This window comes from Lepidochelys olivacea, assembly GCF_965140295.1.
Source record: "Lepidochelys olivacea isolate rLepOli2 genome assembly, chromosome: 23".
In the NCBI taxonomy this organism is placed as follows: Eukaryota; Metazoa; Chordata; order Testudines; family Cheloniidae; genus Lepidochelys; species Lepidochelys olivacea.
Genome location: NC_140433.1, coordinates 4,941,825 through 5,221,191, shown reverse-complemented (window position 1 = coordinate 5,221,191; position 279,367 = coordinate 4,941,825). Strand labels below are relative to the sequence as shown.

The window sequence follows — 279,367 nt, the reverse complement described above, 5'->3', positions numbered from 1 at the left end:
ACCGCCAGAGGTTGGGCCAGTAAAAGATATTGCCTCCCCCGACCTGGTCTCTTTCGTCTTTATTCAGCTGGAGCAATCCCCTCCCTGTCCTTTCCTTCCTTTTCACTTTCAAGCGGTTGCCATGTTCATAGTCTGTCTTTGATGCTTTTCCGTAACTTTTCTGGGCTGTTGCAATGGTGGACAGTCGAGCAATTCATTCTGTAACAAGCTAGCCAGCGAGGGGGCAGACAATTCCCTCCCGCTCGCCTGGGCCATACCCGAGACCTATGATCCCCTGGTAACACACTTTCATTCCCAGGGCATAATTTCCCATACAGTTACATTACTCCTTAAATATCACCCGTACACACATCTTACAATGACTATGAGCAGGGGTCCTATCAAATTCACAGTCCATTTTGGTCAATTTCACAGTCATCAGATTTTTAAAATCGTAAATTTCATGATTTCAGCTATTTCAATCTGAAATCTCCCAGTGTTGTAATTGGATAAAAGCATACAAAAGGCCAGATTTCATGATCCGTGATGCATTTTTCATGGCCAGGAACTTGGTAGGGCCCTAACTATGAGCGTGGGTGAGCTACCGGCTTCCAGCTGAGACCCACTTGCTACCCCGTGTGCATGAATACCGTGAAAGCTGTGTATTAGGTTTAGTGAGTTTGTCAGGTCTGAGTTGCCAGTTGGCTCCCATGGGCTCTGCATCACAGGGGCCCACTGCCACGGTCACCCCAGTGAATTCTGGGGCATCCAGTCATACTGCCCAGTGCCAATGCTGAAAGCAGGGGATTTTGGGTAATGTCCTACTGCGAGGCGTTGCATTGTAGGAAGGGGAACCCAGCAGGAGCCCAGCAACAAGAGCTCCATGGCGATGTCAGTAACACCATAACAGCGGGGTCAGGGGCTGTGAGTGGCATTCAGACTGGGGAACGCTACTAGAAAGTTGCCGGGGTGTGGGATTCGCTGGCTTGGGGGTAGAGGTGGGGGTGGGGGCAGGGAATGGGACACAGGGCCTTTCCCTTCTAGGGGTGCCAGCTCCGATCTGGCCCCAGGGCGGGGGACTGGCTGGTGGGGAATGGGATATGGGGCCTTTCCCCTCTAGGGCTGCCAGCTCGGTTTTAGGGCGGGGGACTGGCTGGCAGGCAATGGGATGTGGGGCCTTTCCCCTCTAGGGGGCTCCGGCTCTGATCCGGCCCAGGGTGGGGGACAGGCTGGCTCTGGGGGAGGGGGGAGAATGGGACACGGGGCCTTTCCCCTCTAGGGCAGGCGTGGGGAGTCTGCTCTGGCGTGGGCCATGCCACACATGGCCAGCAAGGGGAGCCAGCACACAGCTCTGTCTGTGCAGGGCGCTGGGGGATGCATCAGGGAATTGGCTGCGTGAGGCCGGGGCAAGCTGTTGTCGGGGGGAGGGGGGCACAGATGCTGAGCTGTGAAATCCTTCCCGAGGGGCTGGGAAGGCGCAGAAGGGGGCGGGGATGGCTGTAGGGGAGGGGGAGGGGCTGGGAATACAATCCTACTGGCCAGGAGCACCAGCTGCCGCAGTTCAAGCTCTCCATCCCGGATTCCCTGGCCGGGCACTGTTGCGGGGAAGTTCACAGCACCTGGGTCTCCATTGGCCACTAAGAGAGCGTTGCCCTGGGGAAACTCACAGCATTAGAGTTCCCAGCTGGGCACTGACAGGACACTGCTGTGGGGAAGCTCGCAGCGCTGGAGTCTTCACCTGAGCACCGCGGACAGGACACTGCTCGGGGAAGCTCGCAGAGCCAGAGCTGGGCACTGACCAACCCTACGTTTTTCTCAGGCTCTGTAGTTCCCAGTCCGGGCAGGCGAGGGTCACCCAGGGCGTCTCTCTGGCCCTGCTGTTCTAAGTGCGCTTAGGGGTGGCACTTGGCTGTAACTTTACTGTGTGTGCCGCACGAGTGATCCTGGAGGATCCCAAAACACCTAACCCGTGACCCAGAGAGATCCCTTACCCAGCACTGAGATGCAGCCACCTCTGAGGTGGGGTGCAGCAGCTGTTTACACAGAGATCCCTCACCCTGCACTGAGATGCAGCCAACTCTGGGGTGGATGTGGCAGCTATTTATTCTTCAATCACACACCCATTGTCCTCATTTCTTTGGGCAGAGAGAGGGCAGCTGTTTAGACCAAGATTGCTCAACCGGCGTTAAAACAGTCACCTCTTCCCCCGCATTACAGTTTAGGACAGGAAGTGAAGAAGACTCCTGATGCCTATGGGAGATGGATGGATGGATGGGGGTAGGAGGGGTGATGGAAGGATGGACTGATGTGTGTGGGAGGGGGTGTGTATGGATGGATAGATGGCCCAATGCATATGCGGGGTGGATGGATGGACCGGTGCATATGGGGGATGGATGGACTGATGCATAGGGGGGATAGATGGATGGACCAGTGCATAAGGGGGATGGATGGACCGATGCGTATTGGGGGAGATGGAAGGACTGATGCACAGGGGGGATGGACTGATGCATATAGGGGATAGATGAATGGACCAATGCGTAGTGGCGAGGGATGGATGGATGTGATGGGGGGATGGATGGACCAATGCATAAGGGGGGGATGGACCGATGCATAGGGGGGATGGATGGATGCACCGATGCATGGGGGGGATGGATGGGTACATGGGGGGGATGGATGGATGTGTAGGGGGGATGGATGGATGGATGGACAGATGCATGGATTGATGGACCGATGTGTGTGGGGGGGATGGATGGATGGATGGATGGATGGATGGATGGATGGATGGATGGATAGCGGGAATGGATGGATGTGTAGGGGGAATGGATGGATGGATGGATGAGTAGAGGGGATGGATGGATTGACCAATGCGGGGGGGGGATAGGTGGATGGATGGATGGACCAATGCATAGCGGGGATGGATGGATGGATGGATGGATGCATAGAGGGGATAGATGGATGGACCGATGCGGGGGGGGGGGAGGTGGGTGGATGCGTGGCGGGGGATGGATGGATGGATAGATGGACCGATGTGTGTGTGGAGGGGGATGGATGGATGCATGGCGGGGGGTGGATGGATGGATGGATAGCGGGGATGGATGGATGCATAGAGGGGATGGACGGATGGACTGATGCGGGGGGGGAGATAGGTGGATGCGCGGTGGGGGATGGATGGATGGATGGACTGATGCATAGCGGGGATGGATGGATGGATGGATGGATGGATGGATGGATGCATAGTGGGGATGGATGGACTGATGCGGGGAGGAGGGGATGGGTGCATGGATGGATGGACCGATGCATAGAGGGGATGGATGGATTCGTAGAGGGGATGGATGGATGGATAGATACATGGAAAGATGGACCCATGTGTGTGTGTGCAGGGGGGGATGGATGGATCCTACAGTTTCCCCAAGAACCCCTTATCCCCCCCCGGCCTGCTCCTGCCAGCGAAGGCCGGGGGCGGGGGGGCCGGGGGCCGGGGGGAGGAAACCAGCTTCCTCCTTTCATTAGCAGGGAAAGTTCTTAATGACTTGGCCGGGTGCGGGGCTGGCCCCACCCCATCCTGCATGATGTCAGGCGGCTCCCGGCGAACGCACCCGGCTGGGAGCCGCTCAGCGCCGCGGGGACCGGGCTGGGGAGGCAGCCAGTGCCTGGGGTGGCTCCGGCCTCTATATGCCCCGCAAGCAGCGCGCTTGGGACGCCCCTGTCCTGGGGGGGCGGGCGGCGGCGGGGGGGCCGGCCGGGGGGGCAGGTGTGGCGGGGGAGCCAGCGCGCCGGGAGGCGGCCAGCCAGAGACAATGAGGCCGGGAAGCGGCTGGGTTCTCTGCCTCCTCTTGCTTCAGATGTGGCCCCAGGTGAGTCCCCCCCCAGACCCCCCCCACCCTGGGTTGCCCTTTGTCTGGGAACTTGCCACTCTCCGGAAGCCTGGGTCCATGGGGCAGCCCTTCCCTGGCTTGGGGGGGGGGGCCAGGGGGACCCTGGGGGGGCTGGTCCCCCTGGCAGGGGGAGCCCACATCCCCCACAGCACAGCAGGGGTCCCTGGGAAGGCCGCGCCCCTGCCCATGGGGTGCTTGGAATTGGCAAGGAGCAAGGGGGTCGCTGGCCCGGGCAGGCACCCCAATGGGTGGCCTCCAGGCGTGGGTCCCCCCACCCCCCGTAGCCCTGCCCCCCCGTCCCCCTGATGGGGTGTGGCATAAGTTGCAGTGGTAGGATTTAAAGTTGAGGTGAGGGGAAACGCTGGGAACCCCGGCTGGTGAGAGCCCATCCAATGGGTCAGAGCCCCTCCCTCCCCGCTCCCCTTCGGTCCGTTCACACCCATCCCGCACCAGCCTGTCTGCCCAGTGGGCCCAGCCCTCTGTGGGGCACCTGGGCCCTGCCTCGCCCTCGAGACACTGAAGGGAATTTGGTGCTGGGGAAAGGGGCCCCCTGAATTCTTGTTTCTGCTGAGAGCGGGGGGGGGGAAACAGGGGGGGGGCTGGGCAAGCACCTCCGTGTCCAGGCCGCTCCTTGCCCATGGGTCTGAGCCCTGCCCGGCACATTCTGGCACATTCCAGCCGGCACCCGTCTGCCACGCCTGGGCTGGCTCGGTGCTCGGATGGGAGACCTCTGAGGAAACACAGGGGGCTGCAGGGAGCCAGGCCGGGGGCTCAGGAAGGGGCGCTCTCCCCTCCGGGTCAGTGCAGAGCCCCGCAGGGTGCTAGCGGGTGCCGTGGTCCTGGAGGGTGCTGCTGGCTTTCAAGTGAGACGCTCGACCAGGGTCATAGCGACTGGAGCGCCCGGCCTGTCGCAAATGTGACCCCAGGCGTCCCGCTGGCTAAATCCGCTGACGGTGATTCCATCCGACTTGCCCCCGTTCCCGCTGCGGGCTCAGCTGGCTGGAGGCGTCTTCTTGGCAGTCCCGTGTTGTTAAACAGTGGCTGCGCCCCACCCCAGAGGTGGCTGCATCTCAGAGCTGGGTGAGGGATCCCTGTATAAACAGCTGTTGCACCCCACGCCAGAGACAACTGCACCTTAGCATGGGGCGAGGATCTCAGTATGTTTGCTGCCTTGGGCCTGCTACTCCATCTAACGGTGGATCCTGTTTCCTCGGGGTGGGCTTGCAGGCTGAGCTGAAGGGGCGGGGCCCACTGGATCTTGGGTTTGGCGTCTCCCTGCCCTGAGCCAGAAACGGTCCCCGGTCCCAATTCCCCCCTTCCTCCGAACCAATCTCCCTGGGAGATCAGGGTTTGAGCCCCGGCATCAGCACAGGCTGGGGACCTGCCAGGGGGCCAGGTGGGTCTGCAAGGGGATGGGGGACACCCAGGGGGGCAGCTGCTGAGACTCCATCAAAGGCCCAGGCACCCCTCCCTCGGAGGAAAGGAGAGTGGAGGTGAAGCCAGGCTTGTAAACCACCAGCAACGCCCTGCAGTTCCCTAGGAGGTTGTTTTCCTTCCTGCAGCGATGTGGTGGGGCCCTGGTGCCCTGGGGCGGGGCAAGATCTGGTGGGGTGAGAATATTCCCTGCCCCCCTCCCCCTGCTGCCCCCTTTTCCTTGCGCTCAGCTCTGGGCTTGCTGGGATCAGAGCTGGAGGGGCTGACATGAGGGGCACAGCAGCAGGTGCAGAATGCCTCGACCCACACCCCAGCCCTTGAGGAAAGGGGGCTCTGTGGGGTGGGCTCAGGGCTTAGGGACTGCATGAGCTGCCTGGGTGTCAGGGTCGGTGTTCCCCACAGCGTTACACGCTGCCTGGATACTGCCCTCCACCCTAGAGGTGGCTGCATCCCCATGGAGCCGTTGGAAAGCCCCAGAACTGTGGGGTGAAGCCAGGTCCGGGAGAGAAGTTGGCAGCCATCTCTCTGAATTCCCTGAGCTGGGTCCAGTTCCCAGGCCCCAATCAATCCCTCGTAGTGATGCCCAGCGGGAGTTCGCCCCAGCCCACTGCTTGCTTGGAGGTCCGAGATCATCGCGAACCCCCACATCACAGGCTTTATTCACCTTGGACGACAGCTGGGGCTGGCAACGGGCGAGGGGCTGCTTCTGCTATTGCAAAGAGCGTGCACATGCCGCTGCCCCCTGCTGGATGGAATCAGCACCGCTGTGTGTGTCATGGGCCCTCTACTGCTAAGAGCTGGCGAGGGATTCTCCCTTCGTGCCTGCAGCACAATGGGAAGAGCTGGGCTTTCAGAGCAGGGGGGTTCTGCACTCACAGTGACCAGGAGGTGAGATGCGGAGGTGGGGGGGACTCTGACCCACTCTAACCTGCTCCTCTCCACTTCCAGGTCCCCGAAGCGGCTGGCACCTTCGAGCTGCAGATCCGGCTGCTGCACAACGAGCAGGGGGTGCTGGCAGACGGGCACTGCTGCCGGGGCGGGGCAAAGCCACCATGTCCTGCTGGGGAGCAGTGTCGGACCTACTTCCGGGCCTGCCTGAAGGAGTACCAGCTGCGTGTCCTCCCTGGGGGGCCCTGCGTGCTGGGGGCCGGCGCCACCCCCGTGCTGGGGGGCAACACCTTCGCGGCCAAGCCCAGGAAGGGCGCAGAGCATGCGGGCAGGATCACCATGCCGTTCCAGTTCGCCTGGCCGGTAAGGGCCCCTGAGCTCTTCCACTGGGGGCGGGGGCTGCGGTGTCAGCCTAGGCAGCAGCAGCTCTGGGCTGAGCTGGGTGTGCAAGGGGCAGGGCTTATCTGGCCTGGGTGTGCAAGGGTGAAGGGTTTATCTGGTGTGGGTGTGCAAGGGGCGGGGTTTATCTGGCCGGGGTGTGCAAGGGGCGGGGCTTATCTGGCCTGGGTGTGCAAGGGTGAAGGGTTTATCTGGCGTGGGTGTGCAAGGGTGAAGGGTTTATCTGGCCGGGGTGTGCAAGGGGCGGGGTTTATCTGGCCGGGGTGTGCAAGGGCGGGGTTTATCCAGGCTGCTGGGTGCAGACAGGCCCTGGGGTTCTCCCAAGCTCTCCACTTGGGGCTGCTGCCAGCATCCTTCGCTGAGCCCCTGGGAGATGGGGCCATCCACCCTGCCAGCCCCAATCCACCCATCACGCCTCGGCCTGGGGTCCCCTCCAGAGGCTTCATTAAGAGCAAGGATGGGCTGGGAGAGTGATCCTTGCTGTAAGCCGCCCAGGACTCCCAGAACGTGCTTCTTGAACTGTCATCACAGCTGTGAGCAACAGATGTGGAGAGGGGAGTGGGGTTGAGTGGTTAGAGCAACAGGCTGGGCGCCTGGACTCCTGGGTTCTACCCCAGCCTTGGAAGGGAATTGGGTCTAGTGGTTAGGGTGGGGGATGCTGGGAGCCAGGACTCCTGGGTTCTATCCCAGCTCTGGGAGGGAAGTGGGGTCTAGTGGTTAGAGCAGGGCGGGCTGGGAGTCAGGACTGCTGGGCCATGTAGCTCAGCTCTCAGGCAATGGTGCGAGGAGGCCCCCAGTGGGGTGGAGCTGCGGACAGTGGTGTGTCTGGTCTCTCGTCTCGCCCGGATCCCCAGGAGACTGTGGCAGATGCTAAATCTCTCTCCATCTCTATGAATTAGTGGGTGGCCCCGCCTGCTCCGTGATTTATCGATCCTGGGCTCCGGCCAGCTCCGGCATCCCGGCCCTTCACTCTCCCACTTCCATTCCAAAGCCACTTCCATCGGGCAGCGTTGTCAGGCGTCGCACGGCAGCCCCCAGCACAGGCACAGAGCACGAGACAGTCCCTGCCTTGAACAGCTCGCAGTCTGAAAACACAAAGAGTGGGGAGAGGAAACTGAGGCACGATGGGGCAGTGGCTCAGAACCCAGGGCTCCCAGCCCACTGCCCATTCCCTAGCCCACGAGAAGCTGGACCCCTTCACAGGGGCTGGATCGATCTCTCTGCTTGTGCGTTCCCTGCCCTCACCCCTTCTCTGTGGAAGCTGGGGGGGGTTCCCTGCTGCCCTTGCTTTGGGCCTCCCCTCATAACCGCCCCCAGCTCTCTGCATCCTCCTTGCACTGGGCTAAGAGAGCTTCTGGCACCATCTTGTACTTGCAAACCTGGCAACAGAACCCAGGAGTCCTGGCTTCTGCCCCCCTCGCCCCCGTTCTAACCACTGGACCCCACTCCCCCCGCCCCCAGAGTTGGTATCTCCATCCGGCTCTCTCCGATGCGCTCGGTGAAGCTGTGGGCAGAGGGCCGGGCAGAGATGAATGCACACAAAAGGCCCAGCTGATCTGTATGCAGAGAGGCTCATTCTGCCCACTCATTTGGCCCAGGCACCTCCGGCCGAGGGACGCTGGGGGCCCGTGACCCGCCCTGGTGGCATGGGGCTTCCTGGAGCCTTGGCCGGGCTTCGGCCCCAGGGGTCAGCAGCCCGCCCTGCGTGACCTTTCCCAGGGCCAGGATCCAACGCTGCTTGCGGATCTCAGCGCGCCAGGACCAGGTCCTGGGCTCACGCGCCATCCCGCACAGCCAGCTCCTGGCCTGCTTCCCACAGTGCCCCCTGCTGGGAGAGTCTGGGACTGCAGTAGCCAGGAGATCCCCCCACGCCGCCTGCACTCCTGCCCTGCTCCTTGTACCCCCCCCCAAGAGCCCTCTGCTGCAATCCCATTTCCAGCACCCAGCCCTAGCTGCGCCCCAGGTTCCAGCCCCCGGCACAGGTTTGAGTTCGCCGCTGTCTACCTGGCCATGGCTGCTGCTCAGCGCGGGGCCCGGGGCCCTTCATCAGCAGGGCAGCCCCAACCTCCCTTAGAGCGTGCCCGAGATACTGGCTGCCGGCTGTGCCCAGGGGCCTCATGCCATGGGCCCCAGCACTGAGTCACGGGCTGAGATGGGGGGATGGGCTGGAGGGGGCCGCGGGGAAGAGCCGGAGATGGGGCCTAGAAGCACAGCGCCCCCTAGTGCCCTGCTGAGGTGCTGGGACATGGGGTGAGGCCAGGTGGGGGGGACAGCGCCCCCTAGTGCCCTGCTGGGGTGCTGAGAAATGGGGCAGGGCCAGGTGAGGGGGACAGCGCCCCCTAGTGTCCTGCTAAAGTGCTGGGAAATGGGGCGGGGCCAGGTGAGGAACAGTGCCCCCTAGTGCCCTGCTGAGGTGCTGGGATATGGGGTGTGGCCAGGTGAGGGGGGACAGCGCTCCCTAGCGCCCGACTGAGGTGCTGGGTAATGGGGCAGGGCCAGGTGCAGGGGGACGGTGCCCCCTAGCATCCTGCTGAGGTGCTGGGAAATGGGGCGGGGCCCAGTGAAGGACAGCGCCCCCTAGCATCCGGCTGGAGATTGCCTTTATAGCAGTAACTGCTACCTCACCGTAGGACAGTGTCCCTTTGCGACTGCTCAGTGCAGCCCGCGCAGGGCCAGCCTGTGAGCACACGCAAGTCAGTGCACACACGTGTGAGATAGGCCAAGGTTGCCCGCGCCCCGTGGTGGGGGGCATCATTCTACTCCGTACCCCACTCCCACCCTCTGAGCCACCCCACTGTGGCGGGGGCTGCTGATGGACCCTGGGTGGGGCTGGAGCCCAGGGCCCTCTGCAGCGCCAGGCAGGTCCGGCCCTGCATGGAACAGGGTTTCTGGCAGATGCCAGTAGTGGGAAGTGCAGCCCGTCACACCTAGCCCATGGGGCCTGTGTACCAGACGCTGCCTGGGACTGCGGCCCCGCCCCCATCCCACACCCACACCCAGGGGGGAAGCAGAAGGTAAATAACTTAATTAAATAACTTCCCTAATTACAAGGAAGACACTTACCCTGCACCCATCCTGTGCCCTTGAACCAGCCAGCAAGGGCGCGGATGTGCCAGCTGTTATAGGCTGGGCTAGGGGAGTATGTGTGGCGAGTTTCCCCGCAGCAGTGCCCCCACCGGGGCCTCGGGTGCGGTGAGCTGTCCCGCAGCGGTGCCTTGGGAAATGCCAGATGAGACTCACTGGAAACGAACTCACACTACCAGAGTCCCTGGTTGGGCAGGGACAGGGCACTGCTGTGGGGAAGCTCACAGCGCCGGAGCCCCCAGCTTAGCGCTGACAGGACAGTGGGTTACAGCTACCCATCATCCTCTGCTCCAGCCTTTCCTGGGCCCCCATCTGGTATGGTGGTGGGGACCCTGCTGGCTGCTGTCACGTGCCCCCTCTGCTGGGGGGGGTTGCTCTGCCAGTGGACGCAGGGGCTGCCTCAGCTGCAGGGGTGTTTGGAGAATTGACGCGGGGGGGGAGAGGGGGGGCCATGCCTGGGGCTCAGCTGGGGGAGGGGCCCAGGACAAACTGTGTCTGCTTTGGCCCTACATGTTGACCATATCACCCACCCCACCTCATATCCTTACACCTCTAGGGGCCCCTTCACTGGCCCCCCTCCCTTGTATCCTTCCATCTTTATGGGTCCTTCACTCCCCCCCACCCCACTAATACCCTTCTGCCTCTAGGGCCCCTTCACTGCCCCCCTCCCTCGCTCATATCCTTCCCCCTCTAGGGACCCTTCGCTCCCCCCCTTGTATCCTTCCACCTCTAGAGGCCCCTTTACTCACCTTGCTCATATCCTTCCTCATCTAGGGGCTTTTCACTGCCCCCCACTCCCCATTTGTATCCTTCCGCCTGTGGCTCTCCCCGATGCTGGGCGGCACAGACCCAGTTGCGTTGGCATCTTGCCACCCAGGGGAGGGCAGAGGCGGCTCTTGATCCCTGCTGGGCTGCCTGACCCCTGCCTTCCCCCCAGGCAGCCCTCAGGCCTGGGAGCCACCTCCTCCCCCTGCCCCAGCCCTGCGGCTCCCCCGGGTCCATGCCTGCCCCCATCATGCCCCTGCCAGCCTCCAGGAGAGGACTGGTCTCCCATCCCAGGTCTCCCCACATCCACGGGGAGGTGGGGGGAGGCGGAACCCCATGGGGGATGGGTGGCAGCAGCTGGTGGGGGAGGGGCAATCATATATGGGGTAGCCCCCTTTCCTTCCAGAGTGGAAGAGGCTGGGCTGGAATCATAAGGGAGTTCTGTCTGGGGCGAGGCTGCTGGGCATGGGCAGAGCCTGGGGGGTCCTCTGCTGCAGCCCCCCCCCCACACACACACAGGGCTCCCCCCTCTCACCGGGCACTGACCAGGGAGTCAGGCAGGATTGCTACAGGGCCAGGATGCTGCTAGAAGGGGATGTTAGTGGGGGGACCCGTCCAGGGGTCCCTGGAGTGTGGGTGAGGGGAAGGGAGCATGGTGCCCCCACCTTTCTCCTGTCAGAGAGTGAGGGGAGGGGCTACCAGGCTGAAAGGACCCATTGCTCTGATATGGCATCCCAGGGAGACCGTGTGTGTGTGTGTGTGCCACTGCCCTCTCCTGGGTTCAATCAAACCCGCTGCTCCGTGTGTCACGGCCCCTATACTGCTCGCAGGGAGTCTCCTTTAGTTGGAGTGACATTTGCAGCGGCTGAGCTCTGTCCCCAGTGTGGTTGTTTCCCCCAAGTGTTACAGAACCCCAAGGGGAGGGGGGACCCCACCGCCCCCAGCCTCTGAGTGTAAGCGGAGATGGAGCAGCAGGGTGGGTTGGGCTGGGAACATGCAGTATCCATGGGAGCGGGTGACGGGTCGGTGCCCAGGTGCCTGTGAGAAGGGAAATCGGCTCCGTCACTGCGGCTAAAGGAGGCAGCACGTCTGGTTGACACCCTCGCCAGGGCCCAGGGGGCACTGGCAGGGGCGAGGGCAGGGAGCCCCCTGGCTTGGGCCACACCTGGAACGTTACGTGGGCAGAAGGAATGTTTTGGCTCAGGCAGCGGCAGCTGCAGGAGGCAGCCGGGGATTTCTCCGAGCGGAAGCCTCTGGAGTGACTCCAGACCAAAGCGAGGTGGCAAGGGGGACCCCCTCTTTGCCCATCTCCCCTCAGTGCCCATGCCCCAGCCAGGCACCTTCAAGCTGCCCCTCTGGTCTCAAGCTCTGGCACCAGGGTGTGGCACAGGAGAGCCATGACGGACCTCGCCAGTGCCCTGAACTTTGAGACATCTCCCTGACACCGGACCTGCTTTGACAACCTCCATCCGCTAGCCCCCCCTTGGCTTGGAAAGAGCCGGGCTCTGCTCCCAGCTGTGCTGCTGGAGGAGCTCAGTCATGTCCCTCCCGCCCTGTGCCTCAGTTTCCCCACCTGTGAAATGGGGATGATGACGCTGATCCCCTGTGGATTGCTGTGGTTTATTGGCTGTCTCCCATGCTGTCCTCCGTTTGTGCAGCACCTTGCGCTCCCACGCCGCATGCAGCAGGCATGGCACCTAGGTAACAGTGCAGCCACCTCTTGGGAGGAGAGGAGACAATTGCCATACAACAAAGTATGTACAACTCTGAAAATGCCCAGCGATCATCAGTCTCCTCCCACAGCAGGCAGGAATTGATCGGCATGGCCTCCCCGTAGCAAATGGAAGGCAGAACTCCTGGGCGCTATCCATAGCTTGGGGGTGGGAGAGTGGGGGTCTAGCAGATTAGCGCCGTGGGGCTGGGAGTCAGGACTCCTGGGTTGTATCCCCAGGTCTGGGAGTTGAATGGGGTCTAGTGATTAGAGCCGAGGGGGGGGCGCTGGGAGTCAGGATGCCAGCTCTGTGTGCCTCAGTTTCCCCATCTGTGCGGTGGGGTTAAGTATCCCCACCCAGCCATGAGAGCTCATAGACACTGGGACAGGAGGCGTTAGGTCGCAGAGCCGCTCAGTCTCACCCCTTGCCCACTTCCCCAGCCCTGGGGCAATCGGATCACGAGTTGGGGGGTGGGGGTTGGTCAGTGACACCTGGCCCCTCTAACCTTGTGCTTTGATCCCCCAGCGTTCGTACTCACTGATCCTGGAAGCCTGGGATGCTGACAACATCACTGGCCCCGGCACCCCGGGTGAGGCACCCCAAGTTGGCCAGCCCCCTGTCCTAGGGCCAAATTGGAGCCAGCGCCCCCTAGAGGAGAAAGGCCCCATGTCCCATTCCCTACCACAATGAGCCAGCCAGTCCCCCACCTTGGGGCCGGATTGGAGCCAGTGCCCCTAGAGGGGAAAGGCCCCACGTCCCATTGCCCACCCCCCTGAGCCAGCCCGTCCCCACCCTGGGGCCGGATTGGAGCGAGTGCCCCTAGAGGGGAAAGGCCCCATGTCCCATTGCCCACCCCCCTGAGCCAGCCCGTCCCCACCCTGGGGCCGGATTGGAGCCAGTGCCCCTAGAGGGGAAAGGCCCCATGTCCCATTGCCCACCCCCCCTGAGCCAGCCCGTCCCCACCCTGGGGCCGGATTGGAGCCAGTGCCCCTAGAGGGGAAAGGCCCCATGTCCCATTGCCCACCCCCCTGAGCCAGCCCGTCCCCCACCTTGGGGCCGGATTGGAGCCGGTGCCCCTAGAGGGGAAACGCCCCACGTCCCATTGCCCACCCCCCTGAGCCAGCCCGTCCCCCACCCTGGGGCCGGATTGGAGCGAGTGCCCCTAGAGAGGAAACGCCCCACGTCCCATTGCCCACCCCCCTGAGCCAGCCCGTCCCCCACCCTGGGGCCGGATTGGAGCGAGTGCCCCTAGAGAGGAAACGCCCCACGTCCCATTGCCCACCCCCCTGAGCCAGCCCATCCCCACCCTGGGGCCGGATTGGAGCCGGTGCCCCTAGAGGGGAAAGGCCCCACGTCCCATTGCCCACCCCCCTGAGCCAGCCAATGTTGGAGCCCCCCGGGAGGGGTGCAGCTGGTGTAGGGCACATTAGGCCGGGCAGTGACGGGCTCCCCTCTCCGGCAGGCGGGGGGTCCCTGGTGGAGCGGGTGACGCGGTCGGGGATGCTGAACCCGGGCGAGGGCTGGCAGGATTTCCGGCACCACGGGCGGGGCACGGCGCTGGAGTACCGGCTGCGGGTGCGCTGCGCCCACCACTACTACGGCCCCGCCTGCAACCACCTGTGCCGGCCCCGCGACGACTTCTTCGGCCACCACGGCTGCGACGCCGCGGGCAGCAAGGTCTGCCTGGACGGCTGGACGGGAGAGGCGTGCACTCGGGGTACGTGCTGGGGCAGGGGGACCCGGTGCCTGCAGGGAAGGGCAGGAGATGGGAGGCACGTGAAAATGGGAGCGGGGGGGGGGCTGGGAAGTGGGGTGGAACAGAAGGGGGCGCTTAGGGGGGCGTGGTGCCCAGGGGAATGGGAGGGGGGCATGGTGTCCACAGATGGAGGAAGGGGGAGGTGACGGGGGGCATTCCCTGCCCCTAATGCCCCCACCCCCACCATTTCTCTCACAGCCGTTTGCCACCAGGGCTGCCACGAGCTGCATGGCTTCTGCGAGGAGCCTGGAGAATGCAAGTGAGTGAGAGGGGCCCCCATCTGCCCCCTTCCTCAGGCCCCCTCCATAATCCCCTTCCACTCCCCCGCTGGCTTCCTACCTCAGCCCCCTAGGGAAGTGGGGGGGGGACCCCAGGGATGGGATGGAGCTGGAGGGAGAGTGGAGATGGATGTGGGGTGCTGTTTGTGTGGCTTCCCTGGCAGGCTGCTGGGGTCCCCTCCCAGCCTCCTGCAGCCTCTGCCCAACCCAGGCCTGCCCCTGCTGCCAGGCAGACTCTCCACTGGGCAGGACGGGAGGAAGTGCCGGCGGCCAGGGCTGCCCGCTGCCTCCTGCCCTTTGGGGAGGGAGCGGTCGGCTGGGCTGGGCCCAGGAGGGGGGAAGCGCAGGTCAGGGAAGGGGACTCTGGGCGTTTTTCCTTCCCTGGCAACGCCTGGGGGCTTTGCAGGGCAGGGAAACAGCCCAGGCAAACCTGCCCCACCCCATGCAGAGCCAGGGATAGAACCCAGGAGTCCTGGCTCCCAGCCCCCCTCCTCTAACCGCTAGACCGGGGCAGGCAAACGTTTTGGCCTGAGGGCCACATCAGGTTTCCAAAATTGTGCGGAGGGCTGGTTAGGGGAGGCTGTGTCTCCCCAAACAGCCAGGCATGGCCGACCCCTATCCGACCCCCCCCCACCTTCTCGCCCCCTGACGGCTCCCCCAGGACTCCTGCCCCATCCACCATCCCCTGCTCCCTGACCACCCCCACAACTCCCCTGCCCTCTATCCAACCCCTCCTGCTCCCTGCCCCCTTACCACGCTGCCTGGAGCAGAGCACACTGAGGCTGCAAGGGAGGCGAGCCTCCCGGGCCAGGAGCTCAGGGGCCAGGCAGGAGGGTCCCACAGGCCAGATGTGGCCCACAGGCCGTAGTTTGCCCCCCTCTACACTAGACCCCACACCCCTCCCAGAGCTGAGATAGAACCCAGGAGTCCTGGCTCCCAGCCCCCCGCCTCCCTTTAACCACTAGACTCCACTCAGGGAGCTGCCCTCGTCTCCCTGCCCAGCACCCTCCCTAACAATCACCCATATGGCATCGCCTGACTCTCTGCTGCCCGCTTGGGGCTCCAGCTGCCCCCTGCCCACCCCACCTGGGTGGGGGGGGAAGGGGGTTGGTCATGAGCAGAGGCAGCCTCCTCCCCCGCTGCCCCCATGCAGACGTTCCCGGGGTCCCCAGACCAGACACCCGTGGCTGTGGCTGCGGGAGACTCCGTGCCAGGCTGCCCCCGATGTGCGCCCATCTCTCCCCACGCCGGGTCTGTCTGCCCAGGTGTCACTACGGCTGGATGGGCTCCAACTGCGACGAGTGCGTCCCCTTCCCCGGCTGCCTGCACGGGACCTGCACCGAGCCCTGGAAGTGCGACTGCGACACCAACTGGGGCGGGCTGCTGTGCGACAAGGGTGAGCAGCTGGGTGGCTGGGTGTGTCCCGCCCCGCAGCCCCCGCCCCGCAGCGCCCCCCGCTGGGAGAGGCCGGGGCTGGAGTAGCCGGGAGCTCCTGCCACAGCCAGTGCCCCTGCCCTGCTCCCCACAGCGCCCCCCGCTGGGAGAGGCCGGGGCTGGAGTAGCCGGGAGCTCCTGCCACAGCCAGTGCCCCTGCCCTGCTCCCCACAGCGCCCCCCGCTGGGAGAGGCCGGGGCTGGAGTAGCCGGGAGCTCCTGCCACAGCCAGTGCCCCTGCCCTGCTCCCCACAGCGCCCCCCGCTGGGAGAGGCCAGGACTGAAGTGGTCGAGGGCTTCCCCCACAGCCAGCTCCCCTGCCCCGCTCCCCACAGCGCCCCCTGTGGCAAGTTGGCTGGGTTCCCTCTCCCTGGCAGGACAGCAGGGCAGCCCCGGGGTCAGTGGAGTTTGCTTGGAGCTGAGCCGAACCCTTCTCCCCCCAGACCTGAACTACTGTGGCTCCCACCGGCCCTGCCGGAATGGCGGGACCTGCACCAACGTGGAGCCGGACGAGTACCAATGCCTGTGCCCCGCGGGCTTCCGGGGCCGGGACTGCGAGAGGGGTGAGGGGGCAGCGGGCGCTGTACGGGGGTGGGAGAGGGCTGGCTTGGGGAGGACCCCAGCTTCTCCGCCTGTCCCCATGGCTGCTCTCGTGAGTGCTGGGGTGCCCACGGGGTGGGGGAAGCTGGTCCCTGGGGGCCCAATTGGGATGAAGGCTCTAGGGCCCAGCAGCAGTGGCTGGCAGCCTGCAGGGGAAAGGTTAGGGGTCTGGGGGTCTCTTGGGAATGGGGGAATTCTGGGGGGGCCCTGGTGAGGACCAGGAGAGAGGGAGAGGGGGGCTTAAAGGAGGCCTGGGGGGGATGGAGCTACAATGGTAGGGAGACCAGCAGGAGGGAACCAGGGGGTATGGGGATCCTACTGGGGGCTAAAGGGGCCTTGTTATAGGCCATGGGGGAAGAGAGATGGGGAGTTCAGGGGGCCAGGGGCAAAGACCTGGGGGCCAGGGATGCTGTTAGGGATTTGGGGTTCCCTGGGGGAAAAGGGTTGAGTTCCTGTTGGGGGCCTGGAGTTCTGTGGGGAGTCAAGTGGCTGGGGAGAGGGGGACGCGATGGGCTCAGTTGGGGGGCAGGGGATCAGACAGAGGGACTGGGCGCAAGTGGGGCAAAGGAAGCTGTGGGGGTAGGGTGGAGGAGGCTGTTGGGGGCCTGGCGGCCGGGGCTGACCCCACTGGGGATGGATCCCCCCAAGGCTCAGGTCGCCCCATAGCACCGTGGTGCAGGATCCCTGACCCAGGCTGTCCCTGACCGGCCTTGGGAGGGAAGGGGTTCCTGCCTCAGGACCGGGCCTTGCTCCCAGGGTCCCCCCCGCCCAGCCGGACATGCAGCATCGCTTGGCATGACGCCATGGCTGGAGGGAGGGCACCAGTCCAGCCCTGGGGGGCCCTGTGGGCCTGGCTGAGCCCAGCCCACTCGCTGCGGGGATGCCTGGGGTCCCGCCCTCCCTAATCACTCCCTCCCCTGGCAGGGCTGGACGAGTGTCTGCCGGAGCCCTGCGCCCACGGCGGAACCTGCCACCCCCTCCCGGATGGGTTCAGCTGCAGCTGCCTGCCCCAATGGACCGGTAAAACCTGCCAGCTGGGTGAGGCTAAGCCTGGGGCACCGAGCTCAGGCACCCCCTCCTGCTCCCCATGCCCTGATGCTGCCCCATGGCACCTCCCTCCTGCTCCCCATGCCCTTACACTGCCCCATGGCAGCTTCCTCCTGCTCCCCATGCCCTGACACTGCCCCCTGCCCCATTGCACCCTCTCCTGCTCCCCACACCCTGACACTGCCCTGTGGCACTTCCCTCCTGCCCCCCACAGCCTGACACTGCCCCGTGGCACCCCCCTCCTGCCCCCCTGCCCTGACACAGCACCCCCCCAGTCACCTCCCCTCTGCCCCCCACACCCTTGTGCTGTGGGTACTGTCCCCCTCCCCTTCCTGTGAGTCTGCAGCAGGGGGCAGTGAACTCTCCCCCCACAAACAGCACCCAGGACTGGATGTGCCCCCCCGCCCTCCCCAGCTGTGCAGATCCAAGAACCCACAGCCAGCTCGGACCCTGCCAAGGGCAACAGAGGCCCAGAGGATGTGTGGTCGGTGGGGAGTTAGGGGAAGCAGCAGCATCCCTGTGGTGGGAGAGGAGCCGCGTGGCTGGCAAACGGGGCTGCTCACTGCACAATGGCCAGTCTGAGCTGGGCACCAGACCCTTGGGGGCATTGCAAGCCAATGCCCACTGGGTGGTGTGAGTGAGTCGGGGTAGTTCCCAGCAGGACAAGGGCCCACGATCCCCAATCCCCAAGCCAAGGGCTGGACAGGGCGGGTGCTGGGGGGACATGTCTGGCTCTTCCCACTGATCCCACCTTCCCACACTGATCCCATGAGGGGCCAGCAGCCTCCCCCCCCTCGACCGCGATCTGCCCTGACCCCAGCCCCCCCGACCACAGATGCCAATGAGTGTGAGCTGGAGCCCTGCGTGCACGCCCAGGGCTGCAAAAACCTCATCGGGGGCTACTTCTGTGACTGCCTGGAGGGCTGGGCCGGCCCCAACTGCGAGACCAGTAAGAGAGCGACCAGTGGGCCAGAGCTGTGGGGGGCCGGGCTCTGGCTGGGGCTGGGGCCGGTGAGGCGGGGGGCACAGCCCAGGTTTGGCCAGGAGAGGGTGGCTGGGACTCGGCCGTGGCCAAGAGGGGGCAGGGCCAGGCCAGGGCTGGGAGGGGGCGGAGTCGGACCAGGAGGGAGCTTCGATGGCCGGGAATGTGAGAATAGCCACAGCGCAGGTTGCTCTGGCCACGTTCCCGATCTGCCCCCTATGGGTCCTGGGGGGGCAGAGAATAGCCACAGCAGCCTGCACCCGGGGGCTGGGATCAGAGCCCTTACGCCCACTCCCCACTGGCTCAGGGGGTCCCAAGGGGCTGCTCCCCCCCGCTTTCCGCTATGGGAGGGGGCCTAAGCCTGACCGAGAATCGGGCCACTCGTTCCCAGGCCAATGCCACTGGCCGATGCTAATCGGTTCCATTACTAGGGTACGGTGTTGGTTGCGAGCCATGATGGGGCATGTGAGTTGCCAGTTTGAATCCTGTCCTAGCCAGTAGCGGCCCAAAGCTGCTGGCTGGTCCGTACCCCCCGCCCCCGGCAGTGGGAGAGCCCTGCCAGATGCCTGGGGACCAAGGGGGTGGGTCCCGGGGCCCCATGATGGCTTGCAGCTGATGCCCCTGCCAAGGTGAGCTGGGGCTGCAAGGCAGATGGGGTGCTCGGCTTGCTCCCCACCCAGGATACCCCCCGCGCTGCCTCGTCTCTCCATGACCCCCGGCTCCTCTCCACCTGCAGGAGACGACGGCTGCCAGGGGCGGTGCCGCAATGGGGGGCAGTGCCAGGTGGGTGTGCGCCCCTCAGACTCTGCTGCTCTGGGAAGGGATGCAGGGGGAGCCGCCCCGGCCACAGGAATCACCCCTCCTCGCCCAGTCTGGAGGCAGCACCTCCCCGCTTAGCTCCCCACCCCAAGAGCAGCTCAGTGATGTTCCCACTGCAGCCTGGGCCAGGGAAAGGGAGGGTCCCCAGAGAATGTGCAGAGCCCCTGCAGGGAGGGGACAGACATGGGGAGCCCCCAAACAGTGGTGAAGAATAGGCAAGGATACTGGGGGGCCATCAAAGGCTGGTGGGGGATGGGCATGGACACAGGGGCAACCCCAAAAGCTGGTGGGGGATGGGCAAAGATGTTGGGGGGACCCCAAAGGCTGGTGGGGAGAGGCGATGGACTCACAGGGGACCCCAAAGGCTTGGGGGAGAAGTGATGGATTTGGGGGGACCCCAGAAGCTGGTGTGGAAAGAGGATGGACACACGGGGGACCCCAAAGGCTGGGGAGAGAGGGCACAGACATATGATGGACCCCATAGGCTGGGGGTGGGAAGGGGATGGACACCGGGGGGACCCCAAATGCTGGTGGGGGGGTGGGATGGATAGTGGGGGGACCCCAAATGATGATGGGGAAGGGGGTGGACATGGGGACCCCAAAGGCTGGGGAGAGAGGGGATGGATTTGGGGGGACTCCAAAGGCTGATGGCCGTGGATACTCATGGTGCCCCGTCCCCCTGCTGCTGGGGGGGGGGTGGGAATGGGAATGGGCATTGCCCTGAACTGGCCACGCCCCAGCCCCTGAGGACGGGGTGTTTCCGCCTCCCTCAGCCCCCTCCTGCCCAAGTGGACTGTGACCATCAGCTTGCCCCTGGGGGGCTCCGTTTCCATGTCGCTGTGGGGTCTTGTCACCGTGGGGAGCTGGTCTCTGCTATGCCAATGACAATGCTCCTCCTCCCTGTCCACTGTCCCCCCCAGGCGGTGGGTACCGGGCACGTGTGCTCCTGCCCCCCTGGCTACACGGGCGAGGCCTGCGAGACGGAGCTGGGGGGCTGCGCCAGCACCCCCTGCCAGCACGGAGCCCGGTGCCAGGAGATGCCAGGGCAGGGGGTGGTGTGTAGCTGTCCGCCTGGCCTCAGCGGGCCCTTCTGCGAGGTAAGAGCCACCAGGATCTGGTGAGGAGAGGCAGGAGCCATGTCAGAGATGGGAGGGGAGTGGGGGCTAGAGGTTAGAGCCAGGGGGGAGGGGCTGGGAGCCAGGACTCCTGGGTTCTATTGCTGGCTCTGCCGCTGGTTCCCCCACGTGGCCCTCTGCAAGTCACTTCCCACCTCCAAACCCGCGTTTGTGCCTCAGTTTCCCCCCTCTACAAAATGGGGACCGTGAACCTGACCCACGGAGGCTGTACGGTTTCAATGGGCCAAATCCAGCCTGGGGGGAACGGAGGGACTGCATCAGCCCACTGGGGCTGCACAGACCAGAGGCCCCCTGGCCTGGCAATCTCCCTGCCCACCTCCACCCCGCAGCATGGTGCCAGCCAGGCAGTGCTGGGCCCTGCTATCTCTGCTCTCCCTGTGCCCTAGGTCTGGCTGGATCTCTGCTCCCTGAACCCCTGCCCCAGGGGGGCTTCGTGCCTGGGCGGGGCAGGTAGCTACGTGTGCTCCTGCCCGGAGGGGGGCTGCACAGGTATGGCCAGGCGTGGGAAGCGGGGGTTTAACCTGCCCTGGGGTGGTTCCGTATTGGCAGCCCCTATGGGGGAGGTACGGGGGCGGGAGGAGGCAGCTCTGGGTTCGTGACAGGTGCGGGAGGGGCAGGGAGGTGTTTTGAGAATGGTGCCAGGGCAGGGGGAGGAGGGCGGTCACCATGCCAGGCAGAGGGGCAGGGAGCTCCAGGCTGGCGCAGGTGGGTTGGGGAGGAGACGACAGAGCCCCGCTGGTGCCGTGGCAGGGAGGGGTGGATCAGGGAGCTATCTCTGGGTGGGGGGAAGGCTGGGCATGGGGCAGAGGTCCAGGGCTGGGGATTCAGGGGGCGGCTGGCACCGTGAGCCTGGCGCTCCCTGCTCACCACTCTCTCTTCCTGCAGAGGCCACTGGCCAGACCCTGCTCTATGCCCTGCTGCCCCTGGCGCTGTTGCCCCTCCTGGCCGCCCTGCTCTGTGCCCTCCTGGTGCTGTGGACCCGCCGGAAAGGCCGGGCACTGCCCCCGCAGGAGCTGCTGGCCAACAACGCCCCGCACCTCATCCACAACGCCACCCGGGGGGACCATGGCCAGCCCCTGGACAAGGGGGGGCTGCCCTTGCCCCTGCCCCATGGCCTCCCCAAGATGGACATCTCCAACCTGGAAAGAGCCAAGCTCAATGGACTCAACGTGCCGGCCGGCCTGGAGCCCAAGCTCTGATCCAGCATGGGGGGAGAGCGGGCTGGACCCACGTTGCCCCCCGCCCATGCCATGGTATAAGGGAATCGGGGTGGGCTCGTCCCTGCCCTGGGGACCCTCATGCCCCCTGATTCCCCCCAGCTCTGCTAAAGCACCTTAACCGCCCCTCTGTGCCAGGGGGGCACATTCACTCTCCTCGCCCCACCACACCAACCCAGCGGGGCGCCCCTTGGAGGGGGGTAATTCAGACCAGCCAGCTGAGGCTGCCCCAGTTCATCACACAGGTGGAAGCTCGCCAGGGGTGGGGAACCGGATGCCCGTGGTAGCTGGGTCACCACCTCGAAGGAGCCTGGCCTGCCAGTGATCTGCAGCTCCAGCACAAGGTAACAGGCTGGCTGGTGAGGATTCCCTGCCAGGCTGCAAGGCCTTGGCCAGTGAGCTGCACAGTGGAAGTGGAGTGGGCACGAGGGAAATGCAACTGCTATATTGTGGGCAACTGGCGGGCTTGGAGGGGTGGCGGGGTGGGATGCGGGGCCTTTCCCCTCTAGGGGGCACCATCTCCAACCTGGTCCCCGGGGCAAAGGGGGACTGGCTGGCTCAGGGGGGTGGGGAAAGGGATGCGGGGCCTTTTCCCTCTAGAGGCGCCGTCTCCGTTCCCCCTGAAATTCATTCCCATTGTCAGCATGAAGCAAGTTTGCAGGACTCAGCCCAGTTCCTAGCGGGACCAGTGTCCACATCCCTCCTGTTCAGCCCTCACTGGTTGTCCCCAGCCAGCAGCTTCTGCAGAGGGACGGGCCGTGGATAACGAACTCCATCCGCCAAGGGTGTCCCAGGGTGGGACTGAGGCAGGGGCACTCTGTCAGGGTGTGGGGGGGCAATGCTCCCCCCACGTCTGCCTGGCCTGCTCTCACTCTGTCCAGCCAGATGCCTTGAATGCTGACGGTTGTCAATCTGGTGTCTGTGCTCCATGAATGGAGACCAGATCTGCCCACTCCCAGGAGCTCCAAGCCCCACCATCCACCCCTGCCCATCACCCATCCCAGCCCCATCTGCTTCTGTTCTGAGACGTGTGTTGGTCCCTCGCTAAGCCCCTCTGTCTTGAAGCCACCCACCTGGGAAGGAGTAGTTGGGGCTGGAGGGAAAATTTCCATCAAAACTGATTTTTTCTAGGGGAAATTGGGTTTTCAACCAAAGGAAATTTGTCTCGAAAAGCACCTGCTCCCCAGGGAATATGCCACAAAAATCAAACACCCAAGACACCAAAATATTTCAATTCAGACGTGGCACCCCAGTGCCTCATGGGAGTCGTAGGTCAGTTGCCTCATGCTTTTCTACTCTATGGGTGGGGCTTTGCGATTGGACTACATTTCCCATGATGCACCATGGCCAGGGACTCCCCTAGTGCATCATAGGAGAGGTAGTGCAACCAGGCAGCCTGGACAACAGAGAATGGAAGCGTGAGGCAATGGAACTACATCTCCCATGATGCACCACAGAGTCCCTTCGTGGAGAGGCGGTTGCATTTGGGGAGCCCTCAGCTATGGGTGAGTCGTGGGAGATGGAGTCTGGCTTGGGAGCCTGGAGAATAGAGAATGAGAGCTTACGGCACTTTGACTACATCTCCCATGATGCACCATGACCTCTCCTCTTGGCCAGGTGATTGCATCATGGGGCTCTGTGGCCATGATGCATCATGGGCGATATAGTCCAGTTGGGGAGCCCAGCTCACAGAGGTAAATCATGTAGCAACAGAACTACATCTCCCATGATGCACCGCAGCAGCATTTCCAAATCAAGCTATGACAGTATTCTGAGTTTCCGCCAGAAGTCAACATTTTCCATGGAAAGCCCCCCTCTACCCCCAACATTTTCAATCAGCTTTTTGTCTAGGGGACCCCTTGGAGATTCCCCAGCCCCACCCTGACATACACACACAAGGCCTCCCTTGCCTTCCTACTGGGCCTGTGATTAGGAAAAATAAATCATTCTGTGCCAGAGCCAAGGCACACCCCCCAGCATTGAAAGGGAGGGGCTGCATATTGCAGCACCCCCTGGTGGCAGGTGTGTGCATGTGCTGAATGTATCTCTGTTGTATGATACTGTACAGATTCCTTCGTAGAGTTTTTGTGACCTCTTTGCTTTTTTGTACCAGGTTCTATCCCGCCCCCGGCGTGAGACAAGCTCGCTCAGGGTCAAAAGTGTGAACCATGAATAAATATTTTCCAAGCCTCACCCCAAGGCTGTGAGACTTTTTGTCTTGAGGCGGGGGGGGGCAGTCAAATGGGAGGAAGATTGAGAGATGGCTGAGCACAGTGGAGAGGGAGGGAGAAGAGGATTAGATCCCGGGAGTCAGGACGCCTGGCTTTTCGCCCCAACCGTTATGGCTAGAAAACGTTTTTTTTTAAATGAAGGCTGAAATTCGACTGTACCACAAGCTGCAGCCTCAGCCAAGGGGCCTGTCTTGCTGATGGCTTCGTCCAGCACAGTACCCCGCTGACCTCTGCTGGTTGGCATCAGAACTGCTCAGCTGCATGTCATAACCCCTGTACTGCAAATAGGGATTCTCTGGAAAGCTCAAGGCTTTCAGAGCTGAGGGATCTGGGTTCTAGCCCAGCTGCAGCCACAGCACGTGAAGCATCACAAAGCCCGATGTGGCCAGAGGTGGCCTGCGATGCTGAGGAAAGCACTGTCCTGTAGTACAGCAGGAGAGTCAGGGGACCCCTGGGGTAAAGAGAGGAGGGAGCAGAGATGAGGACAGGGGAACAGAGTCACTGAGGAAAGGCAGGGAGGCAGTAGGAGGTGAGCAGAGCCTGTGTCATGTCCCTGCTTGTCAGAGGGATGCGCTCGGGGCTAGCGAGGCAGCTGAGGAATCTTGGCCTTGCGCCTCTCCGTGCCCTTCCCATTTAAACCCCACTGGAGCATTAGTGGTAAGAGGGGAAGGGGAGAACTATGGGCCTCCTCCTCTGTAACTATGTGGGCTGATGGAGAATCTCCACTAGTTTCCAGCACTATAGGGGCTATGACACACAGTTGGGTAGTACTGATTGCCACCAGAAGCGGGCAGCGGTGGCCACGCACGTATTGTGCTCTCCTTGCCCCCATCCCAGACCCTGAGGAATTCAGGTTGGTGGTGCCGTGTTTCCTGCTGATTCACAGCGAAACTCCTGCAGGGTTTCATGGACGCGAGGCCGTAGGGAGGAGGCACCGCCCTTGGCAGCCGTTCCCTGTTCTAACGCCCCTGTCCCTACCCAGCTGCAGCTGGTGTCCAGCCAGCTGAAGCACCGGCGCCTGGACCGGATCCCTGGCTGCCAGCAGGATGAGACCTGCCCTGCCTGCAGCGTCAGCAGCAGGGAGAAAGTGCCGGGGGTCCGAGCAGAGGCGGGATCCATAGGGAAGCAACGGGTGGGGGATCCGAGATCGGTCACAAGTCACTGCTGTTTGGTGCCCCCCCATGGCTAATAAGCCGGGGGGTGGAAGGGGGGGGTTGATCCCGATCCCAGGTGGCCAGGTGTCTACGTCCCAGAAACCATCAGTACAGCTGGCCCCCTTCCCCGGCTTAGCAGCTTCAGCAGATGCCGGGGTGCCGGAGAGAGACAAGCTGGGTTAGAAACACATTGTCGAGCAACCTGTGGCTCCGGAGACCGAAGTTAAGAGGCGGCTCCTTGTACAGGCACCGACTCCGGGGCTGGAGCTTCAGGCGCCAACTTCCCAACAGACCGAGGGGGGCTCACTGCTCCACCCGGGCTCTGCCCCCACTCCACCCCTTCCCGCCCCCTCCCCTGAGCCTGCCGGGCCCTCGCTCCTCCCCCTCCTCCTCAGAGCCTCCTGCACGCCACGAAACAGCTGATCGGCAGGGCTGCCAGTGGGCAGGAGGTGCTGGGAGAGGGGGGAGCTGATGGGGGGGCTGCTGACGAATGTGGATCTTTAGCAATGTACATTGGTAAATTCTGTCTCCTTCTCAGGCTCAGGTTAGCCACCCTTATTCTCGCAGGATCAGGGGGTAGGTGGATGGATGGTTTCGGGGGAAGGAAGGAAAGATGGATAGAGAGAGATACTGGGGAGGGAAGGAGGGATGGGTGGATAGATAAAGAGAGATACTGGGGCAGGAAGGATGGATGGATACAGCAGAGAGAAGGAAGGATGGCAGATAGATAGGGAGGGAAGGATGGATAGATTGCCTGCACAGGAAAGGAAGAATAGAGAGAGAGTCAACAGATGAAACAGATGAGATACGAACTGCAGAGGGGTAGATCGCTCCCGTGGATGGGGGGAGGGAGAGGGAAAGGCAGACAGATATTGCGGATGGAAAGATGGAGAGGAAATAGATTCTGTGACGGGAAAGACAGGGGGAAAGTAGGTAGCTACTGAGAATAGAGCTGGGCGAGAAAATCTGTCCGGTTGCCGGTAGGCGAACTAGCCCAGATCCCAGGCCAGCTGGTACCTAACCGTGGAGCAAGCGTTGGGCACAGCTGGCAGGGGATTAGAGGGAGGTGGAGAGGGAGGCAGGGGAGCTATTCCTCCCCTCTCACCGGGCTCTCCCATTTCAGGCTGGAGGCCTGCGGGGCCGGGTTTGGGAAGTCGATGCAGGCCCCACAGGCTTTGGCTGCCACCTAGCGTCCGAGAAGGGGATGCAGAGAAGTGGGGAGTCTAAGCAAGGGGCTGGGAAGGGGTTTGGGGGTAGAGGGTGGGGTGGGGGATACTAGTGGTTGGAGGTGTTTGGTGGCGATGGGGGAAAGTGGGGTGGGGCGGGGCTGTCAGAAAAGGGGGCTGGAGGGAGCGCGAGTGGGGTTTTGGGTTGGGAGGGTACCATGGGGAGGTGGCAGTGTTTGGGGGCGCTGGGGATGTTGACAAGGGGGAGTCAGGGAAGGGGACAGAGTGGATCCTTAGTTATTTCAGAGGGAGGCAGAACGGGGAAGGAGCTAATGGGTCATAAACCGTAAGGGTTAAAAGTGGATTTCTGCCAGCCGCAGACGGCTCCTGGTCTCTAGGGTAACAGCATCCTTGGGGCCACTCCCTCGGGGCCCATCAAAAGCAGCAGTCCAGCCGAAGAGCAATTTGTGAAACCTCTCATCTCAGGGTCATGGGGATCATGCCAGAGCTTGAGGGGAGACAGGGAAGGAAGGCGATGGGGAAGGGGGTGTAGGCTGAGCACGCATTGACAACCCCCATCTCCTCCTGGGAAGGGGAATCCGTTCCATTCGATGGGCCAGGTGGTAGGGGGTGCGAAGGGGCTGTGCCTCAGTGGGTCACACCAGCCTAGTGAATGGTGCTGCCCGCCAGGTACCAGACTCACCAGGGCATGAATGGCAAAGCCCTGGGGGAGCAGACCCTAGGGGACACCCCTGCCCTGGGCCCCAAGGGGGCGATGGTGCACACACTCCGCCCTGGGGGTGGGGACGGGGACAGAACCAGGAACCCAGGCGACTGGGGCCAAAGCCAGAGCTTGAGACCGGAGCGCAGGGGGCGGGGCCACAAAATAGACCAATGATAATACACATGGTATTAGCGTAGGGGCGTGGCCAGACACGAAGGCGGTGTGGCCCTGACAATAGGAGATTTAGTCAATGAGAATATGGGCGTGGTATTAGTCGTGAGGGCGTGGCCAGAAGTGATGGGGCGTGGTCCCGAGAGCAGGGGGCGTGGCCGACAATACTATGGCCATACTCAGAAGAGGCGTGGCCAAAGCTGATTGATTCGCGGCCCGAGCCATAAGGGACGTGGTCTAATGCAACTGGGATGAATGGGCGTGGCCAAAAGCTTCAGGGGCGTGGCAAAACGGGCGGGCCTATGCTTTGTGAATAAGGGATTAGGGGCAGGGTCTTCTGTGTCACGTGATCTCTGGGGCTCCGCCCACTCCCTTGGGTTGGTCCATCTGCCTATTGGGGTGGGCTGCTCCGGGCTGTTCCATTCCGGGAAAAGGGGTGTCGATGCTCCTCTCCTACCCCCAGCTACCCTGGTCTGGCTGTGTCCGTCCCGTGATCTCCCTCCCGCGCTTGGTTCCCTCCCCGCCCTCCCGCTAACATGGCCCAGTCCAATTTTTACGCATTGCAGGTGAGCAGCGTCCAATCAGCGCCGCGCTCTCATCCCGCCGCCGCCTCCGGACCAATGGCAAGGCGCGACACATGGCTGAAGCTACATGCCGTGTGTTCGTGCGCGGAGAGAGAAAATAGTCCCCGGGACGGGGCGTGACGGCGGGCGCCTCCCGCTCCTCGTTCTGCTGCGGCGGCCCCGGGGGCGGGGCCGGAGCAGCGAATGGCTGGCGGAGGGGTCTCAGGGTGGGGGGTGTGACTGTGAAGCGGTTAGCGAGTCCCGGCTGGTGCTGGTGGTACCTCCCTCCCCCTGCCGCTGCCGCCGCCTGGAGCCTTCTGCCGCCGCGAGCCGGACCCCGCCATGGTGAGGGGAGGGGCCCGGGGGGGGCTCCAGGAAGGGGGGGGCCCTGGGGGTGGGAGGGGTTTGGGAGCTGGGTTGAGTGGGGGGCTGTCTGCTGGGGGGGGTCCTGGGGCTGGAGGTGTCTGGCTGGGCGGGGGGGGGGGTCCTGGGGCTGGAGGTGTCGGGCAGGGTGCGGGGGGGGGGTCCTGGGGCTGGAGGTGTCGGGCGGGGCGGGGCGGGGGGGGGGTCCTGGGGCGGGGGGGGGGTCCTGGGGCTGGAGGTGTCGGGCAGGGTGCGGGGGGGGGGGTCCTGGGGCTGGAGGTGTCGGGCGGGGCGGGGCGGGGGGGGGGGTCCTGGGGCGGGGGGGGGGGTCCTGGGGCTGGAGGTGTCGGGCAGGGTGCGGGGGGGGGTCCTGGGGCTGGAGGTGTCGGGCTGGGCGGGGAGGGGGTCCTGGGGCTGGAGGTGTCTGGCTGGGCGGGCGGGGGGGGGTCCTGGGGCTGGAGGTGTCTGGCTGGGCGGGCGGGGGGGGGTCCTGGGGCTGGAGATGTCTGGCTGGGCGGGCGGGGGGGGTGGTCCTGGGGCTGGAGGTGTCTGGCTGGGCGGGCGGGGGGGGGGTCCTGGGGCTGGAGGTGTCTGGCTGGGCGGGCGGGGGGGGGGTCCTGGGGCTGGAGGTGTCTGGCTGGGCGGGCGGGGGGGGGGTCCTGGGGCTGGAGGTGTCTGGCTGGGCGGGCGGGGGGGGGGTCCTGGGGCTGGAGGTGTCTGGCTGGGCGGGCGGGGGGGGGGGTCCTGGGGCTGGAGGTGTCTGGCTGGGCGGGCGGGGGGGGGGGTCCTGGGGCTGGAGGTGTCTGGCTGGGCGGGCGGGGGGGGGGGTCCTGGGGCTGGAGGTGTCTGGCTGGGCGGGCGGGGGGGGGGGGGTCCTGGGGCTGGAGGTGTCTGGCTGGGCGGGCGGGGGGGGGGGGGTCCTGGGGCTGGAGGTGTCTGGCTGGGCGGGCGGGGGGGGGGGGGTCCTGGGGCTGGAGGTGTCTGGCTGGGCGGGCGGGGGGGGGGGGGGTCCTGGGGCTGGAGGTGTCTGGCTGGGCGGGCGGGGGGGGGGGTCCTGGGGCTGGAGGTGTCTGGCTGGGCGGGCGGGGGGGGGTCCTGGGGCTGGAGGTGTCTGGCTGGGCGGGCGGGGGGGGGGGTCCTGGGGCTGGAGGTGTCTGGCTGGGCGGGCGGGGGGGGGGGGTCCTGGGGCTGGAGGTGTCGGGCTGGGCGGGCGGGGGGGGGGTCCTGGGGCTGGAGGTGTCGGGCAGGGTGCGGGGGGGGGGTCCTGGGGCTGGAGGTGTCGGGCAGGGTGCGGGGGTTGGGAGGGGTTTGGGAGCTGGGTTGAGTGGAGTGTGTTGGGAAGGGGGCTGGGGGGGTGTTAGGAAGCGTGGGGGTTGGAGGGAAGGGGGCTGGGGGTGTTGGGGGGCACTGGGGAGGTGGAGGGAGTGAGGGGGGTGTCTCGTGGGGGTTACAGGTGGGGCTCTATGGTCTGTGTATGGCTTGTGGGGGGGCCTGGGGGTGTCAGGGTACAGTGGCAGTTTCAGGCTGTGTCTGGAAGGTGCCGGGGGGGGGGGCTGGAGGCCGGTGCGGGGGAGGGTGTCTTGGGGGGTGCCATTTGAGCTGGGATTGGAAGGCACGGGGGGGGGGGTTGTCAGGAGGAGGTGCTGGGGTGGGTTAGGTGTTGGAGAGCGGGATGGGAAGAGGGTGGGCGGGCTGGGCTGTGTGTTAGGGGTGTTGTGAAAGCTGGGTGCCTGGAGAGAGATTGGGTATGTTAGGTAGGGCGTGTGGAGAGGCTGGCAGGTGAGTTGGGGGCGTGGGAGGGTTGGTGGGCGGGCAGCACTTAAGGAGGGATGTCGCAAGGAGACTGAAGGGTTGTGGTGTGGCGGGGGAAGATGTGGGGGTTAGCAGGGTTTGAACCGGGTAGGTTGGTGGCTGGGGTGCTGATAGGCAGGTGTGGGTGACAAGCTTAGGGGTCTGGCTCTGTGCAGCTTGGGGATATAGTGGGGGTACAGTGACTTGGTAGAAGCTCTCTGGCTCGAGGGGGAAGGGTGTGGAGGTTTGGGGGGGGATTAGCTGGACACTGTGAGGCTAGGAAGGTTTGAGGTTATGGAAGGCGAGGGGGATGTGAAAGGCCTGGAGTAATTGGAGATCTGAGGATTTGGAGGTGAGTGAGGGTTGGGAAGGAGCTCAGAGGAAATAGGGTTAGGGATATAGGAACTAGAGATTGTGGGCGTTTACCGGGGATACGGGACTTCGGGGTGTGTGGATTGGGACCATCTTGGTGTGGGTTAGATGCGCTAGGGGGTTGGTGGAGGAATCCCAGAGTTGATGGGAGGAGGATCGTGAAGGGAAGAGGCAATGAAGTCTGAGTGGGGTTTGGGGAGTTCTGTGATGCCGAGGGGTGGGGGGGTGTGGCTGGTATGGATGGAGATGGCCTTGAGGATGGCTGGTATGAGGGTGCAGGGGGACCTTGCTGGGGTTTTCAAGGTTGGGGGAGGGTGCCTTGTGAAGCGGGGGGGGGGCGAGAATCACTGAGGTTGGGAGCTGGTGTGTCAGCTACAGCGAGCAGTGGATCAGGGTTTTGGTTGAAGTGCATCCTGAGGGAATGTGACCTTGCTGTGTGCTGGAAAGTGCTCTTAGGAACTTGGTAACCTAGGGCTCGCCAGGCTGGATCAGACCAGGGGCTCCAGTATCCTGGCTCAGAGGACGGCCAGAGCAGGGTACAAGAAACGAAGTGGGCAGTCCCTAGGAGAGGGGAGTCTTGTTGGTTGTGGGAGTGCTAAGTGGAGAATAAGAAGCTGCAGTGGGTGATTCAGCATGAGTAAGGAGTGGAGCTAGGCTGCAGAGGGGAGAGATTCCTACCTGAACAGGGTCTTGGAAGGGAAACCCACTGAGCAAGCACCCAGATGGGCATGCCAGGAGGAGGATAAACTTCTCGTCCTGGGGATGAAGGCTCCTCTTTGGGGAGAAGGATGGTTAGGATTTTGAGCTCCTGCTGGGCAGCAGTTCCTGGTGCAGTGGTGCCACATTGAGCTTTGGTCTTTTGCCATGTGAGGTTACAGGCCTTGCCAGGATCAGACCAGTGAAAAGAATGGCCATGCTGGCTCAGAGGAATAGTCCATCTAGCCCAGTATCCTGTCGGACAGTGGCCAGTGCCAGGTGCTTCAGAGGGAATGAACAGAACACAGCAATTATGGAGTGATCCATCCCCTGTCATCTAGTCCCAGCTTCTGGCAGTCAGAGGCTTAGGGACACCCGGAGCATGTGGTTGTGTCCCTGAGCATCCTAACAGCCATTAATGGACCTGTCTTCCATTAACTCATCTAATTCTTTTTTGAACTCGGTTATACTTTTGGCCTTCACAACATCCCAAGACAAGAAGTTCCACAGGTGACTGTGCGTTGTGTGACGCACTTCCTTTTGTTTGTTTTAAACCTGCTGCCTATTGATTTCATTGGGTGACCTCTAGTTCTTGTTATGTGAAGGGGTAAATAACACTTCCTTTGTCACTTTCTCCATGCCAGTTGTTTTATATATCTGTGTCATATCCCGCCTTGGTCGTCTTTTCCAAGCTGAAGAGTCCTAGTCTTATTAATCTCTCCTCATATGGAAGCTGTTCCATACACTTAATCATTTTTGTTGCCCATCTCTGTACCTTTTCCAATTATCTCTTTTTTGAGATGGGGCAACCAGAACTGCACATAGTGTTCAAGGTGTGGACGTACCATGGCTTTATATTGTGATGTTTACTGTCTTCTGTCCGTTCCTAATGGTTCCTAACATTCTGTTCGCTTTTTTGACTGCTGCTGTACACTGAGTGGATGTTTTCAGAGAACTATCCACGATAACTCCAAGATCTTTCTTGAGTGATGATAGCTAATTTAGAACCCATCATTTTGTATGTAATGTTGGAATTATGTGCATTTATATGCATTACTTTGCATTAATCAGCATTGCATTTATCTGCCATTTTGTCGCCCAGTTTGGTGAGATCCCTTTGTCTCGTTGCAGTATGCTTTGGACTTAACTGTCTTGAGTAATTTTGTATCATCTGCAAACTTTGCCACCTCACTGTTCATCGCTTTTTCCAGATCATTCATGAATATGTTGAACAGCACAGGTCCTAGTACAGACCCGTTTGGAGGATGCCACTAATTCCCCCTCTCCACTGTGAAAACAAACTGTTTCTTCTTACCCTTCGTTCCATGTCTGTGAACAAGTTACTGATCCATGAGAGGTCCTTCCCTCTTATCCCATGACGGCTTACTTTGCTTAAGAGTCTTTGGTGAGGGACCATGTCAAAGACTTTCTGAAAATCCATGTGCACTCTGTCTACCGGATCACTCTTGTCTATGTGTTTGTTGACCCCCTCAAAGAATTCTAATAGATTGGGGAGGCCTGATTTCCCTTTACAGAAGTAGTGTTGACTGATCAGCTCTTTATCTCTGATAGGGCGATGCAGGATCTCTTCCTTTCCCCTCCAAATTCTCCAACCTCTCCCGACTGCAGCAGGACAACGTGCTGCTTCAGGTACTGGGGAGCTGTGTCATGACCTTCCACCTCCATGGATGGAGTCGCCTCATTCACACCAAGCCATGGGGAGGGAGTTTTCTCCCCCACAAACTGCCATCAGCTGTGACTGCCGTTCCCTTTCTCAGTTGACTGGTAGATATTCCTGCCTAACGAATTAATCTTTGCTCGCTGCTCTCTCCTTACCAACCTGTGTTTCTGGAGCACCTTTCATCTGAGCTATGTCTTACAAGATGTGCCTGTCTCGTCACTGGAATGGCTCAGCAGTGCTTACGCGGTAGGTCAGGCTAGAAAGATGAGAACTCTATCCTACTGAAACTGCAGGGGAGTTTAGGGAGGCTGAATGGATCTGCCCGATTGGAATCAGGCCAGGATGTTGGGGCTAAGGTGCAGTCTCTTGGGGAAAGTGCTTTGAGATTTTTAGTGACTGTATGGACGTTGGTTTCACACCTCCACTGAAGATACCTTTGCCACCTCAGTGCATGCCTGATGTCGGAAATCTCTGTCACTGCTCTGTGTGTTCCCTGAAGGGTTCCCACGGCCTGACCCTGCTTTTGTCTCAAGATCTGACAGCAGCTCAATCCCAGCTTGGGTGGCTGCAGAATTCGGTCTCGCTTTGGGGAGCGACTGACCCCAAGCTAACGAGCAAAGATGAAAATTGTCCAATGCCCCTTGCCAGCCCCCTAGCGTGTGCTCATGCCAGCGGCGGAAGCAGATGTAGCTGGATAGAGATTGGAGCAGCTTGGTCCTGTAGTTTATTGTCTCTGCCTCAGGCATGAATGCCCTCATTTGACCCACTGTGGGGAGCTGACCCCACCCCCGTCACCCCCTATGGCTGGGAAAATTACTGGTTCGCACCCTCCCTTCACTCAATTTTAGAATTGCTCGGTTGTCTTGATTCCCGCCCTGGGTGGCTGCGAAGCTGCTGCATTTGTAGTGGGTGTTGCTGCCCAAACGCTACCATGAGGCTTTCTCCAGTGAGATGTTATCTGGAGCAGGGCATCGCTGTCCCAAAGGGAGCGAGGCTACTGGGGACCTCGCTCTGGCTATTAGTTTGTCACGGAAGGCACCCAGATACTAGGGTGTTAGGCTGCAGTATGAAACCTTAATCGCTGCTCTGCTCCAGCCTCGGTGCTGACAGCCCTCAGGCACGGCACCATTCTTCCTTCCTTGGTGCCAGGAATTCGATCGCATTTCACAGTGGAGCCTCGTGAAGTTCACCATTTCTCGTCGTTTTCATATGGTTGCCTCTGGGTGCTGCAGTTTCCAAAACTGCAGGCAAAGCCTGAGGTCCAAACAGGCCCGTGTGCTGAAATCATATTTCCCCCAGACTTGGGTCAGGAGCTTTTTTACAAACCCTGCATTTTGGGGCTCCGGCAGCTTCGGAGTTCCCCTTAATCCCCTTGCGGGCACATGAGGATCAGCAAAGGGCTGCACCGCCGGCATTATGTCTCCAGCGGAGAGCTTGGGACTGGTGGCATCCTTGCAACCTCAGGAATCTTGGCTAGGCTGTCTGTTAATACGCTGCCCTTCCCTGGTGCCGTGACTCAGTGCTCGGTATAAACCCTACTGAACTAAGGCCCTGGTGAGGCAGATCTTGACTCCGTCGCACACATGGGGCAAGAGGCGTGCTCTGTAGTGGAACTGGAAATAGAGCCACAGCGTCCTGGAGCTGGAGCGCTGGCGGTATTGGCCGTGACCGTGGCTGGGGGTTCAGCTGCTGCCCTAGGGTGGCACCTGCCCCCTTGTCTTTACGATGATGGGTCGAGGCAGCAGCCTGTCAGGAACGGCCCTGATGATCACCGTTTCCGGTACGGAGATCGAGGCGTGGCTGGGCTGTGGGGAGGTGGTGCTCTCAAAACAGGACGATTATGCTGCCACCGCCTGAATCAGAGAGGCAGGCACCGATCAGGTCAACCCAGCATCCTTTGCTACGAGCTGCCTTCTAGGTGTTGTAACAACCCACGGTTTCCATGCCCTGGTGACTAACTTCTCTCTGCTCCTTCTAGGCCGACCAGCTGACTGAAGAGCAGATAGCAGGTGAGTCCTAAACCCGCCTTCCACCTAGCTGAGTGTTTGTTGTAACCGTGGCGCTCGCAAAGGCTCTGTGTTGTAGTGATCACCCCCCAAGCCCAGGGCTCAGAAGAATGGGGAGGGAACCCAGTATCCACAGCATCCCCAGGTGCAGCTCTTGTCTGTCATCCCCACCGGGACATGGGCGTGTACGGGCCAGAAGAACTGATCCAGGGTGTTTAGCTGTTCACTCTACATGGGCTCCCCCGTATTTAGACTGAAGGGGGGGTGAGCGTCTCCCAACACACCGCTTCAGTGCATCTGTAGCGACCCCTTTTCCCCTCCCCCTCCACCGTGCCCCCAGTGAGCAGGGGAAAGGGAGGAGTCTCTGGTCTTGCTGCCCAGTGGGGCATGAAGATGACTTTCTGGGGAGTGGGGTGGGCCCCATTACTGGCCATGCCCCCCACAATGCAGGACCGAGCATGCTCCAGGGAAGGGGCTAGGTTCTCTGCTGTGTAGGACTTTCAGGCGTAGCGATGCTCTGAGACTCTGCCAAGTCTTCATGCTCATGGCTGCAGCATTTAGAGTCCCGCTCCTGGAGCTCACCTCGTGACATGGAGCTAAGGAGTAATTGATGGTAGGCATATAGGGGGTCTGCTGCTGGGGCCGGGGCACAAATAGGCAGACAGTAGATGAGATTCTCCACCAAGTGCTACCTAGAGGACTATGCCCCCAGCTAGCTGGAAGCTCTTTAAATGCTTAAAGACAATCAGCTTAAAAATCTGATTCAAATGCTGTCCCTGCTATGGCTATCACGGAAGGTTGGTTCTACTCTTTCATTAATGACAGTCTGTTTCCCTGGGCTTGGTGCTTAGCCGGCTTTGCGGTTCCCCTTCTTTGTAGCGGTCGTGGAGAGAAGCACGTCTTAAGGTTTTTGTCAGCCTGCAGATTGGGATCGGAGACCGCTCAGCTCTTGCAATGGGCCATGTTTCTGATTGGCTGTCCTATGACCGGGGCATCCGGACTCGCCCACCGCAGCCTCCGGCCATTGGGATTTAGCAGCAGCCTGATTAGTGCTGTCGAAGTCCCCGGCTAACTTTGTTGGAAAATAGAAACCTGGCCCCAGGGGTGGGCCCCAGGATGGGACCGAGCAAAGGGTCTGTCTGCAGGAGACGACTGGGGAATGGACACAGGAACACCAGTGTGGCACCTTCGAGAGCGGGTTACCCCACTGGCTGGTGCCCTGTGCCCCTGCTGATAGCTGTATTTTAGCTTCTTGACAGCTCTTTAGCATTAGGCTCTATAAACATCCCTAGGCTGAGGGGTGCTGTTTAAGTGGATACTGCTGACCTCCCTTCAAATGGCCTAATTTGACCAGCATAGGAATCGCCAGCCATGGGGATCTCTCATCCCGTCTCTGGCAGTGGCCAGTGCTCAAGCTAGGCCCCTTACGACCATTCGGTCAGCGGGACGACGCAGACTCACCCTAGGGTCAGACTTGACATTGGAAGCAGTGGTGAGAGGGTGGGGGTGGGGAATTCAGGATTAAGGTGCCCTGGGTATTTTGCCTCTGAGCGGCCTGTCTCATGAGCCGCTCGGCTGCTCCTTGCTAGCCACCGAAGCGTGCTCAGCAGCTCTGCAGTAGAGGAGCCTCATTAACCGAAGCACTGACGGGCGGCGGGTCTCTCCCTCCCTCAGAGTTCAAGGAGGCCTTCTCCCTGTTCGACAAGGATGGGGACGGCACCATCACCACCAAGGAGCTGGGGACGGTGATGAGGTCCCTGGGCCAGAACCCCACCGAAGCAGAGCTGCAGGACATGATCAACGAGGTGGATGCGGATGGTGAGCTGGAAGGGCGTTGAGTGGCCGAGGGCGGCCTGCCTGGCAGGGAGCAGAATGGGAGGGGACGGTGTTCAGCAGCAAACCCATTCCCCCCCACACGTAAGATGCTGGAGGAGGCGTCTTGGGCACTCTACCTGGCTCGTGCATCCTGGCTTATCCCAGTGGGGCTCCGTGGGCAGCTGTTCTCGGGTGCCCGTTGCCCTGGTCTGGCAGGCTTCCAGAGGCAGCTTGTCCTGAGGCCGGTGGTTCAAAGCCAGCTGAGGCTGCTGCCGGCTGCCCACAGCTGTTCCTTGGGACCTCAGTCCGGTTCCACAGAGAGTGATGCCACCACACTGGTCGCCTCAGATGAGGGGCCCTGGATTGAAGAGCCCATGGGCTCCGAACTCCTGTCCTGCCTTACAGGTGGGTCCCACCAGAGCATGTGGCTATACTGCCCGCTCTGCAGACAAACAGGCCTTCAGGCTCCAAGCCGGGCCTGGCACAGCCAGCTGATTCCCTTCCTTGCCTCTCCCTTATCCCCTGGTGCTTTTCCCCGCCCCGGCACCCTGCTAGTCCCCTTCACTCAAAGGCAGCACTTCCTTTCCAGGGAACGGCACCATCGACTTCCCAGAATTCCTGACCATGATGGCGAGGAAGATGAAGGATACGGACAGCGAGGAAGAGATCAGGGAGGCATTCCGGGTCTTTGATAAGGTGAGCACCCATCTGGGAGGTGGGGGGCAAGGTGTTGTGGGTGCCGAGGTCACTGAGCTGCCACGTCTGGTGTGCAGGGGCAGGGTGTGTGGAAGGGGAGTGGCTGTACTGAGCTAAATCCTTGCTCTGTCGCCCCCTGCCTTACAGGACGGGAACGGCTACATTAGCGCGGCGGAGCTGCGCCACGTGATGACGAACCTGGGAGAGAAGCTGACCGATGAGGAGGTAGACGAGATGATCCGAGAGGCTGACATCGATGGAGACGGGCAGGTCAATTATGAAGGTGAGTCGGAGAGGGATGCTGAGATGCCTCACCAGCGACCAGGCTATTGTCCTCAAGGGTTCGGCAACCCAACGGTCCCCTGCAGCTGAGCACCATTGACCTGATCAGGCCCAGGTCCTGCTGCTTGAAAAATGCCCCAAGAGGTCTGCAATCCCAAACTTATCGTGCAAATGCATGTCCAGAATGGGAGGATGCTTGTAGCTTTCAGCTGCTGGCACTTCTGTACAACCGTTCCAGCTGCTGAGTTCCACCCCAGAAGTGGCTGCATTTCTGCATTGGGTGAAGGTGTCAGAACCTGAGTGCTGAACTGGACTTTGAGAGCGCTGGCTCAGCCACTGGCCTGCTGGGTGACCTTGGGGCATGTCGCTTCTTATGTATGTTCTCCTCTCTCTCCATCCCCCCCCCGCCCCCCCATGATGGGGGCAAGGTTGATCTTTTTGAAGTGCTTTGCGTTCTGTGTAAAAGCTATGAGATCTGGCTGAGAGGGGTACCCATCCCCCTTATACCCAGGGGGTGCTTAGCTCTCTGTGCACGGGGTCTCGCTGATCCTGAGCCCTTTGGGGAAACAAGGCTAATGGGCTGTTTTTGTAGCTGAGTCCTGTAGAAGGGCGGAGTGGGGATGCGATCCTGGCTCGCTGATCCTGTACCTTCGCCCCTCTCTCTCTCTCTCTCAGAGTTTGTGCAGATGATGACCGCAAAGTGAAGGCTCCGGGACGGGCGGCTGGCGATGCCCATTCTCCTTCACTACTTTTCTCCAACACTCTCTCTCTACTTAAGTAATCTGGTTCTTTCAGCAAACTCCAGTCGGCTGTGGAAGAAAACTGACTAAGCAACAAAAAATTTACTTTCCCCAAACTGCATGATTGTCCCCTGTCCCTCCTGCCCTTTTCCCCTTCCTCCCTTTCTCTCCTCCCCCAGCCCATCCGTCTGGCCCTAACCCAACCTCCCCTCCCCACCCCCCGGAAATCTCAGCCTTGCAGATGTCTTTAGTTCCTTTGGGGGGTTCTTTGTTCTGCGGACGGAGCTGGCCGGTGTCCCAGCACGCCGCGGAGAGAGCAAACTTTAACCGTGTTGCATGCGTCTGGCACTGTGGGTCTGTGCATTCACCCCGCGGCCTCAGAGCGTCTCGCCCCTGGAAACGACAGGGGGTCGGCAGGAAGGGAAGCCTCTTGTCTCGTCTTTTTTTTTTCTTTTTAAAGAAAGGGGACGGCGAACGATCCCAGAGACTGGAGTGTGGGTTCCAGAGACCTTGTCATGCCATCCGGGGAAAAAGAGGGGGGGAGGGTTTTAACTGCCCCCAAAAAAAAAAGCTTAAAGCAATTGGCTCTTGACACGTGATCCTAAAACCAGGACTCATTTCTCCTTGCTCGTAGCCCTGTACAAACTGTAAATGTCCATGCGATGATTCCTAAGCACTGTCCATCTCTCAGCTGCTGTGTAAATACTGGTGCTAACCCATCCAGTCCACGCCCTGCGTGAGGCATGGCTGCTTTCTGACTGGCAAGAGCTGGCGGGCGGGAGGGGATTGTTGAAGACCCGAGGCGAGCGACAGCTGCTATCGGCTGGGTGGGCGTCACCGGTGCGGCCCCCTGTTCTATCTAGTGACCTGCCTTTGCTTTCTTGATGTCTGTGCTCTTGTTGCTAAGTCCCCCCCTTGCCTGGCCAACCCGCCGCGAAGAGCATGAGCCGTCAACTTGCTTCTCTTTATTTTTAATTTTGTAAAAGTTTGGGGAGGGGGGAAGGCGCTCTGAAAATTCCCCCCCAGCCCCCCCGGGAAGCGGGTGCTTTAGCGTGCCCCGTGGCGGGACCGGCAATGCCCCTGGGCTGTGAGCAGAACCGGGGGGAGGGGAAAGCCTGTTTTGAGAGCTGGGGCGTGGGGCTGATGGGAGCGAGGCTGTCTGAAAGCGGGCGATGTTGTGTTCAGTTCAAGCTGTGAAAATAAAACTATATCAATGTTTTCCAATAAAATACAGTGACTACCTGACGCTGCTGAATCGGGTCTCCTTCCCCCCATGTCCCCCAACCCTGTCTTCATCTTGCCTCAGCAAGGAGGCCTGGATTTAATTCAGTTTCTCTCCTGCTTGCAGAAATTCCCTTCCTTGCTGGCTCTGGTTCCCGGCAGACGCCCTGGCCGGCTGCAGAGCTAGGAAAGCAGATATCAAGCGTACAACCACTGAGGCGTAACAGAAGCGACTCTTTGCTCCCTTCTTTATGCCTGTAACTCTCATGCTTTGAGCCAGGCGGGAGGAAAACTCTTGGTGAAAGGTTTCCGTGAGGCTGCCAGGGCTGTTGGATCACAGGTCCCTCTCTTCTCTTAGTCTGGCCATGTCAACTCTGATTCTACCAGAGGTGTCGTGGGGGGGCAAGGGGGCACGAACCCCACATGCGCCCTCCCAGATTTGTCTTCCATTTAGCAATGGCTTCTAGTGGTTTGCAAATTATGGGATGTACCCTCCCCTCGCAGAAGGCCACGGAGGAATCTTTGGGCAGGTGAGCTAAGCATGTCCCTTTGAGTTACAACTTTGGTGGCACCTCACCATCCCAGCCACGCCACAGGGCCCCCTGACATAAGTCAGGGGGTGGACTGGTGCTCCCACCCTGATGCCAGCTGCCAGGCCATGGCCTGAGCCCACCTGGCATTGCTGCTTTCTCTCCCATCCACCGGAATTCCTCTATGCCCCTCCCAGTTTGATAACTTGTGCAGTAAATGAAATGAGTTGTCTGCTGCCTCAGGATTTTTCTTGTGTACCCCCCTGCTATCAGCTCTGACTCTCCCAGTTAGAAAACCGCTGCTCTGGTGTGTGTCACGGTGTAGAAGACCTCACATGAGGCAGGCAGTGGGGAGCCCTGGTCTGGGGCTCAAATCCCAGCTCCTGCTGACCTCCTGGGTGACCTCTGTGTCCGTTTCCCTCCAGCTCCCCTTTCCTAATTTAGACTGAGTGTGTGGGGCTGTTCTGTACCATGTCTGCTGCACCCGGCACCATGATTGCTGCCAGGACCGGGCTGCGGCGGGACTGGGCCGCACCTGGCCCTGGGACGGCCTCTGCTCGCTGCTGGGGCCTCTCGGTGATACTGTCACATTGAAGGGTTTTTTTCTAACCTCAGTGATGCTGCAGGGTCTGGGCCACAGCCTACATTCCTTGGTGGGATCCCTGCGTCAATCACCGGTAACCTGACGTGAGCTCAGTGCCCCCGGCATCCAACCCAGCGGCAGACCCAAAACAGTACCCGGGCAGGGCCTCGTTCTCTTGTCTTTGTGGTGTGCTAAGATGCCAGCTGCCTCCTCTGCCTTGAAAAACCCACTGCACCTTCCAGCCATGCGGGAGAGGCCAAAACTGGGCCTTGTACCACCTCTGTCCCTATTAGCATGGCAAGTGATCACTGGCTTTAAACCCTGAGCTGAGGGCCCCGGTAACTCAGCCAGAGGTTAGGGGTCTCTTCCAGGAGTGGGTCGTTGAGGTTCTGTGGCCTGCAACGTGCACGAGGTGAGACTAGATGGTCAGCCTAGTCCCTTCTGGCCTGGAAGTCTCCGAGTACCGGTGTCGGGCAGTGACCTTGCCGGCGGCTAAGAGCCGGCTTTGTTCCCTCGTGCTGCTAGGAGCTTGAAATGTACGAATCTCTGCAAAGCTGCAGTTTTGGGGCCCAGTCTCCCCTGGTGGCTTCAGTGCTGCCTTGCTGATGGATCTGGCCTCCAGGCTGCTTGGGCCTGCGGCGTTGGGATCGGCAAGCAGTAGGGCTGGGCTTACGTTGGGGAAAAAACCCCAAAACGGCATCCCAATTCCTAGGCCCCAGCCTGACAAGCTGTGGGCAGGGCCATTGCCCCTGAGCCTGACTTGTTGAGCAGCCCCCGCCTTGGGGGATTGCGGGGGGAGGGGGAACTAGCCTGTTCGTGGGCTCCGCTAGCCCCTGGGAGCTGGCCTGAGTTTGGGGACTAAGAAAATCTCCCCTGCGCTGGGGAAGGTTCAGATCTAGCAGCTAGTTGCTCTGATGCTGGGAAAGAGGCACCCGGGGCTGCAGTTACACGGGGAGGACGCTGGAGGGAGGCAGTCACCCCAGAAAGGGCCAGCTGTCTAAGGGAGACGGACAAGGTGGGTGGGAAGGCAGGAGCTCTCTGCTGCTGGAGTGGGTACAGGGGAGTCAGCTGCTACGCTGCCCAGGTGGCCCCCGAGGGTGCAACAGGCTGGGACCGTGTGACCGTGCCAGGGTTGGGCACTTGAGAGGTGAAAGGCCCCGGGTCCCAGTCCCCACCCCCCTGAGCCAGCAGGTCCCCCTGCTCGGTCCGGCTCAGAGTCAGTGACCCTGGCTGGGGAAAGGCTCTGGGCCCCAGTCCCCACCCCCCTGAGCTAGCATGTCCCCCTGCTCTGGGGCCGGATCAGAGCCAGTGACCCCGGCAGGGGAAAGGCCCTGTGTTCCCCTCTTCGCCCGACCTGTGCTGGGGGGCATGATGCTGGGATCAGCCCCCCTGGCTCCTGTTGCTCCTGATTTATCCTGTGGTGACTGCAGGCCAGTGCTGGCCCATGGTTTTCACCCTCGCTGGTGGGTCACAAGGGGGCGAGGCAGGTCCAAAGGCCAGTGGGCCTGGCGGGAGGCAGGGGGGAGAGAAGATGTGACTCTGTAGCCCTGGCTCTTTGCTGGGGCATGGGGGAGGGCATAGCTCTGCGTCATCTCACCAGGGAAAGCCACTATCTTGCATTGTGGGTCACAGCGTGACTCCTCCAGCTGGGGGGGGCAGATGCGCTGTGGACCCCAATTGGCTCCAGGTGTCCCCAGCAGCAGGGGAGTTTGGAGAAGAGGCACCTGCGGGGAGATACAGGGGCTGGGTCCTGGGGAGCATTTGGGGCGGCTGAGGGAGACAGGCAGGGCCCTGGCCGCCACGTGCAGGGAGGGGGGTTAGATGGGGAGGGGCAGTTAAATGCTGCCCAGCCAGCAGGGGCTGCTCACCGTGGCGGGCCACCAGAAGGGGACGCAAGCTGTGGGCAGAGGGTGCGCCTCAGCCCACAGAGTTGTAAGGTCCATTACAGTCAGTATGAGCCCCCCACATAGGGTCACTGCAGCCATTGAAAACTGGAAGCGGGGCTGGGCCTCAGGACTCCTGGGTTGGGGAGTGGAGTCTAGTAGTGAGAGCCGGGGAAGGGGCTGGGAGCCAGGACTCCTGAGTTCTATCCCCAGGTCTGGGAGGGGCATGGGGTCCAATGGTTTGGAGAAAGGGGGGGAATGAGAGCCAGGACTCCTGGGTTCAAGCCCTGGAGCGAGAGTGGGAAGGGAGTGGGGTCCAGTGGTTACAAAGTCTAAGGCCGGAAGGACTCCTCCCCCCCCCCTCCCCCCACAGCACATCGAGTCTGACCTCCTGTTGATCGCAGGCATGCCTGCGCATTAGTTGATATGAAACCAAAGGGATGGGGGAGGGGCTGGGAGCCAGGACTCCTGGGTTCTATTTCTGACTCCTTGCGAGAGTTCAGCCAGGTCTCACACACACACACCCCTTCTCTGTAGCTGTCCCTCTCCAGCTGTCGCTGCCTGTACGAACCACTGCGATTCTAGCAGCAGTTCACACTGAGCTGGGGGTGTGTGCGGGGGGGCAGTGATTAGCTCCCCAGCCCCTTTGCAGGTGGACAGCAGCCTGCCCATCCACTGAGCAGAATCCCCACCCCCACCCCAGCACAGTGGAGAGCAGCCAGTCTGTGGGTGGGGGGGAAGAGAAACCTGATGTTTCACACAAAATGATTCCCAGAGCTGTGTGGGAAGGGGAGGAGCCTGCCTGAACACCCTAGCACAGAGATGGGGAAACTGAGGCATGGACTGGGGAACTGAGTGAGCCTCAGCATCCCACAGCGAGTTTGTGGCAAAGCTGGGAATGGAACCTAGGAGTCCTGGCTCCCAGCCCCCGTTATCCACTAGATCCAACTCACCTCCCGGGGCTGTGGATAGAACCCAGGAGTCCTGACTCCTCACCCCACCCCAGGAATCCATCAAGCAAAGACACAGGATTCCAACCCCTCCTCCCCTATTTCAATGCACAGCAGAGAACTAGCCCTCACACGCCCCTACTCGCAGCCCCTGGCCTAAGCCCAGGCTGCGCAGTGGGGCTGGTGCTATGGGCCCTTCCCTGAGCTCCTAGTAGGCCCAGCCGAGAGCAGCTGTTGCAGGGGTGGAACATGCCTGCAATTGGCAGGACACCTAAGTAAAGAGGCAGGCTGGCCCTAGCAGGTTTGCCTTATCTCCAGCCAGCCCCACTACTCCACCAGCTGGGTTTGTCTCCTCCAAATGTTTGGCTGGACAAGAGGTTAGGGGTCAGCAGTTAGAGCATGCGGCATGCGGCACCAGGAGTCCTGGGTTCTATTCCTGGCTCGGAGGGGAGTGGGGTCTAGTGGTTAGAGTGGGGCGGGGGAGTCAGGACGCCTGGCTGTTCCCACTCTGCCACTGTCAAATCCCCTTGCTGCCCTGTGCCTCAGTTTTCCCATGTGATTGTAGATGTTTGTCCCATGCAGTCAGCACTATGGCTGGATCAACCGGGGTGTTTTCTATTAAGCGGCAGGGTGGCTCAGGGTCGCCCTGCCTGGGGCAAGGGGGAGAGGAGCGCCTGCCCCATACCATGGTATGCACATTGCTGTGCCAGAAAACATAAACAGCCGTCGAGCCCGGTATGGCAAAAATGTACGAGCCGGCAGACGAGAGCCAGGCACAGGGCAGGTAGTGACTGGAAGCTTCACGTACGCGGCTCTGCTGATGCCCCTCAATCCCGACCCGCAGCCCCCTGGGCTCCCAGCTCTGGACTCCCCACTTGCCAGATCCCCTCAATCCTGACCCGCAGCCCCCTTGCAATCCCAGCCCTGGGCTGCCCCCTCCCCCGATCCCTGCCAGTCCCCCTCAATCCCAACCAGAAGCCTCCTGCAATCCCAACCCTGGGCTCCCCCCTCCCCCAATCCCTGCCAGTGCCCCTCAATCCTGACCCGCAGCCCCCTGCAATCCCGGCCCTGGACTCCCCCCTTGCCAGATCCCCTCAATCCCAACCCGCAGCCCCCTGCGATCCCAGCCCTGGACTCCCCCCTTGCCAGATCCCCTCAATCCCAACTCACAGCCCCCTGCAATCCCGGCCCTGGGCTCTCCCTCCCCCGATCCCTGCCAGATCCCCTCAATCCCGACCGGCAGCCCCCTGCGATCCCGGCCCTTGGCTCCCGCCTGGGGGGCCATGCTGCCTCCTGGGAAGGGGCTGGCCACTGGCCGGAAACGGCCGAGAAGAGGCGCCTGATCCATGGGTGCACGGATGGGTCTGTGACGAAGTGGGACTGTTCTTAATGTTTCCTCTGAATTGTGTGGGGGTGCCTCAGTTTCCCCTATGCAGTTCTTAAGTATCTAGGTGGTGGGGTAAGGGTGTATGATCATTGCAGAGCCCTAGAGGGAATGCTCCGAGGTCAGACCCAGGAAGGTGGAAGCTGTGTGAGCTGTGTGTCCTGCAGACAGGCTGCTCACAGAAAGGAGACTTCCCCAGAGTCCTGACCGGCTTCATGGGGAGCAGTTCCAGAGCATCGCCCAGGGACTCCGTGACAGGATCCCCCCGGATCGGCGAGGTGCAGAGCGCTCCCCTGACCGTATTTATGCAGCCGGAGCCAGGTTGCCGCCGGCACATTTTCCATCGTGCCAGGTGTCTGGGCACCCGCCAGGCCCTGGGGCTTAAAGAGACACTGGCCCGTTTCCTTCCGCCCCACCAACCGGCCCAGCTCCCAAACCCATCAAGCTGCACCCATCCCCAACAAGTCTGGGTTTTTGCTCCCCCGCACTGCCCCTCTCAGGAGATGGGCTCCCCATTCCTGCCCAGCAGCCCTGCCTGCTTCTGGGAATGGGGACACTGGGAACGTCCTCGAAAACTTTCCTGGGAGCCAACATTTGATGCGGCTCCATGGCTGAGGGGGAGCTTGACTCGACAGGGGGCCAGGGGGGATCTCAAGTCTCAGTCGCACTTGGGCCCCTCGGTGCAGCATGGATGAGGACAAAAACCTCACCCCCCGCCCCCCACCCCAGAGAATCAGACTCACCTAGGGTTACCAACTTTCTAATTGCACAAAACCAATTGCCCTTGCCCCTCCCCCCTTCCTGAGGCCTCGCCCCCTGCTCCGCCTCTTCTCTGAGGCTCCACCCCTGCTCACTCCAGCCCCTCTCCCTCGCTCTCCCCCACCCCTCACTCACTCATTCATTTTCCCTGGGCTGCGGCAGGGGGTTGCGAGGTGGGAGGGGGTGAGGGTATTGGCTGGGGGTACAGGCTCTGGGGTGGGGCTAGGGATGAGGGGTTTGGGGTGTGGGAAGGGGCTCCAGACTGAGGCAAGGAGTTGGGGGTGTGGGAGGGCTTGTTAGCTCTGGGCTGGGGGTGCAGGCTTCAGGGTGGGGCCAGAAATGAGGGGTTCAGGGTGCAGGAGGGAGATCCGGGCTGCGACAAGAGGTTGGGGTGCAGGGGTGTGGGAGTGAGGGCTTCAGCTGGAGATGCAAAGTCTGCGGTGGGGCTGGGGATGAGGGGTTTGGGGAGTGGGAGGGGATTCCGATCTGGGGAAGGGGGCTGGGGTGCAAGAGGGGGTTTGGGGTGCAGGCTCCTGGAGGGAGTTTGGGAGCGGGAGGGGGCTCAGGGCTGGGACAGGGGGTTGGGGCATTGGAGAGGTTTTGGCGTGTGGGCTCTGGACAGCACTTATCTCAGGCAGCTCCCCACAATTGGCGACATGTCCCACTGGCTCCTAGGTGGAGGCGTGGCCAGGTGGCTCTGCGTGCTGCCTCCGACCGCAGGCACTGCCCCTATAGCTCCCATTAGCCATGGTTCCTGGCCAATGGGAGCTGCAGAGCCAGCGCTTTGGGCGGGGGCAGCATGGGGAGCCCCGCCTTGGGTGTCCCTCTGCCTAAGAGGCAGAGAGACCTGCTGGCTGCTTCCCGGGAGCTGTGTGAGCTGGGTAGGGAGCCTGCCAGCCCCACGCCAACCGGACTTTTAATGGCCCAGCCAAACACCGGACACCTGGCAACCCCCGGACACCTGGCAACCCTCACCCCACGCAGGGGCCTACCCAGCCAGTGCGGAGCTGGCTTAAAGGTCCTGCCCCCAGCCCTAGGTACAGGGGGCGGATCAGGGGCGTGGCCAGAGAGCACTGTGCTGTGGCTTTTCTCTGACGCCCAGGGCCCATAGGGGGCAACATGTGAGTTTGCCCTGGGGGGCCAGGCAGGGCCCAGAATACCGGGAGGACTAAGGGGGTTTAAAACCCTCGGATGGGGGAGCTGGGAATTAGGCCCCAAGATGCGTCTACCATGAAATGTGAGCTGGTTCCCTCCTTGCTGAGATCTCCCCCACAGCAACGTTCCCCCAAGGCCCAGCCTGGTCGCTCCTCGGGCTGCCCCTTTCCCCCCACGTCATCCTTTTGCTTCTCCTGCAGGTGCCTGGCTAGGCCAGGCTCCTTTCCCCCGGCCTCTCCTCGTGGATCCAGCCCCCAGGCTCAGCCTAACACAGGAGGGTTTATTGAGCGTCTGAACCCAGCACAGGAAACTCTCCAGGCCTCAAGCCTGGCCTCCCTCAGCACTGCACATCCCAGTCTCCCCTGCATCCAGGTGGGCTCCAGTCCCCCATGTCCCGCCTCTGTCCACTGTCTTCTCTCCAGGTGACAGCTGGCCTGGGCCTCCTCTCCTCTCTTCCATCCTCTGTCCCCCTCTGGCTGGATCTGGCTGGTCAGGACGCCAGGGTCCTCTCTTTGCAGCCCATTGTCCTCCCACTGTCTGTGACTCCCAAGCTGGGCCTCCCGGTCACCAAGTCACCAGTCACTGGGGTCTCCATTCTCCAGCCCATTGGCCGGGATCCCAAGTTCCGTTGCCGGTCCTCTGTACCAACAAACTCCCTCTCCCATCACCTCCTTAAACCAGTAACGCCCAGGGAAACTGCGTCCCACCCCCTCTGCATGCAAACCATTGAAAAAAACAATGGCTACAGCAAGTGGCTCCTGGAGGCGGGGAGAAGGGGGGGGGCTTGATTAGACGGCTAGAAGATCTGGGGGCTCTAACCTTGTACCCCTCTGCTCCCTCCACACACACTTCCCATGGCCCCTCTCCCCTCGTAGCAGCCTGCCCCCCTTTGCTGATGGCCCCCTAGCCAGCTCTGAGGTCTCCTCTTTGATAGCCGAGCCGGTGACAATGGATCGGGGGGAGTGAGATTCCGATGCTGTATTGAATGGTCCAAATGCAGCCAAATTCCTGCTCCATCACCGCTTACGCCATTCTGCTAAGAACATGCCGCTGATTTACCGTTACGCTGGCATGCGCTTGATTCTGGAAAGAGCCAGCTTAGCCCAGCAGAGGTCCCTTTCCCTGGATTGGTAGATTTCATAGACAGGATCATGCTGACCCTCCCCCCGGATCCCGGCATCGAGCCCAGATCTGATGGTTGAGCTAGAAAGCGACACCCAAGCTCGATGTAACGGTTACAAGGGATGGAGGATCCGCCCCGTCCCCGGGACGTTGCTCCCACGCTTAACCGCCCGTGCCATCAAATGTTTGCCCCTTCTTTCTGCCCTAGGGTGTCTCAAGATGGGCTAAGATGAAAGGCAGCCAGGGCCAGTGGCCGGCGTCTTGAGCGAGGACGGCTGGTGGTCTGGAGCTCGCGGTTCAGTTTCCAGCCCCGCCCCAGCCCCCCTTGCGTGAGACCCTCTGCCACAGCAAGTGAGAACTTTGCTGGCATTTAAACTCTTGTCTCAGCTCCCTGCCACACCGGCCTGGCCGCCCCGCCGGCAAACTCCTGGCCTCTGCCTTGCCCTGCAGCTAACAACCCATTCCAGAGCGGTCCTCCGCTGGATCCGGCCGCTAGCACCAGCCACGCACAGAAAGGACCCCCGGCGCACATGCCAGCCCATTCATCGGTCTCGCCTTGGACCCCCACCGTAACACACAGCAGGGAGATGGTTTTATGGTGAACTGAGTTGATTAATAAAGTCCAGAGCTGTCTGGGACAGTCGGCAAGGAGACGAGCAACAGAACATGGCTCCCAATGAAGCAGGCTGTCTGGTGACCAACGCTTTAACAGTTTCTACCCCAGGGCTCAGACAATTCCTCCCACGTGGCTGGGGGGTGCCACCTTTCCAAGCACTCTGGCCTCTTGTCTTTTAAGAGCTGGATCGCCAAGGGGTTTTCTCCCCAGGTCCAGGCACCCTGTGCCATGTAGTCTAGAGTGAAGCGTAGCCCCAGAGATCGGTTCCTTCTCCTGCTGCTTGTCATGCCACGGGTGCTTCTCGCAGGCCACATTCCCTAGCTGTGATGGCCACTGTCTCTGGCATTAGGCGGGCTGGTAAAGCCGCTCTAAGGTTACTTGGTCTGACCCTATTTCCAGCACACACGTAATTCATCACACACTGCCGGACACACAGCCCGCGCCAGCATCAGGGCCCAGACGGCCACCAGTTTTCTGCTGAGATCTTGCAAGCTACTTTTTGGATAAATATTATGACACCAGCATGTTATGTGTGATGAGTGTGTCAGGCCTGACAGGGGTTAGAGGGCAGCGTGCCCTCTGCCAGTTGGCATGAGAAGCTCTTTGGGGCACGGTCCCGCTGGCTATTTGGCATGGACGTGTTTTGGGGCAGGGGCCATCTCTCCTTCCATGTCTGTGCAGCGTTGGGCGCAATGGGGCCCCGGTCTTGGTGACTGTGTGTCCGTGCGGTGCCCAGCCCAACAGGAGCCCTGATCTCGGCTGGCATGGGGTCTGTGCCATGCCTGGCACAATGGAGGCCCTGATTTTGGCTGGGGTCTCTGCAGCGCCCAGCAAAATGCCCAATCTCAGCTGGGACCGCTAGACTCTGCCGTAATAGTAACAAAGGAAACGTAAACAGGAAGGGGTGATGCAACCGGTTATGAAAGGAGCTTTCAGCTCCGAGCTGCTGTGGAAGCAACATCCGGGCCCGTCACAGCCCAGTTACTGCATCATCATTTCCCCCAGGCTTCCCGGCCTGGGGATAGCGCATGTGTGATTTGGGCTGCTGCTTCCTGCAAAAAATAACAAAGTCTGGGGGGTTGCGGGGGGGGGACGACGACACGACCCGAGGGTCCCAGCTGGTGTCAAGGGGTCGTAGCTCCATGGGACTCAATGGGGCAAATTCCCCAACAGCTGGATCAGGGCCACTCCATTGGAGTCAATGGGGCCAAATCCCCAGCTGGGTTCAATGGGCCAGATCCCAGCTGGGGTCATTGGGTGTCGCCCCACTGGATCTAAGGGTGCAGCGCCGATTCTGCCCCCACGCTCTGTCAGATTCGAGGCTCCTGGCTGCAAAAGACAAAGGAGCCCCCAGGAAGCATTTTCTTGCTGGCATCCCTTGGGGCTGGGCTTGCAGCTCAGATGCTCCCTGCACCGCCCGCATCTGGTCCCTGCGGCGCAGCCCCCGCGGCCGGAGGGGGCCGGTGGGAACGCACGACACAGCAGCTGGGGAAGGGTGTCGGCACCTGGCACAGGGCTCTTACTGCTGGGGCGTGTCTGTGTGGGTGTGGGTGTGCACACAATGCAGGATGCCCAGTGCCCGCCTCGCTCTCGTCAGTAACCCCCCCCCAGCTCTCTCTCCACGCCCCCTGGGAGCCCCCCCAGAGCTGGGATCTGTATCAGTCCGTCCTTCCCACCCACTCTGGTACCTGCTCTGTGGGTGAAGGGGGAGGGCCAGCAGCCCCTCCCCATCATTCCCACCTGGCCTGTCCCCAAAGCAGGCATCGCTGGGGGCACGCCCAGGATCGCAGTGCCCCCGCACTTTGGGGAACTCATCTGCCTTCTAGGGAGCGGCAGCTCACTCCAGGCGAGGCAGGAACACCCCAGCACCGGGCCCCTTAGATCAGGGCTTGACACCCCCTTGGGCCCGGTTGAGAGACAGAAGGTGCCAGGCGCAGGGCACTGGGTTTTTCCCCTCCTCCCACCAGACCTGATGTCGTGCACAGCACAGGTGTGCTGGGCAAGGGGGGGGGGGCAGGATTATTCTCCAGAGCAAACCCTTCCTGTCTGTCCCAGCACCCAGACACTGCCGATGCCCACAGTCTGTTCCCCCCATGCTGCCTCCCGGGCTCTTGCTCCCTGACACACATACAGGCCATATTCTCCCTGGGAGAGCCCAGCTGGGTTTAATGACACAGGACCCTCCCTTGGGCAGACTCCAGTGGCCCTGAGGGGCTAAGGCCGGTCTGAGAGCAGCGCGGGGGCATTGTCCTACAGTCGCTGAGCCAGGAGCAGAGCTCTGATCAGCTGCTTTTGTCAGTGGGTAGAGCTCAGACCTCCTCCCCTGCTCCAAAAATCCACCAGCACCTGAGCTAAAGGAAAATCCCCATCTGCTGTTAGCATTATAGGGCATATGACACACAGTTCTGAGTTTATCTAGTAGAGGGCAATGGTATATATATATATACTCTGCTCCCCTGGGACACAGCATCCGCTCCTGGGTCACCATGTCTGATGCCTCTTCTCCCTCCCTGGAAGTCTGGCTCATCCCTCTCGGGAGTGAGGTCTGAACAGCCCAGGGCTGTTGGGATGAGCAGGGCTGGGAAGCAGCACTACCCCCGTCTCAGCCCAGTGACGTGGAAAGGGTTAAACTCTTCCCAGTGAGAAGCCCCGGTTTAGGATGCTGGGGAGCAGTTCCCGAACCCCGGTCAGTCCCCGTCAGTCCCTTTCCAGGGGCTCCGATCGATGTTAAAGACACGTGGCCGACGCCTTTATCTGCCTTCCTAATAATAGCTCCTTTGATTATTAACTCGGAAAGAATGTCAGGTCCCGTGTGCGTTCTCGCCCCGTATCCCCTTGGACTGGATTTGTGTCTGCGTTTGGCTCCGGCAGCTGAGCGGCCCTGGCCAATTTCACTGTCTCCCTCCGATCAGCTTGCCGTTAAGGGAGCGGAATCCAATCACTAGCCATTTGTGAAAATGGTGGCCAAGGGCCTGCTGCCCGCTCGGATGGTGCTGGCGCAAGGCGGGCTGGCTCGCCACACCCGTTCCCTGCTGGTGCACGGTCCGTGGGCATCCGTGACAGCTCGGCCTTGTCTGTTCTCTGCCCAGGGGACACACAAGTTCAGCCTCCTGCAAACCGAAATGCTTTAGTCTGACTAAAGTCACCAGGTTCAACATAGGGACAGCGCTTGGGTTAGACAGGAGGTCAGCCGAGATCAGGAGGGGCCCGACAAATTTTCGAATGGAGGTACGGACCCCTTTGGAAATCTTGGACACAGTCTGCGGACCCCCAAGGGCCCAGTCCACCGATCACTAATTGAAAACCACTGGCCAAGGCACTGACGATCTAATGCTAGATGATTTACTTCTTCTTCCTAGCCTTAGACTCTATGGATCTAGGAAACTAAGGGTGCGATTTTCAACAGGTTTAGTTAATCAGAAGCAATCCTGTGTGTAGCACAATGCGCTCCCGAGGCTCTTACATCTGTTTAGTGTGAGCCCTGCTCTACACCCGGTATCGCTATGTGGGTTAGGGGTGTGATGCTTTTACCGATAACATAATACTGGGATAAGCACTCGTGTAGGAGCAGGTGCACCGGTAGAAAAGCTGCCTTCCCAGCCATTCTGAAAAATCGGGGGGGGAAAGAAAGCATTTCCGGGCAAAATGAAAATGATTTTTTTCCCCAAAAAATGTCAGGGAATTGGAAATGTTTAAAAATATTATTTAATAGATTCATCGAGTCCATGGCCAGAAGGGACCATTGTCTGCCCCCCAGAGAACAGCCCACAGTCATTCCCAGAGCAGATCTTTTAGAAAGATTATTGGAGTATTGAGTCCAGTTTTGTTCCCCCCACTACAGAAGGGATGTGGACAAATTGGAGAGAGTCCAGCAGAGGGCAACGAAAATGATCAGGGGGCTGGGGCACATGATTTACGAGGAGAGGCTGAGGGAACTGGGGTTATTTAGTCTGCAGAAGAGAAGAGTGAGGGGGGATTTGATAGCAGCCTTCAACTACCTGAAAGGGGGGGTCCAAAGAGGATGGAGCTCGGCTGTTCTCAGTGGTGGTAGATGACAGAACAAGGAGCAATAGTCTCAAGTTGCAGGGGGGGAGGTCTAGGTTGGATATTAGGAAACAGTATTTCACTAGGAGGGGGGTGAAGCACTGGAACGGGTTCCCTAGGGGGGTGGTGGAATCTCCATCCTTCGAGGTTTTTAAGGCCTGGCTTGACAAAGCCCTGGCTGGGATGATTTAGTTGAGGTTGGTCCTGTTTTGAGCAGGGGGTTGGACTAGATACCTCCTGAGGTCTCTTCCAACCCTGATCTTCTATGATTCTATGAAACACAGCCAACCGGGACTTAAAAACTGTCTATGCTGGAGAATCCACCATGACCCTTGGTCAATTGTTCCAACAGTTAATTACTCTCATCATTAAATATTGACACCTTATTTCTGGTCTGAATTTGTCTGGCTTCCACTTCCAGCCATCGGATCATGTTAGACCTTCCTCTGCTAGGCTGAAGAGCCCACTACTAAATATTTGTTCCCTACGTCGGTACGGCTAGACGGGGAACCAGTCACCCCTGACTTGACTCTTTGTGGCTCTTCTCTGACCTCTCTCCTATTGATCAAAATCCTTCCTGAATTGTGGGCACCAGAACTGGACACAGGATCCCAGCAGCGGTATCTCCAGCGACAAACACAGAGGTAAAATAACCTCTCCATTCCTCCTCCAGATTCCCCTGTTTATACAGCCCAGGATCACGTAGGCTCTTTCGGCCCCAGCATCACACTGGGAGCTCCTGTTCAGCTGATTATCCACCAGGACCCCCTGATGTTTTTCAGACTCGCTGCTTCTCAGGAGATAGTCCCCCATCCACTAAGTACAGCCTGTGTTTGTTGTTCCTAGATGTCTACATTTAGAGATATTAAACACAGGTTGTTTGCTTGCACCCAGCTTCGCTAGCGATCCAGATCACTCTGTATCAGTGACTCGTCCTCTTCACTGTTTACCACATCCTCGATTTTTGTGTCATCCTCAAACTTTACCGGTGGTCAGCTTTGGGGTCAAATGAACTGGCACCGTTAGATTTTGAGCATTTTTTAAAAACATTTTTTGTTACATTTTCTAACTAAAACTAACGGCCATTTGGAACCAAAAAGTCATTTTAAATGCTCAAAAGACCTCAAAACATTTTGATTTTTTTCGGAATGTTATTCGTTTTGGTTCAAGAGTTTTTTTCGACGAGAGCAATTCAGCCAAACAACGCAACTTTGCAAGAAAGAAAGAAAGAATGAAATCTTTCAACCGACCCAAATCTGCAGGTGTTTTGCTGGGGGGGAGAAATGAGCCAGAATGTCTACGGAATAATCTAACAACCTGCCGGGCACACCCACAGCCATCCACACACACATGGCCGCTCTCGCTAGCTTCTGGCGGCTTCTGCAAGCCGGTGAGCGCCCCCAGAGGACTCATAAACTAGTTAAAAAGGATCCCACCTGATTTCTGTGCACCCACTCTCCTATACATGGCACTTGGCAACTAGATCTAACTCCATTAAACTGGAAACCTGTTCACAGCCCAACCAGCAGGGGGAGATAAGGAACCCCAGGCATTAATACGGGTCTATTGGCATCGTATCCAATTATTAAAGGCATCTCAGCTGCATAATTTCCCTTGGTGCCCCCATGCACTGGGGTGAGGGGGTGAATGCAGTGCCCGCCCCCGCCCCCCAGGCCTGCCTCTTTTCTGCAGCTCTCCAAGAGGAGTCTAGTGGGAGCGGCGATTTATCTCACGTTATCACGGGTCCAGGTCTCCTTTTAACCAGCCTTCACCTGCTCACAAAGCCAAGCGTCCACCCCGCACCTTGGCCTCGCCCGGTCTCTGTCTGCGGCCCCGATCTGCGGAGGTATTCAGAGGCAACTGCTTTCTATGGCACTTAGGAGCCAAACGTCTTTTGCAGTTCTGAGAACTGAAAGGTTTTGCTCTAGCTAAAGTCCTTGGGTTTGATATTTGGGTGGCGTTTCATGCCCGGGGACGCACCCAACGATCAGGGGGTCACTTCTGGCCTGCAGCGCTCTGACCCTCGACTCCGCCACGGGACCGTCCCGAAGCAGCAGGAAGTTCTACCGCCAAGAGTGAGGGTTTTTAATGCTACGAGTGTGGGGGGAAAGTCAGTTGGGTGTAGCTACTTCAGTGTCAGGGATGCAATGAGACCTTCCAGCCTTGGGACATGCACTCCAGCTGTCCCAGGCTTTAGAGACATTTTTATTCTTATTATTTATAGTTTTCATTCATTTTTCCAAATACAACACATGCCGAAATACCAAAGTCCTCATAAAAGTTCTTTATAGACTGGATATTTGAAGCATCTGACACCGTGCCTTTAATTAATTTCATTTATTTATTACAGTCACAACTAAAGGCCCTGATTTGTGCCAGGCTCTGCAGAGCCACAAATCGGCTGAGATCGGGGCCCCGTCACGCCGGGCACTGCCCAGAGACACAGTGACCAAGATCAGTGCTGCCCAGACACACAGTGACTGAGATCGGGGCCCCGTCACGCCGGGCGCTGCCCAGACACACAGTGACCGAGATCAGGGCCCCGTCGCACCGGGCGCTGCATGGTAACTGAGGCAGAGCAAGTGGGAGGTGGGGAGGGAAGGTGTTAATTGGCCATGTGTTATTATTTCCTTTATTGATTACTACAGTGTATTGGGGGTGGTTGCATGTGTGCTTCTGCCCTCTCCTGGATACAATCAGAACTGCTCCTGTGTGTCACAGACCCCTCTACAGCTTTCTGCTAACGGAGATTCCCCTTTGCCTCCTGGCCAGGGGGGAAGCCGGGCAGAAGCTGGGTTCTGTCCATGCTGAGTGATGCTGCGACCCACCCGAATTCCTAGGCAGTGATTTGCTCCGTCCAGTGACCTCACATTTGCATGGCACTTGTTCAAACACAGATCAAAGCACAGCCCCCTCCATCCCACCCCTGAACAAGTGGCTTGAGATCTCAGTGAGACGAGACAAGCCACAGGCCGGGGGTGGGGGCAGGGGGCGGGGAACAGCTGCTGTGTGGGGCTGAGCAGCCCAGGAAAGGGCGAGGCGGGCCGTGCATGGGCGTGGCAGATCTTTGCACCAGCCTGAGCCCACCGCCCAGGGAAGAGGGGGCAGCTGATGGGCTCTGCGTTCTCTGCCCCCCCCCAACTCCCAAAGGCCACAGGTGCTACGGGGCAGCTCCCAGTGACCACACTCGCTAAGCCAGACCCCCAGCCCAAGGATCAGCCCCCCTGTTGCAGATCCACCAGCCCTGGGGGGGGAAGGGGGGCTGCCTCCACCACTGGGAGTGGGAGGGGGCCATGGGCCAATAGGTTTTGGGACTCTGCCCGCCGTGGGACAGCGCTGCAAATATTTAGACGGGGGGGATTAGCCGGCAGCTGCGTGGGGGAGGCTAGAGGGGGATTAATTCAGCAAAGGAACTATTTACATTGGGCTCAGTGGGCTCTGGCGTCAGCTCCGGCACCCGGATCCCAGCGGGGAGCAGAGCCAGACAGGACAGGGACAAGCCCGGGCGTCGGGGCACCAGCCAGAGGGCAGAATGGGCACAGGAGGCAGAGGAAGGGGAGGAATGGGGCAGGGAAACTGAGGCAATTGGGGGCACAAACAACCCCCAGGCCACCCCATGGCATCCAGGCATGTAGCTCTGATGATGCTCCTCAATCCCAACCCACAGCCCCCCATGTTATCCCAGCCCTGGTCTCCCCCCCACACAGAGCTCTGCCGACCGCCCTCACTCCCGACCCACAGCCCCCCCATGTTATCCCAGCCCTGGGCTCCTCCCCCCCACAGCTCTGCCGATGCCCCTTAATCCCAACCCCAGCCCCCCCACGTTATCCCAGCCCTGGGCTCCCCCACAGCTCTGCCAATGCTCCCCACTCCCACACACTCTAATACAAATAGACGACTGGGAAGCGCCTCTGTTAAATTATCTTTAATAAGGAGGATGGAGGCATTTAATTGCGAGTGCCATTAACGAGCCAGAGGCCAGACTGTGCCATTCCCACAAGGGGGGGTGCATATAGCCCAGCCACACCCAGCCATGTAATCCCTGTGCCCCTCTCCACCCCCCATTTTGATCATGCCCAGGGTATGGGGGGGAATCAGAGTCGGGATCAAAATCCCCCCTTTTCCCCATGACCTGGTATCCCCCCCACCAGGGTGCTTGGCCTCCAGCACCAGCTTCCATCTTCTGGCCTCTGGGGGGGGTATGAAACGTCCTTTATACCCTACCTGGGGGGCATCCATGCCCCTCCCCCCAGGTCCCTCTGCCCCACACCGGGAGGGGCGTCTCCCCCGCTTGGCCCCCTTAGCTCATGCTCTGTCCTGTCTCGCACCGCCACCGCTCCTCCAGTCACGGCCCCACCCAGCCGGGTGCCCTGGGTCTCCTCTTCATCCTCTGTAGCAGGTGCGTGGGGTTGGGGACGGAGAGTCCCAGGTGCCCACTGGGCCCCCTTGCCCGGCGATGTCATGGTGCCCACAGCAGGGCCCGTGGCAGGGCTCCTGGAGGTGTCCGTGGTGCCCACGGCAGGGCCCGTGGCTGGTGCTCGGTGCCCAAGGTGCAGGGCCTGGCGGTGCCCGCATGGTGCCCGGGGCCCACGTCTCAGCAGGAGAAGTTGGCCTGGAAGGGGACGCTGTCCAGCCTGCAGGACTCCGGGCTCCGGCGCCCGGCCCAGGGCCAGCAAAGCAGCGTGCGCAGGCTCCGGAAGACGGCCTTACGGAACAGGATGAAGATCCAGGGGTCCAGGATGGGGTTGAGGGCGCTGAAGCGAAAGGCTACCATGTCGCCCTTCTCGTAGCCATCCGGGGCCAGGCCGCCGATGTAGGCACGGATCTGGGGGGAGAGGGGAGGTTACAGCCACTGCCCGTGGGGGTGTGGGGAGGATGATGTTAGAAGAGGCTACAAGGTGGGATGGAGCTGAGGAGGGGATGCAAAGCAGGAGGGGCCAGGGGCCTTTCGGGGCCCTGCGGGGGGGTATTCAGCTCTGGGACCGTTTAAGCCCCCTGGAGCTGGGGATAAAACCCAGGAGTCCTGGCTCCCAGCCCCTCAGCTCTAACCAGTAGACCTCACTCCCCTCCCTGGAGCTGGGGATAGAACCCAGGAATCCTGGCTCCCAGCCCCCCATCTCTAACCAGTAGCCCCCATTTTTCCCAGAGCCACCAGGGGGCAGTGTCAGGAGTGTCCCCAGCTGCTGCCCCCCGTGGGGGCCTGTGTGCTTAGGCTCTCTGCTCTCTAGCTGCATGTGATGGGGCGGGGGCGGGGGGGTTACAACCCCTCTCCAAAAAAACTGGGGCCATATTACCCTCCAGTGACTGGCCTGCCCGAGGAACAGAGTCTGCTACAGCTGCTTGCTGGGGGAGCCGTTCCTTTATCTCAAGCAGCAGAGCATCTGCTGAAAGCCCCAGGCTCAAACAAGACTGGATTTACCCCCTACCCCAAGGCTCCGCCCCCTTGCTCTGGCTCCTCCTCCTCCTGGCAGAGGCAGGGGCTCCCGTCTCCTCCCAGTGCTCACCCCAGCAGCTGGGGTGTCTCTCCTTGCAGGGAGAGGGGGCTGGGCCCAGTGCGCTCCTCTCCTCCTTCCCCACACAGAGCACTGGGGCTGGGAATTAGCACCGGGGTGCACAGGGCAGCTCCCCCTCGGAGCAATCGGCTCAGGCTCTCTGCAAACCCCAGCAGCGTCGCTGCACCGTTTACACCTGTGTCGCATTGCAGAGCCTTTCTCGCCAACCCCACGGTCTGGAAACACCTGTTTAAATATTTTTATTGGCCCTGGGATCAGGAGAATCCAGGAGCTGGGGCCCTGGGCGTGGCCTTATCTGGCCCTGACTTCAAACCCCCCAGAGACCCAAGCCAGCTCACTGATCAATCTGAAGGAGGGATTCACAGATTTCAAGGCCAGAAGGGTCCATTGTGATCATCTAGAATGACCCCCTGTATGACACAGACCAGGGAATGGCTGCACAATAATCCCTAGAGCAGATCTCTTCGACACCCAGCCCACCTTGATTTAATCCTTGTCAGTGCCAGGGAATCCACCACAACCCTGTTCCCAGGGTTAATGACTCTCACCATTAAAAACTGACCCCGTATTTCTGGTCTGAATTTGTCCCTCTTCAACTATCAGCCATCGGATCATGTTTGACCTTCCTCTGCTAGACTGAAGAGCCCGTTATTCGATATTTGTTCCCTACGTCAGTACGGATAGCCTGAGATCAAGTCCCCACTTCACTTTCTCTTTGTTAAACTAAATACATCAAGCTCCTTGTGTCTCTCACTACAAGGCAGGTTTTCTAACCCTCTGATCATTCTCATGGCTCTTCTCTGATCCCTCTCCAATTTATCAATGTCCTCCTTGAATTGTGGGCCCCAGAACTGGACACAGGATCCCAGCAGTGGTCACGCCAGGGCCAAACATGGAGGGAAAATCACCTCTCTGCTCCTACCCGCTACTCCCCTGTTCATACACCCCAGGATCACATTAACTCTTTCGGTCCCGGCGCCACACTGGGAGTTCCCGTGCTGCTGATTCTCCACCATGACCCCCAAATGTTTTTAAGAGTCGCTGCTTCCCCCCATCCCCCCCATAAGTGTGGCTGACATTCTCTGTTCCCAGATCGATACAGTCACATTTATCCAGGTTAAAACCCGTATTGTCAGCCTGCGCCCAGTGACCCAGATCGCTCTGTGCCTGTGACCCCCATTTGGGTGCCCTCTGCAAACTTTATCAGGGAGCATTTCATGGTTTATTTCAGGCCATCGATAACCAAGTTAAGCAGCGAGGGGCCAGGAACTGATCCCTGCGGGACCCCACTGGAAACGTCCCACGGACAGTTCCATTTGGCGACCCCTCTGCAGGCTTTGAATCCGTTTAACGTGGGCCCGTTTGTCGTGTGGCCCCAAGTCACAGATGGGGCAGGGGAGGCCGCCCACTGCTTTGGGTCTGTCAGTGATCAGAGCCCGGGTCCAATGAGCCGACTATCCCGCTCCTGACCCTTGTGCCTGGCTGCTGTTTCCACCCCGTGGAGCGGCCTTGCCGGGCCGTGATACCCCACCCCTTCACTGGAGGCTATTTCTGGCCCATCCTAGCCTCTCGGTGCTGGAGTACATGCAGGCTCCCCGCTCCTCACCCACGGGGCCCCCCCAGAGCAGGGTCCAGCCTCAGGGGGCCCATTCACACCTCAGCCCAGCTCCTGACATTATCCTCCTTCCAGCAGATGTGGGGTGAAGGGGGGACATGTCAGGCTCTGCACTTGGAGTGGGGCCAGGAGATCTGGGCTCTGTCTGCATAACCCCCCCGCACACACACACACACACACATTGGGCAATAGCTGCCCTCGCTGGTCGTGGATAGATCCTCACGTGTAACCCGGGCCGGGGGGCCTTGGACAGCTGTTAGCGGATAATGGTGATGAACACTCTGGGTTAGCCAGGATTAATGGCAACAGGATCAGCTGAGAAGGGGGCGCCCAGGAGCACAAGCAGATAGGGTCAGTGAGTGGACAAATGTGGGCAGCACCTGTCCAGAAAGCACCCGTGAGAAGCAGGCAGGGAAACTGAGGCACGGGGAGCTGTAACCACCCCCCCCCCCCCGCACCACAAGGCCAGTGGTGAGGCTGCCTCCCAAGACTACACACTTCTGTGCTCCACCCTTGCTGGATCAGGCCAGGGGCCACGGAGCCCAGTATCCCGTCCCTGACACCAGCTAGCCCCCAAGCAGACAGCCCCCTAGCAGACAATGATGGGATAACCTAAGCCCAGGGGAAGTTACCCCTCTGCCCCTTGCACTTTCCCCTCCCCCCTCTTTATTCATGGCCTCTCCCAGGTGCGTATTAATCAAGCTGGACCCTTAAAGCCCCAGGGGGGGAAGGAAGGAGGGAAGGATGGAAAGAAGCATTCCCCCACTCCTCCCCAGAGCCAGGAGCATCCCCCAGGTGTTCTGGCAGCCATGCCCCGGCACTGGGCGAGAGCCCACATGAGTGCGCCCAGGGCTGCTCCCCACCGCTGGGCAGCCAGCACCCAGCACGGAGGGGAGGCACTTGCTGGGGACGCTCTGCACCCCTGTGCTGTCAGTGCCCCCCCAGCCCTGGCAGGATCACCCCCTGCCGGGCCCCTCCACTCAGCCACGAATAGCTCCCTGCGCCGTCAGCGCTTCCTGCCCTGTGGGGAGCACCCCGGCTGGGCCCGAGGACTCGTTCCCAGGCCCAGCCCCCTCGGTTTCCACCGAGACCACTCATGCAAACTGGGGCTGAGCCATGCCGTGATTCCCCAGCGCCTGCCCGGCTGCACCACGCTCCCCCCTAGGCCCATCCAGGGGGTGCCCCAAATATTCTACCCTCTCCTCCCATCGAGCGGGGTCCCCCACAGCAACAAGGACCCAGCCACTGGGGGGAGGGGGGGAGGAGTAACCAGGGTCTCTATGGGACTGGTGGCTATCGCCAGGGGAAAAGAGTGGAAACGATCCCCGGCACTTGCTAACGACACTTTGTGCCTCAAAGGGTGCCTTTGAAAACCATCCCTTGTACAGCCCCTGGTTTTTGTTTGTGTCAGGCTGCCTGGGAAGGCAGACCAGGCTGCAGGGAGACCCCCTTGCCCACCCTGGGGTGAATCCAGAGTCGCTCCATGGAGCGGCATGGGGGCGGACACAGGATAAATTGGATCCCAGACAGGCCGGAGGGCATTCCCTGGGGAGGTAACTGACTAGTCTTCAAAAAATGCCACTCAACTGAAAGGGGGGAGGGGGTTGAGTGTGGAGGGGGGGGCGGGGAGTCCCAGATCCCGGCCCGCTGGGAACACTGAGTGCTAAACAGCTCGCAGAGGCGAGCAGACGCAAGCATCCGTATCACTCAGGGCAACATCCTAGGAGAGGAAACAGCCTCATCACAGGGGCGAGAGGGACCGGGGCATGGGAGGAAGGAGATTACTGCCCTGGAACCATAAACCCTAACCGGGGAAAGGGACTGAATGGAGAACTCAACCCTTATCTGCAGGCCCCTTCCACACAGGCTCCCAGCACGGCAGCAGCTTCCCCCGCTCGCCCATGGGGAGAGAGACAGGAAGGCTTCTGGGGGCGTTCACCACCAGGGTGCCTTGCTTTACCCCAGCTGGGGATCTGGCCCATTGGTTCCAGATTTACACCACAATCTACAAATAACAGGGGAGACAGACAGAGGAGGGAGCAGAAGGCAACAATGGGCAGAGACTCCATCAGGTGGAGTCTTGCCACCAAGATCAGCTGACTCTGTCTAAAAGCTCCTCTCTAGCTTGACCACCAGATATGGCCTGAGCGGGACTCGCAGGAGATGGGCGCCTGGACAGGACTTTCATAGCATTTAAGTCCAGAAGAGACCCTAGATCTTCCAGTCGCAGTCCCTCTAGGACTCCAGATGCCCCAACATATATCCCATTGTCTCCCTCCTCCTACTTAACACATCCCTGTTAAATTTAATGCCAGGCCCCTCGTTAAATTCAATGGGCGGACAGCTCCCATCCGTCCCCAGCCAAATTCCCTTCTTAAGAAGCGGCGGATTGTAAATAAACATCCCTTTCTTTGCCATCAGAGCAGAAACTGGCCAGAAATGGACTCTCCAGAGACCTGAAACTGACCGATTCTCATGGCGCTGGCTGAGGAAAAACGAGAAGAAAATCCAACAGTGAAAGAACAGAAGTGGTGAGAAAAGGGCTGTTGGTTCGGGGGGTCGGGGGAGGGGACGGGGGGAAGGTTCTAACTGGACTGTCTGTGAAAGTTTCATGACTTTTGACCAAGTGATTTTGTTTGTTTCTTTCTTTTAAGGACAGGGCCACAACCCGGATCTCTGACAACAGGGTGTGAACGGGCAGTAATCAGGAATCAGGACAGGCCCCATGTCAATCCAGAACGGCCCACTGAAGGCGGAGGATATAGACCAGTGTAAATCAGAAATCAAGGCACTGAAACCAGCAGGCCTAATTCTCTTCTCCCGGGGGCGCAGCTCAGGAGTGACTCCGCTGAAATCAGCGGAGTTGCAGTTCAGGTCTCTTGATGCCTGCTCATGTCCTTTGTAAGGAAGAGGGTGATTCATGCCCCAGGGAGAGCACAGATGGACACCCCACGTGATCGATGGTGAAAGAGAAACAGAGCAGAACGTGGCTGCAAAGGAAATGGTATCTCAACCTCCCTCCGTCAGCCGCTGCTCTCAGTCACCCCAAGGTAAAACCCAAGGAAATCAGTGACACTCGAGTGATACAGAAGAACGGGGAGTAAGACCAGAATCAGGCCCAGAGGCTGCAGAACAGGAGAAGAAGCCAGTGCATGTGGCCAGGAAGCGTCACTTGCACCAAGGCGAATGTGCAAGGGGAATGCAACGTGCATGCTGGGGGGCGGAAGCGAAGCAAGGACAACAACCAGAAAGGAGGGAATCAAATTAAGTTGCTCGTACACAGATGCACGCACGTGCACACGTACACCCCCGCCCGTCCAGATGCACACACAAGGCTGCCCGAACACACCCGCACATGCACACGCATGCCCCCACTCACTCACGCAGGGGGCGTATTTCTTCTCCGCCCTGCACCTTGCAAACCAGTGCAAAACGAGTGTGAAATGCTGCCCAGCCAATCTGGGGTTCGCTCTTGACCCTCACCTTGCCCAGGTGCGGAGGGCAGGGGAGAGTCACCCCTAGCAAACTCAGGTCTGGTTAAAAACACCTGAAAGGAGGTTTTTAAAAAACCGTGTAGTTGGCTGCCGACTGCCATTCAGCGGATTCTCTGGCCGGAGAAACTAGAGGGGCTGATTTTAGTTGGGCATCACTGCACGGGGGTCAGCGGGTGACCCCCTCATTTGCACCCAGTGGGAGCAAAAGGAGAATAGGGGCGCAGCTCCCCCATTGCTCACCCCGCGGGCGTGGAAGGAGGGCCCTGGTGGCCTAGATGTGACCAGCCTCAGGCCCTCTGGTCCTCGCCCTCTCTATTTAAAGGCTCAGCCTGGAAAGGCAAGAAAACGAATGGTTGAGAGGCTGTAATTTACAGCCCCGGGAGGAAAAGTGAACCCAAGGAGGAAAGGATGAATCACGCTGGGAGAGACAGGCAGGTGCGTGCACGTTGGGGGTTCCCGACATGCCAAGGCGGGCAGAGCAGAGGCCCCAATCCCATTAGTTATTGGGCCAGAGCGGGGTCAATCTACATAGCTCAGAGGACTCCAGAGGCGCTAAGGCTGGGGATCGGGCCCGCCGTGGGCTTGTTGGTGTTGGCAGAGCTCCAGGAGCCAGCCAGGGGAAGCGATAGGAAGGAAAGGCAATATTGAAACAGGTGAAGGAAACATGGCGTGGGGCCAGCCAACAGGCACTGTCAGCGCCGGGCGGGCCATAAGCAGGGCAGGTTTGGAAGGACGGTGAGCGGGTTGGGAGCCGCATTCAGTGAGACGCCCCACGGCAGCGTTTGCTCAAGGCGGCGTAGGATCCCATGAGCTGCCGGGACCACAGCAAACCCTGTAACAAGCCCACAGCCCTTCCTGGCTACAGAGCCACTGCAGCCGATCAGACCAGCTTCTAAAGCCCAAATGTCCGGTACCTGAGTTACAGGGAAATCACCATCAGCTGGGTGCAGTACCGGGGCTATGACACATGGATGAACAGTTCTGATTTCCTCCACTAGGAGGCAACAGTGATATCACACACTCACATGGAAGGAGTTGGACTTTGTAACTAACATGGATGGGGTAGTACTTTGTACTAACATGCCATCTCTCAGCCCAGAGCCCTCACTCACTTTGTAAAGGTCGGGGGCCCCACTCCTCTTGCCATCTCCGTTTCATAAATAGGGGGAGCCATGGCATGGCATGGGGAACTGACCTGCCGAAAACCACCCAGCAGAGCCGGGAACAGAACCCAGGAGTCCTGACTCCCAGCCCCCCGATCTAACCTCTAGTCCTCACTCTCCTTGAGCTGGGGATAGAACCCAGGAGTCCTGGCTCCTGGCCCTCCCTGCTCTAACCCCTAGACCCCACTCCCCTCCCAGAGCCAGGGACAGAACCCAGACCTGTGCTGCATGTACTAGACCAGAATTTCTCGACCCATGGGTCGTGACTCAGAACACATCAAAGGGTCACAAGGCTCTGGGGGGCTATTTGCAGAGCTCACCCCACCCGCAGGCACCCCAGAGATTGCAACGCCCAGAGCGGGCAGCCGAGCCCAGCCAGCTCCATGGGACGGGAGCCACAGGAGCTGCAGCTGTGGTCTGCCCAGTGCACTGCGTGTACATGTAAGAAACATTTTGCCAGGTGATTTCTGCACTAAAGCCATGTACGGGGTCGTGACAGGCCAGCGAGGCTGGGAACTGCTGTTCCAACCCGCACGCTGCTCCCGCACGCCTTGCAGCTCTCTGCCAGCCAGGCTCCTCGCCTTCCCACCCCAATGTTGGTTTAACAATCAGGGAACAATAAGCAGCTTGTTGGCCCCGTAATCACCCCCAGGATTTGCTTTTCTGATTGTTAAACGAGGAGCACAGCAGGATTCGAAGCCCTAGATCCGGTGGGCAAGGAGAGCCTATGCCAGGACACTGGCCCCAACACTCACTCCTGGATCCAGTGTGCAACGGTGGCCTGCAGCCTCCCCCATGAGCGTGACCCTGATATGGGCCCCCTCAGCACCCCACAGGAGCGGCCACTGAAATCGGTGGAGTTAAGGAGGGGATCAGGCCCGTACCCTCCACCCCTCAAGAGCTGGGAGGGGGACAGCGACCCTGCCCACCACACACACACACACTTTCCCGCCCCTGACTCTCATCCCCCAAACCAGCACACAGGCCTTCACCCTAGGGGCTGCACTGGTGCATTCTGGGATCCCAGCTGCACCCAGGCCCAAGGGATTTGGGGGTCCTAGCCCCAGAGAGACGCACTGTATTGTGGGAGAGGCTAGTGGAGCTGAATTTAAGCCCAGCCACACTTGGGAAACCCTGGCAGGTGGCATGAGCTCGGCGGGGCCCGAGCTAAAGGCCTGGTCCCCAACACCCGGGACACCTGCCCCGCAGGGGCGGCTGTGCTGGTGTCACAAGATCCCGACGTCCCTGGAAACTTCTTCTTGCAACCGCTTGGTTCTTAGCGGAGATGGGACTTTCCTCCCCAAGCCCACAGCTGTTTGCGGTAACATTTCGATAGAACAGATCAGGAAAATACTCCAGGTTTCCCCTTCCCCCTGCTGGATTTTAAACAACTCCCCCCTCCCTCTTTTGCACCTGAAATCTCCGATCCTTTCCCCCTGTGGATCACAGAATCACCCCCACCACCCCAGAAAGGCTCATGCCAAGATGTAAATCCTGATCTCCGGCCATTTTGCTGATACGCAGCAGGGAGTCTCAGCTGCCTGGAATCTGCCCCCACCCTGTATTCCCAGGAAAGAGAAGGAGCAGGAGCAAAGTGGTCAGTGCAGGTGGCTGCATCTTAAGGGCCTCACATGGGAGAGAACCACGGCATCTGCCCCATGCCACTTAGAAGGATCACAGCCCAGCCACCCTTCACCTGCAGGGTGACAAAGAAAACTTCCCATAGCGTGACTTGCGGCTGCGAGGTCTGCCTGAGTCTGCAGGCAGCCTGAGCCGCTGGCTCCAAGAGGGGTGAACAGCTCTAGCATCAATTTGCTCACTGGGTGTCAACCCTGGAGTCTAATGAGGACACTCCAATGGGTCTGACGCTCCCTGCTTCAAGCAACCTGGGCTGTCTCTATTTATGGGTCTGCCTTCTCTCACAGCTCCTCAACTGCAGACACATGCAAAAAATCTTAATTCAAGGCATCCATCCATCCATCCGCAGTATTATCAATCAGCCATCCATCATATCCCCTCTGTTTGTACCTTGGTGGACAAATACACTTAGCAAGAGACAGACAGACAGAGAGGTGTATATGGGGGAGGATATATCTAGGCAGTTAGATAAATGAATGTAGTGACACACAGAGGGATGGATGACGGTGTGAACCAGCTACCGTGCCCCGCCCCAGAAGTGGCTGCATTGCAGTGCTGGGGTGGTGGATTCCTGGGTTTATGAAGAGCCCATGAGGGTCCCTCCCCAGTTTCCTGCTGTCTAGAGCACCTGCTGCTTCTTCTCTAGGGCCCGAGTCTGGGCTCAGCTCCCAGCCCCTCAGAATTCATCAGCACCCCGAGACGCTGTGGGGAGGGATGGCCATGGGCTTGAGAGGACTCCCCTGGTCATCCGCTCAGTTTTCCCGTCAGCCCAAGGGTGTTCCCCTCATTCATCTCTCCAGAGCCCTGGGGCCCTGCAGCCGGGAACCCACAGCCTCCCTGACACCCCCTGACAGACACCCCTTCCCCCCTGCATCTAGAACTTCCCTGTCAACCCCTCCCCGACAGACCTACCCCTCTTGGCGCCTATCGAATTCCTGACAACCCCACTCTTGACAGACCCCACTTCCCGCCCAGGAGCCTACAGGATATCCCTGTCAGACATGCACACACACAACCTGACAACGCCCCCCTCCAATGGATCCACACACACACACACCCCAGGAGCCTACGGAATACCTCAAAAGATTCACAACCCCTTCCCTGATGGATCCACCCCCGCAGGAGCCTCCCTGACCCACCCCCCGACCCCCCAGGTCAGCCGGGGGTGGTGGGGGGTAGTGTTCCATCTAGGGAGTGTGATGTGAAAAAGCCAGGAGGAGGGCAGAGAAGAGATGGGGCGAGCAGCACCTTGGGCCCATGGGCAAACAGAGCCTGGGAACTGGGCCCAGCTGTGTTTGTCTTGGCCCCGTGTCCAATCCCTGAGCCTGGCTCCCTTGGGGCGCCCAGAGTAGCTTGGAGCCTGGCCCAGCCAGCCCGGCTGGAAGGGATCGAGTCTTCAATAGCAGTGGCGCGATGAGGGGCCTCAGCTGCTCTGATCTCGGGGAGTGCCTCGGCAAATACTGGGACAGCCAGCCAGGATCCTCTGCCCTGGCCAGGAGTCGCTGGCAGCCACTCATGGCCTCCCCAAGCCCGCTCCCCGGACCCCAGCCCAGGAGCTCTCCCCAACCTCCCCTAGGGGCATCCTCAGCCTAATGACACACAGCCTCCCCAACCCAGGGTGTCGGACTTCCCAGTGCCCTCCAGGATCCCAAGGATTCACAGTCCCCTTCCACCCTGCTCTAACCACTAGACCCCACTCCCTTCCCAGAGCCAGGGATAGAACCCAGGAGTCCCGGCTCCCAGCCCCCCACCGCTGCTCTCACCACTCCCAGAGCAAGCACTTACCGTGAGGGGCAGGGAGCAGATGACGAAGATGATGGTCATGAGGGCCAACAGGACCAGGTGATCCACCTCTTCCTCGCCTTGGCTGAGCCAGCTTTTGCCGCGGCGCTGGGCTGGCCCCAGGGACCCGCGCCGGGCCCGCTGCTTGCGGTACATCTGGCAGAGGCTGACGATGACGGAGCCGTTGCAGAGGAAGATGGCGAGGATGAGGAAGGCCATGAGGGTGGCGTAGGTGAGCGAGAAGGCGGCGGTGCCCGGCTGGCCGGATGCCATCTCCACGAAGCACCAGGTGCCAGGGCAGTATTGTTTGTGCCGCCCCACGCCCAGCAAGGGCAAGCAGCAGAAGAGGGCGCTGAAGGCGTAGACGGCCGGCAGGGCCAGCTTGGCCCAGCCGCGCCCGTTGTGCTGGGAGTAGAAGTAAGGGTGGCTGATGGCCAGGCACCGCTCCACCGCCATGGCGCAGAGGATGAGCATGGAGGCCAGGCCGAAGAAGGTCATGGCAAAGGCGAAGAGCTGGCATAGGCTCCGGCCGCCCTCCGCCAGGCCCAGCAGGGAGGCGTTGTGGGCGTAGCTGACGAAGACCACGGGGCTGAGGAAGCAGGTGCCCAGGAGGTCGGTGGCGGCCAGGCCGGTCACCAGGATGCAGAAGGCCGAGGACTTGGTGCGCAGCTCCTTGCGGTGCACGCCCAGGATGGCCAGCGCCACCACGTTGCCGGCCACGCCGGCCGAGAACATCAAGGAGCTCAGCACCGGGCTGCCGTCTTCCCGCAGCTGGGTGGTATTGGCGCACAGGTCGGCCAGGGGCCCCAGGGAGGGCGACGCCAAGGGACCCGGGCTCTTCTGCAGGAGGAGCATCGGCAGGGGCAGGACTCCCGGGTTCAGTTCCTAGCTCAGGGAGGGGAGTGGGGTCTAATGGGTGAGAGCGGCGGGTGGGGGGTGCTGGGAGTCAGGACTCCTGGGTTCTGTCCCAAGCGTGGGAGGGGAGTGGGATGGAGTAGTTAGAGCAGGGGGCAATGAGAGCCAGGACTCCTGGGGTCTACCCCTGGCTTTGGGAAGGGAGCGGGGTCCAGTGGTTTGAGCAGGGTGGGGGGCTAGGAGCCAGGACTCCTGGGTTCTATCCCCTGCTCTGGGAAGGGAGCAGGGTCTAGTGGTTTGAGCAGGGTGGGGGGCTGGGAGCCAGGACTCCTGGGTTCTATCCCGGGCTCAAGGGCACCTGTAGATGAGACACGCCCGCGTGGGACCCCCGGAGATCCGCGTCCTGCAGACGCCGCTGGCTCGGCTCAGCCCACGACTCTCCGGCAGCGTCTGGGAAGCGGCTTCTGCTCCTCACCCGGCTGCGGAGCGGGGAGGAGCCGGCCCAGGGCGGGGCAGCCACTGCCCACTTGTTTCCTTTATTTGAACTGGGGGGCGGGGACCAGCTGCCAACATCAGCCCCGGGACAGCGGCCCTTGGCCCCCGCCCGTCCTGGGCCGGGCGCAGGGGGCTCGAACTGTCGCGCAGCCAGGGAGGGGGCACCCAGAGCGGGGTGGAGGGGGTGCATGGGGGGGAGAGAGGGATCGAGAGGGGTGTATGGGGGGCTAGAGGCGGTGTATGGGGGAGACAGATAGAAGGGGTGTATGGGGGGAGAGAGGGGTGTGTGCCAGGGTGGAGGGGGTTTATGTGGGAGAGAGACAGAGGGGGTGTATGGGGGGAGAGCTAGATGGATGGGTGTATATGGGGAGGGAGAGACGTGGGGGAGGTATGTGGACGAAGAAATAGCTAATAACAATGCCTGGCTCTTTTCACTGGGCCTCAAAGCACTTTACAAAGGAGGTATCATTGTCCCCATTTGATAGATGGGGAAACTGAGGCACAGGGACCTGTCCGAGGTCACCCCGCAGGCCAGCCTCCGGCGACCCAGCCATGTACCCGCAGCGGGGCGCCTCAGGGTCGCAGGGCCACCACCAGCCGGCCGGAGGGGAGGCGACGTGGGCGACTTGGAAGGGAGCGTGGGCCCGAAGCCACAGCCCAGAGTGGCTCTCGCAGCCTGACGCAGAAGCAGGACAAGTGATTTGAACACCCCGCTAACGCCCTAGAGGGAGGATAGGTGGGTAACGCCGGAGAGGGACGGATGGAGAGCGGAGAGTGTGGAAAGGGAAAGGCATTCACCGTCAGATCCCCTCTGACTCCAGACGACTGCGGGCGGGGGGAGGTCGCGGCCCTCCGGACTCCCCCTTTTCTGTGTCGGGGTCGTAGTAATTCGACCCTGGAGTACATCCCAGCCGAGCCCCAGCTGGCGTAGATCAATCCGGCTCCCTTGGAACCCGCGGGGCCAGATCTCCAACTGGTGCAAAGGGGTGGCACCCCCGTTGCAATCAACGAGCCAGATCCCCAGCCCCTCTGCAGTCCCTTGAATAGACTAACCCTATTTACACCAGCTGAGGATTTGGCCCAGGACCCCCTTCTGTGCTCGCGTCCTGCCAATATTCCAGAGCCTGGTTTTTATCAGCAGATTACAGGAAACATCAAATGCGCCAAATCCAATTCTCCACCCTTTCCCCACAACCAACGGAGCCAGCCAGTTCTCTCCTCACAGCCCTCGCCCCACCACCCAGGGGCTGGATCACAGCCAGCACCCTCTAGAGGGCCCATTCTCCAGAGCCCGCCCCGGGCAACTTTCCATCATGCCCTGCGAAGTCACAGAGCAGGCCCCCAGCACCCCACTCTTTGATGGGGGGGTGGGGGGAGGAAGGTGCCTGGACATCCAGACCAAGCACTCTTTGTGCCAGGCTCAGCTGAGTCTAATCACAGGTGGGGGGGGGGTTCTGTGGGACCCAGGGACCCAGAGAGCATCTCCCCGCTCAGCCACGGGGGAGGAGGGTGAGTCAGCAAACACCTGCCCTGGTCTGGAGACAGATTCCCAGTCTCAGCAGCAGCAGCAGCTGTGGGGTAGAGCTTCCATGTGCTCTGGACAATGTTCAGAGTCAGATTGTTTGGGCCATCTGACGTATCCAGCAACACAGAGAGATCCAGAGATACGAGTCTTATTTATTAAGTGGATTACGGTGACACCAAAAGCCCCCACCTAAGATTGGGGCACCATCCTGCTGGGTGCTGCCCAGATACACAGTGACCGAGATCGGGAGCCCCATCACGCCAGGCGCTGCCCAGACACCCAGTGACCGAGATCGGGGGCCCGTCGCGCCGGGTGCTGCCCAGACACCCAGTGACCGAGATCGGGGCCCCATCACGCCAGGCGCTGCCCAGACACCCAGTGACCGAGATCGGGGCCCCATCACGCCAGGCGCTGCCCAGACACCCAGTGACCGAGATCGGGGGCCCGTCGTGCCGGGCGCTGCCCAGACATGGGTGTGTGCACACACGCATACTCACTCTCAGATCTGGGGCCCTACTTCTCCAGGTGCTGCACACACATAGTGAGACAACTCCAAAGATCTCACAATCAACATCGCCAAAGGGTGGGAGTGTAAACAGGCCCAGAGTTAGGGCAGGCTTGCCAAGGTCAGTGTCAGAGCCAGCCAACTGGGAAAACCGAGGTACTAACTTTGGTTGGATGAATGAAAAATTTCAAGAAACGTTAATGAGTTTCCTCTTAGTAACTACAGTCAAAGGGAGAATAGTCTTAGACATAGCCTGCTCTGTGGGAGGGGACATCGCCCAGGAGCACTTGCCCAGAAAAGCCCCAGTGCGGGGAGTGGGCGGCTGTTTGGATGCGATACAGTGACAGAAAACGTTGATGCCGTTTTGGGAGCTGCCTAGAGCCCTCCCAGGCTGGAGAAGAGAGCAGCGTCCCTCCTGCCCTATCTGGCATTGAGCAGACCCTCCCGTTGGGGTCTGGTGCCCAGCTCTGAGCCCCTTCGATCCCAGAGTCCGTCACTCTACAGCTCTGACGGCTGTCATGTACTCTGGGGCATTTTGTGACCAGAAGGGAGCGAGCTGATGGGCAGTCAAGGTGCTCCAAGGGCTGGATTGATAGATGGGGAGACATGAAAAGAATTTGGGGTCTGATTCTCATTCAGTCTCAGGCCTCCTGGGCTGCATGAAGAGGCCTTAAATTGAGCATAATTTACAACCCCTTTACAGGGCCAGAGCCTGGTCTACACACCGCTTTTGTCCTGGTCTAGAGACTTCGGGCGTGATCAGGTCCTGGATCCATCACTTTGCTATTCAGGGTGTACCCACACCTGGGATACTGTGTACCATTCGGGTCACCCCCATCTCAGCAAAGAGATATTAGAGCAGGAAAAAGTACAGAGATGGGCAACAAAAATGATTTAAGGCTCTGGAACAACTTCCATGTGAGGAGAGATTAAAAAAAACAGGAACTGTTTAGCTTGGAAAAGCGACAATCGACGGGGGATATGAGCAAGGTCTGTAAAACTATGATTGGTGTGGAGAAAATGAAGTGGGAAGAGTTATTTACCTCTTCATATTACACAAACAAGGGGTCACCCCCGCAAAATAATAGGCAGCAGATTTAAAACAAACAGAAGGAACTGCTTCTTCACCCAAAGCACTGTCAACCTGTGGAACTCCTTGCCAGGGGATGTTGTGAAGGAAGTATCACTGGGCTCAAAACAAGAATGAGCTAGGCTCCTGGAGGACAGGTCTATCAGCAGCTATTAGCCAAGATGGTCAGGGACGCAACCCCATGCTCTGGGTGTTCCTAAACCTCTGACTGCCAGAAGTTGGGACTGGACAACAGAGGATGGATCACTCGATAATTGCCCTCTTCTGGTCATTCCCTCTGAAGCCCGGGGAAAGTTCTGGCTGAGCAGCAGAAAAAACATCCTGATGGCAAGAGGGGGGATCAGGGCCCGCAGGGATGGGGTGGAAACTACCAGCTCAGCAGAGCCAACCTCAGTAGTGAAGCAGAAGTGCGCTGACCCAGCTCAGCAGAAAGGGAGCGCCACATACAGGTTGTCCAGGTGATTTATGGGACCAGTGCGTGCCTGCTTGCAGCACTGGAACATAGCACCCCAGAGCCAGACCCTCAGCCAGCGTGAACCCTACACCAGCTGAAGACCTGCTCCCCGCGAGTATGCCGAAGATCATCCATACGCCTGGGGACACTGAGGCCCAAATCGGGGGGAATGACACACGAGAGGTCACTGGCAGAGTCAGGAAAAGAACCCAGGAGTCCTGACTCCCAGTCGGTGTGTTCTAACCACTGCACCCCACTCTCCTCCCAGGGCTGGATATAGATCCCAGGAGTCCTGACTCCCAGTTCCCCCACCCACTTGAATAGGGTGACCAGGTGTCCCGATTTTATAGGGACAGTTCCGATTTTGGGGTCTTTTTCTTAGATAGGCTCATATTACCCCCCACCCTCTGTCCCAATTTTTCACACTTGCTGTCAGGTCACCCTACACTCAAACCACTAGACCCCACACCCCTCCCCGAGCTGGGGATAGATCCCAGAAAGCCTGCCTCCCAGCCCCTCCCTAACCTGATGGGGGACAAGCAAGCACTCAGCACCTGATCAGTGCCGAGGTGCAGAGGGGGAAGCCCTGGATGCAGCAGACCCAGATGGGGCTGTACTGTGGTGGGGGGCCAGAAACTCCCTCTGCCTGTAGCGGGTGGGGGCCATCAGCACACCACTCTTCCCCTCCCGCTCCCCGTAAAAGCCTGGATAAAAGCCGAAGCCTCCTTCTGCCCATGGCGTGGGCGGCTGAGCCTGGCACACGAGCCCCCAGGGCCTATCTCCTGGAGCCAGTTGCTGCCGGCAGAACCGCCGAGCTGGACTGCAGCCACCCAGCCACTCTCGCCGCCAGCAAGGGGGCCAAATCCCACCCTGGCGCAAACCCACCCAGCTCCGCGGGGCAGCACGATTTACACCCGCGGGGGCTGGGCGGGGGGGAGGTGGAATCTGGCCCCACGTCATGTGGCTTGAAGCAAGATGTTTATGGGCACTAAATAATTAAGCAGCAAGTTCCTCCCCCCCCCCCAGAGATATAACAATAATTTCATTTACAGTGGGAGAAACAGGCTAGCTCATGATCTCATGGCAGAGCCGAGGTGCGTACCTGGGAGGCCTGGCTTTCAGCTCTAACCACTAGACCCCACTCCTCTCCCAGCATGGGGGAAGAGAATCCAGGGGTCCTGGCTCCCAGCCCCCCTGCTCTAACCACTAGACACCACTCACCTCCCAGAGCAGGGAGCACAACCCAGGAGTCCTGGATCTCAGTCGCCCGCTCATACTCAGTGTGTCCAACGGAAGGACGCCCTTTCACACCAGCCGGGGATCCGACCCCTTTGGCCCCAATGGAGCAATGGCCGATTTAATCCAGCTGGGGATCTGGCCCCAATGCAGCCCCACAGAGCTTCGCTCACTACTGAGCTACAGCTCCTCTGGGGTGGAGCCCAGCAGCTGTTTAACGGCAAGAGCCCAATTGCTGGAGGAGGGGGGAAACTCACCCCAGTGTGAACCAGGAGTAGCTTCATGGAAACGCAAACCCAGTGTCAATTAGGAGTCACTTCTTGGAAACTCAAACCCAGTGTAAACCGGGAGTAGCTCCACTGAAACTCAACCCAGCGTCAACGAGGAGTCACTTCATAGAAACTCAAACCCAGTGTAAACCAGGAGTAGCTCCACTGAAACTCAACCCAGTGTCAACGAGGAGTCACTTCATGGAAACTCAGCCCCAGTGTAAACCAAGCATGACTTCATGGCAACTCCACCTATCTTTAACAATGAGAGTTTTTCTCCCGATGGCTCTTTGAGCATGTGAGTGAAATCAGCATTAACAAAAAGGAACCAATTTGAACAGTGGGGAGGAAAATCCCCGGCTGCTCTGATTTCACTTCTCTGGTATTTCCTACCTGGTCTTTATCTGCCCAGAGCAACAGCCGAGGCCTGAATCTGTAATGTTTTAAAAAACAAACAAAGAGCAAAAAAAGCCCCTTTCTTTTCCCCTCCTGGCTTCCCACATGCAACACCCTGGAGCTGTCACGGCAGCTGACAATCCCCCAGGGTGCAGAGCTGCACCCTCCATCCCCCCCCATCCCCCCACATTAGCTGGCAGGCACAGGATCCTTCCAGTGGTTGAATCTGCCTGCTGCAGGCTGGCACAATGTACCAGAATAGGGCCATTCAGGGCCGTGTAAACAGCCCCCTTATCTCTCCTGACTTCTTTCCCACCGCACCCTCCCAGCGATGAGATCCCGACACCTCCTCCTTCTGCACCCTCCCTCCTCCCGCCCTGTCTCCTGCCCCCACTGGCCTTAAAGTCTCTTTATTTGCCTAAAAATGATCACCTCCGTTCCACTGGTACAACAGTAACCTCGGCCAGTAGCCCAACCCCGTGGCAGCACTCCTTTTGGGCTACAGCCCGGGGCGAGCCAGCCTTCAGCCAACACCCATGGCCCCAGCACATCATTGCCCTCTACCACCTGGGATCAGATACACTCATCCTTGGGTCAGAGACCCTATACTGCCATCAGCTAATGGGGATTCTTCTCAAGCTCCGGGGGCCGGGTCTTTGAATCAGGTGACGGTTTATCTTAGCCCCTGAGTGTGCATGGCATAGCGGCATCGCAGGAAGCCCTAGGTCCCTGGGGATCGCTTAGAAGTGCTGAATTGGGCAGACAACGAGGCCGGAGGACAGGGGAGGGCGCTGCCGGGTTTAGAGCAGCCAGAGCATGAGGGGCAGAGCTGGGATTCTGTGGGGAGGGCTCTCAATAGTGGGGTGGGAGGTGTGGGCAGAGAGCCAAATGGCAATTAGAGATAACTGAGTGGGAATCTATGGGGGAGGGAGAAGTATGCAGGGAGGGGGGGCATCTGGAGCAGAGAAAGTGGCCTGGGAAGGCTTGGGGCTGGGGTGGGATCTGGAGCAGAGAGGCCCAAGCCTGGAGAACAAAAGGGGCCCTGGATCAGAGGCCTTGGGGGTGGGGGGGACACCCCGTTTCCAGTTGCTGATGACCCAGGCCTGCTCCTGGCTGCAAGCTGCTGATCCAGCAAAGCCGTTAGCTTCTCCAGAGCGGTAGCCAGGGCTCCGACCCAGGGTGCTGGGGCCGGGTGAGTCCCTATGGAATAACAAGGCAAATAGGCCTGAGACAGGGAGCGAATAAACCCGGAGCTGCCCTGCCCCGGTTAACAGAGGGGCTGGATTCCACCCGTTCCGGAGTTCTGCGGATCCACCCGGCCCTGGCCGTCCGCGCTCCGGGTCCCGCCATCGGACGCATCCCCCAGTGGGGCTGGGTTCTCCCCCCACACACTGGGCACCTCAGCCAGAGGATGCCAGGGCTGAGCTCTAGATCTGAGCCCCCCAGGCCATGCCACCACTGCTAGATGCTTCCACCGCCCGCTCTGAGGCCCCACCTCCCACAGTCAATGGGGAGCCTGTCCCCTGTATGCCTTAGCGAGTGACCGTCACCGCTTCCCTGACGGCCCAGTCCCGTTCAGCCCTCCATGCACACGCCCACGCCCAGACACACACGCACAGACTGACACGCCCACGCCCAGACACACACGCACACACTGACAGAAACACACAGACACACACGCACACACTGACACGCACACGCACAGACACACACGCACACACTGACAGAAACACACAGACACACACGCACGCACAGTCTGACACGCACACACACAGACACACACGCACACACTGACACGCACACGCACAGACACACATGCACACACTGACAGAAACACACACACGCACACACTGACACGCACACGCACAGACACACATGCACACACTGACAGAAACACACAGACACGCACACACGCACAGACTGACACGCACACGCACAGACACACACGCACACACTGACAGAAACACACAGACACGCACACACGCACAGACTGACACGCACACGCACAGACACACATGCACACACTGACACGCACACGCACAGACACACAGACGCACACACTGACACGCACACACTGACACGCACAGACACACACGCACACACTGACAGAAACACACAGACACACAGACGCGCACACACTGACAGATACATGCCCACACACAGACGCACGCACAGACACACAGACGCACACAGACACAGACACACCCACTTACAGATACGTGCACACACACAGACACACACTCACAGACACACACGCACACACTTACAGAAACACACAGACACACAGACACACGCAGACACACACTCACAGACGCACGCACAGACACAGACACACACGCACACACTTACAGATACATGCACAGACACACACACACAGACACGCACACAGACACAGACACACCCACCTACAGATACACGCGCACACACAGACACGCACACAGACAAAGACACACCCACCTACAGATACACGCGCACACACAGACACGCACAGACACACACTCACAGACACACACGCACACACTTACAGAAACACAGACACACAGACACATGCAGACACACACTCACAGACGCACACCCAGACACACGCGCACACACTTACAGATACGTGCACAGACACACACACAGACACACCCACCTACAGATACACGCGCACACACAGACACACACACACAGACGCACGCACAGACACACGCACACACTTACAGATACGTGCACAGGCACACAGACACAGACACAGACACACCCACCTACAGATACACGCGCACACACAGACACACACTCACACACACTCACGGATGCACGCACAGACAGACATGCATACCCACAGATACGCACATGCACAGACACACCCACCCATGCACACGTCCACACACCGACATGCGCACACACGGACGCACGTACACACGCACCCGCTCCACACACCATTGTACTTTCACTCCCAGCTCTGCCGCCTCACCATCCTGCCCTGCCCTGCAGGGAGCCTCTCCCTCCCCTTCCCCCCCGTTCCCCCCCGTCCCCCCCCCCGTTCCCAGCCAGCAGTGGAGTCATTTCCGAGGCCTCAGGACGTGAGCTAAACAGCAGTGTACTTGGCACCGCCTGCCCTTTAAAGGTATTAGCTCTCGCCGCCCACAGGAGTGTCTCAGCACAGCTGGGAAATGGGCGCGTGTTATTAACCAGCTGCCCCGGCTCGATCTGGGGGGGCCTTCCTGGAGAGCTGGGCTGAGCATCCAGCCGCTAGCCCCCTGTCATCTGCCCTTCAGTGGGACGATCCCCGTACGCCCCCCTCTATCGATTCTCATACGTACCCTGTTACCCATCCCTCCATCAATCGCCCAGCCCTATACACCCCCCGATCTATCTATCTGTCTATCTATCTATTCCCATACACCCCCCAATCTATCTATCTGTCTATCTATCTATTCCCATACACCCCCTCTATCTGTCTATCTATTCCCATACACCCCCTCTATCTATCTGTCTATCTATTCTCATACACCTCCCCCATCTATCTATCTATCTATCTGTCTATCTATCTATCCCCATACACCCCCTCTGGCTATCTATACGGGCCTACCAAATTCATGGCCATGAAAACCATATCACGGACCATGAAATCTGGTCTCCCCCCATGAAATCTGTTTTTTGGTGTGGTTTCACCCAATACCATACAGATGTCATGGGCGTTTCTCAAATTGAGGGTCCTGACCCAAAAGGGAGTTGCAGGGGGGGGTCACAAGGTTATTTTAGGGAGGGGGTCATGGCATTGCCACCCTTCCTTCTGGGCTGCCTTCAGAGCTGAGTGGCCGGAGAGCGGCGGCTGTTGGCCAGACACCCAGCTCTGAAGGCAGCGCCCCACCAGCGGAAGCCCAGAGGGAAGGGTGGCAGTACCAGACCAGGCCACCTTTATCTCCGCACTGCTGCTGGCGATGGCTCTGCCTTCAGAGCTGGGCGCTCCCAGCCAGCAGCCGCCGCTCTCCAGGTGCCCAGCTCTGAAGGCAGGGAGCCACCCAGCAGCAGCGCAGAAGGAAGGGGAGCAGCACCGCAACCCCCCTCACAACTCCTTTGTGGGTCAGGGCCCCCGCAATTACAACGCCCTGACGTTTCAGATTGAAACAGCTGAAATAATGAAATTTACGACTTTAAAACTCCCCTGGCCGTGAAATTGACCCAAATGGACGTGAATTTAGTAGGTCCCTACTTATTAGGAAACGGCTGCCCGGGGCGGCTGACGGGCATCTCGTTCCCTGCTCTGGAGGTGATGGCTGGGCCCCTGCACTTCCTCCACGTTACAATGCTTAGACAGGTCTCCATGGAGCCCACTCCAAACACACATGGCCTGGCATTCCTATGGCAAGGTCTGGGGAAGGCAGGCACCCGGACGGAGACAGATGGCTTCAGGCTATGGGGGTGGGAGGGGAGACCATCCTTTGCTAGCCCTTGTGCTGGGCCACCATTGTCCCTGCTCCGCTGGTGCTGGTGAGCATCCTGGATGCTCTCCCAAGAGGCTGGCGGGGTCTCACCGGCACCATTGCCTGCAACGAGAGAGCCAGGGGGGCGCTCACTGGAGCTGGAAGACAGAACATGCAAAACTGGCATGTGGGCAATCTGTGGAACCCCCTGCTGCAGGAAGGCTAGAGATTCAAATGCTGCCTTGTATCGAAGCAGCAGGTATTGGTTTGGCTGAATGGGTGGATGCTCCAGTCCAAGACACTGCATGCTAAGGGCTTATATTAGTGCACTCACATGTGTTTACACGTGCTACATATGCATGTAACTATGTGTGTGAATGCGCACGTTCTCCAAACGCATACATCCGTGCATAGGATGGCATATGTTTACACAGAGCTGCCTATATGCCTGCCTGCATTTTGGTAGGCATTTTGCACGTTTGCAGGTCATGTACACAGCCTGGCACATGGGCGTGCTTGTATCATGGATACCCCCATGCTGGTACGTGTGTTTGCATGCTTGCCTTGCATTAAGGCATGTTTGTCTTGCACGCATGCATGGCTGTGTATGTGTGTGCATGGCTGTGGGAACGCTTGCATTATACGTGTCCGCATTGCATGTGCGTGTGTCTGTGCACACGTGTCGATGGATGCGCGCATGTTTGTATTGCATCCGTGTCCGTGTTGCAGGCACGCATGGCTGTGTACTTCTATGCCTGGTTGTATGCATGCCTGCATCACGTGTATGCATATCTGTACTGCATGACGCATGGCTGCCTGCATACATACCCGTGCATCCCATGCGTGCACACTCGTATGGCGTGTGTGCTTGTATTGCACACTCATGTGTGTGTGCAAATAACTCTGAATAGGTTTCTGCATCGGCAATACAGAACCAGCAGGGCCCTGCACCACGGACAGGAACGCGATCCCCTTCTATGACAGCCAGGCAAGTGACTGCACTGGTATCTGGGAGGAGGCGGGGGGGTGTGGTCCAGACACCCCAGGGGCAGAACAGAGGGGCTGAACCCCCCAAAATAAGAAATTGAGTCTACTGATTGTCCACAGTATTATTACACTACCAAAGCATGTGCAGTCCAGTCCTTTCTGAAAGCCGGTGGCACTGATGAATATCCTGGTGAAATGTCTGTATTAACACAACACGAGGAATGACGGGTACTCGTGGCTACTGTGTTTTAAATCAGGGGTGAGCAAACTTTCTGGCCTGAAGGCCCCATCAGGGAATAGAAATTGTATGGCGGGCCATGAGTGCTCACAAAATTGGGGTTGGGGTACGGGAGGGGGTGAGGGCTCTGGTTGGGGGTGCAGGCTCCAGGGCGGAGCTGGGGATGCGGAGTTTGGGGTGGAGGAGGGTGCTCCAGGCTGGGATCGAGGAGGTTTGGAGAGAGGGAGGGGGTTCAGGGCTTGGGCAGGGGTGCAGGAAGGGGTGCAGGTTCCAGCTGGGGGTGCAGGCTCTGGGGTGGGGCTGGGGATGAGAGGTTTGGGATGCAGGAGGGTGCTCCAGGCTGGGATCGAGGGGTTTGGAGAGCAGATGGGGGATCAGGGCTGGGGCAGGGGATTGGGGCATGGGGAGAGGCTCAGGGATGCAAGCTCCAAGCAGCACTTACCTCAAGCGACTCCCAGAAGCAGTGGCATGTCCCTTCTCTGGCTCCTATGTGGAGGCGTGGCCAGGTGGCTCTGCACATTGCACCAATCATAGGCACTGCCCCTGCAACTCCCATTGGAGTACCAGAGGGGGTCATTGGAGTGCGTAGGAGCTGGAGCGGGGCCATGCCGTGGCTTCCAGGAGCTGCATGGTGCAGCCCGCAACCCTGTGCCCCAGCTGGAGCGGGGCTGAGCCGCGTGGTGCAGCTCCCGACCCAGCACCCGGGCTGGAGAGCCGGAGCGGGGAAGCCCCAGACCCTGCTCCCCAGCGGGAGCTCGTGGGCCTGCTTAAAATGGTTTACAGACCGAATCCGGCCTGCGGGCCGTAGTTTGCCCACCCCTGCTTTAAAGTCTGTGACCAAAGAAAGGGAGAACCAGGTTGTCTCCCAGAAGGGGGAAGGCAGCTACCTGCCTCTCGCCCATGAAATTAAGCATGATGGAACCGAACCAAGGGAAGCCCCATTTACACAGGCATCAGCAGGGAGCTGGGAAATCATCTTCCTGAAAAACAAGGAGTTTGGAGAAACACAAGCAGAAGCAAAAAGCCGTTTTGGCACCTTCGGAGCCTGAGAAAGGCGGATCCCCTTGCATGGAGATGCTACAATGCAATGGAAGTAAAAAACTGCTCCGGCAAAGGCTGTAACTTGCTAAAATGAAGTTTTTGTCGCTAGAAAGCAGGTTGGGTTTGATTTGGTTTTGCTCATAGCCAGATCCTGCCAATTGCTCAGCATCACGTAAATCTCTATTCTTTGTGAACCAAGGTATTCCAGCTTTAGCACAAGCCATCTCAGGGCTGTGTGGCGAGGCAGGACCCAGAAGCCCGCCGGAGCTAGCAAGCCATTGTGTGCACTGGCTCTGTGGAGGCAACCAGCTTTGGGTTACCCCTGGGAGTGTCCAGCAAGAGGGATTGGTTTTGGGGAGAATGGAAGGGTTATTGGGGTCACCTGCATGACATCACTGGGCTGGTGGAAGGCAGGATATGACCCTTACGCCGTGAGCAGGCTGCTGGTGTCCAGGCTCTGAGCCTGAGCTGCCCAGCACAGAAGCAGCTGAGGTTATAGGGCAGGGGGGTGACAGAACCCCTCACAGATCTGGGTGAACCCCCAAAGTGCCCCAGTGGGCACAGGTCTGGGTGAACCCCCAAAGCGTCCCAGCTTGGCTGCCTGCTCCCCTGTATGCTAAGCAATGGCAAAGCTCCCCTGCACCCTCGCCAGCTTCAGCCTTGGCATCATCCCAGCCTCTGGCAGGATCCATCAACACTGAGCAATGCTGCCTAGAGCAATGCCCCCGACCCAGCCTTGCTGCAGCAGCTGGGGGGTGGAAACAAAGCTTTGGCTCCCCGCCCCAACTCTGGCCTCACATTCCCTGCCCCCCCAAGTCCTGGCTTCCTCTCCAAGCCAGATCACCAAAGGGCCTCCTTTCCAGCCCACTGAGAGCTCACAAGACATCTGCCCCCATTGCTCGCTCACAATTTCTGGAGATCCACCCCATGCCCCCAAGAGGTATCCCAAGAGATCCGTCCCCATTCCTTATGCAAGATCACTAGGAAGTCCCCAGAACCTAGGCTAAATCAGCTGACACCCCAGCCCCCTCCTCCAGCTCAGACTCCAGTTCTTTAGCCCAGCCCCAACCCCAGTTGAAGGCAAACACACACAGACATACACCCTGTCCCATGGACCAGCCGGGGCTCTGCTAGGCTGGCAGCTACTTCCCAGACCCAGCCTCCAGGGAAGGGGTTAGCCTGGAGGCCTGCTGTATGCTCCAAAAGCAGGCTCACTCGCAATTCATTTAGCCAATGTGCTCAATTAATTAGGGAGGAAATGAGGGGAAGGAACCAGAGCCAGAGGCTGCATGTGGCCGGGCAGGCGCCAGTGGGGCCAGGGTACTGGCTGGCGCACAAGTGCCCCTGACAGGGACCTGCTCCCCTCAGCCTGTGTAGCCACCGGCCCATCTGGCTGCATCGTGAATTTGCAGCTTTTGAGGGGGTCGGGCGCACCCACTGGGTGGAATGGGGTTGGGGGGCACCAGTGATCACACCCACCAAACTGGGCCACTCTGCACTGTCACTAATAAACTGTCTTGGGAGAGCACCAGGAGGAGATTAGCCCTGATAAACTGGCACAGGACAGCAGTGTCGGGGGATTAGCCCTGATAAACTGGCACGGGACAGCAGCGTGAGGGGATTAGCCCTGATAACCTGACATGGGACAGCAGCGTGAGGGTATTAGCCCTGATAACCTGACACAGGACAGCAGCATGAGGGGATTAGCCCTGATAAACTGGCACAGGACAGCAGTGTCGGGGGATTAGCCCTGATAAACTGGCATGGGACAGCAGCGTGAGGGGATTAGCCCTGATAACCTGACACGGGACAGCAGTATCGGGGAATTAGCCCTGATAACCTGACATAGGACAGCAGCGTGAGGGGATTAGCCCTGATAAACTGGCACAGGACAGCAGTGTGGTGGGATTAGCCTTGATAAACTGGCACAGGACAGCAGCGTGAGGGGATTAGCCCTGATAAACTGGCACAGGACAGCAGCGTGAGGGGATTAGCCCTGATAAACTGGCACGGGACAGCAGTGTCGGGGGATTAGCCCTGATAACCTGACACAGGACAGCAGCGTGAGGGGATTAGCCCTGATAAACTGGCACGGGACAGCAGTGTGGGGGGATTATACCCTCAGTCTCAGATCATCTGGAGCCAGGACAACACGGCGGGAGGGGGATTAACCCTCTCTTTTGGATAATCTGGCACTGGCCAGCGGTGTGAAGGCAATTAGCCCTCAATCAGCAACAGCGGATTTAGGGAGCAGGCAGGTCTAATCTCAAGGACACAGGACCTCAGACCTACACGGACTAAGGATGAGGCCTGGGAAGGGTGAACCTTCCAATGACTGACACACACCTCCATCCATCCCCGTGCCCCCAGCCATGTCCTGCCCCGCCTTGGCTGGTCACACAGACCCGCTGACCATGGCCTTACAGACAGCCACTCCTGGGGCTGAAATTAACAATGACATAGGTTTTGCTTTCCGGCTCTGGTCACAGGAGGGCCATTTTCCTCCCCCCTGAGCCGAAGGCCCAGCCACTTTCAATCACTGATTTTATAACCTGGCGTGATGTGGGCTGGGGCGCAGGGGCCCTCCCTGCCAAGCCACACATGCAACACGCATGTCAGGGCCACACATAGAGAGTAATGTCTCCCCTGGGAAGTGCATGCGTGGGGAGTTGAGGCTACAGATCCCAGCCCAGAGTCACTGGCAGGGCCAAGCAGAGATAGATCCAGATCCCAGCCCTGGGGGGACGGGGTGGGGAGGAAGGTAGTAAATTTGGATAGAAAGCAGAGTGCCCCCTCCTGACTCACCCACACCACTTCCCGCTGAGTTGGGGACTTGGAGGGTCTCCCATCCAACTGTGAACTAAGCCTGGCCCTGCTTAGCGTAAGATGCCAGCGTGAGCTGGCATGACAGCGGTGTGTCCTAGGCCATACAGTACTAAGATCAAAGGGAGATTCTCCTTTAGATCAAATGCGGGGAGGCCTGGGTTTCAGAACAGGAAGGTCGGAGCTGTATCCTCACCGGGGCTGGGAAGGGCCAAGTGGCCTGTGTGTGTCGCTGGGAAAAGAGCAAAACCCTAACTGGCATTGGATTGGTTATAATGGGATACGCCCTGTTCCTGAGCTGATCATCGTGGATAGATAGATAGATAGATAGATAGATAGATAGATAGATAGATAGATAGATAGATAGATAGATAGATAGATAGAGGGGGTGTGTGAGGATAGATAGATAGATAGATAGATAGATAGATAGATAGATAGATAGATAGATTGTATGTATGGGGGAGAAAGAGAGAGAGAGAGAAGGGGGGTGTACAGGGTTGGGGATTGATGGGGAGATGGGTAAAGGGATACTTATGAGAATAGACGGGGACGTGTATAAGGTTGGGTGGACGGTAAAAGGGTCTGTATATGGCTAGGTAGACAGAGGAGTGTGTATAGGGAGGGAGGGATAGGCAGAGGGTAAATCGATGAAAGAGAGTGTATGGGGATGGAGAGGCGTGGCCAGGGGCTGGCTGGATAAATAGAGGGGTGTGCCTGGGGACAGAGAGAAGGGGGAAGGGGTGAATCTGAGGCAGGATAAATAAGGGGGATGGATGGATGGAGAGAGACCCCTCCCAATCAGATGGCTATGAGCTGTGAAGAGCGGTCAGTGGATTTTCCAAGCTGTCTGTTAGCAAAGCCCTGGGGCATCCCATTATTAGGGGGCGGGAGGGGGGTGAAGGAATGCCCCCATCTGTAAGAGCTTCCATGTGTCTCCATGACTCACGCTGCACATTTCCTTCCATGCGATCCCCCCAGGGCTCGTCACTCACTGACTTCCACCACACGGAGGGGGTGGGCGCTGTGCTCGACTCAGGGAGAGGGCCCCTTGGAGAGGGGGTGCTGGGCAGCCTTCCAGGGCGACAGAGCTGTGGGGCTGGAGTCGGGCGGGATGACGTGTTTGTGACCAGGGGACCCATCCGTGCACTGGGACCTCGTCGCCTCATGGGGATCTTCGGGGAGTGTCGCACACTTGGATGGTCTCTGCTGGAAGCAGCTGTTCAAGCGTGGAGCAGCAGGGTGGGCTAGTCAAAGCAGGGGGCCACTAGCCCTAGAAGGGGGCGTTGGCTAGTGGTTTGAATCGGGGTGGGTGGGACTGGAAGTCAGCACTCCTGGGTTGTGTCCTCAGCTCTGGGTGGGGAGCGGGGTCTCAGGATTGGGGCAAAGGGATTGGAGGTCAGGACTCCTAGGTTCTATTTCTGGTCCTGGGTCGGGGGTCGGGGGGCGGGGGGGGTTGATGTAGTGATTAGAGCAAGGGATTGAGGAGCCCATGTTCCTGGCTCTGCCTCTAACTCCCCCAGGGCTGCCCTGGGGCTATGTCAGGCCTTAGGCATTTCCTGTCAGTGGGAAGCACTATTGCTGGCCAAGGATGGAGCCCCCAAGCTGAGCTCCCCCATCCCATCTCCCTCCCGCAGCCCAGCGCCTTAGCCATCAGCTTTGGTCTGAGCTGGAAGAAGCAAGATTTCAGCTGGTGCTGATTCCTTGGCTGAACAAACTGAAGGTAGGAGGGAGGCCCAGCAAGAGGATCTCGGGGTCCTGGGACACCCCATTAGCTGGGGCCCCAGCCCCTCCCATGTCACTCCAGTCGCAGAGGCTTGGGTGGAGGCCTCCTGAGCTCAGGTACAATTGTCCCCCTTTCCCACTGCCCTTGCCAGCCATGCCTGACCAGGCTCAGGGCCCCGCTGGAGGCAAAGGCTGATCTCAGGGCTCAGGGATTGGCCAGGGATCCTCGCAATTTGGGTCAGTTCTCGGCTTTGCTGCAGATTCCCTGTGTGACCCCATGGCATAACCACCCTTCTGCTGCCTGTCTTGTCCACGTAGACAGGTAGCTCTTTGGGGGCAGGGACTGTCTCACTCTGCGCAGCGCCCGGCGCGACAGGGTCCTGATCCCGTCACTGTGTGTCTGGGCAGCGCCCGGCCCGACAGGGCCCTGATCTCAGGTGGGCACTACCATAATGCAAATAAATAATAAGAACTGACTTCTTCATTAGTGGTTTGCTTTACGCCAAACCAGCAAATCCCAGTGGTTGAGCTAGTCCGGTCTCTGGTAGTCAGAACAGGTGGCTCAGATGCTAATAATTCACTCTTAAACGTAGCCATTTTCATGGCTAAAGCTACATTTGTATCATCACCCCCAATATATAGATAGAAAAACTGAGGCACAGGGAAATCACTCACTCTCTTCACAAAGCTAGGACTTGAACCCGGGCATCCTGTCGGGCAGGTGCCTTCACCACCAGGCTGACCCTCCCCTGACATTGCAGGCCCCTGTGACTGCTTTTTATGAATGGATTCCCGCTGCACAGATTCCTGCCTCTCGCCTTATCATGCACACAAGACACGCATCACCCGGCACGCCTTGACAGCCAGTTCCCAGTACTAGATTCCTGCTGATTTGACTATACCAAGATTACCCTGTTGACTCACCATATCCCATGGGATTTAAATTGGCTTTGAGTAGCCCTGGGGTCATTATGAGCATCTATTTACCCAACAGCCGCACTCAGAACATACAGGGCCTTGGGCGCTACAAAAACCCAGAGGAAGATTCATCGAGTTTAAGGCCGAGAAGGGACCACCAAGCTACCTGGGCTGACCTCCACAGGCCACAGAACTTCCTCCGGCTCCCCCTGTCCTGAGCCCCATGACTTGCGTTTGGCTAGCACATCTCCAGACAGGCCTGCACTTGGAGATGAAAAATGACCCACCACTTTCCTTGGCAGCTGATTCCAGAGCTCAGTCATCTTTGCTGTTAAAAATCAGACCACAGTTCTCACTTAAATGTGTCTGGCTTTAACTCCCAGCCACTGGCTCTTGTTCTGCACGAAATGGAAGAGCCCTTTAGTACCTGGGAATTTCTTATGTGCTGTAAGCAACTCACCACTCAGCCTCCTTTTCAACAAACTGAACAGCCTGAGCTCAGTACAAAGCATTGCTGCCAGTCCTCGACGCATTTCCCTGGATCTTCTCTGCACCCTTGATACTTTTTCCTTGCCCTGACGAGCTCACGAGGAAAGCCTTCCAAACAGAGCCGGCCCGGAGCTCTCTGCCTGAGTCTGCACGGAGCCTGAAATGACAGCTCGAGGACAGCCCTCCAATCATCTCAAGGCGGCGTTGGCTCTGAAATCTGCTGACCGTCCATGTCGATGTTGTTAGCATTGGCCACTGCTTATCTCAGCTGAGGCACTCCAGGGTTGCAGGAGTGCAGGGGTGGGGGTGAGGGGTGGGAAGGGGCTGTATCTCTTTAACCGCGAGCTGGCTCATTCCAGTCAGGGCTGGAGACATGATGCAAGTTTCAGAGCTGGAGGCCGAGATGCAGAGAGGGAGACGGAGGGAAGTCAGATGCAATTATAGCCCTGATGAGCAGGAAGGATTGTAAATCAATAGTGGCTAATAGGGCTGTAACTAATTGAGCACCGCTGAGATTGGACCCGAATGGAGGGAGCAGTAAGCAATTTAGATATCATGTTCCAAACACAAGAGGGAAGTCACGGAGGCCCTGGGAGCCCCTGATTGCTCCAAGCAACATAATAATTCCTGGGGCTTGCTGGCAGAGGGGAGGGCTGCAGGCCAGTCTGGGAGTCTGAAATGCAGCTACGTCTGGGGTGGAGCAGAGTCCAAAGGTTAGCAGTTGGGAGAAAGACAGAACAAGAACCAGTGGCTGGACGTTCAAGCCAGACCAATTCCGATTGGAAATAAGGCACAAATGTTGAACAGTGCAGGCGACTGGCTAATTCATTAGCTAATTCCCTTGACGGCCCAGTGCATTTCCTCAGACCCGGAGAGACAAGTGGCAGTCGCTACGTGGCTGACTCCACGGCGGGGAGGCAGATTGCGGGAGAGGGCACACACTGGGAAAGGGGGTGCACTGGGCAAGTCAAGGGGGTGCAACAGTCCTCATTAGCAGGATGCAGAGAATCGGGGGGCTGAGAGGGAAGCCTGGACCATCAGCTGGGAGTGTCTCTTGGGCTGCGTCAGAACGGGCCATGCCTTGCTCTGGATCTGGGATGCTTTGGGCTCAGCTGGGTCCCTCTGGTCTCTTCCCATGCCCATGAATGTACATGGCCAGGGGCAGCCGGGCTGCGAGGGAGCAGTAGGGAGGGCAGTCACAGGAGGGACCTGTTTACTCTTCCTCTTAGGGGAAAGGTATTCGCGCCGAGGCTGGCTAGTAAAGCAGTCACGGTGCTTTATGGGCTGGCTCTGTGCAGGGACTCTGCGAAGAACAAGAAACAGGGACAGGGGAACGGAGCCAGGAACCTGGGGTGGGGGGGAGCCTAGCAAAAGTCATGGTGGGAGCTCCGGCACTTGGGGGGCAGGGGCAGGCATGGGGAGGAAGCTCAGACTCACTGGGGGGAACCCAGCCTCGGGAGTCACTTGGGGGGGCCAGCCCAGAGTCAGTTTGGCCCCTTTTCCTACCACTGAGTGACGGGGCAGCTGCCCTGGCCTTTTCCCTCACAGAGGGAGCAGAGCTGGTCTCCAAGGGGGGCCAGGGGGTTGGTTTCGGGGGTGGGACAGACATTCCCCATGCTTTCAGTGCTGGGATTTCCTCGTGCCGTATCTCTCCCCACAGAGAGAGTGCCCCAATCCGGGTGTCGCAGTGTCCAGTCCCTTACTCCACCCCGCAAAGGGACACAATAAACCACCAGGCCCCAGCTCTTGCCTGCCCTGACCCGCCTCCCCCACCCACACACCCTACTGAGCACAGCCCCCAACCCAGGGCAACAGAAGTGCTATTATGGGCATTACGATAGCACCCGGAGGCCCCTCCACACCAGGCACTCACAGGCACAGAGTGAGAGACAGCCCCTGCGAGAGCACAATCGAGATATGCAATGGGTGGGAGGGAAACTGAGGCAAGGAGTGGGCAGTGACTTGCCCGTAGAGGCTGATAAACCTGGGACCAGAAGCTGGGTCTGCTGAGCCTTAACCGCGGGGTGATGCTTCCCCTCCAGCTGTGGAGGGGGCAGAGATTCACTTCCATTCCTGGGGCAGCTCCCGGCTTTCTCTGGGTGGCTCCCAGCCAAGCTCTCACCAGGGCCAGTGCGGCTTAGCAATGACCAGCGGGAGCAGGCAGCAGTGCACTGGGGGCAATGGGTGCTGTGTGGTCCCACTCCCCCAGCCATGCTGGCCATCACCCGGCCCCCCACCGCCAGTGGCACTGAAGAGCACTCGCCCGGATGACCACTAGGTGGTGGGCTGGCAAGGGACTCATGCCTCCAGAGGCGTCTGCTGGGGAAGGGGCTTCGACCCTCCTGCTGGGAAAGCAGGCGCGGGCTGTGTCTGGCCAGGCTGTCCCGGACTCACAGGTCGTGCCCACTCTTGGCCCTGTACGGTCCCTCGGGGGAACCCCCTTCAGTGCGACACCCCTTCTCGGGGGTCCACTCTCTCTCAGGGGTTAAGCCCCTCCTGGAAGCGCACCTCTCTGAGCCTCAGCACGCCGGTCTCTCGCCGTGGGCCCCCTCAGGGAGACCACTCGCTCTGGACCCTGGGGCCTCCACGCCCAGAGGAAATAATGCCCCCCCCGATCTCTAGCCCAGAGCAACTCTCAGCCAGCGTAACAAAGGAGGGTTTATTGAGCGTCTGAACCCAGCACAGGAAACTCTCAGGGATCCTCAGGCCTGGCCTCGCTCAGCACAGCACATCCTAGTCTCCCCTGCATCCAGGTGGGCTCTGCCTGCTCTCTCCCTCCAGGCTCGAACCCCTGACCCCCGGCCCCGCCTTTCCAGCTGGGCATCCGATATCACCTCCCGCAAGCCACGCCTCTGTCCATTGTCTTCTGTCCAGGTAAACAGGGTCACCTGGGCCTCCTCCCCTCTCAGCCGTCCTTTGTTCCCCACTGGTTGGAACCGACTGGTCACAGCCCCCGGGGTCCTCTCTCCGCAGCCCATTGTCCTCCCGCTGGCCAGAACCGGCTGAACTGAGCGGGGTCACTTGGCCAGTGACCTGGGGGAAGTTCAGGGCCCCGGCCCCGTGATAAAACATCGGCTATAACATTGGCACTTCCCTCACAGGGAGCACCTCCATGTCACAACCCTGGAGGAGCAGGCCGCACCGCAGGAGCTTGGCATTAGCCCCTTCCGTTTGGTGCAGCCACGTCAGGGGCGAATGCTCAGCGTACACAGGGAAGTGCCGCCCAAATAGATACGGCTGCAGCTTTTTAAGGGCCCACACCATGGCCAGGCGTTCCTTCTCCATGGCCGCATAGTGCTGCTCCCGGGGCAGCAGCTTCTTGCTCAGGTACGCAATGGGGTGTCTCTCCCCCTTTGTATCAGTTTGCATCAGCACCGCACCCAGGCCCATGTCTGAGGCGTCGGTGAACACCAGGAAGGGTTTGTTAAAATCCGGGTCTACCAGCACCAGGCTTTGGATAAGTGTCTCCTTCAGCACACAGAGAGCCCTCTGGCACTGCTCGGTCCAGACCACCTTGTCCGGCTTTCTCTTCCTACAAAGCTCCATGAGGGGAGCTAAAGTGGGGCACAAACCTCCGGCAGTACCCTGCCATCCCAGTGAAAGCCTGGACCTGCTTCTTAGTCTGGGGAGTGGGCCAGTCCTTGATTGCCTCCATTTTGGTCAGCTCCGGCTTCAGGTGGCCGATCCCCGCCTTGTGGCCCAGGTAGGACACCTCTGCCATCCCCACCTTGCACTTTCCAGCTTTTATAGTCAGTCCTGTATCCTGCAGGTGACCCAGCCCCCTCTTCACCTGGGACACTGGTCCTTCCAGGTCTCACTAAAGACACAGATATCATCAATATAAGCTAGAGCAAAGTCCTCCATCCTCCTTAGTAACTGGTCCACCAGGCGCTAGAAGGTGGCAGGTGCCCCCTTGAGGCCAAAAGGCAGGACCAGGAACTCGAACATCTCTATTGGGGTGGTGAAGGCAGACTTCGCCCTGGCCTCCAGGTCCAAAGGCACCTGCCAGTAGCCTTTGGTGAGATCCATGGTAGTGAGGTACCGGGTGCCCCCCAACTTATCTAGGATCTCATCGGTCCTAGGCATGGGGTAGGCATTGGACACAATGATAGCATTGAGCTTCCGATAGTCCACACAGAACCCGATCGACCCATCCTTCTTGGGGACTAGCACCACGGGAGAGGCCCAGGGGCTGGAGGATGGCTGGATCACCCCTAAAGCCAGCATGTCTCCAACCTCCCCCATCAAGTTATGGGCTGTTTTCCCAGTGACCCTGAATGGGGAACAGCTGATGGGAGGGTTGGCTTCCGTCTCCACCCGGTGAACAGCCAGATTAGTGATCCCAGGCCGGTTAGAGAACAGCTGCCAGTATGAATGCAGCACCTCTCTGATCTCAGCCTGCTGGGCAGGGGTTAGCTGGTCTGAGAGGGGAATTGATTCCAGCGAGGGGTCAGCCCCAGCCTCAGGGCGGAGTCCCACCAGGGATCCTCTCCCTTCTCCTCCCACTGCCCACACACAGCCAGCACCAAGTTCTCCCTGTCCCAGTTGACATGGCGCACCACTGGCTGTGTGCCTAGTTGGGCAGTTCCACGACATAGTTCACCTCGTCTACCTGTCTGGTGACCTTGACCGTCCCAGGCAGCTTGCAGCTTGTTCCTCCTCACGGGGATGGCACGCATCACTTGGTCCCCAGTAGCACACGTGCTGAGCGGTTGTACCAGACCTTCTACTTCCTCTGTGCCCTGACCAGGTTTCCCCTGGCCAAGCCCATGAGCTCTGCGAGCTTTTCCCGGAAGGTCAGGACATACTCCACCACTGACTCTCCATCGGGAGAGACCTTCTCCTCCCACTCATCCCTCATCAACTCCAGGGGTCCCCTCGCTCTCCTCCCACACAGCAACTCGAATGGGGAAAACCCTGTGGACTCCTGGGGCACGTCCCTGTATGCGAACAGCAGGTGGGTAAATACTTGTCCCAGTCCTGCGGTTACTGGTCCATAAATGTTTTCAGCATAATCTTTAGGGTCCCATTGAACCTCTCCACCAGCCCGTTGGACCGAGGGTGATACACCGAGGCCCAGGTGTGCCGGACCCCACACGTCTCCCACAAGCACTGGAGCAGGGCCAACATGTAGATGGAGCCCTGCTCTGTAAGGACCTCCTTGGGGACCCCACTTTGCTGAAAATGGTCAGCGCCGCGTCTGCCAGGGTGTCTGCCTCGACCAAGGACAAGGCCACCGCCTCGGGGTAGCATGTAGCAAAATCCATCACCACCAGGATATATTTCTTCCCTGACCGGGTTGCCCTGCTGAGGGGCCCCACTATGTCCACAGCCACCTGCTGGAAAGGCTCCTCTATGATGGGCAAAGGTCTCGGGGTGCTTTACACTTATCCCAGGCCTTCCCCCCCCCCAACCCCTGCTTCTGGCAGGAGTCACAGGACCTGCAATGCTGCTGGACGGCGTCAAAGACCCCGGGCCAGGAAAAGATCTGCAGCAGCCTCTGCCTGGTGCCAGATGCCCTGATGCCCTGAAAAGGGGATATCGTGGGCCAAATACAACAGTCTGTGGCGGTACCTCTGGGGAACCACCAACTTTCTCCTGGCCTTCCAAGGTTCGGTTTGCCCCGAATCAGCCCATTCCCAGTACAGGAATCCTTTCTCCCACAGTAATCTTTCCTGGCGGTCCTCCCCCTGGGATCCTGCACCGCTGTGGCCAGCAAGGGCCCTCAGATTCTCCAAGGAGGGATCCTCCTGCAGCTCTGTCTGGAATTCAGCTGCTGGGTTTGACGATACAGCCCTGGATGGCAGTGCCTCAGTTTCCCCACCTTGGGACGGAGGCTCCGTCCCAGCCCTGTCAAGCCCTACCCTCGGTGCTTCAGTTCCCCCCTTCAGGAGGTCCCACGTCCCCCGCTGGCTCTGGCTCCGGGTAAGGACCAAGGCGCTCTGAGTGCCGTCCGGCCAGTCCTCCAAGTCATTACCCATTAGCACCTCAGCAGGCAGGTGATCGTGCCCCCCGACCTCTATGGGTCCCTCCTTAGCCCCCCATTTCAGGTGTATCTTCACTACAGGTGGGTGTGGCCCCAGCCTTGGCCCCCTTACCCCAGTCCCAGTTCCCCTCCCCCCTCAGAGCCATGGCCCTGCTCCTGGGCCCAGCAGGGAGGGGGCCACGGAGAGAGGTAAGGGCCCTGGCTTTCAGCAGCCCCACTATTAAAAGTGTTCCAACACCACTGTGTGCCGGTCTCTGGAGGTACGCGTGTGCACCAAAGCATGCGTGTGTGTGCGTCCATGTTCGTGTGTGCGCGGGCGCATCCATGCATGCGTGTGTGTGCGTGGACGTTGTCCATGCGTGTGTGTGCGCGGACGTTGTCCATGCGTGTGTGTGCGTGGACGTTGTGCATGCGTGTGTGTGCGCGGACGTTGTCCATGCGTGTGTGTGCGCGGACGTTGTCCATGCGTGTGTGTGCGTGGACGTTGTGCATGCGTGTGTGTGCGTGGATGTTGTGCATGCGTGTGTGTGCGCGGACGTTGTCCATGCGTGTGTGTGTGCGCGGACGTTGTCCATGCGTGTGTGTGCGTGGACGTTGTGCATGCGTGTGTGTGCGCGGACGTTGTGCATGCGTGTGTGTGCGCGGACGTTGTCCATGCGTGTGTGTTCGTGGACGTTGTCCATGCGTGTGTGTGTGCGGACGTTGTCCATGCGTGTGTGTGCGCGGACGTTGTGCATGCGTGTGTGTGCGTGGACGTTGTGCATGCGTGTGTGTGCGCGGACGTTGTGCATGCGTGTGTGTGCGTGGACATTGTGCATGCGTGTGTGTGCGCGGACGTTGTCCATGCGTGTGGACGTGTGTAACACCTCCCAGTGCAGCCGGCGGCTCCTGCCCCTGATGTGTGGCAAGCACATCGACCCAGAGTGGCTCTGACCCGTGTCCTGCCCACTGGGCTGAGCCAGTGAACTCCAGTCTCTTCCCACAGCCCCGGATGTCACCCTGTTATAAGAGGGGAGGGGCAGCATGGGGGACTCCGGTCCCCCACTTCGCTGCAATAGGGGGGGCATTTAGAGTGCAGGGAGATCCTATCCCTTCCCCCACAAGCAGCCAGCTCCCCTCCCTCCTCCTCCTCCCCCTCCCCTGTTCATAGACACATGGCACCCCTAGGCCTCACAGCCACAGCACCCGCTTCCCCAGCGGGGACAGAGCACCTCCGTGGGGGCCTGGGCGATGGGCACACAGCCTCATCACCCCCATTGCGGGCCACGGTGCCACAGAGCCTTCTACACCGGAGGGGGCCAAGTCCCTAAATGTCTGTCAGCCACCCCTGGGCATCCCCTATCCCCCCGGGAGACGGGCCCTGGGGGCTTCGTGACTGGGTGGGGAACAGCAGGGGGGAGATGAAACCTGGGGACTCGGTGGGGACAGGGTCTGGGGTCTCAGTATCTGGGTGGGGGTAGTGGGGAGGAGATGGAATCTGGGGCAGCGGAGGGGATGGGCTCAGTGACCAGACAGGAGCAGCAGGGCGAGGAAAGCTAGAACCAGGGGTCCTGTTTGGGGAGGGGGACAGGGCCTGTGGGCTGAGTGACCAGGTGGTGGCTGTTGGGGGGGGACGGGACCTGAGGGCCCAGGGACCAGGCGGGGCAGTGGGAGGGACAGGACCTGGGGCCTCAGTGACCCGGTGGGAGCAGCACGGGGGGACAGGACCTGGGGATGTGGGGGGACAGGGGCTGGGGGACGCAATGACCAGGCAGGGGCAGAGGGAGAGTAACTCTGCACTGTGTTTATTGATCTTGGAAACAGCAGCCAAGGGGTGAATCCACAGAGATAATGTTCACTGGTGGGGGGGGAGAAAGGAGGACAGGTGAAGCAGACGCCCCAGGTCAGTCAGGGTGTGCAGCCCACACCCCATGCTCTGTCCCCCAGTGCCCACCGACCTCCCCCCCAGTCTCTGACCCACTCTCCGCTCCCCTATGCTAAAGCTGGGCGGGGTGCTGAGTCGCTGGCTGCAGGGCTCAAAGCACGATGCAGAAGAGCCGCTTTTCGCGGAAGGGGTTCTCCGAGGAGGGCACCGGGGTCACCAGCGGGTCCTCTTTGGCATGCGCCTCGCAATAAGCCAGCAAATCAGCCGCCGCCTTTGACACCTGCCACAGGGAGGAAAGGGTTAAACACGCCCACCGGTGCCCAGGGAGAGCCCCCTCTGCTGGCCATAGAGCCACTGGGCGATTTCCCAGCCAGCGCTCCCCCCACAGCCAGCTCCTGCCCCGCTCCCCACAGCGCCCCCTGCTGGGAGAGGCTGGGACTGGAATAGCCAGGAGCTCCCCCCACAGCCACCTCCTGCCCCGCTCCCCACAGCGCCCCCTGCTGGGAGAGGCTGGGACTGGAATAGCCAGGAGCTCCCCCCACAGCCACCTCCTGCCCCGCTCCCCACAGCGCCCCCTGCTGGGAGAGGCTGGGACTGGAATAGCCAGGAGCTCCCCCCACAGCCACCTCCTGCCCCGCTCCCCACAGCGCCCCCTGCTTGGAGAGGCCGGGACTGGAGTAACCGGGAGCTCCCCCCACAGCCAGCTCCTGCCCCGCTCCCCACAGCGCCCCCTGCTTGGAGAGGCCGGGACTGGAGTAACCGGGAGCTCCCCCCACAGCCAGCTCCTGCCCCGCTCCCCACAGCGCCCCCTGCTGGGAGAGGCCGGGACTGGAATAGCCAGGAGCTCCCCCCACAGCCAGCTCCTGCCCCGCTCCCCACAGCGCCCCCTTCTGGGAGAGGCTGGGACTGGAGTAATCGGGAGCTCCCCACGCATCCAGCTCCTGCCCTGCTCCCCACAGCGCCCCCTGCTGGGAGTGGCCGGGACTGGAGTAATCGGGAGCTCCCCCCACAGCCAGCATGCAGCGAGGATGGCATTAGGGGTGGGGCTTCCACAGCCGTGGAGACAGTGGCACGGAGGCGGGGTTTGCACGCCCATGTGAGGAGGCGGCGGTGGAGGAGAGTCACACCTTCATGCGGTCAATGTTCACCTCCAGCTTGAGCTGCTCCACCGTCTTGCGGGCCTCGGCGATCTTGGCCATGTTGTTGGACATGGTTCCCCAGCCAGGCGCTTGCCCTGCAGGGAGCAGGCGGAGAGGGGCGAGCGGACCCGGGGGAGTGAGGGGAAGGTGGGGGGGGCAGAGAGAGCTGATGTAACTCGTCACGGGCTGCTGTCCCCATTGGGACACAACTCCCCGAGCCCCAGACCCACGCCTGCCTCTCGCACGCTCCCTGCTCCCTTGTTTATAGGGGGCGCCAGCTCTGCTCCAGCCCCAGGGCAGTGGGGACTGGCTGGCTCGGGGGGGCGGGCAATGGGATATGGGGCCCTTCCCCTCCAGGTGCTGGCTCAAGTACAAAGTCATCCCCGCTGAGTGGCTCATATGTGAGGCGTTGACGGGGGTCTCAGTCACAGACCACCCCCACGAGAGCGGAAAGGGTGGCAGAGGAGGAGATGCCGGGCCAAGGGCCCGTCCCTCTAGGGCAGGGCCACATTGGCAGGGGAGGAGCCTATGCAGGGGAAGGGACGGCTCAGTGGTTTGAGCATTGGAGGGTTGTGAGTTCAATCCCTGACGGGGCCATTTAGGGTTCTGGGGCAAAATTTGGGGAATTGGTCCTGCTTTGCACAGATGATCTCCTGAGGTTCCTTCCAACCCTGAGATTCTATGATATGTCTGTGGTGTGCATAGTATGTATATGTTTGCATGCATGTACAGGGGGTGGGGGTGTGTATATATACGTAGAGGCAGTCCTATCTGTTATTGGCCCGACATCTGTTGGTGGAAGAGTCACGCTTTTGAGCTGCATGAGAGCTCCTCTTCCCGTCTGGGGAAGGAAGCAGAGTACATGTATGTGCATGCATGTATGTTTGCGTGTGCCTATGAGCTCACCCTGCCCCCCCGCAACCCTGAGCTCTCTGCTCCATCCATGCCTCCCCCCAGCACAGAGCTACTAAACTTTAAAGGCAGCTCAGTGGAGCTGCTGGGCCAGGAGGCCGGGGGGAGGGGGCTGGAGGCTGGCTGTGCTGGGGACCACGGGGAACCCACCGCTTCAGACTTGATCCAAGAAAGGGAAATTATCCACACTCCGGGAAGAGGGGGAGGCGTATCGGGGGGGCTGGCTAATTAGGGCCTTGCAGCAGCTTTCCCCCCCTACTCCAGCCCTGCCTGCAGGCGGTCCCTGATTAGCTATGCTCAAAGCAGCCGGCTAATTGCTCAGCCAGGTGCAGGGAAATGTCACCTGTTCCAGGGCTGGCACAGGGAAGGCCAGCGCTTAAGTGGCATAACAGGGGGCACTGCATGGCTAGAAGCCTGGGGCAGGGCCTTTAAAGGGACAGTGCCTCTGCAGTCTTTACCCAACTGAGCTGTGCGGGGGCCAGGGGTGGAGGGATGCCTGAAATACTGCGAATCTTGGAGGCTCTAAGTCGTGAGCCAGTCTGTAAAATCCCATGAAGGTGGCTCCGGCAGGGAAGCTCCCACCGATCAGGGTTAGGAATATGGGGGTGACAGAGTCTCTGTCAGGAACGGGGGCCCACCAGAACCCCTCGAGGCAGAGGCAGTTGTTAAAATATTGGGGAAAGGGGTGACTGGGAAGTTAATAAAATGCAGAGAAGTTTTTCTGGGGGGATCGGTTAGAGTTTGGGGGCAATGGTTCAAGTCAAATCCGCTTGCTTTGTGCTGTTCTAAAGAGCACCCATTCCCCACCCTGAGCCAGTAACGCTGGGGGAGCTGGCTGGGCCTCTCATTTGCCCGGCTTCATGAGCCTGCAGGGTGTGTGCCGTTTGTAAGCGAGGAAGGCCACCTGCTCGTGAAACATCAGAGCTAAAGGTATATGTGTTGCTGGTGTGCACTGGCGTGTGGACGTGCATCCACGTGCAAGTTCGTGCCAGGGCGTGTGTTAATGCACGAATGCCTGCATGCTTATGTCTGAATGGGTGGGTGTGCCCGAGCGCAGGTTCTTACGGACATTTGTGCCTGTGCGGATGCAGGCATGGGAGTGCGTGAGTGTGCACATGGGAGTGCAAGGACTTACACACGTATGTATGTGTGCGAGGGCATGTGAGGACAAGGGCTTATGGGCATGCATCTGCGTGGACAGGGCCATGGGGAGGGGATGTGTGTGCTAAAGTGTGCACATGAGAGTGTAAAGACTTGCACATGTGTGTGCACGAGTGTGCGTGTGCATGTGGGGGGGTTGCACACAGTGAGCGTGCATGGGTGGACACAAGCAGACACGTTCTCCCGCGGAGGAGGTGTCCCAAGCGCCAGGCCCTCCCTAGCTTTGCAGCTGCTGCTGCGGGAGATGCTGGTCCCTGATCTCTGCTCTCAGCAGGTAAATAACAGAGGGGCTGGGCCTTGGCTGCTCTGTTTTTCAATTCCAGATTTGTCCCCCCATGCGGGGACCTGGAATCTGACCCCTATCAGTCGCTGGAGGCACAAATACCTCCTTCCTTCCAGATTTGCACATCCAGCTGGACTCATACCCTCTCTGGCAGGGTCACCAGCCACAGAGCTCCTGCCCGGGAAGCCAAGCCAATGGCACAGCTGGCTCTGCACTGCCATCTGTAGGGACTCTGGCAGGTATGTGGTGGGGGGCAGAGATGGGGCAGGAAAGAGAGGGCTTGGGGGGTTATTACAAAGCAAATCTCCTGCATGCCTTGGACCAGCATGGTGAGTTGAGGTCCAAGAGCCAGGTGGAATGCATGTCCCGCCCTGCCTCAGGAGAGTCCGGGCTTGGGTCTGGTTCTGGTGCTGACCCAAATGGATCGGAAGCTGCTGAGCCTGCAAAACCCATCTGGGAATCTCACTCAGTTTTAGGGCCTGCAGTATAGATCCGGACCTGCTTATAACTCACCTTCACCAGTGATTTGGTTTATTCAGCGGCAGCTCTTGGGAACAAAGGTGAGCTGGGGATAAAGAGTTTTCAGAACTTCTGAGGATAGATCTATTTATCTATCTATCCATCTATCTATCTAATCTATCCCCATACACTGCCTCTATCTAATCTAATCTATCTATCCCCATTTACCCCCTCTATCTATCTATCTATCTATCTATCTATCTATCTATCTATCTATCTATCTATCTATCTATCTATCTATCCCCATTCACCCATCTATCTATCTATCTATCTATCTATCTATCTATCTATCTATCTATCTATCTATCTATCTATCCCCATTCACCTATCTATCTATCTATCTATCTATCTATCTATCTATCTATCTATCCCCATACACCCCCTCTATCTATCTATCCATCTATCTATCTAATCTATCCCCATACACCCCATCTATCTATCTATCCATCTATCTATCTAATCTATCCCCATATACCCCATCTATCTATCTATCTATCTATCTATCTATCTATCTATCTATCTATCTATCTATCTATCTATCTATCTATCCCCATTCACCCCCTCTATCTATCTATCCATCTATCTATCTAATCTATCCCCATATACCCCATCTATCTATCTATCTATCTATCTATCTATCTATCTATCTATCTATCTATCTATCCCCATTCACCCCCTCTATCTATCTATCCATCTATCTATCTAATCTATCCCCATATACCCCATCTATCTATCTATCTATCTATCTATCTATCCCCATTCACCTATCTATCTATCTATCTATCTATCTATCTATCTATCTATCTATCTATCTATCTATCTATCTATCTATCTATCTATCTATCCCCATACACCCCCTCTATCTATCTATCCATCTATCTATCTAATCTATCCCCATACACCCCATCTATCTATCTATCCATCTATCTATCTAATCTATCCCCATATACCCCATCTATCTATCTATCTATCTATCTATCTATCTATCTATCTATCTATCTATCTATCTATCCCCATTCACCCCCTCTATCTATCTATCCATCTATCTATCTAATCTATCCCCATATACCCCATCTATCTATCTATCTATCTATCTATCTATCTATCTATCTATCTATCTATCTATCTATCTATCTATCTATCTATCCCCATTCACCCCCTCTATCTATCTATCCATCTATCTATCTAATCTATCCCCATATACCCCATCTATCTATCTATCTATCTATCTATCTATCTATCTATCTATCTATCTATCTATCTATCTATCTATCCCCATTCACCTATCTATCTATCTATCTATCTATCTATCTATCTATCTATCTATCTATCTATCTATCTATCTATCCCCATACACCCCCTCTATCTATCTATCCATCTATCTATCTAATCTATCCCCATTCACCCCCTCTATCTATCTATCCATCTATCTATCTAATCTATCCCCATATACCCCATCTATCTATCTATCTATCTATCTATCTATCTATCTATCTATCTATCTATCTAATCTTCTTACATCAGTGCCCATCTCTGCTACATCTGGGCAAGATTGCTCGGTTCTAAGAATGAGATCTGGGCATGGAGGTTCATACTTTTCCCCCCCAGTCTGGCCCCTGTCACTGGAGGAGTGCAAGAGAACGAGTAGGTGTCACCAGAGGGAGGGGTGGTCTAGAGATTTGCTGAGGGACCCTGGGCATCAGGATTCCTGGGTTCTAGCCCCAGCTCTGGGAGCAGAATGGAGTCTAGGGTCCAGAGCAGGGGGGCCTGGGAGCCAGAGCACCTGGTGCTAGTCCTGGCTTACTGGGGGACCCTGGGCAAACCCCTTTCTGCCCCTGAGCCCCCCTCTGAAACAGGGCTAGGGAGCCTGACCCCATGCTGGGAAGGAAGCAGTTAGTTTTGCTTGGCAAAGGCTCTGAGACCCTTGGAGCAGAGGACGGAGAGAGACCAGATGCCCCCTTAGCTGTGATTGCACCCCAGCCTGCCAGCTGCCCCCTGAGGGCAGGGAGACCAGTCCCCGCTGGCATTGCACGGAGCAGTCTGGGGCATGGGGGAGCTTTAGCTGCTCCCCGGCCGACGGGGATCATGGCTGTCGGATGCTCCGGGGCCAGCTGGGTCCCAGGAGTTCTTAGGGGACAGCGAGGTTCACTACAGCGAACAGGGAGCCTTCTAGCTCGGCACTAGCTGCCCAGGGGGGAGATCAGCACTCCCCATGTCAGAACCCCAGCCCAGGGCAGTTTAGGAAGGGGTGGGTCACTTTCGAGGGGACGCGGGGTGGAAGGGGATGGGGGCTGAGCCAGCTCCTACCTGTTGCCAAAGTGTCCGGGTCTCTCGGATGGAGTGAGCAGCGTCAGCTCCCCACACAGCAGCCTCTGGTGTGAAGCATCTCTGAGTGTCACCTCCCCCTGCCCCCCCTGGGGGCCGCTGGCTCAGCAGGGTGGCTCGCAGCAGCTGACAGAGTGGGGGGAGGCAGGGCCAGCACCGGAGCCCTGTGATCACACATGGAAGGACGGAGGTGAGCACGCTTGTGGCTGGACAGACGGGCAGACACGGCGGGATGGACACACAGACACATGCCAAGGAGCAAACAGATGCGCAGGCCCGTGGGCACACCCCCGTGGCCAGACAGACGCACGGACCCAAGGGCAAATGCCCTCCCCCAACCCCTTGATAGACAGAGACACATGGGCACAGACAGACAGCCATGGGGCGCGCACACGGACAGACAGATGGACACGCGCACACGGAAGGGTGGATGGACACACACACACTCACAGTCAGGTGCGTGCAGGAAGCCCCCTCCACGGTCGGACTGACACAGACTGGTGCAACGGGACTGCCAGGCACGGAAGCCTTCGTGCTCACGCACACACAAACGCACCCCCCCCCGTGTGCACAAACGCATCCCAACTCACACATACTCAGTTCGCAGGGCCTGTTCTCTGCCGCTCGTGCCATCATGTGGTCCAGTGCCAAGGGACGCCACATTCGGGCATGGAAGTGCCCTCCCACGCTGCCTTCCCCACTGACCCACAGAGAAGGAGGCCCCAGGATTCTGGGGGTGCCTTTCTCTCTGTCACTGGGGATTGGGCGTTCCCAGCCCCAGAGCAAGGGGTCCACACGTTCCCTGGAGGGAATGGCTGACGGGCTGCAGCCCAAGCTGGCTGTGTGTAAGTGGGTGGCTAATGGGCTGCCCGTATCCCCTTCACCCTCAGCAGGCCACAAGGCTCCAAGCCTTACCCAGACTCCTCTCGAGACATGGACCCTGGAAGGCTCCAGCCCCCAGGCAAAAGGGCACCCCGAGATTGGGGGGGAGCTACCCTGCAACTGCACTTGGACAAGACAATGGGGGAGCAACCAGACCTTTCCAGTCGCATTCCCTGTTACCCAGAATCCCCCAGGGCTCTGCCCAGCCCCTGCGCCCCATTCCCAGTTACCAAGAATCCCCCAGGGCCCTGCTCAGCTCCTGCTCCCGATTTTCTGTTATGTGCAATGACTTTGCTTTGTCTCTCCCCGTCCCTGGGACCCCGAGTCCGGTCCTTTGCACTCTGTGCCGTCCTCCCCACATGCAGCCCTGGCATTATCCACATGGGGGCACCGAAGGACAGGGGATCCGTACAGCGCTTGGGATCATGCCACCGACCCCAGAGCTGGCAGACAGTGGGGTGCATGGGGGAGGGTGCCAGGGTCTCTCCCGCTGAAGGTTTCCTCCTCCCGCCCTCCCGCCCCATGGAGCTCACACCTGGAGAGGGCATGGGGTCCACGCAGGGCAAGAGGGCCTTAGACATGGGTACAGGCCCTGCTGGGCTCGAGGACGGTGCTGCTCAGCCCCGGAAGCCCTGGGATCTTCAGCATGAGCCAGAAGCTGGCCGGGCTGCAGGGGCTGCCCTCGTGTCTCACGAGAGCGTGCCGCGTGGGCAGGACGGCGCCGCGGGGCCGGCGGTGCAATGGAGTACGGGCTGCAGGAGGGCGGGGGCTCAGAGCGCGTGTACCCGTGCGCGTTGGGCGGTGAGCGTGGCACGCGCAATGCCGGTGAGGCGGGACAGGAGCGAATCTCCGGGGGAGGCGGGAGATCGCGGCACGGGCCGCGCATGGCCGTGCGGGGAAGCCGTGCCCCCGCAGAGGGCTCTGATCGGGCTGGGGCACATGCCCCTGTGCCCTGGTGTCACGGGGAGAGGCGGGCGCTCTCGGCTCTGAGCACCAGCCCCGCTGCAGCCTCCATGGCAGCCATAAGGGCCTCAAGGGGCTAAAATTAGCCCCAGCAGATCCCAGCAGGGCCTCACGGATTCCAGAGGGGCAGGGGGGGGGATGATGGAGGGATAGAAAGAGAGGGGACGGGGAAAGGTGGGGGAGAGAGAGAAAAGGAGGGGGCAAGGGGAAAGGGAGGAGGGGGAAGAGGTAGAGTGGGTGGGGGAGGGGAAAAGAGCAAGCGAGCATGAGTGCTGGAATCAGCTGGCCCCACACTCGAGGTGGGGGAGACAAGGCCATTAAAGGAGCTGAACGGCAGGGAGAGGGTTGCTGGGGAGGGGGCAACAGAGAGAGATGTCTAGAATGAGGGCAAATGAGCTCCATGGGACCAGCTCGGTCCATGGACCAGCTCCCATGCCCACACACACACACACTCCTGCCCCACATCCACGTCCTCCTGGGATGGGACAGGGGAGTGGATTGCCTCCATCTAGCTCCTTTCCTGCTGAATCCTCCCCTGCAACCCCCCTCTCCTCCCCAAATTACCAGCCGGAAGCTCCGAGTGCACCCCGCCCCCCAGAGAGCAGTGCCTCCCAGGTGTCCCGACACGTTGCAGCCACTCAGACCGGGACTCCGTATTTAATCATTTGTTCTTTTTACTGTTTTCGGCCCCCGCTTCCTGCCAACGAGGCTTTATGTGGCCTTTGGAGCGTCTTGGCTGCATCTCAGCCTGGGTGACACTGCCCTCCCTCTCCCCCATAGCCCGCCCTGGAGACGGGATTCTCCTGCACTTTCTGTCCCAAACAGTGTTTGGTTTTGCCATTAAAATGGCTGTCGCATCCCACCCCAGAGGTGGCTGCATTTCAGTGCCGAGGGAGGCATTGCTCTATAAACAGCTGCTGTGTTCCACCCCAGAGGCGGCTGCATCTCAGTGCTGGGGGAAGGATTTCTGTATAAACAATTGCTGCGTCCCACCCCAGAGTTGGCTGCATCTCAGTACCCGGCAAGGGGTACACCTGTGTGCCGTATCCCAGTGGTGGCTGCAATTCAGCGCTGGGTGAGGTGTCCTTGTATAAACAGCTGCCGTGCCCCACCCCAGAAGCAGCTGCATGTCTACGCTGTGTGACGCGACTCCTCTCTGTTTTTGTTTAATAGCCGTCTTCTCCTAACACTTCCTAGCAGCAGCTGTGGTAAAATCCAAATCCTCCTCCACCAGCCCAGATCACTTGAAGCCGAAGGAGAATCCACACCGGCAGTGATGGGCCTTGACACGTACAGTGGCACATAGGCCTTGTGCTGTCTACACCGGGGGTTAGGCTGGCTACATCTCTCGGGGATGTGGATTCCAGTGCAGATCAACCCTAAGGAAGGGGATTCCAGGCACCGGTTCCTTGGTAAAGTCACTTCAGCCCCTCCGCACTTCCGGTGCCCTGCACCCTGGGACTGCCCAGACGAGGATGCCCTGCCCCCACTCCGGCGTTTGAACCCGGGGCCATCAGAGCTGCGGCTCTGTCCCTGGAGAGACAGGACCGGCTGGCTGAGCCGCCTCGGGAAGCCATGGAGTGGTCGCTAGAGGGTGGCGCCAATCCACGCTCTCCTGGCGTGAGTGGTGCCAATCCCCGCAGCTGGGAGCGGAGAGCGGTGAGTAATTGTCAGGTGCAGAGCAGTGCATTGTGGGACGGGACCAGCTGCAGCCCATGCGGCTTCCTATCCCTGTATGCATGGCTTGGCCAAGACTGAACTAAAGGCCCCATCCCTGTGGCATGGACCCAATCTTGCCACCCCGCAGACACATTGTTGCAACATCTACCGGCTTAGTGTAGATGGGCCCTGCAGGGAGGCAGCTTTGCTTTTCCCCTCGAGTCCTCGGCCAGCCCTGGGAGTCCTTCGCACGGAGGGCTGGCGGGGAAGGAGCCGGCGGAAGGGTTAACATAATCCTCTCGTCCCTTCGCCCACTTCTCCAGAGGCAGGCGCTTGCAATATGGTCGCCATGGCGACGGCACCAGCCCGTTCTGATACCGGAAGAAGCGAGGGGTGGGAAAGCCGGGGTGTGGAATCGGTTCATTAAGATCTGGGCGATAGTGGAGGAGGAGGAATCGGGCACATTCCAGAGGGAAACGAGACAGAGAAAGGGCTCCTGCAAATTATCTCGCACGTTTCGACAGTGCCTGTCACTCATGTCCTTTTAGGGAAATATTCACCCAGACCTGAGATGCAGCCACCTCTGGGGTGAGGTGCAGCAGCTGTTTATACACGGATCCTCCATCCAGCACTGAAATGCAGCTGCCTCTGGGGTGGGGGTGCAGCAGCTGTTTATACAAGGAACCTTCACCCAGTGCTTAAATGCAGTTTCCTCTGGCAGGGGGTACAGGGACTCTTTCTACAGGGATTGTTCACCCAGCACTGAGCTGCAGTCACCTCTGGGGAGGGGTGTGGCAGCTGTTTATACAGGGATCCTTTTCTTGGCACTGAGATGCAGCTGCCTCTGGAGTGAGCGTGACAGCTGTTCATACAAGAATTCTCTGCCCACCACTGAAATGCAGCTGCCTCTGGGGTGGGATGCATGGGCTCTCTTTACACAGGGAGTTTTTACCCAGCACTGAGATGCAGCCACCTCTGGAGTGGGCCTCAGCAGCTGTTTAAACAAGGAGTTTCCCCACCCAGTCCCCCAGATTTTCTCAGCAATGCTGATTTCTCATCTGTCAGCCTGGTCCTAGTCACTGCAGGGGGGAACCAGAGTGGATTCAGCCAGGTGGGATCTAGAGAGACCCTCCCCCGTGCCTCCAGATTAGCATCCAGTTCAAGGCAGGCAGCCCACCCCAGTGTCCTACCCTAGCCTTCCCCTCTCCCCCCACCCATGGGTGAGTCTGAACCAAACTGGAACTCACGGGATGCCCCCAGGGCACAGGCATGAGGAGCCAGCCAGCTCCCAGCACTTGCCAATGCATCCCATCATTCCCACCTTGGCTACTCACGCCTGCCCTGTGCCCGGGCACCGGTGCATTGTGGGAAAATCCCATCCATTTGCGTCTCCTCTGCCCAGGCTCTGGAGTGGCTTTCCCAGGGTGCACGGTTCCTGGGGGCATAGGGGAAGAGACGGGACCGGCCAGCTTAGAGTCGCCAGGTTGGAGGGTCTGATGGAACCACAGAGGGCCCAGCAGCCTCCATAGAAAACCCCCTTTAGATTACAGTCAGCTCAGTCCTGGCTGCAAAAGGCAAGTTGTGCAGGGAAGGGAGTGGGGGTGGGATGTAGGGGAATGGTGCTAGGGCCCCCCCCACACAAAAAAATCTATGAATCACCTTCAGACCTCCCAGTAGCCCCTGTGATGGCCAGACACTGCGGAGGAGAATCTCGCTGCGCTGGGGTCCCCGGTTGGGTGCTGGCAGGGCACTGCTGTGGGGAAGCTCACAACGCTGGAGCCCCCAGCTGGGTGCTGGCCAAGTTCAGGGCCCCTCTGCTGCAGAACTGGCCCACTGGCCCAGAATTCCTAGTCCCCTTGGCCCAAACCCAGCCCAGCCCTTTGTCCCCTTAGATTGGGTTGCTTTACCTCATCTCCCCAGCCTGGCTCACGGTCTCCAGGCCGGGCCAGTCTCCTGTTCACAGTGCGCGGCTGCCGTCTAATTACCCCCTGCGGCCCCAGACTCATTAATCAGCCCCATGATGCTGCCTTAATTAATTGCCTCCTCCCTATTGTAATATTGGCCAGTTGTTCCGTTCCAGAAAAGTTAGCCCCGTGACACCAAACCGATCAATTACCCCCACCCCAGGGTGCCAGGGGAACGAGGCCGTTCATCGCCCCCCATAGGGCACCAAGTGCCCAGTGAGCCAGCTGCCTCCTGCCACCATCCCGGCTTGTTAACCCTCCATTAGCAGGACCGTAGCTGCTCAGACTCAGCCCAATGGGCACCTATAAGGGGCCAGGATAGAACGACTGGCAGGGGGCCCAGCTTGGCTCATTGCCTGGGGGACGTGCCCGTCTGAGGGGGAGGCATCCCACTGTGGGTAAGGTAGTTTGTTAACCCTATGGTGCCTGAAGGCAGGAGCACAGCCGGCTTCAGCCGGCACTGCCCTGGAGAAGCTCACAGCACGGCAGAGATCAGAGTAGAAGCCAGTTCTCAGCAGTGGGCGATCCAGGCAGAGGGATGGGTGGACACCTTGTGAGGGGCATGTGTGTGTGTGGGTGGCGGGTTGAGCTCCATTCTCAGGCCCCTCTGCCCTGGAAACAGCCCCTTCAGACTCTCCCCCACCCCACACACAGGGGGCCTCTCTGCTCAGTGTAGAGCTGACTCCCAACCCCTGGCGTAGGGAGCAGATCGGGGGTGTGGCCGGAGCACATTGCGCTGTGGCTATTCACTGCCCCCCCACCCCCCAAGACATAGAGGGTGCACCCCTGACCGGGAACTGGGAAGAGCCCTGAATGTGAGGAACACAAAGAGAGTTAACCCTTCCCTTCTCCCAAGCGTAGGGAGTTGGGACTCAGGCCAGCTGCCTGCCATCTCCATGTGCCAGGAGGGGTAGGAGCGAAGCAGGTGTGGGTGGACATGCCAGGGCCCCTTCCTGGGCCAGAGTAACCCCTTTCCCGGGGGAGCAGAGCTCAGCCCCGGTCCTGCAGTGATCCGGGGCTCGGGGGAGCGGGAGGAGGGGGAGGGGGCAGGAGAAATGCGGGAGTCTGGCAACGCTCCGTCCCTGCCACCGCCTGCGAGGTATTTTTAGCGGCTCTGTGGGAAGGTGCTGCCTGACTCAGGCTTCATGTTCCCTGCAGTTTAGCAGCTCTCCAGTTGGGCCTGGCTCCTGCTGTAAGGAATCTCGCAGCACCATGTTCCCCAGCTGGCACCGCCCGGAGGAAGCTCGCAGCACCACGCTCCCCAACCGGCACTGCCCGGAGGAAGCTCGCAGCACTGCAGCCTCGCCTAGTGCCAATGCCCCTTGGGAGGCAACTGGCGCTTTGCCAGCTCCAAGCTGTACTATCCAGCCCCACTGCCCTGATGTCGTCCCCCCCCCGCCTGCCCCCGCCGGGACTCCCACCCCTGCTGCTGGAGAACCCTGGAATGGCACAACAGGCCCCCAGGGACCCGCACACCCAGATCTGGGCCTCTGCCGGGACGAAGGTCTGGTGTGGCTGCAGGAGGGGTGGGTCCCCTCCTCCCCGCCCCGAAAAGGATCTGCTCTGGGGATTATTTCGGGCAGTTCTTTTGCCTCGCAGGGGGGGTCAGATGAGCGGGTCGCAATGGACCCTTCCGGTCTTGGGATCAAGGCACCTGGCACCAAGGAATGGGGCACCACCTGCCCGCACACCCAGATCTGGTACTCCCCCCCCCCGTCCCGGGGCTGGCGAAGTGGCCCCATACCCTCTGGGAGTTGGGGGAGGCGATCGTGGGTCCCACAGGCCTGTCTCACCTCCCCCCGCCCCAGCCTGAAATGCGCACAGTCCCAGCGGCTGGTGGGTTTGGCTCGGGGCAGGCCATGAAAGGGGGCCACTGTCTCACATCTGGCAGGCATTAGACTTCAGTCAGCCAGAGCCGCCAGCCCCCTCCCCACGTCTCCCCTCCGCCACAGCCTGCCCCTCCCCAGGTCCCAGCGCACCCCCCACAACTCCCCCACTGCACAGCAGAGCCCAGCCCCTCACCAGAGCCCAACCCACCCTTCCCCACAGCCCAGGCTCCCTGCCTGCCAGATCCCAGCTCTGCCCCCCCACCCACCCAGCAAAGCCGAGCCCCCCCCAACATCCCCCTCCTACACACCAGCCCCCTCCCACAGCCCAGCCCCCCACTCCCGCCAGAGCCAACCACTGCAAACACCCCCCCGGCTCTTGGGGGAGCCCAACATATTCACATCCTGCCCCACAATAGCCCATTCCCCACCCCACAACCTCCAACCCTCCCCTCCATAACAGCCCTCCTCACCCCACCCACTCCCCCTCTGCTTGGGTTTCAGTGTGATTTGCAGATGGTACAAATTAAAGGGTGTGGTCCCATCCCCCCCCTCATTCCCTGGACCAATCCCCCCCGTTTCTACCCCAGGCTCCCCTAATGGGAGGCAGCCAGATGCTCCCTGCTTTTCTCCCCTCCCCCATGCAAGGAGATGGAGCACGCAGGGAGGGGGCAGGCAGAACCTGGCCTGCAGCACCAGTGTGAATGGGGGGAGGTAAAACCCTCTGCCCCAGCGAGTGGGGGTGTCCCATTCCCACCCAGAGAGAGAGGCATGGGGGGGTGAACCCCTCATTTGTATCATGCACAAGGCAGGGTGGGAGGGAGGTGAACCCCACATTTGTATCATGCACAAGGCAGGGTGGGAAAGGGAAGACACTTGGTAGCTCAGGTTTGGGGGTGCAGGGGCAGAGGGGCTCAGTGGCTCAGGTTTGGGGGTACAGAGCGCAGCAACTTAGGCTTGGGATATGGGGGCGAGGGGTGCAGAGCACTGCCGCTCAGGTTTGGGGGGGCAAGGGGGGCATGGGACTTCGCAGGCCAGGTTTGGAGGTGCAGAGAGCACAACAGCACAGGTGTCAGGGTGCAGGGGCAGGAGAAAAAGCACAACGCCGCCATGAGGGTGCAGAGAGCGCGGAAGCTCAGATTTTGGAGCGGGGAGACAACAGCCTAGGCCGGGGGAGCAGAGACAATCTGCATAGGCGAGGTGGAGGGGGGCAGGGAGCAGAACTGGCTCCACACTTTGGCTTCCAAGCAGGGCTGGAGGAGGAGAACGTGCATGTTGTCCACAGCTCGTAATAATTCAGCTGAGCAAGGGCCGGGGGGAGGGGAGGGGGCCAAGCGCTGGCGTTCGTGGGGCTGAGGGAAAGAATTTGGAAGGCAGGAACGTTTTCCTGGCTGCTTCACACATCTGGTTTTCATAAGGGGCTCTGGGCGAAGCGTTTTTAACAGGGACTGCCTGGAGCTCAAAGCAGCCCATGGACATGGCTGCAGCCTGGAATCTCCCTCCAAATTCTCTATTGGTGTCAGGGGTGGGATGATGCCAGCATGCTGCCATGGAGGGATTGACCCACGCCAGGCACGGGGAGGTGGATGAAATGCCAGGGGCATTGGTGTGGGGATGCTAAAGCCGCCCAAGCCTGAGGTTTGTGGCCTGCTTTCCCCAGCCACACCAGGGTATCTAGCTACTTGTTTGCATACTCACGGACATACACTGTATGCAATGAGGGTCCCCGATCTCGGTCACTGCATGTCTGGGCAGCGCCCGGCCCGACGGGGGCACTGATCTCGGTCACTGCGTGTCTGGGCAGCGCCTGGCCCGACGGGGCCCCGATCTCGGTCACTGCGTGTCTGGGCAGCGCCCGGCCCGACGGGGGCCCTGATCTCGGTCACTGCGTGTCTGGGCAGCGCCTGGCCCGACGGGGCCCCGATCTCAATTGGGGTTTTCTGTGTGTTACCATATTAACAAATATGGCTCAGCAACCCGCCCCCTTAACTTTGTGGGTGCTTCAATCCCTGCCCCGCCCCACCCCGCCAGTAAAGCGGCACTTCCACAAATAACAGATTTTTATTTACAAAAACGGGGTGACAGGGAGGGGGAAATTATATATAGAAATACAAGACTGGCAGGGGGGTTTGCCACAGACTCCAGGGAGGTACCTATGTACAGCGCGGACTCCAGAGGAGTTACGATACAAAATCAGAATAATAAATACGTTCATTTAAACAGCATGCGACACAGTGAACGTCGCGCCATGGAAGTGCTGGCCCAGCCGGGGGGCAGGGGTCTGCGGCAGGGGACTAACACAAGCTGGGCTCCTGTTGGCAAGTTAATTATCTGTGTAGCGGGCATGGGTGTCTATTTCAGGGTAGCGCTCAGGAACAGGCTGGATCTCCTTAGTAACCGGCCCTGGCAGAGAGATGAAACCCACATAACCGGGGAGGGGGATTTTAACTGCTGCTGTGATGGGGCCGGATGGAGACCCTTGGAGAGGGATCCTTCCCGGTCTAGCCCCAGAGTGGGCACAACCCCGGGCAGGGGGAACTCACCCCTGCACCCCAAATGCTACCCTGAGCCAGTCTCAGCCCTGCCCGAGAGGGACCCCTGTCACGGGGGGTGGGGGAGGGGGTGAGCACCGCCCAGGCTCATGGTGTCTCCCACTGTGAGCAGAGACCCAACAAATTGATTGCAGACGGGGAGAGGGGGCCACGTTACCCAGCTGGGCTGGACTGGAACTGAGGAGCTGGAGGGAAAAGGCCCCTGTATCTCATGCCCCTGAGACCACAATGCTGTCCTGCCCCCACCACGCTCATCAGGGGCTCCTAGAGTATCTGATGAGCTGCTGCGGTGGGAGCATGTGTGCGGGGGGGTGGGAGGTAGCCAGAGTCCGTGCCCCCAGGCATAGACTCCCAAAGGGAGAGGATGGGAGTGCCACCACCCTGAGATCTCTGCACCTTTAATCCGGCACGCCGAAGCCCTGGGGCACGATCCACGGGTGCAAGGAAAGACACAGGCCCATCCTAACCCAGAAGCTGCCGTTAGCCTGGTTGGGCCCAGATCTCAGCAGTCCACAAAATCTGCAAGGCGATGAACCGGCTCGGTGCCAGCCGCCAGGGTGTTGGCACGCGCTCACTAGTGCCCACAGCGTCACCATTAACGGACCCGAAGAGCTCATCCATTCAGACACGATCGCATCAGCATCACAACCGCCTCACCAGCGCCCCAAAGGCAGCTCCCCCCCCCCCATGCAGGGGGCGTCACCCCCAGGGCCCATGGTTGCACCAGTGCCCCACTTTCACCGTTAGTGTCTCCGAGGCCGCTCGGCATCAGGATTTTACCACTAGCGTCCCAGCACCAGGGTTTCCCCAGTGCCAAGCGGGGGTCTCGTATGCAGCTCACTTGGGAGGCGTCATGCACCAGGAAGCGAGCGCTCACGCACAATGGTGCCAGGGCAGACTGCAGCTCCCCCACCCAATTCCCTCCCCAATTAATTTTAGTACCTGCTCCCCAGCCGCAATGTAACCCACTGACCCCCAGCAGCCAGTGCCCCCTGCCCCGTCATGGCATCCCCCTGGCCTTGCAGACTGGTGGGGGGCAGGGGGGGGCATCTTGCACCTCTGCTAAAAATTAAACCTGGGTGCTTGAACCTACCAGCTTCTGGCCTGAGGTTTGCATCAGGGGGCCGGGCAGGGAAGGGTTTGGGGAGGAGGATCTGGTAGTACGGCAAAGGGGGAAGAGACAGGGTTGCCACCCCTCCAGGATTGTCCTGGACTCTCCAGGAATTAAAGATGAATTTTTAATTAAAGATGATGTCATGTGATTAAACCTCCAAGAATAGGTCTAACCAAAATTGGCAACCCTGGGAGGAGAACTAGACCAGTGGGAAAGGAGATCAGAGGGGTCCCAAAGCTGGGAGGGATGGAGGGATGACATGCCCCTCCCAAGGTAAGTAGGAGTGGGGGGTGTGAGGTGAGGGGGCCCACCAGGCTGGGGGTGCATGGATCCAGGGTGGGTCAGGGGGTCGAGGGGAATCCCCAGGCTAAGGCAGGTCAGGGTGTAGATCAGGCTGGGGTTTAGGTCAAGCGACATTCCCAGGCTGGGGGTGGGGGTGGGCTGGATTACCCTGGAGGGCTTGGATCAGGTTGGGAAAGGGACACTCCCAGATTGGGAAGGTAGATGGGGGGGTGAGAGTCAAGCCCCCCACAAAAGGCCAGGGTGTATGGAGTGCGGTGGATCAAGCTGGAGGGGGTATGGGTCAGGGAATACTCCCAAGCGAGGGGAGTATGGGGCAGGGTTTGTTGGGGCCACCACCAGGCAGGGGACATAGACCGGGAATGGGTTAGGCTGCCCCAGGCCAGGGCAGTATGGGGCAGAGTTGGTTGGGGGGGTAGAGGAGGCTGGAGAGGGGGTGGGTCAGGGGCACCCCCAGGCTGCAGGAGGTGACGAGGGGGATTAGACCCCCCCCCTCCAAGCCCAGGATCTCACACCGTCGTCATCACTTTCAGGGAACCCGAGCGGAAGCGCATAATTTTCTTCTTGAGGGCGTGGGAGGCCTTGATCTTGACGAAAACCTTGGGCCGCCCACCGGCCTGGCCGGGCCCCGCGCTGGCGACCAGCTGCGGCGAAAGCTGCTGGGGCCAGACCAGCCCGCTGCTCTCGTCCGTGTCGCTGGAGCCGGTGCTGAAGGCGGGCGAGCCGCCCTCGCTCAGGCTGGACTCGCTGTCGCCGTAGGCCAGCCCCTCCTCCAGCCGGCACACGGGCGCCCGCCGCGCCCCACCGCCCCGCCCGCCCGAGCACTCCGAGTCGCTCCCGGCGTAACCGTACAGCACATTGCGGGGGGGCGAGGGGGCGCCTGGCCCGCTCCGCCCCGCCCGCCGGCTCCGCCGCGGCTCCCCGGCGCCCGCCTCCTCCTGGCAGATCTCTGCCGTCGAGCGCCACTTCCGGTAGCCGGCGGCGCCGGGGTGGGGGCGACGCTGCCGGGACGGCTTGAGCACCACCTCGTCCCGCTCCACCGTGTGGTACTTGGTGCCCGAGGCGCCCGGCTTGTTCAGGAGGCTGTTCTCCGACTGAGAGCGCGCCGCCTTCTTGCCCCGGGGGGAGCCTTTCCTGGCGCTAGCCCGGCGCCCCCCTGGTGCTTCCCCCCCTTCCTCGGTGAAGCGGCACTTCTTGGGCATCGCCGCTGCCCGAGGTCTCTCCCTGGGCGTCACCGGGGCCCGCTCTGGTGACAGCTCCACCGAGCGCCCCTTGGTGAGGGGAGGGGGCTTCTTTTTGGCGCCTCGGTGGGCCTGCTGGGCGCGGGGCGGCTGCTGGGCTGGGATGTACTGGGCCTTCACCATCTGGCAGGCCCCGTCCTCGGTGCAGGCCAGCGGGGGGCGGCCCCCCCTCTCCTCATAGGGAGCGGGTTCCTGGCCGTTCCTGGCATGGGCACCGTCCTCGCCCGGCCCCTCCTCGTAGTGATCCACCGACAGGGCAGGCCGGAGGTGGGCAAGTGCTTGCAGCTTGGGGGGCTTCTTGAGGCTGGAGTGCGGCGGGGCGTAGCCTTCGGGGGCCCCCTTGCCGGCCAGCGTCCTCTCGGCCGCGGCGTCCCAAGACGACCAGATCCGGGCGGCCACGCCGGCCCCGCCCTCGTAGCCGCAGGGCGAGGGGGTGCTGCTGCCCCGCTCCATGGCTGGGGGGTGCTTGCGCTCCGCCTGGGGGGCCAGCAGCTCTGAGGGCCTCTTGCAGAGGCTGTTCTGGCGGGCCACTGCCTTGGCGGGCGGCTCGGCGTTGAGGCTAGTCCGGGGCTTGCCACCCCGCGCCAGCTGGCTGCGTCGGCGGATCAGCCGCGAGATGTAGCTCTCCACCTTGTGGCAGTGAGTGGCCTCGGGATAACAGGGCATCTCCTGCCCCGCGAACTCCTCCAGCCCCCGAGCCTGCTCCGCCCCATAGGCCAGGCCCGGTGAGAAGGGGGCGGCATCGTAGAGGCGGCCGCGGAGCAGTGGGTTCTGCATGGCCACAGCGTGAAGGGGACTGGGGTACAGGAAGGGGTCCAGGCTGTCCCGGGGTGGGAGGCGCGGGGGCGGCTCGGAGGGGTAGTCCTGACAGCTGGAGTAGGGGGCCGAGTAGGAGCGGGGAACCATGCCCCGCCCGGCCCCATCTTTGCCACTGCTGCCCATCTCGCCTGCGGGACAGAGAGATACGGACTGAGAGACAGACCCACAAAGGGCGGCTCCAGCTGGAGGGGGGCAGTGCTCAGGCCCCCTTCGCTCCCATAGGGACGAAGGCAACCCCAGAGACAGGCCTGCCCCTTTCACCACCCCCCAACTCTCTTCAGCCATGGCCAGACGGTCCTTGACAGCCCGTCCGGCCCGGTATCCCCCAGGACCCGACCACCGGCCCCGTCCGGCCCGGTATCCCCCAGGACCGGACCCACGGCTCCGTCCGGCCCGGTATCCCTCCCTCTGCCCACCAGATCAGCCAGGCGACCCCCAGCCCCACGCTGGTCTCTCAGGAGCCGGGCAGCCGCTCACCCACGGACTTGGGGCGCTCGCTGGCGTAGCTGCCACGTGACTCGGCCTGGCCGATGCGGGAGCAGGAGCCGGAGATGGAGGGGAAGCCGGAAGAGTCCCCGAAGCAGGAGGCCGGCGAGTCTGAGGCCACGGCGGAAGAGGCACCCTCGTAGAAACCTGCAAGAGATGGCAGCTGTGAGCTGGGGGGCAGCTGGGACAGATTTGTGGGACAGCCACCAATTGAGGGGGGGGGCAGGGATGGGGGATAGGAAGAGGCAGCCCTGAGCTGGGGGGCAGAGATGGACGTGGAGGGGGGCAGCCGTCAGCTGGGGGTAGGGGAAGAGGCAACCATCAGCTGAGGGGCAGGGAAGGGGGAGGCAGGTGACAGAGACTGTTGGGGGGGATGGGAGCAGCCCACGGGGCACCAGCCGGCCCGTTCCCTGGGCAGGTCTCAGCTTGGAATCTGGGGTGTGAGAAGCAGTTTTGGGGTCCCACTTCCCTGCAGGGATAACCGGGGGTGAGAATCAGCTGCATCTCTCCCCCAGTCTGAGACACACACCCCCATATCACACCACCGGGGTTCCTACCCGAGCTGGGCCAGCTGTCCATCTCGGCCGCCTCCCCGCAGGCCTTTTCGGGGTGCAGCCGCAGCCCCCCCACTTGCTGCTCCAGTTCCCACATCAGCCCGGGCAGCGCATCCTGGAAAGGAAACCGAGAGGGGCAGGACGTTAGTGAGGGATTGATACTCCAGCAACAGGGGCCTTCCAAGCCTCCCCATTTGGGGGGGTTGAACTACCCCCCCCAACAGTGCCCCCCACCCAGAAGCCACTGCTGCACATCACCCCCTCAGCCCCCTCCCAAAAATCAAGGCTCAAACCCCATCAGTGGTAGATAGTTGGGGGGGGGTCAGCTAGCCCCTAAGTGCACCCCTCATGTTTACATTCAGTTGAACTTTGCACCCCGAGGGGGGTATCATGGTGGGAGGGGGATGTGCTGCAGACAGCCCACATGGGGGGTGGGGTAGGGTCTGCTGGGTGACCTCTGACCTCCAGACAGATGGGTGGGGGGAGACAATGAGACCCATTTGGGGCTGTCGCTCAAACTCTGCTGGAGACAAAAAGGGGGGGGAACATCCTCACCCCGGGGAAGTGGGGGAGCTGACAGCTCCAGGGCTGGAGGGGGAGGGGAAACAGCCACCACCTGTCCCACTGCATTGGGATACCCCAATCCCCACCCCCACATCTGGGGTGTGCAGCCGCCCAGGGAAACAAGGCCCAAGGAGCCAGGGGATGGGCCCCAGGCTCTTTGGAAACTGTGCTGGCCTCTACCCTGCCCCTATAAGGTCAGGAAAGCAGGAGGCAGCCAGATCCCAAAGCTCCCGGGCCCAATGGAGGTGGGGGGAAGCTTCCTGAACTCCAAGGAGCCGGGGTGGGCACAAGGGTGGGGGGTGTTCTGACGGGGCCAGAGCCAGTCAGGATGCGGGGGCAAAACAAGAGAAGGAGAGGAAGAGAAAGGAGGAAAAGGAGGAGAGAAAAGAGGGAAAATGAGAGGAGAAAAAGGAGGAGAGAGAACAAGGGAAGGAGAAAAAGAAGAGAAGAGAGTGAGGAAAAACAAGGAGAGAGAAAGAGAAGAGGGAACAAAGGAGAGAAGAGAACAAAAGGGGGGAAAGAATGAGAAGAGTAAAGGAGAGACGATGTCATGAAAAACACCTTTATTCACATCAAATTTCATTAAAACTTTTAAAAAATGTTCTAAAATACCGAGACAGGGATAAAACAAAGCACAACACACCCGGCGGACATTAAACTTGAATCCCTAAAGCATCAGCACCCCCAAGTTCACGCAAACTCTTAACACCCCAAGTCAACCGAACAGCGTCCTGGCTATAAGTCAGTTCGTAAAAGGTGTAATCAGTCCGCTGCCCGTCGGTTCCGGTGAGATTTCTAACCGGCTCTCCTGCGCCAGGAGAGAAGAGTGAGAGAGAAGGAAAAGACAGGGGAGGAGAAAAAGAACAGGACGGACAAAATCGAACAAGAGGGAGGGAGAGGGAAAAGGAGAGGTGTGTTGGGACGGACGGACAGATGGGGTTACGTGGGGATAGACAGACAGAAAACACAACAGGAAGAAAAAAGGAGAGAAACAAACGAGAGAAGGAACGAGAGGGGAGAAGCAGAGAAAGGAAAAATCTCCTCCACCCCTCCAACACAGACCCCATTTCCTTGCCATCCCAATGGGGAGGGGAGAGCTCCCCAGCCCTGCACTGGGGACACGTACACACACAGGCCTCCCCCGGCGCATCCCCGCTATCTCTGCTTCACATCTGGATGCCTTCCCCTCTGCCTGGCTCAGAGATTGGGGCGGGGGGTGGGTTCATTTATCACGGCTCCTGGGGAAAGGGGGGGCGACACCCGGTCAGCGCCGGAGGAAATAAATTATTCCTACTACAACGGCAACGTCGATTAATACATTACAGTGCAGGGGGCTGCAGACAAAGGGGCCATGGGGGGGGGTATTCCCAGCCCAGCCCAGATCCACCCCCCTACTCCATAAATTCAGCCCATGTCCTCCCCCCCCCCACTTCACGAGTGACATTCTAAATCAGGGATTTATCCTGCTGCTCTAGGGACATCTGATAAATGCCCCCCCCATTCCTGACCCTCAACTCTGTATTGTCCACCCAGCACCTAACCGGCCCCCTCTGTTTCCACCGTCTGTCTCCCAGAGGCCCTGGGCGTCAGGCTCATGGGTGAAGTCCAGCCATTTTGTGAAGAGGCTGGATGTAAAAATGGTAAATTTCCTAACTAAGCTCCCCCTCTCCGCCCCCCCACCCAGAACAACAACACTGTAAAACTCTGGGGGGACCCGAGGGTTTGTTTTCTTCAGGTCTTTTGGCTTCAGCCTAGCAGCAGAGAAAGAGAAAGGCTGGTGAAGGAAGAGGGAAGGATAGCCTAGCAGCCAGGGCCTCTAGCCTCCGACTGAGGAGAGGGGGGTTCACTTCCTTGATCCACCACAGCCTCCCTGAGTGACCTTGGACACAAGGCTCTCTGTGCCTCAGTTTCCCCATTTGTACAATGGGCATAGCTGCCTTGCCTCACAGGGATGCTGTGAAGATCCTTCCGTTAAAGTTTGTGGGGTGCTCAGGTGCTATATTAATGGGTCAAAAGCAGGACTTGAAGTGAGGTGGTTGTTACATGGACTATCCAGAAGGGGGCAGCACCCACAAGCCAGGCCAGAATTTCCATTTAGAGACCTCAGTGAATTGGGTGCTGAGGTCCCAGGTGAGGATGCTGGGCGTTGGAAAACCTAGCCCTCAATGGCCTTGGCCCCCGGACTTTCTGCCCCATCAAATCCTCCAATGGCGCTAGTCAGGTTTTCATCCTACTATCCCACGCCCATCCCCACGGTATCTGGGCACCTTACTATAAGGGTGCGTGTGGGCACCCCATTAAGTACACATGGAATGGTTGTGCCGGATCAGGACTGAAACGACCTGCATGCATCACCCATGTGTTAGCTGCACTTTCCCCATGTTCAGACAATCCAGCCATGCAGGTCCCACAGCCGAACCGGCAGCCGTCGGGGTTTTAACTGCTGTGTCAGCTAGACCTGCTTTGAGCTAGGCCGTAAGGGGGAAGGTTGGCAATCTGACAGTCTAACCACTAAATCATGCTCCTCTCCCAGAGTGAGGAATGGAACCCAGGAGTCCTGGATCCCAGCCACCCCCTCCTACCCACTCCAATCCACTAAACCCCACTCCCCTCCCATAGCTGGGAACCCAGGAGCCCTGGGAGTTAAACTGCCAGCCATAAACGTCTGACAGCGTGGAAAAAAAAATTTCCAAGGGGGCCTTTCAAAATAAAAACCAAATTATTGTCTTTGAGCTACGAAGCTCAGCTAAGGGTCTAGGCCCCCAACTGGTGTAAATGGGTGTCACGCTCTTGGAGTCACCGGGCCAGATCCCCAGCTGGCTCAGCAACACTGGGATGAACAGAACCAGATCCTCAGCCGGTTCAAGTCAGCATCACTCCACTGGCACAAACAGCGCTGAACGGATTTGCACCAGCTGAGCTCCTGGTCAAAAGATTTTTAATCCGGAAAAAGACTTTAAAATCACCCCCTAGGAAGTGCCAGATCCCAGCAATGCCCCATATTACCCAGCACCCTGCCTCCCCGTGGCTAGTTCCAGATATTTTGGGGGCAGGTGCGAGGCACTGCGGATAGGACCGTGACCAACTAACCCACCTACGAGGGAAGTTATCCCAACCTCCATCCGTTTGCAGTGGGCTTATACCCCGAGGCAGGCAGATTTATATCCCATGTAAATTTTTATCCCGGCACGTGTAGCCGCAACCGTTCTTATTATTCCTATAAATGGCTAATCCTTTTTGGAATCCTGCTAAGCTCTGTAATATCAGGTGCTGGTGCATTTCAAATATCTAAATCCACACACACACAAATGGGTTTGAAAAACCAATCCCAATCCAACTGCCAGCAGCCACGATCAGCCTCTGGTAAAGGATGGAGCTGAAAGATACATCCTGGGACACAACGGCAAGAAGCACTGGATCTGTGATTTGAATGGGTGTGTTATCGGCAGCCCAAATAGCGATGTCAATTATTAAGGTTGTCTGACAGTTTCCATTATAAGAGCCTGTTTTCGGTTACTTATAACTTTAGCTATTCAGGTTGAAATTTTCCCTGCTGGGTGTCAGCCTCCAGCTGAATTTTTCTGGAAAGTTTCAGGTAAAACAGGTCAGCTGTTTTTGAGAACAAAGTTAGGGGGAAATATAGCGCTTTGCCCATGCTTCCAAAAAATAATTTTTTTTTCTTCCAACCATTCGGTTGAGAAGCTCTAGCGCCTCCATGCTTTGGGGCAGGGACTTGAAATCTGGCAGAGGGGCCAGGGATGTGCCTTCTGCTGTCTCCCTGAGAATCTGTCCTGTGTCCCAACCAGACTGCCCATGCACCATCCCAACAGAGCAATTGAACATGCTCCAGCTCAGGGCTGCAGGGGCTGAGTAGGACTCCTGGAAATTGCTCCTTGGGGAAAGGGGGAGGGCGATGCAGCACAAAGAGCAAGGAGATTCTCTCCTACACTCTGAGTGCTCCCCCTGTTGGCACCATGCAGCATGCAAGAGGAGACAGCTGCCAGGCTGGAATGCAGAAGGGTGAGGAGGCTGGATGGGGGAACAGAAGAGATGCAGGTAGGGAGAGGGAGAGAGAAGCGGAGTGGGATAGGAGGAGGACCAGTCATGAGGGATTTTGGTGTCAGCAAATAGCTGTGAAACCCACAGTCAACACGTGTCTCTCATCCCCCTCTAGTGGCAGATCCACATAGAAGATAACAGCTTACTACTGCTACCAGGACTGCGCTTTGAATCAAATGACCCCAACCCTGATGACACCCCGCATGTGTGAAAGGGTCAATATGGCTCCACAGGGTGAAATCCTCGCCCCTCCCAATTTTTAAAATCATAGGAAATTACATTTTTAAAAACCACTGCATTCAAGTTGCAGTGGGGGAGGTTTAGATTGGATATTAGGAAAAACTTTTTCACTAAAAGGGTGGTGAAACACTGGAATGCGTTACCTAGGGAGGTGGTAGAATCTCCTTCCTTAGAGGTTTTTAAGGTCAGGCTTGACAAAGCCCTGGCTGGGATGATTTAACTGGGAATTGGTCCTGCTTTGAGCAGGGGGTTGGACTAGATGACCTTCTGGGGTCCCTTCCAACCCTGATATTCTATGATTCTATGATTCTATGATTCTAAGAGACCTGGTGTGTATTTAAATCTAGCCTACTTTCCTCCTGGCTTCGTGGCTAAGATTAGTTGCAGCGCAATATCAGACAACCTGCCTCCGGGAAATGAATCTGATCTGGTTAGAGATTGCAGAGATCCTATTAATGCGGTGGGTTTCCTGTCTGCATTTCACCTCGCTCAGGAACCCTGAAACATAGCTGGGTTGTTTTCACTCTGATTCTAATCGGTTCCACTTCTTGCCTCTTGCCAGCACAAGGCAGCAAATATAATCATTCATGTATGCGGCACTTGCTACCTCCAGAATACTGTATAAATATTAACCCTTTCTGCTTCCCAACTCTGCACTTTCCTTGGTTTACAAATTGGGGAAATGTTGACTTTCCCTACAACCAGAGTGTCAATGGCAGAGCTAGGAATAGAACCCAGGAGTCCTGGCTCCCACTCCCCGCCTGCTCTCATCCACTAGACCCCACTCCCCTGCAAGATCTGGGAATAGAACCCAGGAGTCCTGATTCTCTTGTCCCTGCTCCTCCAGCAATTAAATCCCATCCCTTCCCCTTTAAAACTAAACATAGCTTGTTCAGTTCTCCAAAAGAGAGCTCAAATGAGAACCAGGTGTGGGGCTCATCCACATTCATTCTGCACACCACCACTGCTCTGAGCTATCCCCCGCCAAATTAAAGATCGGACCGGGGAGAGCGTATGGGATAAATTACCGAATGGAGCCACATACAGACATTGATGGGGGGGATACATTTAAACAGGACACCCTGGAGCCACAGTCAGAAAGGCAGAGGAATTGTGACAATCTCAGCAGTACTCGGGGCTCTGTGAAGAAAGGGAAGGGAGGAGATCTGGGGTGGGATTGGTAGAAGCTCTGCAGGGAGTGACGACGGGGCCGGGAGGGGGGGTGGGACGGAGATGGGTGCTCTACTGTAGTGATTCAGAGATTTTCAGCCCAGAAGGAACCATCATTCTGATCAGCCTGTCCGACCTGTATTACCTAGGCCAGAGAATCCCACTTCTAGCCCATATCTTGTGGTTGAGCTAGAACGGGAAAGAAATGTCTGATTTCAGCATAAAGCCTCCAAGCGGTGGAGAATCCACCACTGCCCCTCAGTCAGTTGTTCCAATGCTTAGTTCCTTTTCCTGTTAAAAACTTGAGTCTTATTTACAGTCTGAATTTCTCTAGCTTCAGCTTCCAGTCACTGCCTCTTGTAATGGCTTGTCTGGTAGGTTACCAAGCCCTTTACACCAGAGATCTCCCCCGCGGATGCTTATCCACCCAGACCAAGCTGCCTCTTAGGTGTCCTTTCAATAAGCTAAATAGACTGAGCTCCTTCCCTCTCTTGCTGGGAGGTGGCTTTTCCGGACTTCAACTTGCTCACCTCTGAACCCTCTGTGAGCTTCCCCCACTCCTGTCTGGAGTGTGGACACACTATCCCAGTAGCTGTATACAGAGGTAAGGCTAGGGGCTGGCCAGAAAGCACAAATCCCCCTCCACAAAAAATGTCAAGGTTTCAAGTTTTGTTTTTATTTCACGCTGGAACGAACCGAGACCTTTTGAAATTACTCACAAAAACACCACAGGGGAGAGAGAGAGAGAGAGACCCACCCTGAAACAGCCAACAGCCCAGAGTTAGGACGCGTTCCTGGGATATGGGACACCCAGGTTCAAGTCCTCTGGGAATAGGACTGGTATAAAGAAAGTGACGAGGGAAGCGCTATTTGCCTTCACATCACACAAGAACCAGGAAGTTGCCCAATGACATTAATAGGCAGCAGGTTTAAAACAAATAAAAGGAAATATTTCTTCATCCAGCACACAGTCAACCTGTGGAACTCCTTGCCAGAGGACGTTGTGAAGGCCAAAAGTATAACCGGGTTCAAAAAAGAACTAGATAAGTTCCTGGAGGACAGGTCCATCAATGGCTATTAGCCAAGATGGTCACAGGAACAACTCTGGGTGTCCCTAAACCTCTAACTACCAGAAGCTGGGACTGGACAACAGGGAATGGATCACCTGATAATTGCCCTGGTGTGTTCATTCCCTCTGAAGCACCTGGCATTGGCCACTGTCAGAAGACAGGCTACTGGGCTAAGAGGACCCTTGGTCTGACCCAATATGGCCATTCTAATTAATAGAACCCAGGAGTCCAGATTCCCAGCCCCACCTGCTGAGCAGTATCCCTGTTTTACAAATGGGGAAACTGAGGCATACTGACTTACCTAAGATCAGAGAGGGAATGGCAGAGCACAGAATGGAACTCAGGAGTCCTAACTCCCAGCCACCCTTGTTCTAACCCCCTGCACCCCACACCCCTCCTAGAGCAGGAATAGAACCAGGCGTCCTGACCCCCAGCCCCCTGCTCTGACCCACTAAACCCCACCAGAGCTAGGAACAGAACCCAAGGGTCCTGAGACTCCCTGCCCCATCCTGCTCTAACCATTACTCTCCACTCCGTCCCTTTAAAACTAAACATGGATTGTTTAGTTCTTCAGCTGAGAACTAGAATGAGAACCAGGCATGGGCCAGCCCAGGGAATTGAACCGGTGTCTGCCATTTCCCTGAGGAGCACCTGGCTGGAGAATCAGCCTCAGTCTCACCCCTTTGTAGAAGTCATTAACTAGCCACTGGGCCAAAAAGAAAGAGATTGGGTAGCCCAGTGGTCAGGGCTGTCGCTGGGGATTCAGCAAACCAGGTTAAAGGCCCTACTCCAATGCCAGCCAATCAGGGCCTTGCACTTGAAATGGATGCTCAGACGGTTTGTCAGGTTGAGGATGGGATTGACAGGTGCGTCTACACTGCATTGCTAACCTGGGTATGTGGAACCCAGCATGTGGACTCGGCCTTTCGAAGCCCGTGCTTGAGCGTCCACTCCACTTATAAGTGCTGGGCTGGGGTCTCTCACCCATGCTAACACGTCCACACTGCACTACATGGTCTGCAGCCCGTCTCTGTGTCCACACTGCAAAATGACAGGGCTCAGGCCTGAGTCACACCAGGAGCGGGGCTCTGATGCACCCCACTAGCAGGGTCCTCAGTGAGTGCTTGCTGACCCAAGACAGAGTAATTTGTGTGTGGACACAAGGGGTGGGGGGGTAACTGGGCTTAAACTGGAGTCAGAGCCTGGACTTAGTGTGCAGTATAAACGTGCCTGGCAACAGCCACCGTGACCCCTCCGTCTGTTTCGGAACCAGTGCTTTCCAGACTACAGTCCCCCCTCTAGTTGCATTCTTTGCTCCTAGACACACAATCTTGCCTTTGGCTGCATTCAAACACATGTTTAGATGTTGGAGCAACAAGGAGACAAAGACACAAGCCAGACCTCGGCAGAGCCGTTATCGTCCAGCTAACAGCCATAAGCAGGGAGGTGGACGCAGCGGAGCTAAAGCAGAGATCGCAGCAACCAGAAATGGAAAAGTACCAACAGATCCCGTGACTTCTGAGCACCAGGGCTAGGCTGAATCCAGCCGGATCAAACTCTGCGCCTTTCACGGCTCAGGACAAGGTTAAAAAAGGGTTAAACCGTAGAATTCAGTTTTAAGTAAACTCAGTGCAGCAACCCAGCATCCCGCAGAGCCAAGGGCCAGGCTCTGGATGTGTGGCTAGGACAGCAAATGGATGGTGGCTCCAACGCCGTGCGAGTCTCTAATCTGCATGCCCCACAGGCACTAGGATCTGCTGGGCCGGATTGGACCAGCACCTCCTCTTGCACAGTATCGTGGGGCCCGATTCCCAGCTATCTACCCCCTGTGTTTGTGGCAATGATGGTGGGAGGTGGTTTTAAGCCCCTCTGCACAGTGCTCCCCACCGCCCCGGCATATTCTAGGCCTCCCCCAGCCCCCGGTGTTAGCTAGTGCAGCCTCAGGGCTGCTCTAATTCACACTCTGTTGCCTCTGGAGGACAGAGAATAGCCACAGAGCAGTGTGCTCTGACAATGCCCCCTATCCACCCCCTATGTCGGGGGGCTGGGATCCAAGTCCTCTTACCCCAGCTCCACACTGGCTAGGGAGATCCCCTTGTGGAGGAGGGATTCTCAAGGGGCGTTTCCACCCATTTTAAGACCAGCTGGGCCTGAGCATTGGAACTGTGTCTGTGACAGCAGCAGCTGCTTCAGAGGAAGGTGCAAGAACCGCCCTTCCTCCCTGCTCCCCCCACCCCCGGTGGGCAATGATATACCCAGCCAAGAGCAGAAGTTCCTGACAGACCCCTAGGTTAGTGGGTTTGTGTATGCCCTGAAGCATGAAGGCTTATATCCCTTTTACCAACAAACTTCCTATTCTTGTTTTATATAGAAAACTTCTAACCCTTCCTTTAAAATCCTGCTATGCTCTTGGCCTTAATAATATCATGTGGCAGGGAGTTCCATAGGATACCATGGTAGGGGTTTCTCTCTCTCTCTCTTCTTGCCAGGTTTCAAAGTTCCACCCTTCACCGAGCCAGCGGCCAGAGGTGACTTCAGATTCATTACACCTACTAGTAGAGGCTGACCCAGAAGAACAGAGACAGGGGGAGCATCTCAGCCCCCATTCTCATCTCCCTCAGTGGGAGGACAGAGGCATGGGCTGGTCTCGCTAGGTTTTTACACCCCCCTCCCCCATATTTCAGATCAGCACCTGGCTTGCAGGTTTAGCCCTCTGGCTAGTAAATCTCCCAGCCTGGCCATATTGGCTAGCACATCCAACACTGGACTAGTCTAGGAGGTAGAAAGGTTGGACCAGCTAGAGGCAGCATGGCTCAGTGTATAGGGCACCAGACTGGGAGCTGGGTGCCCTGGCTCTATTTCATGCTCTGCCCAGATTGTGAGGCATTGGCAAATCACTTCTCTCTGCTTCTCCTCCTGCCTAGACTGTGAGCTCTTTGGTGCAGGGACTTTGCGGCCGTGCAGCGCTTGGCACAATGGCCCCTGATCTCCACTAGGTGGTACTGTGATATACGGTGATAAATAATAATCCAATGTTGGCAATTCTTGCACTTCAAGACCCAGCTCCCGGAGTCATGGGAGAACATCTGCTTCCGTTTTTTTTTCCTTAATGAAGTAAGGGCTTGTTTAGATGAACTGTTAGCACATGGCAAGCTGGAGCGTGAATCTACCTGGCCATAGCCTGCCATGCACTAACTGTGGCAGACTGTGCTTTGACCTACCCCAGATCTGTGTCTGCAGGGCTTGTGGTAGGGGAGACAGAGCTAGAAAATGGGACCCCCTAAAGGCTCCAGAAGGCAAATGGAGAGAACCCCCCACCCCATTATTTGGGAAAGTCTGCTGATAGCATCGGGCCATCTCATGATTCTGGAGGGGAAGCTGACACATGAGTTTTGGGGCTGGCACCACCCCACAGCTGAATGGGGAGCAGGGGGGAAGCCTCGCTCGTCACCATGAAATCTCAAAGGGCTTTACAGAGGAGGGCAGGATCACAACCCCCATTTTACAGCTAGGGAAACTGAGGCACCGCCAGCCAGCCACCCAGTGGCTGAGCCAGGAAGCGAACCCAGCTCTCCTGCGTCACAGGCCAGTGTTTTAGCCACTAGGCCACACGGCCTCTGGCACAGGGCGGGTAGCAGGGCAGGCCAAAGCACAAACTGCACCGGCCCAAAACTCCAGCCTCACTGAGCTGCTGTACTAAGCAGCTAGTTACTACCGGTCCCTGGGGTGCAGTTCAGAGCAGATTGCTCTCCTCCCCGTTGCAGAGGGCTCCTTCAGCACACCGGATCCTGATAGCCAGCAGCCGCCAAGGGGATTGCAGGCTATAATAAGCTTGAGCTTTGTATCGGTTCTCTCTGTCTTGCTCTGGCATTCCCTTAAAGAAGCCGCTGCTCAGCATTCTCCTCCTCCTCCCTCCCCCCACTGGCAAGAGGAGAGAGAGGACAGACCATAAAAGTCTATTGGATGGAAGCATAGCTCCCATTTCTCCGCAGGAAAATTCCTCTTGGACAGTCAGGGCTGCTTTCCCGACTGGAGAAACGGGGAGGCTGTATTTAAAAAAAAAAAAAAAAAAGGAACAAAGGTTGGAGACGTACGTTGCACACACACGTGTGTAAAAAACACCCAACAGAGAGAAACACATGACCCATAGGGACAACATTTTGCACCAGCATTCAGGATTCCTGGGTTTTATTCCCGGTTGCGTGAGAGAGTGGTTAGAGCCAGGACAATTGGAAACCAGGACCCCTGGGTTCTATTCCCAGCTCTGAGAGGAGAGTGGGGCCTAGTGATTAGAGCAGAGAAGGCTGGGCGTCGGGACCCCTGGGTTCTATCCCTTCTGTGGGAGGGGAGTTGGGCCTAGTGCTTAAAGCAGCAGGGCTGGGAGTCAGGACCCCTAGGTTCTCTCCCCAGCTCTGCCACTGATGCCTTGAAGGAGTTGCTTTCCTCTCTCCGTGCCTCAGTTTCCCTTCTGTAAACCAGGGGGTGGGGCCATAATACTAACCCACTTTGCACCAGGTGGCTGAAAAGCACCATGCAAGTGGCAAGCATTAAATGATTTTAAAACAGAAAAGAACTTAAATAAACTTCCTGTTGCTTATAAGTACTTCATCCCCACACCTGCCGTGGGCACAGAGGGCCAGGCTTACAAAGGGAAACAGATGCCTCAAGATGCAGAGGGGCACGGAGCAGGATTTTACAAAAGGGCCTGACCAGGTGAGGTGCCTAAATCCCCTGGGCCATCAGTGGCTTTAGATTCTTGGGCACCAACTCTGCCCTGGTGTAGGGGAGTGGACAATGAAGCATCCCACACTATGTATAAGACTGAAATTTCCTAAGGGAGTTAGGCATGTGAATTCCAAAAGCATCTAATTCCCCTAGATTATTTCCCAACCCTAATTTCTGGAATGAGGTTTAAATCGTTAGAACAAGAGCTTGTTAAAAAAAACCCAGGTGCTCCCATAGCAACATTTAATTCCTGCAAAGCTTTCGCTTCACCAACAAGGAAAAGAATTACAATTTTGTTTGGGGGGTTAAAATTAAACCACCGATTTTGACGTAGGACAAAATTTCTCATCTTCTACGCTTCCAAAACCAAGTTGCAAATGACCATTAATTTGGGGCTGGTACTGATTCCTATCTCGATGTGGGGGGAAACACAACATCCTTTCCCAGAACAAAAATCCAGGTTGGTTTAATTTGATGGAGTCTTGAATGAGCATTTCTAGGATCCAGAAGGGACCATTGTGATCATGTGGTTGTGACCTCCTGGATAACCTCAAATTAATTCCTGTTTGAACTCGAGCAGGTCTTTTAGAAAATCATCCATTCTTGAAGAGACGCGTCACTTTGGAGGTGTGGAAGGGATCTTGGTAGAAACAGGCTAGGTTTCTAATTGGCAGTTCCACGACTGAATTTCTTTAATTAGCTAGATATGGGGAAATATATATATATGGAGAGGGGGAAATTTCTCTGATCAGGTGAGCATTAGGGGTTGCATACTTTTCTTCAATACCAAATGCCGTTGTGTGCCCTATTCTCTAAGTAGTCCTGGTCCAGGGCACGTGATAAAATCTGAATACATGTATATTTCTCTCCATAGAGGTGTGTGTGGTTTATATGCCAAGAAATGATTTTCCCCTGTTAGGCTATGGAAGACCTTAGAGGGATTTGCACTTGAAGCCGGGCTCTAAACGACTTTTGGAAACCTTACTGAGCTGTTACACCATTGATTCTCACAGGAGTTATGCCATGGATGATTTAGCCACTGCTATACTTAGCAACATCCCTGGCTGTGCATTCAGCATCTTCTCTGTGGCTTTCCGCCCCCTCGGTAGTTTTTTTTTTCCCTCGCCTTCTTAATTACAAGGGATATTTGCATAAAAGCAGATTCTTTTGTTCCTACGGCATTTAACAGCTGCTAATGCCTCCACCTGAACTGAAACCACAATCAGCTGCGCAGCACGGCATGGTAATCTTTCCAGCAAGCCACTGACACGCTCAAGAATGACAATCTGGAGGAAGGTCTGTGGTAGCTCAGAACTTCCCACCACCACCAAGGATAGAACCCAGCGCCTCCTGCCACAAAAGCCCACCTGGGCTGAAGGAGAATCTCCCATGAGGTAGGTGTTAGCAGTACAGGGCTTATGACACTCATCAGAGCTGTCCCAAGTGTATCCAGAAGACGGCAATGCTCGGATATTGTTACACTGTTTCCCTAGCGGATCTCAGATCTTTTCACAAGCTGTGCACGCACACCCAGCAGCAGCAATTGAATGCAGCCACCTCTGGGGGGGGGGGGGAAGAGTGCACAGCACAGGGGTGGGGTAGATTTTTGGCCAACGGCACCAGAGCAGACCCCTGCCCTTATACAAAGATTTTTTTTAAGCATCTACTCAGAGTTCACAAGCTCTCCTCCTTCCATCTGGGCCTGCTACACACCCTCCCGTCTCAAGGCAACAATGTTTCTGGTAACAAGGTTGGCCTCGTGGTTAAGACAGCAAGAGACAAAGGTTCAAGTCCAGGCTCTGTCACAGACGCTCCCTGTGTGACCCTGGGGAAACTGAGGTGCAGCACTTGCCCATCTGTAAAATGGGGTGCTATGAAGGTCAGGTGCTCAGTTACCATGGTGATGGTTTTGCACAGTTGCCGCGGTGATGGGGACCATTCACGGACCTAGCTAGACAGAAGTTCCATGTGTGATCGCGACTCACAGGACACGAGACGGGCACGGACTGCGCTGGAGAGGACCAGACTGGGGGGCAGCCCTTGAATATGCTTCCCCAGCTGAGAAGGGCAGCCAAGGTCATTGTGACTGGTCCAAGACGACATAAGAAGCTCTCCTGGCTGGGTGACGCAACTTATGTCGCTACTTTGGGGTTTCCATGTTGGCTGCATTTTTCTTCTTCTTTCTTGTGTTTCCTTGTCTGAGATCAGGGTCCCATCGGGCCGGGCGCTGCCCAGACACACAGTGACCGAGATCGGGGTCCCATCATGCCGGGCGCTGCCCAGACACGCAGTGAGCGAGATCAGGGCCCCGTCGGGCCGGGCGCTGCCCAGACACGCAGTGACTGAGGCGGGGAGGGGGTAAGAGGGTCTGCTTTGGGGTCAGATAGGGCAGGGGCTCCCAGGAGGAGAGGGTGTGTTGGGGGTCTGTGCAAAGGTCAGTTGGGAGGGGGCTTACTGAGGGTGGACAGCAGGGTCTGTCTCGAGGGCTCCCTGGGTCTGGGGGAATAATGGAGTCTCCATTGGGGTGAGATACAGAGGAGGATCCCTTACGTAATGGGGCCCGCCCTGGCACCAGCAGCTTCCCTGCCCCATCCATCCCACTAGCTACAGCTCGGTCCCTCCCTCTGCGACAGTCCAGGCCGGAGTTTAGCTCCTTTCGGCACAGCCCCCCCAGCCCAGCGGTTATGGCCCATAAGTAATAAAGCAGAGATAAGGTGCAGGAGGGACCAGTGGGGGAAGGGAGGCTGCTCACCAGGCAGGAGCCTGCCCCCTTGCATCCCTTCAGCACCCCTCAGCGGCCAGGAATGGGGCTGGGGGGGGAGGGCAGGCAGAGCGAAACAGCTCCAGCCAGCCCAGCCAAGGGGCCCAGTCTGCCCCCAGCAGCCACCGCCAGGCCCCCTGACCATGCAGCTGTCGGCTGCCACCAGCCCTGCATCATGCAGACAACTCTCAGCCCTCCCCCATCCCACTGATTTAAAGTCCAAGCTCCGTTCCCCCTCTGTAGCCAGGGGCTCACCCCCGCCCCTTCCGGGATCTTGCAGCTACTCCCTTTGCAGCAGCTTTTGCTTCGATTCTGCAGCCTCCCCACCCAAGATCGCACCCCCCCGCCCCACCGCACGGTGCTGCACCGTCTGGGCAGGATCATTACCCCTGTTTTACTGACGGGGCGAGCGAGGCCCAGGGAGAGGTAGCATTTTGCTGAAGGATCCCACCACCGCCCCGCCTCCTGGCCCCCAGCCTCAATTGTGAGCTGCCAACGGCTTTTGCCTTTGAAGAAGTGAGGAGCAGAGAGGAGAAATCAGACTCCTAGCGGAAAGGCAGGCCCAGCCATAGCCAGTGGGGTGGTGTGTTTGGGGTGGGGGGATGGACGCTGCAGCCGGGGACGCGTGGCTGGGCTTTGCTTTGTCTGAGCATCTCTCCCAAGGAAACCCTAAACCGGGGCCGCTCCGGACGCCAAGCCGCAGCCTCGCGCACCGTCATGTCTCAGGCATGAGCCGACCTCAGAGCGCCGGCCGCCGGCCCATTCCAGACGACTCACGTGTTTCCCCACCACCACCGGGGAGACTCCCACATGCCCCAGCTCCAGCTGGAAGGCAGGGGACCGATGAGGCCTGCCAGAGCGCATGCCGGACGGCCTGTCACTGAGACCCAAGCCAGCCGGGAATGGCCAGGCCAGAGCTAAAGACACTGGCAATGCTAGCCACTGGCACTTCCCTGAGGAAGTTCACCACACCCGGGGAAAGGGGGGTGTCCTAACTTCCATCAGCCAGGGCACCTCCCTGAGGAAGCTCACCACACCAATCTGCGATGGTGTCAGAAGCTCCCCTCCCCTACACACACACACATATGGGGGGTGGGAGGGGAGGGCCAGCACAGCTGCACAGATTGCCCATCCCCTGAGAATTGTATATTTTTCCTGTCCCGAATTGGGAAGAAAAGTCAAAAGTCTGAAAATTTTCACCAACCAGCAATCCAAAAAGAAGTGGAAGAAGAAGAAGACAACGACTGGGTCCAGCTGAAGGGTTTTGTGTTGATTGAAACCTTTTTTATTCTTATCTGCCTTGTTTACTTTTCCCCCCTCTACAAATTAAACTTCAAATTTCCCTTTTACCCCCCCCCCAAAAAAAACAAAAACAAACCTGGATTTTCTCATTTTGGAAAACGTGACGACAGGGAGGTAGTGACAATTCCTAACCCCTTCCTCCCCACCCAAAAATAAATAAATCAGGAAATTTGTCTAAACAACAAAAAAAACTTTCCCACCAAAATATTTGGGTTTCGACGCACTGACGTTTCCCAGTGTGTGGGGGGGAACGGGGGGGACATTTAATTGAAAAAACTCCCAACCTTCTCTGAGGGAGAAAGGAGCCTCCCCATCTCGGGAAGGGACCCCAGCCCAGCCAGAAGATAAAGACCAAAGAAATGGGGGGAGAGAAATAGGATGGTTGAATGCGTGACCCCTGCCCAACACAAGAGGGGGCGGAGTCATGGCACAGGGGCGGGGCCAAGGAAGTGCCCCATGTGAGGTTGCGCCAACACTCTGGATTGCTTTGCCCTGGCCTTGGGGTCTAGCTGGCACTGCTCGGTGGCAGCTCACCACGCCACTGACATACAGTCAAGATGGGAGGGGCGGAGAGGTGTAAGGAGGACACAGAAGTCCAGGCAGCCTGTTCTCCGGCTGACTCATTCCCCCCCAGTCCCTCCACCGGAGCCCAGACAGTCTTGGGGTGACAGCAGGACTCGTCGGCCCATTATCCCACCGCTGGAGCGGTGTTATCAGCACCAAGGCATGCAGCTTGTGTCAACGGTGGGAAGAATTCACCCAGCGCTCAGCATCCTGATCTGACTGCAGCCTCGTCCCCGGGGCCGCACCCACCCACTCCCCGCCGCCTTTCCTCAACGCAAGGTCCAAGGAACAGCTTCCAGACCAGCTCACCCCCGCCCCACCAGAGAATCTCATCACTATGCAAAGCAGGCGCCTCTCATTGGCTGCTGGCTGCTCGCCCCATTAATCCCCTGCTGGAAGACGCTGCCAGGCTTTTTGACAGCGGATCCGCAAACGTGAAGTCGATTTAATTAAGGGGGGGGCAGAGAAAGAGCAAAATCTTTTTATTAAATCAGTAAATAGCTGGCAAAGCTGGAGCTGAAAGGGGGGGCGGGATGGGCAGCTGTGATGTACCAGGCCAGGCAGGAACCCCATAGCCCTGGCAGCAGCAGAAGGGACCAGTAATGCCAGCCTCCAGAACAAGACTTTTAGGGGTCCAAGCGATACCTGGTCAGAGATGGCTGCACAGGCCAAGCAGTGAAATCAGCAAGATAGCACATCCAGGGCACTGAAAATACAAAGCACCTTGCAAGAGGGAGGGGAAAATCAGGACTCCTGGGTTCTACCCCAGCTCTGGGAGGGGAGTGGGATCTAGTGGTTAGAACAGGGGGCCTGAGAGCCAGGACTCCTGGGTTCTACCCCCAGCTCTGAGAAGGGAGTGGGGTTTAGTGGTTACAGCAGAAGCATTTGGTGCCTCGAGTCCTGGGTTCTCTTCCTGGCTCTGACACAGATTTGCTGGGTGATCTGTCTGTGCTGTGCCTCTATTTCCCCTATATGTAGAATCCACCCAGGTCACTACTAGGAGGAAGCTCACCAAGTCACTCAGGTCCTGTAGCTGCCCCTGCTGCAGCAATGCTAAGCAACACTAGAGCATGGGGCTGGAGACGAAGATATTTGCTACATCACTTCAGCCCAGCACCCTGCCACCAGCACCAGTCAACATCCAACGCTTCAGAATCAACCATCCTCCTGGCTGAATGCACTGCAGGGGCAGGTGAGGAATCCCCTTCCTGACCCTGCTCCAGGGACCAGCTCTTGCCCTGGAGCATGACCTTGACTACTCTAACTCCCCCGGCATGGGCAGCAGTCTGGAGCACAGGACAACAATGTCGTCCATCTGTCCGTCCTGCTGAGACAGGGAGGGGCAGAGATGCACCCAGGGAAGGACTCCAGTGAGAATAGCCTTAGCAGTCACTTTCCAAGAGATAAGCTGGTTCCACATACCCAACAGACACCTTTGCCCAGGGCTTGTGAGCAGCTTATTACACAAAGTGACAAGATCCACACAACTTCCCCCGACCCCACTCCAGATGTCGCTGAGGACAGTTTGGTTTGGTACTGCAGGGTCTTAGGTTAGAGCCAGCTCAGAGGTGGGACAGACCCTATCTGAAAGGGGGTTCCAAAGAGGATGGATCTAGACTGTTCTCAGTGGTAGCTGATGACAGAACAAGGAGTAATGGTCTCAAGTTGCAGTGGGGGAGGTTTAGGTTGGATATTAGGAAAAACTTTTTCACTAGGAGGGTGGTGAAGCACTGGAATGGGTTACCTAGGGAGGTGGTAGAATCTCCTTCCTTAGAGGTTTTTAAGGCCCGGCTTGACAAAGCCCTGGCTGGGATGATTTAATTGGGGATTGGTCCTGCTTTGAGCAGGGGGTTGGACTAGATACCTCCTGAGGTCCCTTCCAACCCCGATATTGTATGATTCTATGACACCTGCCCCATACACCAGGGAAAGGCAGCCTGCCCCATTCCTCTCCCCCAGATATGGTCTCCTCAGGCCAGAGAGAGACCTGCCCCACCCAGCACTCACAGCTACAGGCTGAGCTCTGAGAGGCAGGACACCACCGTGAGGATGCTCACCACACCGCTGACCCCTTCCCAGCTAGGACACTGCACTGAGGAAGCTCACCGCAACCCCAGCCCCTCCCTGGCTAAGACACCACTGCAAGGGATCTCGCCACACAACCGAAGTCCTAGCTGACTCCGGCACAGTGATGTTGGGGTGATGGAGGAACCTGCCACTTCCAACGATGACCGGACAATTGCATGTTTTGTGAATGACACCCCCCCCATCCTTTTGACTCCCACCCCACCTGCTTTTCCCTTTGAGCGGGCTGAGGATGAGATGGGGGAGGATTGCACCAGAGGAGCTGACAAGCTCTGACTGACAGACAGACAGACACCCTGCGCCCCAGAGGACTTTCCATAGTACTACAATGAAGTCAGTGAGCAAAGCTTGATGTACGCCAGCTGGGGATCTGGCCCCACTGACTCCAATGGAGTTACACCCAATTTACCCCAGCTCGGGATCCGGCCCTGCACTGTAAGGTCTTTGGGGCAGGGACTCTCTATGGCTTGTCCGCATAGTGCTCAGCACAATGGGACCCCCCGATCCCCAGTTGGCGCCCCAGCTATGGCAGGACTAAAGACCAGTCAGACCTCAGAGGGACACCTCACCTGCCATCTCCAGCCTCCCTCTAGCTGCCTTATGCCAGCACACCCACACAGCCTGCAGGATCTTTCCCTTCCACCCGCACGTGGAGGAGAAGACAATAGGTGCTTAGTCTAATTTGTCAATGGCAAGACAGCCCTTCCCCCGCATTAGCATTGGGGCTGAGCGCAGACTGAATTCTGTTTCTGAAGATGCCAAAGCAGAAATGATCAATGGTCTGTTGAGTGCAGTGTCCCCACCACCCCCTTCCTTGCTGCACCAGAGCAGACCAATGGGCCAGTCTAGAGCCACATTCTCTCCTAACTAACACGGCTGTTACTCTGAAACCTGTCATTCTCTCCTGGATGGCCTGGAGGATGGACTTAACTATGCACTCGGATTGGGTGCCTTCCTGACCATCAGCCAGTGATCAGCTCCGAAGCATGAGGGTGAGTTTTTGTCTTAAAAACAATCTTAACTTTTTTCCACCTCCTACCCAAGCACTGTGCATTGGTAACATCCTGTGGCAGGGAATTCCACAAGTTAATTTTGTGCTGCTCAGGAGAACATAGGTGTTGGAACTAGAGGTGCTGGGGGTCCTGCCACACGCCCTGACTTGAAGTGGTTTTCATCATATATAGGGTTTACAGTTTCTCTAGCTCTCAGGAAAACCCCGACACTGAAAGCCCAGTTTCTATTATACATAGTGGAAGATCTACCAACTAACGCCTCACGGTCCCGCAATAATTCGCTACTTTGTTGCTTACCGGATTCGTGTTCCAAAAGCAGTTCTTAAACTGCAAGCCCATCCAGATCAGGAAGAAAGGCTGGCCCTGGGTTGCTCCTGTTGGGAGCAGAGCCCTTGAGGCCTGACTCCCAGTCTCCTGCTCTAACCACTGACCCCACTCCCCTCCCAAAGCTAGGGATAGAAGCCAGGAGTCCTGGCTCCCAGGCCCCCTGCTCTAACCACACCGCCATAGAGAAAACACTCTCAGATCAACAGAGTCCAACCGCAGGGCAGAGGACAACGTAACCTCGGACATGGTGGTGCCATCAACTTGAGTCAGGCAACAGGCCGGGCCCAGGGGCTCCCAGAGGCCGGAGGTCTGAGATGTTTCAATGAAAGTTAAAGACACAAAGGAAGGGGAGGGGAAGCCTCCTGCTCACCTGCCCCAGGAAACAGGGGCCCCCCTGCTCCCAGAAAACTCTAAAACTGCGGGGCTAGGGGCTCCAACACCCCCAGAGACCTCCACAATACGCAGCTAGGGGCTCCCCCCACAACCACTCAGAACAGCCCCATAGACCCCCCCATGCCCCCATAACAGCCCTGTACACCCCCCACTGCACAGCTGGGGGTCCCCCCACACCCCATAACAGCCCTATACACCCCCCCACTGCACAGCTGGGGGTCCCCCCACACCCCATAACAGCCCCATACACCCCCCACTGCACAGCTGGGGGTCCCCCCACACCCCATAACAGCCCCATACACCCCACACAGCGGGGGGCTGCCCCCACACCAGCCCCCCCGCACAGCTGGGGCTCCCCAGAACAGCCCCATACACCGAAGCAGCTATGGGGAGGCCGGGCACAGCCCCCCGGAATTAGCCCCACTGTGCCCAACGAGTCCCGGCCCCGCCGCCCCCGCTCTCCGGACCCGTCCCCACAGGCGCTCGGGGCCCCGGCCGGGACTCACCAGCTGCTCCTCGGGGGCCGGCTCCGCAGCGCTGCCCGGCTCGGTCTCCCCGGCCGCCGCCTGCTCGGCGGGCTCGGTCCCGAGGCGCAGCGCCTGCCGCACCCGGCGCGCCTGCCGCTCCCGGAGCAGATGGAGCTCGCAGAGCCCGGCCAGGCTCCCCTCCAACCAGCCCCGGAGCCGGCCCCGCTCCGGGCTCACGGGGAAGGAGAACGCCCGGATCATCCCCCCGGCTGGGCTCCCGCTGCTGCCCCTGCGGCCCCGGCCAGCGCAGCCGACCCGCTCCGCCGGCTGCAGCTCCGCGCTGTCACCGCCTCATCTGCATAGCCACCACCCCCAGCACAGCCATTGGCTGGCCTGCCCGGCCTCATCTGCATAACCACCACCCCCAGCACAGCCATTGGCTCGCCTGCCCGGCCTCATCTGCATAGACCCCCCCCAGCACAGCCATTGGCTCGCCTGCCCGGCCTCATCTGCATAGACCCCCCCACACGTACGCAAGCCATCGGCTTCTCCGCCCTGCCTCCTCTGCATAGCCACGCCCTTGACCCGATCAATTGGTTCCCCCGCACTGTTTTATCTGCATAGCTACGCCTTCAGATCAACCCATTGGTTGCCCGACCCTACTAAATTTGCATAGCCCCCCCCACCTCATTGTAGCCCATTGAGTTTCTCGTCCTGCCTTATCTGCATAGTCACGCCCTCAGCCAACCCATTGGCTCGCCTGCTATCGCCCCTGCCCTGTTTTATTTATATAGCCACGCCCCTAAATTTAATGCTTGGCTCCACCCCCCTTGTTTTAATTGCATGACCACCTCCCCTTCCCAGCCAGTGGTTCATTTACACATGCTTATTTGCACAGTCACGCCCATGGATGCTGCCATTTGCTCATACACTGAGTTTAATCTGCATGACCACACCTCCCGCACCTAGCCATTGGTTCATCCATTTCGTCCATGGGGGGGGCCAGTGACAGCTCCACCCACCCCAAGGTGGGTGTGGCTCTCACTCATCCTGCCTCCCAGGGGACAATTGAAGCTGCTGATTGGCTGGCTCCTGCTGAGCCTGGGTTGCCTACCTTAAATAGACCCAGGAGAGGGGAGCTGTTGGTTCTGGTAAAGTTCCCAATGGTCCTTCAACCCCCCTCCCCATCCCCTGCTGAACCTAGTACACCCTGCCCCTAATAACACCCCCCCAGTGCACCTCCTCCCCAGTGCATGCCCTGCAGCCCCCCTCCCCTCCCCAATAGTCCTTAACTCCCTGATGTGACCCCAGTACCTCCCCACTAACCTCACCTCCAGTGCAACCCCATCCCTTCCACCAATAACCCCTCAATGCACCCTGTACAACCCCCCTCCCCTCCCCAATGGTCCTGCAACTCCTTCATGTGAACCCAATTGACCCCACTAGCCCCTTCCCCAATTCCCCCAATAAACTCCCCAGTTCACCCCCACTAGCCTCACCTCCAATGCAAACCCATCCCCTCCCCCAAAAAGCCCCCCGCCAATTCATCCTGTTCAATGCCATCCCCTCCCCAAATGGTCATTCAACACCCCCCCTCACAACTGAACCCAGTGCTCCCCCATGAACCCTCTCCCCCAATGCACCCTCGCCTCAATGCACCCCATCGACTCCTGCCAATGAGCCCTGTGCAACTCCCCCTCCCCAATGCACCCCCACTAACCTGCTCCCCCAATGCCCCTCCTCCCCAGTGTTCTCTGCCTACCCCACTGTTTACCCCTCCCCAGTTTACCCTGTGCAAACCCCAGCCCCTCCCCAATGCACCCTCCACCCTGCTAATCAATCCCCGCCCCAGTACTCTCTGGCCACTCCCACACACCCCTCCCCATGCACTCTGTGCAATCCCCCCATCCCATCCACCAATGCACCCCCCATTAATCCCCTCCCCAGTCCTCACTACCCACTCCCATTTGCACCTCCCCCAATGCCCCGCCCCATCGCACTCCTCCAGCCCCCTGGCCATGTCCTTCATCCAGCCCCAATACACCCTGCACACTCCTCCACCCCCTCCCCAAGGCACCCCATTCAACTCCTCCCCAATGCATCCTGTGCACCTGCCCATTTAGCCCCTCCCCAATGCACACTGCCCCCCATTTATGGCTTCCTCCCCCAAGGCAGTCTCCTCAATCCCTCTGCTCCATAATGCTCGCCCTCCTCCCCCACCCCTACCTATCTCTGCCATGCTCCCATTGCAGCCCCCCCACCATTCACCCCTCCTCCCAATACTTCCTATCCCCTGCTATCCCTGATACCCCCAAATACCTGCAGCGCCCCTCCAGGTCTCCCCATATCCCTGCAAATCCCCCAGGGCCCACTATTCCTGCTGCTGCCAACAAGAACCCCTAACAAGCCCACAACATGCCAGCGTCCCCCACACACACACTTATGCAGCACGCCCTCCCACATCTCACCCCCCACAGAACCCCAGTGGAGGCATACGCTTTATCCCGGAACAGCGTCTACCATCCTCGTTCGAACTGTGAAATCCAGCACATGGGTCACAACCAGCTTTGGTCGTGGAGTGAAACATGTCTGTGCAGAGGAGGGGTCTGCTTTGCCCGCCAGGCAAGGCTGGACTCCACGCAACCGGGATGGGGAGGATGGCGGGCGTGGTAAGTGCCCATCACAAGCACAGCGATTCACGGCGTAGAGCCAGAAGAGACCCCCCGCTGATCATAGTCACGGGGTTCATCCAGAGAGCCATGGATGCAGAGACCATTTCCTCCAGCCCCCTGGAGCGCACAGGCCAGAGAACTGCCCTGAATGAATTCGAGATCTTAATAAAACATCACATCTTGAGTTGAAAGTGACCAGGGCTGGAGAATCCATCACCACTCTGGGGAAATTGCTCCGGGGTGAAATACTTGCACTGTTGAAAATTTACCCCTTTATTTCCAGTCCGAATTTGTCCCTCTTCAATTCCTAGCCCCTGGATCACATTAGACCTTTCCCTGCTAGACTGAAGAGCCCAGGATTAAATATTTGTCCCCTGGTAGACTGGGATCAAGTTACCTTCTCTTTGGCGGAGGATAACAACGGTGAAAATGGCCATGCTAATAACAGGACGGGTAGCAGGGATGGTGGGAGGGCTCCAGGGAGGGCAGAGTGGCAGGGGGCATGGGGCCAGGAAGGCTGCCCCTTCCCCAGGCTGCAGCTGCCAGAGCCAGTGCAGACGGGAAGGGGCCAGGGCGATTTAACGAGCTCCAATAGGATTAGGGCCTGGGGTGGGGGATTAACAGGATCAGTGTCCTTAGGTCAAAACGCTGCCCTGCCCCCCCAGTTAACTTCTAAGGGGGATTTAGTGCTGGGGAAGGGTGCCGGCATCACAGGCCCAAGCCCCCAAACCATGGCCTGCCCCACCAGTGACCCTGGCCTGCCCCCCAGTCCAGTCACCCCACAGCACTAGCAAAGGAGAAAGGGTTTGAGTTCATGCATCTGTAGAAGAAGCCGATACCCCCCTCTGGGGGCCAGAATGCGTCATGACAGCACAGACACATGGTGGGGAAAGGCCTCGTTAATTGGGCACTTTTAATAAAGACAGGCAGGGCTGGAAAGGGAACCCAGGAGTCCTGACTCCCAGACCCTCCCACCCCCAGCTGTTCTATTCACTAGACCCCGCTCCCTTCCCCAAGCTGGGAGGGGGGAACAGAACCCAGGAGTTCTGACTCCCGGCCTCCCCGCTCTAGCCACTAGACCCCACTCCCTTCCCAGAGCTGGGGAAAGAAGCCAGGAGTCCCGGCTCCCAGCCCCCCCCTCTAACCACTAGACCCCACTCCCCTCCCAGAAACTTTCCAGACCAAGAACAGCAGAATCAGACTTGTCCATGCTGGTGTGAGTCACGGCTTACACCATTGCAGCCCATCTGCACGAGGGGTTTGCACAAGTACAGCTAGACCCAGCTAGCAGCCTGATTTAAACAAAGCCTTGAGCAGTTTCTAGTAAGACAGCCGTGTCCAGCTTCAAAACGACCAGCCCAGCAGGCCCCCGAGGGCTGAAGGGGCCAAGGAGACTGTGCGCCTAGCAAGGGTGAGGCAGACGGACAAGCGGTGGTGTGTGCTGACTCTCCCTGGGAACAGATCCCTGGCTCGAAGAGCATAATCCAAAGAAGCTGCTGTATTCACTCCGTAACCTGTAGCCAAGTCACAAACCGCAAGCAGGCACCTTGCCACTAGAGGGGGATGCTCCGTAGGGGTCAGTGCATGTGATACGTCAGCACGGTGTAGGCATGTCCCAGACCTGTTGATAAGTCAGGGAATTTTCAATGAGACTTTTCCCATCCAAAAAATTCGATTAATCAAAAACCAGAACTGTTTGCAGGGCCGGGTCGATTCTGGGGAATTTCTTGACTTGAAAAGGTGGAAAAAAGTTTATAAAATTGTCAAAATGTCCCATCTTGCTGTCGTCTGAGTGGCACATTGCAGTTTCCTGGCTTGAAAGGCCTTTTCCGGCAGCGATTGAGGCTAATTGTCGTTTCAACCGAAATGAAGGAAGTTCAAAAACAAAATGTTTCCAGCGACCTGAACCCAAACCAACGTTGACTGTTCATGTCCTGAAGGTTTTCGAGATTTGGACTCTCCATCTCCGTTCGAGACGGGGAAATTTCCCAGAACCTTGACTATTTTCCTGGGACGGGAACACCGTCACCGGTCCCTAGTCCATCACGGGAGGGGGTGTACATTCACACTGGAGCTGGGAGGAGCAGACATACGCAAGTGCTGCTTGAGTTAGGGCGCTAAAAATAGCAGGTTGGCCACTGCGGCGGGAGCGGGAGCTGCTGAAATACACAGCTAGCATCTCTGCCAGGATTGTACTTGCCTATCCCACCGCCCGGGAAGCCACGACAACACCATGGGGTTTTTTAGCGGGCCAGCTTGCTCAGTATGCCTCCTCCAGCCAGAAATTACACCTGCGACTCACAGACATGCCCTGTGAACCTTTCAGGGCATGGAACCGTGTTTTCATTCTGGGCCTATGCAGTGCCCAGCGCTACAGGGCCCGATGCGACCCTGGTCTGGGGCCCATTGATCTCCCCTAGCTCACGTCAATAACAACCCGGGGGGCACCGACACCACCTGAAACCAATTTCATAGCCAGGCAAACCCTGCGGCTCCCCACACTTCCGTCCCCTCGCGTCCCGGTGGATCCAAATCTTTCCTGTGTCTTGGACCTGACAGAGTTTGTTCATGGATCTGACGTGTGTGTGGTGAGGGGGAATCTCCTAGTGGGTCCCATGGGTGAGTAGAAAGGACAAGGCTCAGGATCTTGGTCTTTATTCATCAGCTGGGCACTCACCCTGCAGTCTGTATGGCCCAGAGTGCCGTGAGCAGCATCTCAGCGCCGGCATATGCAGCTGAGGCAGTCCCATCGGCCAGCGTTCCAGGGCCCACTGTCAAGACGCCTGGATTGTCAGCCTGATCCGGGAACCGAGTCCGAAAAGCTGGCGACAAATGGGCAGATCCGGGGTGGATCGTTGAAGTTAAAAGATGTGTGGCTAAGGGGGCTGCAGGGCCCCTGGGAATGTCAGGGGTCGGCATGGCAACGGGCTGAAAGAGTCTAGAAATGGGAGGAAATGTCTGAAGTCACCAGGATGCGCGTCAGTTGGCCAGAGAGATTTGCCAGCCTGGCGCAGAGCATGTTTATATCACAGCTGCCACCTCCACCATGTCCCGGGCACCACTGGGCCTTTCTTACCTTGGTCCTGGCAGCCCTCCTGAACAGACCTGGCCAAAGAGAGGACCCCGGATGGTTTTGCGATTTTGCGGATGATGGTTGTCTGTCCTGCCGCGGCTCCAGTTGGGAAACTGCCCCCGACCCTCCCTCCTCTCCTGAGAAAAACCAGCCTGAGCTGATCAGTTTCTCCCCATTTGGTGCCAACATTCTCCTTAGCTTCACTAGCTTTTCTCCCTCCCCAGGGACACCCCGCCCTGGCAATCGGACCCCCCACCCCCACCCCGCAGCCTGGGGTTTAGACGAAACAAGCCCCGCTCTGTCAGACTCCTCTGATGAGATCAGCACTCTGAGCCATGATGATCAGCCTAGCAGCCTTTCTCTGCACCTGCTCCAGTGTGAATTCATCATTCTCCAGCTGCTTTGGCCAAACCTGGCACACCAGGGGCCGGAGACTTGCTCCCTGCTGCCCCCTCCCACCACCACCACCACCCATGTGTCAGTTTCCTTGCCCTCTTTCCTCCTCCCTCCTTTTGCCAGCTGTCTAATCAGCGTCCGGCTCCACCACCCAATGCAACTCTAGCTTTTGCAAGCCTGCGACCAAAGAGGCCGCGGAAAGCAGGGCCCTAAACAGCCCCAACGCTGCTACAAATTTGCCAGGTCTCAGAGCGGCTGATCAGCCCATGGGCTGGGCCTGTGTTTCTCCAGCAAGGAGGCTGCAGGAGAGAGATGGCACCAGCGACAGACTTGGCGTTTCCTGTCTTGGTTGTTCTTTTCCCTCCCCTTTCATGGGTGTTTGTCTCAAAGGAGGCAGAATCGGACTCCACCAGCGGCTTCAGACCATCAGAAATCCCTTGTATTTCCCACCCCCCCCAAATAAGAATAGTTCATCCCCCTTTTCATGTTATTTAATAGACTGTCAAACAGAGGCTGTTACCTATAACAACCTTCTATTGCTACAGACACTGAGACCTCGTTAAAAGAGAAGCCTCCTTTAGGACTTGGACTGTTTTCCCGTCTTTTTCAGGGTCCTTGTAAGAAAAGGTTTAAAGGATGCTCATCAGTGGTTGTTGCAGTGAAAGTCACCTACAAAACTTGATGTCCAGCCCCAGACCACACTTTAGTGCTGGGACAGTGAACGAGGGATTGTTACCCGTTTATCCCTTGCTGGGGGGAGACGCCCTCTTCTCAACATCATGGGCCCCTCAATTTAAGCCCCCGATGAGATGGGCTCCATCCCCGGCAGAGAGGATACCCCAGCCTCGCTGTTAGGGAATCACATCCTCCTGTACCCGCCCTGTCTTTATTGCCCCTCGTTGCTCCTGCTAAATAATCCTTTGCCCTCTTTGGAGCACCTCCTGTCCTGTACCCTGTTCTCGGCAGAGTTCTCAGTTCCTCGCTCCCCACAAACCCCATGCCGTGCCTGGGATCCCAGCGACAGAGCGACCGCTCGGCCGCTGAGCGCAAGCTCCCAGGCAGGGCTGTCCCCTTCCCACAATGCCCCCGTCTATGCAGCCTCATTGGCAAGCCACCTAATCCACCCCCTTAGCCATTGCTGGGCCCCAGACCCCACCCCTCCAGTCTTTGGCATCCGCCCATGGATCCAGCTGCGTCTCTTGGTGCCATCGGGCATGGCGCTGCAGGCTTTCTCCCATGGGCGAGGCCGATGTTCCTAAGCACGTAGCTCCCCCTTCTGGTGCCATCGGACATCCCCGATCCAGTTTCCCTCGGTCGGTGCCATGCCAGCCCCGGTCACAAGGCCAGAGAGGTGATTGTTCCGGATGCCGGGGCACGCGCCACGCAGCCGAACACCTTCCGTAGGTCCCCCTTGATGCTGTCGCTCACCAGGGCGTAGAGGACGGGGTCCAGGGCGCTGTTGAGGCTGGACAGGGCCAGGGCCAGGGAGAAGGGCAGATGGAGCTGCTGCTCGAAGGAGCAGAGGGAGCAGCCATCTAGCACTGCGGAGGCCACTGTCCGCAGCAGCAGCAGCAGGTGGTAGGGGGCGAAGCAGAGCAGGAAGATGGCGATGACGCCCATCGAGAGACGCTTCACCTTGGCCTTCTGCCAGTCCAGCAGGGTGTTGCTGGCCCGCACCCCCTGGAAGATCTTGAGGTAGGAGACCCCCAGGACCAGCAAGGGCAGCGCGAAGCCGCCAGCCACCCGGAAGTAGTTGAACCTGGCCACGCCGGGCTGCAGCGGGTAGCTGTCGTAGCAGGAGGCGTTGGCCGGCTCCGGGGAGCGCAGGGCGATGCCCGTGTGGAAGGTGAAAACCAGCAGGGCCACCACGGCGCTGGCGACGGCGGCCGAACGGCGGCTCCGCAGCCCCAGGGAGCGGAGAGGGTGCGCCACGGCCAGGTAGCGCTCCAGGGAGATGAGGCAGAGGAGCAGGACGCTGACGTACATGTTGGAGTAGAAGACGAAGCCGGCGGCGTGGCAGGCCAGGCTGCTCAGGGTCCACCGGTGCCCACGCCACACGTAGAGCATCCACAGCGGCAGGGTGAGCAGATAGAGTACGTCGGAGGCGGCCAGGCCCAGCAGGTAGACGGCCAGCACGTTGCCCAGCCGCACCTGCTGCGCGATGGGCCACAGGGTCAGCGCGTTGGTGGCCAGGCCCAGCAGGAAGACGGCACCGTAGAGAGAGACCACCAGCTCCTGGCCAGCCTGGAAATCCACCCCGCAGCGCGAGGCGTTGGACGGGCAGGGGGCGCTGGCATTCAGCATGGTGCTGCGGGGGGGGGGCGCTGCAAAGAGAGAGGGGGGCTTAGTAGCAGTGAGGAACTTCCCCAAGCCCCCGAATCAGCTGTGTCTTCAGAGCACACGCGCCCCCTGCACAGGGAGCAGGGCTCGTCCCCGCCAGCAGGGGGCAGCACACACACACCAGCTGACTGGCTGTCCTTTCCCACTTGCTTGGGGGGAGAGCAGCCAATCAGAGTTGCAGAAGGCCGGCAGAGGCTCCTCCCCTCCCCCCCCCCCGGCACATACCTACAGGATTTTGGGGGGAGGGGAGGGAGGAGGGGAGTCTGTGGGTGGCCCCGCTCCCCCCTTCCCCTGCCATCTCTGCAGTAAGGTGGCCCTGCTGGAGTTGCCCTTCCCCACAGGCCCGGGGCGGGGAACAGCATCCACAGTTGTAGAAGGAGCAGAGGTGCGGCTGGGTACAGATGTGGGGCTGGAGAGGCAGAATTATACATGGGTCTGGGGGGCAGAATTGAGGTGGGTCTTGGGGCAAGGGGAAGATGTGGGGCTAGGGGGCAGAATTGACATAGGCCTGTGGACAAGGGGCAGAAGTGGGGTTGGGGGCAGAATTGACATGGGTCTGAGGGGCAAGGGGCAGAAGTGGGATTGAGGGCAGAACTGACGTGGGTCTGAGGGGCGAGGGGGCAGAATTGACATGGGTCTGGGGGACAAGGGACAGATGTGGGGCTGGGAGGAAGAACTGAGATGGGCTGGGGCAGAAGTTAGGGCTGGGAACAGAAAATTAACTGATGTGGGGCAGGCGGGTACAGAAGCGACACCACCTCCCTAGGGAACCCGTTCCAGGGCTTCACCACCCTCCTAGTGAAATACTGTTTCCTAATATCCAACCTAGACCTCCCCCCCTGCAACTTGAGACCATTGCTCCTTGTTCTGTCATCTGCCACCACTGAGAACAGCTGAGCTCCATCCTCTTTGGAGCCCCCCTTCAGGTCGTTGAAAGCAGCTATCAAATCCCCCCTCACTCTTCTCTTCTGCAGACTAAATAACCCCAGTTCCCTCAGCCTCTTCTCATAAGTCATGTGTTCCAGTCCCCTCATCATTTCTGTTGCCCTCCGCTGGACTCTTTCCAATTTTTCCACATCCTTCTTGTAGTGTGGGGCCCAAAACTGGACACAGTACTCCAGATGAGGCCTCACCAATGGTGGATAGAGGGGAACAATCATGTCCCTCGATCTGCTGGCAATGCCCCTAATTATACATCCCAAAATGCCATTGGCCTTCTTGGCAACAAGGGCACACTGGTGACTCATATCCAGCTTCTCGGCCACTGTAACCCCTAGATCAGGGGCAGGCAAACTTTTTGGCCTGAGGGCCACCTCGGGTTTCCAAAATTGTATGGAGGGAACATTAGGGGAGGCTGCGTCTCCCCAGACAGTCAGGCGTGGCCTGGCCCCCACCTCCTATCCACCTCCCCCCCCGCTTCTTGCCCCCTGCCGGCTCCCCCAGGACTTCTGCACCATGCAACCCCCCTGTTCCCTGCCCCCCGAGACTCCTACCCTATCCACCACCCCCTGCTCCCTGTCCCAGGACCTCCCACCCCTGACTGCCCCCTGCCACCCCATCCAACCCCCCCTCTCATTCCTGACTGCCCCCCAGGGACCCCTGCCCCATCCAACCCCCCTGTTCCCTGTTCCCTGCCCTCTGACCACCCTGATCCCTCTCCACACCCCTAACCACACCCCCGAACTCCCCTGTCCTCTATCCAACCCTCCTGCCCCCTTACCGCGCTGCCTGGCACACCGATAGCTGGCGGCGGTACATCCGTGCCACCCAGAGCACCGGCTCAGGCCACGGCTCTGCAACTGCCCTGCCCGGCCGCCCAGAGCCTGGGCCCGGCGGTGCAGTGCATTGAGGCCGTGCGGGAGAGGGAACACCAGGGGAGGGGCTGGGGGCTAGCCTCCCGGGCCAGGAGCTCAGGGGCCGGGCAGGAGGGTCCTGCAGGCTGGATGTGGCCCACGGGCCGTAGTTTGCCCACCTCTGCCCTTGGTCCTTTTCTGCAGAACTGCTGCCTAGCCATTTGGTCCCTAGTCTGTAGCAGTGCATGGGATTCTTCCCTCCTAAGTGCAGGACTCTGCACTTGTCCTTGTTGAACCTCATCAGATTTCTTTTGGCTCAATCCTCTAATTCATCTAGGTCCCTCTGTATCCTGTCCCTGCCCTGCAGCGTATCTACCACTCCTGGCAGGACATATGTGGGATGCACACGCACATGCACTGAGTCCGCATTCTTTGCGATTCATGAGAGGGAGCCGGCCTCACGGTCATTCTCACACATGGTGGGGGGAACCAACGAGCAGACAGGTGAGAAAACACAAGATCATTGTTCTCTGCTTGTACAGCGCCTAGCACACTGCAGCCCCTGGGCGTTACTGTAATACACCTAAGAGCAATACAAATTACGGCACCTAGTGACATGGGGGGGGGGGGGGTCTAGCACATGACCAGGGTGTCTACGCGCTACCATAATGCACCTAATAGCAATACGAATGTACAGCTCCTAGTGCCATGGGGGCCTGGGCCATGACTGGGGCGTCTAAGCGCTACCATAATACACCTAATAGCAATACAAATGTACAGCTCCTAGTGCCATGGGGTGGGGGGGGCCTAGCAGATGACCGGGGCTTCTAAGCACTACTGTCATATACCTAATAGCAATACAAATGTACAGCTCCTAGCGCCATGGGGGCCTGGGCCATGACTGGGGCTTGTACATGCTACTGTGATACAAATACGTAACTATCTTTTTTTAAAAGCTCTCCCAAGGGTTTTGTCCACTGGCTGTCGTGGGACGAGCCCATCAGCCGACACTGAACACAACAAACCCTGGCCCAGGACCTCAACAGCCCACGTGCCTCTGGCGTTCCCAAGGCCTCCCACTTCAGCATGCCCGTGCATGTCGCCAACGGGCCACTGCACAACCTCGCCCCCACCCCGCACACACCCGGCTTCCAGCACGCAGGCCCTGGCTCTTTAAGGGCGGCCGAGGCAGGCTGCGGTGCGACCATCTCCTTTCCCAGCCCATGACACTTCCCTGGGGCCCGGCTTTCTGCCTTGGCAGCCCGAGCACGGAACACGTGCCCCACGCGGTGAACGGCGCACGTGGCAGCTGGCCGTGCGGCTGTGGGGGAGGGAGCCCCATCCTGCCGCACAGCGAGTGGGGGATCTCCCTCAGCGGGAGCAGAATTGTGGCTGGCGGCCTCTGGGGGGCGCTGTGTGCACTAGGGAGCACTGTCCCCAATGGGGGGCCAGGGTGGCACATGCTGCTGGCAGGTTTTATGGGGACCGGGGGGTATCTGTGTGAAGCAGGGCGGTCCAACAGACAATGCACTGGCCTGGGAGCCAGGTATCCTGAGTTCTAGCCTCAGCTCAGGGAGGGGAGTGGGGTCTAGGGGTTAGAGCAGGGGGGGCTGGGGAATCAGGACTCCTGGGTTCTGTTCCTGGCTCAGGGAGGGGACTAGGGTTGGGGGAGGAATTGTGAATCAGGATGCCTGGGTTCTCTCCTCAGCTCCTGGAGGGAATTGGGGTCTAGAGGTCAGAGCGGGGGTGGTGGTGGGAGCTGGGTTCTGTTCCTGGGAAGGGAAAATGTTTGCCGTGGGGGGGTTATGAGTCAGATTGCCTGGGTTCTATTCCTGGCTTTGCCGCTGCCCTTAGCCAAGTCACTTCCCCGCTCGGTGCCTCAGTTTCCCCATCCGCAGCACAGGGGATAATGGTTCCAACCTACCCTCGTCCAGTGGTTGGGGATCTCTGGCTGAGCAGCCTCCCCAGTGCGTGTGGCAGGGTTGCATGGCTGTGGGTGTTGGAGCTGCACGGGGACTGGGTGTGAAACGTGGTGTGTCTGTCACAGGGGATGGCGTGTAACAATGATGTGGGGGAGGGAGCCTGTGTACTGTGGGGGACGCATGTGCTGTGAGGGTTGTGCGTGTAAAGGGCATGCTGGCATCTGGAAAGGGGCAGGGCCCTGGGAGGAGGATGGGGTGGGCTTGGTGCCGGTTCTGGGAGAAGTTGGGGGGCAAACAGCTGGCTCGGCTCAGCCTCTGCCCCCTATGTCTGTGTGAGTTGGGGAACCACCTCTGTGGCCCCAAGACAGCTGCGGGGGGGGGGTGATTGTAGCAACCCCTACCTCTATTTACCCTCCCATCCTCCACCCCCGGTATAACACATGTGCCCTCATCTCCCACTCAGACCCCCCCTCCCCAATTTGCACCCCCTGCAGTTTATTTACTTGTGGGGCCCTGGGGGAGGGGGCATTTGGCAGGGAGGGGTTCACTGTTCACCGCCCCCCCCTCCACTCCCTCCCCTGCTCCACCAGGCAATCCCCCATGTCTGCCCCACCCAGACCCCTGCCCCTTAGGCAGCATGCATGGTTTGGGGCGGGGGGAAGGGGTCCTGTACAGCCACCTGCCCCAGCCTTTCCCTTCCCCTCCCCAGGAACTGATCTCAAGAGCAGGGGGAAGTGGGGGACAGCAACATACCAAGCCGCCAGGGAAGGTCTCTGGAGAGCTGAGTGGAAGCCCCCAGCCTGGGGGGATGCTGGCACCGGTGCAGCTCAGGGGCACAGATGCGTCCTGAGATCTTGGCTCCTTTGCATCTTCAAAGGCTTCCCCCACACCCGCCACCCCCGCTACCTCAGCTGGCGTATGAATGGCTGGCATCTCTGCCTGCTGCACTGCCATTCGCCAGCCAGCGCCCTTGCCCGCCCCGACCCCTGCACTACCGATTTCTAAGAAGCACGGGCCGGGATTTCACACACACACTGGAAAGGGGGTTTCCAAGGGCTGGCTCGGGGGGTGGCCCAGCCCTGGGCCCGTCTGCCCCTGGGGCAGGCGGAAGTCTGAGGTCCCTGCGGGGGGCGATCAGGGCTGGCAGGCAAGCACTGCCCAGCCCACCTGTTCTTGGCAAGAGGGAAACATTGCTGACGTTCCCAGACGCAGCACCCGGGGCTGGGGCTGCCATCGCCAACGGCTCAGTGCCCCCGTTCCCACACCTTGCCAGCACGGGCAGTGTACACACACACACACACACACACACGACTGCCGCTCGCACTCGCCTATCGTCACACACAGCCGCTGTGCACACTCGCCCAATGCCACGCACGGCCACCTCGCACCGTGCACGGCCATTGTGCCCAGGCACTCAACACCAGGCATGACCACCGCACAGCTGCCTTGCACGGCTGCTGCACACAGTCCCCTAATGCCATGCACCCATGGGGGATATGGCCACTTCACCTTCTCTTCCGGGGGTAAATGAGGGCCCTGTCACAGCGCGGTGAAATGGTGTCCCCGTTGCAGGATGGGCGGAGGGGTGGGGGTGGCTAAATGGATAGGGGCATGGCTGAATGAGTGGCAGGGGGTAGATGGCTGGCTGGATCCATCAATGGGAGATACGTGGGTGGGTGGAAAGATGTTGGGTAGATGGACAGTGGATGGTAGGTGGATGGATGGTGGTTGGGGGGATGGATGGACGGGGTGGTAGGTGGATGGACAGTGGCTGGTAGGTAGATGGATGGTGGGTAGCTGGACAGTGGGTGGTAGGTGGATGGATAGTGGGTGGGTGGATGGACAGGGTGGTAGGTGAAAGGATGGTGGGGAATGGACAGTGGATGGACAGACGGGGTGGTAGGTGTATGGACAGTGGGTGGTAGGTGAATGGATGGTGGGTGGATGGACAGTGGGTGGTAGGTGGGTGGATGGTGAGTGGATGGACAGTGGGTGGTAGGTGGATGGATGGTGGGTGGGTGGTAGGTGGTTGTGCAGGGGGGGTCATAATTCAAAGGCCCAAAACATCTTTCCCCTGCCCAGGGACAAGCAGGAGCATTGCCTGGGGCTGGGATCTCTAATTCTTGTATATCAGAAAGGCGGCCGGGGCAGGGGGGGCAGGCCATGGAGCATTGTGGGCGGTGGGGGGAGAACTAGGGAGGGGAGGGCAGGGCCAGGCTGTGGAGAGCCCAGACCAAGCTGCCAAAAATGTGAAGGCAAATAAAGCAAAAGCACTTGAGGGCCGTGAGTGGCTCGGGGCCCGGGAAGTACCTGGCCTGGTTCCCTGCACCTGGGAGCGGACGCTGAGCACAGCCCCCTCGGGAGCAATCGGTGCCCCCCGAATCAGAGTGGTGGAGGGCATGGGGGGGGCAGGCGGTATTGCGGGAGTTGGGCCAGGGTTCGGCCTGATACCCCCAGGAAAAGGGCCCGGGTGGGGACCTATGCTAGGACAGCACTTCCTGCAGCACGGCACCCCCTGCCGAGCCCCCCGCCCCACTCCCGGCAGCACGGCACCCCCTGCCGAGCCCCCCGCCCCACTCCCGGCAGCATTGAGGGCGCCCTGTAGCACCACACCGGGGTATGGGGTCAGCACTGCCTCCGAGAGAATAAGGTCCCCCCCAGCACTCAGACCAGACTGAAGCAAATGGAGGGGGAGGGGAGCTCGGCGGGGGAGGAGCTACAGGGAAAAGCGAGGGGCTGTTGGTGAGCGGAGGGAGGGGAGGGGAGGGGAGGATTTGTGGTGCTTGGGTTGGGGCGGGGGAGACAGCGCCCCAAATGGCTGCGTTTGCCGTCCGCACCCCATCCCAGGCCAGAAGTGGCTGCAATTCAGCCATGGCTGCAGCCCCTCCATGGATCGCCTGTACTGGGCGCTGGGCTCCTGCCGGCTGAGAGGTGCTGGATAAATACAAGCCCAGGGTTAGTACCCCTGTACCGTTCATGTACTAAACTAGCCGCCCTCAGCAGCCCCAGACGGACAGGCCAGATAGTGCGTGGAGGGGCGGCCGGAGGATGCCCTGAAAGACACGAGCTGCTAGAAACCCCCCAAACTGACAGTTCACCAAGGGCAAGTCATGCCTGACTAACCTAATTGCCTTCTATGACGAGATAACGGGCTCTGTGGATGAGAGGAAAGCAGTAGTTATTGCTTGACTTTAGCAAAGCTTTTGACACGGTCTCCCACAGGATTCTTGCCAGCAAGTTAAAAAAGTATGGGCTGGATGAATGGACGATAAGGTGGATAGAAAGCTGGCTAGATTGTCGGGCTCAATGGGTAGTGATCAGTGGCTCCATGTCTAGCTGGCAGCCGGTATCAAGCAGAGTGCCCCAAAGGCCGGTTTTGTTCAATATCTTCATTAACGATCTGGAGGATAGCGTGGATTGCACCCTCAGCAAGTTTGCAGATGACACTAAACTGGGAGCAGGGGTAGATACGCTGGAGGGTAGGGATAGGATACAGAGGGACCTAGACAAATGAGAGCAGGGGTCCCCAACGCGGTGCCCGTGGGCGCAATTGCCGCTTCTCAGCAGCGAAATGTCTGGCGCCCGCCACAGTCTTCTGGGAATAGGAATATGCTATTCCCACAGAAAGACTGTGGGCCACTGAATTAGAGGATTGGGCCGAAAGAAATCTGATGAGGTTCAACAAGGACAAGTGCAGAGTCCTGCACTTAGGACGGAAGAATCCCATGGCCCGCTACAGACTAGGGACCGAATGGCTCGGCAGCAGTTCTGCGGAAAAGGACCTAGGGGTGACAGTGGACGAGAAGCTGGATATGAGTCAACAGTGTGCCCTTGTTGCCAAGAAGGCCAATGGCATTTTGGGGTGTATAAGTAGGGGCATAGCGAGCAGATCGAGGGACGTGATCGTTCCCCTCTATTCGACATTGGTGAGGCTGCATCTGGAGTATTGTGTCCAGTTTTGGGCCCCACACTACAAGAAGGATGTGGAAACATTGGAGGGCCTGGAGCACGACTTATGAGGAGAGGCTGAGGGAACTGGGATTATTTAGTCTGCAGAAGAGAAGAATGAGGGGGGATTTGATAGCTGCTTTCAGCTACCTGAAAGGGGGTTCCAAAGTGGATGAGTCTAGACTGTTCTCAGTGGTGGCAGATGACAGAACGAGGAGCAATAGTCTCAAGTTGCAGTGGGGGAGGTTTAGGTTGGATATTAGGAAAAATCTATTTCACTAGGAGGGTGGTGACGCACTGGAATGGGTTACCTAGGGAGGTGGTGGAATCTCCTTCCTTTGAGGTTTTTAAGGTCAGGCTTGACAAAGCCCTGACTGGGATGATTTAATTGGGGTTGGCCCTGCTTTGAGGAGGAGGTTGGACTAGATACCTCCTGAGGTCTCTTCTAACCCTGACATGCTATGATTCTATGATTCACATGTCAGCCAGGAGTGAGTCATGCCGGCTGCGCAGCCAGGAACCAGCCCAGTCTGTGCACCCCCAGTGACCGTCTGCCACCCACTGGTCACGACTGCAGGCCTGGGAACGCCGTGCTCCCCTGCCCTTATCTCTGGCAGGGTCCCTGGGGGCTACACTGGCCTGGTGCCAGGGCGCGCTGGCTCCCGGGTGTACCAAGGCCCCCACCCAGACAGTTGCTCTCAGTGGTTTCCTGTTTACGTTGGCAGCCACAGGGGATTCACAGCAGCAGAGAACTGAGAAATGGCTCCAGGTGCAGGGGACGGCCCACGGCCCCCAACGCTGTCTCCTGGCACCATGCAGACAGGCCCGGCAATTCCAGTGCGGCTCCTGGCATGACGCAGAGTCATTTGGTCCCCTGCACTGCCGAGAGCCGGAGTTTCTCAGAACCAACCGATGGCTCAGAACCAGGAGTGATGGTTATTTAGCACTGGGTTTTCACCGGGAGACCATTTGCCCCCCCAGCACACCATGCTCAGGTTCAGGGGTGGGTTTGGCCTTTGTGGAAAAGATTTCCCAACCAACTCTGTAGCTGCCAGATGCAGGGGTGTCGCACTCTCTCGCCTCAGATTCTATGGATGGGAAACTGAGGCACGGGGCAGGGATGAAATTTGCTTCAGCTCACACAATGAGTTGGTGGAGGAGCTGGGGAATAGAAGCCTCCCTACCTCTCCTTTGCTTAACCACATGAACCTATTCCCCACCCAGTGCTCAGAACACAACCCAGGAGTCCTGGCTCCCCCTTGCTCTAACCCACTAGATCCCCCACTCCCCACCCAGATGCAGGGGTGGGGGCAAGTGGTAGTCAAGACACCTTCTGGCGTTGTGGAGGGTCACATATTTCACCTCGTCTCCCTAAACCTGAAGCCTAGTGGTCGGGGGACGGGATGGCCCTTTAAGGGAGATGGGCTTAAAGCTACCTTTGACTAGTTGCCTCCTGGTCCTTAGATACAAGGTCAACCAACACCTCAACTGGGAAAGCCACCAGCTTGGGACTGGGACCAGCACATCTCTGACCTCAGAGCGACCCTCACCCCCCTGCCCCCTAGCTCCAACCCATAGGAGCGTTAGAGCTGCACAAAGAAAGGGGGGCCAGAAGTTTTCACCCGGGCAAGTGACAAGTCATTCTCCCGCACCTCGGTCTCACAGTTGGCTCAGACGTCTTGGGTGCAATTCCCCACCCCCCACCCAAAAGGTCTGAACCTACAGCAGATGCCCAGCATGAGCCGTTCCAGGCCAAACCAGCTAGTGCCTGGGAAAGGCCAAGGGACTGCCAACGGGGGGCTTGTAATGGGAAGGGGTGGGCACCCTTCAGGCCAGGCCGTGCTCCCAGCTCCACCTGGAAGGAAGAACCTGCATGGGCACAGTGGGGTCCGTCTAACCGCAGCTCCTGACTAGCCGGCCCCTGCTACCTAGCCACACGGCTACTCGGGGAAAACCTGGAACACAGTGAGCGCTTCTAGAGGGCTCACCAACTATTTAAAGGGTTACCACTATTTCAGGACACTACACAGTATCCTAAGAGACAGGATCTGGTGTTTGGGTTGGGGAAACCAGAGCTCTGGAGACAGCGAAGTTAGGCTCTGTCTAGCGACAGCAGAACTGCCTGGGGACAAACCCACAGACTGATTTTTTGGAGCCAGGCACCACCCTCAGCTGACAGCCTGGGGATTGAACCGGGGCCCTCCTGAGCTAAAAGCGGGACCTGGTACAGCTTGAGCTAAAGAGCCAACCCACCTCTGGGCGGGCTGTAACTGACTCAGATCCTCTGCAGAGCGGCCTAGCGGGGCTCACGCGGCATTTGCTTTGCCTTCCTGTCACTGCGCTTGTTTAGCTTTGGACCAGGGTCAATCCAGGGCCCTCCAGCAAAGCGGCTCTGCGTGGTGCTTTCACGCGGCTTTTTCGTGAGGCTGAGCAGATTGGGCAGTGCTGGGGTCTGTTCCCAGCCTGCCACAGGCATGACCCATCCCCTCACACTGCCTCAGTTGTCGCAGCCATAAAATGGGACTAAGACCCCCCTCCTTTGAAAAGCGCCAGGGATTGTTACTATTTGAGAGCCCCAGTAGCCTGCCCTCCATGGTCACAAACTCTACCTCTTCTCTGGCTGTAACACGGAGAGATCCGAATAGGGGAAAAAAATCGACACCTGTGGGCTAATCCCAGCCATGCTTCCCAAAGCAGCCACCGGCCCCGGCTTCACGGGCACGATCCTGGGCTCCAAGCGCTTCCAAACGGACCTCCCTTCACCTCAGCTACCCAGGCAGCCGAGCACCAACAACTCCTGCGTGGGGCATGTTTAATGCCCCGGAGCCCCAGTCGCCCCAAAGGCGGGACCGGATACCCACTGAGACTGGCTCTACACACCGATTTTCTCCTGGCCCAAGTGCCTGTGTCAGGGGTGCGAACGGGAGACCCTTGGCGGACACGAGGCTGTGCTCACTCTTCCACCTGGATGCCTTAAAAGCACTTTAAACCTGGTATCTATCAACTGAGCTGCAGCCGGTCAATTTACAGGCGCAAGCCAACTTTCAAGTGATACAACGAGCGTCCATGCTAGAGAGCGGCTCAGGTCTGGTTTTAGGCCACAAGCAAACACTACCCAAGTGCGCCCGGAGCAGGGCATGGAGCTGCCATCACGCCAGCCCCCCCGGGCGGAAGCAGAGCTGACCCAACCCGCAAGGATCCAGTTGTTTTCCCGCCCGACCCATGGAGTCGGGTTGTAGAGCTTCAGTGCCACTGCTTTAAAAAAAACCCCACACGAGATAACAAACCACCACCCGTAACTCGGATCAAGGCCTTTCCCGCCGGAGCGCTCAGAGCACTTTGCCAAGCTGGGTCCGTGCCATTATCCCCATTGTGCAGCTGGGGAAACCGAGGCACAGAGCAGGGAAGGGGCTTGCCCGCAGCCAGCGGGAGAAGCAGGATTAGAACCATAGCTCCTGAGCACAACTTCGGAGCGTGGCTAAATCTGAAACTTTCGGAGGCGCTTCCTCAGCAAGCGTGACCCCCAGCCCTGCGCCAGGCAGCACCTTGTGCCCTACAGTGGGGCAGGGTCACCCCTAGCAATACCTGGGGCTTTTAGCTCTAGTGCGGGGCAATCACCCCCACCCCGTCCGTTCCAGCTGGGGGGGGGCGTGACTCGGCATCACCCCGCACAGGGGGTCGCGTACATTTCAGTTCAAAGGCAGGCTGGGTGGGTTCTGTTCATGATTTATTTATACACACACGTCCCCAAATGAGCATCGACCGGAGGGCAGCGTAGATCAGCCCCAGCTCAATCGGTCTCGTCAGTTACTCGCCCTTCCCCTGGCCCCGCCGTGAACACATGTGTGCCCAGGCCAGGATGCACATGGCCATGCCGGCCACATGTGGAGCAGGGCACCAAGATCCATCAGGGCTCCGCCTAGGGTGGCTTCAGTCTGGCCAAGACGACTTGGAGCCAGCAGGGGTTGGGGGCGGGGGAGGAGGGGGGTTTGAGGACAGACGCTTCTCCCCTCTACCCCGCTGAAGACTGGAGGGGGAGGGCTTAGCTCCCTCTGTGCTCCCCAAAATGGAGACACCCCCTTTTGCCCCCAGAGTGATGCACCAGGGAAAGTGGGTGCAGAGAGGGGCCCCTATTCCCCCCAAAACCTTAATAACTCAGGCCCCTAACACCAACCCCACGCCCTTGGGACCCCCCACACTTCATAACCATGGGAGCCTAGCACGTCCTGCACCCTCCCCCAACCCCCTAACTACCTCGCTGGGACCCCTCAGCCATCCCTAGGCCCCCGACATGCACCTGGAACTCCACCCCCTCATGCCCTCAGCCCCTGATCACGGCGCCAGGCCCCCACCCACATCCCCAGGAGCCTGGGCCCACCTGCCAGGCCCCCTCCCTGAGGCCGCTGACCTCTTCTATTCCATTCTTCCACTGGCCTGGGCGCCACGGGATCCGAGGGCCGTCCAGACGGGCGCCAAGCGACCTCAGCGGCTGTGCCGGGCATCACTCCCTGCCAAGGCCCCTCGCCATGTCCTGGGGCCCCCAGCCCATCTCCGGGCCCCCACCTGCCTCGCCTCAGCCCTAGGGCCGCCTGCCCAGGGTCCCCAGGGTGGCCCCCGTGGGCAAGGGAGGGCGTGCAGGTAGGCAGGCGGGGGTGTTCTTCACATTGCACCAGCCGGGGCAAGGGAGCCGTCCTGTCTGCTCTGGCGTCAGCAGGGGGAGCCGCGTCCCCACAGCACAAAGCAGGGGCAGGGGTGTCCTTCACCCCCATCCCCAGGGGTCCGACTTGTCCCTCCACCGGAGCAGGGGGAGGGGTCTTCTCTCTGCCACGGGGTGGGGGGCCAGGCTCACAGAATGCTGACCCGCTCTGTCAGCCCCTGCAGCTCCCCTTCCCCCTCCTCCTCCTCGGGGGGCGGCCCCTGGGGGGCCCGCAGGTGGGCGGGGTAGGGCAGGGTGTGGTCGGCGGCGAACTGTTCCCAGCGGGCGTCGTCGCTCTCGTGGGTGATGTAGCGCTCGGCCATCTTGGTCTCTAGCTCCCGCAGGTCCAGCCACGTCTGGTAATCCTGCAGGGGCAGTAAGGGGTTAACAGGGACCAGGTGTGTCACTGCTGCCTCCTGCTGGACAGCACCAGAACTGCCTTTCACTGGGCCAGCTGGGGCATGTGCCCGTGCTGCCCCCCGGTGGACAACACCAGAACCACCACCTCCAGCTTGCTCCGTAATCCCTTCTGCTGCTGCAACCAAGGGCAGCGGCTGCAGGACCATACTGGGCACAGGGGCAACAGCAGCAGGCTTGTGAGCTGTGTAAGAGGGCAGTGGGGTCTAGTGGTTAGAGCGTGGGGGGGGGGGCTGGGCACCAGGACTCCTGGGTTCCATTCCCAAGTTTTGGGCAAGTCCCAGTCCCTCTCTGTGCCTCAGTTTCCCCACCTCTCCATAGCGATAGCAACACTCCTCCTGAGCGTTCCCCTAGGTGATGGCTCAGGACACGGGCAGGGCCGGGGGATGCTGCCGGGTCTGGGGGCAGGCTGCTGGGCCATGGCTGGGCCACCCCTACGTACCTGGAGCCAGGGGTGGCTCAGGGACTTGTCCACGCTGTAGCGCTTCCTCATCTTCACCTGGAGCAAGTTATTGATCAGGTCGATGGCTGGAGGGGGAGAGAGCGTGGGGGAGTCATGGAGCAGCCTGCGGGGGCGGGGAGGGCCCGAGTCTGCCCTGGGGAAAGCCACGGGGCGTGGGGATAGCGGCTACGGCACCCTGGCAACACAGGCCTTCCTGCTGGCGGTGCTGTGCTGCAGGGATGGGGGGTGTCAGCTGGGGGTATGGCCCCCCCCCATTAGAGCTTGAGGTGCAAACCCCATAGCTGGGAGTCCTCAGCCAGCTGTTGTAGTGGCTGGGTCCTGCCACTAGGAGGCAACAGACACCCCCCCACACAACTAGAACACACACCGGGGGCAGGTCATAGAAATCATCGAATTTCAGGGTCGGAAGGGACCTCAGGAGGTCATCTAGTCCAACCCCCTGCTCGAAGCAGGACCAAGCCCCAAATTTTTCCCCAGATCCCTAAAGGCCCCCTCAGGGATTGAACTCACAACCCTGGGTTTAGCAGGCCAATGCTCAAACCACTGAGCTATCCCTCCCCCCAGCAAGAGCCCCCCTTCCCCCCCCTCCCCCCAAGGCAGGTACCTCCGGCGGAGATCTGGCGCCAGGGGTGGGGCGGGTACATGAAGGCAGCGTTCTGGATCTGGTCGTTGATGTCCTCGTCCTCGTTGAAGGGGAAGGTGCCGCTCAGGCTGACGTACATGATGACGCCCACCGACCACATGTCCAGCGAGCGATTGTAGCCCTGGTTTAGCAGCACCTCGGGGGCCAGGTAGGCCGGGGTGCCCACCACCGAGCGCCGGAACGACTTCTCGCCGATGATGCGGGCAAAGCCGAAGTCACACAGCTTAACCTGGGGGGGGGAGGGGAATGGGGGAGCCGGGGGAGGGTTCTCAGCAGGGGGCGCTCTCCCCCAGTGGGCAGGGCTGGCCCCGATGCCCCAGTGAGGGGCTAGGGGGCGCTGTGCTGCAGGGAGCGGCGTGGGGGGCTCTCTCCCCAATGCCCCAGCAGTGGTGGGGGATAAGGGGTCTCCACAGTGTGAGATGGGGGTGTCACAAACAGCAGAGGGGAAGAGGGAGTGTGGGAAGGCGTCCCTATAGACAGTGTGGGGGGGTCCTTGAGGGGGGCTCTCATCTGGGGGAAGGGGGTCCCTGTGGAGGGATGTGGGGGGGGGTCTCACCTACGGGAGGGGATCCTCGAGGGGGGGCGGGAGGGGCCTCATCTGGGGGAAGGGGTCTCCGAGGGAGGGGTCTCACCTGGGGGAGGGGGGGTCCCGGCACACAGGGGTGGGACACTCACACCTGGTCCCTGTGGAGGGTGGCAGGGCAATCCAACCTGGGGGAGAGGTCTACCTGGGGGAGGGGTCTCACCTGGGGGAAGGGCTCCGCGGAGGCCAGAAGCACGTTCTCGGGTTTCAGGTCACAGTGGACGATGTTCTTGAAGTGGAGGTGCCGCAGGGCCACCAGGATCTGCCGGGATGGGGCAGGTCAGACATCGCCAGGGCTGCCCCAAGAGCTTACAGGGGCCCTTTCCCCTCGTCCGCCCAGCAGAGGGGTCTCCCCCAGGGGCTGGCGGGGGCATACGGGGGAGAGAGCAGCCTGGGGCAGGGGAGGTCTGCCCCCGCCAGCTGGAGGGGAGGGAGGGGGCGCTGCCTGCTCCCCCTGCACCCCACTCCAGGGAGGAGCTGAGGGACCAGGCTGGGCTGGGCCACCCCAGAGGGCAGCAGGGACACCCCCCGAGCAGAGCTCAGCCCCGCCAGCCAGACGGACACGCAGCGCAGGGCCGGTCCCCGCCAGCCAGACGGACACACAGCGCAAGGCCGGTCCCCTCCAGCCAGGACAGACAGCCACATGCCCCCGGCCTGTCCTGGTGAACTCCCCCATCCAGCAGCCCCAGGGACAAGCCACGGTGCTGGGGCAGCTCGGTGGGGGCGTGGGGGGGAGGGTCTCACCTGGGTGATGAGGAATTTGGTGAGCCTCTCGGGCAGCCGGCCCTTCTCCGAGGACAGGATCATCTCCAGCATGTCCCCGTGGAGCTTCTCCATCACCACAAACACCTTCTCGGGCGTCTCGAACATGCACTCCAGGTTCACTATGCCTGCATGGCGGAGGCTCTGGGGGCCGGGGAGAGGAGAGATAAAAGCGGGGCTGGGGGCAGGGAATCCACCTGCCCGCCAGCCCCACCCCCCTTTGGATCTGGTGACCCCCATGAGCCACCCAGCTCCAGGCAAACCCCAGCCCCATGCGCTGCCTCGGCCGGCACAGCCGCCCCAGAGCGGTTGGCTCAACCGGTGTTTCCCTGCCCTGCTGGGACCTGAGCTGAGACCTATGCAACTCGCTGCAGCGAGCAGCAACCTCAGGACCAGCTCTCAGAAGTGCCCCTAAGCCAGCCAAGCCCGGGGCACCTGAAGCGGGCCCCACAGGGGGGAAGGGTGTGCTCTCTCCAGGGCGGGGGAGCGAGGAGCCGAGCGGCGTCGCTGTCTGTCTGTCCATCCCCCTCTCACCTGCAGGATGGCCACCTCGTTGCGCAGCTGGCTCTCCTGCTTCGTGGGGAAACGTAGCTTGTCGATCACCTTCACTGCCACGTCCCGGCCCGATTTACGGTGCTTCCCTGGTGGGGGCCAGAACAGAGGCATTAGGGTCCTCGTCCCAGGGGAGCCAACACCTCCTGGAGGGGAGATGCCCTGTGTCCCATTGCCCACCCCCTGACCCTGCCAGTCCCCCACCCTGGGGGTAGATTGGACCCAGCGCCCCCTAGAGGTGAAAGGCCCCATGTCCCATTCCCCACCCCCAAAGCCAGCTAGTCTCCCCTACCCAAAATAGGGTTGGACACGGGAGTTTTCTTCCATTTTCCTTCTGAACTAGTCTGCAGCATCCCTGTGCAGCCACTAAACAGCCCCCGCCCGCGCTCCACCCCAGAAGCAGCTGCATCTCAGTACACTGCCGGGTGAGCAATCCCTGTACAAACACCCACCGCACCCCACCCCAGAGGTTCTCAGTGGCAGGCCCTGCATCCCGCCCTCCCCCCGAACCCACCTCCATAGACAACTCCAAACTGCCCTGAGCCCAGGACTTCGTCCGGGAAGATCTGGTAAACTGTGGCTATGTCCTGCAATGGCACAAGGAAAAGGGTCAAGTCAGCCCATCCAGGGTTGGGGGGCAGGATGTCCAACACATACAGGGGGGAGCATAGAGACAGGCGGGTCCCAGATTGAGGTGTCAATAGATTTGGTTTCAGAACAAACTGATACATTAAACAGTAATAAGTCACCAGGACCAAGAGTTTTGAAGGGACTCAAATATGAAATTGCAGAACTACTAACTATGGTAGGTAACCTATCGCTTAAATCAGCCTCTCCAGATGACTGGCAGAGAGCTAATGGGACCCCGATCTTTTAAGAAGGCTGCAGAGGAAATTACAAGCCAGTTAAGTCTAACTTCAGGACCAGGCAAATTGGTTGAAACTAGAGTAAAAAGCAGAATTATCAGACATACAGATGAACATGATATGTTGGGGAAGAGTCAACATGGCTTTTGTAAAGGGAAATCATGTCTCACCAATCTATTAGAATTTTTTGAGGGGGTCAATAAGCATGTGGACAAGAATGATTCGGTGGATATAGTGTACTTGGACTTTCACAAAGCCTTTGACATGCTCCAGGAGTTCTCGAAGATAATTGTCAACAGTTCCGAGATTTTGCTTCAGCTAGCTCCTTAAGTACTCTCAGGTGAGTTTCATCTGATGGCTCGAATAGATCTACCTTATTTAACCTGTTTTTTTCCCCTATTTTAGCTTGCACTCCTTCCCTTTTGTCGTTACCATTAATTGTGTTACATACCGGGTCACAAATTAACCTTTTCAGAGGCCACTGAAGCAGAAGAGGCATAAGCACCTCCACCTTCCTGAGGTCGCCCGTTATTAGCTCTCCTTCCCTGCTAAGCAGAGGACCTCCACTTTCCTTCACCTTTCTCTTGCTCCTTAGCTAACCATACAACCTCTTCTTATTGCCTTTTATGTCGCTTGCTAAATGTAGCTCATTTTGTGCCTTAGCCTTTCTGGTTTTGTCCCTACATGCTCATGCTATTCCTTTGTGCTCCTCCTTAGCCGTTGGTTCATTTTTCCACTCTTTATATACAGACAGAGAGCTGAGGGGCGGGGGTTGTGGAACCCCTACTCACCACGTTCTCTTGGGTCTGGACAAACACAGAGAAGGGGCAGGGCAGAAAGAGAGGGGCGGGGCCTCTACTCACCACGTTCTCCTGGATCTGGCTGTTGGACACGGAGATCCGGAGCGATGCCTGCCCTGGGAAGGGAAAAGGGGCCTTTGATTAGGAGCTGGCACCAGACAGGCCTGGCCTGAGCCAAATCAGTATTCCCCTCCCCACCGCATATTGTGTCCAGGGCATGAAATCCTACATGGGGGAAGGCGTGTCAAGTCCCCGCCCCCGTCCCAGCCCCTAACCCTAGCTGCAGCATCTGAGGACTGAGCTCCTCCCAGCCATGCGGACGCTAAGCTCCATCCCCAGGACCGTCTGGGTGCCCCCCCGGTGAGATCAGCATCACCCCCTGCAGGACAATCACCTCCCCCACTTGGGACGCTGCCTGGCTAGGCCCAGCAGGGTCTGACAGGATGCTGGTGCTTCGGGCTGGACTCCCGGCTGATCCAAACAGGGACCAGCCTGCGCTCGGATGGGAGACACCTAGAGCGCTGCAGGGAGAGGGTTAGGCACTAGGAGGCGCTGTGCTGCAGGGATCAGGGTGTGGGCTCGGTAGGGGGCGCTCTCCCCTCGCAGTCAGCGCTGGCCCCAGTGACCCACCCCGGTGCTGGGGGCGCTGTGCTGCAGGGAGCGGGGTAGGGGGCACTCTCCCCGCTGCCCCAGAGCCCATTCCAGGCCCCGGGGCTCTCACTCACTGTGGGGGGCCTGTCCCTGAGGATTGGGAGCATCCTGCAGGATGACAGGCATGAGGGCCTGGCGTATTGCACTCTCCCAGGCCATGGCCACTTCCAGCCCGACCCCGCTCTGCTGCTGGCTGGCGGTGGACGGGGTGGGGGCGCAGTCCTCTCCCACGCAGTACGTGGCGTTGGCCGTGACGATCTCGAAGCAGTGGGGGTTGCCGCCCGGCGGCACCAGGGCAGAGGTCTGGGCTGGTTCCACCGCCAGGATCTCAGACAGCGGGATTTCCTGCAAGGGGAACCCACTCACAGGCTCAGGGGCGAAATGCAGAGTAGCTCAGCCCAGCCTGGCTTCTGAGCCCTTTGATTTCCCTCCAAACTTTCAGGGATCCCCTCCATTTATTTCCCTCATTTTCTCTCTCTCTCTCTCTCTCTCACACACACACACACACACGCTATTTTTTTAAAACAAAAAACAGAGTTCTTTCCTTTTTTTTTCCCGACAGTGGGAAATAAGGGAAATATTTTCGTCAAATGTTTAAAAAATTGAGAGAAATTCAGACTTTTGAAATATTTTCCCCCAAAACTTTTCAAGTGGAAAGCAGGAAAAGAGTGGACTCCCCCCTCTCCCCCAGCTTCCCCCCCCCAGCACACACTCTCACGTCCCACCAACTTTTCCCAAGGGGAAGAAAACGAAGGGGCAGGGGAACTCAAGAGGCAGCGGGAATTCGACCTCACTCCAACAACAGAAGAAAGCGGGTGTCTTTTTGCAGAGAATTTCCATTAAAAAAAAAAAAACCCTCAATAATTAAACTTTTATTTTTTTGGTGCCAAAAATGTCTTTTGATGGAAAAAGGGCTTTTTTGTCCAAAGATTTTTGAGCAGCCTGAGTCATCAGTGTGGGGCCTCTGACACAAAGGGTGTGGTGACAACACACAGGGACGGTTCGCCGGGATTGACAGCTTGAAACTCTCAGTGGAGGAGCCGGAGAACCTGATCAGCCAGGCTGGGGAAACATCTCCCCAAGGGAAGGGCTGGGGACACTGAAACAAACACTGGGGTACAGTCCGACAGGGATAATCCCCCCACCTCTCTAGGAGGAACACACAGTAGGGGATGACTCTGCCTTGGGTGGGGTTGGGCTCAGTGGGCCCTGAGGGGGCATCTCCATCTCTGCTAGGGGAACAGGGACAATTCCTGCACCCCCGGGGGGTGGGGGGGAACAGGCTGTAGGGGACGGGCTAGGTAGGCTCTGATGGGTTGCTCTTCCCCTGTGACTCCCATACCAGGCAGGTCCCACAGAGGCCAAGCCCCATGCAGGGCAAAGAGGGCTTACCTTGTAGTAACGGCTGGAGGTGTTGTTCTGGAAGAGCGTGATGCACTTGCAGTCCAGCCGCCAGTAATGACGCTTCCTCTGGGGAGAGGAAAGAAATGAACTTAGTTCCCATGTGGGTGTCTACTGCATGGGGCTGGCGGCTCTGCCCTGGGCAGATGGTCACAGCCCAGCTTGCAGGCGGGGGAGGAAGGGGGCAGGGGGAGTTGGGGCCCCCTCAGTCCACCTCTACCCCAGGCCGGCATCATGGTCCTGAACCAGCCAAGATTCGCTTAACTAAAGTACGTTACACACAGCTAGTCGCTCAACAGTCTAATATGGTTTAACACCCCATTCCATCTCCCTTCCTACCATGTACGCTATTCACACCGTCATGCTGTCTGTGCCGTTCACGGCAGCTCAGTCTGTCACATCTCTCTGAACCCTGCTGGTTTTCTAGTTACACGACCCGAACGCGGAACGACTCGGCCACCTGGCTGGCCGGCCGTTTCAACGACGGACCGTGGTCAATTTGGAAACCTCGAGGAGTCGTCTTCTTGTCCTGCAGCCGCCATCGGCAGAGTTTGCTCTTGCTGAGGAACAAACTATCAATGTCGACGGTTTCTGCTGACATCTCCACTGTCGGTCTCGATCACGTATGACCTGGGCGCTGAATTCTTTTTCTTTATGGCAGCTGGAGGCGTCCATCCTTCTTCTCTACCCAACTGGACATGAACACGCTCACCAGGTTCTGGAGCGGGCAGTTCTCTAACTGAGTGACGTCTGTTATAAAAGTGTTTGTGAGCTCTTTTAGCCTTTTTATGCGATTTGGCTACTCTCCTCATGACGGGGCACTTCGGAGATTCTGTGTATGTGTGTATTTTCCAAAGTCGGAACAGTAGCTCTGAGTTGTCTTCCCATCAGGAGTTGTGCTGGACTGGATCCAGTAGCCGTTGTTGGTGTTGATCTGTAACGCAGAAGAGCGAGGAATGGATCGTCCTGCAGTAGGATTTCCTTGGCTGTCTGTCCAGCTCTCTCAGCCTCTCCATCGCTTGTGGGTAATGTGGGCTGCTGGGAATATGATCAAAACCATATTTTGTGCGGAATAACTTAAATTCTGCGGTGGTGCTTTGTGGTTCGTTTTCCACCGCTGGTTATTCTGAACGCCAAAGGGAGCGAACGGGCATGTCAGTTTCTCGATAACAATGCAACATGTTCCGTCTTTCAAGTACGTTATCTCTCTATACCTGGAAAAACAGCCCACAACAACCACAAAATGCTATCCTCTGAATTTACATAAATCTGCAGCTAATCTCTTCCCTGCTCTGTCTGGTAGAGGTGTCTGTACACTGTGTGGCTCAGCATTGTCTCTTACATTGATTTGTACTGGATCGCCTTTCAAAAGCCCAGTACAGTAACTCCTCGCTTAGCGTTGTAGTTACGTTCCTGAAAAACGCGACTTTAAGCAAAATGATGTTAAGCAAATCCAATTTCCCCAAAAGAATTAATGTAAATAGGGGGGTTTAGGTTCCAGGGAAATTTTGTTCACCAAAGACTACATTATATAAACACGCACACACACACATACAAACACAGCATAAGTTTTAAACAAACAATTTAATACTGTACACAGCAATGATGATTGTGAAGCTCGGTTGAGGTGGTGAAGCCAGAGGGTGGAAGAGGGTGGGATATTTCCCAGGGAATGCCTTATTGCTAAATGATGAACTAGCATTCGGCTGAGCCCTCCAGGGTTAACACATTGTTGTTAATGTGGCCTCACACACTACAAGGCAGCACAAACGGAGGAAGGGGAGACAGCATGGCAGACAGAGACACACCCTGTGTGTGAGAGAGAGATGCGCGTTGCCCCTTTAAGTACACTGACCCCACTCTAAGTGCATTGCATTTTTAAGTAGATCAGCAAGTTGAGACAGCAGCTGCTGCCAGCAAGCTCCCTCCGTCCTGAGCCCTGACGTGTCCCCCCCGCCCCCCGCTCTATTGAGATGGGGAAAGCGGGGGACAGGAGCAGGGGGGAGGGGACACCCGGACATTAGCCCCCCCTTTTATCCCCCCACACCTGCACAGCAACAGAAGGCTCGGGGAGCAGCTCCAAGGCAGAGGGCAGGAGCAGCACATGGCAGTCGGGGGAGTGACAGCTGAACTGCAGGCAATTGATAGCCTGCCGGGCAGCTGATGCACGGGGAACTTAGGGGAGCGGGGAGCTGATGCGGGGCTGCCGGCCCACCCTGGTTCCAAGCCCCCACCAGCTCGCTGCAACGGGCTGCTCTTCCTGCAAGCGGTGGACAAAGCAGGAGGCTGCCAAACAACGTTATAAGGGAGCACTGCGCAACTTTAAACGAGCCTGTTCCCTAATTGATCAGCCACGTAACAACGAAACAACATTAACCAGGACGACTTTAAGTGTATCATCAAATCCTCTGTTGAGTTCTTCCACCCTCCTCGCTAGGCCCATCATGGCTGCCACGCTGCGACTGGGTCTTTGATCCCACTCTGAAGGCAAAGCTTTTGTCTCTGTAAGTTGTTTCTGTGGTGAACTGGCCCCTGCAGTTCAGATCCCTCCAGGGCTAGTCAGAGCTGCGTCAGGTGACTTCAGCTCTGGGAGAAGTAGAAGGTGATTGTAAGTCCCTTCTGAGATGACTGTGACGTCAGATCCTGAGTCAATTTAAAGTCAATAGTCTTGCCATGAGTATTTAATTTCACTCTCCAGGCAGGCTCTACATCATCTCCAGTGATAGATCCCAGAAGCCATGTTTCTTGATTGTCTGTAATACAAGTCAACTCCCTGACTGCTTTGGTGCAGCAAACAGCTGCAAAATGTCCATATTTGGTGCAATTATTACACCATGCGCCTCTAGCTGGATATGACTTTTTCCACATGTTGGGCACGGCAGCTGGAATTTGTCCCTCTTAGCCTAGTTCTCTCTCCTTGCCTCAGGGGTTTATGATAATGACATTTAACTCTCAAGTGTCTGTTTATAGCTTCGAAGGGCAGGTCTATTCTTAAAACGCTGCAGAGTAGCACTTCAGTGAACCCGCTACTACACTACGTCAGTGTAGTTAATCCATGTTCACGAGGGCCATAGCTATGTCGACGGGAGAAGCCCTCTTGTCAACATAGCGCTGTCTATACCAGGGGTTAGTTGGTATAACTGCTTCGGGCGGGGTGTGGATTTTCCACACCCCTGAGCAACATAGATTTACTGACATATGTTGGTAGTGTAAACAAGCCAAAGCTACTTTTAGGTTTTTCAAGTTGCTCCTGCCTTTTGTTCTGACGTGTGACTAATTCTGACTGTTCTGCTCTCTGGATATCTGTGGCTAGGGTTAAATCTCTCCTCAATCATAGCTGCTGTGAAAGATTATTATCTGTTAACCCAACAACAAGCCTGTCTTTGATATTTTCATGTTTTGCATTCCCAGAAACACAGTTTTCAGCCAATGCATGCAGAGCTCTTAAACTTTCAGCATTTCCCCCTGGTTCTTGAATTCTCCGGTGGAAACATGCTCTTTCTTTGAGGTATAAAGTATGCATCAAACACAGCCAGAACCTTTTCATCGTCATCTCTCTGACTGGCAGCAATGCGAGATCTTGCAAAATCTTGTTTCCAGTCTGTCCAGTGTGAAGGTTTGTCAAAAATAAAGTTCTGTGGGGCGCTGCAGAGGGGCATGTTGATGAGATCCTGCAACTTTTGTTCTTTCTGTCTGCAACTGTGGCTGCTGTTTCTTCTGTTTCTGTTCTTAGTCCCACTCCTGGCACCTCCTCATGCTCCTGTCCCAGAACTGGCCTGGCTGTGGAGCTCACTTACCCACCCCGGCTGCGTCCATCAGGTACTGCCAAGGTTAGCTTAAATGGGGTATTTTACACACAGCACCACCTACTGACGGTGCAGTATAATACAATTTAGTGTCCCATTGCAGCCAGCTCTTGAGCCTGGCTTCCCCAGAGGAACCGGCCCCGCTCACCAGGGTGTCTTTGCTGCTATAGTGAACCACCCAGCCTTCCTTCAGCGCTGTGCTGGATCTCCGGGTTGTGTGCCGCACCGACTGCACCACCCGCATCAGCGGGATGTAGCCCATGGAGCTGAGGGGAGAGCAACCGGACAAGTGAGCTGCGGGGGGTGGGGAGGGGGGCAGGGAACCTCAGGGCTGAGATAACGGGGATGGGGAGGGCTGCGGGTCAGCACTGAGGGGCATCACCAGATCTGTGGGTGGGGGAACCCGGAACTGGGACAGCTGGGAGGGGGCTGCGGGTTGAGACTGAGGAGCATCGGTAGAGCTGTGGGAACCAGGGGGAGGCCAGGGCTGGGGTAGGTGGGGGCTGTGGGTCAGGACTGAGGGTCATCAGAGCTGGAGGGGGGACAGGAAATCCCAGGGAAGGTCCCCCAGACCCAGAGGTGAAGCAGTCAGGGGATATTGGCTCCCCGTACCAGGAAACGCAGCTGCTAGCTGGTGGTAGCCTGAAGCCAGGGGGCCTCTGGCCCTGACCCAGGATGCTGGGGAGGGAGGGGCAGGGCAGGGGAGATTTTGGGGGCAGGGCTGTACCCCTGGGATTTGCTGGCGTCGTCATCGGGGTCGTCCCCTCCGTGGAGCTCATTCTCCGAGTGGGAGCCGGGGATGATGCCCGAGTCGTCCGATTCGTCCATCAGCGAGTTCTTGTCAGCATCGCTGAGGTCGCTGGCGTCTTCCATGGGCACGTCTGGGGGACAGCACCAGAGCCCGTGGGATCAGCACCAGGGAGGGGGGCCCTGCCAGTGCCAGGGTGTGAAACCGGGGTGCCCAGAACTGACCCACAGGACCCTGCCATTCTGGGAGCTCAGCCGGGCCAGCCCACCTGCCCCATCCTCTCTGCACCCGCACCCAGCCCCTGAGCGGGCAGGGGCAGAGGGAGACTCATCGTCCAGACCACAGGCTGTATGAGCCAGGGCTAGGGCTGGATCCCCAGTCCCGTCCCCCTCGCCAGCCCCCTGGGCAGTAGTCCCAAGGCAGCGTCCCACCACCCCCTCCACCCACGCACGGCTGCCACTCACCCCCGCCGTTGAAGAGCGTCTCGCCCAGACAGTCATTGGGCACCCGGGTGGCACAGCGTTTGTGGCAGTTAAACTTGCAGTCTGAAAGAGAGGAGAGCGTCAGGGGGGTGCCAGCTTGGGGGTCTCCAGCCCCGTCTCTCAACCATCCTGACCCCCTTCCCAAAGTGCAGACACCCCACCCCCCTCTGACACCCTGCACCAGTCAGACTGTGAGCCCCAGGGTCCCAGGCAAACGCCACCAGCCGTATCCATTCCTGCCCCTCCTGCAGGTGAGGGCTTCTCCTCCACTTCCCATCCCCCCACTGTTGTATGCTGTTGCTGTTCTCTGTCAGACAGCTGCCACGTCCCACCCCAGAAGTAGCTGCCTGTACAGTGCCTGTCGCAAGGGGGTCCTGGTCTATGACGGGAGCCCCTTGGCGCTACCGTAATACACCTAATAAATAAGAATAATTTCAGAGCTGGGTGAAGCCATTTCTGTTATATAGCCAGTATCCTGGCCTCCCTCCCACCCGAGATCAGACCCTTGGGCCCATCTAGCCCGGTATCCCGCCCCCTTCCCTGTCACCCCAGATCAGACCCAGGGGCCCATCTAGCCTGGTGCCCCACCTCTCAGCAGTAGCCAATTAAGAAACCTTCAAAGGAAAGCGCATTCACTCCTCCCTTTTAGGGGTGGGTGCAGAGCGGGTGGGGAGAATCTCTTTCCTGTCCCCTCTGACACTCATCCCAGGCGCTGAAGTGTGAGAGTGGAAGCCCTTTCCCATAGAAATATCCAGCCCCTTCTTACATCCAGCTGGACCCTCCAGTGGCAAGGAGTTCCACCGGCCATGTGCACCCAGTGCTCCCCTCTCATTTCCCTACCTTGGCCCTTCTTGGAGAAGGAGTCCCACCTGACCCCCCCACCTCCCTCCCCCCCCGGTCACCTTTGCACTGCAGGCCCTGGCGGAAGAGCCCCTTGAGCAACTTCTTGCAGAACTGGCAGACGGTGGGGCGGGTGTACGAGTGGATGAGGAAGGTGTGGGGCACCTTGACCTTGGACAGGAACAGCTTGTCCAGCTCGATGGGGCGCCCAATGTAGGAGGTGCTGGTGAGCCGGCGGGGCAAGGTCTCCATGGAGCTCCGGCTCTGCAGGGGAGGGGGGTACGGGACATGGCGGGAATGAGGGGGGGAGGGGGGGGTCACGTTCCATGGCCAACCCAGTGCTGCAGCAGCCGCGGAGGGGGCCAGTTAGCGCTGCCATGGGGCGGGGGTGGGGAAGTTAGCTCCCTCAGGGACGGGGGGGTGGGACTTCCAGCTGGGGACCCAGTACATTGAAACCTGAACTTGTGACACCCAGGGGCTGCCCATCCACCCCCACCCCCACTCTTCTGGGGCACGATCCTTGGTCACGGCTAGCCACAGCTCTAAACTACCCAGCAGCAGTGAGGATGGACGCCAGACCGCTCCCTTCCCCAGCACCCAGACCCTGCCCCTCCAGCCTGAGAAGAATCTCGCTGAGCCGGGCAGTATAGGGGACAAGACACACAGCTCAGGTGGCCACGGCGCGCGGCCAGCGCCATCTCAGGGGTTGGCCCGCGATGCAGGGCCGGGCGGTCCTCGCCCCTACCCAGCGGGGGCTCTTACCAGCTCGTCGGGGGCGCAGGGCAGCGACTCGGAGGTGGCGAGCCGCAGGGACTGCGCGGTGGCCAGCGAGGTGGCCGAGAGGCGGCGTTTGCGGGCCCCGCTGCAGTTGTTGGGGATGTTGAAGGCACAGCGTTTGTGATAGTTCAGGCCACAACCTGCAACACACGGAGGAGCCGCCTGCGTCACGTTTCCGACCAGACGGGCGGCGGGAGGGCCCGGGGGCAGGGGAGGCCCAGTATGGGATTAGGGCCCCACAGCGGGATCGGGGTCCCATGGCGCTGTCCGAAGACCAAGGCAGTCCTCCCCCACAGAGCCTATGATCTAAGTGTAAGACAGACAGACGGACGGGAGGGCATGGCTCTGGGCAGCGGTCCCAGCCTAAGGAGTGGGGCAGGCCCCAGCGTGGATCCGTCTGGGACGCTGGTTTAACAGGACAGCTCAGAGCCTGAGTTAAGCATTAAATCAGTTAATTTCCTACACGCTAAGTGACTCCGTCTCTGGCTGTGTCCTAGGGCTCGGACAGGGCACGTGGCAAGGGGGTCACAGCCACGTGCCGGAGCCACCAAGGTCGAAAGCAGAATGTCCCCAACGCCAGGCACCCTGCCCCCCAACCCCCCAAGCCAGGCAGAGGTGACCTGGGGGGTGGAAGAGCGATGCCAGCCCCCACCCTAGAGAGATCTCCCCCCCGGGGGCAGAAGGCTGCTCAATCCGTGGGGCTTTGTGGGTTGTTTCTCACCGGCTGGTTTGTGCAGTGGGACCCTCTTCAAACTGGGCTGAGACCCCCCCAACTCATTACACACAAGGGTCACTGAACGGCCACTCCCCACCCCCGACCTGCGCCAGCCAGGCCCCAGTCCTGGGGCCAGATCAGAGCCGGCATCGCCTACAGGGGAAAGGCCCCGTGTCTCATTCCCCACCCCTCCTCTCCTGAGCCGCCAGCCCCCTGGGCTCAGATGGGGAGACACCCCCACACCCTCCCCCTGGGCTCCATACCATCACACTTGAGGCCCTGGCGCACCAGGCCAAAGAGCATTTCCCCGCAGTGGTCGCAGAAGGCCGGGGCGCGGTACGAATGCACGTTCAGGGCGTGCGGACGTATCCGGAAATCCTCAAAGGTGGCCGAGGCTGGTGGACAAGAGGGAGGGAGCTCAGGGCACGGCGTGGCCCGGTCCAGACCCGCCGGCTGCCCCTGGGAGAGGGAGGGCCTGGCTGGACCCACCTCCCTGCACCCACATCCCCGTAACGATCCATAGCCAACACCCCACTTTCAGCAGTGGCCGGACCCCCCGTTGGTGCCGGGGCGCCCCCTGCTGGCGAGACCCCTGACACCGGGGATTCTCTAGCACAGGGGCCTCTGGCACAGATTGGGCGGACGCGGGGCAGGATTTCCTGCGGGTGGAGAGGGGGGGAACGTCACTGCCGTGGGCCCCGGAGCTGCAGCGCCCCTGCCCTTCCCCCCACCAGGTCTCGTGCCAGGGAGCCGGCCCCCAAACCACTTCCTGCCGGGGCGCGCGCAGGCAGCCCTGACTCAAAACAGCACCTGGGCACCGGCGGGAGCGAAAGCAGCCGTGGGCGGGCAGCAGCGGAGGAGAGCGATGGCGCCAGGGAGCCAGGGGCCCGGGCGCAGCCCACAGCCATGCGTGGGGAAGCTCCCCACCCACCCGCAGCCCCGGACTGACTACACCATCATCGGTACCCAGGCACCTGGCGCTGTATCCCAGCCTCTGCCCAGAGACCCCTGGCACCGAGACACGTCCTGTCCCCCCGCCATCTCCCAGCCCCGAGCCCCCCGTGGCACTGTGTCCCGTCCTCTCCTGCACCCCGAACCAGGCCCTGCCAGTCGCATGGCAACGTGCCAAGGGGCAGCGTCATGCCGGTGTAACACCTGCTTCACCAGCCCTGCGGGCGGCCCCATTCTGCCCTGCCCAGCCCTCAGCGCCCCATCGGTCCGCCCAGCCTTCTGGCAAAGCAGCCAACGCCACCGAGCCGGGATCGGCTGCCACGGGCTGGGGAACAGGCTGGTAATGCCCTCACAGCGCCGCCCGGCCGGGATCGGCAGCTGGACAGCCCAGGGCGCGGGCAGGTGCAAGCCAGTGCGGAGCGGGCCACGTGGGAAGAGCTTGGATAGGCTAGTGAGCGTCTGGAAAAGGAGGGCAAGTGTGTTGTGGTGTCACACACACAGAGCAGGGCCCATCCCCTCCGGCAGGGGGCGGCAGGGACACACACACAGAGCAGGGCCCATCCCCTCCGGCAGGGGGCGGCAGGGACACACACACAGAGCAGGGCCCATCCCCTCCAGCAGGGGGCGGCAGGGACACGGACACACACACACACACAGAGCAGGGTCCATCCCCTCCAGCAGGGACACACTCACACACACACAGCAGGGCCCATCCCCTCCAGCAGGGGGTGACAGGGACACACACACACACACACAGAGCAGGACCCATCCCCTCCAGCAGGGGGCGGCAGGGACACACACACACACACACACACACACAGAGCACGGCCCATCCCCTCCAGCAGGGGGCGGCAGGGACACACACACACACACACAGAGTAGGGCTCATCCCCTCCAGCAGGGGGTGACAGGGACACACACACACACACAGAGTAGGGCTCATCCCCTCCAGCAGGGGGTGGCAGGGACACACACACACACAGAGCAGGACCCATCCCCTCCAGCAGGGGGCGGCAGGGACACACACACACACAGAGTAGGGCTCATCCCCTCCAGCAGGGACACACACACACACACACAGCAGGGCTCATCCCCTCCAGCAGGGGGCGGCAGGGACACACACACACACAGAGTAGGGCTCATCCCCTCCAGCAGGGACACACACACACACACACAGCAGGGCTCATCCCCTCCAGCAGGGGGCGGCAGGGACACACACACGCACACAGAGCAGGGCCCATCCCCTCCAGCAGGGGGCGGCAGGGACACACACACACACACACACAGAGTAGGGCTCATCCCCTCCAGCAGGGGGCGGCAGGGACACACACACACACACACACACAGAGTAGGGCTCATCCCCTCCAGCAGGGGGCGGCAGGGACACACACACGCACACACACAGAGTAGGGCTCATCCCCTCCAGCAGGGACGGACACACACACACACACAGAGTAGGGCTCATCCCCTCCAGCAAGGGGCGGCAGGGACACACACACACACAGAGCAGGGCCCATCCCCTCCAGCAGGGGGCGGCAGGGACACACACGCACACAGAGCAGGGCCCATCCCCTCCAGCAGGGGGCGGCAGGGACACACACGCACACAGAGCAGGGCCCATCCCCTCCAGCAGGGGGCGGCAGGGACACACACACACACAGCAGGGCTCATCCCCTCCAGCAGGGGGCGGCAGGGACATACACACACACACAGAGCAGGGCTCATCCCCTCCAGCAGGGGGCGGCAGGGACACACACACACACACAGAGCAGGGCTCATCCCCTCCAGCAGGGACACACACACACACACACACAGACACAGCAGGACTCGTTCCCTCCAGCAGGGACACACACACACACAGAGCAGGACCCATCCCCTCCAGCAGGGGGCAGAAGGCATGTAGACACACACACACACACACACAGAGTAGGGCTCATCCCCTCCAGCAGGGGGCGGCAGGGACACACACGCACACAGAGCAGGACCCATCCCCTCCAGCAGGGACACACACACACACACACAGACACAGCAGGACTCGTTCCCTCCAGCAGGGACACACACACACACAGAGCAGGGCTCATCCCCTCCAGCAGGGACACACACACACACACACAGACACAGCAGGACTCGTTCCCTCCAGCAGGGACACACACACACACAGAGCAGGGCCCATCCCCTCCAGCAGGGGGCAGAAGGCATGTAGACACACACACACACACACAGAGTAGGGCTCATCCCCTCCAGCAGGGGGCGGCAGGGACACACACGCACACAGAGCAGGGCCCATCCCCTCCAGCAGGGGGCAGAAGGCATGTAGACACACACACACACACACAGAGTAGGGCTCATCCCCTCCAGCAGGGGGCGGCAGGGACACACACACAGACACAGCAGGACTCGTTCCCTCCAGCAGGGACACACACACACACAGAGCAGGACCCATCCCCTCCAGCAGGGGGCAGAAGGCATGTAGACACACACACACACACACACAGAGCAGGGCTCATCCCCTCCAGCAGGGACACACACACACACACACACACACACACACACACAGACACAGCAGGACCCATCCCCTCCAGCAGGGGGCAGAAGGCATGTAGACACACACACACACACACAGAGTAGGGCTCATCCCCTCCAGCAGGGGGCAGAAGGCATGTAGACACACACACACACACACAGAGCAGGGCTCATCCCCTCCAGCAGGGGGCGGCAGGGACACACACACACACACACACACACAGAGTAGGGCTCATCCCCTCCAGCAGGGGGCGGCAGGGACACACACACACACACACACACACAGAGCAGGGCCCATCCCCTCCAGCAGGGGGCGGCAGGGACACACACACACACAGAGCAGGGCCCATCCCCTCCAGCAGGGGGCAGAAGGCATGTAGACACACACACACACGCACACAGAGCAGGGCCCATCCCCTCCAGCAGGGGGCAGAAGGCATGTAGACACACACACACACACACACAGAGCAGGGCCCATCCCCTCCAGCAGGGGGCGGCAGGGACACACACGCACACAGAGCAGGACCCATCCCCTCCAGCAGGGGGCGGCAGGGACACACACGCACACAGAGCAGGGCCCATCCCCTCCAGCAGGGGGCGGCAGGGACACACACACAGACACAGCAGGACTCGTTCCCTCCAGCAGGGGGCAGAAGGCATGTAGACACACACAGAGCCTTTTTTTTCTCTCTCCCCCTCATCCACACACACACGTGTGTTACCTGAGAGCACCACCTCCACCAAGTCCCCCTCCTGGATGTCTCCAGCCACGCGCACCAGCTGCAGGATGTTGGCGGACGACAGGTCATGTTTGAAGAGCAGGATCTTGTCATAGAGCCCGTAGAAGCCGCACTCTGGGAACTGCGAGGACAGACAGACAGACAGACAGACATGGGACGGGGAGACCATGGCTGAGTGCTGGGGGACACAGCCGAGCCATGCAGTGAATACCCTGCTGAGGCAATTCTTAATTTAGCCCTACATGGTGCACAGGATCCGGTCCAAGAGGCACATACAGCTGAACCACATGGCGATTAAATTTAACATCAGTGTAGGGAGGGAAACACCTAAGAAACCCACCACAGCAGCATTTAACTACAAAAAGGGGGAACTACACTAAAATGACGAGGCTAATTAAATGGACATTAAAAGGAACAGTCACAAGGGTGAAATGCCTGCAAGCTGCATGGAAACTTTTTGAAAACACCAGAATAGAGGCTCAAACTAAATTTATACACACACACACACACACACACAACAGTAAAAGGACCAAAAAAATGCCATCATGGCTAAACAGCAGAATAAAGTAGGCAGCCCAGAGACAAAAAGACATCTTTTAAAAACTGGAAGTCAAATCCAACTGAGGAAAACAGAAAGGAGCATAAACTCTGGCAAGTCAAGTGTAAAAGTATAATTAGGCCGGCCACGACAGAATTTGAAGAGCAACTATCAAAAGACACAAAAACTAGCGCAAAACTGTTTATAAGTACATCAGAAGCAGGAAGTGGGCCGAACAATCAGTGGGGCCACTGGATAATCGAAGTGCTAAAGGAGCACTCAAGGAAGACAAAGGCATTGCAGAGAAGAAGCTAGGTGAATTCTTTGCATCTGTCTTCACTAAGGAGGATATGAGGGAGATTCCCACATGTGAGCCATTCTTCTTCAGTGACAAATCTGATTAGCGGTCCCAGATGGAGATGTCAGTAGAGGAGGTTTCAGAACAAACTGATAAATTAAACAGTAATAAGTCACCAAGACCAAGAGTTTTGAAGGGACTCAATTATGAAATTGCAGAACTACTAACTATGGTAGGTAACCTACTGCTTAAAGCAGCCTCTGAACCAGATGACTGGCAGAGAGCTAATGTGATATCCAGTTTTTAAGAAGGCTGCAGAGGCAATTACAGGCCGGTTAAGTCTAACTTCAGGACCAGGCAAATTGGTTGACCCTATAGTAAAGAACAGAATTATCAGACACACAGATGAACAGGATATGTTGGGAAGAGTCAACATGGCCTTTGTAACGGGAAATCACGCCTCACCAATCTATTAGAATTTTTTGAGGGTGTCAACAAACATGTGGACAAGAATGATTCACTGGATATAGTCTACTTAGACTTTCACAAAGCCTTTGACTAGGTCCCCTCACCAAAGGCTCTTAAGCAGTCATGGGATAAGAGGGAAGAGCCACTCATGAATCAGTAACTGGCTAAAAGACAGGAAATAAAGGGTAGGAATAAACAGTCAGTTTTCACAATGGAGAGCGGTAAATAGCAGGGTCCCCCTAGGATCTGTACTGGGCTGTGCTGTTCAACATATTCCTAAATGATCTGGTAAAATGGCTGATCAGTGAGGTGGCAAAGTTTCCAGACAGTACAAAATTACTCAAGATAGCTAAGTCCACAGCAGACCGCAAAGAGGTACAGAGGGATCTCACCAAACTGGGTGACCAGGCAAGAAAATGGCAGATGAAATTCAATGTTGATAAATGCAAATTAATGCATATAATGCACATAATCCCAACTTTACATACAAAATGAGGGGGTCTAAATCAGCTGTTACCACTCAAGAAAGAGATCTTGGAGTCATCATGGATAGTTCTCTGAAAAGACCAGCTTAGCAAGCAGGACAGTTCAAGAAAGCGAACAGAATGTTAGGAACCATTAGGAAAGGGATAGATAATAAGGCAGAGAACATTATAACGCCCCTATAGAAAGCCACGGTATGCCCACTCCTTGAATACTACATGCAGTTCTGGTCGTCCCATCTCAAAAAAGAGAGATGATTGGAAAAGGTACAGAGATAGGCAACAAAAATGATGAAGTGTATGGAACAGCTTCCACACGAGGAGAGATTAATAAGACTGGGACTGGTCAGCTTGGGAAAGAGACGACTAAGGGGGATATGACTGAGGTCTATAAAATAATGAATGGCGTGAAGAAAATGACTAGGGACGTGTTATTTACCACTTCAGGGAACAAGAGCCAGGGAGGGGTCACCCGATGAAATCAATAGGCAGCAGGTTTAAAACAAACAAAAGGAAGTGCTTCGTCACACAACGCACCATCAACCTGTGGAACTTCTTGCCAGGGGATGTTGTGAAGGCCAAAAGTATAGCAGCATTCAAAAAGAATTAGATCAGTTCCTGAAGAACAGGTCCCTCCATGGCTATTGGCCAAGATGGTTAAGGATGCAACTCCATGCTCTGGGTGTCCCTAAATCTAATAGAAGCTGGAACTGGATGACAAGGGATGGATCACTTGATGATGACCTGTTCTGTTCGTTCCCTCTGAGACACCTGGCGTTGGCCACTGTCGGAAGACAGGACACCAGGCTAGATAGAGCTTTGGTCTGACCCAGGATGGCCGTTCTTATGTACTTCTGATCCCTTCCCACAGCTTACCAGACCCAATATCCAGCAGAAGACGGCTCCCTGTTGGCTGGCAGGGAACACCCCGAGCCGGTGCGCCTCTACATGGGGGCATATATAGCCCACCCCATCCCACCCACTACTGAGCCAGAGAGGGGTAGGGCCAGGGAGCAGCCAGGCCTGCATTCAACAGCCAAAGCACAGAGGTGGCAAGTGAGCCACCCAAGATCAAACAGCGAATCAATGACAGAGCTCAGAATAGAACCCAGCCCTGACTCCCAGCCCTGCCCCCCATCCAACCATTGGACCCCACTCCCCTCCCAGAGCTGGGACAGAACCCAGGAGTCCTGGTTCCCAGCCCCCTGCTCTAACCACTAGACCCCACTCCCCTCCCAGAGCTGGGGACAGAACCCAGGAGTCCTGGCTCCCAGTCCCCCTGCTCTAACCACTAGATCCCACTCCCCTCCCAGCGCTGGGGACAGAACCCAGGAGTCCTGGTTCCCAGCGCTGCCCCCCACTCCCTCACTCTAAGCCCAATCTCACAGAAGTTGCGGTGGCTGGTGGGGAGCAGTGGTTGCATTATTGCGAACTTCTAGCTGCCCTCAGTACCTTCCATGGCTGCTGAGCCCAGCCTGGACTCTGGGGGTCCCACCCATGGGGAGGAGCTGGGGAGGAAAGACAGGGCCCGTGACCCATTAGTGCATCCCCTCCTCTGCTCCGAGAGCTCCCCACCCAGATCCATCCCCAAGGCAGTGCTGGTGCCAGGAGACAGGGCTGGCACATGGGGTGTTTAAGGGTCTCTGGCAGCTTGGGCTCCCTGGGGGAGACAGAAAAGATCCCGGGCCAAAGGCCCCACAGCTGCCCCGATGGCTTCCTCCAGCCAGGAGGGGATGAGGGTCTGATGCACGGGTGCCTGGTGCCGCCTGCTAGGTGGGGGCGTGTTATCCCATCAGTGGCCTGCAGGGCCCTGCTCTGCTGCAGACAGACTCCCTGGGCAATTCTCTTCAGTTCCCCCATGCCTCAGTTTCCCCACCGGTACAGCGGAACTGGGTGCTCTGGCTCCCCCACTGTCAGCTGGAAGGGCGCCCCCCTCCCGCCCCCCCACATCTGATGGCAGAGCCCACAAAGGGCAGCCTGGACACAGGGGCTGCCGCGCTCTCCCTCCAGCTGCTTATGCAAATCCGTGGGGTTATTTTTGGCTCTGAGCTGGCCCCAGCGAGGAGCGATCTGGTTCCAGTTGATCTCCGGCCTCTTCCTTCCTTCCTCCTGCCCAAGCAGGGCCCAGCCCGTTCCACTCCACCAGCGCCAGGAGGAGGAGTCACCTCACACACCCACAGATGCACCCTGATCAGCCAGCTTGCAAGCTCAGCTCAGGGGAGCCACCTTTTCCCTCTCCAACACCCCCCCACACACAGACACACGGGGCCGGCTCTCTGAACCCAACTTCCCAGTCCAGGGCGGGCACAGAGAGGCTGGTACCCCGGCTCAAACCACCCCTGCTTCAGCTTTTGCAGAGAACCCAAAACCCCACCATGGCGATTCTGCAGAGACCCCCCGCCGCAACCGCCCATCTTGTTCTCAGGAAGAGCCAAGCGACAATAAAACCCCTCACGCAGGGCCTAGAGAGCAGCTAGCAGGGGAGCTGTCCGGAGAGCTCAGCGCACATCCCCAAGGCTGGCACGGTCAGAACCGGGCCTGCTGCAGCGACAAGCAAGTCAGGAAAGCGGGTTCCTCTCTTTGAGTCCAGGAGGCTGAGAGACAGACCGATCTGGGCTGAGATAGCCAGCCCCAGCGTGGGCGGATGGGCAGAGAGGGAGATTGAAGGGCAGAGAGAAGGATAAAATGGAGAGACAGACAGACAGCGGATGGGTAGAAGGATGGATTGAAGAACAGATGGACAGACAGACACAGTGGATGGAAGGAGGAATAGAAGGACAGCTAGGATATTGCAGGCGGCTGGATGGATGGGCAGACAGTAGCTGGAAGGATAGATAGAACAACAGATGGTTAGATAAGAGAGTGAATGGATCAAAGGACAGATGGACAGACCATGGACTGGAGGCTGGATAGGAGGACAGATGGACAGAGACAGTGGACGGAAGGATGGAGAGGAGGACAAATGGACAGACAAGCAGTGGAGAGAAGGAGGGACAGGAGGACAGATGGACAGAAGGATGGACACGAGGACAGCCACAGTACTGCGGATGGAAGGAGGGAAGGGAGACAGACAACCCTTCCCTCAACATCTTACCCTCCCAGACATCCTCAGGATGAGGCCACGTGCCCAGGTGCGGGCAAGTGGGGGCAGGGTATTGTCAAGCAGGACACGGGGACTCTTGGGACGTGAAGGAGGGGCCACAGGACTGGGATGGGGCGGGGGTAACCGTGATGTGCCCTGGGCTTGGGGAGTGGCATGACTAAAGACACAAAGGGCCAGGTGGGGAAGGAGCTGGGCAGCGACTCAAGAGACCAGGGTTCAGTTCCCAGCTCTGCAACAGGCTCCTCTGTGCAACCTTGGACAAGTCACTTAGCTCCTATGTGCCTCAGTTTCCCCATCTATAATGGGGGACTGGGGGAGAACAGCACCACCCTGCCTTACAGGCAGGGCTTATGAGGATAAATACACCAAAGGGCGTGAAGTGCTCAGATACCACCGGGCTGGGGACCATCAAAGACAGGAAGGGAAGGCTGCCCCACAGAGCTGGAGCCAAGCAGGGGGAGGGGCTGGGGTCAGGGCTGGGGAAGCTGCAGCTCAAGCTGGGTTGAACAGGGCCAAGGCCTGGTCGGTTCTGGGCAGGGGGGAGGCAGCGGGGAGGCAGGGAGCCCACGAGGGACCTCTGGGAAAGGGCTCGTGCCGCAGCTCTGCGGCTGCAGCCGGCTGCCTGTTGTCAGGACGTGGTTAGAAGCAGGGCTCTTGGCCCGGGGCCCAGAGAGTTCAGTGAAGGGCTGGTGCAGGTGCCGACACTGCACTCCCTGCCCCCCCCGTTCCCCCTCTGAGGGGCCAGGCTCCTCCAGCAGCCACGGTGCAGCAACAGGCTGTGTGGAGCCGTCACACAGGGGGAAACTGAGGCCCAGTAGAGGCCAAGTCCCTCATCCAAGGATGCTGAGTGAGTCAGAAGCAGAGCAGGGAAAAGAACCCAGGAGTCCCAGCCCCCCCCCGCTCTAACCCCTGAACCCCGCTCCCCTGCCAGAGCTGGGATGAAACCCAGGAGTCCCAGCCCCCCCCCGCTCTAACCCCTGAACCCCGCTCCCCTGCCAGAGCTGGGGATAGAACCCAGGAATCCTGGCTCCCAGAGCCCTTTTGCCTGCTCAGGGTAACTCCCACCGACCAGGACGCCAAGTTCAAAGCGTGCCCCCGGGGCCTAGCTTTCCTTCCCAGGCCTGTTGTGCAAGAAGACCCCAGCTCTGGTACCGCCACGTATCATTGGATCCCAACACCAGGGCTGCCCGTCTCGATTCTCACACAGGAGATTAACCCTGTGGATGGGTGTTTCGGAGCACACGGGCCAAGGGGAGCAGCTGCTTCCCTGGTGCAGGGAGAGAGGGAGGCAGCAGCTGCGGGGGGGCTAATTACAGCGCCTCCCCCACCCACTCCGCCCAGCTGTGGCTCCAGCCGTGGGGTGGGACGTGACCCGGCCACAACCACAGGGTCAGTGGTGAACACTGCAGTTTTGCTCCGTGCAGCCATGAGCTGCCCAAAGATCCCAGGTTGCAGGAAGCGGCTGGTGGCTCGGTAGGAGGCCTCAGTGAATCAGGGGGAGTTGACCAGCTGAACACCCCGTAAACCAATTGTCCCACCCACTTGTGGCTGTCAAAGAGACCGAGAGCCGGACCGGGCTCCTAATCCGCTGGGGGGCCGGGACAGTTGTCCAGCCTGACTCCCCACTGTAGCAGTAAGGGAGTTCTTCACTTCCCCACCCCACATGACTGGGCAGCGTCTCCATGGCACTCAGAGGGCTGCATTCCTTCCACCCCAGAAGCAGAGGTATTTACAGAAATACATGCATTAAATATTTGCGAGGAGTGCAGTACTGTGGTAACGAGGGCCGGATTAGGACAGAGGGATGGATACAAAATAGGGGTGGGGGGTGTTTGCATGTAGATAGATAGATAAATAGATAGATAGAGCACAGGGATAAAGTGTCCTATATACACACTGTATAAAAGAGAGGCCCCAAGAATCATGAGTTTTTGTTTTAAATAATAGAACTGAGGTTATTTATTTGCCTTCTGGTATCATAGAATCTCAGGGCCCATATTTTCAAGCTTTTGTCCACAACCACAAGAACTTACATTTTAAAAACAAAAAGAAATTTAAGCAGAGATCCGAAGGTCATAACCTGACTCCTGCAGCTGGGGACTTGTAGGGGGAGGGAAACAAACTCAAAGTCTCACAAGGTTTGCAATACAATGGTGAGAATCGTAAATTTATTTGGAATCGTTTCTGGGTGAAGTGTGGGCAAAAGAGAAGATAATGAGCAGTTCTACTAATTATTTAGCTACATTAATACTATAGTAACCACTTAGAAGCTATATTAATTAGGTCTCACCCTGCTAGTCGGTCGAGTCTTTTACACTGCAAGCTCTCCAGGGCAGAGACTTGCTGGTTTTGCCATGTTTGTACAGCACCTGCCACAATGGAGAGAAACTAGACATCTCTACGGGCTACCACATTCTCTTCAATAATAATAATTTACTATTCCTGGGGACAGTTGGCTTCTTTTGAGACCTAAAATCTAAGGTTTGATATTTGTCCAAACAGGATTTATAAAAAAAAAAAAAGGGGGGGGGGGAGGAAATGGTTTTGAGTGTTACTGTTTTAAAAAGACACTTCACCTGGATCTGGATCTGGATTTTTAGATCATATTTTCCAGCACAAAAGGGTTAAAATCTAGCAGCCTGAAAGACCCTCCGGCCCTCACCTGTGATGACACTTCACTCCCATTCCTGCTGTCTCATGTAACGTACAAAACCCATAGCCTCCCAAGACTTTGGCCGCCGAACCTCACGACAGCAGCAAGGACAGAACCCAGGCCTCTTTCCCGGAAAGCCCAGCACCACCGGAGAATCTCCATGAGCAGCGAGGCTATGACACACGACTGAGCGGTTCTGACACCGCCCAGCGGAGGGCAGCCATGCACAGGCACGCTGGGCCACAGCATTTTCCATGGGCAGGGCCCGGTCCCTGATAACATCCCAGGAATTCAAAGTCCACCGCAGTTAGCTACAGATTCAAAGCTGGAGATGAGGCCAGTGGGGCCTTACTCCCCACAAGGTGTCTGGTCCCTTGGAGGCCCACAGGAGCTCTTCTTTCTACCCTGGTTCAGTACCCCCCGCCTCCATGGGACGCAGCCTGTGGTAGATCAGCCAATGCCAAGGTGATCCTAATTATTAGGTGTGTTATGGCAGCACCCAGTCACACACTAGGACCCAATTGTGAGAGTGGCTGTATTACTCTGTATTGTATAACTATTAGTTGTATTACGGTAGTACCTAGGCACCCCACTCCTGGACCAGGACCTCATTGCGCCAGGCGCTGTATGTTTTTATTGCTATTAGTGTTTATTGAGGTCGTGCCTAGGAGCCCAGCCACAGCCCCCGCCCTCACTGTCTCTGTGCAGCGCTTGGCACAGAACAGAAAGACAGTCCCTGCTCCAAAATGCGGACAACTGATCGGGGAGGGGGGATGACACGGTATGTGTGCACAGTTCGTGCCTTGTCCCTACCAAGCTACGGGGGCTGCTCCTCCAAGCCCCGAAATGCAGCCCCCTCTGGGGTGGAGCATGGCAGCGCCATAAGAGACAAAAGCAGCTGCAGCCCGGTGAATCCGCTCTCCACCTCCCCTCAGGGCCTTCCACGGGTTGCAGGGGGTGGATCCCAGCCCCGCTACAATACCACATCCCAGTGCAGGCCTGGGGTAGCAGCCTGTCTCCCTCCCTCGCTCCTCTGTCTCTGGAGGCAGGGAACGGATTTCCAGCTAGGGAGGCAGGTCTTTGGGGTAAGAGGTGTCTCCTGGGAGGGGGAGTGACTCTGATGCCCCATTCTGCTCCCCTTGTAGACCCACCAGAAGAGAAGACTTGGGGGGGGGGAGCATTGAGGCAGCGTGAGCCCACAACAGGGGAAGTGGGAATAATCACACACACCCCAGTTACGAGGCCAGCTGGCTCGTTCTAGGGCATCCCCAAAGAGCCGGGATGGTCAAACCCGGCCTTTTTCTCCTCCTCCTGGACTGGCCAGCTAAGGGTTAATCCCGGAGTCACGCTTTCCCTTCTCCCAGCTGCTGCCAAAACTGTTACTGATCTGCAGGAAGCAGGCACATAACAGCAGGCAATAAACCCGAAGGGAGGGAGCTCTTCTCCCGGCCAGCACAGGCATCAGGGACTGGCCCCTCTATTCAAGGCTAGATCAAGATCAGGGCAAGGCCTGCTAATCAGCAGGCTCATATTTCTACGGGGCCCTGGAGGATCCACAAAGCACCAAGCAAAATCTAAACACTGGGCACTGAAATGCAGCCACCTCTGGGGTGAGGCGCAGCAGCTCTTTCACAGCCAGACAAACTTTCTACGGTTCAGAACGGAGGAAGTGAAGCATGAGCCAACCTGAAACTACAGACAGGAATTTAAGGAAGTGGAAGACAATTACCAACTACCCAGACTGGAATTTAGCCAGGAGACCTGAGCTAAGAGGCCTTCCCTTGTGAAAAGCAGCTGTGGGAGCTTTAGTAACCACAAGCAATCATGGCCTTTTGCATTTCCTATAGCGGCCAGCACCTCCAGCAGCACCCTACCCCTAGCACCAGGCTGGGGCTGATCCCTGCCTGGGGCCCCCAGGCAATGCCCCAATACTGCATCCGAGGGGAAGAGTACCCCCTACAGGTAGTAACACAACTCTTCAATGGCACTGCACACCCACGGATCTCAATGCCCAGTAGAGTACAAGGAGAGCAGAGAGAGAGGACATGACTTGCCCAAGGCCTTACAGTCTCCTGTGCTGAATGCAAGGCCACATTAAACCTCAGAGCTGGGGGGCAGAACCCAGGAGTCCTGACATCCAGGCCCTGCCCAACCACTAGCCTCCACTCCCCTCCCACAGCTGGGGCTAGAATGCAGGAGTCCTGGCTCCCAATCCTGTGCCCTTTCCACTTGACCACAACGTCTTTGCCTGCAGCATCTCTGAGGTCTCTCATCCAAGAGCGGCCCCTGTTTACCCTTTGGCCGGCTCCCCCACGTGGCCCCTACAGTTAGCGCCTTCCCCTCCTTGCATGCCTCACATCCACAACGCCCTTCCTGTCCACCCCGCCACAATGAATGCACTACACCCCCAGAGGGATACCTCCCTAAGCCCCACAAAAGGGCTCTCTGATGCTATGGCATCATCTGTTCCCACCCCCCCGCCAGAAGCTACTGTGTCCAAGGCCTTGGGGATTAACCAATCTGGGCCAAGCTTGAGGGCTAGTGATCTGGATCGGTTCTGACTCATGGCGTCCGAGCCAGCTGCAAAGTCGCTCCTTGCCCAGGCTCTGGAGATCAGGCTCTCCTTGCTCAGGCTCTCCAGCTAGGAGATCCAGCAGAGGGAGAAGGGGCCCTTTCCCCAGCCAGCGGGGGGCAGGGGGGAGGGTCACAACCCCAGCCGTTGGGGTCACCCCTGCTTCCCAGCCCTGGCGGCTCCTGTGCAGGGACGGCAGATCCAACTGGAAAGGTAGCCCCAACAGCACGGAGTTTGGACTGGGGCAGGGGGGCATGAAACAGGTTTGTGATGCATCCCTCTGCTCCCCTTCCCTTTAGGTCTCCATAGCCTGTGCCCCAAGACCCCAGGAGAAGGACACCAGCGTGGGGGAGGGAGGGGGGGATATATGCGGGGAGGTCAGTCCTGGAGCTCCTTACTGGGAATCAAGTGATCAAGGGAGTCCCTGAAACACACACTGCAGAATCTTCATCACCCAGACCCAAACTCCCAGCACAGATACCCAGCCCTGAACTCCCAGACCTCCCAGCACCCAGACCAGACCCTGGCCCCACAGCTCCTTCCCTGTCATGCCCCACGACAAGGATGGAGGGGTCCCCTCTGATCTGCCCCATCCCATGGGCCTCCGTGAACCCAGCTGGGCCTCTGGGAGCTGGAAAACCTCATCCCTTTCCCGTCAGGCAAAGAGTCACGGGTAGAGTTTCCACTCGTTGGTGGAAGTCCTGCTGTTTCGGGGAGTGGGGGCAGAAGAACCCCTTTACCTGGGGGAGGATGAGGAGCACCAGACTCGGAGCTTAAACCGCAAAAGTTGCAGTTTCCAACCAAATGAAATCCCCGCCCCCATGGGGGGAGTCGGGCGGAGATGGGACCCAGCCCCCAACCCCAACCCAGAGTCTGGCCCCAGCTGGCTGCCTCCCAGACCCTCCGCCTGGCTTCATTACCCTATCTACCCCCACACAGCTTCCCACATCCCCTCTGCACCCCACTTCCTTCCCCATCGACCCCCATCCCAGGCCCGCCTGTCCCTCCACCATGCACAGTATAGCATCAAAACACCACAACTGCAGTTAAACCTTCCCACCCCACGCAGCTGATACAGGCAGCCCAGCTCACAGGCTCCCAGACACACACCCATGTGGACACACGCAATTCCAGGCACACACATTAAGTCTTGATGCACAGACACAGTCATGCAAACACTCTTGCCACATGCACCACAATCATACACACAACACAGAATCGCACAGTCACACACACACACACACCACAATCATACACACAATGTGCAATTGCAGTCACACACTCATAACAGTACAGATACACAATCACAATCACACAGTCACACAGCACAGTCATACACACAACACACAGTCACACACTCACAATACAGATACACAATCATACAACACACAATCGCACAACATGCAATCACAGTCACACACCACAATCACACACAATACACAATCGCAGTCACACACTCACAACAGTAAAGATACACACTCATACAACACACAATCAGTCACACACCACGCAATCGCAGTCACACACCACAATCATACACACAACATACAATCGCACATGGTCTCTCACACACGCCAATTTAGATACACAAACACACACACAGGACGATCTAGACACAATTACACACAGACAGACAGAGACAGAGCCTCTCTCGCTTCTTGGGCCCGGAGTTAGCTGGTCCCTCCGGGCAGCGCCTGACCCCCAGACCGCCCCACACCCGCCCCATCCCCCCTTTACCTTCTGGTCCACGATGGAGCAGGCCAGCTGCTTGACATGAGCCAGGTCCGAGGCCGCGGGGAGCAGGACGAACTCCCGGGTCAGCCCGATCTGGAGGTGGAAAGAGACCCCCTGGCAAGCAGCGCAGGACCCAGGCGCCACCGGCGCGGGCTCCGGGGCTGCCAGGCAGCCTCCCGGGGTCCCGGGGGAAGAGGGGAGGGCCGGGGGACCGGCGCAGGCCGGTGGGGAGGCCATGGGGGCCCCCGGAGAGACGCACAGACTCCCCCGCCCCTGCACCCCGAACCCAGGCGTCCGGGTCTGGCTGTCACATCCGAAGCGGGCAGCGCATCCCGGAGGGGCGCGGCGCACGAGAGCTGGCCAGGGGGGGCGCGCGGCCGGGGCGCACGGGTCCTGGCACGGCCGGGGGCGCACGGCCGGGGCGCACTGGTCCTGGCACGGCCGGGGGCGCACGGGGACCCGGCCGGCGCCTCTCGCTCTCCTCCGCCGCCGCTTTCTTTTTCTTCCCCCCAAACTTTACGGCCGGCCGGGACTGAGGAGGAAGTGCTGTGAGTGACGGGCCGCGGGGCCAATGGCGAGCTCCGGGGATGAAGTCAGACGACTCTCCCCCCCCCCCTCCAAACCCCCCCGCCAGCTCTCGCCACACCCCGCCCCGGGAGAGCGCGGCAGGGCGCCCCAGCCCCCCCGCACTTCTCCTGCTGTCCCGCACTGGAAGCAGATGGGGGGCAGCGCGCCCCCCGCCCCGTCTGTCTACATGGGTAGCTGGAGTCGTCTCCCCCACTAAACAAGGCGCTGGGGGGGCAGCGGACCATTCCTTCTCCTGTGTTCCCCCTTCTGCTGGGATTCCCCCCCACATCCCACCCCGTTGGTGCCCCAGAGAGAGCAGGGACCACCCGCCACTCAGCCTTGGGACCCCTCTCTCCCCTCTGCGGTCATCCCCCCCCCCCACACGCTGGGGAGAGCGCCCCCTGCTGGCACCAGGGAGCCTGATCCCTCTGCCCGTGGTTTGGGGTCCTGCCGGCACCCTTCTGCCACTCCCGGGCATCCCTGGAAGGGGGGGAAGGCTGCAGCCAAGCGAGTCCAAGGAGGCTCTTGCAGGGGATAGGGGCAGCAGAGGAGAAGGCTCCCAGGCCGTCACGTCAGTGGGGGGACAAGGCAGCGCCCAGTGCTAGGTGTGAGAATGAGAGAGACAAGAGGCCAGATTCTCTGATCTGCTCCAGGCCACCTGTGATATCTCAGCTTGCTTGCAAGTGTGTGTTGGCCCATGCAGGCCTGCGGGAGCGGCAAGTCTGCATGGGAGATGCCGGCAGAGTTGCCCATTGGCAACTGCATGGGTGCCCCTGCGTGTTTGTTTGTGCATGCGTGCAGTGACGTTTGCTCGTGCGCATTTGCTCGTGCATGCATGCAGAGTGGCAAGTTTGCCCGGGTGTGTTTGCATATGGAGGGGTGCCGGGCATGTTTGCAGATGTGTTTGCTCCTGTGTGCAGTGTGTGTTTGTACACACGTTGGCACACGCTTGCGCAGGGGCACGTTTGCACAAACATGTATAGTCTTGGGGTTGCACATTGTACATGGCACTTGTCAACACATCCAGGACCCTGGAAGAAGTTCTAACGTGACCACTTTGGGAGCAAGCTTCCCCATCGGGGACCTTTGTCTGTGGGTCCCCATGCCCCCTCCCCCTTTCCCCAGGAAGGTGGCAGGGAGACAAAGGGAGCTGGACACAGAATCTCTCCTCCCCCCTCCAGGGCTCAGAAGAGCCACTCGCTGCTGCTGTCGTCTCCGCATGGCCTGCCTTAGACAAACATCCTGCCACCCGTGCCGGAGGGGCTGGGAGCTCCCCCACCCACAGAGACCTGGGGGCAGGAGCCGTGACTGCCTAGGCCTGGGAGGGGACAGAGCAGAGAAGCCTGGGAGATGTTCCCAGCCTGAGCCCTGCTGAGCTAGAAGTCTAAGGGGAAGGAAGTGGGGATTAGCCCAAAGGCCCATCTACCCGGGTATCCTGTCTCCTTCAGTGCCCTGGCACCAGCTGTTGCAGAGGAAGGTGCCCCCTGGTGGGCAATGAATGAATAACCTGTCTAGCAGGGAAGTTACCTCTTCACCCCATCCCAGAGACTTTCGCTCAGGCTCCGCATCAGGAGGATTTTCATAGATCCCAAGGCCAGAGAACATCCCCACAGTAATTCCTAGAGCAGATGTGTCTGAAAACCACCAGATTCAAACATTGCCAGAGGTGGAACAGGCCGGCTGCTGGACACGAGCTGGGTCTGAGGCCACGGGGAGGAGGACGAACTCCCGGGTCAGCCCAATCCGGATGTGGACCGACACCTCTTTCAGTCTTCCTGGTCTTTACGCAGCTCTGGCCCCTGCTGTGTGTCAGCTCCCCTTTGGGGCGAACAGAAGCAAATCTGCTATTCCAGTCTAGGGCAGCCAAATATTAGCAGGGAGGGATAGCTCAGTGGCCTGCTAAACCCAGGGTTGTGAGTTCAATCCTAGAGGGGGCCAATTAGGGATCTGGGCCAAAAATTGGGGCTTGGTCCTCCTTTGAGCAGGGGGTTGGACTAGATGACCTCCTGAGGTCCCTTCTAACCCTGGTATTCTATTCTATGATTTGCAGAATGAATGGCATTGGCACAAAGCTGCCCACAACCAGTCACTCCCTGGCTCTTCTGTAGCACTTGCCAGCCAGCCATCTCAAAGCCAGGTGTCAGCATCATTATCCCTATTTTACAGATGGAGAAACTGAGGCACAGAGCAGGGAAGTGACTCACCCAGCAGGGCAGGAGCAGAGCTGGGGATAGAACCCAGGTTGCCTGAGTCCCAGCTCACTAGACCATGCCCCAGGAACCCGTCATGCTGGGGCTGTCCATTCTTACTGCTTTTAGCTTTATTCAAGTATCCGTAGGAGCGCCAGCAAAGCCGGTTCCTGCCCCGAAGAGCTGCCCATCTAAGTACAGAAGAGTCAGACCAGAAAGGGCTGATTTGTCCCTATCCGCTCCTGAGTATGGCACTGGGAAGGCGGGGGAGGAGTAGAACTCACTCCTTAATTGTGCCCTGGGGATTATTAGCTAATGTCACTGGCAGCAGGAAGGAGGGGAGGGGTACGGGAAGGAGAGGGCTCCCAGCCAGTGCTAAGAGGAGTAATGGAGACTTGGCCATGCAGAGCCAGAGCACCAGCTGCCCCTGGGCAAGGGGAAGCTGAGCACAGAGTCATCTTCCTGCCCTGGCCCTGCACCACCCTCCCTGCCCTGGGGAGAAGGAGCCCAACAGGTTGGGCAGCATTCTGACCCAGCCATCCCGGCACCCTGCTGCAGGCCCCAGCGGGCGGGGGCGCTGCCCCAGCTCATGTCCCTGCGTGCGGGCACCCTATCCTGCTGGCGTACATGGCGGGGGCGTGCATGCGGTCAAGCATGTACAGATGTTGCCTCTGTGTGCGGGGCGGGTGGGTGCAATGCATGTTTGTGCGTGTGCAAGGTGTGGAAAGCATGTTCATGTGGGTGCAAGGTGTGTCCATGCGCATGCAATGCATGTACAAAGCATGTTCATGGGTGTGCAATGTGTGGTTCTTGAGCAGATGGCTTGCAGCATGGCTGGGAGTTCTGGCAGGGGCTCTCAGGGCCTTACAGCCCCAGCCCCGCCCTGTTTCCATCGCGAAGAGCAGACCCGGCCGCACCCTCTTGGGAGCCTCAAAGTGGATTGAGGACAGGCTGGGCTTTCCTGCCCTGTATGCAGCCAGGCCTAGGCCGGTTTGAGTGCGGGATGAGAGGGGCTTTGTTCTGGGCAGGTTCTGCAGGTGCTTCCCCCGGCAGCCCCACCCCCCAGCCACCGCCAACGCAAACAGCAGCGGGAAGAGGCCCCAGGCTGCAGTCACAAAGCAGCTGGCCGCCAAGAGCCCATGCCCGCCACGAGCCCATGCCCGCCACAGGGCGGCTCTTCCAGTGCCCCTCAATCCCAACCCGCAGCCCCCTGGCCTCCTCCTGCCCAGCTCTATTGCTGCTCCTCTGTCCCCCTGCCAGTCCAGCCCTGATCTCTCCCCACACAGTTCTGCTGATGCCTCTCAAGTCTTGCCCCACAGGCCTCCCTGTTGTTCCCTGCTCCTTACCCGACTTGGGGAGCACTCCCATATTTAGAAAAAGGAGCATCCCAATTAAATAAACATTAGGAGGAACATAACAGGAATCGGGGCATCTTTGCTGGAGACTTAGGGGGCGGAAGTGTTTCCGTTAGTCCCAGCCTCTGCCCCCAGGTTGGCTGGTTCAAAACCAGTTCCTCCTCTTTTCCGAGGAAGTTTTGCTTCTTGGAAATAAATACGAGACATGGGTGGGTGTACTTGTGTACCGTCCGGGAAGTTTCCTGGCAGCCGCTGCTGAAAGCAACATTCAACCTACTTAAAAACAATCAAACAATCCAGCCATATAAATAAACCTTACAGAGCTCCTCAGCCCAGCATGGGGGGAGGGAAACCTTTGGCCCAGTGAGCCTGCAGCTCCTATTAGCTTTGGGGGGCTCGGCCCCTCTGGAAATCAGGGCCTTAAGAGACACCTGCCCCTGAGCTCTAGGCACAGCCAAGCCTTTAGGAAGTTCACATCTTCCCCACCCTCCCAGCCAATCCCAGGGGAAACAGTCTTGTGCATGGCGTGAAGGCACAAGCACCAAGTCAGCTCCCCATTATTATTAGGTGTATTACGGTAGCACCTCATGGACCAGGAGCCCATTGTGCTAAGGAAGGGGTGGGCAAACTTTTCAGCCTGAGGGCCACATCTGGGAATAGAAATTGTATGGAGGGCCATGAATGCTCACAGAATTGGGGTTGAGGTGTGGGAGAGGGTGAGGGCTCTGGTTGGGGGTGCAGGCTCTGGAATGGGACCAAGAGGTTCGGAGGGCAGGAGGGGGATCAGGGCTGGGGCAGGGGGTTGGGGAGAGGCTCAGGGGTGCAGGGTCTGAGCAGCGCCTATCTCAAGCATCTCCCGGAAGCAGTGGCATGTCCCTTCTCCGGCTCCTACGTGGAGGCACAGCCAGGCGGCTTTGCATGCTGCCCCATCTGCAGGCACTGCCCCTGCAGCTCCCATTGGAGTGCCGAAGGGGGCCACTGGAGTGCGTAGGAGCTGGAGGGGGGCTATGATGCAGCTTCTGGGAGCCACATGGTGCAACTCCAAACCCAACACCCCAGCTGGAACACCGGAGCAGGGCCGAGCCGTGTGGTGCGCTCCCCCGCCCCCCCGCCCCAGCTGGAGTGCTGAAGCAGGGCCGAGACGCATGGTGTGGACCCCCGCCCCCTGACCCAGCGCCCTAGCTGGAGTGGGGCTAAGTAGTGCATGCCCCCCCAAGACCCAGTGCCCCAGCTGGAGCACTGGAGCGGGGCCAAGCCGTGTGGTGCGGGCCCCCCCCGAACCCAGCACCCTTGGTGGAGCGCCGGAGTGAGGCAAGCTTAAAGCAGCTCACAGGCCAGATCCGGCCCATGGGCTATAGATTGCCCACCCCTGTGCTAAGGGCTAGAGATTTTTTCACTGCTATTTGGTGTATTACAGTAATGGCTAAGCACTCCAGACGTACATCAGGACCCTTTTGTGCTAGGGAGCTGTACATTTTTATTGCTATTAGGTGTATTATGGTAGTGCCTAGGAGCCCCAGTCCTGGACTGTGCCCCATTGTGCTAGGGGCTGTACAAACACAGAACAGAGACTGCCCCTGCCGCAAACAGCCGAGAACCTCCCTCCCAGACACACACATCTAGGGGCCATCGCCTCAAGGGGCCCAGCAGATCTCAGCCCCTACGTGACAACATGAGAGTCCATGTCCGAGACACCCAAGGCCAAATTAAGGCAGTTGAGGGCCCTCGGGACACCGCCACCAGAGCCCTCCACCACCCCTGACCCCGGGCCCACACCCACCTCCACAAGAGCTGTCTGCTGGAGATCCATTCCCACTCTTCTTTGGGAAGGCTGGGCCCCCCACTGCTCCCTACTTTGTGGTGGGGTGGGAGGCAGGGGTCTCAGCACCTACCTGCTCTTCCCGGTGCGTGAGGGCACCGTGCTGGCACCAGCTGAGTAGAGTCACAATAGGGCAAAGAGATTCCCCCCCACGCACACATCCCCTTCTCCTTTCGAGAGACTGTGCCCATGCCAATGTCTCTCCCAACAGCTGCCCCTGCAACCCCTTTCACCCCACCCCCTCCCCCTTCCACAATGGAGCTCTGCTCAGGGCCACAGAAGGGGTCAATCAGGCTCATCCTCCCTCTCCACTGCAACGCTGGAAGCCCTGGCAGGGGCTAACATCAGCCACTTGTGGGCTATCCGGATCCAGAGGCAGGTGAAAGCCCATTCATTACTGTCCAGCCCCACACCCCCAGGTCAGGATTGGGTCCTGTTATACAGCTCCCACCCATCAGCCCACACTGGTTTCAAACAAGCCCTGGCACTGGGGACCAGGCTCCGGTCCCAGCTGGGGGTGGGTGCACGGCAGGGACACAGGGACAGGGGAACGTCAGCCAGGGGAGATAGATGCAGACCGAGCTGTTCCTATTGCAGTGGGCTCCTGGAAGCTGCTAATGGTGCGGTCTCTGGGGCAGGTTTGGAGGAGGGGGGTGGTGATGTTATCACTGCTCACCCACCCCTAGGGGGAAGCTTCTCTGCCCCGCAAGCGGCATCCCGCTGAGCTGATCCTGTGCCTGTGCTGGGGAGCATCAGCTTGGTCTCTCGCTTCGCCAACCATGCAAACCCCAGCGAGTCGCTCTTGGGCCTGGAAGCCAAGTCGTGGGGGCCTCTCCAAGGCCGCAGGAAGGCAAATATTAGATCTCCAGGGAAGAGGGGGGGCTCTGACAGGGGGGCCCATGCGGAGGAGCGAGCAGCGCAGAGGAATCTGTCACATACGTTTTAATATTGCAAATCTTGGATGTCCAGTATCTCCCCCCTCCCCACCAGCTCAGATCATCAGGCTCATCTAGACAGATGGCCCGTCTTTCACACCCCAGGCCAGTTCCGATTAACAGCCCGTCTGCCTGGGCTCCCCTTCGCCCTGCTGCACATCACCACAAAGGGCTCATCTAGTCCAGGCCCTTCCCATCCTCTCTGCAGCTCTGGATCAGGCTCCTCTAGGCCAGTTTCCTGGCTCCACGCAAACCAAATCCCCGCTGTTAGCAAATGACCCTTCCAGAGCTTGACCTCTTTGGAAGTAGGCACAGAATGCTTTCCCTGGGAAAGGCTCGCATGTGTGAAATGCCCACATGAGCAGAGCCACACACAGGAGACAAACCCACGCTATGCAGGTGGCCTGCAGCAGCTGCCCTGCACCAGGGCCTGAGCAGGGTCCGGGCTTGGTTGGGAGGAGGCCAGGAAAGCTCAGGAAGTGATGCCTTGGGCACTAGGGGGTGCTGAACGGCTGGAGGCACAGGCAGGCAGACAGACCTAAACCCAAGACCTTGCGCTCGCTGAAGTTCCCAGGGCACGTCCCGTTCCCTACCCCCACCCACCCATGAGTCAGTATCAAATCTGAGATGTGGGGCAGAGTCCAGCTTGGATGATTCCAACTGCAGTTTCAATAAGAGAACAGATTCTCCTTCACTTCCTATCCTAAACTGATCCTGCCCTGCTCTGTGCGACGTCACTACACGCTGCGCCCCAGAGGGAGCTGCATTTCAGCAGGGGAGTGAGAGTGCGCCCCCATCTGTACAAACAATTGCTGCATAGACCTGGTTCAATGCAGTGACAAGGAGGGGGAAGAACCTGCTTCTTATTCCAAAGGGGGTTTATCGAGGCAGATTTTTTCACATACGATTCAGTCTTGTGATTAAACAGGACAAAAAAAAAAAAAAACAACCCAAAGAGGTCAAATAAATATACAATAAAAAGTTAAACGGCATTAAAAAGGCGAGTGCTCTCAGTTTGGATAAATACAGCACACCGATACATACAGTATATTGGGGACGTCGGGCGAGGTTTTCAAGAGCGGCTAGCGATTTGATTTCTTGGGGAGCTCCCCTGCCTTGCCATGGCCTAATGTGGCCTGATTGCCAGAGGGCAGCTGGCTCAGCAACGCCCCCCCTTTAGAGCTAGCACCCCACAATTGCTAGTCGGTTTGAAAATGCCAGCGGTAGAGACTATCACACAGTGATAACATGGTTTGTGGTCACTTTAGCTTCAGCCCTTTAGGTGTCTCTGGGTTCGGTTTCAATCAGATTTCATTTGTACAGAATATACAAGGAGTTTTTCTTTGTTACAGGCGATAAGATGAAACAAAGAAGAGATGGCAGGGGATGCCAACCAGGGGGCAGGGATCTGCACCCCTCCGGCCAGGGTGGAATCAACCCCTGCCCCCAGTAGAGAGGTTTGAGAGAGCCCTGCGATCAAAGCTAACATTCCCCTTTTCGTTCCCCCCTCGTCGGTCTGGTTCCTGGTGTTGTCATGGGATTCTGCCTGCAGCAGCGACATGGTACAGGCTGCAGGGGACACCCCACGGAGTGATGGGTTAGTGTCCAAGCCAAAGTGGGGAAGCCGCCCCTGCTGAGATGAGGGAGATGGTTCCTGATGTGGCAAGGGTAACACTCAGCCGCCCAACGGCACCATGCACTTTGCAAACAGGGGGTGTCCCCCTTGAGGATAGGGAAAGGGCGATGCCGGGAGGGGAAGGGACTGCCCCAAGGAGTAGGAACAGAACTTAGGAGTCCTGACTCCCAGCAGGCCTTCTGCCCTAACCCTTAGGCCCCAGTGCAGGTTGCAGTCTCGGTGACATTAGCAGAGCGGGGGGTGGGGTGGGGGGCCATGTGCCCACAGGCAGACCCTAGGTCACTGTCTGAGGGTAGGGGGGCAGGTAGGGAAGGCATTGTAGCCCCGGGTATATGGACTTTATTGCTGGGGTGATGGCAAGGGCAACTCTTCCCCAAACCGACTCTTAGCGCCGTGGGATCCATCAGGCTCCGTGATGGCCGTGTCCAACCCTTGCCAGGGGAACGCCCGGCCTGCTGGCACTGGCTTGCTTGGGGGAGCGGGTAGGGGGTGTTTGGCCGGTGTACCCACCCTAGGTAACACTGCTCCTGTCCAGTCCTGGCAAGGGTGGCCTTGCCCCCTGGGAGCAGCATGGGGGTTTAGTGTTCTGGGGGGAGCACTCCAGGTGCCAGGCCTGCGCTGGGGGTGGGCCGAGAACCAGGCTGCAGCCGGAGGGCAGGAGAACCGTCCGTGGATGAATGGAGCTCCTCTCACAGGGCAGGCAGGCGACCCTGGGCTAAGGGAGCAGTAGTGTCACACAGGAGCTGCCTGCTCGGAGACCCCCCTCCTCTGGCAGGAAGGGATTATTGCTACAATAAGGTAGGAAGCCAAGGAGGCAGAGGGCTGCTCCCCAGGGCCTGATGGGGCCTGGATCCAGGGCAGGGCCAAGCAGGCCAGGGGCAGGAGGAGGAGATCTGACATGGGAGGCTGGCTGGCCTGCAAACTGAAGGGCTAATAGGGCAGCATGGTTTGCACAGCTGGGCCGAGGGCAGCAGCAGCCTTGGAGACCAAACACTCCAAATCAGGCCCAGTGGCGCAGAGAGGGGAGGGCAGCACCCATCGGCCCCTCCACTGTCGACGCTGTAAACCCTGGTCCTGAGTCCTGTCCCCCTGTCCCAGTCACTCGCCTGGGCTGGCAGCAGCCTGGAAACTGCCTTGGTAGCCCCATACTGCTCCCCGCAGGAAGGAACCTTCCTGGCCTGACCCAACGCACTGGAGCCTCTTATCCCAGGTCAACCTGAGCAACCTCCCAGCTGGCCCCCTCTTAAAATCAGTGCCCCTCCCTCCCTGGCTCTCCAGCCCCCCTTGTGATCACTAAGTCTGCCCCCAAACCCCTCCTGCTGACGGGCCTGGCGTCAGCCGGCAAGGGCAGCTCGGCTGGAAGCCGGCTGCAAGGGGCCGGCAGGGGACAGCTCAGGGAGGAAAGGAAGAGGCCAGGAGACAGTTCTGGAGGGTTTGTGAATCCTAAAGGTCCAGGGGTTACTTTGTGGTCTGGCAGTGCCTTGCCCAGTGAAGTTAGGGGCAGCAAGGGCTGCCCTGGTACTGGGGAGGGGACGAGTGCCCAACGTCATGGAACAGCTGTGCCCAGCCCCTCCCCTCCATTATCCGTGCCTGGCCCTGAACACTTTCCACTCGCTGGCTGGGAAATAAAACCAGGCGACCTTGAAACAAGCAGAAAAAACATTCCAGAATCTGGCTTCTGGGCCCTGAGGGCACGGAGAGGGCTGGTCACGGGGCTGTCATCCTCCCCTGCCTGCCCTCCCCAGCCACACACGTCCGTGCCACTTCACTGGGTGAGAAGAGACGCCCCTTGGCAGTAGGTCCTGAGCTGTGGGGAGGTGGGGGGGGATAAGCTCATCGCCAGACGGGGTTAGCACCTCTGGAGAGTCCCAGGGACCCACCTGTTGGGGGAGACAAGAGGAGCAGGCCAGTAGCAGGCAAGGGAGCGGGGCGGGGGGCCCTCTGGCCTCCCACTCCAGCGCTGCCCTGTCCCGCAGCCCCAGCTCACCTGCAGGATCCTCTGCTGCTCATACAAAGACCTTGGCAAGGGCGTCGGCCCCGGCACTGGCGATCAGGGCCTTGCTGGGGTGGAAGGCCACAGCGTGGATGGCCTCCTCGTGCTTCTTGCGGTGGGCCGTGATCTCCTGCACGCACGTCTTGTTGTCCAAGTTCCAGAGGCGCAGAGAGCAGTCATGGCCTGGGAGAGCCGTCGGAGAAGGGTCACCCATGGTCAGGGGAGAAGATACTCACCCATGGAGTCGGGAATAGAACTCAGGAGTCCTGGCTCCCAACCCCCCTTGCTCTAACCACTAGACCCACTGCCCTGCCAGTCCTGGCTCCCATTTCCCTGCTCTTCCCTCAAAGCTCAGCCAGCAAAGCCCAGAGCTTTTCCGCACAACACTCTGGATCGCTTGTTTACTGCGCTTAGTGCTGGATTCTGGATTCACTTCCCACTGAACACACCCAGCATGGGCAGTACCAGGCCAAATGCCCCCGCATTGCTCCCTGCACTGGAGGGACACCTCCCGCTAGGGGTGGGACAGGCGAGCCCAGCCCCCATGACCCATTTGGTCCTCAGCCCCTCTGACGCAGTCCAGAGGGCAGGTCTAGCCATGCCAGCGGTGATGGCAGGTGCCCTGCTCAGAAGCTGCTGAGATCCAGCAAACTCATTTCACTCCAGGGCCACGTGGGCGGGAACAATTTTTGGTCCCCACTGGATTTGAACACCCGGATCACTGCCCATCCTCCCCCCGGCAGGTGACTCTCAAAGCCGAAAGCAGGCAAGATGCATGCAGCTGGGGGGCAGGGTGGAGCAGAAAGACACTTACTTCCAGACATGAGGAAGACCCCGTTGGGGTCCACAGCAAGGCAGGTGACAGCGTCCAAGTGAGCGACCATGGAGTGGATGGCTTTCCCTTGGCACGGAGAGGAGAAAGGGTTAATAGGGCAGCTCCCACTCATGCCTGGGGCCTGCTCTAACCACTAGGTGTTCTCCTCACAACCCATGGGGTGGGGTAGCTTACAGCGCTGGATTCCCCATGGGCATGGGAAAGGTGGCTCCCTCTACTGGGGGGTCTTGGAGCAGCATGCTTAGGGGAGGGCACTGAGGGGCCGCCAGGGTGGCAAGAGGGGATGGGACCCTCCTGGGGAAGGGGGAGACAGTGACACCCCCAGGTGGGTGAGTGGGGTAGACTGGGAGCCATCAGATCAGTAGACACGGTCTGTTCAAGGCAGGTGAGGGGAGCTGGAGGGCAGACTGGTCCTTGGGAGGGACATGGGCCTTGCGAGAGAGCTGATTCCATCGCATCATGGGTGAGTCTCCCTGCGAAGGGTGCACGGGAAGGCTCGCACGTGCGCCCTGGGGAGATGGCAGGCAGCACAGCAGGGGCTGGGTCCTGCATGCACAGATTTCACCCCATAACTGCCACCTACCTCTCTTCCTACCCCCAGCAGACGGGGGATGCCCAAGGCAGGACCCCAAAGCACAGTGATGTCAGAGCCTCCCTCAAGAGCCTCAAGGCTGTGGGAGAGATGGCCCCAGGAGGTGGAGCTCTGGGAAACAGCAAGGCCCTTCGCCCCTAGGAGATTGGGCTGGCTGCCTTCCTGCCAGGGGGTGGGGCTGAGAAGGGGGCAACAGGTCTGTCCCAGCCACCAGTAGACGGCTGCCCTACCTGTCCGGTTGTCCAAGAAGCGGATCCCTCGGTCATCATGCGCTGTGATGGTGACGGGCTGCGTCGGATGGCTCACCACATGATTGATTTGACTGAATCCTGGGTCAGAACATGGGAGAGGGAGCAGGTTACCACCGAACCACCCATGCCCCCTCAACCCCCCACCCTGGCCTGACCCATCCTGTGCTCATCCCTCTACCGCCCCCTGCTGGAGAAGTGCCTCCCAGGCAAGGATCTCAAAGCACAAACTAAACTGCTGGGCCTCACCGCCGCCTGGGAGATGGACACCTCATGGCGGGGAGAGAGGGAATCAGGGAAAGGCAGTGACTTGCCTACCATCACACAGCAAATCAATAAGAGCTGTGAACAGAACCCAGGAGTCCTGACTCCCAGCCTCCCCCACCCTCCCGTGCTCTAACCACTAAATCCCACTCCCCTCCCACAGCTGGGACTAGAACACAGGAGTCACCCCAGCTCACCAGTGGTGGCTCTGGATTCCAGCGTCAGGATGGGCTGGGAGGTCTCCAGGTCGTACAGCACCGTGTTGCCCGTTCGGAAGGCGGCCACAACATGGGCAGGGTCCATGCTGGCGAACACGACAGAGGTAGGAATTCCGTACTCTGCGGGAGGGGCGGGGACACAGGGAGAACAATGAAGGCCGCCTTACGGGACCAACCGTCACGCTTCAGTGCCAAGACCACCCCTGCTGTGGCACCAGACAGAGCAAAGCATTCCAACCGCACTAACACACAAGCCTCAACCCAAAAAGAAAAGGAGGACTCGTGGCACCTTAGAGACTAACCAATTTATTTGAGCATAAGCTTTCGTGAGCTACAGCTCACTTCATCGGATGCATACTCCAAGGGTCTGGGTCTGTAGTCACCTAGGCAAATTGGTGAGGCTTTTTACCAAACCTTGTCCAGAAAGTGGGGTGCAAGGTTTTGAGAAGTATTTTTGGGGGGAAAGACGTGTCCAAACAGCTCTTCCCCAGTAACCAGTATTTGTTTGGTGGTGGTAGCGGCCAATCCAAGGACAAATCCGATGAAGTGAGCTGTAGCTCACGAAAGCTTATGCTCAAATAAATTGGTTAGTCTCTAAGGTGCCACAAGTACTCCTTTTCTCTTTGCGAATACAGACTAACACGGCTGTTACTCTGAAAGCCACAACCCAACCACTCCCAAAATGCAGCCCTCTCTGGGGTGGAGTATGTCACGTGCACACAGCAACGGCACAAAGTTTTCAACGGGAAGTGAAGTGCCTCCCTGTTTCCCATTGAAACGAGAGGTCTGTTAGAGAGGCAGAACGGCATTCCTTGAGTTGGAATTTGACCAGGGCATTGAGCAGCATCGTGACTTTTTGGGAAGTTACAAAGGGATTTTCAATGCCAAGACAGAATGGCCCTCGTTTTAGATGGCACCTATCTAAGGTACATATGTGCCCCCCACATCTCTGTAGTATCTGAGAGTCTCACAATCTTTAATGGATTTATCCTCACAATGCCCATGAGGCAGGGCAGGCCTATAATCCCCATTACACAGATGGGGAAACCGAGGCACAGAGAGACTAAGTGACTTGCCCAAGATCACAAAAGTCTGTGAAGGAGCAGGGACTTGAACCCAGGTCTTCCAAGTCCTAGGCTAGGGCCCTAACCAATGGGCCATCCTCCCACCTATTGAAGCACAGCACTCCCTAGTACTGTGCTAGGGCACTGGGGTCAAAACTGACCCAAAAAGAGAAAGAGAGAGAGAGATCCCCATGCTGTTCCTAACCCCCCAAAGCCTTAATCTGGTAGGGAACACCCTCTCAAAGGGGCCCCTATTTCCCAGCCAGGCTCTGTTATCCCAGGGTAGGGTTCGCTCACCACGCTCCGTGTTGTAAGTGCTGAGGCAGGATGGGTTCTCGCTAGGGTCCCATATCCTGACCGTGCCATCTGCTGAACACGAAGCCAGGCGGTTCTTGGAAGGGCTGAATGCCAGGCCCCAGATCGCATCCGTGTGGCCTTCCAGGACGTTGCTGAGGACTCCTGGATCTGGGCCAGAAACAACGCCGGGGTCAAGGAGGAGTCACGCCGCATCCTGGCTCCCAGCTGGGGAGTGTCACCCTAATTTGCCCCAGGGCCCTCCTCCAGCTGAGAGTTCCCAGCATACAGTGCTCCACCTCCACTGGAGTGGCCAGGCCGCAGTGCATACTGGGAACTGTAGTCTCCACAGGTCAAGTCAAGGGCCACTGCGCCCTGGTGAGTTTTCTACACATCAGGTACAGCCCATCAGCTCCTGAAGAGATTCCAGCACAACCCACTCCCCAGCACTGCCACCCTGCCCTCCCCTCCCCGGAAAACTCCCAGCAACCCCAAGGAGACAAAAACACCCTGAAAAATCACCCAAAATCTCACATTTGGGCCTCACTCCACCCTCCTCCCAGCTGTCAGGAGACAGGCTGCATACTCTGGGGTCTGCTCAGTGCGTAGGGACTGCCAGGGGAGAGGACGGACAGACAGCTGCCTGCACCCACCATAACTGTCGTAAGGATCCATGCTCAAATCCGGGACCCTCCAGAAGCGGATCTTGGTGTCCGTTCCTCCGCTGTAGCAATATTCGCTGTTACAGCCCATGGCAATGGAGAGCACTGGACCCCTGCAGAAACGGGACGGCCACAGAAATGAAGGGCAGGGCAAAAGAAATGGGGCAGAGAAAGAATGGGGGAGGGGGACTTCCAAAGCCGTAGGATGGGGCTTCCCCTCTCTGCCCCACACTCACAAGGACTCTCCCAAGGAGCGAGCGTGGGTGCAAACCACACAGGATGAGCCAACCACAGCCACCCACTGGGGGAAAGGCGCAGCCACGTGGAGCCCATCGGAGCCCTGGGCTTTGGAAAGGCATTCAGGGAGTCAGAGCACCCTCTAGTGGCAAAGTCTCTAGTTTGCCGTAGCTCCTTTGGCACTCCAGACAGCACCTGCTTGGACTGAACCACTCGTCCCTCGTAGACCAACGGAGTCGTTTAATGAACTTGCAAGACACCAGAGCTGCACTAACTGCACTTGTGAGTAGGCTGGGGGTTCAGAATTAGCCCTGACCCTCTCGCCCCAACCTCCTGCGGGTTTAAGCCTCACCCCTTCCTAAATCACAGACTGCCGAGACCAGGGTTCCAACATCTGATCCCAAAGGCTGTACTGGGGCCCAGGATCCAGACTCTAGGGTCATGGGCTTGACTCTCTGGGACCACAGAGTACATTAGGGAGATGCTCCGGCCAGAGTCACTCATGGATTCTGGACCCTGGGATCAATACACGGGTGGGGAGATGCCCCTTTGGGCAGAGGTACCAGGCATCAGCCTCACACCCCAGGACTCACCTGTGTGCCCGGAAAGCGTAGACCGGCTCCACATCCAATGCGGCGTTCCTGCAGCAGGAGAGGAAAGGGCAGAGATTAGCGGGGGGGACCCCCAGCTGGTAGGGCTGGATGCTTTATACTCTACCACCCAGCAGGACTGGCTCAGGGACAGGGCCGGACCCCACAGTGGAAAGGCCCAGGGTTCAATGTGTGACCTTCCCTCAGCATCAGGGGAGAAGGGGAGGGGATGTTGCTGGGATTTTAACCCTTTTGTGCCCACATGAAACTGAACAAATCAGGTTAACAGTTGGCAGTGCTCCCCTTCCCCACCTCCCCATCCCAAAATAACCAGCCCCACATGCAGCATGATGTGGAATGCCAGGGGGGAACCTTGAGGGGCTGCTGGCTAACAGATGCCTTAGACACGTGGGTGTATTTATGTTCTTCCTTCCCTAGATTTGGTTTTTACAGGGTGTGGTTAACACATCTGCCTGGCAATCCCTCCCCACCCCTCCCCCACGCAGCGCCTCCTGCTGGCCCTGCTGAGCCTGGCATGCTCCCCAAGCTACAGGGGGGGCTCACTTCTTGGCAGCAACCGTCTTCTGGAGGTTCCACAGCTTCAGCGTGCCATCCTCAGAGGCTGTGACTAGCGCGGACTCTGTGTGGTGGAAAACCAGGGCCCGGATCCCGTCGTAGTGACTCCGGAGGGTGAACTTGGGATTCCAGGTCTTCTTAAAGGCGTCCTTGCCATCTGACAGCTGGAAACACAAAACAAGGCAGCATGATCACAGCTATGCTCTCCTCCTCCTCTGAGCTGGGCCAAGCCATCTCTGTCCATTTTCAATTAAAGCCCCCAACAGGGACCAGCAGCCAGGCTGCTTCTGCACATCCTCTGCTGTTCTCTGAAAACATCCACTCAATGTGCAGCAGCAGTCCAAAAAGCTAACAGAATGCTGGGAATCATTAAGAAAGGGAAAAACAAAAAATATCATATTGCCTCTACATAAATATATGGTACGCCCACATCTTAGATACTGTGTGTAGATGTGGTCGCCCCATCTCAAAAAAGATATATTGGAATTGGAAAAGGTTCAGAAAAGGGCAACAAAAATGATTAGGTTATGGAACAGCTGCCAGATGAGGAGAGATTAATAAACTGGGACTTTTCAGCTTGGAAAAGAGACAACTAAGGGGGGATATGATTGAGGTCTATAAAATCATGACTGGTGTTGAGAAAGTAAATAAGGAAGTGTTATTTACTCCTTCTCATAACACAAGAACTAGGGGCCACCAAATGAAATTAATAGGCAGCAGGTTTAAAACAAACAAAAGGAAGTATTTTTTTTTTTTTTTACACAATGCACAGTCAACCTGTGGAACTCCTTGTCAGAGGATACTGTGAAGGCCAAGACTATAACAGGGTTCAAAAAAGAACTAGATAAGTTCATGGAGGATAGGTCCATCAATGGCTATGAGCCAGGACGGGCAGGGATGGTGTCCTTAGCCTCTGTTTACCAAAAGCGGGGAATGGGCGATAGGGGATGGATCACTTTATGATGACCTGTTCTGTTCATTCCCTCTGGGGCACCTGGCATTGGCCACTGTCGGAAGACAGGACACCAGGCTAGATGGACCTTTGGTCTGACCCAGTATGGCCGTTCTTATGTTCTGCTTGTGGGTTATTATCCCAAGCATCTGCCTGCCTGCTGGCTCAGTACCACACCTGTCTTAACTACATTAGGTCCTTATATGGCCTTCATCACTATGGTATCAGAGCACCTCCTCTCAACACCTTGTGAGGCAGGGCAGAGCAGGGATATTATTAGTCTCTTCTCGCACAGCACCTAGCACAATGGGGCCCTGGGCCATGACTAGGGCTCCTATGCGCTAACGTAATACACCTAATAAATAATAATTTCACTGATGGGGAAACTGAGGCACAGTGACTCACCCAAGGTCACAGAGGCATCGTGTGGCAAAGGAGAGACTTGAATCAGGTCTCCCAAGTCCCAGGCAAGAGTCATAACCACTCCTCTCAACCCCAACAGGCTCAGTTACAAACTTTTGCTGATGCGAACAGCAACATGGCTTTTCATGGAATTATGGAGCTACAGGACTGGAAGGGACCCCAAGAGATCCTCTAGTCCACCCCTCTGCACTGCGGCAGGGCTGAGGCTATCTCCCCTCTGGCCCTGGGAGCCATGCGCTCAGGTCTGGCGCTGGGAACGCTCAGGACAGAGCAGGGGTGGATTAGAACAAAACTCTTCTCAGAAGAGCTAAGAGGCAGGAAAAGAATCCAAACTGGCCTCGTACTCCTTCCTGCACTGGAAAATGGCTGCATACTTGAAAGGGAAACTAGCAATCCAGTAGAGACTGGTCATACTGGTATGTTCACTGGCTATGGAGGAGGGTGTTCTGGTGGTCCCATAGGAATCAGAGTTTGCTCCATATGTCCCAGACCCACTGCAAGAAGGCCCCACCTCTAGCCCCCACTAGAGTTCCCATCTGGGGACTACTAGTAGACATGTCCTGCTGGATGCCAACTGTCTGCCTGGTGCCCATGGAGCAAGAGAGCATCTGTATCAGACAGGACCCAATCATGTGGTCTGTCCATCTGCTCCACACCCAGATAAGCTGGTAGCTAGCGCAGCCCCCAAAGCACAGGGGTCCCTGCAGCTCCCTGCATGGAACTTCCCCCCATCCCAGCACGCAGGCAGCTGGCTTCTGCACCAGCTGAGATCCTCGGGTTACTTCCTGCAGAGGGCATTACAATACAGTCCAAGCTGGGGGAGACAGCAGCTAGGTCTGCGGAGAGAAATGACTGCTAAACTCCAACCAGGGGGTGAATGGGAGGAGATGTTCCTGGATACTGCTGCGCCCAGGGACCTCAGGTGCCAGAAAGATCCCCAGGCTGTGGGGCTCATCAGACTCATCTTGATGGGCAGATGTCAGTGCAAAGGACTGCTGGGTATTAGAGTCCACTGGAATAGGATGTACGGGGTGTACGGAGCGGTGCTGTGCCACGGATGCCTGGCACCACAGGCAGCACTGACTAACGCTCAAGGAGCCTGGGCTAAGGGCCAGCTCGGAAAGCTGGGGTGAGGAGATGATGCCGGCTACTCACATCACAACTGAGCTCGTTGTCGTTGGTGACAGTCAGGTCCGCCAGGTCCCCCAGACTTACTTCCCCTCCGCCGATGGTGTCCATGATAAACACGTCCGAGGAGAAGCCAAGCGACCCTGCTGCAAGGGGAGAAGGGGCAAAGCTCAGGGCTAACTGGAGAGGTGCCAGGTGGGAGCAGGTTTACAACTGGAGGAAAGGCAGCGGTATTCCAAGCTTGAGAAAGGTATGCTGGGAGCACCCCTAGGTGGGAGGTGGTCTGTAGGGCCTCTGTAACTGGGGATTTGCTGAAGAGGTCCAAAGAGGATCAGAGGAACATGACAGCTTGAGCATGATGGACACCCCCCCCCCCCCAACTTCTCCCCTCCATAACACAATCCCCACCCCACAGCCAGAAACAGGAGGGGAACAAAGGGACTAGGCATTACCTTCATGAGACCTGGGGTGACTGGAGATGGCAGATGGAACAGATGGTTTAGGAGGCAGCCCATCAACGTCCCGAAGATCGGCAAGCATGCCTTGAAGCTTAACTCTCCGGCTCTCTGCAGAGGAAGGAAAGATGACAGGGGGAAGGTTAAAATCCAGGCCCTGGCAGCATGGTAAGAGACAGGTAGCTTCTTTGGGAACAGGACAAGACCCCTGAAATATGGGTTTGCCCTCAGCATTTGTTAGTTTCACTGCTTCCCCAGTTCTTGGTGGAAGTCTTTCATCCAGCCACATGGGAAAGAGAAACATGCAAGAAGAGGAATTCATTCAGTGAAGCCCTATGGCCTGTGCTATGCAGGGGGTCAGACTAGCTGCTCACAATGGTCCCTTCTGGCCTGGGAATCTACAAAGAGGAAAAGAACCAAAGGAACAGGACTGGGACCTATTTTGTTCTATAAGGGTTCTTATCTCGCCCTCATCATCAGGCCGCCTTTCAGACATGCAGTAACTGACACAATAACCACCTCTCCCCTGTGGTTCATTCTATCCCACAAGGGCAGGGATTGTGCATGTGTGTGTGTGTGGGGGGGGGTGTTTTGGTAAAGTTTTGCTGTTGTTGATTAAAATGTCCACACCACTCTGTTTCTGTTAGAGGAGCCTGGTCGGAGCAGTGCTCCCAGCACTGGGAGCAAAGGGTGGGCGGATTTCAGATAGTCCTTAGCTTCTGGGGGAGTTTGTTCCGCAGTCTGGGACTGGCCTCTGAGGACAATCCTTCTCCTGTGCAGACAGGCGTTACGCTGATGGTAACAAAGTTCCATGGTGCTGGAGGGGCAGCGTCATCAACCATGCTCCCCACCCTGGAGCCTCTTTTAGATCTAGCCTGGGCCTGGGCTACAGAGGGCCTTGAAGATAAGGACTGAGACCGCGAACTAGATTCAGCTTCTGCAGGTTGCCGGTGTAGAGGGCAGAGGATAGGTGTGACATGCACACAGCAGCCAGCGCTGCTGACCCAAAACTGCCTTCGACTCTTGGTTTGAAACTGATGATGCCCCTTTAAAAAGAAAGCTTTCCTTCCAGGCTGGGACACTGCATGGCCCATTGCAGCCCGGAGGAAATGTGGAGTGTTAAATTCCTGAGAACACAAGTTTATAGCAGCTCTAGAGGGCGCTCACGTCATATGGAGTCCAGGCCCAGGGGCTAGGACCAGCTTCACTGCCAGGAACTGGAGCTGCCAGGAGCCAGGCTGGAATCACTGATGGGGCGGGGGGGGGGGGGGGGGGGGGGGGGGAGGAGGAATGGACTACTGTATGAGTGTATGTGGGAACAGGGGAGGGAACGCTTCATGCCATCCAAGCCTGCAGAGGAAGTGCAACCGCCCGGTGCTTTCCTGCTGAAGGCTGGTTGAGGGCAGCCCCGAGGGGAAAGCAGGATCATCCCGACCGGACATGGGAACAGCAGCTGCCGCTAGCAATGTGCTCCTCAGGAAGTCTGCGTTTCCTCTCTGGAAGCTCAGAGCACTGCTGGGGGAAGAAGGGGCCAGGGAACCCCACATCCCTGCAGCAGAGATGGGGAGTCAGTGGCTCTTTCACCTTGCTAGAAACCTTTCCCGGTTTGGGAAGTTAAACCGGAGTTTGCAGTGTGACCCAGCAGTAAAGCGCACAACAGATCCCAGGGAGTGGGAGTGTGTACAGGAATCCCAGGGAAGGGAGAGGGCAAATCCTCTTTACAGGACTCTTGGGATTTACATGCAGATCTAGGCACCATGGTCCCTGGAGGATATGAATGAACCAGAGGGAGTCTGACAAACAGAAATGATCCAGGAGGGGGCTGAGAGTAAAGGTATTCTTCTTCCTGATTCCTAGCATTCCTGCTCTAATCATTAGACCCCCACACCCCTCCCAGCCGACTCCCGATAGAACCTGAATCCCAGCCCCCCTGGGCCAGCCATTATACCCCAGTCCTTTCCCATAGCCAGAGATAGAACCCAGGCATCCTGGCTCCCAGCAGTCATGTGCTCTATGCAAAGCTTGGCTAAGCTACGAGGAAGCTGTAGCGGGGACAAGTCGCTGGCTGCATACATGAAGGATGTCACCCCAAAGGTGGGTGGGGAATTCATTTGGCTGACACATGGATGTAAGTTGCAGAAATGGAAGGTTAATGTGGGCTGTAAGGAGCTCGGGAATGATCTCCCTCAGGGACATGCAGAGAAGTGGGGAAGTCCCATTGCATGGGGACACAGAACCAGACTGGAGGGTTTGGTCCTGTGGGGATGGCTGCTGGGAGCTCTAGGATCCTATCCACACACTCCCATTACCAAGCTCGTTCCCGTCCCCGGTGCGCCGGGCGTCCCCGGAGCCCTCGCCGTTCTCCCCAGAGCCCAAGAAGTCAAACTCGTTCAAGGCATCCTCAGAGTCTTCATCATCCTCCTCATCCTCCACCTCGGACATCAGGGGCTTTGTAGCAAGCTGGTAACACAGACTGGAGAGAGTTAGCCTAGGGCAGGGGGGCTCCAAGCTTAGCCTGCTCCCCACAGCCTGTGGACACAATGCGGAGACACCAGCCCACAGGACTGACAGACCCAGACCTGGGATGGGGCCCAGGTAGATTCTGTTCAACACAGGAGGGCTGGGAGAGGAAGATCAGAGACCATGGCCAAGGAAAGCCTGGGCTACTGATTAGCTAGGGTGGGGCACATCTGCACACGTGGGAAGGACGCTGCCATTCTCCAGGCAGACTGCTTAGGGGGAGCTGTGTGCACATAGGGCTGCAGTCACTAAAAGGGTTAACTGTTCTATACAAGGCCAATAGCCGCTCATACACACAAGCACAGCACAGGGCTCTGCGCATGCGTGTTAGGACACGCGTGTGCACCAACATTAACACGACTTAGGGCTTCTCTGTCCCATTACCATGCCCCCAGATTGAGCCCTGGGGCGGCAGGTCCCTCTCACCACGGGGCAGGCTGGAGTTGGGAAGGTGAAGTCGTTTCAGGCATCGGTGTGTTATGGCAGCGGAGTCAGACCACCCCTCTGCAATCTTTGCGACGCAGCTGCTGCTGCAGCATGGATCTCGTTAGAAGCCAGAGACACTTAATGGGTAGAAACGGGACAAGGGAACCCTGCAGAAGAAACCACCACTCCCCTATCAGCAAGGGAAAGGGAACCAAGAAAAAGAGGGTGTATGGGGCAATGTTTAGAGCACAGGGGCAGCCAGGAGTCCTAGGTTCCATCCCCACCTCTGGGAGGAGAGTGTGTCTAGTGGTTAGAGCTGGGGGGCTGCTGGGAATCAGGACTCCTGGGTTCTATCCCCAGCTCTGTCACTGACTCACCATGTGACTGGGCATGTCACTTCCCTGCTCGCTCTGTGCCTCACATCTCCCATCTGTAAAATGGGCGAAATGCTGGTGCACCCCACAGGACAGAGTGTGAGAATTAATTAAAGCACTTTGAGATCCTTGGATGAAAATGCCAGAGAAAGGCCAGGAATGATCATTGCTAGAAGTTTTCACCTTCAGCTCCCACCACCCACAGTAGGGGACAACTTCTTAACCGGCCGCCAAGGCAAACGCAGTAGCATCTGATTATTATGTTACTTGTCCATTTATAGCACTCTTCTGCAGAGGCTTATCAAGCACTTTATAAAGGCGGATGTGTATTAACCTTGTTATACAGCTGGGGAAACAGAGGCACACAGAGAGGATTGGCCCACGGCCATGCAGTGAGACAGTAATAAAGCTGAGAACAGAACCCAAGAGTCCTGACTCCCAGTGAATCCTTGTTCTAACCAATCCACTACACTCTCCTCTCAGAGGAGCCGGGAGTTCTGATGCCCAGTCCCTGCCTTCAGAAACCTATCGGGAGTGCTTGTTAGAGTGGCCCAGGACATGTTAATTGTCTCCTGTCCTTGTAAGACCTGCCTTTACTCGCTGTTTCTTGTGCTGCCGCTGGGTCTCGAGAGGAAGGCCTTCCAGATCTTCCTCTTCATCGCTGTCCTCGTCCTCGCAGTTCTGGAGGAAGGGGATTTTCTCCATCACCGAGCTGCTGATTCGGTCCTTTGTCTCCTTCCCGGCATTCCTGCCAGAGGCAGAGGCGATACCAGGCCAGCGTTAGGGAACGAGGCTGCACTGCAGCCCCCCAACCCAGCATAGCCCACTGGGCAGAGAGAATGGAGAGCAGCTGCATTGTGGAAGTCGGGGAGAAGGCATAGAAACCTCCCTGGTTCAGGGCACTAGCTGAGTTCTAACTGCCTGGGGTTGGGAAGTAATGCTATAGGGGTCTCCTGTCACACCTTCCTCTGAAGCAGCTGGGGCCAGCCACTGAGGATCCTGCTCTGCTTCCTATGCTAGAAGAGCTCCACGGCCCAGAGGTCCCTCCCATGGTGCCCTGCAGCTGGATATCAACACTTTTGCAGTGAACACATGCACATCCCATTGGGGATGAGACACCATGCAGCAAAACCCCTCGGTGGGGGGCAGCTCCCCCCATACCATGCTGACTCCAGGCAAAGCGCCATCTAGGCAGCTCGCCCCCTTTTTACCAAGCAGAATCAGGGCCTATCCCCCTCAACGCAGCGCATCACCCGTCTCCCCCACCAGCCAGACTCTGGGTTGAATGCATCCAGCAGAGACATCCCCCCCCAGCTTCCCCCACCAGCCAGAACCCCCCTCATCCAGCAGAAACCTACCCTGCCCCATGAGACACCCCAGGCTGGAACCCCCCTCCCCTGCCAGCAGGATCCCCATCCATCCATCTCGCAGAGCACCCACTCCCGTAGCAGCCAAACCCCATCCATGCAGCAGCCTGTGAGAATCCCCAGCAAAGACAAGCACGCAGCCCCCCGATATAACTCAAGAGGAGGCATAGAACAGCGATGCCCCCTACAGGAGGGGGGCAAGATGTATGGCCAGGACAGAGGGCTGCCCCCTCACCTTTTAATCTGTTCCTCGATCTGTTTGACAAGCAACGACTCGCCCCCGTTCAGCCCAGGGGGCCCCGGAGCAGGACCCAGCCCCAAGTCGCTGGGCTCAACGGTGCCGTTCAGCTCCACAGAGCAGCGGCCCAGCAGGGAGCGCACTCGCTTGGAACGCATGTCCAGGATGGTGTCTGTGTAGCCCACTTCTTCCAGGTACCTGCGATGAGGGAGAAAGGCGAGTTGAGAGCTAGGGTCCAGGGCAGGACAACATAACACTCTCCGTCTGCGGATCTCCATGCACTTTAGAGACATGGCAGGTCAGCAATCTCTCCAGAGCTGGCATGGGAAAGGGACTACTCCAAGTCAGCAAAGCAGACCTGAGAACTTCCCCCTTGCAGTCCTGTGCGCTCCCTCATTTTGTCCGTGACGTCAAGAAGGCTGCACATACTTAGGGGGAAAATGAGGGAGGCCCAGGCAGATCCCCAAGGAGTCCCTCTCTGGAGGAGGGTGCAGCATGAGACAGCTCTCCACGCTGCCAGCGGCTTTTGATCCTCAGAGGGTGGTGGCTCTCCCAGCCACAGGGCAGATGCCACATTAAAGGGAACATAGCTGCAGAGAGGAAGCGTGGGCCTGTGGGTAAGGCACAGGGCTGGGAGTCAAGAGAACTGGGTTCTATCCCCTTAGCGCGGCCACAGGCTTGCTGGGTGACCTCGGGCAAGTCACTTGCATTCTCAGCATCTCGGTTCCCACCCGGTACACATGGGGTTAATGTTACTAAGCTGACGGCTGGAGGACTGGGACACTAGTGCATGGGGTCCACATGGCGCCCGAACTTACCACCCAAGCTACATATGGAGCAATGACAAATTCCTCACCTGCAAAGGGAGTGTTTGTTGCACGGTCAGGACAGATCCACCCTGCACCAACGCCCTCAACTGGGAAGTTCTGACTGTTGAGGGGCTTGGGCTAGAGCTCTGGTTTAGTCCAGGTGAGGTCATATAAAGAGGGGTCCTCCCCCCATGCTTTACTGCAGGGTATTTTCAGCTTGCTGTGTAATTGTGCCCCAGGCCCTGGCAGCTGCAAAGGGAGCACCCAAAAGCCTTCGGAGTCGATAAGGACATGTAGTATTTAGGTTCTATGCTTTGTCAGGAGCACTAGGGAGCCCAAAGTCTGGGCAGGGCATTTTGCATCCTTTTGTATTTCAGAGAGCAAAAATAAAACAGAACTGTAACCTGAGTGGTGCCAATTCCTAGAGAACCAAACTTAAACCAATCACCCTGCACAGCCCTCTAAGCTATTATTTCTGGCTATTGGTAATCTATAGGAATTGCTCCTCATGGATCAGCACCTGCCAACGCTGTTCTAAGAGCTGGTTGTGACAACCCAGCTCCTTTAGCCGATGAGCAAGATCAATGCTATCTCAAGTAACAATAGCAGCGAAGTCACAGCGGCATGGGCGGCTGCGTGGGCTAGCCCTGCCCGCCTGGGTACACACTCTAGTGGCCACTGCCTGTCCTGGGGAGGCTTCACTGCTGTTGGTACTCGAACTAGCCCGGGTAAGTCTACACCTGCTACAGTCACGCCTCCGAACTGCAGTGTAGACAGACCCTAGGGGCTAGAGCAATAGAAATGTCACATAACACCAACTAGGGCAGAGATGAGAATACTTCCATTTGCTGCTTCGACAGCAGGAGTGGGCGGGGGGCAGGGCACACCTCTGTTATCAATCGCACCTGGAATAGTTAGAGGTTAAGTCTATGGGGCCCCGACGGTCAGGGCTTTGCAAACGGTGCACAGCGCAGGCATATTCCAAAAGGCATGGACATGTACTGACAATATTCAAAGGAAAATCCCCTCCCCATCCCCCTGAAATGCAATTGCCTCTGGGCTGGAGTACAGCAGGTGTTTAACAGCACATACCAATGCTGTCATACCCAACTGAAACAAACCGGGGAAATTCAAAGAGGCAGAGTGGAATTGTCCAGTATGGAACAGGCCAGGACACTGGGATTCATGCTCCTGTGGTAAGTTCTTTTAAGAGCTACAATCAAAGTAAATCTCACCTGGAGAATCATCCTAGGGGCTCATCCAACTCCTCCTTCCCCTGTCCCATCACACAGCTCCCCATTCTCCCACTTTCCCCTGGGGGCTCAGCTCCTGAGCCTTGGCCCCTCCCAGGAGGCTCTACATACTCACTGCCGGAGCAGCTGGCGCCCTTCCTTCCACACCAGTGGGTTGCTTTCCAGTGAAGTTGTTTCCGCTGGGCCATTGGAAACTGAGAGGACAGTAAAGAAAGTGTCAGTGACGCATACCCGCCATGGGGAACCCATTCTGGCTTCAGCTCCAGCTTTTCAGTAAGCCACCCACATCCCTGGACCAGCCTCAAACTCAAGCCCTCACCTGTCAGTGCTAGGCTAACCTTTGGGAAGAATCTAACCCTGAGGTCACAAGCCCATAGTATCCCACATCCCAGCTATATGCAATCACAGAAATCACGTCGATATCCATGAGCAGGGGACTGGGCAGAACATATAGGACACTGTGGGTATGAGTGCACTCGCATGGTACAATACCTGGTTCTGACAGATCCGCTCTCTTCTCCCCTTGGTTCGGTTCAGTTCCAAACTTCAGCTTGTGGTATTTTGACCTTGAACGAACATGGAAAAGCGAAGTTTGATGTGAACCTAAAGCAACTGAGGCAACGGACGATTCCCATATTATAGAAGGGGAAACTGAGGCACAGAGAAGCGCAGCAACGTGCCTATGGTTGTACAGTGAGTCTGCTCCACCCACTCCTCAGAATGGAGAGCAGGAGGTCCTGACTCCCTGTATACCCCTGCTCTAAACACCTGGCAATCCTTCCCCTTGGAGCTTGGAATTGAACCCAGGAATCATAACTCAACATGCTTCTCCACTCTCATCTAGTCTAACCACTAGACCAGCACATCCTTCCAGACCAGAGTCAGACACCAACCATAGTCTGGCCCCTTCATGATTCCCTAGGCTGTACCCAAGAGCCAGTAACACCCCAGCATGATATGAGTTGGGGGAGGGTGGCAGGAGGATAGGGGGCTGGCCATGCACCCATCACCGTTCAGAAACCCTTTCAGGTGGACTCATGAGATGGCAGTAGATTTCAAGGGATCACAACTAATGGCTGAGACTTTCATGTCCAAACCCGGATGACCTAACAGACTACAGGACCCTCTCTGAGAGCGAAGGGCCCCGCACCTGTTCTGCTGCTGGAGAAAACGAAGCTGGGGGAGTCTGCCTGGGAGGGGGAGTTTCCAAAGATCCCCCGAAATGTGGAGAGTGACAAGCAGGCCAGCCCAGTCCTCAACGCCACAGCCTTCCCGGGCGTTCCCACCTCCTCTAGCTGCCGCATTTCTTACCTCTCTTGCTTTAAGGCATACTCCAACATCTTTATCCTGCGCACCAGGTCTGTCTTGAGGTTCTCTTGGCCCTTCCTCTCTCCCTGCAGAAATGCCACTTGGGCCTGTAGGAACAAGAACCAAGCCCAAGGTCAGTCAGGTCCCAGAAGGGCTTGGAGCGCAGGTTGTTGGCTCACACCCATGCTGCCCTCACCCCCTGCCTGCCCTACCATGCTTGGAGAGCCCCATACAGGAAGTGCTAGAAATGATTATTTTTTTTACTTATTCCAGCAGAACCCAAAAACAGTGCCAGTTATACCAGCCCAGTTGCTTGTGTACATTGCTAACATTCCCAATCAGTGCAGGGCGTAGGCACTAATTTATTCAGCCACTTTTATCTGAGGATCTGAAAGCAAATCACCTCCCCGTAACACAGGATGCCTCACAGCTCCCTGGGGAGAGTCAGAGCCATTATTCTCCATTTTACAGATTTACCAAGAGGTGCAGTGACCTGCCCAGAATCCCATAGATAGAAAAGCAGGAGCAGAGTCTCAAATTGAAAACAAGACTCCTCATTCCCAGCTCCCCCACCCCTCTAACCACTAGCCCCCACTCTGGTCTATTCCATAGAAGATTTTAACCACGCTTATCACCATAGTATCTGAGAGCCTTCCAGCAGCACACCATGACTACACATCTGTCATGTACTGGTTTCTCCTCCTCTCCTCAGAGGGAGAAGCACCGTGCCGTGGCCTGTCTGGTTTTGACAGGGGTGTCTTTTTTTCTTTTAATATACAGGTACTTGTTGCTGTATTTTTACAGAAGGCAGGTCAAAGAAATGTCCCTTGCAGTTGGAGTGGAAGGTGGTGAGGTTTACAATAGTCCTTAGTTCCTGCGGCAGTTCGGTCTACAGTCTCAGACCACCCCCAGAGACGGCTCTGTCTTCCGCATGGACTAGCTTTACTCTGATTGTTGAGAGTCCATTGGGCCAGAGGAGCAGAGCTGTCGACCACACTCTTTCCCGGAGCTTTAGATGACCTTTTAGATATGTTGGGCCCAGGCCATGCAGCGTTTTGAAGATAAGGACCAAGACTTTGAACTTGATTCGATATTCTATGAGAAGCCAGTATAGAGAGCAGAGGACAGGTCTGATGTGCTCCAGCAGCCTGTGTTGCTGAGGAGACATGCCAGGGTGTTTTCTACTAGTCGGAGTTGCCTAAATGCTGAAGTGGGAGTAGAACCCAGGAATCCCAACTCTCAGCCCCACTTCTCTAACCCACCAGACCCCACTCCCCATCCAGAGGGGGGCACAGAATCCAGACATCCTGACTCTCAACCCCACTCCCCTCCCAAAGGCGGGAACAGAACCCAGGATTCCCGACTTCCAGCTCCCTTGCCCTAACCACAAAACTATCCTTCCCCTCCGATGCCATTGCCAAAACTCTGATAAAAACAGGCCAATTTTCCTGCAGGTGCATCTCGGACTTCAGTGGCATTAGGCAGCTAATTCTGGAGCAGACTCAGCCCAAGGCACTGCAAGGCATCCACAACACCTCCCTCCTCTCTCTCTTTCACACAGCAGCGATCTAGCTAAGTGCAGACCTGCCCGCAAGGAGCTCACTCCCCTCCTCATGCTCCATTGCATTTGAGAGACTGCTCCACTCTGGACTGAGCTAGTGTGTGTATTTTCTCACCCTTCTACAGGCAATTTAACCCAATCACAAAACATTTCTATCACTTAATGACCGTCTGTTGGCTTAAGCCGCGGGAATCTGCACCATATGCCAAACTGCCTGCCAGCTCCTAAGGCGAGATTGCAAACTGGCTCCACCATCCGCCAGCTGACACCTTCTTAAACCCCCCACCCCCAACCACCAGTCTATTAACACAGATTTTCTGCTTATTAGCCAGATTTCCGGTCCGACATGCTCCCATCAGTCAAACCCTGTCCCAGCAAACAGTGATGCTAAGCACCCCTTACAGATTCATTTCCAATCATTTGACTCATGGCACACGCCCAGCTTTCTGAGCTTCTAAACATCAGCTACTTGTGCCTAACGCTCTAGGGTAGCAGAGTGGAACCCCAAAGGAGTACTGTTGTCATCTGTGTAGGGATCATTCCCATCTCCTCCACAACCCCTTTCCTGCGGGTTATGTACCTGCTCAGATGAACCTGGAGCCCTCTCTGGCTACAAGAATTGATCTAGCCCAACTCAGCCTGCCTTTGCATACTAGATCACTGTGCAAGGATCAAGACTAGAATTCACTTTGCAAACCTAACTTACCTTTGAGTACCACAATCTAGTGCAGTGGTTCTCAAAGCCACAAGCCCCAGGAGGGGGAAATGGGGAGGATTGTGATGCGTTGAAATTTTTATTATGCTCTAAAGCAAAAAAGATCTCGCTACCCCACTTCCCACATCCTCTGGCCCTTCAAGGTCATGTGTTCTCGGCCAAGCTCTTGACACACACACACACACACACATTAATTACTTGGGCTTAGTACCAATATCTTCTTTTACTCTTACTTTTATAGTAAGCGGAAGGGGGTGGCAAAAAATTTTAACTTCAAATAAGGGATTGCCAGCTTGCGAAGGCTGGCAAACTCTGGTCGAGTGGAAACGAACACAGGACTAGGAGTCGAGGAATCTGAAGTTCTCCTCCTGGCTCTGCCACTGACTCACAGGGACTTCAGCAAGGCCCTTCCCATTTCGGTGCCTCAGTTTCCCACTCTGTATAGTGTGGATAATGATACCGACCAACCTCAATAGAGGTGGGGGGTGGGGAAAGAGGACTTTGCAGATGGAAAAGGACTGTGCTAACCACTGCTCAGAGACTGGGTCAAGGAACACCGTCCATGTGTGCCAGCACACTCATTCCTAAAGAGCTTCCACTTCTCACAGCAACTCCTAGGGAACCTAACTTAACACTATAACTTCTGGGCCTGCTTAACCCTATCTGAGCTCTGGGGAAGCATAAAAGTCACAGAGTTTGCTGGATCGAGACAAGGATTCTTGGCCCATCACACTCGACCCCACAAACCATCTTGCAGGTTAATGCTATCACTCCCAAGGAGCCTGTGACCCCTAGGGACTGCTTAAAATACTTCACAGATCTTACTGGGTTGAAAGATTTTACAGAGGCAAAACGTTCAGATTCTCAGATTCCTACAAAGACTTCTTGGAGTCCACAGGCACACAGGCTAGCTTAAAGCATTTTTTTAAAAGGCTGAAGCTTTGAAGAAACAGCAGTACAGTTCTAACGAAGATGACATCAAGGTATGCTAAACATCATGCAGGTAACCAAGGCTACAGTGTACTTTGAGTGCCTGGTGTAGAATACATAATTCCATATAGGAAGGGGATCAGTACTTTACTTGTCAGATGAAAATAAGGAAGTTCCCTGGTTAAGAAAGAAAAAAAAAGTTGATAAAATGGAGTTAAGGAAAAAAGTGAAGAATACTATAGTTTTACCTAGCCCTGTAGAAAGCCAAGGAATTGCAAGGTGAAGTCTAAACTCAATCAACTGATAATTTCCATACAGGCCTTTCAATTAAGATCCCAAACAGCCTAACCCCTGTTCACCTGTATGTCCCATTTTGTGTGTCTGCTATGAAAGGTTTGAGTGGAGATAAAAGTACAGCAGTATCACAAGCTAACTGCTCTCTCTGACAACACACACCTTGGAATTTCCACCAGGAATGTGGGAAACTAGACAGGCAGAAAGCAATGGGCCTTTTGGTAGGACTTTTAGTATGCAATCTTTGAAACAGAAAGTCTTAAGCCAAGCCCATGGGTTTATGTTTTGTTTATAAGCCATGGGTTTATGTTTTGTAATATGTCCTTTCCTAGGAACAGCAGGGCCAACGTAAACATACAGCATTCAAATGGGTGCCTTTAGTGGGGCAATAGAAAATTGCGCTGAAGCACGGATAGGCCTGTGCTACAGTTAGCAAATGAGGTCTGCAGGAAGGCCGGAAGTTGCAACCTTCCTTGGGAAACAATCCAGAAGCTCTGTTATGCAAAGGTTTCTTTGCAAATGTCACCACATACACCATTGAGTGGCCAATTCACGCACCAGCTATGCTGGTGCATGAGAACGCAGGTGAAACCCACCTAGCAATGAATGATCACTAGCTAAATCTGTCTCCTCAGGGATGCATAAGCGAGGCACAAGCTGAAGTGATGCAATTAATATTGTTTGAGGGACTTTTCATGTGAATTGCCATGCTATTTTGAATATTTATCTGGCCCGCATCACCATACTATCTGAGTGCCACACAGTCTTTACCTTTGAGGTAGGGCAGTGCTATTAGGCCCATTTTACAGATGTGGAACTGAAACACAGAGAAGCAAAGTGACGTGCCTAGGTTCACACAGGATGTTTGGGGTGGCGCAGGAATTGAACCCAGGTCTCCCACAGCCCTGGCTAGTGCTCTAGCCATTGGACCATCCTTGCAGCTACTTTCATATACCCTCTTCCACTGCTCCTCATCATGCTCTTCCTGGCTCCTTCATTCTCCCCTGGAGTCCAAGTTGCCACAAGGATGCTCCCATGATGCTTACAGATCCAGAGGCCGAACTCTGATGGCACTTTTAAGTGCTCCTGTGCCACAGTGCTCCCTACCCACAGTTATGAAATGTGGGTGGGCAAGAGGATTTGTGGTGGGGTTTCTCTCCTCCACTTTGCTTTTCAACCACATCCCCGCTCCCTTCAACAGCGATGCACATTTGCTGCGGTTGGTTAACTTCCGGCTGGCTTCAGAATGCATTGCTTGCTTGCTTCCTAGCCTCATGGTAATTCTCTCTCTCCCTCCCAAACAGGAAAGGCTGAGGTCAGAGCTGGCTGGACGAATCCAAATTCTAAGCAGCTGCAGGGAAGTTAGAGTATCAGCATATTAAACCAGCTAATATCTCCCAAAGACTATCCCAAAGCATTCTCCCCAACACATGACCTTGTTACCTCCAAGAGAAGTCTCCCAATCTTCTTTCCATCATTCTTCAGCCATTAACCACTCTCCTGGGTAAATGTTATCATCAGCTCCCTCAGACAGCAAATCCCTCCTCATCCCTGACACTGATATCCATGGAATTACTGAGACCAAGCAATGCTCCCCTGGCCTTTTCTTGCTTGAGAATGAGATAGGGTCAAGTGGTCTCCGCACAGGACTGGGAGCCAGAAAATCCCAATTTCTAATCATGGCTCTGACAGCACCCACAAGTACAGAGGAGTCAAGTCACTTCCCATCTCCGTGCCTCAGTTTCCCAATCAGAGAATATTGGCACAGTCTCATGGGGAAGTTACCAGGCTTAATGAGTTAATGTTTACAAAGACAGCACTAGAGAAGTGTCAAGCACAGGCAGCCTACCCCCAGGGTACCTCCTCCTTGAGAATCTCATTGTTTGGGCTATGGAGCTAGCATCAGAGTCACAGCCAAGACTGCATCCTAATTATCTTCTGAAAGCCCCGCTCCGCCCCACCTTCCTCTTCCAGCTTCCTCTTCTTGATCAGTTTCTCTTCCTCCATACTGCTGCTGCTGACTCACATGATTCTCTTCCCTCCCACCAAGGCCTCATCCAATCTGCTACACTCCCACCTGTGCCGCTGGACACACCCTTGATTTTATAAGCAATTCTCTATGGCCTTTTTCCTGTTCCACTCATAACCCCTCCTACACAACACTCCTCAGCCTCACCCTGCAGATTAAAGCTATCTCACTGTTCCCCTAGCACCTCGATCTCATTAAACTCTCCAGCCAGATTCAGTCTCTCAATCCCTGCATATTCCCTTGCCTAGATACCTGCAGCTCTGTCCCATCCATTGCCTTTCACCCCCCTGCTCACATCAAACCCTGCTGCTTGGCCCACTTCAATTCCCCATGTTACACAGACCAGCTATAAGTCATCATATATACAAGCACGCACACCAGAAAGCAGTTTATGCCTCATGTCCACTCCAGCTATGAGGATCTGGAAATCTGAGACACTTTCTAGGGATGCCTTACATCCTGCAGCATCCAGCACACGTGCTAGAGGCTGGCATCAAGGCCTTCTGGCCTGGCATGTGATAAGCTACTGCTCTTCACCTGTTCTCCATGTGCGAGCAGAGCAACAAAGTGAAGTCAATGAGAACTGGTCTATTTTGTTTGCCTCTCTCCTGTGACCTATAAACCCATAAACGTTCAAGGGGATAGTAACTCTCTCACCCAGGCGCTGATGAGTCACTCAGACACCCTTTGCCAAGGATCTCAAAGGTCCTCAGCTCACCGCCCTTCTCCACTGGTATTCGGGAAGGAGAATTCTCTATACCTGAGCTGCTGTTTGGGACAGGGCATTCCCTTGACATCTTCAGCACCTATTTCCATCCCAAACAATTCATCCCTCCAACTCTGTGGAAGTGAATTCACCCAAATTACTAACCCCAGATCCGCTGGCTGTGGCTATTCAGAGAAGTTAATGCACTTAACAGCCCTAGTCACTACTCAGAGAAATTTCCATCCCTGGGCACTGTCAGCATTGTTGTTCTGAGAGGTTGCCATCTCCTCCCATCCCAATTCTAGCCCTAGAGCTACTCAGGGAGAACAGCCCTGCAGGTCTTCATGCCGTATTAAGGGAGATCACTGTCCCCTGCTCCTTAAACAATACCTCAGGAAAGCGACATTCCCTTTGCTCCAAACACCAACAACCGGGAAGCAGCTCCTCTTGACCAGACCCATGGAGGCTATTCAGAGAAGTGACCACCTCCATGGTCTCTATTAGGTGTCCCACCTCAATTCTCTCCTCTCCCACTACTGGGCTGGATGTTGGCTGTGCCCCCGCCAACAACTCCCTCCCTAGTTGCTATGGGGTTGACAGATGCATGTCTCCCCACATGCCCTCACCCCAATTCCTTCCCTGGTCCCTATTGGAAGGCGATAGCTACATTTCCCCCCTCATCACCTCACCTCCCTCTTGGGCAGCAGCAGACATTTCCTGGCCCCTGCCCCAACATTCACCCCAACTCTATTGGGAGTTGCTACGGGGTTGACAACTGCATTTCCTCCCCCCCAAAAGCTCATCCCAACTCCTTCACTGGTTGCTATGGCAGGAACGACAGCTGTGTTCCTCCCCCATGGTCCCCCTCAACTTCCTATTGGAGGGGGACGGCTGCATTTGCCCCAAGTCATTCGCTCCTTCCCCTGGTGCTACGGGGAGGCGACAGCCACGTACCCCGCCCCTCACGCTCGCCCCAAGCCTCCTCAAGCCTTCTTGGACAGCAACAGCCACCATCCCAAGTCGCAAATAAAGGGTCCCAAATTTTTTTTTGTGGGGGAGGGACCACAATACCTCCCCCACTCACCACCCCCCTCTAATCTCTCACCCCAATTTCTCCCTTCAACCCCCTGGTCTCTCCCAAGGTCTAAGCCCCTGCCCCTGTGGGGGGATCCCCGACCCACGGGGGAGGTCCCGATCCTGGGGGGGGGCGCTGACACTCCCCCGCCCCGACCCACGGGGGGTCCTCGATCCTGGGGGGGGCTCTCTGACCCCCCCCCCGGGGTCCCGTCGGCCATTTCCCTCCAAGATGGCGGCAGCGGCGGAGGCAGCGGTGGCCCCGGTAACCCCTCGCCCGCCCGCGGCTCCCCGCGCCCCGGCCCGGCCCGGCCCGCCGCCGCCGCCCCCGGCACCTGCAGCTCGGCCCGCTCGGCCTCCCAGCGGCTCTTCTCGGCCTCGAAGCGGGCCCACTCGTGCTGGATGTAGTGCAGGATGCCGGGCAGGCTGAGCTCGCCGGGCCCGGACCCCGCGGCCGCCCGGCCCGGGGCCTGCGGCGGGGGCGGGGGCGGCTCTGCCCCCGCCGGGCCCGAGGCCTGCTGGGCCCGCACCAGCACCCGCTCAGCCTCCATCATGGATCCCGGCGGCTGCCACATAGGGAGCCGTGCGGGGGGGGGCACTTCCTGCCAGATAGTGCTCCACCAGGAAATGGGGCCCGCGCCGCGGGACGGGGGCAGGGAGGGGTTCCCATGGCAACGGGCCCCTCCAGGTAGGCCTGCTGCTTCCCCCGAGCGGGGGGTTCCCATGGCAACAGGGCCCCCAGGGCCGGCCTGCTTCCCCCCCGAGCAGGGGGTTCCCATGGCAACGGGCCCCTCCAGGTAGGCCTGCTGCTCCCCCTTGAGCGGGAGGTTCCCATGGCAACAGGCCCCCCCAGGGTAGGCCTGCTTCAGCCCCGTACTGTTCCCCCAGCAAGGAGAAGGATTCCCATGGTAACAGCTGCTCCCTACAGGCCTGCTTTATCCCCCCCAGAGCAGGGAGGGAGCAGTTCCCAGGGAACATCCCCCTCCGCCCCCACACACATCCAGAAACCCAAAGCATCCAGGGAGGGGTTCCCATGGCAGACCTCACCCCCCCCACCAGACCTCATGCCCCCACCCCCTGACTTGCTTCACCCCCCTCTCAGAAGAGGCTGAGATGGATTCTCATTACACTGGGGACACCCAGCCAAGTTCCCCCTAGAATAGGGTCACTTCTCTCCCCTGTCCCGAGCAGACAGGGAGAGGTTCCCATTTCAATGAGGGTCTCGATCAGGCCCCCTCAGGACAGGCTTCTTATCCACCCAGAGCAAGCAGGTGGAGGTTCCCCTGGCAACAGGCTCTTCACCACTGTAAGCACAGTCCCACCTCCACCCAGGACTGCATAGGCCACCCCATTGACAGGCCAGCTCCTTTCCAGATCAGTCCTCCCCCTCCCCCCCCACAAAGTACTTTTCTCTCTGCCCCCCCCACCCCCAGGGCAGATCCCTTCTTAGCACAGAGCTGAGATTCCAGTCTGGTTTGGATGAGGACAAATCAAAGCCTGCCTCATCTCCCCAGCCATGATGCTGGAACATTTGGTCTGTCGCCTTAGCTCCATACCAGCCCCTATTCAGAGCAGTCACTGTCCCTTCCTCTCAACTATTCAGGGTGGTCACCATCTCCTTTCCCCATCTACTTCCTTATCTAGGGCAATTGCCTGCCTTACCCCAAATCCACCACCGGTTGGTATTCAGGTTTATCAGTGTGCTTTACCTGTCTTACCTAGGAGGACTCACAGGGCTGCCTCCAGAAATCTTGAGATTTTTGGCTGTGGCAAAGGAGCCAAGTCCAGAAGCGCTGTGAAATTGGGGTGGAATAGACATAGAGGAAGCAGAGAGATGGGACTCTGTCCAGATGTCCTTGGGCCCCACTCTTACACAAATTCACTTACATTCAAGCATCAGTCATTTCCCTGAGTTAAAAATATATAATGTAATGTCAACCTTTTCTTCTTCTCAAAAGCCAGAAACTAGGAGGAGGAAGATATAGGTGAGTGGAAAAGCTCAGGCATCGTGTTGACAGTCTAGAAAGATGGCCATTTTGGGGTAAAATAGAGACAGACCTTTCAAGACCATTGAAATCCAAGGCCCCAGGCATGCTGCTGGAAGGAACAGAACACTGACTCAGAAGCCTACAATCAATGGTTGTTGATTGAATCCCCCCCATGCTTTATGGTGTTGTGCATTGTGATATGTGTGGAACTCTTACTTGGGGCTTTTGTCTCCTGGTAGAACCTAGGCAGGTGGAGAGGTTGTGGTCAAAACTGTCGGGGAGCTGTTTGTAACAGCAGTCATAGAGTCTAATGGTTTTGCTTGACTCCTCTTGTATGACTGAGCAAGGGGCAGCAGAAATATTTTGACAAGGAGCTGGGAAAGGAGACTGGAGCCAGAAATACACATTCTGGAGTGCTCGTTGATGTCACACTTAGCTGCAAACTTTGCCTTATCAAGTACTTTTATTAAGATGATGTTAAAATTAAAAAAAAATGGTACAGAGTTTAAGCGTAGAAGTTTCTGGTTATCCGGGAATAACGTGCAGATTATCAAGTGGTGTGAAGTTTGGTTTAGGATTGGGTGGTGTAAGGAATACATAATCTGCAATATCCCCGATTGGGAGTAAAAGGTTAACAGGTCAAAGTACAGACATTGAGATATGAGGGTATGTCGTTCATATAATGGCTATGTTCAGGTGTGGAGAATAATGAGTGGCTACTCATTTGGTGAGATTTAATGTTCAGTGAGTTTATGATTTCAGTTCATACGGTCCAATGGAAAAAGTCTCTTGGTCCCTTTCTCGTAGTTGATGCACGATGTTGTTCCGGCTCATGGTACTGTCGGTGGCTGGGGATCTTGGTACTGTCGGTGGCTGGGGATGTGTTCGATGTAGATGTCCCTGGACTATTGGATGGTGTCCGAGACCATGAGGCGCCGCATGAGCCGTGCGTAGCGTCAACTGATCCCACGGGTCCACCGCACATACTTGTTGCAGGGGTCCCAGGCAACAACAAAGGTTATTTTCCTGTCAATCATTTTATGCTTCTTTTACTTCTAGTACTGGTGAAAGGGGCCAGATTGACAACCCCGGAGACATCCCCATGAGTACAGCACAGGCAACTAGAGAACCAACTCCCTCAAAACGCACTACACTGGGTGCCTTCTCCCTTCCCTGGAGGGACCCAGTTTAGAGGTAAGACGGGGCTTGCTAAGGTCTCTGCTGCGGCTTCCCACCTGGCAGACAATTAGTGCCAATAGGGATGGATGATTGTTGATTTTTGAATGTGAACATACATCCACTAGGAGTTGGACTGAGCCCTCCCAAACTCATTTCACACAGGCCAGCATTTAATGCTATATACTAATAAAATTCCAGCTGATTTCTTCTGGAAACTCGGAGGATTGGATCCCTCTTGTCCAGTACCTTGTTTCCAAGAGTGGGCGGTACCATCTGCTTTAGAGGAAAGGGCAAAACACTTTAGTAGACACTTGAGGAATAGCCTAACCATAGAGGAGAAATTTCTTCCTCACCCCCCCCCCATCAATGAAAGGTTCGTGTCTGCCCAGAAGCAATGCGGTTTATATCCTTTTTATATATATGAGATTATACATATAATATATAGAAGTAATACACTACATTATATCCCTTTTTAGCCTTTCTAACGTAACTATGAACATTCTTATTATCCATATAAAGTTTGGCTCCAGAAGGTAGGGAGGGTTGGGTCTGAGGTTCTGGTCCGGACCAACTTTCTGTTTCTGTTCCACTTCCTGATTCCTTTGTCTGAAAGGAAACAGCATTAAAAAAAAAAAAAAATCAGGGCTGGTGAAATACTTTCAAGGTCTTAATTAATCTGACCTGTTTGATTTCTCCTTTCAGAGTCCCCTTTCTCAGATGTCCTTGGAAGAGAATGGCAGGTAAATATGCCTCCTGTAAACCACATTTCATCTGGACTCTGTCTAGCCTCTCACTCTCACCCTGTCTCTTCTTGGACCATTGTGGGGTAGGATGTTTTTAAAGGTGTCAGAGGTGTTCTGGTGTCTATAGGAGGGGACAGTGTCAGCTTGAGTGCACTGCTTTGAGATATCTTCTTAGAAGCTTGAGGAATGGGGACTAAAAAACAGGCCAGGGAGTCAGGACTCCTGGGTTCCACTATTCCCAACTCTGCTACTGACTCACACTGGCAAATCAGTTCCCATCTGTGTGCCGCCGTTTAAGTGGGGATAACAATACCTCTCTCCCAGGCAGATTGCGGAGCTTAGTTTATTAACCATCTTTTAAGAACCATGCATGGAAGGTGCTAGAGCAGGGCAAGGGATTATTAAGTACCTTTTAATATAGCTTTGTCCTTTTCAATTTTACATAGATTTTCCCCCCACACACACACATTGGGAATGGAGCAGAGATTAATACAATCGCTTTTTAATGACTTCAAGCTTATGTAAACCCATCGTCTTAAATGCTGCTTGACACAGGTTTCCTTTCAGTCCTGCAGAGCAGCAGGGGAGGAGACTAAGGCCTGTGGTGCTTATAAACAAGTGATTAAAAAAACTAAACCCATGCTGACAAGATTGTAAGCGACAAAACAGCTACAGACGAAACAGCTACAGAGCCGTGGCTTAACAATGCAAGAAGCCTGCTAGTGGAAAAGCTTTCCTGAGACCAGGCTTCCTTTGCATGCGGAGAAAACTCAGCTTCAGCCTCCTTGGGGAAGCTTAGGCTTTGTCTACACTGCCAAGTGAACAAACTTTTGTCATTCATAGGTGCTTCTAAAAGCCCCCCCACCCCCACCCCAAGACAAAAGTTTTTCCATGGCAAGTTGCAGTGTAAACAGCTTGTTGTCAGCAGGAGCACTCTCCTGTCAACACGGTGAATCCTGCTTGTAGTAGTAGGAAGTACTTTGTACCGACAAACAGCGTTTACACTGCCCGTGTTTCTAAAAGCTGTGTAGTGTAGACAAAGCCACAGAGATGTTTTTAATTCTGAGGGCAGTTCATCTTTCAAGTGACACTGCTGCCTCCTCTTTTAATTCTCGTCTGCAATTTACAGTTTTAACAGCTTAAAACTGGGCTGGTCACTGTGGCAGAACACTGTTTCCCAGGCTAGGCCGTTGCAGTCCCAGGCAGAAAGGAGTCTGGTTTAGTACTAATGAATAATAGTTTGCTCTTTTCCAGCACCCTCTGCTTGAGGAACTCCAAGTGCTTTACACACTTCAGCTAAGGCCAGATCTGTACTGGAAAAGGTTTGCTGGCATAGCTAGAGGTCAGACTTGATGATCACAACAGTCCCTTCTGGCCTTTTCATCCATGGGTGCATCTTATGCTGGTAAAAAAAGTGCTTTTGCTGGCATAGATTATGCCAGTTCCCTGAGCTAAATAAGCGATACCAGCATGACTGTGTCTACCTGATGGCTTTTGCCAGCATGGAAATGTCATCAAAAAAATCACCCCCCAACCCACATTACTATACTGGCAAATGTTGCTAGTGCAGACCTCTCCTAGCTGAATCTCCCAAAAGAAGTAGGGAGATAAAGATACCTGCATTTCATAGCTAGGGAGACAGGTGCAGACAGCTCAGGTGTTATGTCTAAGGTCACACAGTGAATCAGTGGCAGAGGTGGGAATGGGATGCAGGAGGACACCCTGCTCTGACCACTTAGCCACATACCCAGTCCAGGACTGACTTCCAACTTCCCGGATGGAATCGCTGTGTGACATTGCCTCTTTCTAGGTTTGGTTCCTAAGTTCCTGCAACTTGAAGTGGGAGCAGCGTTGAGGCAGCACAATGAGGCACTGCAGGGCTTGCTCCGCTTTAAACCGTGTTGCTGCTCCAGGAGCTCGTTGACCTACTGGGGGGAGAGTAGCTTTAGCTAAAGGAAAATGAGTGCATTGTGGGCTCTTAAACTCCAAGGCAACAAAGCAAATCTGTCTGCTTGGCTTCCTTGTTTGAGCATCGTTATCACTAGGAACGTGCACAGCTCTGGGGGACAATGTTGATTACTTGGATGCTGCAGCTCAGCAGAGGGAGCCAGCCAGCCAGCAGAGGGAGCACAGAACACTGTTTCCTCAAAAGTCCCACAAAAATAGTGATTTCTGATGTAGAATCTGGAGGATGTTTCCACCCCAGGCTCTATCTATCACAGTGGGTCGCATTCAGAGCTTTAACTGCTTGACCCTGTATCTTGTCCAATGGGATCGGAGAAGAGCAGCTGCCATTTGCTGAGAGCATCGTGTTAGATTAGACTTGAGCTCAGACCAGAACCCCCGAATGAGACACCTCCAAACTTTAGGAGAGTTCAGATCTGGGTCTTAGCTTCGGGGGTCGTCTCTTGCGACCTGGGAGGGAGATCCTGGTGATTAAAGGTGCACGGTATGTGGCTATAGTTGCATGAACAGAGCTCTCCTGGGATGCAGGGTGTGTTGCTGACAGATGGGCTCCTTACAGTGCTAAGCGGTATTCCCAGGGCTGGTGAGAGAGGGAGGGAAAGGGTGGACAGCTGTACCAGGGACTCAAGCTCAGGGGGATCCCCCCAAACATCTGTGTAAATAAAGTGACATGGGAGGAGGTGGGGCCTCAGCGAACATGATGTACCAGGTCCCCACATTTTTTTCATCAGGCCTGCCTGTAACAGTGCCCCTAGGTTAGGAGGGCAGGCGGGTTTTCTTTTCCTAGATGACTGGGTTCTTGTTGTGCAGGGTGCCGTGCTCTGGGTTCCCCACCCCTTCCCCCTGAGGGGAAGGTGGGTTTGCAGAGAAATTAGTGCTTAAACGGAGGCCTTGATCCCTCTGGGGCAGTGGTTCCCAAACTGGGGTTCACAGAACATTACAGGGGGCTCACCAGAAAAATGTCACTCCTGGCAGCCAGAGGACCCTGGGCATTGGAGGCAGCAGGTGGGATCCGGTTGCAGGGCAGACGGCCCGAGCCCCAGGGAGAGCGGGGCCGGGCAGTTGGGGCTGGCAGCCCGAGCCCTGCCCCCATCAGCAGGGGAGCCAGCAGTCCAAACCCCAGCACTCCACGCAGGGCTGGCAGCCCGAGCCCCAGGGAGAGCAGGGCCAGGCAGTTGGGGCTGGCAGGCCGGGCAGTTGGGGCTGGCAGCCCGAGCCCTGCCCCTGTCCCTGTCAGCAAGGGAGCCAGCAGCCTGAACCCCAGCACTCCGCGTGGGGCTGGCAGCCCGAGCCCCGGCAGTCAGCGGGACCTGCAGCCCAAGCTCAGTGGAGCTCAGTTGACCAGGGCGGTCAATGGGGTCCAGCAGCTGGAGCCCCGCGGAGTGCGGAAGAAATTTAAACTTAAATCCCTGGAAATATTCATTTTTAGGAGGGGGTTCATGAGATTTCACAATTTAGTGAAAGGGGTTCGCCGGCTGTTAAAGTTTGGGAACCACTGCTCTGGGGCAATGAGCCAGCTTGATACAAACAAGATTAAATAAAGCAGCCCCCTCGTCATGGCGCATCTCTTGTTCTGGGAACTTTAGCAGTTAATGTAGGTTGAGAAGCCATGTGCACTAATTCAGAACTTTCAGATGGTCTCCTTGCTCCTGTTTTCCCAGCAAGATGGAAACCCCAAGTCCCTTAGGAGCAATCCCGAGCTCAGACATGCCTACAATACTGAAGTCTGTCCTCTCCACTGGCTGCAGCTCCTTTGGGAGTAGCAGTTCGGTCAGCCAGTTCCAACCTGCGCTGACTGGCTGGCTTTGCTCAGTGGTTGAGCTGTGCTGATAACCAGCCAGTAAACACAGACTTCAAACAGGCTGGGTGAGGGAGGCTCAGACTGGAATCTGAACACCACTTTTGAGGGAGGAACTGAGAGACAGGACTCCTATAGCCTATTCCTGGTTCTGCTCCTGACTGGGGAAACTGAAGCACGGAGCGGCAGTCACTTGTCTAAGGCTGCACAGTGGTTCAGCGGCAGAGATGGGAACAGAGTACAGGAGTTCTGAGTCCCTGGCCCCTTCTCTACCCACTAGACCATGCTGTGTCAATGAGGGACAGTGGAGAGATTTAATTTAGGGGAGGCCTTAGGTGAACCTGAAGAATCAGGGGACTGTGTTTCTTATGGCAATCAGCTGGGGGGAGCATCTTTCTTTAATCGGACCATTTATTTTAAACCCTTTTTTCCATCTAGTATATCTGTCTAGTAGCCCCTGCTCCAATTGTAGGATTGGGGAGACAGCCCCTGAGCCGTGGACGCAGGCTTTCCTCAGTCGCAAACATCCCTGGCACTCAAACTCCATCTGCATTTCTTTCCAGGGTGACCAGCAAGTCAGCTGAGTTGGGATGGATGAGCCCAGAGCCTCCTGGGGAAGCAAAGGCCTCTGACTGCCCCATGCAGAGACCACAGCCACATAACATCGTTCCCCAGGTGAACAGACCCAGCTGCCTGGCAAGATGCGCATCACGTTCTGTCAGGGGGTCCTAGCGCTTGCGATTGTCATCAATCTACTGATACTGTACTACGTCTCGAGGCTGCAGCAGCGGATGTTGCACAGACACAGAGACCACGTCCAGCCTAGCTCCCGGCTGCTGCCTGTCTCCCAGAAGCTCGGGGTGACTGTCATCATCAGGGAGTTCGAGGACTTTGAGAACTACGTCCCTGGTGTGGTGAAGTCCTTCCTGAAGCAGAAGCCGGAGCAGCCAGTCATGGTAGCAGCAGATACCTTGCCGTACCCTCCGCTTGTATTACCGGATGTTCCCAACGTCCAGCTCGTGATCCTCAAGCCAGCCCCTGACCAGTCTGCCCATGTGTCCAGGCCTGAGATGTACGTGAAGACGGAGTATGTGGCCCTGGTGCCTGATGGGGTCAAGGTTGATTCCACAAGGCAGCTGGATCGTATGTTAGAAGAGTTCAAAGCCAACCAGGGCAGAGTTCAAATGGTGGCAGCACCCGTGCAGTCCCTCGCTCCCCTCCAGTGCTTGAACGTGAAGGTCAGCCTTAGAAAGTGGACTGCTGAATACAGTGCAGCGCCTTCCACCAGGGTCTGCACAGCCCTGAAGGGAGACGCCGTGATTCTGCTGCGCACAAAGGATCTCTTCAACCTTTCCACTCCCTTGGCCAAGCCCCTGCTGACCTCCCTCTTCATCCAGACATCGCTGCGGGGCTGGACGGTCCGAATCCTTGATGTCTCCTTCTCCTCAGCCCACCAGCCTCTGCTCAGCTCCTCGCACAACCAATGGAAGGCAGAGAACCGCGCCAAAGCCAGCCGGCTGCAGCTCTTCCGAGACTTCGGCATCAAGCGGGTTCTCCTGGAGGATGGGAAGCAGCAGTGGTTTGGGTGCAGCAAAGAGACGCCGCGTTGCTTCAGCACCGTCCATGATGATACGCCGGAATATCTCTATCAGAACCGCTGGACCCCGCCTTGCTGTCTACAGGCCCTGAGGGAGACGGCAAAGTATGTCATCAACGTCTTGGAGACGTCTGGAGTTCGGTACTGGCTGGAAGGCGGGACGCTCCTAGGAGCTGCCCGACATCAGGACATCATCCCATGGGATTATGACGTGGATCTAGGGATATACCTGGAGGACATTCCCAACTGCGACCTCCTCAGGAACGTAGAGTCTGGCTCCATCGTGGATGAGAAGGGCTTTGTCTGGGAGAAGGCCATCGAGGGCGACTTCTACCGTGTGCAATACAGCGAGCACAACCACCTGCACGTTGACCTCTGGCCCTTCTACCCCAAGAATGGGCTGATGACCAAGGACACGTGGATGGACCATCGGCAGGATGTGGAGTTCCCGGAGCACTTCCTCAAGCCCCTGTTACCCCTGCCATTTGCTGGCTTCACAGCTCTGGCACCCAACAACTACCGGAGCTTTTTGGAGCTGAAGTTCGGCGCAGGTGTGATCGAGAATCCAGAGTATCCAAACCCAGCACTGAAGAAGCTGGATAAGGAGAAATAAGCAAGAACTCTGGCTTCTGCCTCTGCATTGGGGCCCAAGAGAGCATCAGACTCTGAGGCCCAGGGAGCAGGGATCCCTTTCTCCTTCTGAACATATCCCTGATGCCAACGGAAGGGAGTCATTCTGGTATGAACCATGCTGCTGCTAGGGCAGCTGTCTGCCCACTGCTGCTGGTACGGCCCACTGAAGCCAGGAGACTCTGAAAAAGATTTTCGGTGGCGGGGGCAGATAATCAGCTGAACATGAGCTCCCAGAGCGATGGCTTGGTCACTAGGGCTAATGCAATCCTGGGATGCATCAACAGGGGACTCTCGAGTAGGAGCAGAGAGGTTATTTCTCCTCTGGATTTGGCATTTGGTGCAACTGCTGCTGGGATCCTGGGTCCGGTTCTGGTACCCACAATTCAGGAAGGATGTTGATAAACTGGAGAGGGTTCAGAGAGCCACAAGAATGATTACGAGATTAGAAAACCTGCCTTACAGTGACAGACTCCAGAAGCTCAAACTATTTAGCCTGACCTATTGATTGTGTATTAATTATATTGATTGCTTAAAAATTCCCCATTAACACTCTGAGGTTTGGTAGGTTCTTGTCTCCAGATCAGGCCCAATGTTATTAAAATGAAAGTTCAGTTGGGAACCCGTGTGTGGTCAGTTGCAACACTGGCTCTTAGGAAAACTCTTCTGAATTTGCAATCATTTTATTGACAGGACTGGTAAAATTGCAAACACACCAAGCCAGCAAAGTAGATCGAGATAATACAGTATGTGCATCTGAGCATCTATATACTCACACCATCCCTTGCAAAACAACCTGAACTGTTAGTTATCTTCCTCATCACCATCACCAGTGGTCATAACCCTGGCATCTCCCAGGAGTTACACCTCCCAAGGCACTCAGGCCAGGGGGATGTAACTTTTGTAGAGTGTTACACTGACACCACTATGCCTAATGTTCGGTAGGGGTTTCCCCACATTTCCTTGTTTGTATTTCTTCACCCTACTGTGATTGCAGGTGGGGGGGCCTTCTCCCATAGGCTACTAGCTCGTTTACCTCATGCTTATTAGTATATATGTCAATTAGTTACCATGGCACCCTTGTGATCAGCCATCTGCTGATGTTCCTAACTTAAAATATCCCCCAACTGATAGAAACGAGCAGCTCCCGACTACCTGAGAGCTAAATTAGTCACAACAGTTTTCTGTCCTGTGAGATCTTCTCAGCTGGGGTTACTCCTAAGGTTAGCTGCTCATGCTAAGGTTTGGGGGGCCATACGCCTTGCTTAGTTTAGCTAAGCCATTGTCTTGGAGGCCTGCTGCTCACTGCATTACCGCCTTAACTCATACTCATGCCTGACCTAGCGAACACCTACAGGCTATGTGAAGAGAAGGTTAAGGGTGACTTGATCTCAGCCTACTTGGGAAACAAACAGTTAATGATGGGCCCTTCAATCTAGCAGGGAAATGCCTACCACCACTCAAGGGCTGGAAGCTGAAGCTCGAGGGATTGAGGCTGGAAAGAAAGCATACATTTTTAACAGTGAGTAATTAAGCTTATCAAGGGCCGTGGTGGATTCTCCATCACTGACAGATTTTAAGTCCAGATGGGATGTTTTTTCTAAAAGCTCTGCTCTAGGAATTATTTGGAGGCAGTTCTCTGGCCTGTGCTATCCAGCAGGTCAGGTGAGATGATCCCAATAGTCCCTTCTGGCCTTGGGAATCTGAACTGTTGAGGATCTGGTCCCATATGGGAACCAGTTTGATATTTGTGATCAGATATCGCTTTGGAGCTCCATGGTAACCCCCAGGCTCAGCAATGCTGAGTTTAAAAATCTCCCCAACTGATAGCTGCCCCTGGGATCTGTCAGAAGACATCCCCAAGACACACCAGGGCAGTTCCTTCTCTCCATTCCTTGCTGTAAAGAAATCCACAATGTTGTAATGATGGAGCCCTAGTTAGAAATCTAGAATGAGAATAAATAAATGGAGGCTCATGGCACGGACAGGCGGCCTTTGGAAGAAATGGCTAGGCCCAGCTCCTCAAAGTTATTTAGGTATCTAACTCACAGGAAATTGAGGTGAGTTAGGTGCTCACAAGTGCCCACTTCTGCACAGATCTCCTGTATTTTAGCATGTTTCCTTCACCCTATCATCAGTTCTCGCCTATGAGTCCTTGGTTTTGTTGCACTCCTAGATGCAGTGTATATCCACTTTCCATTGATGAAGTGGTGAACCAATTAATAAACTTGCACTGTTTGTCTTGAGCAGTGCAAGATGGTATATTCCTGAGGTAAAGTGCCAGGAGCTGGGGGGATTGGGCTGGTGCCTTTCTCTGTGTGATTCATGAGTGGCTTTAGGAGCATTCATACAATCTAGCCAGGTGTGCTTGTGCTGAGTGATCGCAGCACCTGGAGGGGTTTGCTGCTTGTCACTAGCAAAACATTGTGAGAGACAGTCCCAGCTGGAGAGTTAAGGTGGCACAGGGGTCACACGGTCCCAGGCTGCACCCCAGGGATCCCGTCACAGGGATATCGTCTCCCAAACAGCGTGAGTGGTAAAAGAAAATCCATCTAGCCATCAGGGAGATGCTGGTGGGAGAATAGGGCAGATACGTCCGCTAGCTATAGCTCAGCTGGGGGAAGGGAAGCTGGGTTCTGTGCCCGTTGCAGAGGAAATAAGCCAATCCACCACCAGAAAAGAGAAGCAGAAACGCCTCCCGCACAGACACGCAGGGTTGATTAGGAGGAGCTAAGGAGTTGGGCTTTGTCCCCAAAGCAGGAGTCAAGGGGCTAGCTCAGTTCCAGCAAATGCAGCTCATCCCAGGGCTGACTGTTACTACAGAGAATCAAGCTGTGGAGCCCTTGTGCAGGAGACCTGGGCCTGGCTTGTTTACTGCACAGCCTGCCAAACGCATGCAGTGTAGCCCACTTCGTGCCAGCAGAGGGCTGCACCGACCATCCACCATCATCTTCACGTGCCATTGTTGGAGGCAGATCGAAATCCGCCTCCAGTCTGAGCACTGGGGGCTGCCCCCCTGGCCTGAGCAGGCAGGGGCAGGGTTACAGGGAAGGCCAGCTCGAGCTCTCAGCAGCAGAACGCCCTGAAACCCCGCAAGAGGGGAGGCAGCAGTGGGGCAAGGCAATGGGCAAATTAAGGCACCGACAGGTTTAGCTGATGCAGAGCAGGCATGGAACCTTGTTCTGCAGGCCAGGAAACCCTTTCAACTGGCCCAGTATAGCTGCGTTGCCACCTCCAGGTGGCCTGCTGCCACCCTGCCTCAGTTTCCCTGGGAGGTTTCCAGAAATAATCCACCCACAGGCTGAGAACCTTTGTGACAGAGCCAATGGGGGGCCGGGAGGGTTGGAGAGAGGTACTGCTACATATGGGGCCCAGCCAGGGCCACCCCCCATAGACCCAGAACCATACAGGGGAGACCCACCCCCTCTCTTTGGGGGAACTGGTGTTTCTCAGAGCATCTGCCCTGAAGCCTTGGGGGAAAACTGCAGAAAGGAACTAGCTAGAGATTCCAGATGGGAGCAGCTGCAGCTGAAGCAGAGACCTCTGGCCCTTCAGAGAAAACTGCAGCAGACAGGACTTTCCTCCCACCCTCTTCCTCTCTGCTCCCACTTCCCTTCTCATTGAGCTGATCCCCTCCCTTCCTAAACCCACCCAAATAAAATCATGGCATGAGCATGCCCTTTGATGCCATCGCATTGTTCACACTCTACCCTTGCCCTGTCTGGTCTTGTTCAATTGTCCACACAGGAGGGCAGACTGCTACCAGTTGTACAGCCCCTAGCACAATGCCATCCCCTATAATAAACATTAATAAAAGGAATATAGATCAATCCTTTAAATCCGACCCACAGTGGAAGAACAGCTTGGGCTACGCTTATGCACTTGAGAGGTTACCACTAGAAAGTCAGATACTGCCTTGGCTACCATAGACAATGCTGTGGCCAACCGGAGAACCAGGAGGTGTAAGACAGACACTGGGAAGGGATAGGGTGTTGGAAAGGGCCTACTTCACCGCTGTCATCCTAGAGGAGCTCCTCTTCCCACGCCCACAGATCAAGACTGGATCGGGCTGGTATTTAAAGGACAACAGCTGAGTTGGAAGCAGTGAGTGTGGAAAGAAAAGGAGACAAAGAAAACAATGTTTATTCATCTCTAAGTACACGAGGGCAGTGCTCCCTGCGCCGTTTGTCTCTGGTGCAGGCACCTGCTCGCCAACTTTCACCCGCACTTGTCCAGGGTGCAGCCAGCAGTTTAATGATTGTCTTGCTCTGCTGTGCCAAAGCCCCTGCAAGCGAGTGGAGGCAGATGCCAGGCCCCTGGAGGCTGCCAGCCAAGGCAGGTGCCAGCTCTCGGAGACTTGCTTGCACTGGGTGCTTGTGCTGCTTGACTTTCCCTAGGATGGGGGAGAGCGAAGGCTCAGCGGCTGGCCCCAGGGGAGGCAGCCGTGGGGTGGGGGTAAAGCAGGCGGGACCAGGTGAGAGCTGTATGGCTGGGTCAACCTGACTCACCACAGACAGGAAGCGAAGCCCAACCACGGCACAATCGGCAGCTGGTCCAATATCCAAGGGACTGCATGAACCAGTGTTCCCTGCTTCCTCCGCATGCTAGGATCTGGCTCTTTACTCTGCTGTCTTTATTGACCCCCCCCGTGTATGGTCTGTGATGCCCATCGTCTCTGGGTTAGCTCACTGCTCCCCCTCACCTCCAGTGCCAGCCTAAGGTAAGGGGGCCCTGGTACAGGCCATATCAGGGCCCCCCAGACCAGCCACAGCAGCAGAGCGCGCCTGTTCTCTCTAGGCCACGCTTAGAGGGTCACAGCATACAAAGCACAAACACACCCACGGGACGGTCTCTTTTATTGTCTCCGCAGTCAGGAGTGAACATTTTAGTTACAGCCATTGCAGCATTGAGGACAGACGCCACCACCACCAAGCGCCCTTGAGAGCGGCACTGCCCTGCAGGGCTCCTACCAGCAATTCCTTTGGCATTGTGTACTTTGGACGTGCACCTGCATCCCCGTCCCCATCCGCCTCAGGGGCAGTGAGGAGATCTCAGCCCGAGCACCAATCTAAGGATTTGCTCATGCTTCCAAAAGGCTGGGGTTAACTGCCTGAAGCAGATTCAGACAGGCCTGTACCTAACCTTCCTGCACCCACAGGCACTGATCTCTGGGCCAGCCTTCTCTGCTCCTCCTACGCACAGGTACCTTCTGCAGATGAAAATCCTACGCTCCAGGACTGGCTTTCAAGCCAAACAGTTGATGAGACTTGCAGTCCCTCCCAGCAGAGTCTGCCTGAGAATCACAGAACTGCCACTACAGTTACTCCTCCTTCAAATTGTGCTTCCACCTCCCTGGGACTGGGACTGCAAAGACCCCCTGAAATCCAGGGTGAGTACTGACCCAAGACTGCAGATGGGCTGTGCTTGAGGAGTGCTATATCACCATAGCAGCTACCGGGCCTAAGCAGGGCTCAGACTCCTGTGCAGGACGTCCCTCAAATCACCACCCCCAGGATTCAGTTATCCCCCACATTGGGCCTTTTCTCACCCCACTGCTGGAACAAAGGGGATGGAGTCTCTGCCCAGGTCACGCAGGTGATAGGCAGCTGGCACAGGCTAGCCCAGGTGGGAGCATGCCCCTGCAAAGCCCTACCTGCATTACTGCGACCTGGATCCGACACGCATGTGTGGGCTGGGGGCATAGCCGCTGGTTCTTGGAACTGGGATGCCCTAGGATTATTTCTGAGGCAACTGCAGAAGAAGGGGTCTATCCTTCTGGGGAATTGTGAGCAGGCCTTGGAGGACTATCAGCAGATACCCCCAGCTGTGCTAGCTGGCCCAGCCTTAAAGAAAACTGGGCCAGAGAGTTTTGTAGGTGGCCGGGCTAAAACCTAGGTTATCTGCACAGCCAAGGACAGCTGCCCCCGCCCCGGGAAGGAGGCTGGCTGAAGGCCACCGTGAAGCTAAGGCAGAGGTCAAGAGGCCCATGCTACAGCCCAAAGACAGTCTCACTACCGGCAGCATAGCAGCCACTTGCTTGTGCCTCTAGAGCCGGCTCACCCAAGGCTCCGGTTTCTTCCCTCACCTGGAGTAATGGTCCTGTCTGCCCTCGGTTGGTGCCATGGAGACAGCTGCCAGAGGAACACTTGGCACAAGGCCACTTGAGGCCCTGAAGTGCCTGTTTTGTGCCAATGTCCCCAGCAGCGAGAGCAGCATGGACCCCTCCAGCAAAGGGAGTTCACACAGGGATCGGCCAGAGCCTGTTCTCACCAGCGAGTGGCTCGGCACTGAGAGGCCTGGCTCGAGAGGGTGATCTAGAGAGGAGCTAGTCCGCAGCAGCTGCCCACGTTTGCCTGGCAGCAGGAGCGCCCTGGGTGGAAGCAAGGCTGCATGGGGCTGCTAACAGGAACCAGACCCTGGTGGATGGTGTGAGACTCCGGCACAGGCCGGGCCGCCTGATTAGCAGCTCAGATTTCTTCAGAGAAGGAAGGCGGCCCAGAGGACGAGGCTCTCCCAACTAGGCAGCACCAGCCGAGGTTTAGCAGAGAACCACAGCCTGCAAGCAGACATGGCGCACTAGGCAGCCCCGGCATCTCCCAGGAACGTCTCGGTTCTCCCAACACCCCCCATTGAACCCTGGACTCAGCCCTGAGTTGAGGGATCCTTAAGGGGCAAACGAAGGGCCTCCAAAAGCTCAAGTAAAACCAGCGTTAAAGAGCCAGCCTGAGAAACGGACACACCCACCCCCTGGCCTAGGGAGGAATCAGCCAGAGACACTGGGTCGGTAACAGCACATGGAGCCAGCAGAGCAAGCAATCACATCCAAGATCTGGCCTGGCCCCAAGCTGGCCAGTATTGCAAACACCCTCCCCTCTCAGATCTTTAGAGGGGCCTGGTATCTTCTCCCTGCCTGCCCTCCATCTGTTTAAAACGGAATCGGACCTTGATGCCAAGAGCTAACCCATCCCCCAGCTTGCGATTCCTCACCCCAAAGCCTCTTTGGGGAAGATATGGCAGAAATTCAAACGGACCAACCCACTGGACTGAGGCTGTGGCCGAGGGCAATAGCTTAGCTGCTACCAGGGCCCGACAGCCCCCAGAACGGCTTGCTCGGGGCCAGAACAGAACAAGCCATTCGCCCCCGAGAACAGTCCCAGATCAGAGCCCCACATGGCTGGTCGTGGCACAGGCAAGAACAGCAGGTTCCAGCTGGCATCGGAACAGCCCTGCTGGATCTGGGTCTACAAGGCTAAGGAGTGAATGGGGCCAGACGAACCGCAGCCTGTCAGAGCTTATGCTGAAAAGCCAGAGGGTTGACACATCAGCAGCGAGCTGTAACCCTTGGCTGGAGTGTCCAGCCCAAGAACCAGGGCTTGGAGTCAAATAATTAAGGCAATGCCTAGCTGGGGTGTTGACATACAGGCTTCCCCATCAGTCCAGGATCTGTCCCATCCCCTTTTCATGGTAGATGCCACATGCAGCCTCCAGTCCATTGGTGCTGTCTAAGGGTTCCCTCCTCTCTACTCTGGAGACACCAACTAATTCGCATCATTTAAATAGCAAAATAAATTACATCAGCCTGGCTGGAGCTACCAGTTCTTAGGACACCAAGAGACTGTGGGACACAGACACGACTCCACACCAACATCAGCGCTGGCTCCTCCGGGACCAGCGTGACAGACAGGACTGCACCACAGCAACACAAACAAAGGCACAAGCTGTTCCACCACCGAGTTGTAACCACATGGAGAGAATGGGGGAGGGGGAAGAATCTCTTGCAGGGACCCCCAGCCGGAGCTCTGGCTAAGCTAGAATATCAAGTCTTTCAGGCAAGAAGGAGAGGGCAGAGGTCAGGAGGGGTCCGCGAGCCAGCTGGCCTCCACTTGAGCAGCTGAGCGCATGACAGAAAATGGTGTTACCAGTCGTTCAAGAAATGCCGGATGCTTCAGCACATTTAAAGCGCAAGGAGGCCAGTTTCGGTGCTTGCTTGGTCCAGAAAATTAACAGGAAGGGGGCAGGGGTGGGAGGGCAGACAGCGGAGGCTCAGAGGCAAGGAGTGATTGAAGAGGCCCCAGTCCTGTCTGCAGCCAGCATCAGGAGAATGGGATCGACGTAGAAAAGGAATAAGGGGTGGGGCTGGGAACCGAGCCAAGATTCTGGCTCCCTGAACACAAGTCAGATCAGCAGGGGGTCACTCTAGAGGGGTGTCAGAATTGTCTCGAGCTGATCAGCCCTGCCACAGAGACTGCCTCGCCCAGGGGGTTCAAGGCTTAAGAAAACCAGAAGTGGCCGTTTCTGCCCCAATTGACATGTCTTTAAAAAGGAGCCCTAAAAAAGGAAAAGTCTCCGACCAAGGCCACGCTCCGGGCGCTGATTACATCACAGACTCCTTCTCGCAGGAGCCAACGGCAGCCAGCAGGACGGGCTCAACTCTCTTGATCAGTGGGGAGCCCTCCTCTTCACCCGGAACCTTGTTGGGACCCAGGGCCTCAGTCTTGATCTCCATCAGCTCCTCAGCTTCAGCCTTCCCCATCGTCCTCTCTGTGTACACCTGCAGGAGGCCGGCTCCGAAAGCATCTCCTTCCACGTTGAGGATGGTGCAGGTGCGGTCCCTGAATAAACACAGGAGGATTGGTGGGTGAGCAGACAGGTGACAGCAGGGAGTCAGAAACTGCTCTCCAGCACTGAACCAGGGACAGATGCTTCAGTGCCACCAGGAGATGGCAGCCCAGTGCTGCCACAAAGCCCCTGCCCAGCAACCTGGAGCCCTTCCCGCAGCTCTTGACCACTTGTTGGGCTGGATGCTGACTTGGCACAACAGTGGCATCTGCCACCAGAGGATTTCTGGAGCAGGAGGAATCCTGCACCCCACAGGATACGCCCTCGTGCCCCAGGGCACGTCCCATTCAGAGCCTAGGATTTGCTCTGAGCTGGTCCCACTCAATCAGGCTTTTTTGCTGCTAGGCCTGGGGTGTTCAAACATGGGGAAGTAGCACCGAGCCCACTAACCAGGCCAACTAATTCCCTAGCTCAGCTTGGAGACGAGCCAGCATCAGCCTCCTTGTGCTGATCATGCCCATGATTGAGACACTCTCCCCCACCACCCTCCCTCCTCCCCTCCCGCGCCTGGTTACATACAAGAGCAACCTCGCAGGCATCTGCCCCAAAGGCTGCTCTCGTTGGCGATTAACCCACACACCCCCTTGCTTCAGCTGCCCACTGGCAAAGTGGCACTGCACGTTGGAAGCAGGGGAGGCTGCATGGCAGGCAAACACAACAACCGTATCCTTGCAGAAGCTGAGCTGCGGGCCAGCCAAAGGAACGGCCCCGTCCAAGTGGGGACTTAGCCTATGGGGAGTGCAGCCTTGGGTCACTTTGCCCAGGGCTCTCCCCGTGCGAGATTGCTCTCAGCTGGTTTAACTTGCTCTGCTGAGGCTGCAGAAACACAGGGGGGCCCCAGGAAATGGATTTCCATAGACCCAGCCAGCCGGCCTGTTCCAGACAGGTGCACCCACTGAGCCCATCAGACGGATCTGTCTGTTCTACCCTGTACAACCCGCGTCAGTGTCTTTGCCCCTCTGTCCTGCCCTTACACAAGCCAGTCCACAGCCAGGATGAGGGAGATGTCGCTGGTGGGCAGCCCAACGGCTTCCAGGATGATGGCGAGGGTGAGGACGCCGCCGGCAGGGATCCCCGCTGCCCCCACACTGGAGGCTGTAGCTGTGACGCTGCAGAGCAGAGAGAGGTCAGACAGGTCACCCGCGCAGCAGGGGCGCTCTGACGTAGCACTTTTCACTGGTGGATCTCAAAGCGCTTCCCAACCTAACTCACTTAACCACACAAACCCCCTGCGGGGCGGGACAGGGCTCTTACGGGGAAACCAAGGCACAGAGGGGCCAAGTGACTTGCCCAAGGTCTCAGTCTGTGGCAGAGCTGGGACTTGAACCCAGGTCTCCCTAGTCCTTGGGTAGTGCCCTAACCACATGATCCTTGAGTTAAGGAGTACGTGGCAAACGGAGGTGTGTCAGCACACACACACACATCCATTCCTGTGCTGTTGTGGCTGGAGCAGGGGCGTGGGTACTCATCCTGCCTCTGCCACCAATTCAGTTAACTCGGCCAAGTCACTTCCCCTTGTCCTCACCCATCTGTGAAAGGAGGACAGCCATCTCCCTTTCTAGTGCTCGTAGGCCACAATCCTTCCTAGGACTGAACGCAAGAAACACCTTGGAGTGGGACTGTCACACAGAAGAAGAGCCTATACGTGTTTCCTGGGGACATGCAGGTAGATTTCAGTCTTGCTCCTTGCCTTTTCTCCAGCCCTGACAAATGCAAAGGCAAGACGTGGGGGGTCAGACCAGAGATCTCAGCTGTTCTTGGGGCAGAGAACCACCTTTGCAACCCCCTCAATTGCATCAACAGACGGTGATGATGCAAGCACAGCGTAGGACGCTATGAGGGGGTAGAGAGAGCATCCATTCCCGCCCGGGGAGAGAGGAGAATTAGGAGCAGGCAGAGCTATCAGCTTCCTAGTTATTCTTTCCACACAAAGGTGATGCTTCTGGACAGAGTCACATGGGATCAGCAGCAAGAGAAGTTACAGAAGAGCGGCAGCACAAAGGGGCCGTGGGGAAAGCAGGAATTGCATTCACTTGCGCCAGGGCTCTGTATGGCAGATCCCCACAGGGACAGGAAGCCACTGTAAAGATCGGGGGGGCAAGTGACTGGGTGTGGGTCGGCAGGGCTTCAGTGGTGCAGCACTCCCCAGCCACGGTGCAGTGTGGCAGGGCCCAGTGGCAGCGGGTTCAGCCCCAGAGGACATTGCCGGGTTTGAGGAGAGCAGAGGTGCACGGTCAGATCAGAAATTGAGGGTCAAGGCAGGACCCCAGCAGGGGGCTTGGCAATAACCTGCCAGCACTGCTCAGAAAAGGGACCTCCCAGCAGCACGACCAGCCAGTGACAGGCCCCATGCCAGCCAGCAAAGCCAAGGACAAAGCGAGCTCTTCCCCTTCCACCCACTGCTGGGGAGGAACGTGGGCAGCATCTCCTGACCAAGGAGGAAGCATCCGGCTCTAATGAGCCATGGCACAATCATGGGACCCTCTGATCACTGACCCTCTCATCACCTTGTGTGATCTGTACCGGATGGATCAGTGCAGCCCTGCACTCAGAGTCAACAACATATCCCAGTCTGACTCAGTGCCCACACTTGGGGTGGGGGTGGAGAGGGTTGTTCAGGGTTGGGGCAGCACAGCTGGGTGAAGTGAAAGATCCAAAGGCAACAGCTCATTTGTGCCCCAGCAGAATCTGCACTGGGGAAACGCAGACACAACCCAGGCGTGAAGGCCACCTTTTAAGAGCACGGCGGGGGGGCAAACCCCTGGACTGGCAAGACCTGGGAGTTCTGCTGAGGCAGGACATCCAGCCTTCAGTCCTGGCCTCTTAGCTACTAACCCTTGTAACTCGCACTGGTTAGTGCCAGGGCTCAGCTAGTCATCACTGCGCTCAGTTATAAAACAGAAACGGAGACGATGACCCACCCTGACCCTGCAACTTCCTGCCATAAGCCAGCGTCACATGAATCTCTCCTGGTCCTGGCAGCAAGCTCATGACCACATTTTTCCTATGTGATGCCGGCCAGGAGATTCCCAGTTTCCTGCAGAAAACCGCAAGAGGAAGGGGAACAGCCAGGTTGGGCCACACAATGGGGCCTAGCAGTTAGATCAAGAACCTGGGAGTCAAGAAGCATGGTCTTGTGATTTGAGATGGAGACAGGACTCCTGGGTTCTATTCCAAGCCCCGCCACCGCTTGGCAAGTCCCATTACCTCGCTGTGCCTCAGGACCCCACTCGCCCCTTTGTAAGCCAGGGCTAATATCCAGCCCACCTCTCGGGGTGGGGCAGATTCTGTGGCTCAGTGTTTTACGCCAGAGGCTTCCCCACTCACAGGATGGTGATGACCTGGATGAAGTTGAGTGGGATGTTGTTCAGCTGGGCGATGAAGACAGCTGCCACACACTGGAAGAGGGCAGCCCCGTCCATGTTGACCGTGGCCCCGATGGGCAGGATGAAGCGACTGATGTGCTTGGAGACGCCGTTGTTCTCCTCAACGCACTTCATCATCAGCGGCAGCGTGGCAGAGCTGCGGAGAGATTAGAGTGTGTACGGTGAGTACTCATGCGCCAGCCCAGCGAGGCCTCAAGCCGGGGGTGTATGTAAGGGGAAGCAGCCCCCCCCGACCCCGGGGAGGGACCAATGTAGAACTTCCTAATAGATCCATAAGCAACCTTCCCTGTGGGAGAAGGGCACCCACAGGCTATGCTAGAAATGGGAAACAGCTCCCACCAAGTTTGTTACCTCCTTGGTCTAAATGCAGCGGCCAAAGCCAGGTGCTTCACAGGAGAATGAATGCAGTTCACTTAACAGAAGCAAATTTCTTCCTGACCCCAGTGAAGTGTTTATGCCCTGAAGCCCAAGGATGGAGAGCCCTACTTAGTGCAGCCTCCCTAGGATATGATTCTACTACCCGGAAAAACCTGAGTCCTTTTCTTGACTCTTAAAGATACTAGACTTGTTAGTATCATACAGCAGTGAGTTCCGCAGGTTAACATAAACCACTACAGCTGGCAGTTAGAGTTGCTGAGTGACTAAAAACCCAGCAGGGGTCAATGGGAATAGCAACAGCCCAGGACTGCTGAAGAGGAGGTAGTATTTTCCTTGACTTTCAGCATAATCAAGCACGGTCTCGGGTTCTTATATCACACACATAGGTTGTTGGGTTCAGTGTGCGAGCAGCGGGGCGGAGTTGGGGTGACAAGGTCAGACTGGATAAGCTGGAGGGCCCTTCTAGCCTTGGACTCTATGAAGGGATCTTCTAACAACCCCAGTATTCTACCACTCTCTCTCCTTTCCAGGCTCAGCAGCCATCCCTGCTCTGATGGAAGCCTCCCTAAGAGAGGTTTACTCAAGCCCCTAAGCACCTGTGCCCGCAGCTAACATCACAATACCTGGAGGAGGTGCCAAAGGCAGTGGCCAGCGCTGTGAAGATGCCCCAGAGGAACCTGTAGGGGTTCTTGCGTGTGAAGATGAAGTAGATAACCGGGAGGAGGATGAAACCATGGATGAAGTGCCCTAAGACACAGCAGCAGATGTACTTGCCCAGGCTAGTGAAGAGCACCACCACGTCCTCCATCTCCACAATCTTGCCAGCCACTAGGAACATGATACCAAGGGGAGCGTACCTAAGGGCAGGAGAGACCAGTGAAGATAGGGAAACCCCCCTCAGCCACTATGGCAGGACAATGGTGCCAGCCATTTGCAATCAACGGCCAATTAACACCTCCCAGAAGTTGGCAATTATCCTCATTTTGTAGATAGGAAAAGCCACGTTAAGTGTCTTGCCCCAGATCTGCATGCAGTGGCCAAGCCAGGATGAGAACCCAGAAGTCCTGTCTCCCAGGCCCAGATCCTCAAAGGTATTCAAGCTCCTAACTTCCCCCAAAATCTGGGCCCAATCCCTTTTTTAGTTCATGCTACCTCTCATAGGTCAGGAGGAATCCCCATCTCCTGAAGGAAGTCTGCCCAGCACATGCTGCTTGGAAGAGGAGAGAAGGTTACATCAGAACGGCCACACTGGGTCAGACCAAGGGTCCATGTAGCCTAATATCCTGTCTTCTGACAGTGGCCAATGCCAAATGCTTCAGAGGGAATGAACAGAACATGGCAATTATCTAGTGATTCATCCCATCATCCAGTCCCAGCTTCTGGCAGTCAGAGGTTTAGGGACACCCGGAGCACAGGGTTGTGCCCGTGACCATATTGGCTACTAGCCATCAATGGACCTATCCCCTGGCAATGAGTTCCACAGGTTGACTATACGTTGGGTGAAGAAGTACTTCCTTTTGCTTGTTTTAAACCTGCTGTCTATTAACATAATTGGGTGACCCCCTGATTCTTGTGTGGTGTGAAGAGGTAAATAATACTTCCTTATCCACTTTCTCCACACCAGTCATGATTTTACAGACCTCTCTCATATCCCCCTTTAGACGTCTCTTTTCCAAACTGACCAGTCCCAGTCTTTCTAATTGCTCCTCGTATGGAAGCTGTTTCACCCCCCTAATCATTTTGGTTGCCCTTCTCTACATCTTTTCCAATTCTAATATATCCTTTTTGAGATGAGGTGACCAGAACTGCAGGCAACAGTCAAGATGTGGGTGTACCATGGATTTATATAGTGGCAAGATGATATTTTCTGTCTGATTACCTATCCCCTTCCTAATGGTTCCCAACATTCTGTTCTCTTTTTTGACTGCAGCTGCACTTTGACGTTTTCAGAGATCTACCTACAATGACTCCAAGATCTCTTTCTTGAGTGGCGACAGCTAATTTAGACCCCATCATTCTGTATGTATAGTTGGGATTATGTTTTCCAACGTGCTCTACTTTGCATTTATCAACACTAAATTTCATCTGCTATTTTGCTGCCCAGTCATCCAGTTTTGTGAGATACTTTTGTAGCTCTTCGCAGTCTGCTTTGAACTTAACTGTCTTGAGTAATTTTGTATCATCTGCAAATTTTGCCACCTCACTGATCACCCCTTTTTCCAGATCATTTATGAATGTGTTGAACAGCACTAGTCTGAGTACCGACGGCTGGGGGACTCCGGTATTTACTGTGAAAACTGACCATTTATTCCTACCCTTTTGTTTCCTGTCTTTTAACCAATTACCAATCTATGGGAGAACCTTCCCTCTTCTCCCATGACTGCTTACTTTGCTTAAGAACCTTTGGTGAGGGACCCTGTCAAAGGCTTTCTGAAAGTCCAAATACAATAAGAGGACTCAGCGGGGCAGGATCCCAGGAGAGGTGGATAAGGAGTCCAGCGATAGCCAGGAGGACTTTTGCTGATCCTTACTGTCCACTCCTCAAGCCCAGACAGAGGATTCTATTTATTGCCCTTTCCAGTCCAGACATGCGAGCGTCAGACCCTTCCAGAAGCAAAGAACCCCATGACCCACTAATGCTTCCCTCATTCAGCTAGGGAAAAAACCCTCATGATCTTTCCACTCCCATCTCACACTACACCATGGCATTTCCAATACAGCAAGTAATTTACCCATCTTCCAACAGTGGAGAAATAACAGGAACGTCCAGCTGCTAAGCAGGCGGCAGAAGTGGGTGTAAGCACCAATGCATAGCGACCGCTACACCTGGCATATTGGCACACTGGGAAAGAAAGTGCCAACAACCGTGTCCAAGAGCATCTGCTGTATAATATTACACCCCCGGCATGTGTCTGACTGGAGGCCAGCAGAGCAGGGCCAGGTTCTATTTGTGGCTCTGCAGATGACTGTGCCACCTTGGACGAGTCACTTGACATCTCCCTTTCTGTAGTCAGGCTCACATCCAGTTCTCGAAGGGCCTAAGAGCAAGGCACTAACTGTACGTACTGGAGAGTGAGCCCAGCTCTTCCAGAGTGAGGATGTTAACGAATTAGCACTGAGCCTAGTAGAATGGTTTCCATGTTAATGAATTAGCACTGAGCCAAGTGGAATGGTCTCCATTACAGCACAGAATCGCCACACAGCTGTATCTGAGCAGCTTGGTAGATTCCCATCACTGGCTCATCTAGCCCCATAATTATCCCCACAGGCCTTTGCATCGACCCCCAACAGCTCTGGCTATCTGCCCAGGGCGACGCACTACAGGAGACAGCCTTATCGCCAAGTTACCAGTCACTGCCCCCTCCTCCCCCCCCCGCACTGAATCACCCCCCTTCTCCCGCAATGGGTGCAACTAGCTGCCCTTTCATACCACATGATCCAGGCGACCAGCACCATGGTGGCTTCATTGAAGGAGTTGAAGAACTTTATCAGGATCTCCCCTTCGGGCCCAAGCTTCCGCAGAGCAATCCCAAAGACAATGGCAAAAACCACCAGACCCAGGATGTTCATCCCTTCCACCTCATCTCCCAGGGGAACCTGAGCAAAGAGGTCAACATTTGTCACCAGAGAAACAAGGTAGCTCAGAGAAGACAACAGGCCAGGGAACAGAGAAAGGCTCTAGCTATTTGCAGAGGCTTCACAGGCATGAGTTTGGCAAGAAACGAGAGCCTTGTAGAACTTTAGCCATCAGTACTTTAAGGTCCAAGAAGGCTGGAGAACCTGGAGAGGTGACCTCCCTGCATTTGTGAGACACAGACACACGTATTGCCTGGGTCTTGTCTTTGCAATCCTCTGCCCAGCACTCACACTACTGAACAGATGTCTGTACAGCAATGAGCCTCCATGGCAGACCATGCTGGGTGGCATCTCTAGGAATAAGGGAGATGGTCTGGATAGCATTTGTGAAGGCTGGCGTCATAAATAAAGAGACCTTCCACGACCACTTGACCAAGGACAAGGGGGAGCAGTGAGAATGGCCTGTTCTCGGATTCATGTTCTTAGAATGTGCCTATCAGTCACCATCCAATTTTTAAAAATACGGGGCTTCATCTTTGGGAGATAGTACCTTGTCTGTACTAAGGAGGCCTATCTAGCTCTCCCAGGGGTTCCTTGGACATGGCTGGGAAGGGAACGTAGCGGAATGCAAAGCCTCTAGTTCTGGGAGACTGCTACGTCCAGGCCATGAAGAAGGTCCCTGCAATTACGTCCTATTCCTGAGCAATGGGGAAGAGGCCGATGGAGAAGGCACCAGCAGTGTCCTAATCACAGACAAGGAGGGATTAGGGTGGGGCTGCAGAGTTCCCACCTGGACAGGACTCTTAGCCCCAAGTCGCCTCCAATCCAAACAAAGACAACAGTTTAGCGGATTTAGGTGGTCCCACCCCAACTGGGCCTCACCACTAACTGATCCAGTATGGCCAGCCTAGTCTCTGGCTCTGCTGTAAAGCAGAGGCCTCCGTGTGCAGCTTCTGACAGGGGGTTGGGATGACAGCAATTTCACCTGCTCCCTGTGTTCTTAGCAGCAGGGATCAGACCAGAGCGACTTGTAGCAGCACTGTTCCCCAAGATGAGGTTCTTACCTTCTCCTCTGTGACCGTTTCATTAAAAACTCCCAGCTCATCGGTGACGTTCTTCCTGATCACCACCAGCTTGTAGTGGGTAGCATACTGGAGAGACGAAAGGGGAAATAAACTGCTTCACCCATGTCTTGTGATTAATTCCACATGGTTTGGGGGCCTACAAGATAGGCTGAGATGGAAACCCACCCAGTGTTGTTTAATGGCCAACAGGGTCGAGGAGTGTGCCTGCTTGGTAGGAAGTTATAAATCACACAGTACAGTGTAGTGACCAGTTACACTTTAGTTACACTGCAATTACAACTATAACTGCAGCGTAATTGCCACAGATGAATATAACCCAAAGGTTAGCGCTGTGACAGATTTGCTTATGATCCCCTTGTTCCATTAGCAATAACTGCACCTGCCAAACTACATTGTATGTAAACCCTGCAATTACTGCAATGCTTACACGGAGGCCTTCACCTGCTACCCAAATCCTTTAATCAGGTGCTTGGCCACAGAGATTGCCAGTTCTCAGGTGTATTTTTAGAATCCAGGTGCATTAAATGCACTGCACTGCAAGCAGGCAGAGTTCCCACACAATGGAGAAGGGGTGAATTTACATCCCCATCTGAGATTTGCCTTCATTGTTAACATAATTCTCAGCCTGAATTCCCCCCACCACCCCACCCACCTGAGCTTAGCTCTCCTTTAAGGGCTCTCTCCTACTCTAAAGGGCACACACTGATTGTCCTTTTTTAATCTCAGGAGACCGTCAGATACCATGGCAGACCCATTACAAGAACCTGGAGAGATTGAATGCCACTTGGATCTACCTGATCCTAATTTAGAGTGACGGCAAAACCACCACCGTATCTCTAGAGCAGGCATTATGCACCCAACATCAGGTTCATCGTTTATTCTTTTCCCAGAGGCCCCACTGGGCTAGGCACTGTACAAACATATTGAGGGCACTTCTTGCCCATGCTAAGCCTATGGAAGGCAGTTCTTGAGAGGCAGTGCCAGGGAGCTGGCTGTCACCAACATGCACAAAACAGGGTACCATCCGTAGTATGAAAATAGGGGAACACGCTAGGTTCCATCTACACTACCAAACTGTAAAGGGCCAGTTCTGCCCCCAACCCTGAGGTCATCTGCAGTGCAGGTGACACTAAGATGGTGTCCTACACTCAGACAAACAGCCCAACGACAGTTTCTAGAACGGTTATTAAGGGGAGACCTGCGGGACAAACAGCGCGTGGGATGATGCAGCGAGTCACTTACCGAACGGAAAGTCGCCGACACCAGGTTGGAAGGGAAGATGTTCCTGTGGAGAAGGGAACAGTTTAGCCAGCAAAGCTTCAGAAAAATACAAGGTCACTAAATTGGCCCCCTTCGCATTAGAGATCTCCGAGCAAACGCTTGTCTATACAAGAAAGTGACACCGATCTAGTATGTTCATTCTAAGTACCCAGAATTAACTGTATAGAACTGAAGTACACAGCACGGAGCTGTTACGTCACCTTAAGGCACAACCCTTGTTAATTACTGCAGTCACACAGCTCTGCAGTTGTTCAAATGAAGCAGGTAGCATTCTGGTGCCAAGTTCTGCCGCTCACCTCAATGCTCTAGAATTTTTCTCATGGTGCATTGGGGGAAGCCTCCCAGAACCTAGAGGAATTCTGGGATTTGGAGAAGGAGATCTGAGAAACACCCATGATTCCTCTCCTAACATCCCATAATTCATCTGTATTTTGCCAGTGCCATTTTCGAACTGCTAATCAGGCTGCCCTGGGGACACACGGAGCACCGTGGTCATGACAGGATGAGGCATGTGTATTGGCAGTCACTTAGCTGACAGGTTTGGATGCCGCAGCAATACAGCCACTGAGGGGGAGAAGAGGAAATCCAGCAGTTACTTCAACAGGGCATTTAACCGGAACAGCCTTACTGAGTGCAGCACTGTTTTTGGGCTTGGTCAACTAGCACAGACAGAGGAGAGAGGAGAACAGGATAGTGCTGCTGAACGGGGCTGATTAGCAGTAGCTGCAGCAGGCTACGTTCCTAGAGATCTCTGCAGAGCTCACCCCGGAGCAGCAGAACCCCCATGAGAACGCCCCTCCGCGCAGAGAAGTGTGTAGCCATTTGGAACCCACCCCCCATGCTAAGTGGTCTGGAGTTTTTTTGGGGGGGGAGGGGAAGAGAAATCAACTGCTTGGGCTGGTCTTGTGGAGGCGTGCAAGGCTATTAAGAGGATGCTATTGCCCCAGGTCAAAGTTTGGCAATGCCTTTGCATGGATGGGGGACTGCATGGTACAGGGGCAACTGCTAAGCGATCAGTGCCTTTCCTTTGCACCACCCACACACCCCAGGCCAGAAACTTTGACCAAAATGGTGCTGCACGGCCTGGCTGATCACTGGGCAAAGTTCATCAATATTAACGGGGGCTGCAGAGCAGCTGCAAAATGACAGCAGCACATGTGTTTGGAAGAGCGAAGGGAAAGCAGCCATGGTACCTAGTAAAGCTGGCTATTTCTCTTCATTCTATGCCTTGTGCAGAACATAGCAAACGCCCATCAAAAAACATCCATGAGCCAGGGAAGAGAGCCTAGACAGGTGGTGGAGAGAATTTCTGAACATTATAGACAACCTCTGAGAAAACATGTCCCAAGAGTTCACAGAAACAGGAGCAATGATGCAACTGTGCTCCTACATTGAGGCCAAGGGATAGTTAGGGGGTAATGAGTATGCTGCAACTAAAACAGTGACGTGTTTGTGCACTGGTTTTATTAGGAACTCAGAGGATGGAGGGATGTTAGGTAAGTGATGTAATCGAATGTTCCAGCCAGGTTGGGTGAAAAGAGCCATTGAGTTAACGAGTAACACCCACCCCAAAAACACTTCTACTTTTATTACAGAAACCCAGACCGTTAACCAAGAACACAGGCCAACAGAACTGTGGCACACTCAGCCTGTGGGGTGCTCACAAGCTCCTGGAGGTGGGGCACTCAGGCCTATCCTTCTGTGGGGAGTTGAGTGAGGTCTTTCCCACACCACCATGGTTCCAATGTGGTGTGTTCCCCAGAGTTGGCAGGGCAAGACGTAGGGGCAGTGCTTGGCCTCTGCTACAAAAAAAAAAAAAAAGCTGCCTCACAGCTGTTTGCACGTCCATCATGTCCCTTTCCAGGGCCGCACACGCTCCTGTGAGCCTTCAGCCTGAGCCTAGGAAGCCATCCCTCCACCCTTCTGCCCTCCTAGGCTGCAGGCACTGGTTCTCTGAATGTTTCCTTGTGTCTCTGCCTCATCTTTGGCAATTTGAGGTCATTTTATTGGTGCCAGGACCACAGATTACCACAGAATATCAGGGTTGGAAGGGACCTCAGGAGATCATCTAGTCCAACCCCCTGCTCAAAGCAGGACCAACCCCCAATTTTTGACCCAGATCCCTAAATGGCCCCCTCAAGGATTGAACTCACACCCCTGGGTTTAGCAGGCCAATGCTCAAACCACTGAGCTAGCTATCCCTCCCCCTGTATGCACAAGTCATGGGACCCAGCTACTAAGGGCCATCAGAATGATCACATTTATTCTCCCAGTGCTAGTCCCCATACCAACAATGAGAAAACACTGCTTCTGCCCTTGATTTTGGCATGCCCTTGTAGCAGTGCTGGGTAGGGGGCAGGTTAGTAAGAGCCTGCAGAGGTGCTTATCCAATCCTTATGTTGGAGAACTGGCTTCAGGCCATCTTGTTCTAGGAGGCAATGGGCAAACCTAAGAGATATGCAGCATTGCTATTCCTGAGGATGGGGTCTGCCCAGCTGCTACAGGAATAGAAGTTTCAGAGTAGCAGCCGTGTTAGTCTGTATTCGCAAAAAGAAAAGGAGGACTTGTGGCACCTTAGAGACTAACCAATTTATTAGAGCATAAGCTTTCGTGAGCTACAGCTCACTTCCTCAGATGCATATCGTGGAAACTGCAGCAGGCTTTATATATACACAGAGAATATGAAACAATACCTATTCCCACCCCACTGTCCTGCTGGTAATAGCTTATCTAAAGTGATTTCCAGCACAAATCCAGGTTTTCTCACCCTCCACCCCCCCACACAAATTCACTCTCCTGCTGGTGATAGCCCATGGGGGTGAATTTGTGTGGGGGGGTGGAGGGTGAGAAAACCTGGATTTGTGCTGGAAATCACTTTAGATAAGCTATTACCAGCAGGACAGTGGGGTGGGAATAGGTATTGTTTCATATTCTCTGTGTATATATAAAGCCTGCTGCAGTTTCCACGATATGCATCTGAGGAAGTGAGCTGTAGCTCACGAAAGCTTATGCTCTAATAAATTGGTTAGTCTCTAAGGTGCCACAAGTCCTCCTTTTCTTTTTAGGAATAGAAGTGAACACTAGCTCTAGTGGGTGTACACAGCCATGAAGTGTGTGTGCTAAAGCACAGTGTTCCCTGGGCCTTCAATTTTTTAAAAAAGTGACCTGCAAAAAAATAAACCTTTACAGCAACTAAATACAAAGGTTAACAGCCCATAGGAAGCGAATGAAGACACCCTGCAATTCTGGAGGTACTCCATAAGCTGATTTTGGCCATTTACCTCATCCAGTTTAACTGTACCTTCAATTAAAGTGCATCGGGACAACCTGGGACCCAGAGCAGAGTTCCTACTGGAGCTGCTGCTACAAGCAGCATAAAAACTGTGTACAGTAACCCCCACCAGGGCAACTGGCTCTGGTATTTGCTATTTTATAGCTTTAAGTCTCTGGCACAGGTGCCCTTTTGAGCATGGGGATGATAACTTCTCACTGCCAGTTGGTCTTCTGGCTCTGCTCAGCTTGGCAGAGGACAGCTGGTACCCAGCAGAGAGCAGTTTAACCCCCCCCCCCCCCCCATGCATTTGTATTTTAACAGCACATAAAACAGGTACACCTCCCACCCATAGCATCATGAGGCTGGCTGCTGGTAGAGCTCTCCTCCATGGCGGCTTCAGTCAGGCTGCACACATACGGTTCTTCTGTGATCTCTGCATGTGCTGTGTCCCAGTTCTTGTCTGCCCAGGAAGACCATGTGGTGTGGAAAGGACCCTAGACATCTTGGGCGTGTGTCATGCTGTCTTGGATGCTTTGCAGAAAACGGCCCTTAAGAATATCGTCACTGGAGACCAGTTGCTCCCATTACCTGCCCATGTGATGAGCATTACTGGAAACCCTGTTCTTGTCCATTGCCTTCAGGTACCTCTGACAGAGCCCCTTTGCTTTGGCTGGGCACTGGGACCAGGCCTGGCAGCGCCCCTGCATCTCAGTGTCTTGTAGCTGTCTGCAGTCCAGTGCCTGACATCGCTCTTGCTGGAGAGCTGCAGTCAAACCCAGGTGGTCTTCAGGAGTCCATGTGGAAATGTGGGGCATGAACTCACCCCTACCTGGTACTGGTATGCATCCAATGAAGTGAGCTGTAACTCATGAAAGCTTATGCTCAAATAAATTGGTTAGTCTCTAAGGTGCCATAAGTACTCCTTTTCTTTTTGCGAATACAGACTAACACGGCTGTTACTCTGTCACCCCTACCTGGTACTGAAGAGGGGCAGAGCTGGCTGCATGCCTGCACTTAGAGTATGCATCCAGTCAAGATGAGCCCAGAGCAGAAAGCACAGACAGGCCAATCCAGCTGTGAAGCAATGCAGTGTAGGTAGCAACAGGATGAATGCATCCATGTGAACCTTAAGCAGACAAACTGCAAAGTAGAGTTACTCTTGTTCTATACAGGATTCATTAGAACAGCCTGATATACCAAATTAATTCACTTTTAAAAGCCTAGGTAGAGGCAAGGCACTTTAACATTAGCGTGTTTGTGTTAATCTTATGCAAGATCCCTGTTTAGGCAAGCCCCCACTCTCACAACCACTGGGAGCGTCTAGCCATTTTACAAAAGCACAGAGATCAAATGCTTCTAAGGTTGCAGAATCAGCACTGGGGATAGACCCCAGAAGTACTGACATGAAGGCTTCAGACCTGACCTGCTTGCATGGCTTTCCACATTGCTTGCTAGCAGTGTGATGCCCAGTTAGAAAGAGAGCAGGAGACTGCAAAGTCCTCCGTGCTCCGTGATGTCCTTACGAGTTAGGGTAGGAGAGTGGGGGTGCACTCTGAGATGTACTCGCACTGCAGATGGCACCATGGAACCTCACATTTGTAAGGTCTCCCCTACCCCAATGGACTCACTTTACAAGTATTACAGTAGCACAGAGGCCTCAACTGTCTTAGGGAGTCCCCACTGTGTTGCGAGCAGTACCTGTGTCAAGGTTCCTTCCCCACTCTGAACTCTAGGGTACAGATGTGGGGACCTGCATGAAAACCTGCTAAGCTTATTTTTACCAGCTTAGGTTAAAACTTCCCCAAGGTAGAAACTATTTTACCTTTTGCCCTTGGACTTTATTGCTGCCACCATCAAGCATCTAATGAACATATAGCAGGGAAAGAGCCCGCTTGGAAATGTCTTTCCCCCCCAAAATCCTCCCTAAACCCCACAGCCCCTTTCCTGGGGAAGGCGTGATAAAAATCCTCACCAATTTGCACAGGTGAACACAGACCCAAACCCTTGGATCTTAAGAACAATGAAAAAGCAATCAGGTTCTTAAAGGAAGAATTTTAATTGAAGAAAAAACTAAAAGAATCACCTCTGTAAAATCAGGATGGTAAATACCTTACAGGGTAATCAGATTCAAAACAGAATCCCTCTAGGCAAAACCTTAAGTTACAAAAAGACAAAAAAACAGGAATCTACATTCCATTCAGCACATCTTATTTTATCAGACATTTAAACAAAACAATCTAACACATATCTAGCTAGCTTACTTACTAAGGTATGTCTACACTACAAAATTAGGTCGAATTTATAGAAGTCGGTTTTTTAGAAATTGGTTTTATATATTCGAGTGTGTGTGTCCCCACAGAAAATGCTCTAAGCGCATTAACTTGGCGGAGTGCTTCCACAGTACCGAGGCAAGCGTCGACTTCCGGAGCGTTGCACTGTGGATAGCTATCCCACAGTTCCCGCAGTCTCTGCTGCCCATTGGAATTCTGGGTTGAGATCCCAATACCAGATGGGGCTAAAACATTGTCACGGGTGGTTCTGGGTACATATCGTCAGGCCCCCGTTCCCTCCCTCCCTCCCTCCGTGAAAGCAGCAGCAATCGTTTCACGCCTTTTTTCTTGAGTTACCTGTGCAGATGCCATACCACGGCAAGCATGGAGCCTGCTCAGGTAACTGTCACCGTATATCTCCTGGGTGCTCGCAGACGTGGTACTGCATTGCTACAAAGCAGCAGCAACCCATTGCCTTGTGGCAGCAGACGGTACAGTACGACTGGTAGCCGTCATTGTCACGTTCGAGGTACTCCTGGCCACATCGGCCAGGAGCGCCTGGGCAGACATGGGTGCAGGGACTATATTAGAAGTGACTTGACCAGGTCATTCTCTTTAGTCCTGCAGTCAGTCCTATTGAAACATCTTATGGTGAACAGGCAGGCGATACGGATTGCTAGCAGTCCTATTGTACCATCTTCTGCCGAGCAGCCATGAGATGTGGATGGCTTGCAGTCCTTCTGCACTGTCTGCTGCCAGCCAAAGATGTAAAAGATAGATGGAATGGATCAAAACAAGAAATAGACCAGATTTGTTTTGTACGCATTTGCTTACCCCCCCTCCCCCGTCTAGGGGACTCCTTCCTCTAGGTCACACTGCAGTCACTCACAGAGAAGGCGCAGTGAGGTAAATCTAGCCATGTATCAATCAGAGGCCAGACCAACCTGCTTGTTCCAATAAGAACAATTACTTTGGTGCACCATTTCTTATTGGAACCCTCCATGAAGTCCTGCCTGAAATACTCCTTGATGTAAAGCCACACCCTTTGTTGATTTTAATTCCCTGTAAGCCAAGTCATCAGTCGCCCCTCCCTCCGTCAGAGCAACGGCAGACAATTGTTCCGTGCCTTTTTTCTGAGCAGACGCCATACCAAGGCAAGCATGGAGGCTGCTCAGCTCACTTTGACAATTAGGGGCATGTTAAACACCACACGCATTATCCAGCAGTATATGCAGCACCAGAACCTGGCAGAGTGATACTGGGAGAGGAGGCGACATCAGCGCAGTCATGTGAGTTATCGGGACATGGACACATTTCTCTGAAAGCATGAGCCCTGCCAATGCATGCATCATGGTGCTAATGGGGCAGGTTCATACGGTGGAACGCCAATTCTGGGCTCGGGAAACAAGCACAGACTGGTGGGACTGCATGGTGTTGCAGGTCTGGGATGATTCCCAGTGGCTGCAAAACTTTTGCATTCGTAAGGGCACTTTCATGGAACTTTGTGACTTGCTTTCCCCTGCCCTGAAGCATATGAATATCAAGATGAGAGCAGCCCTCACAGCTGAGAAGTGAGTGGCGATAGCCCTGTGGAAGCTTGCAACGCCAGACAGCTACCGGTCAGTTGGGAATCAATTTGGAGTAGGCAAATCTACTGTGGGGGCTGCTATGATGCAAGTAGCCCACACAATCAAAGATCTGCTGATATCAAGGGTAGTGACCCTGGGAAACGTGCAGGTCATAGTGGATGGCTTCACTGCAATGGGATTCCCTAACTGTGGTGGGGCCGTAGCCAGAACCCATATCCCTATCTTGGCACCAGAGCACATAAACCGCAAGGGGTACTTTTCGATAGTGCTGCAAGCTCTGGTGGATCACAAGGGACGTTTCACCAACATCAATGTGGGATGGCCGGGAAAGGTGCATGACGCTCACATCTTCAGGAACTCTGGTCTGTTTCAAAAGCTGCAGGAAGGGACTTTCTTCCCAGACCAGAAAATAACTGTTGGGGATGTTGAAATGCCTATATGTATCCTTGGGGACCAGCCTACCCCTTAATGCCATGGCTCATGAAGCCGTACACAGGCAGCCTGGACAGTAGTCAGGAGCTGTTCAACTACAGGCTGAGCAAGTGCAGAATGGTGGTAGAATGTGCATTTGGACGTTTAAAGGCACGCTGGTGCAGTTTACTGACTCGCTTAGACCTCAGCGAAACCAATATTCCCACTGTTATTACTGCTTGCTCCACAATATCTGTGAGAGTAACGGGGAGATGTTTATGGTGGGGTGGAAGGTTGAGGCAAATCACCTGGCTGCTGGTTACGCGCAGCCAGACAACAGGGTGGTTAGAAGAGCACAGGAGGGTGCAGTACGCATCAGAGAAGCTTTGAAAACCAGTTTCATGACTGGCCAGGCTACGCTGTGAAAGTTCTGTTTCTCCTTGATGAAACCCCCTGCCCCTTGGTTCACTCTACTTCCCTGTAAGCTAACCACCCTCCCTTTGATCACTGCTTGCAGATGAATAAAGTCATTGTTGCTTCACATTCATGCATTCTTTATTCATTCATCACACAAATAGGGGGATGACTACCAAGGTAGCCCAGGAGGGGTGGTGGAAGAGGGAAGGAAAATGCCACACAGCACTTTAAAGGTTTACAACTTTAAAATTTATTGAATGCCAGCCTTCTGTTTTTGGGCAATCCTCTTTGGTGGAGTGGCTGGTTGGCTGGAGGCCCCCACACTGCGTTCTGGGGTGTCTGGGTGTGGAGGCTATGGAACTTGGGGAGGAGGGCGGTTGGTTACAGAGGGGCTGCAGTGGCAGTCTGTGCTCCAGCTGCCTTTGCTGCAGCTCAACCATACACTGGAGCATACTGGTTTGGTCCTCCAGCAGCCTCAGCATTGAATCCTGCCTCCTCTCATCATGCTGCCACCACATTTGAGCTTCAGCCCTGTCATCAGCCCACCACTTACTCTCTTCAGCCCGCCACCTCTCCTCCCCATCATTTTGTGCTTTCCTGCAGTCTGACATTTCCCTCCATGCATTTGTCTGTGCTCTGTCAGTGTGGGAGGACAGCATGAGCTCAGAGAGCATTTCATCACAAGTGTGTTTTTGTTTTGTTTTTGTTTTTTTTTCTAATCTTCACTAGCCTCTGGGAAGGAGAAGATCCTGTGATCATTGAAACACATGCAGCTGGTGGAGAAAAAAGGGACATGGTATTTAAAAAAAGACCCATTTTATAAAATAGTGGCTACACTCTTTCAGGGTAAACCTTGCTGTTAACATTACATACATAGCCCATGTGCTTTCGTTACAACGTTGCATTTTGCCTCACCCCACTGTGTGGCTACCCCCTCAACCCTCCCCATGGCTAACAGCAGGGAACATTTCTGTTCAGCCACAGGCTGACAGCCCAGCAGGAACAGGCACCTCTGAGTGTCCCCTGAAGAAAAGCACTCTATTTCAACCAGGTGACCGTGAATGATCTCACTCTAAGGATACCAGAGATAAAGAACAGATGTTGTTTGAAGGCCAGCAAACATACACTGCAATGCTTTGTTCTACAATGATTCCTGAGTACCTGTTACTGGCCTGGAGTGGTAAAGTGTCCTACCATGGAGGATGCAATAAGGCTGCCCTCCCCAGAAACCTTTTGCAAAGGCTTTGGGAGTACATCCAGGAGAGCTGCGAATGCCAGAGCAAATTAATCCTTTCATATGCTTGTTTTTAAACCATGTATAGTATTTTAAAAGGTACACTCACTGGAGGTCCCCTCTCCACCTGCCAGGTCCAGGAGGCAGCCTTGGGTGGGTCCAGGGGGTACTGGCTCAAAGTCCAAGATGAGAAACAGTTCCTGGCTGTCAGGAAAACTGGTTTCTCCCCTTGCTTGCGAGCTCTCATCATCTTCTTTGTCCCCAAAACCTGCTTCCGTGTTGCCTCCATCTCCATTGAAGGAGTCGAACAACACGGCTGGGGTAGTGGTGGCTGAACCCCCTAAAATGGCATGCAGCTCATCATAGAAGCAGCATGTTTGGGGCTCTGACCCGGAGCGGCCGTTCGCCTCTCTGGTAGGCTTGCCTCAGCTCCTTCAGTTTCACGTGGCACTGCTTCGGGTCCCTGTTATGGCCTCTGTCCTTCATGCCTGCGAGATTTTGACAAAGGTTTTGGCATTTCGAAAACTGGAACGGAATTCTGATAGCACGGATTCCTCTCCCCATACAGCGATCAGATCCTGTACCTCCCGTTCAGTCCATGCTGGAGCTCTTTTGCAATTCTGGGACTCCATCATGGTCACCTGTGCTGATGAGCTCTGCATGGTCACCTGCAGCTTGCCATGCTGGCCAAAGAAGAAATGAGATTCAAAAGTTTATGGTTCTTTTCCTGTCTACCTGGCCAGTGCATCTGAGTTGAGAGTACTGTCCAGAGCAGTCACAATGGAGCACTCTGGGATAGCTCCCGGAAGCCAATATCGTCAAATTGTGTCCACAGTACCCCAAATTTGACCCAGCAAGGCCGATTTAAGCGCTAATCCACTTGTCGGGGTGGAGTAAGGAAATAGATTTTAAGAGCCCTTTAAGTCAAAATAAAGGGCTTCATCGTGTGGATGGGTGCAGGTTTACATCGATTTAACACTGCTAAATTCAATCTAAAGTCCTAGTGTAGACTAGGGCTAAGACTCCATTCCTTTTCTGTTCCCGGCAAAAGCATCACACAGAAACAGAGAACCTTTGTTTCTCCCCCACAGCTTTGAAAATATCTTGTCTCCTCATTGGAGATGTGCCAGTGAGGTTATCCTAGCTTCTTAACCCTTTACAGGTGAAAGGGTTTTTCCTCTGGCCAGGAGGGATTTTAAAAGGTGTTTACCCTTCTTTATATTTATGACAACCTGCATCTAGCAAGAAGGAAAACTGAGGCACAGCAGGAGGGAGGAGTGACTTGCCCAAAGTCACCCAGGAAGTCAGTGGCAGAGAGGAGAATTGAACCCTTGAGTCCTGATACCCAAAGCTGCACCTCAGCCACACAGCACAGAGCTTTTCTCCCCTGGGCAACATAACACTAACTGCTACTTCCAGAGATTTCCCATGCTATCAGGGACAGGGGATTTCCCATGGAAGAGCCAGCAGGCCCTTTCACAATTCCCAAGGCTGAAGGCAGACCTGAATGATCTGTGCCTCCAATGCAGAGGTACTCTGCTCTGCATTCACATCACAGTCCAAACCCAGCTTCCCCCAGCCTGCATGAACCAGCTTGGCTGAGACTCCATTACAGGCCAGCATATCCATTTGGGGCAGCAGGGAGATGCCTGCATCCTCTCCACCAGCAGCTGGCCCTAAAACACCAATCCAAACAGCAGTCACATGGGGCCGCCACAATCAAACCCCAGTGATTGCCACATTCCAACACAGGACTGCATTTTGCCGACAAGAGAACTATCCTGATCCAAAGCAAACATGACACAAGCCCAGCTCAGCCTTAGCTGGGAGGGGTGTGTGTAGGGGACTGTATATCCCACCCCACATTGGAAGGGGCTTACCCACTGCAGAAGTAAAGGGAGTATTCAGGCAGGCTCTGGAAGGGGGAAGTATATGGCTGCCATGTTTGTGATTCTCTTAAGGACACAACACCCCATCCTCAAGTTACCGAAGGATAGGAGCCAGCTTTCCTCTCAAAGTGCAGCCAGTAAGTACCAAAAGCAACAAAGCTCTGCAGACTCAGCTGTCATGTGCCTCCAGCTAATCCTGGATAACAGGGCTAGTGTAAGCCTTCCTGCCCCATTCCCAGAGTGCTGCCACGGACTGCATTAGGTGTCCGGTTCCCAGTCACCCTCCTTTATGCGGCTCCCAACCCAGTCTCAGAGCCCAGCATAAGGGGAAGTGTGATCACCAGGACTGTGAAGTGTTCTGCACATGTACAGAGCTCTACTCTAGCGCTGTGGTCTCCCACAGCAGCTTCCATCCTCCCCATGGGATTGAGACAGGCAGGAAAGGCACATTCATGACAGAGCTCTGTTCTTCACTGACTGACCGTCTGAATTCATACCCTGGATTCACAGCAATCATTCCCATCTGCAAAGAGTCAAACCCCTCTACGTAGACACACCAATTGAACTGGTGTTTGAGCAGCTTGAACTGGTCCCATCCACCACAAAATAGGACTGGTTTATGCTAGCTGGAAAGGACTACAGAGGGAAACTCATAGGGCCCAAATCTGTTGCTTCTGTGATCAGCATGGTGGCATGTCACTATATGCACTGATGTAACTGTACAAGATCCCACAAGCAAGTGAATCAGGCCCCACATGTCTGAAGTGGTTCTGTTTTTCCATTCAAACCAAGGAGTGGCTTTCCAGCCTATTCTCTTCCCCTTATAGCCTCTGTAGGCCCAACCCCAAAGTCCATATTTTACCAGACTTCTCAACTTGGCCAAGTCACTCAGCATCCCTGTGCCTTCGTTTCTGCATCTGTACAATGGAGTTAATAGCCCTGCCCCCCCCGCCCCCCAAGAGGAGGGGAAGATATTGACAACTGTGAGCACCCATGCTCTAACGTAAGCCAAAAAGATTGGATCAGCCCCTGCTCCAGCTCTAGGTAGGTCTCCTAGCTCTGATGCTGGTGTGAGAATTATCACACCAATGGAGTCCAGCTGGCTTTTACAATTAAGCAGCAGTGTAGAGCAGCCCTTAAGTCTAGGTAACTCATGTTGCTATGGGGCTGAAAAAGACACACCCTCCCTGAGCATCGTTAAGTTACATCTACTTAAGTGTTTTCCACACCAGCGCTACATCTCCTACCAACATAGCTTCTGCCTCTCGTGGCGGCGGAGTAATTATGCCTACGGGAGAGGATGTGCTTCAGCTGCATGGGTGCAGCTGCGCTGTTGTAGCACTCCAGTGTGGACTTGCCCTTAGGCTCAGGAAGGCAATAGATCCACAAACATGCCAGAGCACCACAGGCCAGCATCTCCTCCTCACATCCCCCAGGATCAATAAGCCAAGGTTTCCTTCTGTTTCTACCCAAGTTGTTAGGAAGGCTGCTCTGAGCACAAGCCAGTCTGTGCAGCAGATTCAGGTGAGTGCTGGTTAGAGACAGTGAACAGAGGAGATTGCTGGCATCTGATGGAGAAAATTTAACTGGTTAAGATGGATCCTACACATTTCCGAAACCTCTAGTCCCCTGGCAGAAATAATGGGAGCAATCCCCTTGCTCCAGACAAGCAGAAGCCCAGCAGGAACATGTCTCTGGCTCTCCCAGGGTGTTGCCTATGTCAGAGCTTCCAGAGGCAGGGATAAGGTCTTTGATCTTTTATAACCAAGCGCACACTGATGCTTAGATACATCACACATCTCAGTGCAGGAAGCCTGGCAAGTAGGGACAGAATTGAACATCCTCAAGCTTCTCTGATTTAATCTCTCAAAATAAAGTGCTATCTTGCCAGCTCCAGAGACTGGAGAGCTACTTCTCTCCCCAGGGCAGGTATAGCACAGGCAAAGGCAGGATGACCATGCACCCAGGCATGCCTCAGCCAGCAGCACTAATTGTGTTGCAATACCTATAGTATACAGCAGTGCTTATCAATAGATCTCAATGCACTTTACAAAGGAGGTCTGTACCATTCACCCCTATTTTATAGAGGGGGAAACTGAGGCACAGAGAGGAAGTGGCTTGGGCAAGGTAATCCAGCAAGCCAATGAGAGAGTGAACAGAACACAGCTCTGCAGAGCACCAGTGCAGTGCTCTAACCACTAGGCAACATTGCCAGAGTGGAGGACCCTTCTAGGAGGCAGCTGCTCACTCACACTCCCCCCTCTTCTGATCAGGATAGCAGAGCCTAGAGGCAAGGAGAATGCAAACAAGCTGTAGGGAATCACCCATTTTCCTGGGAGCAAGGGCAAGGAAGCAGTTTATTCAGATGTGCCCAGATACCCTTGGATGGGCATTTTGACCTGTTCAGTTTTGACTGTACACAGTTCTCCTTTCAAAGAGGCTTCAGCACAGCTTCCAATGCGGGAGGGAAAGTGCTGGATTAGGGGTCATGAACAGAACTAATAATGCCAGCAGTAAATGTTGGCTATAGATACCTGCCTGCTAGAACTGAGCTGAGACCACACTTATTTCATACAGGCCGCTGAGCTGCCATAAGAGGGCAAACGGATGTTCAACCCATGTCAGACTCAAACCAAAGATTCCAGATCCTGACTGCTGCTGGTTGTTCTAACCCCTCTGGATAAACATGTTTACGATGTCACTGGAGCATGCTAAACCCTCCCTAGTGCCAAGACACATGGAGCAAAGCCCTGGTTAAAAAACAGGATCACTGAAGATTAGTGAAGTGCCAGGAAATTCCAGTGTAAAGCCAATGACGCTGTCCTCAATTCCCCCTTGCTGCAAAAGGATGAGACGGCGCCTATTAACGACAAAAGATCTGCCTTAAGTCTAGCGCTGCAGTTTTTAGGTGCAGCCTTATCCGAGATATCTTTTCCACTTCCAACGGATGTCTCAAGTGAGCAGCAGTCTTGCATGAGCAGAACCTCTGACATCTAAGTGTCACCTGGGTGGCAGCACAGACTTCGATAGTTAAGGGACCCAGTCCCTTCACCAATCACACTGGCTCAAATCCCACCCCTCCACCATTCTACTCTTGCTACAGACACCAAAGATCGCTATTGTTAGAACAAGTTCTTTGCCTCTTTTGGAGGTCTCATTCCTCTCTGAAGTTTCACTGTTGCACCTGTGAGCTATTCCCAGCTGTATGCGAATCAGACACTCTTTAAAGATTGTAATGCCCAAAAATTGGCTGGGAGGGAAGAGCAGTGAGAAGAGATTCAGGACAGTTACAGGACTCAAAACCTTTCTAAACTTATTTAACTTGGTCTAATCAATTTAAATGCGCCTTTTGACCTGGGTCCTGTGGACAACTAGGCACATGAGCCAGCCACTTCAGGAAAAGTGGTCCACTGGTTACAACATGAAAGCTGGCACTCCAAGTCCCGGCCTAATTCCCTGCTCCACCACAGACTTCCTGTGTCACCTCAGACAAGTCACTTAGCCTCTCTGTGCTTCATTCTCTTTCCCTCCCCCTCCCCCAATCTATATAGTGTGGATAATAACCCTGCCCTACAGGGAGATTCTGGGGATAACTACATTAGACCATGAAGCCCTTTGAGAGCTGATGAGAAGTGCTAAGTAAGGAATTGTCAGTTCATGCAGAGTGCACAGGTCCTTCATTGTGACAGAGCACAGTGGCTAAATGGGACTGTTAGGTTCTGCCACGTAGGTCTGTATTTGTTTTGGGAAACCGATTTAATGATGGCTTTTTTAAAAGACAAATCCGCCATATGTCTTATGACAACTACAGAGTAGATTCCAGCTGCTGCAGAATGCACATTGTAATCACAGCCAGCCACTCCAAACCCATTTACAACCATGCTTGAAGAGTTTGGACAGTTACAGCAGTTTATATTAGTTTAAGCTACAAACCCACAGCAGCCTCTGGGACCTGCCTAGTGTCAGCCAGCTGCAGTATTCATTTACACACAACCTAAAAAAATAGACCAATGCAGATTTGACCTGAGAGCGAGCAAGACAGCAGCAGAGCCGGGAACAAAATCCAGGAGCCCAACATCTACTCACCTCCAAATCTGGCAGTAAATTTAGGAGAGAATGCACACAAACCCCATTAAGCATCAGAGACGATCCCTTTCTCTAGGCTGTGTGTGGTTTTCATCTCAGCATTTGTTTTGCCCAGAGGTTTTGGTTTAAGGTAGTCTGCTTTGGCCCAAGTAGAATAGGTACTATCCTGGGCAAGGAGGTAAGTGTCCCTGACAAGTAGCAACTGGGTAAAGCAGAGAGATCATTTGAAATAAGGGTGTGTCTACACAGCCTAGCTATCACCAAATAAGCTATTCTAGAACAGCTGTGTGGACGCTATTCCAGAATAGTTACTCTGCTTTCTTGTCCCTGCAGATGAGGGAGTGGGCACCGAGATCTAGTTTGTACTCTGCACTAGAGAAGGCCTGAAGCAGAAAACCCAGCTGGGCTCTTTAGATTCTCCTTAGCATGTTCATCATCTTTTGGCTTTTTAAAGCCAATGTTGTTTAATCTGGAATCAGCAAGTTTAAGACAGACCACACCACCAATTAGTCATTTTTCTGCTGAACACTTCACTGGAAAGGCTCCAAACGGGGGTGTCTTAGAGGAGACTGGCTAACTAGAGCTAATGATCAGAGTGGCCCCTCTGGCCTGACCAACTGGCCAATATCCAGGGCCCAGCAAGGTCATTTCTATTAGAAAGAGAAATAAAGGAGTCAGTGTTCTTGCTGTTACCTTGTTTATTCAAAAACATCCACAGGGTCATGTTTCCCAGGAGGCAGTTTCTTTGCTCCAAAATTCCTAAGCCTGCCATTCCAGCATGCTCTATGCCCAAGAAGCTTCCTCTGAGGGTCATGCTCACAATTCCTTGACCTGGCTCGCTGCATCCAACACCAACTTCCAGCTCCTTCGTTGGCAACTCAGTCCACTCAGCTTTACTCTGACCTACTATGCATCCTAGTGCTTTGGTGGTAGTCCCCCATTGTCTGCAGCTGTTTTTACTACACAGAGGGGCTTAATTGCTTCCGAGTCAGAGTCTTCATGGACAAAAAGTGCATTTTTACCATGAGCTAAACACCCATGTTATCTATCCTGCTATACAATCCTGGTGGTGACAAGACCCTGTCATTTTACTACAAGGTAAACTAAGTGAGGTCAACCATACACAAAGGGAAGAGATTGTAATGAGGTAGCTGGGTGAGGTCTGTACAAACAGCTTTCCTGCTGTAAACAAAATAAAGACCTACCCACCCTTTTTTTGGGGGGAGAAGGGGAAAGGATAGTGAAGATGTAGTTCAAGGATTTGTCTATACACAGTTATTCAGGGATAGCTATTGAGCTTTGAATTCACAACATACTTGAATCTGAATTAACTTTTAAATGCAGACATGCTCCAGGAGTACCTGGCAAACCCACAGACTTTAACAAGGGTTGTGATAGTCTTTGGATCCCAGCCACACCTGCTGGCACCCAGGAGCACCTTTCAACGTAATAGCAATAGAGGTTATAATTTTGCCTATTTGAACTTAGACAAAAGGCAATAATACTCATGGGCAATAGGCAGTTAGAGATTTCTCCTCTTTTGTAAGAGACATTTGCCTCCCTGACCCAGACAAAGCCAAGCAACTCAAGCATTGGCTGCCCTTAACTCTCCCTTGAGAAAGGCAAGGAAACAAACCAGTTCACAAAAAAAACCACATGCAACAACCCCACCAGGAAGAGAACACTTCGGCTGCTATTTCTTATTTTAGAAAATAGTCTTGCCTATTTTGTATGGGTTAATTAACCCTCTCACCTTTCCACCCTACTATTCTAGTGGTGCTCCCCAAAGACCACTGACTTCTTGTGCTGCCCTTGGGCTAAAGATAAGCTACACAGGTGCTCCTAGGAGGTAAAGACACCCAAAGAACTATTTTTAGCCTTTTTTCTAGACTTGAGGCAGACAGCTTCATTTTAGCAGTTAACCCTTGACAGTTCAAAGCTCTGCTTTACCATCCCCCAACCCAGCCTCCACATGGCTAGGCTGGAATGCCTGCCCAGAGCAGTGGTTTCAGTCTCAACCCCACCCCATGCAGCACTTCTTTGCCTGGCAGCAGGCTCAACATACAGTCAACATTGCATCAGACAGACAGGGCTCCACCTACAACGAGGGTGACAAGATGTCTCAATTTTATAGGGACACTCCCGATTTTGGGTCTCTTCTTATATAGGCTCCTATTACCTCCCACCCTCATGTCGATTTTTCCACATTTGCTCTCTGGTCACCCTACCTATATCACACTCCCCCCTGCCACTTCCTAAAGACATAGGGTGATCAGATAGCAAGTGTGAAAAATCAGGACAGGGGCAGGGGTAATAGGAGCCTATATAAGAAAAAGCCCCCCAAAATCAGGACTGTCCTTATAAGATCTGGACATCTGGTCACTGTACAAAGACAGGATCAGTAGTGACCCCCCCCCCCACACACACACACACCTAATTTGGTCCCTAAAGAAAACAGGGCATCTAATGCAAGCTAGATTTTCATTCCGCTGAAGTGAGGGAGTTTCAGCACAAGACACTGGCTTACATGGAAGCTAACCACTGGCAGAGCACTATGTTGGAACCCTTGGGCAAGAGATGGCTGTTCAGAGCTAGGTTGCTAGCCCCAAGCCACATAAAAAACCCTAAAGACTGGAATTTGTTTCCTGCACAACTATTCAAATGTCAGTTCTGGTGACTCACTTCAGATGATTCATGCATAAGATGTTGAGATTTTACCAGGAACAGGGGAAATGCTGACAGGCTGTTCCAATGAAAGGAGGAGATTCAGGCTGTTCGGGACACAGCAGCACCTCAGCCAAGAAGTCAACAAAAACAGAGGGCAGTTCGAAGCAGGTGTCCAAAACACAGCTAACGAGTTCTCCGGCCAATAGGCATCACCCTCTTAAGTGTGGGGCTAGGACGCAAGTCATCTATGCAGGGATTTTGGGGGTTAGCTGACAGAAAACTCCTGCAACAAGAAGTTTCTGTTCATCCATCAAAACAGGAACAGGGACACAAACAGGGCATCAGATTTAAGCATGTAAATAGACACAAATGAAGTACGGGAGCTTGCTGCTATTGTGAAACTTGGGTGTCTCTGCAGTGCAGTGATCAAAGATACTGCGCTGGCCAAGACAGACATCAGCTCTCACAGACACAGAGCAGCCTGTTGCCACAACAGGCTCTCTCCATCAGCTACAAGCCCAACTCCTTCACCCTCTGTGTCCAAATGCCAGTCCAGGCTAGCAGCTCAACCAATCCCAGCTCCCACGAGGCAGACTCACAATGTCACCAGCACAACGTGGTCCTCAACCCCAGATCACAATTGATGAACACAAAGGCTCTGTGAACGGACTGGTTTGAAATCTGGGGTTATCCAGGTTATCCTCCCACAAGTCAGCTCCAGGGGGCATGAAGCTAGTATGAAAGTTGCTATAAGAGGCTGGTCTTTGTGGTTCTAATCCCCTCTCTACCACAGTCTGCATGACTGTGGGCAAGTCACAACACACGTATAATGCCTACCTCACATCCCTGCTCCACCCAGACTGGGATCTAGTTATTTGTATAATTCAGAAACAAAGAACGTTTGATGGTTCAGGAGCTCAGTCAGCTTTGCCTGTGCTGGCTCTGGCCTTGGAGTAGGCTAAGGCTATACTCATTCAGCATCAAGTTACAGGTTCTGTGACAATTCTCTTCCTTATGGGCTGCATGCCACCTCTCTAGTCCCCATCTACCAAGGAGAGACACCAGAATTCAATTGCCAGTCACTGTGACTCAGCAGTTGCCTGGAACAGAGCAGATTCAAGGGGATATTCCATCAAAAATAGACTCCACCTACTAAGCTTTTTGTTAAAAAACCCCTGCACTTTACCCTAGGAGAGAGACTGAGAGATGCCATCAGGTTCCATAACATGATGCGGTCTCCTTCCCTTTCTCAGGGTGGCAGGCTGCTATGTAGCAGTATGCAATCAGATCGGAAATATCTACGGCAAATGGACCATATTTACTGTAAATAGTAAAGCCTGAAAAAAGTAAAACCTCAGTAGAGTGTCAGCATCTGACACTGCCCAGAGGGATCTCTCCCTTTTATACTTTGGGAACACTTGTATAGCTTGACATGCCAACTAAGCATTAATGAATTAACAGCCTAGAGGCCAGGCTGCCTCTGCATGTACACATCACGAGGAAGAGGTGGTCTAACGGACATGTAACATTTATGTCTGACACAGGAAATTAAATGCGTAGGCCCTGTGGGGTCAGAAGTGTTGGACTACCACATTCCTCTGGTCTCCTGTTGGATCTCCCACCATTCTAGACATACTTCAAGCCATGAAGTGCCCATCAGGTCTTTACAAGCTTCCCATAGGATCCTGTTTGCTGGACTCAATTAGCAAAAAGACACTTTCCACAGCAAGCATTTAACATGCCTTCAGCGGGGGGCGGAAGGAGAATGGAGTTGGGAGCAGGACACAGGACTATAAGTCAGTGGATCCAAGTTCCATGCCCAGCTCTGCCATAAACTCACTTGGTGACTTGCCCAAGATACCTACACTGTATCCCGCTTTCCCCAACCATACTGGGAAAGGAGGCTGGGAGACTAAAGTCATTCTTGGGATCTCTGGATGTGGGGAGTGCTGTGCAGGTGGCAAATCACATTTTCATCCAACATTTCTTGCTTATCTTTCATCCCAGCATGTTACAAACTCTCAACCAACCAGACACTCAAGGGACCCACAGAGCTTTAGTTACCAGTGGACAAGAGTCTGAAGGTAGAACAAGATTAGTAGAAAGCCTTTGAGGTTACTTCAGAGATGCAGTTTAAGACAGCTGCCTTAGAGCAGATTCTACCATGTATATCTAGGGCAGTACCTAACATGGGGCTTTAATGTGGGGGAAGGGAAGAGGCCAGGACAACACTGCATACAACTCAGGAACCTGTTCAGAAAAGAGTAAGAAGCTAAGTGGATGGACCCAGCCACAGTAGTGATGCCAGGGAGACCAGATATTACACCAAATGGAGACACAACACAGCCAGTACAGAAGGGTCACTACGGGAAAGTATCTCCCCAAACCAGCCATCAACCAGAATAGGATAAAAGGGGATGAGCACGATTCCCCACTCCACCACCTGCAACCAGAGCCCCCAGCTGTCCTATCCAGGCCTTGGAGCAGCCACCATCACGGCGCTAGGAGGGGAGGAAGCCCCCCCAAGTCCACCTGAAGGGCGACCCACGCGAAGGAGAGGGCCTGCAGCCTCCCAGGTACGGAGCTGGAGCCGGGATGGAATCAGCAAGGCCAGCCGGAACTTGGGTCTCCCCTAGATCCGGGTGAGAGACGGGAACGACACGTGTCCGTTTCCCCTTCACTGCCGGATCAAGTCCGGCCTCAGACGCGGGCCTCGACACGCTCCCCAGCCCCCCCCCCCCCCACACACACACACACACGCTCCAGAGGATGGGGAAACTGCAACCCCGCTTCCCCCGCCATGCATCCGCCCCAGGGGACACGTGGCTCCCCCCCGGCTTCTGCCCCCTCCCCAGCGCCTCACCTGATGAGATCCAGGAAGGAGTCCGCCACCTCCTTGGCCTCCGGCACGGCTCCGTCCCCCTCGCCCTCTAGGCTGGGCGGCGCGGCCCCCTGGCCGGGCCGGATGATGAAGGCCAGGCTGACCCCGACGGCCGAGGCCAGCAGCGTGGTGAGCAGGAAGAAGAGCATGGCCCAGCCGCCCAGGCGGCCCAGGGCGGCGGGGTCCAGGCTGGCGGCGCCGGAGACCAGGCTGCAGACCACCAGCGGCAGGATGATCATCTTCAGCAGGCGCAGCAGCAGCTCGCCGGGGAAGGAGAAGGCGAGGATCCCGGCGCGGCTCAGCCCGCCCGGCACCTGCCGCACGCCGAGCCCCACCGCCACCCCGGCCAGCACCCCGGCCACGGTCAGCAGCACCAGCAGGTTGGCGCGCAGGCAGCCCCGCACGCGGGCTGCCTTGGACCGGGAGCCCGGCGCGGGGCCGAGAGCGCCGTGGCCGGCGTCCCGCGGGCCGATCTCCCCGTTGGAGGCGCCCTTCTCCCCGGCGCCCTGGAGGCGGACGCGGTCCCTACACGCGGCCATGGCCCCCCACGGAGCGTCGGGTCCCGAGGGGCGGGCGCGTGGAGGAGCCCAGGGACGGCGCGAGCTGCTGGCGGGCGAGAGGAGCGAGGCATGGAGGCCGCGCTTTTGCTGGGCGGCGAGGGGGCGGGGCCCGGGCGGCGATTGGCGGAGGCGGTCTGAGGGTCAGGCGATGAGAGCGGGCGACTGAGAGGCGGGGCGGGGCCAGAGGTTGGCGCGGGGCTGGGCAACGTGAGCGCGGCTCAGTCCGAAGTGAGGGAGGGCGGGGCAAGGAGAAAGGGGAGAATGGGCGGGAAGAAGTTTCCCGCCCAAATGCCGGTTGTCGGGGGGGGGTGAGGGGGGAAGGTCGTTGTTGTCCCTCCCACGTGTATTACCTCAGTAGGAAAGTTGTGTTCCCACACGCACAGCCACCCCGAAGCCTATGTCACCATGATTCGCCATGCGCGGGCGGGTCCCTCACCATGATTCACCCTCCCCGAATTCTCACAGCGGACCACACTTGCCACCCAAAGCCCCTCATCCCCCATGTGACGGGGACCCCTCGCTGGTGGCAGCGACCCTGCCTCTGTGCGCTTAGCCCCGGCGCCTCCAGCCCCATCACCGCACCCGCCCACCAGATCCCGCCTCCTCCAGTCCCCTCAGAGGCACCTCCGAGCACATAGCCCCGAACTGAGTCTGCTGCCCTGCCTGTTAGCCAGCGGCTGGACGGTGCCTCCCAACGTCACCGCCCGTCTCTCGGCCACACGCCTGCCCGCACCCAGCCACCCAACAGTTACTCCCAACTGCCTTCTCCCACCCAACAGTGCCTCCCAACGTCACCGCCCGTCTCTCGGCCACACACCTGCCCCCACCCAGCCACCCAACAGTTACTCCCAACTGCCTTCTCCCACCCAACAGTGCCTCCCAACGTCACCGCCCGTCTCTTGGCCACACACCTGCCCCCACCTAGCCACCCAACAGTTACTCCCAACTGCCTTCTCCCACCCAACAGTGCCTCCCAACGTCACCGCCCGTCTCTTGGCCACACACCTGCCCCCACCTAGCCACCCAACAGTTACTCCCAACTGCCTTCTCCCACCCAACAGTGCCTCCCAACGTCACCGCCCGTCTCTTGGCCACACACCTGCCCGCACCTAGCCACCCAACAGTTACTCCCAACTGCCTTCTCCCACCCAACAGTGCCTCCCAACGTCACCGCCCGTCTCTCGGCCACACACCTGCCCCCACCTAGCCACCCAACAGTTACTCCCAACTGCCTTCTCCCACCCAACAGTGCCTCCCAACGTCACCGCCCGTCTCTCGGCCACACGCCTGCCCCCACCTAGCCACCCAACAGTTACTCCCAACTGCCTTCTCCCACCCAACAGTGCCTCCCAACGTCACCGCCCGTCTCTCGGCCACACACCTGCCCCCACTTAGCCACCCAACAGTTACTCCCAACTGCCTTCTCCCACCCAACAGTGCCTCCCAACGTCACCGCCCGTCTCTCGGCCACACACCTGCCCCCACCTAGCCACCCAACAGTTACTCCCAACTGCCTTCTCCCACCCAACAGTGCCTCCCAACGTCACCGCCCGTCTCTCGGCCACACACCTGCCCCCACCTAGCCACCCAACAGTTACTCCCAACTGCCTTCTCCCACCCAACAGTGCCTCCCAACGTCACCGCCCGTCTCTCGGCCACACGCCTGCCCCCACCTAGCCACCCAACAGTTACTCCCAACTGCCTTCTCCCACCCAACAGTGCCTCCCAACGTCACCGCCCGTCTCTCGGCCACACACCTGCCCCCACCTAGCCACCCAACAGTTACTCCCAACTGCCTTCTCCCACCCAACAGTGCCTCCCAACGTCACCGCCCGTCTCTCGGCCACACACCTGCCCCCACCTAGCCACCCAACAGTTACTCCCAACTGCCTTCTCCCACCCAACAGTGCCTCCCAACGTCACCGCCCGTCTCTCGGCCACACACCTGCCCCCACCTAGCCACCCAACAGTTACTCCCAACTGCCTTCTCCCACCCAACAGTGCCTCCCAACGTCACCGCCCGTCTCTCGGCCACACACCTGCCCCCACCTAGCCACCCAACAGTTACTCCCAACTGCCTTCTCCCACCCAACAGTGCCTCCCAACGTCACCGCCCGTCTCTCGGCCACACACCTGCCCCCACCTAGCCACCCAACAGTTACTCCCAACTGCCTTCTCCCACCCAACAGTGCCTCCCAACGTCACCGCCCGTCTCTCGGCCACACACCTGCCCCCACCTAGCCACCCAACAGTTACTCCCAACTGCCTTCTCCCACGCAACAGTGCCTCCCAACGTCACCGCCTGTCTCTCAGCCACACACCTGCCCCCACCTAGCCACCCAACAGTTACTCCCAACTGCCTTCTCCCACCCAACAGTGCCTCCCAACGTCACCGCCCGTCTCTCGGCCACACACCTGCCTGCACCTAGCCACCCAACAGTTACTCCCAACTGCCTTCTCCCACCCAACAGTGCCTCCCAACTGTCACCACCCGTCTCTCGGCCACACACCTGCCCCCACTTAGCCACCCAACAGTTACTCCCAACTGCCTTCTCCCACCCAACAGTGCCTCCCAACGTCACCGCCCGTCTCTCGGCCACACACCTGCCCGCACCTAGCCACCCAACAGTTACTCCCAACTGCCTTCTCCCACCCAACAGTGCCTCCCAACGTCACCGCCCGTCTCTCGGCCACACACCTGCCCGCACCTAGCCACCCAACAGTTACTCCCAACTGCCTTCTCCCACCCAACAGTGCCTCCCAACTGTCACCGCCTGTCTCTGAGCCACACGCCTGCCCCCAGCTAGCCACCCAACAGTTACTCCCAACTGCCTTCTCCCACCCAACAGTGCCTCCCAACTGTCACCGCCTGTCTCTCAGCCACACACCTGCCCCCACCTAGCCACCCAACAGTTACTCCCAACTGCCTTCTCCCACCCAACAGTGCCTCCCAACGTCACCGCCCGTCTCTCAGCCACACACCTGCCAACACCCAGTCACCCAGCGATTACTCCCAACTGCCGTCTCCCACCCAACAGTGCCTCCCAACTGCCACCATCCAGCCACCCAACAGTTACTCCCAACTGCCCCCTCCCCCCGATGGTGCCTCCCAACTGTCAGCGCCTGTCTCTCAGCCACCCAAGTTACTCCCACTAGCCACCCAACAGTTACTCCCACCAACCACACAACAGTTACTCCCAGCTGCCATCTTCCTTCTCCCATCCACCAAACTGCCACCTCTCTGCCACCCAGCAGTTCCTCCCAGATGCATTCTCTCAGCCTCCAGCTCCTACTCAGTTGTTACCCCCAAACGCCACTTTCCAACTCCCATACCCCACTTCCCAGCCCTCGGGCCGGGGGGCATTCAGATTAACTCTCAGTCTCTCCTGCGGCTCCGGAGCATCACCCTAAGCACCAGGCGTGGTGCATGACTAGCAGTATCTCTGAGAAGGACATATGGTTGCCACCTCTGAGGGCACCCAGGATAATCCTGAGCCCTTAAAACTGGACAGGTGGCAGTGTGTGCTATGCAACATTACAGATTCCTCAGGACAGCTACCTCAACAAAGGGACAATCCTGGGAAAACCTGAGCAGGTGGCAACCCTAGGCTGCAAGCCTAACACCCTGGTTACTCAGTGAGGGAGGGATAGGAAGAGGGCACTGTGGAGGGAGAGGACGGACAGACAGTAGGCTGGGAGAGAAGGAACAGCTATAAGCATGAAGATAAGGAGAAGCAATGGAAAAAAAAGAAGAGAAGAGAGAAGAGGATAGAGAGGATACCTCATGGCTATGAGCAATGAGCGCCTTGATGGACCCAACCCAGACCTGCCACCCGGCCTCAGGTAGGAGAACTGACAGTAAGAGGCAGAAGTGAAGGAGAATGGGAAACGTGTGAGCAATATTTTGAGACATTCTTTTTCTGGGTAAGACCCATCACTCCTCTTCCTATTTCCCTGCATCAACTAGACTTTTAGGGCCAGACCCTCAGCTGATGTAAATTGGCATAGTTCCACTGAAGTCAATAGAGCAACACCAATATACAACAGCTGAGGATCTGGCCTATTATTCACAACTTCAGCAAATTCTACATCTTCCCCTCTGTCAGAGTTCCTGGGCTAACTGCTAACTGGGGTAGCGTCGGTGGCCGGGAGCCCTGGGGCTCTGGTAGAGATTTAAAGGGCCCGGGGCTCTGTCAACTGCTACCGCAGCGGAGCCCTGGGCCCTTTAAATCACTGCCGGAGCCCTGGAGTAGTAGCGGCGGATGGGAGTCCCAGGCTCCAGCTGCAATTTAAAGTGCCCGGGGATTTAAAGGTGCCATGTCTTCCGGTTGAGGACCCACCCCTTCCGGTTGAGGCCCCACCCCCTGCTCAGGACTTTCAGCGTCCTTTAAGTTACTTTCACCCCTGCCCCTTAGTCATCTTTTTTCCAAGCTGAAAAGTCCCGGTCTTATTAATATCTCCTCCTATGGAAGCCATTCCACACCCCTAATAATTTTTGTTGCCCTTTTCTGTACCTTGTCCTTCATTTTCAGTTTTAACCATATTTCTCTGAAAAATTCCTGGGGTCAGGAAAATCCAGTACTGTATTTGGATTTTACCAAGTCTGACCTGATTTTTTCCAGTCCTGGAACTCCCCAGACCCAGCTCCCTGCTCACAGTCCCCACTGGACGGCACAGCATACTTGCACAGAGGAGATTTACTGCCCCTCCTGACCCCGGCCCTTCAGCACGGCACTGTCCACTTCCCCTGTGTGATGCTGTATGGATTCTGGGGGACACTTGAGGGTATTATGAATATTAATATTGTAAAATTGCAATGAGTTATGCCAGATATGCCATGTAAAATATCTGCAAAAATATTATAATTTGTCAGATATGATAATCTCATCTATGTATTTGTATCACCTTTGTATTTTGGGTTATAGATATGAATGTATGTCTGTATTTCAAATTTAGGCTATGCTTCTGGTGACACTCCCAGACAGCTCTGCCTTGCCTGCTTGATGGCCCATTAAGGACCATCAGCTATACTACTGACTCATTGAAAAAAGGCAGATACACTTTATGGGCTTGTCTATGCTGGCACTTTACAGCGCTGCAACTTTCTTGCTCAGGGTGTGAAAAAACACACCCCGAGTGCTGCAAGTTTCAGCACTGTAAAGTGCCAGTGTAGACAGTGCACCAGCGTGGCTCCCAGCACTGGTAGCTATTCCCTTCATGGGGGTGTTTTTTTTATAGCGCTGAAACCTGCCACTATAAAAGGCAGCTGCATCTTCTCCATTTTGTCTTCAATCCTGCTTCTTACCTCTGGAGGAACTTTGCTACAAACTGAAGCTCTGAACAAGGACTGAATGACCCATCCAAACTGTGGATGTGTTCCAGGGGGACTTTCAAGCCAGCAAACTCAACAATACTGCTAGGAATATAATATATGGACTTTGAAGTCTTTGTTCTACCATTTAACATCTCTCTTCTTGTTCTTTCTTTTTTCCTTATAATAAACCCTTAGTTTTAGACACTAAAGGGTTGGCCGGGAGTGTGGTATTTTGGTATTAAGATCCAACCTATACTGACCTGGTAACGTGGCTGACCCTTTGGGATCAGAAGAACATTTTGTATATGTGAGCAGAGTTTTTCAAATAACTTCTTACTGTACTGGACCAAGGTGCTGATTAGGAGCCAGAGAACTGGAAGGCAATAAAGGGGGCTGTGTGAGTTCTTTTTTTGCTTCTTGATAACCATTGTGGGGAATCAGAAGCATAGTTTGTGACTGGTTGAGGAGAATAACTTCAGTGTTATTCCCAGGTCTGGTGGGTATCTGTTCTCCCTTTTGTATCCTGCCCTGACCTTGGCATTTCCAGCAAGAGCTGCCCCAGGTACCATGGGTCACACCCTGTAGTGGCAGGTTTCAGAGTGGTAGCCGTGTTAGTCTGTATCAGCAAAAAAACCAAAGAGACTAACAAATTTATTTGGGCATAAGCTTTCGTGGGCTAAAATCCACTTCATCAGATGCAGAGTGGAAAATATAGAGGCAGGTATAAATACACAGCACATGAAAAGATGGGAGTTGCCTTACCAAGTGAGGGGTCAGTGCTAATGAGACAATTCAATTAAGGTGCAAGTGGGCTATTCTCAACAGTTGACAAGAAGGGGTGAATACCAAGGGAGGAAATATCACTTCTGTAGTGCTAATGAGGCCAATGTAATCAAGGTGGCCCATTTCAAACAGTTGACAAGAAGGTGTATCAGCAGAGGGAAATTAGTTTTTGTAGTGATACATCCACTCCCAGTCTTTATTCAGGCCTAATTTGATGGTGTCCAGTTTGCAAATTCATTCCAGTTCTGCTGTTTCTCGTTCGAATATGTTTTTGAAGTTTTTTTGTTGAAGAATTACCACTTTTAAGTCTGTTATTGCGTGTCCAGGGAGATTGAAGTGTTCTCCTACTGGTTTTTGAATGTTATAATTCTTGATATCTGATTTGTATCCATTTATTCTTTTGCGTAGAGACTGTCCGGTTTGGCCAATGTACATGGCAGAGGGGCATTGCTGGCCCATGATGGCATATATCACCTTGGTAGATGTGCAGGTGAACGAGCCCCTGATGATGTGGCTGTTGTGATGATGGTGTCCCTTGAATAGATATGCGGACAGAGTTGGCAATGGGGTCCGTTGCAGGGATTGGTTCCTGGGTTAGTGTTTTTGTTGTGTGGTGTGTGTAGTTGCTGGTGAGTATTTGCTTCAGGTTTGGGGCTGTCTGTAAGTGAGGACTGGCCTGTCTCCCAAGGTCTCTGAGAGTGATGAATCGTCCATCAGGTTGGGTTGTAGATCCTTGATGATGCACTGGAGTGGGAGAGCGAGACAAACAGGGACCCGGGTCCTGGCAACCAAGACCACTGGACTGTTGCAGAGATAGGCGCACAGGAAAAGGTGGGCTACACCCCGTGAGTACTGATCCTCAGAACTGGGCCCTTCAGCATGGCCTGGTTTGTTTCCCCTTCCTGACCCAGGCCCTCCAGCATGACCCCATCTGCTTCCTTTGCTACATCATGGGTACTGGACACCCCTCCTTCCCTCTCCCTTGCGCTTCATTTTTGGATTTTACTGATTTTCATCCTTTTTTAAATTTTGGAATAAACAATAAGAAATTCCCAGGAAACTTTAAACAAAATAAAAACTGAAAACTAAAATCCTTATCCCATTAACCCAATATACTTATACAGACTTTCTCAATGACAAGGTCACATACAGCATGAATACAGCTGAAGCCTCAGGCTGTCACACAGTGTGCTGGTTGAGTTGTGTGCATGGTTCAGAAGAACAGCGGCAGTTGAGCCAAGTAATCCCCCAGTGGTGCAGTCTCCCTTGTATGACCAATTAAATTGTTGCATGCAAATTATCTGTAGAATAAGGGTAGTGATTGGTTGAGTTACCTCTGCTATGACAAAGGTCTGGGACTCTTGGGGTGGCATATACCTTGCTGTTGCCTGGGTGCAATTCTTAAAGTCAAAATGGCCAAGAATTTAAAAATTGGATGGCAACAGACTGTGAATCCCCGGGACGATTGAACCTGGTGATTCTAAACAAAAAGAGCTCTCACTCATGCTTGAAGCTGTTTCCATCGCGTCACACTGACAGCAGACACGCTAGGCTTCAGAGTGACAATCCTGGAATTGTATTATATAGATTACGTGGCAGCTCCATGTCTGCCACACCCTCTTTATCCCTTTCCCTCATTTCATTCTGAGTGAGCTAAAAAGGCAAATGCCTCCCT

General features: G+C 56.9%; 10 protein-coding genes across 17 annotated transcripts; 3 read left to right on the top strand and 7 right to left on the bottom strand.

Annotated features, from left to right (window-relative positions):
- Positions 1 to 3,756: 3,756 nt before the first annotated feature.
- LOC311511690 (protein jagged-2-like) lies at positions 3,757 to 23,594 on the top strand. 4 transcript variants are annotated; one of them, XR_014709316.1, is made up of 13 exons: positions 3,757 to 3,833; positions 6,237 to 6,539; positions 12,662 to 12,725; positions 13,599 to 13,853; positions 14,091 to 14,151; positions 15,436 to 15,566; positions 16,047 to 16,166; positions 17,128 to 17,241; positions 18,086 to 18,199; positions 18,969 to 19,015; positions 19,972 to 20,148; positions 21,650 to 21,748; positions 23,518 to 23,594. XR_014709316.1 is itself a non-coding variant. In XM_084612488.1 (13 exons), the coding sequence occupies exons 1-13, from the start codon at positions 3,777 to 3,779 to the stop codon at positions 21,384 to 21,386; spliced, it is 1,842 nt and encodes a 613-aa protein (XP_084468614.1). In that variant the 5' UTR covers positions 3,757 to 3,776; the 3' UTR covers positions 21,387 to 21,874. The 4 variants fall into 4 exon arrangements, 3 of the variants coding, with proteins under 3 accessions (XP_084468614.1, XP_084468613.1, XP_084468615.1); XM_084612488.1 differs by lacking the exon at positions 23,518 to 23,594 and adding an exon at positions 20,574 to 20,676 and having other exon boundaries at positions 17,128 to 17,223; positions 21,073 to 21,874; XM_084612487.1 differs by lacking the exon at positions 23,518 to 23,594 and adding an exon at positions 20,574 to 20,676 and having other exon boundaries at positions 21,073 to 21,874.
- A 4,023-nt stretch (positions 23,595 to 27,617) lies between these two features.
- CALM3 (calmodulin 3) lies at positions 27,618 to 39,100 on the top strand. Its single transcript, XM_084612409.1, has 6 exons — positions 27,618 to 27,758; positions 34,295 to 34,325; positions 35,997 to 36,140; positions 36,727 to 36,833; positions 36,981 to 37,116; positions 37,791 to 39,100. Exons 1-6 carry the CDS (start codon positions 27,756 to 27,758, stop codon positions 37,817 to 37,819), a joined length of 450 nt encoding a protein of 149 aa, XP_084468535.1. The 5' UTR covers positions 27,618 to 27,755; the 3' UTR covers positions 37,820 to 39,100.
- A 16,940-nt stretch (positions 39,101 to 56,040) lies between these two features.
- PTGIR (prostaglandin I2 receptor) lies at positions 56,041 to 68,599 on the bottom strand. The gene is made up of 2 exons (XM_084612823.1): positions 67,311 to 68,599; positions 56,041 to 56,927 (listed from the first exon to the last, which is right to left on the bottom strand). The coding sequence occupies exons 1-2, from the start codon at positions 68,160 to 68,162 to the stop codon at positions 56,697 to 56,699; spliced, it is 1,083 nt and encodes a 360-aa protein (XP_084468949.1). The 5' UTR covers positions 68,163 to 68,599; the 3' UTR covers positions 56,041 to 56,696.
- Positions 68,600 to 94,543: 25,944 nt separating this feature from the next.
- On the bottom strand, positions 94,544 to 101,462 carry GNG8 (G protein subunit gamma 8). Its single transcript, XM_084612810.1, has 5 exons — positions 101,399 to 101,462; positions 100,931 to 101,112; positions 98,618 to 98,669; positions 95,737 to 95,843; positions 94,544 to 94,889 (listed from the first exon to the last, which is right to left on the bottom strand). The coding sequence occupies exons 4-5, from the start codon at positions 95,818 to 95,820 to the stop codon at positions 94,761 to 94,763; spliced, it is 213 nt and encodes a 70-aa protein (XP_084468936.1). The 5' UTR covers positions 95,821 to 95,843; positions 98,618 to 98,669; positions 100,931 to 101,112; positions 101,399 to 101,462; the 3' UTR covers positions 94,544 to 94,760.
- Positions 101,463 to 110,281: 8,819 nt separating this feature from the next.
- Positions 110,282 to 136,344, bottom strand: DACT3 (dishevelled binding antagonist of beta catenin 3). The gene is made up of 4 exons (XM_084612113.1): positions 136,088 to 136,344; positions 115,312 to 115,423; positions 114,746 to 114,901; positions 110,282 to 114,396 (listed from the first exon to the last, which is right to left on the bottom strand). The coding sequence occupies exons 1-4, from the start codon at positions 136,307 to 136,309 to the stop codon at positions 112,718 to 112,720; spliced, it is 2,169 nt and encodes a 722-aa protein (XP_084468239.1). The 5' UTR covers positions 136,310 to 136,344; the 3' UTR covers positions 110,282 to 112,717.
- Positions 136,345 to 142,733: 6,389 nt separating this feature from the next.
- Positions 142,734 to 156,961, bottom strand: LOC311511573 (putative G-protein coupled receptor 132; the record flags this gene model as incomplete). The annotated part of the gene is made up of 2 exons (XM_084612269.1): positions 142,734 to 144,513; positions 156,571 to 156,961. 2 exons carry the CDS (start codon positions 156,959 to 156,961, stop codon positions 143,525 to 143,527), a joined length of 1,380 nt encoding a protein of 459 aa, XP_084468395.1. The 3' UTR covers positions 142,734 to 143,524.
- Positions 155,905 to 187,993, bottom strand: PRKD2 (protein kinase D2). The gene is made up of 18 exons (XM_084612268.1): positions 187,460 to 187,993; positions 175,591 to 175,729; positions 171,658 to 171,789; positions 170,665 to 170,819; positions 169,965 to 170,166; positions 169,045 to 169,125; positions 168,560 to 168,713; positions 167,981 to 168,098; positions 164,018 to 164,095; positions 162,700 to 162,970; positions 162,038 to 162,090; positions 160,823 to 160,895; positions 160,291 to 160,397; positions 159,739 to 159,900; positions 159,158 to 159,256; positions 158,373 to 158,640; positions 157,748 to 157,833; positions 155,905 to 157,253 (listed from the first exon to the last, which is right to left on the bottom strand). The coding sequence occupies exons 1-18, from the start codon at positions 187,691 to 187,693 to the stop codon at positions 157,038 to 157,040; spliced, it is 2,628 nt and encodes an 875-aa protein (XP_084468394.1). The 5' UTR covers positions 187,694 to 187,993; the 3' UTR covers positions 155,905 to 157,037.
- A 7,282-nt stretch (positions 187,994 to 195,275) lies between these two features.
- On the bottom strand, positions 195,276 to 222,871 carry STRN4 (striatin 4; the record flags this gene model as incomplete). 2 transcript variants are annotated; one of them, XM_084612354.1, is made up of 18 exons in its annotated part: positions 195,276 to 197,837; positions 197,945 to 198,133; positions 198,765 to 198,851; positions 199,608 to 199,706; positions 200,087 to 200,227; positions 201,469 to 201,636; positions 202,119 to 202,240; positions 202,958 to 203,005; positions 203,519 to 203,694; positions 206,061 to 206,179; positions 206,486 to 206,599; positions 208,798 to 208,948; positions 210,400 to 210,556; positions 211,411 to 211,611; positions 213,591 to 213,669; positions 213,968 to 214,041; positions 214,787 to 214,890; positions 222,428 to 222,871. In XM_084612354.1, 17 exons carry the CDS (start codon positions 222,869 to 222,871, stop codon positions 197,964 to 197,966), a joined length of 2,454 nt encoding a protein of 817 aa, XP_084468480.1. In that variant the 3' UTR covers positions 195,276 to 197,837; positions 197,945 to 197,963. The 2 variants fall into 2 exon arrangements, with proteins under 2 accessions (XP_084468480.1, XP_084468481.1); XM_084612355.1 differs by having other exon boundaries at positions 206,061 to 206,176.
- On the top strand, positions 222,313 to 232,614 carry FKRP (fukutin related protein). Of its 4 annotated transcripts, XM_084612360.1 has the most exons (5): positions 222,321 to 222,357; positions 224,888 to 225,026; positions 225,140 to 225,274; positions 225,962 to 225,999; positions 230,329 to 232,614. In XM_084612360.1, exon 5 carries the CDS (start codon positions 230,467 to 230,469, stop codon positions 231,973 to 231,975), a length of 1,509 nt encoding a protein of 502 aa, XP_084468486.1. In that variant the 5' UTR covers positions 222,321 to 222,357; positions 224,888 to 225,026; positions 225,140 to 225,274; positions 225,962 to 225,999; positions 230,329 to 230,466; the 3' UTR covers positions 231,976 to 232,614. The 4 variants fall into 4 exon arrangements, with proteins under 4 accessions (XP_084468485.1, XP_084468486.1, XP_084468483.1 ...); XM_084612359.1 differs by lacking the exon at positions 224,888 to 225,026 and having other exon boundaries at positions 222,313 to 222,357; XM_084612357.1 differs by lacking the exons at positions 222,321 to 222,357; positions 224,888 to 225,026 and adding an exon at positions 222,754 to 222,889.
- A 4,217-nt stretch (positions 232,615 to 236,831) lies between these two features.
- On the bottom strand, positions 236,832 to 271,695 carry SLC1A5 (solute carrier family 1 member 5). Its single transcript, XM_084612356.1, has 8 exons — positions 271,018 to 271,695; positions 250,279 to 250,321; positions 249,016 to 249,102; positions 247,806 to 247,972; positions 244,999 to 245,232; positions 243,939 to 244,133; positions 241,586 to 241,720; positions 236,832 to 240,604 (listed from the first exon to the last, which is right to left on the bottom strand). Exons 1-8 carry the CDS (start codon positions 271,572 to 271,574, stop codon positions 240,367 to 240,369), a joined length of 1,656 nt encoding a protein of 551 aa, XP_084468482.1. The 5' UTR covers positions 271,575 to 271,695; the 3' UTR covers positions 236,832 to 240,366.
- Between the last annotated feature and the right edge of the window lie 7,672 nt (positions 271,696 to 279,367).

What these genes read in the sequence shown, in the direction of transcription:
- LOC311511690 (XM_084612487.1), top strand. Translation starts at nt 3,777, where the DNA reads ATGAGGCCGGGAAGCGGCTGGGTTCTCTGCCTCCTCTTGCTTCAGATG. An exon ending in CACTGGCCCCGGCACCCCGG is followed by an intron (nt 12,726 to 13,598) that starts GTGAGGCACCCC and finishes CCTCTCCGGCAG; the next exon opens with GCGGGGGGTCCCTGGTGGAG. An exon ending in GGGAGAGGCGTGCACTCGGG is followed by an intron (nt 13,854 to 14,090) that starts GTACGTGCTGGG and finishes TTTCTCTCACAG; the next exon opens with CCGTTTGCCACCAGGGCTGC.
- CALM3 (XM_084612409.1), top strand. An exon ending in CAACGAGGTGGATGCGGATG is followed by an intron (nt 36,141 to 36,726) that starts GTGAGCTGGAAG and finishes CTTCCTTTCCAG; the next exon opens with GGAACGGCACCATCGACTTC. An exon ending in CATTCCGGGTCTTTGATAAG is followed by an intron (nt 36,834 to 36,980) that starts GTGAGCACCCAT and finishes CCTGCCTTACAG; the next exon opens with GACGGGAACGGCTACATTAG.
- PTGIR (XM_084612823.1), bottom strand. Translation starts at nt 68,162, where the DNA reads ATGCTCCTCCTGCAGAAGAGCCCGGGTCCCTTGGCGTCGCCCTCCCTG. An exon ending in TCTGCTCCCTGCCCCTCACG is followed by an intron (nt 56,928 to 67,310) that starts GTAAGTGCTTGC and finishes CTCTCCCCCCAG; the next exon opens with ATCCGTGCCTACATCGGCGG.
- GNG8 (XM_084612810.1), bottom strand. Translation starts at nt 95,820, where the DNA reads ATGTCCAACAACATGGCCAAGATCGCCGAGGCCCGCAAGACGGTGGAG. An exon ending in TGAACATTGACCGCATGAAG is followed by an intron (nt 94,890 to 95,736) that starts GTGTGACTCTCC and finishes TCCCTGTGGCAG; the next exon opens with GTGTCAAAGGCGGCGGCTGA.
- DACT3 (XM_084612113.1), bottom strand. Translation starts at nt 136,309, where the DNA reads ATGATCCGGGCGTTCTCCTTCCCCGTGAGCCCGGAGCGGGGCCGGCTC. An exon ending in CGGCCCCCGAGGAGCAGCTG is followed by an intron (nt 115,424 to 136,087) that starts GTGAGTCCCGGC and finishes TTTCCTTTCCAG; the next exon opens with GATGCGCTGCCCGGGCTGAT. An exon ending in GGACAGCTGGCCCAGCTCGG is followed by an intron (nt 114,902 to 115,311) that starts GTAGGAACCCCG and finishes CATCTCTTGCAG; the next exon opens with GTTTCTACGAGGGTGCCTCT.
- PRKD2 (XM_084612268.1), bottom strand. Translation starts at nt 187,693, where the DNA reads ATGGCCTCCCCACCGGCCTGCGCCGGTCCCCCGGCCCTCCCCTCTTCC. An exon ending in GACGCTCTTCAACGGCGGGG is followed by an intron (nt 168,714 to 169,044) that starts GTGAGTGGCAGC and finishes GCTGTCCCCCAG; the next exon opens with ACGTGCCCATGGAAGACGCC. An exon ending in ACGAGGTGGCCATCCTGCAG is followed by an intron (nt 159,901 to 160,290) that starts GTGAGAGGGGGA and finishes CCCGGCCCCCAG; the next exon opens with AGCCTCCGCCATGCAGGCAT.
- FKRP (XM_084612359.1), top strand. Translation starts at nt 230,467, where the DNA reads ATGCGCATCACGTTCTGTCAGGGGGTCCTAGCGCTTGCGATTGTCATC.
- SLC1A5 (XM_084612356.1), bottom strand. Translation starts at nt 271,574, where the DNA reads ATGGCCGCGTGTAGGGACCGCGTCCGCCTCCAGGGCGCCGGGGAGAAG. An exon ending in GCCTTTGGCACCTCCTCCAG is followed by an intron (nt 244,134 to 244,998) that starts GTATTGTGATGT and finishes ATCTCTCCGCAG; the next exon opens with CTCTGCCACGCTGCCGCTGA. An exon ending in CTGGCTGTGGACTGGCTTGT is followed by an intron (nt 240,605 to 241,585) that starts GTAAGGGCAGGA and finishes GTGTTTATTCAG; the next exon opens with GGACCGCACCTGCACCATCC.